Source organism: Carassius carassius, chromosome 24, assembly GCF_963082965.1.
Source record: "Carassius carassius chromosome 24, fCarCar2.1, whole genome shotgun sequence".
NCBI classification, from domain to species: Eukaryota; Metazoa; Chordata; class Actinopteri; order Cypriniformes; family Cyprinidae; genus Carassius; species Carassius carassius.
The window spans coordinates 29,012,940-29,301,297 of record NC_081778.1 but is presented as its reverse complement, the minus strand read 5'-3'; the positions used below and the strand labels follow the sequence as shown (position 1 = coordinate 29,301,297).

Below are 288,358 nucleotides of genomic sequence, written 5' to 3'. Positions count from 1 at the left end.
AAGTTTGTTGCTTTATTTAACCACCATCATTTTGCAGAAATCCTGCAGCTGTGAGTTGAGCAGTAATTAGCATCGAGGGGAGACTCATTTCAAGCACTTGTCTATTTGCAGCCGGGCTCTTCATGGAGAATATCATCCAATCAGCCAGTCTGCCAGCTGCGAGGACACCACATGAAACTGTTGCCCCCCAGGGTTTATTCTCTCCTCCATTTCAGTTATTTACTGTAAGAGATGTATCCTCCTCATTCAAGTCCCATCATAATACCAAGTTTTTTTATGGTACCTGTTATTTATTTTGATACATATTTTGCATATACCATAATAATATTGTGTTTTAGTCGATTTTTTTTTTTTTTTATTCTAGATTTTATTTAAATATTTTCTTAGATATACAATGGTAATGACATGTTTATAATTATGTATGTTAATTGTTGTTTTTATTTGGTTAATCATCATTATTATTTTTTTACATATACCAGAATAATACCATGTTTATTATTATTATGTATAGGTTTTTATTTCATTATTTATTCATTTTTACATGCACCATATAATATATCACTATTATTATTATTGGATATGTGGCTTTTTTCTTCTTCCTTTTTTTTTTTTTTTTACCTCCGATCAAGAAGTACAGTGGTGATGGAGTGATGGTATTTACATGGTACTCCAAAGAATATACCACAGTATTTTGAGACATTTATGTTTTGTAGGTTGCCATTGAATATCATGTCATTGTCATATTAAAAATATGCCATGTAAATCCCATGGTACATTAATATGGCAATTTTTCAGTACAATGGTATGCTCTGCTTTTGACAGTGTCTGATGACTATTTGCTTGCTTTCTGCAGAGTGATGGGTACATGCAGATGTCAAGATTCCTTCTTCTCTTTAAGTGTCTCTGTTAGGACATGTCATCATAAGTTGGTAACCATGGGGACAGATATCAGTTCTCTTGCATCCACATTCAGTGCATCCAGTGTCCCGTGTGGCACGCTTCATTGTGAAAGTGATGTATGGTGTGCAGAGCTGTCATAGCCGTCTGAGAATATACTGAGTTTATCATACATCATTCAACATTTTGGGTTCAGTAAGATTTTATTTTTGAATTAACTCCTGTGGCAAGAATGCAATGCATATGAAGTAGCACAGCTGTTTACAACAGTGATAATAATCAGAAATGTTCCCTGAGCAGTAAATCTGCATATTAGAATTTCAGATTTCTGAAGGATCAAGTGACACTGAAGACAGTAGTTATGCTGAAAATTCAGCTTTGATCACAGGAATAAATTCTATTTTAATATATATTCAAATATAAATCAGTTATTTTAATTTGTAAAAATATTTCACAAAATATTATTACATTTACTTTATTTTTGATTAAATTACTTCAGCCTTGGTGAACAGAGACTTCTTTCAAAAATTTTAAAAATCGTATTTGCTCCAAGTACAGTATATTTATGATAAAACTTTTTGAAGAACTGGCATTGCACTATTATTATTATTATTATTATTATTATTATTATAAAATCTCATCTACACTGCAGGTAATGCTGGTCAAGAACTGCCCACTGTCTGATTTACATATCAAGTAATCTGCCATTTAAGGTTTTGTCTGAAATAAAAACTCACGGTATATAGATTTTGTTATCTGAATTTATGTCTGTCCATTAAAAAATAAATCCATGAATCAGCCCTTGCGGGATTTGACCTACAACCTTTAAGTTGCCAGCCCTGTTCTTGAAAGACTAGCCAGCCCCGAGCCCACCCACCCACTGTCACTGAACCGCTCTTCATCGCTCAATACTTGACCTGAAAACAAACACTCCACAGCCTGACAGACCCTTCAGGGTGCATGTATTAGTCACCACATACAAAATGAAAAATGACTCTTAGAAAATATTACTAGAAGGCCCTTGTCCAGGGGCCGCAATAGCTGGCCAGTCACACAGCAGAAAGTTTACTTTATAGTGCAGCTTAAATCCATGATTTGAAAAATACAAATCTCTTCATATTTACAGTGTCTCGACAGAGCAATGAATGGATGGCTGTGATGTGAGGAGAAAGAGCCAATTCAGCAAAGAGGAAGACCTCGGTCACAGAGAAACGGCACTCTGTACAGTAAGCACACAGATTTGGTTTCCTCTCCGGCCTTGGGATGTCGCCAGGGGGCTGCCGTTCAGGAAAAATGGAGGGAGACTGGAATATTGAATGGGTCACTTGTTTAAGATGTGAAAAGTTGAAGGGAAATCTAACTAACATCTCAGTTGACTAGTATATGCTGGTTCTAAGATTAAAGTGTAGATTTTAACAAGCCCCCAAAACTGTAAATTCTGTCATTATTTACTCACCCTCGTATCATTTCAAATTTTTATGCTTAGTCTATATTTTAGGGTGGAATACAAAAGGCAAGAGTGTTTTTTTAAAAGAGTGTTTATGCAATCATTTCCTATATGGACAGTTCATAGTGTTTAAAAAGAACAAAAACACTACAGAGTGCAACAGTCTGGTTCCAGGAGTGAAAACCCCAATCATTTTCTCCAAAGGGAATTGATTTTTAACAGTAGTTGACTGACCTGCTGTGAGCTATGAGGTTTTTAATCTATGGTATATGCTTCTGTTGAAGCCATTTGCTCAAAATCATGTTTAAAAGCTGAATTTCTAGTGAAAAAGTACACTTTTGATAATTACTGTATGTGAAAAATCTGCACCAATCAAAGAAAAGCAGCAAGCAAATCACATCAAAAGAGGAAAAGCAAATGTCAGAAAGTAAGAAATAAAACCAGAAAGTCATTTTGAAAAATGTTGTGAGCATTAGAAATACTTAGCATACTTTAAAAATCAACACTGCAAAGATGAAATGATACAGGAAAAAGCTGAATTTTAAATCCCCCTCTCCACTACAATTCTCAAACCACATTAGCATGCATTTAAATGTAAGCAAGTGTAAGTGTTAAGTTTTTTTTTTTTTTTGTTTTTTTTTTTTTTGGCTAAATGGTTTCCTTTTTTTGTTTTTTCATCTATTTTTCAAAAAATATTGTTTTTAATTTCATGAATGCAATGCACAGGACTACTTTTACAGTGCGTTTACTGTGATTTTTCCTTTGCTGCATGGGAAAGAGCACTGTGAACTCAGCAAAGTACTTATTTCATGTTCTATGGGTGAAAAAAAAACAAATTCCAGACTAGGACGGTCATCAGGGAACATAAACAATGGCAGAATTGTTAGCTGTGGGTAAACTATCCCTTTAAATGCAACATTTTCAGCCTGGACAAAAAAAAAAGTTTTTCAGAGTGCTCTGTGATGCATAAAAAGACCGTTAAAACATAATTGGACAAGAAGAAAAGCTCAATGTTAGAGGTCTTCTCACCTGTGCAAAAAGCTTCTGAGAAACCACTGATGAAGAATATGAGAAGTATTGATTCTTGTTTTATGTCATATCATGACCCATTACAATCCGATTCTACATGTGGAGGGAAGTTTCTCCAGCAGTCTGGGAATAATTGGTCCCTAGAGAGATCGCATCAGCTCCACCTCCCACATCTCTCTCTCTCTTTCTCTCTCTGCCTCTCTCTCTCAGTCCTGTCTAGAGCTCAACAGATGTAGGCAGCCCTGTTTTCTCTAACTCTCAGCTAAAATATGGGACACTTGAAGACACGAGTATTGATCATATTCTGCTTATTATTTACATGTTACGAAGCAGAAAAATTAAAACCAGAGGTCTACGCCAAAAGGATGTTGACTACATGGAAAAAGTAAGACTAAGTATTTATTGAATTATTTTTGTCTCTTTTTACTTCAAAGGGCAAGATAACTTTATATTTCTTTGTGTGTGTGTGTGTGTGTGTGTGTGTGTGTGTGTGTGTGTGTGTGTATTGCATTTAAACCCAAAGGAAACTTAATTGCTCTGAGACTAAATTATGTGTTACTTAATTATTCAGATGTTTCTCATAAAATTCCAGGCAAGCGTTGACTTTAAAGAGTGGAGAGCTACAAAGGACTGTGCATAGCAGCTCAGATCATTTTGGAATAAATTTGATTAATGTTCAAGATTCTGAGATTACAGACTTTTAATTGCACACTTTGCACAGTTTGAGATCTCTTTTGAATCTCTGCAGGAGAAATATGATTTTATTTTTATCTCACAAGAACCTGTTTTTTCTCCAAAACAGTTATAAACAAGGTCTCCTCTGCACATAGCTTTTTTAAATAGGAAGTTTTGTCTTCTTTCAGAGGTTCTAGAAACTTTATTTTGAGCTGTCTGAAAGAGGTCATAACATCAGACACTTCAGTTTTAACCATGTAGTATGAGTGACTAAAAGATAATTGGTTATGCTAGCTGATTCTGTCTCTTCAAAAAAGATTCATATTAAAACAGTGATTTCCTGCCGACAGAGAAAGTTTTTCTTATTGACTAAAGCCTTTGCCAATATTGAACAATGCCAGATTAATTTTAGCAGATGCAAGAAGAATATGAGTCACAGGGACCAGTTAACCAAGCGGTAACATGCATTGATTGCTAAAAAAGGATGTGACAAAGCTGTTTAAACTCCTTTCAAAGCCTTTTGCAGGAAACTAGCTAGAATTGTGTTTCAGGTACTCTTTATTGGGAGTAACAACTCTTAAAAGCACTGTTTACAACTGCTGAAACAGGTTAGTCTGTTTGGTTACTCTGAAAGTGTACTCACCATCTGGCCATCCAAGATGTAGATGAGTTTGTTTCTTCATTGTAACAGATTTGGAGAAATGTAATGTCTTTCTCACCAAAGACATTAATTGATGGACTGGAGTGGAGTGGTGTGGATTACTGGTGGATTATTGTGATGTTTTTAATCAGCTGTTTGGACTCTCATTCTGACGACACCCATACACTGCAGTGGGATCCATTGGTGAGCAAGTGATGGAATGATACATTTCTCCAAATATGTTACTATGAAGAAACTAACACGAACGAATCATTCGATGTAACCAGATCGATTTAAACCAGTTCACCAAATCAAACTGAATCGTTTTAAACGGTTCAAGTCTCCAATAAGCATTAATCCACAAATGACTTGAGCTGTTAACTTTTTTAATGTGGCTGACACTCCCTCTGAGTTCAAACAAACCAATATCCCGGAGTAATTCATGTACTCAAACAGTACACTGACTGAACTGCTGTGAAGAACTGAAGATGAACACCGAGCCGAGCCAGATAACGAACCAATGATTGACTCATTCTCCTCTGCTTTTCACTTCATCAGATGTTGATGGACTGGAGTCGTGTGATGGCACCCATTCACTGCAGTGGGATCCATTGCTGAGCAAGTGATATAATGCTACAGTACATTTCTCCAAATTTGTTTTAAAGAAGAAACTAAATAATCAAGGATAGCATAATAAAGTATATTGTTACAACCTAAAAAATATATACTTTGTGCTCTCAAAATGACATTTAACAAGCTTTGTCTCACCAACATGACCTAGCATAAACCACAAGGTGCTGAATGGGCCTAGGTGCTGACTTTATTTCAGGAAAGGTTACAGGCTACGACAAATGAGTTAAGATGGTTTATCATAAACCATAATCAGTGAAATAAAACAAATCCAGGGCTCTATGGATCATGGACTGGGAAAAAATGTCTTAGCTCAAAGATCAGAGCTAGCCTACTCTATCTCCAAAAAAAGGTGTTTTATTGTAAATGATTGTATCAGGTAAGCATGCTGCTAGATTTATCACTGTAATGAAAAACAGACACGGTGATTCTTTTGTATTTGCTCGCGGTGGGTAGATTATATGGAGGGTGAATTTCTCATTCAGGCCAGTCGGGGAAGCATCACTAATGAACCTGGCAAGACTTGCCACCGAGGAAAATGGTGCTGTGTGCATCCAGCAAGGCAAAGCCAAACGCACTGAAGGCTTGAGCTCGGCCACGGCACTGCAAGCTTGTAAATATGAATACATTTCACTTCCTGGCTTGCCCATGGCCTGTATCGGGAAGATTTATTACCTATTTAAGGGCCCTTATTTCCACAGCTCTATGCTCGCAGGCATGCTGATTAGAAGCTGCATTAGTCTTGCAGAAGAGACTCAGGTGACAGCGGAGCTGCTTTATACTAAAGCCAGACTAGTGATGGGATTTATGGCTCTTTAAGGGGATCCGGATCTTCGCGATCCGTTCCTTTCAAAGAGCCGTTCAAAAGAATGGCTCTTTTGGCTCTTTTTAAATATTTAGTCAGTTTTAAGAAGCCAGCTTGGGGGCATCTCAGTTTATCCTGGAAATAATCACTGGGAGGAATGATGAGGTGAGATTTGTAGCCAAATAATTAAAACTCAGATATCACACACCAATATCTGAGTTTGAATTATTCTGAAATATTGATTATTACCTCATTTGTCATGTGTGGACTATATTTCATAGGGTTGCACAAATCCCTCTGCTTAGACAGTGACATCACTATTTTGGATTTACCTTTAGTACAAAGTGTGTGTGTGTGTGTGTGTGTGTGTGTGTGTGTGTGTGTGTGTGTGTGTGTGTGTGTGTGTGTGTGTGTAAAGCTACGTTGACTTATGTTATTCATACAATACCTACTCAAATAAACATCAAAAACAAAGCCGGCTGCAATGAATTTCTGTGCAAAACAGCTTTTACTACAAACACTTTCACACAAGAACATTGTTATCACACAAGAACATTTTGATAGAAAACAAAAAATATTTAAAGTAGATAAAATTAGAATAAATAAAATGGAAATGTCTACATACTACATACTATTACTATTGTAAACTTTGCAAATAGGACATCAGCCCCTTCAAGTCAATGAACAATAACAAAGTAGGCTGCAATGAACATGCACAACTAATAACTAATATCATCACGCTATAAAGGGTTGGCCTGCGCTGGGTGCGCCCCTCCCCCTATAACTGTTCTGTCTCGCGGAGGAGCTCATTTGTCTGCATCTGTGTGAAATACGCATAGGAAAAAAGAACGACAGAAAGAACGGCTCCCCTCCAGCCGCGACTCGGCTCCCATCGTTCATGTTTATGAGCCGTTCAAAAGAATCGGTTCGTTCGCGAACGTCACAACTCTTAACGGCGCTGATCCACTTGTCCGACACGACTGTCGCGTGGTGTCGCGACGCCTCCCCACATTTGTACGTTGATGGGCGTTCCTCTGTTTGCCGCTATGGGCGTGGTTTTGACCAAGCGGGAAATGTTGCTTATTTAAAGCATTTGTTCGAGGAAGTGATGTGTTTTGTGGATTTCAGTCATGAATCGAATAAGAGTATGATCATTGTAGCTGCTCTGCTCTACCTCCGGAGGAAGAAGCCACGTCGTCGGCACTGGGTTCACCCTATCCGGAGTGAAGTTGTCCGGCGCGAGTGTGGGGAGTACCATCATATAAATTAGGGAATCCTGCGACAGCCACAATCAGTTTCTCCTCCATTTTGTACTCTGGAACTAAAGTTTCCGCGCATTTTTGAAGTAGGATGTGACCTGCGAAGAGACTTCCCTCCGTCTCCATATGCTCTACTTCTATTGGATAGAAGCGCCGCGTTTGACGGACTTCATTTGCATAAAGATGGGCATCGGCCAGCTTTTTGACGCGCAGCACTTTTTCAAATGAAGCGCCGCCTTCCCGGAATGCTATGCGGGTGCGACAAAGTCGCGTGACGTCACCCATAGGAATATAGTGGAGCGCGGCGCGACAGAAGTGTCGCACGGACAAGTGGATCAGCGCCGTAAGCCAGACCCCCTGCGCCCAGAGCCGTGTATTGTTCGCGCAGACGAGGTTTGGTTAGGCGATGACATCGCTTCATATTCGACACGTGCGCTCGGAAGCCGCTCTCTTTTTGATATGTAAATGTTTGGCGTCACTGCCTCGCTAATGCGCGCGCATTTGTACAAAAAAATTCTTAAATAGCTTATTATGCATGCGTTTTTTCTGCATGGTCGCAGAGCTCGCTGGTTGGTCCACCTGGCATTTTGGCGAAGTTTCTCAGCCATCAGTGGCACTGGCATAAGTCAACTGAATGTTCATTAAAATGCATTTTTGCTCACACAGGCTCTGCAGGTTCTGGTAGATGATTAAATGAATGCATAACATCATATATTTTGACTGTTAGTAGTGCATATTATTAAGCAAATACTTAGCTGTTGGTGTCATCTAGCCTATATGAATTTTAGTTTATTAGGCTATTTATTTTCTATTATAATGTTTCGAGTAAGCTTTTATTTACATAACTTTAGTTTTAATTTCTAATTGCAATTTTAGTGATGTGTGCTTTTTTAATTTTTATTATTTCTTAAAAGTTTATATATATATATATATATATATATATATATATATATCCATTACAGCAAAGTCTCTTTTATCTGTTTAGAGTCAATGCAAAAGTGTCTTGTTTTTATTTGAGCTTTATTTTTTTATTTTAAAAGTTGCAGTGTTTAGTTAGTTAACAAAAATAGCCTAATATAGCATGGTTTGATGATGGGTGTTGTCTATTTCTTTTCTAAGTGGTCAGACTTAAGCCCTGTTCAGGCTACACAAATTTATTGTTATTTTTTTTTATAAAAAATATAATATATTATATTATATTTATTTATTTATTTATTTATTGTCTGTTACAACAGTCACTGTGGCTAAAGTTTTGTCTTGGGTTGGCAATATTGCTATTTTTGCAAAACTGAACTTGTATGTCAGTTGTCTTGGTCCAGACCAAAAAAAAAAAAGAAAGGAGAAAAGGTTAGACTACATTTAGTCCTAGTTCCATCATTTTTAACACCAAGCCTAGCAAACAAAGTTCGATTTAAGCAAAGTCAAACCTGCAAATTAAATAACACACTGGAAACCACCCACAAACATTGTAGTAATTCATAGGGCATTTTGCATGGTTAATCAGCTTAGTACTCGACTAATAAGTATAACCCTGCATGTTTTAAGATGATCATACTGTCAAAGAATGCCATATCCGTGTTTAAGCTGTTTATCTGAAACTCTATGAACAACTGTGTGATCAGATAATGAATCACATAATGACAGATGATTCAGTCTCCATCCAGCCAGGCTTAATGCAGGCAGCGTCACAGACAGTGTAGGCTACTTCTCCATGCCCATTAGCTACATTGTGCAAAACATTAAGTATTAGCCATAGCATGGTATTTTCATAAGTTACCAGAGACCACACCATAATAACTCATTCCAGATGCATTACATTGACTAGACTTGACTTGGATGAGGTTGTTACCTACTGTTCAGGAACTCCCAAGTTACAAAATATGCTGTTTAGTATCATGCCAAAAACTTCCTGTTGAATCCTGCATGTTTTTAGTATTCCAGTTGCCTCCAAGTTCCAGCAGGCACCCAGGGAAGGGATGGAAATCCAGGAGTGAATGGAATTCCAGGTACTCCTGGAATACCGGGCCGGGATGGTGCAAAAGGGGAGAAGGGTGAATGTGTGACGGAGAGGTTTGAAGAGCCATGGAAACCCAACTACAAGCAATGTGCTTGGAATTCTCTCAACTATGGCATTGACCTGGGCAAAATTACAGTGAGGTCACAATTATGAATATTGCTTTAGAAAGCATGTCCAAAAAAAAACAAAATAAACAATGCTTTCTTATTTTATCATTTACATACATAATAATTGGCATTAGCTTTTATTTATTATTTTCAGTTTTCATTTTAAGTCATTTTTGTAGCATGTGCTTTTGTCAGTTTTATTAATTTTCTTTTATTTCCGAATCATTTTATATAGCTTTCATTTTTATTTAAGTTATATTTTTGAAAATTTAGAAAGTAAAATTAAGTAGTTATATATATATATATATATATATATATATATATATATTTAGTTTTTCAATTGTGTTTTTCCATCTTTGTTACATATTTATAAACATTTTTTATTTGTAGTCAACAATAACAACACTGGTACACTGTAAAAATTAGTTTTGGAAGTTGTAAATAAAACAAAGTTAATTGGAGTAGCCTATGTTTTACAAGAAAGAAAATGTCAATGTCAAAATAAGACAATTTCAGTCTGTCTATTTCAATTCAGTGTGTTATTTGCTGTTTCTTTGTAATTATTGGTAAAGTTGATGTTTATATATATATATAAAATTTAAAATACAATGGTAATAACATGTTTTAGGTGAGGAAAAACTGTTTAAATTTCTATTCAAATCAGCTCTTTGTCAAAAAAAAGAGTGCAATTTCTATATAATTGTGTAGGTAATTATAATAATGTGTGGGAAAGTAATAGTGGTGGAAACCACTTGGTAATCATTCAGAACAATGGTAAGCCTCAAAGCACTTTGGTAATACTGTCTCAGAGCATCAGCATACCACAGTATTTTTTCAGCAGGATATGGTTGGTTTAAATGCTTCTTTCGAGCAGGTGTGTTGTAAACAAGGCATCAGATTCATCTGCTCTTCCTGTGTTCCTGTCCTCAGGAGTGTACGTTCACTAAGCAGCATGCAGACAGTGCTCTCCGTGTGCTGTTCAGCGGCTCACTCAGGCTGAAGTGTAAGACAGCTTGTTGCCAGCGCTGGTACTTCACTTTTAATGGGGCAGAATGTGCCGCTCCACTGCCTATAGAGTCCATTGTTTACCTGGACCAGGGAAGTCCAGAATTCAACTCCACCATCAACATACACAGAACCACGTCAGGTAAGAGGCAAGAAACCACTCGTTCAGACAGTGACATCAGAACTGGAAATCTGAGACTGCCAAAAACAAGTCCTTACAATGTGTCTCAGCACACATCAGTCCTGTTATGGCACTTTATGAAACTCCAGTTTGAAATGGAGATTTTTACAGTACATTTTTGCAAGATTTATTACATTCTATCAGACAAATAAGTCTTCTAGTGTTAATAATTTTGCAGAAATTAATGTTGCACAAATGTTGGCAAGGGAGATATTTACTTGCAGAGCTCTGCTGAAAGAATGATTTTCTTTTTGAGTCATGATTTATTTTTAGTAAGGTGGAAATTATTAAAATCTTATTGTCAAATCTGTGTCAAATTTTTTTTTTGCTTGTCTTTTTAATAATAAATAATAACTTTACATCATACATTACATTTTATCACTTTTTTGGTAATGTGAAAAAAAACTATTTTTGAATGTTGTTTTAGACTTTTATTTTCTTTTTGTCAAGACACTTCACACATAGTAATGAAAATCAAAGGGAATATATGCTGTACATATACGGTTTATTGAATAATAATAATTATTTATTTGTCAATTATTTAATGAAATGTTTATTCATTCTTAAATAACTTATTGAAAATAATGTCTTTTTCAGTATATATATATATATAAATATATATATAATTTCATATTTTTTCTTAAATCATTAGAAAAATGTAAATATTTTATAATATGTATTATATATATAAATTTGTAGACAACTTATTAAAATAAATAAATTAAAATGTATAATATGTTAGTCTCCACTCTAAACACTGCAAATAGTTTGGTATAAATTCATTACAGCAGATAAGGGTGTCTTTGAATTTCTCTTTCCCCCTCAGGGTGCAATAAAGCATGTCTGTTTATCTCTGTTTTTCGACAGTTTTTTAACTTGAAGTGAGTACCAGAGCAGAGATATCAGAAGACATCCTCGAGGATGCAGTGAGAAATGGTCAGACTGACACACCGTCTGTTTGTTTCAGTTGAAGGTTTATGTGAAGGAGTTCGGAAAGGCCTGGTTGATGTGGCGATCTGGGTGGGAACCTGCGGCGACTATCCACACGGAGACGCTTCCACCGGCTGGAATTCTGTTTCCCGCGTGATCATAGAAGAGCTTCCTCTGAGCAGCTGAGTCCCTCACAATCTTCCAGAAACTACCAAGCACTTTCTGTGCTACTACAATTTTTTTACATTTGAGGATGAATTTCTTTCTTAAAATAACGGTTCTTTATTGATATTGATGGTTCCATGAAGAACATTTAACATACTTTTGATTCCACAAAATATTCTTTAGGGTTCCAAAGGGTAATTTTTTTTTTCACAGATGCCATGGAAGAGTCAGATTTGGATCCTCAGAGAAACTTTCAGTGATCAGTTCTCAAAAGAACCCTTTTTTTCTTAGTGTGATGAACATTTTAATAATCTAAAAATGGGGGTTGTCAAATGGGACCATTTTACTGTTCCTACAGCGGATCAAAACAGTATTATGATTGGGATCTTACCTTTTAATATTCACATCCAATAATTTTTTTTCTTCTTCTCAAGACACTGTGCTTTGGCTCTTATGGCCGAATAATGTTATCTATGATGACTTTTTTTTTTTTTTTTTATTATTATTTTACAAAGTACTGTTGGTTGGGTGGAAATTTATAACTGTTCCAAAAAAAGTGTTGCCTGCACCTGCTGAGAAGGAAATATAGTGACAGTAGCTCTTGGAAATTTTACTGATAGAGACTGATAGAAGGCAGCAGAATGTGAGAAAGAAAGGAACGAGGGATAGTGGGGAGAGGGAGGAAACCCCTGATCTAAAAAAATTAAAAAATAAACATAAACCTATAAAGAACTTTTTGAGGATTGGAAAGATTCCATGGATGTTAAAGGAACCATAAATGCCAATAAAGCAATGTTAAGTGGACTTAATGTTCATTGGATGAGTAAAATGTAGGGAAAAAGTTTTTTTTAAGAACTATTCACTGAAAGGTTCTTTGGGAAACCAAAAACATTTTTTTTTTTACTTTCATTTCCTTCCAACCTTGATATATTTCTAGAAGCGCTTCGGCAGCATCTGTTTGCAGATGCCACTCGGTTTGATATTTTGTGACATTTAAGTATATTTAAGTCCGACAGCCCTCTCTTGATGTCTACCTCTACAAACAAGGGCTGAAACAATCACATAACCTCGTACTGGAGTGACAGACTCTTAAAACTACAGTAGAAGTATGTTTGTAAGTAATTATGTTTAACAATTTGAGTCTGGACAGGAACTGTAAAATACATTTTATTGGATCATTTTTAAATGTCAATAAAGTTTTTTTTTTTTTTAAGAACTCCTATCTTGGATACAGGTTCTTCAAAGAACATTAGTTATTAACCTATGAGCATAACAAATTTTAAGGGCTATGAATTTGAGCTCATTAACACAAATGTCAGCAATGAGCCAGAAATGTCAGATTCAGTGAATCTGTGTGTGCGCTTGTGATTGGAGGAATACAGCCTGAGGTTTGGTTTAGTCATTGCACAGAACACATACAGCAGCAATGAAACATGGATGTAAACATGAAGAAGACTTACACACTAATAAAACCACTGATGAATTACCATTGGGCAATATAGCCAAAACAATTATATCTCGATTTTCTGCCTTCTGACAATATTTGCAATACAATAGATCTCAAAATCTATGCATTTGGTCTGAAATTGCAGAAAAGACATTTATAATGTTACAGTAGATTTCTATTTCAATAAGTGCTGTTCTTTTGATCCTTCTATTCATCAAAGAATCCTGAAACACAAAACTGTCAACACAAATGTTTTCAGCATTCTATAATAATGGTTTTTTTTTTTCAGCAGCAAATCGGCACATCAGAATGATTTCTGAAGATCATGTGACACTGAAGACTGGAGGAATGATGCAGAAAATTCAGCTTTGATCACATGAATAAATTACATTTTACAATATATTCAAATAATAATATAACTTATTGTATAATGTTTTTCTGTATTTCTAATCAATTAAATGCAGCCTTAGTGAGACGTCTTTAAAAAACATAAAAAAAAAATAATACCAACCCAAATGTTTGTGTGGTAAAATACCACATGAAGGAATTAAAAAAAATAAAAGAAAACGGGTTTTTTGAAGATAAAAAGCACATTAAAATTATTAGAATATTCACAAAGTTGTTTATTTTCAAGCTGACAGTGAATTATTCACAAATATGGATATTTCAGATATTGCCCAGCCCTTGTTATCATAACCCATTGCTATCTCTTGATAAAAAGTTTCTATTAGATAAAACAAACAGCCTGTATGTGAATATAATTTACAGCCACACATAATATTTCACTCATGTTCACAATGTCACCAGTGTTGTAGAGAAACCAAACAAGTATTGGTTTCTTGACGAGTGTCTCCTGTTAGACACACAAATGACACTCTGACCTCTGTGACCTCATGCACTTCAGTTCTCCAGAGAGGACCAGGATGTTTTATTTCTCTCTGTTTACATTTCTGACTTCTCCACGGCTGTCAAAAACTGTCACTGACAGGACGTCCCATCCCAGGTCCAGCTCTGCTCTCTGACGGACGGCTTCGCTGCAGTTATTCCGGTTCTCAGTTCACTTGTGCTGGTCCAGGAGGAAGCGGGAAACGTTCTCATAGACCAAGAAGGTAATGCAGCAGGCCGGAGTGACTCGGACCAGGTTGGGCACCATGCCTTTGTAGAAACCCAACAGGCCCTCGTTTCTGATCCAACACCAGGAGAAAGGCACAAGTTAAAGACTACTCCCAAAAAACACATGTGAAAATTCAAGACTGATCAGCTTAATATCTTGCACATATTAAACTGTTATAGGCTCTGTAGTTGTTTTGATCAAAGGAATGTTATTATTTGATCTCATTTTCTAGAACACTGCATTCAGAAGTTTAGGAGATTTTAATTAAGATTTTAATTAATAATACTTTCATTCACCAAGGTAGCATTAAATTGATCAAAGCTGACAGTAAAGATTATTGCGACAATAATATTGCAAAATATTACATAAAATACAAAACCTTCATATATTATATTACAGTATTATATTATAAATGCTGTTCTTTTGAACATACAGTACAATTCATCAACTCCTGAACAAAAAGCATTAAAGTTTCAGCAAAAATAATAATAAATAAAAAATTCTGAAGGATCATGTGACACTGAAGACTGGAGTAATGGTGCTGAAACTTCAGCTTTGCATCACAGGAATAAATTATATTTTAAAATATATTCAAGTAGAAAACAGTTCTTTTATTGTAATAATATTACACAATATTGCAATTTTTACTCAAATGAATGTAGCTTTGGTGAGCAGAAGAGACTTCAAAAACATAAAAAAATATATATTTTGAATGGTACTGCAGTATATAAATTGCATTAATGTAGTTAAAATGTAAGTCTATAGGGCATTACGGCGGGTTCGATTGCATAAAAGTGAAGTTGGTCTTTTTGTTTTTGTTATTTAGATCACCAACAAATGATTGTGTTTGGCTTGAGTTTAGCATGTAAATCTCATGCTTACCTAAACGTTCTCTGGACAACATCTATCACTCCATCATACGTGTTGTGCTGATCTTGCAGACGGGCTCGGACCACCTGATACGGGTATGTCATAGCCACTGCAAATATTTTGGACAAAGCTGCCATGGTAATGTATTCTAATGCATTCTAGAGAGAAAATAGAGCACAAAATGCACCATTAACAACTACAAACTACATTAATGAGTTGATGAATGAGGGTGTTTAGCATAACACCACTTTGAAAAGTGATGCCAAAATCTATTTGGACACCTAAAATTAAACATGCAAGGTCAAGTGACAACAGCATAGCTATTTTGACATGTTTATTGTTGCATAATGTGATGTTTCACATTTTAAAAGGGCACAATATGCAGTAAACATTTAGTTCATTTTATAAACCATCAAAGTGTGTCGTGCTCATACTAACCAGTTTAGCATCTAGTTGCATCTTTCTGTATTTGTTATAATCTCTCTTCAGCTCTTCATATGCCATGAACTGCAGTGCACCATGGGAGGTTCCAAACAATCCCGGGACAAACCCCTAGGGATCATAACAGTTAACTCAGCTAGATAAAGCAAACAAACAAACTCCACAACATGGAACACAATATTCCCGTGCACGCTCCTTTTTTCCTTAGACAAGTGCTCCACCTACTGGCACAATGTGGAATTTCGTCAACTATTTCCTGTTAAAAGAAACATTTCCTATAAGTTGCCATAGAAAGCCACTTGTACCCCATAGAGGCCTGCGATCCCTTCATGGCGGTAGATTTTCACAAGAGCATCCATCATCCCCTTATACTGCTTCTTGGATGGATCGGCGCTGTACTGCAGAACCAGGCGAGTTTTGGTGACCCAGATCGGATTGGTCAGGCAAAGCGTCACCGCCCCTAAAAAACAGTGACATTGAACATAAAGTAAATGAATGGCAGCTGTTGTAAAACCAAGATCCACATGAAAAGAGTCATTACTGGACTTTAATGGCTCACGCTGAGTCATTCCAGTGAAGGATGTACCTCATTCAATTAGAGGAGCACATGACACACATACTCTTCAACATGAGCTCTTTCTGGAAGTTTAGATTATATCCATTCTTCGGATCCATTTACATGCCGTTTAATGTCACAAAAAGCTTTTATATGATATTAATGGACAAATCGTGACTTGATGGACAAATCAAGACAAAGACTGCTGGTCTAGTGATAGATGGCTCTGCTAATGGTTGTGCCCACTTGGTTATAAAACAATAAGAGTTGATATACTGACCTGCTCCTGCTGCTGACAGCAGATGTTCAGTAGCACTCAGCTCTGTCTGTCTGCCCTCTTTCCTGTGCGCTTTGATTGCATTGTAGCTGCAAATAAAAAAGAAATTCTATTACTTAAGTGATGTTCATATCGAAACACCTAACTGATTCTGTACTGAAAAGCATTGCAACTAAAAGTAAGACTTAAAGGGGTCATATGATGCTTTTTTAAAGATCATTATTTGGTGTATAACAGAATATGCTGACATGCTTTAATGTTCAAAAAACACATTCTTTTTCAAATACTGTACATTATTGTATGTCCTCTTTGCCCCGCTTCTCTCAAACATGTTGTTTTCTACAAAGTCCCTCTTTCCGACAAGCACAGTTTGCACTGATTGGCCAACTGACCCAGTGCATTGTGATTGGCCGAACACCGCAAGCAGTCATGGGAAATGTAACGCCCCTTTCCATAATCACGAGCTTCATCTTTCAACATAAATGTAGGCACAATTAAAAATGTCATTAGTTTTACCATCAGTTCAAGCCCGAAAGAGGAACAGAGTGGTGTTACAGACACAGTGATGAAGCTCGTATGTGTTTAAAGTACACAAGCCACGGATTGTTAAGACGGCTGCTCTCTGTCTCACACACACACATGCGTGCAGACACACGATGTGCAAAACTCCGCATTTGAACATTCAATAGCACTTAATAATACTTAAACGAATAACAAAACATACTTGCAGTAGCTGATTCAGAAGCCCCAGATTGTCGTAGCAAAGTCAGAATGACCTCTCTCAGGTTCATTAAACAGTCGTCCATAAAACGCGTTGCTGTTCTGTTGTAAGTAATCTTATAGATCCCTAAATGCATTTACTTTCAGAAGGCCAAATAAAGAGCATTTGCTTTCTCCTAGATACACACAGCATCTCCCTGACATGACTGCTTCAACACTTACTGTGTTACTGGAACCACGCCTTCTTTCTTTGCGTTAAGATTTGGGCAGCTTTATGCAAATATTTCCACATAGTGACGTAGACATATGGGGCGTGTTTGAATGAGTTGTTTACTTTTATAAAGAATATCTCTTTGGATTTGAGACTTTAGTCTTTGCAACTTAATAGATATTCTTCATGCATCAAGAGCTTGTAACACTCCAAAAAGAAAGGAAAAATTTAACATCACATCATATGACCCCTTTAGGCATGAACTATTTTCACAAAATCATAAGCTCTTTACATAATGCAAAAATGTACACCATACAGGATGCATTATACTGTGCTCATTGCAGGGAGAAAAATGCATACAAGAAAAAGTAAAGCCCCCATGATGCTCCAGCACCCCAGATATTTGGGGTGACACCTTGATAAAGGCCCCTGAGACCCTCCTGCTGCCAGACGCTTTTCATGCAGTGCAGAACTCCGTTGTATTTCGGCCTAACATCCAGCCCGTCACTCACTGTAATACAGTAAAGAGCAAAACAGTTGAGCCTTACTCATGCCACACATTTCAGCAATGCATGCTGGGTTACTGCAGTATACAGAAAAATCTGTTAAACTTTATGCAACAATTTATTTGATTTACTTGACATCATAAATTTTGTTTTACATACTGTTTTACATACAATTCCTGATACAAAATCTTTATTTTATTTATTTATTTTACAATAATTTGAATATGTATAAAAATATAATTGCAAATACAATTTATTATACGAGTGTGTTAAAAATGTAAAAGATTGGATGACAAATAATTTTAAATTCGGATAAGACAGAGATATTAATTATTGGACCAAAAAACACCACACAGAATCTTGTAGATTACAATCTGCAGCTAGACGGATGTACTGTTACTTCCTCTACAGTCAGAAATCTGGGTGTTATATTGGACAGCAATTTGTCTTTTGAAAATCATATTTCCAATGTTACAAAAACTGCATTCTTCCATCTTAGAAACATTGCCAAGCTACGAAACATGTTATCTGTTTCTGATGCAGAAAAGCTAGTTCATGCTTTCATAACCTCTAGACTGGACTATTGTAATGCACTTCTAGGTGGTTGTCCTGCTTTGTCAATAAACAAGCTACAGGTAGTCCAAAATGCAGCAGCTAGAGTCCTTACCAGGCCAAGAAAATATGATCATATTACCCCAATTTTACAGTCTCTGCACTGGCTACCTATTAAGTTCCGTATCAGTTACAAATTATCATTACTTATCTATAAGGCCCTAAATGGTTTAGCTCCTGCGTACCTAACTAGCCTTCTACCACGTTACAACCCATCACGCTCCCTAAGGTCACAAAACGCTGGACTTTTGGTAGTTCCTAGGATAGCAAAGTCCACTAAAGGAGGTAGAGCTTTCTCACATTTGGCTCCCAAACTCTGGAATAGCCTTCCTGATAATGTTCGGGGTTCAGACACACTCTCTCTGTTTAAATCTAGATTAAAAACACATCTCTTTCGCCAAGCATTCGAATAATGTATCTCTTAAATTGTGAGTGTAGTTGCATCTGATCAAATGTGCATTTTTATTCATTAGCTTGGGTTAAACTAATTTTACTTTGTCGGATCAGCAGCTATGCTAATGATGTCTCTATTTTGTTTCTATGTTTTGCCACGGGATGTAGGATTTACACAAGCTCCAGTCTGGATCCAGAACACCTGAGAAGAGATGATGCTGACCCTCAGAGGACCCCAGATGATGCTAACCCTGAATCAACAAACAGAACTAACAATTATGCTACATGTGTGACTGCATCATATAATAACAATTAATTAATAATATTGATAGCTCATCGTCTAGCTGACTACGTCTTGTATTATTATTATTTTTTTTTTTTTTTTCTAAAATCCTGTCAAACGTGCACAAACTACTAGCTACTACTAAATATTGTAGAAACATAATTTTCTGTAAAGTTGCTTTGTAACGATTTGTATTGTAAAAACCGCTATACAAATAAACTTGAATTGAATTGAATTGAATACTAGTCATCTAGATGTTGACATAATTACAAATATTTATTTTGGGGCTAATCGCATCATACCATTTGCTTGTAAAGTTGACAGATATATATGTTGATATATTTCCATATATATTTAAATCTGATCTGTTTAGTATTATAATAAAACGTTGTGTTAATGAGGGTTGTTAATATTGTTTCTATGTACAGCGCCTACATGTTTTATTAAAATGAAGCTAATTATTAAACACTACTAGAACTTTTCCCACCATAATTATTGATATTAATGTTTGCTAGAACTAGACATCTAGATGTTGGAAAAGTTTCATATATTTATTCTGGGACTAATCAAATCATACAATTTTGTTGTACAGTTTAATAATAAATTATTACATTTGTCAAATGTTGACATTTTCATTTACATTTAAATGTGTAATATATGTTTATGATAAATAACATGCAATAAATTGCGGTTATTCATATTTTTCAAAATACAGTAACTATTTTTTATTCAAATAAAAAATTCATTATTAAGCATTATTATTAGCTATAAAACTGACCTTTTAATCTCAAATGGCATGATGACCTAGTACATTTAATGACATATTGGTTCTGGTTTTACACATAACTTACCCGCGAACCTAATTTTGACAAGATCCAAAGGATGCAGCACCAGTGTGGACACCACCCCTCCACTGAGCCCTGCTATTAAATTCTCGATCTTCACATGACTGAAGAGTCTCTGCAGGCTGCTGGTGATGGTCAGAGGGACAGATGAGCCCTGGCTGGGACTGGGGCTCATGACTGCTCCCTTACTGCAGGTAACACACAAAATCACCTAACGTTACCTTAACATGAACAGTCTTAAAGAATCACTTCAAAGCATTTAGACCGGTAAAGAACTTCCTGGAATTTGAATTTCAAGAATCAACGGTGTGAATGACCTTACCAGTTAATGCCAGATCACATGCAGTGACAGCAGGCACGATTCGGAAACATGCTGAAACTGGAGCATGGCGCTTTCCATAACACAAACTGCGCATGCGTACCATTGAACTTTCAAAATAAGAGTCTTTGACAAGGACCATTGACGAGAGTCAGTTGCGGAAATAAGAAAATAATAACTAATATACTAAAATAAAAAATCAAAGATCAGTTAAGTCAAAATGTTCAAATCTCTCTATTTAAAACTAAATATAATTACACAAAGCATCAATTTTACACACCCAATTAAGGATCATGTAATAAAACAATAAAGTTGCATGTACAGTACAATAATGTATAATTGCATTATTGTATTAATAAAAAAACACTACACAACTATGATCAGTTTTAAGATAACAAGTAGTAAAATGTTACTTTCATACTATTATATGATAAATAAATAAAAATATTTAATACAATAATAATATAGTTTTTACACAACATTGTAAATGTAGGAACACTAGTGTATGTAGGAAAAGCATTTAGGCCAAAGCTTATCAGCCATCTTCAGACCAGAAAGACCTCTTTATGCTGAACATTTCAGGAACTATGGATTCGGGTAATTAAAAAAGACTTAAATGATTTATTTCTCTTTCTACTCTGCTCCTGGGAGATGTGCGTGCGTGCGTGCGTGCTTAATATCGCGAGATTTATTGATTTGCCTGGATATTCACCAAAGTCGAGTCACGTACTTTGCGTAATCTGAATCCATTCATGCGAATGGTTCCTACGCCGCTGACGTAGCTGAGTTTTGCGGAAGTGGTATCAAGGGGAATGCAGGGCTGCCAAAGAACGATCGGTTTCCAAAGCGGCACTTGAACGTTAATATTATGGGTAAGTTCAGCTCACTTTTACGATATATAATTTACCAAACATCGCCGTTTGAATCTCGCTAGCGTTTACGCGGCGTTTGGGTCTAGTCGAAGCATTTCGGTGATTTAAATCTACGCTCGCTTAGTGTTTTTTTTTTTAACTGTAATTTAGGTTAGTGATAGCGCGCGAGGCATTTCCTGTCAGTTTTTTCTCTCTCTCGTGAGTCATTGAAGAGCTAAAAACGGGTTACGTTCGTTAGAATTTAATCAATATTAACCAAAAAACTCAATTTTGAAAGCTTTTCTTGATTGGGAAATAATACACGCATTTAAATGTTCAGTAATACTCATTTTTAGAACACAAACAAGCTAACGTAGTGTAGGTTAGCAGCTAATCACACAACGGCTTGAATAATGCAAATATTTCATTTTGACCTTTTGGTTACATATTAGATAAACTATTTTGGAGTTTAATTTGATTTAAAATATGACCTGCAATCTCTGTGCTATGTTGTTTTGGTGGATACTAGACAGAAAAAGACACGCTAACAGGTTTGAAAACTGTTAAAAAAAATAATTATCTAATTTAAAAGTAGATCATATTGAATGTGTTTTTATCACTCCAAATGTCTTCCATACCTGCTAATGTGTGAATTGAGAGACAGCTGATGCTCTGCAAAAGTAACGTACAAATAATGTTTTTCGCCCCCTATTTGTTATAGCTATTTGTTAATGGTTGCATTAATAAATGCAGATTGGAGTGCGTTGAAATGTTAATTCCTTCACATAAAACCAGATGCTGTATGTCATTCAGGCCTGTACTAAAACTGTGGTTAGACTCTCACATCCTGTAGTCAGATCTGTTTTAAACAACTGAATGCATCACCTGGGGCTTGTACCATGACGGTGGCTGAACAAATTCAGGGTTACAGGATTAGATTTGAGTTGACAAAACCAGTCCAGTCCGTATTTGTTGGTACCAACTCTCTCTGTGAGCTCGGGCTTTGATCTTGAGTTTATGAAGCATGTGCACAGGAAAGTCTGGCATCAGTAACGAAGAGCCAATCACATGCTTTGGAACTCAGATTCACTTCTCTCAAGAGAATCAGTGCGATTCACTACCATAGATTAAAAGATTGAAAAATATGAATAATTGAAACACATTAACGCAGCAAGATGAAACTATCTATTCATGAAAGAGGACAACTTAAAAAAAAAAAAACTATCTTGTCATATCAGTGCAAGTTGTGAAGTTAGTTTATATAGTTGATAATATTTATATATATATATATAAACTCTTTAAAATCGAAGTTCATATGTAGTCATGTTTGAAGCTATTATTTCTAAAACTTATTTATAATGCATACCGGTATCTTTAATTCCATTTAAAATTAAAGTTTAAACTAAACTGGCTTGTGTAATAATTAAGGGTATAATAATTATATAAATCATAAAAGAAAAATGTTTTCCTATGTAGTGTCCTTTAATATGTAGCAAAAGAACCTGGGGGAGTGACTTGCATAAGTAACTATAACACTGATTAAACCCAAACTTATTTCATTGAACCTAAATCCCAGAGTTGGTGCAAACTGAACTGAAACTTACCTAGCTAGCCAGCTAAACCAGCTTCATGGTACAGGCCCCTGGTCTGACAAAGAGTTTGTGTATTTTACTTTCAACTGTGTGACTTTAGTATGTGACTTTGTGTGTTACTTCTGCTCTGTTTGGCTTCTCGTTACATATTCTCAGTGCCTGAGGTTTGGGTATATCACTCAGACTAATTAAAATAAATCTGTAAAGGGTGCTCATGACACTTATAGCTTAAAGAAACCAAGTCATCATGCAGAATAAATGATGCTGGTGAAATTAAAGGATGCAGCCGACTGTAACCACATATTTTGTAACCACATATAACCACTTTTTGTTTTGTGACCCCTAATTGTGCTTCCAAGAGTCTTATATTCTGCACCATCACTTCTCATGTAGTGCCGCACATTATTCGGCATGTTACGGTCACACAATCTTGACACTTGTCAAATCAAATCTGTTTGAGCTAATTCAAATGTATGCATGCTTTTTCTAAAATTCCTATATAACAGAATTAATATGTAAGCATGGCTTTGTGTAAAACTAATTTCAAGCATTTAAAGCCTACATCTTTAGATTTAAGTGTTTTTAGAATTGTGAGAAAAATAAATGCAGCTCATTATGTCTCAGCATCATATGAGTACGTTTCAGGCTCTTTGTGATACTTTGCCTAAATGTTGTGATTTATATTTATTCCTCATATTTTTGTTTCGGTCAGTTAATGTGAGAAATTATTCCACGTGTTGCCACATAGTGCTGGAGGGTAAAAAAAAAAAAAAAAACCTTTAAACATCATAGATCAGTGGTTTTAAGCTTTTTTCCTTGCCAAATATGATCATTCTGGTGCAACGGAGCCCGTCCTAAAATTTAAAATCCAGTTAAATTGTTTAATGTGTAAAGAGCTATAAAAATATTTGGAATATTTTTAGTTTCAACTTTGTTCTGTTACAGTTTGTGTTACGTTTCTTTCTGCTTGTACTATTGAAAGTAAAATTTATTTAAATGTTTAATTTATTTTATTTAAATTAATCACCTTTTTAATTGTATCATTCATTTTATTTTATTTTTTCCACTTGATCCCCTGAAACTCCCTTGCGAACCATGGTTTGAAAACTGCAGTCCTAGATCAACTTTATTCAGTAGATGTTTGTATATGTTTTGAGTCTCTGACTCAGTTCGGCTTAAATCTTGTTGCCTTTTTTTTTTCTTTTTGACTTTCCAAAGAAATTTCAAACATTTGGAACCTGTGTATATGCCATAAAATATTGTTTCTTTTTTTCTCTCTCCCTCTTTTTTCCAAAAATGCTGTCATATGCTGAACTTTGGACGTGCCAAACATCTCTTCTGATGACTTTGTTTTGCTCCCCATCACCTTTAACCAATACCATGAATTTCTGGGATTCAAATACACAGCAGTAAGTATGACTAATACAGGGAGAATAGCACATTATCACCTATTTGCTTATTTGAGAGTACAATAGTGTGTGTTATTCTCTGTGAACATATACCAGCAAGTTTCTCTGATCAAAAAAATGTTTTTTTCTGTCCGTTTTCAGCAGCAGAAGAATCTGGAGGGATACGTGGGCTTTGCAAGCCTCCCCAACCAAGTGTACAGAAAGTCTGTGAAGCGGGGCTTTGAGTTCACCCTGATGGTTGTGGGTAAGGAAACACATTCTTTGAATGTATTGATTTTGATCTGCTTTATAATCTTCAGTATACAGTTTGCAAATACCAAACTACACTCAACATGCAACTAATTTAGTCACATGTTTCTTGTGATGGATTTGGTGTGCGCTGTAGTCAGTTTGACCACTTGAGAAGCTTCCGGTCTATTTTTGAATGTTAGCCAGTTTGAGACTACATTCTTGACATTTGGTCTAAACACTGTTTGGATAACACACAGGAAGCAGGGGTTGAATGGCAGTGATTTCACATCCTGTTCATCTTGAAAAATGTAAAGAGTTCAGTGAAGTCTAACCTAAATGGCTGACATTTTACAAAGCTTCGTTCTGAATTTGATTCTTTTATGCTTAATCAAGTTTGCGGTGATACAGGATTGGTCCTGTTTTTGCTAGAATTTGCTGTGAAAGCTTACGGAGCGGTGTTTGCTTTGGCTTTGCATGTGAGCTGCGGTTTTGTACCCGACATCTAATCAGAGTTATTTTCGTTCTCAAGTGAAAGGCATGTTCAAGACATTATTTGTGGTCTTTATAGCTGCAAAATATCGTCTGTGGTTAGACTTGGTTGATGGTTTAAACTTTTTCATCACAAAATATCCCAATATTGAACTGATTATTAATGAACCATGAATCATTAATTGAGTTTTATAGTGCTTTCTCTTGCTGATTTGTTATACAAATTAGCTGGACTGTGGGGGTGGACTTTACCCAGTTGCTCTTTCATTAGTGTTTGGGTATGGAAATCTGCCAAGTCTGTAATAGTGCCAGCCACTCGCCCTGCCAGAAGCAATTTACTCTAGTTAATGTGCTGACCTCACTGCGTGAGACCGCACAGATGAATGCTGCGCCAACCTTCATCCAACGCTCATCTGTTGGCTGTAGTTTAGTCCCGCTGCTTGTGCTCTGTATTCACACTAATAATGAAACATCATCACACCAATGGAGAAGTATTGAGTCAGTCATGTTTGAATTTCCAATAAATTAGCAGTAAGTATTTAGAATGAAGTTCACTTAGTCACATCTTGACCATTAACTTATTTACTAAAGAACTGCCAAAAAGCTGCTTGAAGTTAATTCCACTGTTCTTCCGTGAAGTTCTTTGGGTTCTTAGACAATCATTTAGATTGGATGCAAAATATGCCATTCCCTCCAGCATTGCATTATACATTTAGAGGAGGTTCGCACAGGGCATGTCCTTGCATTCCATCTGCACTATTATTTTAATTGTTTGTATATTTACTCATGCATCAGATGGATGTTTTTGGCCACTGTCTCATACCATGAATGTCACATTTTTAAGATTTTACATTTAATGCTAGAGGAGTCCATAAGGAAGCCATTAAATTGCGATTTTGAGATCAAGTGCTACATTTTCCCCTCTTTGGTTCTTTTAAAATCTACCAAAATATTTTTTGCAAATCGTGAGTTAATGTTTTGTCAAATAATAAACAATTTAGTCAATTAATAGTAATAAATTAAAATCACCCATCTTTCTAGATATTGTGTTGGCATCCGCTGGTTCAAAGCACATATCTGTCAAGCATTATTTCTTTGGAGAATGCATCTTAAGAGTCCTGTATTTCATATTTGTCTGTACTTCATTATATTGGTAATGGAATATTCTCTGGGCTTATGGTCCTGATTGTCATCTCTACTGATTTTATACAGTACTTTTTAAAAGTTTGGTTTAAAAAAACAAAAAAAAAACAATGTTTTTGAAAGAAGTCTCTTATGATCACCAGGGTTGCATTTATTTGAATTGTCTTATTATTATTATTATGTTGAAAATTATTCCTTAATATCTTTTATTAAAGCTGTAATTGTTTTTCAAGATTAGGTGAATAGAAAGTTAAAAAGAACAGCATTTATTTAAAATATAAATATTTTGTAACATTGTACATTTCTTTACTTTGACTTATTTTTTTTTAAATTGCATTAATTTAATGCATCCTTTATAAATAAAATAAAATAAAAAATCAGCCTAACCCCATAATTTTTAATTTTAATGTATACAGAAGAAACTAAAAACGTAAAACTCAAACCTTATTTTTTTGTGGTTTTGCAAGCAGTGGTATTTCATATAAAATCTTTTTTTTTATGTTGTGCTGAATTCAGTTATCATCTTAACCTTATGTTTCTCTGTATTTTCTGTTCTTTTTTGCAGGAGAGTCAGGGTTGGGAAAGTCCACACTGATAAACTCTCTGTTCCTGACGGATCTGTACTCTGGAGCATATCCTGGACCTTCACATAGAATCAAGAAAACAGTTCAGGTATAAAGAGTGAAGTTTCCTAAATGTCAATAGATGCTGCTTGTTCCTTCTCAGTTGTGAACTGGGAACAGAAAGTGGCAAGCATAATTTTAATTTTAATTTAATTTTATTTATTTTTTACTTGAATATAGTTTTATGAAGGTTTTTAGATCATAACTCCATGCACAGATTTCTAGGCTCCTATGCTACTACTGGCTTCTCAAGTATACTTAAGTAATAATTCAGTAATAGCTATGCTATGTCCTGCATGTTTGTACTTGTCTTAAAAGTGTCTGTGAGTCCAGAGCTTTGCACAACATTTCAGCTTTTTGATAATTGTCTTTGCAATTGCATCAACACCATTAATACCCAGTGGTATGTTAACAAAAGTGACCAAGCAGACATTAGCTACTAGTGTTTACACCAGCCATTTGTGAGGTCTTTTTTAGTATTTACATATTACATGTGTTGATGGCCTCTATGAAGAAGGAGTAATTCAGACGGTCTGTTATCCACAGGTGGAGCAGTCCAAAGTGTTGATGAAGGAAGGAGGCGTTCAGCTTCTGCTCACGATAGTAGACACTCCAGGATTTGGAGACGCTGTGGACAACAGCAACTGGTGAGAACCATTTTAGCATGTTTGGTGGAGTGCCAGATGTAATGATGGAAGCATGGTTCAATATCAAGTTGCTTTATATAATTAGATGGCTGTGTGATTGTGTTTTCATTACTGTGGCATTGCTTTAAACCAAAAGCATGATCTGAATCTCCTGTGTGTTTTCTGTGCCAGCTGGCAGCCGGTCATTGATCACATTGACAGTAAGTTTGAGGATTATCTGAACTCCGAGTCGCGTGTGAACAGAAGGCAGATGCCGGACAGCAGAGTGCACTGCTGCCTGTATTTCATTGCACCCTCAGGACATGGGTGAGTGATCGGAGACCTGGCCTTCTGCTTTCCTGCTGATTATTATTCTTTATAGAAGGAGAAAACTTACCAATGATATGTTGACCTCCCATTTAGCATCACTAATTAAAGTAGCTTCTGTGCATTAGTGACACAATTCTGAGTTTCGGTTTTTGTGTCGTGGTTTGAATTAAACCCTACAATTTGAGGTAGGAAAGGTACAATATGCATTAAATTGATCAGAAGTGTCAGTAAAGATTGTTACACAAAAAATGTATTTCAAATAAATGCTGTACTTTTGACATTCTATTCACAAAAAATAATCCTGAAAACAATTATCACAGTTTCCACATAAATATCAAGCAGCACAGATGTTTTCAACATTATGTAATAATATTTCTTGAGCAGCAAATCAGCATATTAGAATGTTTTCTGAAGGATCATGTGACTGAGTAATGAGTAACGATACTGAAAATTCAACTTTTTCATCACAGTAAGAAATTCCATTTTAAAGTGTATTCAAATAGAAAGCAGTTATTTTAAATTGTAATAATATTTCACAATATTAGTATTTCTTAGCAAATAAATGCAGTTTGTGGAGTGTAAGAGACTTATTTAAAAAAAAAATTAAGAAATCTAGTATAAATCAATCTATAAATCTATAAATTTCTTTCTTTTTTTGTATATCATGCTTCAATTAATTTTCCCTTTATGTTTGTCAGGTTTTTTTGTGCCAAGATGTTTGATAATGGATTTCATTGACAAACCAGAGCTGAAGTCACAGAATTTTCCTCTTAGTCAGTGAAAACATTAGAATGACTGTTACTGTAAGCAGCTGTTCTCAGACAATAGTGGATCTGTGCTCAGTCGCAGTGAAGATGTAGGAATGTGTCGCTGTATTCAGTCTTGTGTCCACACAGTCATGATGATTATCAGAACGGAAGCATGGTACTAAGTAAATAATATGGGTGTTGTTGCCTATTATTCAAAACGGAAACCAGTTTTGGCTGTAAAACTACAAACATGACTACTAGTGAATTATCTTTTATAAAATAACAATATTTATAACAGCAATATTTCAATTATTAATATTCAAAAAGTCACCAATTCAATTTACAGTAAATAATTACAATAATAATAAACTCTTCTGAATTAAACTATTTATCAGATAATTGTTGTTGTTGTTTTTTATTTTTATTTTGTTCTTTTGAACTGCAAAAGTTCAAACCCTGCCCTGATCTTAAGTGTGAGTTATAGTTTTGGTGATTCATGCATTTACAAAGACTATTAAAAAGCCAAAGAGACCAAGACTGTGTTGTATGTTTTTCCACCAGACTGAAACCTTTGGACATCGAGTTTATGAAACGGTTGCATGAGAAGGTCAACATCATCCCATTGATTGCCAAAGCAGATACCCTGACACCCGAGGAGTGCCAGCAGTTCAAGAAACAGGTCAGCCTGCTGCAGCCTCCAGCTCTTGTGTGCTAAGTGCCTCCCATTTAAACCCCTGATTAAGAAAAAGGCAAGAAGAGACCGCAGGAGTTCAAGCCTCCGGCACGATGTGTGTCCTGAGTGCTTTGCCATCTGTCAGAGTATTTTCTATGCAGGAACCATGAGCAGGAGCACAGCATTACCGCCCATACAGGAAAGATTAGATTAAAAGATTTGAGCACATCCACAAATAAATAAACAGAGGATGTTCCTCAACCCTAAAACAATTGCTCTTGGTGATCCTCTGGGCCCCAAGGAATCGCAGAGGGTTTCTAGGGCTGGGCGATATGGGCAAAAATTCATATCTTTGAATTTTTTTGGCGAATATGGGTTATACGCTATCTCTATTTTCATTTTTGTATTTGAATTCAAAAATCTGTATTTTTTTAATATATATATTTCACTTACCGTGCAATGTTGTCCAACAACACAATACATATTAAAGGCTATGAAAACAAATAAATGGAATGTTATCATGTATGTTAAAATCAAAAACTTTGTAACATTGCAATCTAAAAACAAAAAAAAAGGCTTTTAAAGCAGAAGTTAAATTCAGAAGTTAGCGGAAGTTAACAAAATTATAAACTATGTCTTACCAGTTTTTAAAGGCCTTAATATGAAGATTGTCACATGTTTAGATCAAATTGGATTAAGTTATGCACTTTCTCCGCAGCAGCTCAGTCTGTCCTCTGCTATATTTTTCAGATGCTACTGTATATTGATATAAACGGTAAGCCCTAAGGGTTTCTGTGATTTTTTATTTATTTTTTTTTTTTAAAGTCGTTTTTATGTTTCTGTAGATTATGCGAGAAATCCTGGAGCACAAGATCAAAATCTATGAGTTTCCAGAGACGGATGATGAGGAGGAGAATAAGATTGTGAAAAAAATCAAAGTAAGGGTTCCACATTTGTATTGATTTTCCAAACAAAAACATTCATATTTGATGTGCTCATGGTAGTGATGTCATGACCATTTCTTTTAAATATTTCCTTTCTCAGGGAATTAATTAAATGTTCTGAGGAAGCATCTTTGTGTTGTACTTTGTATTTCAAAAGGAAAAGTAAAAAAATACCCTGTTTTATTTGATCTGTCCCCAAGTGTAATAAAGTGATAGTTCTGGATCTGTGTCTGTGGAGGTGGACAGTACATGTGGTTCACCAGGTGGCAGCACATTGAAAGTTTGCCAAGCTTTCCATGTTGCTTTAGCTTGTACACAGACACCCATGAGACTCTCTATCTCTCTCTCAAGGATCGGTTGCCCCTGGCTGTGGTCGGAAGCAACACTATCATTGAGGTGAATGGCAAGAAGGTTAGAGGAAGGCAGTACCCATGGGGAGTGGCAGAAGGTAGATGCACTTGAAAAGCATTCAACAATGAATAATTTTTACAGCTGCAGTTTAAATTTTTCAAACCTCTGATCATTTTGGTTGAGTAGCTAACATTAAAATAAATAACTTTAAATGGGTTTGTGCAGTATCAGTTATCTTTTTGTTAAGTCTTTGTCCAGCAGTTAACAATTAAAAATGGCATTTGAAGAGTAGCTTGTTGGGTTTAAAACCTAATAATCTTTTCTTTCTCCATAGTTGAGAATGGAGACCACTGTGATTTTACACTCTTAAGGAATATGCTTATAAGGTACAAACATAGACACTGCAAATCAAACACATTCATACACTGAGTTTGGCTTAAGTCTTGTGGAAATAAACTGAGGAAGCACAACAGCAAAAGCTTTGTGAGAGTGAACGAGACTTCACTTTTGCATTTTGACCACAAGAGCAACTTTTGTTAAATGCATTGCTTAAAAAGTGTGCTTTTGCTGTTTCTTCAACATAAATGCCACTTGGTTTCATATATTATATATCTAATGTATTGGCACTCATACTTTAAGCATGGCTTTGTGGAGCCAGTGTATACAAATCGACTTGTTTTGTGTTAGAACCCACATGCAGGACCTCAAGGACGTCACAAATAATGTCCATTATGAGAACTACAGAAGCAGGAAGCTTGCGGCTGTTACCTGTAATGGAATCGACAACAACAAAACCAAAGGGCAGCTCACCAAGTAAGGAACGTTTAGTAACATATCACTGATATTAAGCAATTGAGTCTACTAAATCCAAGAACATGCACTCCATATCAAATGACAAAGGCCTTTGACTGCATGGTGTGTCCTGAGATTCAAGATGTGTATATACTATCAGTGTAATCGGAAATGGCTGGAATAACGTACGACAGCAGGCATCCATTACATGCTGGGTTACATTCCATGCCGCTTCATTTCAGACACTTAAAACATGCTCCACTCTGACCTCATTGTGTCACAATGTGTGAATGTAAATTGTAACATGCAAGCAACAGTGTGTTTTCCTGGTATGTATTACTTCACATCTTTAGTGTTTCGTATAAGAATTTGAACAGCTATCATATTAGCATTTATACTTTTGAATAATTCAATACATCTGAAATAACAAACAAACCTACACCTACTCTGAAATTAACTTTAACTATAGCATTTCATTTATAAAAAAAGTTTTGGATCAATATAAGTGATGCTTAATTGTCAAACAGCATTGTGACATTTTATGTTGCATAATTTCCTGTTTGGTGTATTGAAGATCACACTATAAACCACCATACTTATATTTATGGGTGGCCTACTTCTGTTTTTAAACTCAACATAAAATGCTGTTTGCAAGTCAAACTGGATATTCATTGGGGGAAAATGTAGGGTGGTACTTTATTTTATCTATTAGGAACTGATTGGATCATGAGAAGTGGCTGTTTCTATGTAATTTAACATGTAATTTAAAACAGGAAGGGGTTTAAACAAGTAAATGGGGTCAGATTCTATTTCATGTTGACTCTTCATCGTGTCGCTTGAATGTATTTTCTGTCAGTACATTTCTCTTGGTGACGTTATGTTTGACGATGTTTATATTAAGATATCCCTTCACAGTTTGCTGTGCTCGCTAACCCTTAATTTAACACAAGCACATATGCATGAGCACGCGCTCACAGAAACATTTGTGGTCACGTCATGCAGCTTCCAAGTAGTCGAATGTCACCTCTAACGTAAAATACAGTTGTTGTTTTTTTTTTGCAGGAAACCACATTTAAGTGTTATAATCCAGACTAGTCTTTCGTCTGATCTGCTTTCTGTTGACACATTATTTTGCTCTTCAGTGCACAGTATGATTTGTAGCATGCTAAGTGTGTGTGTTTTTGTTTTTTAGAGTTGACACGGTTGAAGGCATGTAAGTGGTCATTTACATTTTTCTAAATCCATGTTGTACGGATCCTCTCTTCCTCTGGGAACAGTGTCTTTTAGTGTCCGTTTTCTCCCTCTTTTTCCAACAGTTCCATGTGGGATTTTTCCAGGGTGTAATAAGGGCCTTTCGCACCACAGGAACCTTTTCATAGTACCGGAACTAATTGTGGAACTACCCACTTTTGGGCATTTTGGGTGATTTTAGAACCAGACTGCCTTTTTTTTTTTTAGAACAAATTAGCTCCTACTCCTGAGCAGGGTCTAACCAGCACAACTGGTATTAACTGTGACATAAAGTGACGAGACATTCAGCCAAATATGGCGACCCATACCAGAGACAGTTTATAAGAGACATGCCACTTCCTCAGTCCTCAATACAACTATATAAGGAAAACCCGTAACGGCAAAGATGGCGGTTGGATGCACATGTCCCGCCCCTCCCACTGGAAAGCCAATCATCTGCTTTTAACAGTCAAGCCGGGAAACATTTAAGCCTATCGTCTGGTTCCACTGACGTATGCACACAGTTGAGGAACCCTTGCGCATGCTCATCTGTGCGCATGCTAAACATGCTGTAAACATTGTCAACTTATTTCACAAGTATGATGAACAACAATAAATATACGGACGCAGGCACTTGTAACAAATGTAGCACTGCCAGTTGTCGTTGGAGATTCTTAGTCCTTTCTGTTCTTTCAATCGCTTTACGTATATGTCGACATTCCTGGTCTATTATTGTGAAACCTGTGAAATGCAACAAAAACACAGATCCAATCACAGCGTCCTCCACCCTCTTGTTGTTAACGTTGTTCTTCTTTGTTAACGTGGTTGAACATTGCACACAAATGACATTGCTGTTGACGGGCTTATGTCACGTCCTAGAACACACAGTCGGTGTAAATGCAACCCTTTAAATGGTACTGGAAAATAGTTCACACAAAACTGTCCCAGTACTTTAGTACTGTTCATTTAGTTCTGGAACTAAAGCGGTGCAAAAGGCCCTATAGACCTTGTGACAACAGCCCAGTTGTACTGGTTAGATTAGAGGAAACTAAACCCTTCCTTATTTTCCCAATGTGAAATATGTTTGTCTGTGAGAGGGAGAAAAAAAATTGATTCACACATGTTTTGTAGTTCTTCCTCAGACTTTGATTCACAAACATGGTTGCATTCAATTCAAATTCATTCAATTCAATTTCATTCAATTCAAATGTTTGCATTTCTTTGTAGTGACAATAGTGGCATTTTTTTTTCCTTTTAGTATCATTTATATTAGAGCTGTCATGATTTCTTGATCAAATTTGAGTACTCCTTTATCCACCTTATACTTAAACGCAGATGTAAGCCATTTTCTGTGAAAGTGTTTCCGGTTCTTTAGCAGCTGTAGGGAAATAACAAGAAGAATAACAAAGTGCAGTAAATGGTCAAACTGTTTGCACTACTAACTAGTGTTTTCATAATTAAAATAATGCATTAAAATATGTTAAGACACACTAATTTCAATATCAATATCAAGCAATTTCAAGTAATGATTTTTATGGTGTTTTAGTAAAAAAAAAAAAAAGTTAAAGATAATAACCCTGAATGACATACATCTTGAATGAATCATTTTGAATTGTTTGGATAAAAATCATATCGTGAGGCATCTAACGATTCCCACCATTGTTTCTGCCTTCGCATATGTTCCTGCCGTACCTCTTCACAGCTTTCCTGTACCGCTCACTAACTCTGATCAGCATAATCGCTTTGGCCATTAACTGCTTTCAGGTTCCTCTGAAACCAGGGTGTTTGTTCAATGTTCTTCCTCCTTTTTCTATGCCTTAGCAAGACTGGCCATGGTAAGTCATTAGGTCCGGGGCGTCACACTGTCCTCATCTTTGTGATAAGGAGTGTGCAACGAGGGCTTTTTCCATCACTTCTTGTCTTATAAAGATACTGGGAAACTGGGATGTGCGCTTATGATTGCTAATTGCATGTGTCAATACTAGGAGTCCTCTCGCCCAGATGGAGGAGGAGAGAAGGGAGCATGTGACCAAAATGAAGAAGATGGAGATGGAGATGGAGCAGGTGTTTGAGATGAAAGTCAAGGAGAAGATCCAGAAACTGAAAGATTCAGAGGCAGAGGTACTGACAGCACAATTAATCAGCGTATCCTAAAATAGATTGGGTGATACAACTGAAAGAATTCCATCTATATATAGATATAAATATAAGAATTATTTTATTCTTATTTTATTTTTTTCACTTCACTTCAATTTTTTTTTTTTTTTGCCATTGTACATTAAAAAATGTTTTATGCAAGAAGTAAAACAGTAATACAGATTCAAAATGATGCTATGATTACACTGTTTTTGCTAAATGAACACAATGATATTTAATTAGGGATGTCCAGATCCGATCACGTGATTGGAAATCGGGCCCGATCGCGTGGTTTCAGACTCGATCGGAATCGGACGTTACCTCACGATCAGGACTCGGATATATATATATATATTCTCATTAATTTTTAACACATCTTTTGTTATGCGGTGGCACAGAGTTAGACCCTTTTGACTCCACACAGAAACAGCTACGCGTGCGGCATGACATCACTTTGTTTTCAAGAGCTGGTGTGAATAAATATAGATTCAAACTCAAAGAGACATGATAGTTTGCGCATGACCTGATATTTCATTCGGACCCAGGATACAGCGAGATGAATATCACAGAGCGCTAAACTCTCATGCAGTGTGTGTTTCATTCATACTCGAAGCCGGAGCGCGCTCTCGCGCTGATATCAGGAAATTCCTAATATGGACAAAAGCGTCCAGCTATCGCTGTGGTTTTCACAGGAAAACAGAAACTTATGCAAACACGAAGACATTAATATACGATCACGACAGTAAATTGTTCTTCAAGTCATCTCCAGCAGGTGATAAATAAAGTATGAACAATGCAGTGCTGATTGACATAGTATTTATTACAGTATAGAAACTATTCTGCCTTATTATGTGATAAACAGTGTTTGTAGTATATAAACAAATCATTATTATTTGTTATTGTCCAGCATTTATAGATTTCTAAGCCAATTAAAAGCTAGAAATTAGAGAAAAAATAAAGTTGCCTATACTACCAGTCAGAAGTTTTTGAACAGTAAGCTTGTTAAGGTGTTTTTTTTTTTTTTAAGAAGTCCCTTCTATTCACCAAGCCTGCATTTATTTTATGCAAAGTACAGCAAAACAGTAAGATTTTGAAATATTTTTACTAGCCTATTTAAAATAGCTGTTTTATATTTGAATATATTTCAAAATGTAATTTATTGAAGATCCTGGATCTGTTTTTTCGCTCTTCTTTATTCTTTTTTTATGTATTATAGAAGTATCGGATCGGGACTCTGTATCGGCAGATACTCAAAATCAAATGACTCGGACTCGGACTCGAGGACAAAAAAACCTGATCGGGACATCCCTATATTTAATCATATTTTCCTTAATATTTACTCCATGCACATTTCCACAACAGGGCTATAATGGTTAGCTAAAACTAAAACCATACAAATATTTAATTACGTGAATAAATACTTTTGCAAACACCAGTTCAAATTATAAAGTATTTTTTCTCATTTTTATTTAGTTTAAATTGATGTACTAAAATAAAATTTATTAAAACTGTAGACTAAAAAAAAAAGACCAACAAAATTACTAAAAAGAAAATGAATAAAAACTGTTACAGATGTATTATACTATATAGAACATACCATATAGACTATATACTATAAATAAGACCAAAAAAAAAAAATTCTAAAAACTAATTCATAAGTGTTATTAATTAAGTGTTATTTCAGTATCATTGAGACTGTTGCACACACAAGTTCAAAATACTTTCCAAACTTTTTTTTTCTCTTTTTTTTTTCTGCACTTGAGTTAAATTTTGCAATCTGTTTCAGCTGTCTGCTAAGTGTGCTTTATTTGATGGGCTATAATGGAGCCTGACCTCTTATGTTTTGTGCCCTGTGCAGCTGCAGCGGCGTAATGAGCAGATGAAGAAGAACCTGGAGGCTCAGCATAAGGAGCTGGAGGAGAGACGACGTCAGTTTGAGGAGGACAGATCCACCTGGGAGACCCATCAGCGCATCCTGGAGCAGCAGAGGATGTATGTAAAACAATTACATATTAAACAATTTTTATATATTTTTCATTTCACAAAACATTATTTTATTTATTTATTTATTTTGCAAACAGACCCTTCTGAATTTCTATAATGAATCCCTGCTTGTTTCAGTTGTTTTTTTTTTTTTCTCTACAGGAGTTTGGAAAAGAATAAGAAGAAAGGGAAGATCTTTTAAAATCATTTCCGATGACCAGGTCGTCGTCATTAGCCAATCCCCCCCCGACCTGATATCTGTGTAGCCTTCAGACTCCGAGCTGTCCTTGCAGTCTGTCGAAGGCGTTCAAGCTGTTCATGGACTTCTGCTAAAGCGTTTACCTTTGTGAAACTCAGTCTTAGACGAGCCAAACCCATAACGATCTAAACCAAATCTATACTGAATTCACTTGCCAGCTAATGTCTGCAGTCATATTCCAAACAAAATTTCTAACTGTTCAACTTGTTCAATTTTGGTGATAAATTGTTTACTCGTTGACTAAATAACAAGAACCTCCATAACCGAAGTGTTTTTTGTCTGTGCTCTATTTTCCCTCGGTAAACCAGAGAATCCCATGCAGCAGGCCAAATTCTACAACTGTAAATGCACAAATGACATCCGGGGATGGGCAAACACATTATTTGCTCCTTTGGCTTATTTTGTTTTTCTCTTAATGCAGAAGTGTTTCTAAAGTATAAAGTCTGTCTAGTCCATATCCTTTGACCACCTCCTATAACTTCATTAATGTTATACGTCCACCAAGACAGCTAACGTAATATTTCTTTGAATACTCAGCAGATGGGAGTCTTAATTGATGGATCGCACCAGAGATGTTCTCATGATAGAGTGGTTTCAGCATGTTTGTCTGTAAGCTCACCTCTGCTGCTCAGAGTCCAAAGCATTTTTTTGTTTTGTTTCTTATGTTCTCTGTTTCTGTATTTTTCATTTTTTCATTCATATTGTACAGTCTCTTAATAAACTTGTATGATACAGGTTGATCATTTAGATTGCTGAAATAGTGTTACAAGACTGGCAACCGTCATAAGTGTTTTTTTTTTTTTTTTTTTTTAATAAACATTCAAACTACTAAAAATCTACCAACAACAATGTTTTTGTACAAGAAACACTGATCATAATATTGAAATGATCTTGTTACGTGGCAGTTGTCACACGTTCATCACTCATTATCCCACTGTATTGCATTAAAACACACCACAAAGTAGTGGTGAGTAAAAATGTTAATGTTTGTATTAATTTATAATAAATATTCGCAAATAGGTTTTACAGTTACATAGCAAGAATACACTGAACTGTCAAGAATAATTAATGTTTAAAGTGTAGAAAGGAAAAGTGGCACCAGTACATTTTTAATCATTTTGATCAGTTGATAAACATTTTTAAATTAATCTTTAACAAATATATATATGTGTGTGTATATACAGTGGGTATATGAAAGAATCACATTTTGATTCTTTGCAGCTGGAAAAAAAGGACAGTTTTTGCTTGATCCAGCTGTATTTAACATCCAAGTGACAGATAAATCACAAACATGCATTCCTTCAGTAAAGCATGGAGGTGGTAATATCCTGTATATAAGACAAATGCAATGTCCCAAATATCATTTACCTTTTTATTTATTTATTTCTTGGGTTATTTCAGAACCTGGCATTATCAGTTTCAGCCTTTTTCCTAGAAGGATCCTAAAAGAAAACAAACGTCAGAATTTATAATGAAAACATTTTGACAGAATATGCATGCAAAAGGAAAGAAAGAACTGACTAACCTGGTTCAACCACATTACGTTTTCCCATTAGACCCACAAAAGTCTGGAATTTCTGCCCTGGAAGTCATTTGTGAGATAAACCACATTATCAGATTTGATTCACACACAATTCAGCTTGAGAAGCCACTTTGTCTTTTGAAAGGAGTTTAATAATTGCATTAATTTAAATGCACAGATTATAAGACACCCTTCAATCATAAGTGCAAAAAAATATTATTACTTCTTATTTACTTTTAAAGCACATTTGAATACAACACATTATTCCAAAGTACAGTACATGTACACTTGATTAGAAAAACTCCCCAAAATACTTACGCCTTCGTGTTATCTGTGATTTTGCTGTGGAGAGAAAGCAACATTTATATATATATACATACATGCATACCGTGTATATATCAATTGATAAATCAGAATTGAAAATAAAAATAATTTATAATTTTATTTATTTTTTACCAGATGATCTTTTCCCCATTAGACCAAAAACCTGTTGTAGACCAGGTGTTCGGCTCACCCCTTCCAACATCGACTTTAGGTCATATTTTAGCAAATTTACCTTCAGATGATATAAATTAATAATTAAGCAATGCATCCAAATGATAAACTTTCATTATATATTGATGTTAAATAATCTTATTCATTTTGTATATTACAAATATGATATCACTTCTAGTATATTGCATAACTACAGTAAAGGGCATGAAAGTAAGACTGAAATCACTAACCTGGTCTGGATACCTGGCACTCATCCAGTTACCCTCATCAGGACTGACGTTCTGGCACAAAATATCTGACAAAGCAGACACCAGCAGGAGAATCAGCAGGAAGATCTTCATGATGCTGTGAGGTTGGTGGAGTTCATGAGTCTGAAACCAAACTTACTGTATCTGTGCTCAGATGTGATGCAAACAGCAGCTCTGTTTAAATAGTGCTGGTGAAATAAGCAGGTGATGAATCCGGTGATTATGAATTATTAAAAGAAAATTGCTGCTCCGCTGGATTATTCATGTGAGATTCATCCACTGTGGATTTCAGCCATTATCATCTGTTCTGTATTTGACCTCTGATCCACTCCTGCTTCACATCGTTCAAGATGCTTGATAAATTAGAAGGAGCTTCAGAATTAGACAGTAACTGTACTTCACACCGCTTCATGATTTCCTTCACTCATATTCATTTCACTTATGCTGTTTTGATTGATTGCTGGGAATCATTGTTGTCAATGTGGTGCTTGACTGCGTGTGTGTGTGTGTGTTTGTAGCTTCTAGCTTCTATTCTGTTCTATTCTGAACAAATATTTTAATTTGATGTTTTCTGTTGGCTGATTGTTTTAAGGGATTCTTTAGTGGCTCTATTTTTTATTTTATTTTTTCATTTGATGATTCAATATAATCTTAAAATATTAATTACTAATATTAATGATCAATATTTAATTTATTTTAATTTAATGAACATAATTAGATATGATTATTCAATATTTGTGTAATTCAATTAATTCTGAATAAATTATTCATAATAATTTTGAAAGTGCATGCTGCACAGGAAGCAAGAAAAAGAAAATGAATATGATGAATGATGATAAGTTGAAATATATATATTTTTTTACTTTGATGAAATGTGAAACAGGTGTTATTGTTAAAATTAAAACTATTTAAAAAATGTGTTCATTGAAATAAAGGTGTAATTTAACCAAAATAAATACATATATATATATATATATATATATATATATATATATATATATATATATATATATATATATATATATATATATATATATATATATATATATATATATATATATATATATATATATACACTGAAATAAGTATAAGCTGAAGTACTGACATTGTAAAAAAAATTAAACTGACATAAAAATAATAAACTATTTTTTAAATAAAATAAGATAATATTTTATTATATTATATTATATTATGTTATAATATATTTTATATTATTTTATAAAATAATATTTTATTCTCATTATTTGGGTTTGTAAATTATTTTGTGTTTGTGAATAATTCAGATTTTGACATTTCACTCTGTACATTAGTAAACCCTGGGTTAATTTTCTTATCACTGCTGTGCTATTACAAAAAATTGTTTTTGTTGTTGTTTTTTTTTTTTTAAATGAATCTGAAATAAAATGTACATTTTAGAAGAAAAAATTTAAAACAATGAAAAAGCTTTAATGCTAATTAGAAATGTTGCCTTGGCAACTATCTAAATTATGTAAAAAAATTAAAATAAAACTGAAAGTAAATAATAATAATAATAACAAGGCTAAATAGAAATATACATAAAAAACTGACATAAAATGACAAAAGCACATTTTAAAATTCCTAAAACTTTACAACTATTTTGTAAAAAAAATTTGATATCTGTCAAAATTCTGCAATATATTTCAGCCAATTGTCAGCCAAAACATTTTCTTAATTCATGCTTCTGTTGTCACTTTAAAATGTCTTAATGTTGTTTGAAAAAATCATGTTTTAATGACGGCCCATGAATATTTAATAAGATAGGCCCTAAATCTGTTTATGATTGGTTGTGTGTTGTCCAACAAGTCATAATAGCATTCCAGCACTTTATTATTTAATACTTAAGACATTTCTGTGTGTATTTGCACCGTTTGCAGCATTACTTCTTTTATTCAAACAGGCTGATAAATCATGTGCTGTTATAAATGTTTTAACAATCATTTTTAACATGTGGATTGTTTCGATAGAGAGGGATGCCCTGTGAATGTGACAATTCAGGTCAGGCCTTCTCCAAGCGTCTTCTTCGCGATCGATCAGATCAGTTTCTCTACCAATCCTTCATTGCCTGGAAGGCTCAGTGGTAAGAAAACTGAATATGTCATCCACTTTACAGCTAATAAAAACACTGACTGCAAGTTAGAATCCACTTTAAAGAGCTTGAGCAGTTAAAGTGGCAGGCGACAAACCTGCGCTTATAACATACAGAACATTATTGTGAGGACACTAATATAGTTAGTTGTCCTTATATTCATCTTTATAGTTAGAATTTTTTATGTGAATGGACCTTTAGTCAGTGTGTTACAAGCTGAAACTGTTTTTGACTTTCTTTACAGAGGCACAGGTCATTGGCTGACGGATGTGTCTCCTTTGATTCCCCTAAATGACAAGAAATGTGCCTTCACCATGAAGACTGTGCCATGAATGAATTTAAAATAACTGTCTCAAAATTACAGAACAATCTAAAAATACTACAAAATATTATCAAAATCTAATTTTGATCTCAGCTAAATATATATAATTTTTTTAATTTATTTATATTTTGCATATAACATTTCGGCATAAGTAAAAACTTTCCATTGAATTGAATGTGGTTTTTGTTTTTGTGTGTGTGTGTGTGTGTGTGTGTCTGGGAGTTATATGCCGTTATCATGACTCTCGGGTCTGACGAGAACTTCTGTGGTGAATTCTGTGTGACATCACATCATTTCCTGTGTGTTTGAGTGAGCTGGTTCGTAGGACGAGGGTGATGGGTGAACGAAACATTACACAAAGAAATGTAAAACAGATGTGCATGTGCAGGATCACCTCTGGGCTGAAGGAGCAGTGCCCAGTGAACACTGGACCTGGTTGTACGGCCTCGGAGGCTGGTGTGACGGGCTCCAGGTGGATCCATGGAGGACTGACATCACTTCCCAGGTACAACAAAAAAGAATGCAAATAAATGTTGCATACTACGTGTAGGTTACTGCATGTCCTGTACAGTATTCAGTTTCTGTGATTAATAGTACCAGTAAACCTCTATCACGTGCTTTCAGATGGAAATTATTCAGATGCATTTAATACAGAGCTGTAGATCACTGGCAAGCTACGCTATATCGCGTTCGTTAGATGAATCGTGTTCGATTATAAAGTGATATTGCTTGTCAGTGTTAGTTTTTTTTTTTTAATGCCATTTATGTTTTTGTTAATACATTACATTTTTATTAATTTTGATAATACACATAGCACTGGTCAACTAAATGAATGTAACATGGCAAAGATGAATGCACTTTTGGAAGCTGAATGTAAGGGACATTTCTCTGGTCTAATGTGATATTGATGTTCTTGTTCATGATGAAATTTTATTTTATTGCTGTAATTAATTTATAGCATTAACAAGATGACCCATTGAATTAAATTTGGAAGCGATGACTGATAAATGTATTTTTAGTCATAAGATTAGTATTGACCAAGTTAAAAAAAAAAAAGTATCATGGATTTATTGCATTTTGGGAAAAAAAATCTAATAAAAGTTTATAATAAATCTTTGAAAAATCAAAACCTGGATTTGATTTTTTAAATGTTATTATAACCTAAATATGCCATGTGAAAGTCTGAAACAGAAAATAGAGGTTTTCATCTTGCCACTTTCAAATTAATCAAAAAGGAGTTATTGCATTTTGTAATCAAATATATATATATATATATATATATTTTTTTTTTATTCTTGTGCATCTTTTTGACAGCATCACTCATCATTCATTTAGTATTAACTTGTGCTTTTTGAAAGGTATTTCTGATTATAAATGTAATCTGACATTTTAGTCTGTTCTAAAAGGTAGGAATTATGATTGTGCTGTTTTTAAAGATAATGCACCTTCTAATGCATTCTGAAGAGCTTGTTATCCTTACATCTAAATCTATTTATTTTCAGTCATGATGTTGCCTTTGAAGGCAGGTGTCTATGAAGGCAGCTTACTAGGTTTAGGAACAGTGTTTTTCACATTCTACTCTTTAGTAAAACCTGCCACAAGTCTTGCTACTCTCTGTCTAAATGCTTTCATGAAGAGGTTTCATCTCAAGTTTTTTCTTCTGTCTGATAATTATGTGCAATTAGACAAGTCTCCTGTAGCTTCTTAACTTCTTAACAGCAAATCTTGATCTCCATTCTTGAGCGCTTTTCACTTTCAAGGAGCTTTAAAGTCCCTCTGATTTTGAGGACTGACCCACAGTGACATTATCTGAGTCACACAGAGAACATTCTCGTCCAGCTACAGAAGTTTCCACACTTGACCTCTTGTTCAATTTTAGGTGATCTTCTATAAAACAAAGCATTGTAACAGGTACTATAATTGAAAAGTACTTCCTATGATGGTTTCTATTATAATAGAACAGAAAATTCATGTTTTTGTCATGTGTCTTGTAAAATTTGTAAAATTCTTTACATCATTTGGAGAAACAAAAATATTGGGAATGATTATATTCTTGTTTTGAAGTAAATTGAGCTTTTTTATATGTAATAACTCATGCATGAAGGTTAAGGTTTATGAAACTGTTATCAAGACAGTGAGGTTTGTGATGTCAGCTTTAGCAAATAAAAGTTTTATGTGGCGTTACAACAAAAAAGGCATGTCTGATGTTAATCACACTGTCTTGAGACGAACTCTGCATGAACCTCAACAGAGAGCCGTCGCTTTCTTTGATTCACAATTTAAGACATCATTTTTATTTACTGAAAAACAATAATAAATGTGGCTTAAAATGTACTGAAATGTTAAGTCATATTTTTCTGTAACAGCAAAACATATATTTTTTTCAGTTATTTATGGTTATAATGCTTGTTTTCAAATACATTTTTTTAGGTGTCTCAGCACATATTTCTATTTTGTGAGATATTTGTTGGTTCTGTCTTTGTTCAGCAACTCATGAGTGTTAGATTAGAGCACTTGCATATCCAAATTACCTTTCCACTCGAGCCAAGATTCAGCATGGAAAAATACTGGTATGTTCGTTATCACTTATCTTTTAATTGTCATATTTTGCATCTTATTTGGATAGTATTTACAATATCAGTCAAAGGGTTGGACAACCAATCTAAATGTGTATTATTACACTTATTTTTCGTATGTGCTGATTGATTTAAATGATTTAAAAACTTAAAATTAAATTCAGTTTTTCATTTTGTAAAGAAATTCATTTGTATGCATGGTTTAAATTTGTAATATAATAATAATAATAATAATAAAACATACAGTACTGTTAAAAAGTTTGGAGTCAGTAAAAAAAAAAAAAAAAAAAAAAAAAAATATATATATATATATATATATATATATATATATATATATATATATATATATATATATATATATATATATTTATATAAGATATATATAGGGCCAGTTTCTCATGTGTGTTTGTTTGTCATTTTACACTTAACCCTAAGCCCCACTCTTTGTTACTGTACTAAGACATTCAATAGGAATGAACTGGAGATTTACGTGAAGTGTCCTTTTGTTTTTTTTCTACAGCATAAATATTTACTGACATTACAATTACTTTCTGTTTTACTGTAAATCTTATATATAGAGAGAGGAATTGTTTACATTGCAGTTTGACTTTTGCATTATGACCCTTTTGCATCGTCCAAGATTACTCAAAACATCAATGATGTATCTGTTGTTGAATGTTATTTCTTTCTTTGCAGGGCCTGTGCAGATTTTGTGATCTCATTTCATTACATGTGACCTGCAGACATGTACAAGCTGGAGTATTTTACACATCACCTGCGACCATTCGGATATAAGTACAGATTCTACACTAATCATGAACAAAACAGCACCAGTGAGCTTAAACCTAACCACAGCACACATACAAGAAATACACACACACACACACAAAGATGTTTAATGCGACCAAAAACTAGTTTACATGAGAACATTGGAGGTTACAGACTGTTTTTCTGTATGAATATTTGTTCAGGTGCCACATCGAGAAATGTGTGAATGTCACTGCATTTTCTCTGAACCAGAATTATTCCTTATTAAGAATTATCTATAAAAAAAAAAAAAAGCCACTATTTGATATTTTCAATATAGTACAATGAAATTCTGACATTTTAAGGATGACTTAAACTCACATGAATACTTTTTCTGGCCACTATACATGCCATTAGGAGATTGTTCAAGTTTAGTTTGTTTTAAATGTTCACAGTAAAAATCTTTATTGTATATCAAGATTCTTTATTATACATTTAAATTATAAAGAGCCCTTTAGCTTGATTTCTTTGTTTAGCATCCCATGCTTTTGAGTCGGGCTCAGTGCTCTAATGATAAGATTTACATTTTCACACAGGATTTTCTGCAGGCCTCTTGACTATCAAACTGGTTTTTATTGCCTTGGCAACCTCCAAACCAGAACTGAGCACACAAATTGGACTTTGGGTCAAAATACCATTTAATAACATACTCTTGACACGGACCGGGATCCAGAGTCTGTAGGCATCCCTCCTCTGACACAAGAGAGAGAACATTCGATGTACAGGAAGTCAGAATTGACATTATTTGTATTGTATCAATTTTGTACAGCATTTACCTGCAGTGGAATCATTCTTTATGAGCAGCGGTGGGTCAGTCTGTGTGTGTCCTGTTTCGGCCAGTCCAAAGACGTGAGAGAGAAATCTGGAAGGAGGTTCAGCTCGTCTCTTTCCAAATAAGGTGCTGTGGTGCCAGTAATGTCTGTGTCGTATGATTTGGGATCATAGTAGGGGAACAACTCTCCATCTGCACCTGCCTGACATTACATATGTTCAGATGTTTAAATGTGTTTATGTTTAGAACTAGATTACATTTGCTAATAACAGACCGGTAACATGTTGTGTTTTTAGATTTACACCTTTTAAAAAACCAAAACAAATACTCAAAATATTTAAGTCTTTCTACTAATATTTAAGTCATAAAAACAGTACACATTATAATAATTAGAGAAATTGTGCCTAACTTTATAATAATAATAAATGTACAGTAAAAATGCAACACTGCAGCCTTTATTATGTGATTCAATTGAATAAATACTTTTCTCAGCAAACATCATGTAGCTTTTAGATCAGATATGGCTTTTAGAAAGATCATATTTTGAAAAATCTCTCAATTAATATAAAATCATAAAAGCTGCATGTTTAATGATAATTAAAAAGTATTATATTTATATTATAATAATTAATTAGATTTATATATATAAATAAAGTCACGCTGCAGGACTTCTTTTTTATGCTTTATTTTAAAATCTGCAGTCCAACAGAAATGTCATAATAGCAATCAAATCAAATCAAATATGGCACCTTTAGATACTTAATTTTTATTATTATATATTTTTTTAACTTCTTTGAATTCCCGTGTGTGACTTTACCTTGGAGCTGAAGGTAGTGCTGAACATCGAACCATCAGTGTTCTCACAGACCTCATGAAGCAATTTAATTTCCACTTCTACACCACAGAAACACAAAACATGCATTTAATTAACGTGATCCTGTGCGCCTGACGGGTCACAGTCATTGGTTTGCTGTATACAAAAAAAACATTTAAATTATTCATGAAGGCATTTTACTTTAACCACTTCAGCTGTTATTTTGATTTTTTGAGAATTAGGCATATGCAATATTGGACCCACCGGTGGGTCCCCAGAGTTGATGTGGTTAAACCGTTGCTTCGTGCCAGTGATAAGCCATAATAACGCTTCCTCCAGTGAAAAAGTATCATCCCCTGATGTCCTCTCACATCAAAATCCATGCACCCACATATTTGTTTAGAGCTGTTTTGGACTTTTGTCACTTGTAAGCGATGCATATTTCTCTCCTGATTCAGGTGAAATGACCTTTTCACTGGAGAAAGGACAACTATGGATAGAGGAATCAATGCTTTGAGGTTAAAAAATGTATGGATTTGGATGTGCAGCCTTTTCAATTCACATTATGTCTACTGATGGACTGGAGTGGTGTGGATTATTGTGATGTGTTTTTCAGCTGTTTGCACTCGGCCCAAATTTTGGATGGGTGAGCAAATTTTCAGCAGATTTTTCATTTCTGGCTGAATTATTCTGCTCACCAGAAATTCTGCCACAAAGAGTCAGGTTACAATTATTAGTATTTGTTCAATTTTCATTCATTTTAATGTGTGAAGGCTTTTGAAACATTATTTTATGGCTAAAAGTTAAATGATACAATTTGAAAACTTACTTTTATAAATAAAACATTTGATGTTTGGCTGATTTTTATAATTGCATTTAAAAGCTGATATTCTTATTTTGTGGGGAAAAAAGCACATGATGGAAAATTACTGTTTTATTGATATTTTTGAAGTCTGCAACATCAAATTTGGCGAGCAAATGAGAAAAAAAGAAAAAAAGATTGCAACACACCAGGAAGCATCGTGAAGTCCATTATGGAAAACATGTGCTCTTCAGTGGGCGGCGACGCTTTTTAGTTTAGCTCCTGGTTAAAATCATCATAGATGGGATCACTTTGATTCACCACTCCTATAGCCAACATGGTGATATTGGCTGAATGGGCCTCTCTGACCGCATCCTCCAGCTTCACCGGGTCCCGATGATCCGTCTGGCCGTCTGTAATAACCACAGCCACTTTCTTCACACCGGGCCGAGCAAAGCGGAACATCTCATTGGCCTTTCTGATGCCACTTCCTGTGTAAGTGCCTTCCCCAATGTAGGGCATCCTGCGCACAGCTGCTTTCACTTCATCACGACTCAAGCGCTCTTGTAGGCTTGTGACCACCAGGTTAATGTGGCTGTAGAGAACCACGCCAACACGTGTGACCTCAGGACTGACTGACACACGGTCAATCAAGATATTCACAAAGTCCTTAATGATCTCAAAGTATTCCGGGCCGACGCTCTCAGAGCTGTCAATCACAAACACCAGCTCCAGAGGCTGTACTCTGCAGATCCGTCCACAACCTGACAAACCAGAATAAATCATTTAGACCTAATCAGTTCATCACTAAGCAATCAAATTGACTGAAAACGTCTGCAGTTTGTATACTTACCACAAATAGATCGGATTAAAGTGATTATTTCCTCTCTCTGCAAAATACAGAATAATCTCATTATTGAAGTTCTCCGTTTCTGTTTCACACTAGCTAGTTTTAGTGTTATTGTGGTATCATTTATATACTGTTATTTTATTTATTTTGAAGGAGATTTTATTTTTTACATTTTGTGTTTTTATTTTAATTTAAGTTTGAATAATTTTGTTATTTTTGTCATTTTGTATTTTTGTCTACATATATCTTTATCTTTGTCATCTATTTAATGTATTACTATATAACTAACTTTATACTTACATTTATTCATTTCAATCAGTTGCAAAGGCAACCTTTCTATTTTTTTATTTAATCTTTAAGTATTTTGTATAGTTTTTTGTATTTTGTCTTTATTTCAGTTATATATAGCATAATATATAGCATATGTAAAATATCCAAATGATATGGATGCATTAAATAAATTCTTCATTTTATTGTTATTTTACTAAATTTAGTTTTTAACATATTTAGTTTTTAGTTAGTTTCTAATTTTCAATTCAATGTGTTGAAACCATTCAGAAATTGAAATTCACTCTGAAATTGCTAGAAGAAATTTCACAAATAATTACAAGTTAATCATACACCAATTTGCAGATGACCAAAATGAGCAGTAAGCCCTGTGTGGATTACTATATCCCATAATGCAATGCACTGGACTTTACCTTCCACTTATTTAAAAAAATAATAATAATAATTTACTCAAAAATGGGATTAAAATGCTAAATAGTTTTCTATTTCCAGCTGGCATGAGGTTATGCAACAACAGCATAATACATACTTGTTTTACACTGGAACAAATGACTTAAAAAAGGTCCAAAATGAATTCTTTATTGACATCTGGGTACGTAATGTGAGACCAGGTTCTCCTTTTGTTCCCGTATTACCCTGCAATTATAAAACACAATGTTCAGTGTGTTAAACATAGTTAAATAATGTAGAGGTGCATGAATTAAGTGATACTAGGAATGATATTGGCATTGTCAGCTATCATAATAATGCTTTATGATTCAAAAGCAAGTCTCGCGTGAAGGCTTGGCGATCAAATTTTCCTTCTCGGTTCTTCTCACGTGTGGTCCTGTAGATCCTGGTTCTCCCTGGCTTCCTCTGTCTCCTTTACGTCCGGGTGCTCCTGGTAACCCACGATTGCCCTAGTATACAGTAGCTACATTACAGAGCTTAAACTTACAATTGTGGTCATGTTTTCAAACTTGACGTGATGCAGTATTTTTTGGATTTCATATAGGTGCATATACAGTACTGTATGTTTGTGCAGTATAAATCACCAGTTCGGTGGAAAAGAGCAGCTAACATCTCATTTTGTACAGTATTTGATGGAAGAAAACTCCTACAGGTATGGTATGGTATGGCATGACATAACGGTGAGTAAATTGTGTGAAGGATTCATTTAATGCTTGCTATATGACTCTCCTCACCTTCTGGCCCAGCAGACCCTCTCCGGGAAACCCTCTTGGCCCCTGTATACCCTGATATCCAGGATCACCCTGTACAAAACAGAACAAAGCATAAAATACATGTCAATTAATAAGTTTCAGTATTTCACTGCTGTACATCCCGCTGTAATGCGTTTCTGAAAATACTGTATCTTGTTGAAAGGCCTCAGATTCCTGTTACCTTTGGTCCTTGTATGCCCTCTCCTGGTAATCCTGGAGGACCAGCTGGACCAGTCTGACCAATGGAGCCCTGCAGACCACAAAAAAACACTTCTGAGAACATCTGAACAGAATCTCACACCACATTGTGTACCAAACAATTAAGGCTATATCTTAGGACCATTAAGATTGATTGATTTGATTGAATTTTTTTGCACTGTGACATAATTATGACAGTTGAGGACAATTTCCCCCAGTTTCCATTACTGTAATGATTCACTGCACTGCAGTTATGTAATGTTACCAGACGTTATCAGAAGTTTAACACAAAAACATCATTATTTATTCACCATCATTCAAAGGTAATTCAAAATCATCAAATTGAACATTCCTTTAATGTTTTCTCTATTAGTCACATAACCAAGAAAAAATGTTTAAAAAAAATTAAAATAAAAAAGGTTATTTTGAATATTGCCTTTAATGATGATTTTGTCATCTTTGGAATAATTTCAAGGAATACAAGGAATACTCATTACAAGGAATAATTAAAGCATCTGGATGCATTAAGAATGCAGTGGACAATGCAAAGAAATATCACTATTCCTTTTTTTGCAAAAACATCTAATGATTTAACAGTGTATGGTCACATCATAGAGTGTTGATTATGATATGCATACATGTATTCTACATAGAACATGAAATATATTTCCCACCTTTGGGCCCATTTGCCCAAGACCTGGTGCTCCAGCAGGCCCTGGTGGACCTGGAGGGCCTCGATCCCCCTGTGACAGAAAATATTTATTCATCAAATGCTTTAATAGAATACTTTTATAAGGATTCAGATGTTTACATTTACTGAAGAAAATTGGAGGGATGCAAGCACCTTACCTTTGGTCCAGTTAAACCTATTCCCTCTGGCCCAGTCTCGCCTGTAAGACCTGGCAGACCTGGTGGCCCCTATAGATCACATAGACAACACTGTTATAGTCCCAGTTGCTATGTCAGATTAAATACACACTGTATGAGTAAAACTTTGAGTTGCATGAATTTTGTTCTTTGTAATGATATTTACAGGTGGGCCTGGATGTCCTTCTCCCTTCGAACCTGGTGGTCCAATGGGGCCTCGTAACCCTATTTCACCCTAAAGAAAGATGAAATGCATGATCTTTATCACAAAACCATATACAAGTTTCTGCTAGGACGTCACTCTTACCTTCGGCCCTGCAATGCCTATCCCTGGTTCTCCAGCAGGACCTAGTGGACCAACCGGCCCTGGATCTCCCTACAGGAAGATGAACATGGTATGAAATCTCCTGATCAATCACATAAACATACCGTTACCCCAAACAATATTTAGACATTAATGCAACATTAAAAATATAATAGAATACAATAGAAGTCAAAAATAATAAAACAGCATCATTTTTTGAGTTATGACAACTTCTAATGAAATTATGTTCAACCAACAAAGTACACTGAATTAGAAGCACTCTATAATTGTAATGTGTGTTCACAGTGTGTTCACAGTGTGTTTGTGTGTGTGTGCAGAGCTCAAAATCAGGTTATGGGATACTTTAATTTTTAAAGAAATTAGAATTTAAATCACACAAAATATTAAGTTAATGTAATGATCAACATTATTATGTTAACAGAACTCAACAATGTTTGCAACGTAAAAGGTTTAATTAAATTATTAAATTTGAATTTTTATCTTGCAACCATGCAATTATTTAAGTTGTGGTAACAGGCCCCCAGAATATTTTTTTTATAGTGAGGGTTAAAAAGCAGAAATCTTTCTTAATTTTCATAAATTACTTCATTAAAAAATGGTTTATTATTAAGTCAGTTTTTCTTGTATTGTATTTAACCTGGACCTACCTTGGGTCCTGGTATGCCCCTTCCTTGAGGCCCAGGAACACCTGGAATTCCAACATTCCCTGGTTCTCCCCATTTCAAATGAAAGATAATTCAATAGACTTGAAGTGAATACTGGCTATGATAAAGACACAGGTCTTTTCCTGATGTGGTATTTTGTTTCTGTTAAGATTAATGGATTGTTTTCACCTTTGCTCCTACTGGTCCAGCTGGTCCCAGTGGTCCTGGTTGGCCTCTGGAGCCCGTCTCCCCTCGATCCCCCTATTGGAGGAAGTTTATTTAAAAATATAAAACATTTAATTTGTTATTGCCTCATCTTTAGAAGCTGTAATGTATACAGTGGGTATTGAAAAATCTGCCCCTTTAAAATAATCACATTTTGTTGCTCTGCCACCTGAAATGAAGATGGACACAATGTTTCTTTTCTGTTTTTTTTTTTTTTTTTTTTACATTACTTGTCAGATGGCTTTGTGAGCCATTGATAATGTGATCATCACCTGACTGATTTTACAATTCATTATTTCTGACTTGTACGTGTTTTATCTTTCACTTGGATGTCATAAGTTGCACTTAGTAAGTACAGCTGGATAATAACTGTGTCCATCTTGATTATTTAAAAAAGGAAGGTGATTATTTTCTATACCAACTGCATATATACATACACAATAATGTTATAATCTTACGTTTTCTCTGACAAATCAATAAAGCACATCCATATGCACATTACCTTCTCTCCTGGCAGGCCCTTTCCTGGAGGTCCGTCTTGTCCTTTGGGTCCTGTTAAGCCTATATCACCCTAAAGTAAATGAGATATCTTACAGTACATTATAAGACATTGAATGTTTCTGATGTAAAGCTATCCCTCACTAACTTGCTATTAAGAGCATTCTGACCTTTGGTCCATTGGGTCCATCTTCTCCCGGTACTCCTGGCTCACCTGGTAAACCTCGTAATCCAGGTTCACCCTACAGCATCAACCAATAAACACAACTCCGATTTCACTATTTGATACTTTATTCTGTTCTTTCATGACATGTAACAATTTAGCTGAAACGATAACTCACTTTGGGTCCTGGTTCTCCAATACTTCTTTCTCCAGGGGCTCCAGGATCTCCAGGGAAGCCCTGTAGTCCCTGAGAGGAAACAAAACGAAAACACATTGTTAATAGATAGACTGATAGACAGACAGACAGACAGATAGCAGTGCGTATGGCACAGTTATACCTTTGGTCCTGCGAGTCCTATCCCAGGAATCCCTCTTTGACCAGGAGCACCGGCTGGTCCCTGATTCCCCTTTAGATATAAAGATAAAGGTGAAAAGGTTGGTCAGACCTTTGTAATTGTTGCTAGGGTCTTCTGGGTGAATTCTAGGATAATTCTAGTGGTTGCAAGTATTTCCATTAATTTAGAAAACTAATAGCACACTTATAATAGCAAGCTGTGTGATTTGAGGTATAGTTTGTGACACTGATAACACCATGCAGCCACAACAAACACTGCTGATGGACACTATCCCGGCTGAGCCCTTCCCACAGAGCTCCTCACAGACAGACTTTGATGTATCAAAACAGCTCCAAGACTCAGCACCCAAGGATGACTTTTTGAAAAACAGCCAGGGAAGCCAGGATAACATATCACAGTCACCAGAAAACACCAGAGCCACAGCCCCGCTTACCAGACACATTATCCCTCTCTCCAGCATTTCCACTTCTGTGCTTCTCACAGAAAATGGAGGAATTGGTGTATGCTGGGACTAAACTCTCACACTCATTTGCCGCAAACCCCTAGATATCAACAAAAAAAAAGCTTGTGGACCCTGCTTCTGCGAGAGCTCTCCGACCACTGCCACAACACCAGGGCCCAAACCTTCCATTTGCTGTACGTGAACCAAAAACAACTGATAGTAGCTCCCACTGATATGTGTCGGGTCCCCGCTTTAATAGCCTCAACATTCACAAATGTTTACAGAACAAGTGGGAACCCAGTGTGCCTGTAGAAAGTCTAAGGCCTTCTCAAGCCTTAGATCAGTTAATCAGCTGAACAAATACTTAAACTCAAATGGATACCTGGACAATTTTCAATCTGGTTTCCAACTGCATCACAGCACAGAGACAGCACTCATTAAGATAATAAATGATATTTGCTTAAATTCTGACTCTGGCAAAATATCAGTGCTGGTATTGCTAGATCTCAGTACTGCGTTTGACACTGTCGATCATAACATACTACTAGAGAGACTGGAAAACTGGGTGGGGCTTTCTGGGATGGTACACAAATGGTTCAGTTCATACTTTGAAGGGAGAGGGTATTATGTGAGTATAGGAGAGCATAAGTGGACGTCCATGACATGCGGAGTCCCACAAGGCTTGATTCTTGCACAGCTATTGTTTAGCCTATATATGCTCCCACTAAGTCAAATAATGAGAAAGAACCAAATTGCCTATCACAGCTATGCTGATGATACCCAGATTTACCTAGCTTTATCTCCAAATGACTACAGCCCCATTGACTCCCTCTGCCAATGTACTGATGAAATTAATAGTTGGATGTGCCATAACTTTCTTCAGTTAAACAAGGGAAAAACTGAGGTCATTGCATTTGGAAACAAATATTAAGTTTTCAAGGTGAATGCATACCTTGACTCTAGGGGTCAAACAACTAAAAATCAAGTCAGGAATCTTGGTGTGATTCTGGAGAGTTTAGTTTCAGTAGTCATGTCAAAGCAGTAACTAAATGTGTGTCAACTAATGTGGCGCACTTGGCCAAGGCACTGGTCCCGAACCTGAGAAGTCGTGGGTTTGAATCCAGGGTGGGTAGGTTGACCTGATGTACATTCCAAGGGAATTGTGGCCTAATGGTTAGAAAGTTGGACTTGCAATTGAAAGGTTGTGAGTTCGAGTCTCGGGTCGGCAGGAATTGTAGGTGGGGGGAGTGCATGTACAGTTCTATCTCCACCTTCAATACCGTGACTTAGGTGCCCTTGAGCAAGGCACTGAACCCCCAACTGCTCCCTGGGTGCTGCAGCATAAATGGCTGCCCACTGCTCTGGGTGTGTGTTCACTGCTCTGTGTGTGTGCACTTTGGATGGGTTAAATGCAGAGCATGAATTCTGAGTATGGGTCACCATACATGGCTGAATGTCATGTCACTTTTTTAAATCAGCATTTTATCATCTAAAAACATTGCAAGAATTAGATGTTTTGTTTCCAGTCAAGACATGGAGAAACTTGTTCATGCCTTTATCACCAACAGGGTGGACTATTGTAATGGTCTCCTCACCGGCCATCCCAAGAAAACCATTAGACAGCTGCAGCTCATCCAGAACGCTGCTGCCAGAATTCTCACTAGAACCAGAAAACCTGAGCATATCACACCAGTCCTCAGGTCCTTACACTGGTTTCCAGTTTAATTTAGGATTGATTTTAAAGTACTTTTATTGTTTATAAACCACTCGATGACCTAGGACCAAAATACATAGCAGATATGTTCACTGAATATAAACCTAACAGACCACTCAGATCACTAGGATCGAGTCAGTAATACCAAGGGTTCACACAAAACAAGGGGAATTTTCTTTTAGTTATTATGCCGCCTGTAGTTGGAACCAGCTTCCAGAAGAGATCAGATGTGCTAAAACATTAGCCACTTTTAAATCTAGACTCAAAACTCATCTGTTTAGCTGTGCATTTATTGAATGAGCATTGTGCGATGTCCGAACTGATTGCACTCTATTTTAAGTATTCGCTGTATTTTATGTCAAATCTTTTTCTATTTTTTACTGTTTCAAATTCATTTTAAATATAACAAATGTAAATCATTTTCAGAGTTTTTAAATTGCTTGTTTTAATTTTGTGATTATTTTTCTTCATGATTATTTTACTTTCTTTTATGTAAAGCACTTTGAATTAGCATTGTGTACGAAATGTGCTATATAAATAAACTTGCCTTGCCTAATTTAGACGTGTAATATTTTTGAGTTTGACTTTTTATGACATAAGATTTACCAGATGTTTATTTGTGTGGCGAAAAATTGGCTTCTATTTCACACGTTTGATTTTTATAGATTAATTTATTTATCTTATGTTTTTACCCGGAAGACTTGTACGAGATGTACGAATATAATCCCCGTTCCTCTTTGCTCGTCGACGTCTATGATTGGACTAAGTGGGACTTTTATTTTGTGAGTTTCTGTCACATTGTGTTTACAATCGGCATTGCTTCCGACTTCACGCTACCCAAACAAACTTCAGCATGTTTGCACGTCGAATGTGAGTTTATATTAATCAGACGTTCATGATCACATCTGCCATTTATTTATATTTTAAAGCATGGTTTATTCTGTGTCTTCATAAAGTGACTGGCGTCTGTCATCACCTGTTTCCGGTTTAGAAAAGGTTGTTATGGTTAGTTTAGCTATAGCTAACCGGCTAACCCACTTATTAAAATCAAGTCATAAGAACTTTTGCACACATTTGCACTCTTTACTTCTTTAGGAAAAAGCTGTTTTATTTTCCTCTTCAGTTATTTAAAATATTTACATCTTTACACTGGGGTGATAGAGTCATGAGGCGTAGAATGGATCTTATTAATGATTTTATTATATGTAACGTTACTGTTTATTTCAACACATTAAACACATTATGGCTTTAGTTTTAACAGTCAACCTGGATTTTTTAACTTTGGTCATGTCTTGGTAACATTTGTTTTGTTCATTACCTTTAAATTCATGTGCATCTTTAATGTTGTTTGTTTTAACCATCTGATGTATGTATTATGAAATCATGAAGGGAAAATAAATCTTTGTGTGTATATACTGTGTGTGTATATATATATGTATATATATATATATATATATATATATATATATATATATATATATATAAATAAAAGAATACAACCGTTCCACAAATAATAATAACAACAATACAATTAATAGATAGATTAAATGTAAATTATTATTATTATACTATTTTTTATTATTTATTATATAAACAAAAGCCATATAATAAATGAAAAAAATATCAGAATTCTTAATACTTAAAAATTCTTAAAATAATAAACAAATAATAATTATTTTATTATTGGTAATAATAATTCTATGACTTTCGATTACAAAACAATTTTTTTTTAATGAATTAATGATATCATTATATTATGATGTAGAATATACACTCACACACATATATAGTATGTAATATGTATATAAATATATGAATTCATCCAAGTATTGCTGATAGGTAAGATGTATAAGTGCTCTATAAATAAGACTCTTTATCATTCACAGGTATCTGCACTGAAGAAACCACTGTGCTGTCATGTCGAGCGGCTATAAACCAGATATCCTGTGGTCTCCCCATCACGCAGACCGCTATGTGATCTGCGACACTGAACTCAGTCTGTATCGGATCGGACCTGCAGGAAGCCCAGAGACTAAAGCCGGCACCCTTCCGCTCTCAGAGGAGACCGCGGCTACGCTGCTGGCCATCAACTCTGACACCCCGTATATGAAATGTGTGGCTTGGTATCCCAAACATGAGCCTGAGTGTTTGCTGGCTGTGGGACAGGCCAACGGCCGAGTCGTCCTGACCAGTCTGGGACAGAGCCACAACTCCAAATGTAAGGAGCTGGTGGGTAAAGAGTTTGTACCCAAGCACGCCCGGCAATGCAACACACTTGCATGGAACCCAGTGGACAGTAACTGGCTAGCGGCTGGTTTGGACAAACACCGGGCTGATTTTTCCGTTCTCATATGGGACATAAGTAGTAAGTTTTCTCCTGAGGCGGTTCCAGCTGAGAAGGCCCGTCTGTCTGGAGATGTGGACTCTGGGTTGTTGGTGACCAAACCGCTGTACGAGCTTGGTCAGAACGATGCATGTCTTTCTCTTTGTTGGCTCCCTCGCGATCATCAAAAGTTACTCCTGGCTGGGATGCATCGAAATCTGGCCATCTTTGACCTCCGCAACACCAGCCAGAAGACGTTTGTGAACACCAAAGCCATCCAGGGTGTAACGGTGGATCCTCATTTTCCCGATCGCGTTGCGTCCTTCTTCGAAGGCCAGGTGGCCATCTGGGATTTACGGAAATTCGAAAAGCCGGTCTTTACTTTGACCGAGCAGCCCAAACCTTTGACTAAAGTGGCGTGGTGTCCAACACGCATGGGCCTGCTGGCCACGCTCACGCGGGACAGCAACATCATCCGGCTGTACGACATGCAGCACACGCCCATGCCGTTCGGTGATGAGGTGGAGCCCACCATCATTGAGCGCAGCGTCCAGCCCTGCAGCGAGAGCATCATCAGCAGCTTCGCCTGGCATCCATCTGCCCAGAACCGCATGGTGGTGGTGTCGCCCAACCGGGTCATGAACGACTTCACGGTCTTCGAGCGCATATCGCTGGCCTGGAGCTCCACCACCTCACTGATGTGGGCGTGTGGGCGGCACCTGTACGAGTGCACGGAGGATGCCGGTCAGGGGGCGGCCGCTGCTGAGAAGGACATCGCCACTAAGATGAGGGAGCGAGCGCAGTCCCATTACGGCCATGACACCGTCCAGGTGTGGAGGAACCATGTGCTGGCCGGAGGAGACGACCCGCAGCTGAGGTCGCTCTGGTACACGCTCCATTATATCCTTCACTGCAGGAGATGATTGAACCTTTCAAAGCATATAGGGTCAAAGTTATTGTTGAATGTTTACCTAAAAAAATAACTATTTCTGTTGTTACAGGATGTTTTGCAATTTACTTGACTCATAGATAAAATATATTACATTATTAATTTTATTTATTATTAATATTTTATTTATATATATATATATATATATATATATATATATATATAAAATCATTATTATAAATTATAATATGTATTATATCGAATTATTATTTGTATATAATAATAATAATAATAATAATTGTAGTAGTTGTAGTAATATGTGGTTTATTTTATTATTTATATGACATATATAAAATGTTTGAATAGACAATAATAATGTACTTTATACATATATACATACATACTGTAATTTCACTTGAAACTAGACATTATTAAACATCAAGAAATGCATTTTAACAACTAAATTAACATGAAATTCTTTTGAGAAATTTGAGCATTGTTGGTGAATCCCTGGATTGATTGGTTCATTTGTGTTGTCATATTCTTGTCTATATGGTGTTGTTTCTGTTTGATATCTGTATATTTCCTATGCAAGTTTTACTTATGAAGCAGTACACTGAAAATTTGGAGCAGAAGCAACAGAGCAATAAACAGTCGCTCATTTACTCAGGCATCAAAAACATCGTCAAGTCCAGCTCTGGTAAGTGCCAACAACACAACATTTGATCACGTTTTCTGTGAACATTATTCTGTATTATTGCTCTGCACAGTAAAAGTATTTCTCATAGACATCTGCTATAATCCTCCGTCAGCCTCATGGTTTCAGTCATTGGTGGCCCTCTAAAGAAATCTCATTCTCTCAGGCACTACAGAGACCCGGCGCTGCTGGTCAGGTTCAGACAGACAGACCGATGTACCGCGGTACCACAGCGAGGAGCGCAGTCTGGCCCTGCAGCTGTGTGGCTGGATCAGTCGAGGGCCCGACATTGATGTGGAGCCCTTCCTGAAGTCTCTGGAGCAGGAGGGCGAGTGGGAGAGAGCCGCTGCTGTCGCTCTCTTTAACCTGGACATCCGACGAGCCATTCAGATCCTTAACAAAGGAGCTTCAGCAGAGAAAGGTACAGGACTGGACTGGAGGAACATTGTACTGCCAATGACAGTGACTAGAAAACTCACAATCTCACAAAACCTGTCAAGAACTGGCCCTTGTCTTTTCTTACCCTGAAATCTAAAGGGAAAAAAGGAATGGTATTATTTATTATTTATTATTTCTGTATAAAGTAAGCATTTTCCTCGATAGCACTAGCAGAAAACAAAATAATGCAATAAAATCAAATATATATAAAACATCTTATGCATATATAAAACTATATATATATATATAAAACATCTCAGTGTTGCTTCTAGATCTGATTCTAGTTTTTGTTAATATTTTGCGTTTATTTTTATATTTTTTCACTTTAATTTTAGTAAAAGTTTGAATAATTTTTATCAGTAGTAGTTTTGTGAATGTCCATATAGTGTTTATTATTTTTTATTCATTTGTTTGTTTCTTTGTTTTTTAAATTCAGCTTTAAACATAAATGTAATGTAAATGTAAATTTAATTTTTTCTTTCATTAATTTGGATAGAAATGTTACCTGGACATGTAAATGCCATTTTAAAAACTTGCCTCTGTTGGCTGATAATGATATATAATTTATCTTTATTAGGGAGTCCTTTAAATTGGAGATATCATCTGAACAATTTTGAATAGCTTGTTTATATAGAGAGACTGATGTTCATGTTCCCCTAGGGGCTTTACAGGAAGTCCTGTCCTCTCTGAACATTTGGATGAATGTTAGAAGGACTGTGTGAAATCCAGGCAAGACAGAAACACGACATTGACTGCCTGTTTGCAATCAAAATGGTCCTTTATATACTGACAAAATGACAAAAGCATGGCTTACGTTACACAATGATAGCTGTTTAATATTAAAAGCCCTAAAGCTGCAGATGCATACGGCATATGGGGCTGTATGTTTATTATTCATAATTGCCCGTTGTTTGGGCTTAAAGCACAATTAGATTTGGGTTTGGAAAAAAAGATCTTATCTTTTATAATCTTTACAAGGGGTGTAGGTTTTTTCTACACCTACTGCCATAAGGCTTTTGTCTTTGCATTGTGTTTTGTTTGCACTCATCCAAATGGCATACATTGTTGTTTCTTCCTTAGAACACAGAAGTTCCACACAGTTCTTTTACACACATACATACATACATATACACACACACACACACATACACACACACATATATATATATATATATATATATATATATATATATTAACATTTTTGTTAATTATATTAACCTTGATGTTGTAAAAGGACTAATGCATCTTGTTTTCGGTTTCCTTGATGTTGTGCTCAGGTGATCTGAACCTGAACGTGGTGGCCATGGCTCTGTCGGGCTACACTGATGAGAAGAACTCCCTGTGGAGAGAAATGTGCAGCTCTCTCAGACTCCAGCTGAAGAAGCCGCACCTCTGTATCATGTTTGCCTTCCTCACCAGTGAACCTGGCACCTTTGATGCGGTCCTGGTATGTTTATAAAATGTATTGTGCTTAAATGAATATTCAGGGTACAATATGCAATTGTAATTAATGTTTATTCAAGTTCTTTAATAAAAAGCGTGTTTTGTGTTTCCAGTATGAGAGTCGTGTGGCTGTCAGGGACAGGGTGGCATTTGCATGTATGTTTCTAAATGACGCTCAGGTAAGATCCGCTCATCCCTGAGTTTAGCCAGGTCTCATTCATGTGCACTGATATAACATACTGTCATTTTTCCTTCCTTAAGTTGCCTCGTTACATAGACAAGCTGACCTATGAGATGAAGGAGGCTGGTAATCTGGAGGGCATCCTGCTGACAGGACTGACGAAAGATGGAGTAGATCTGATGGAGAGTTATGTAGACCGAACCGGAGACGTGCAGACGGCCAGTTTCTGCATGCTCAAAGTAAGTGAATGTCCAGAAACGGAACAAAACATCATAAAGACAGATACATAAGAGAATGGATGAATGTTTGGGGTCAGTTTCAGTTTTTTATGTTGTTGAAAGAAGTACAAAATATAGTAAAAACTGTATTATTGTGAAATATTATTACAGTTTAAAATAACTGTTTTCTATTTGAATGTATTTTAAAATATAATTTATTCCTTTGATGCAAAGCATCATTACTCCACTACTCAAGATACATGTCTTATTATAATCAGTGGTTAAAACAATTGTGGTGCTTGATATTTTTGTGGAAACCATGATACGTTTTTAGGATTCTTTGATAAATAGACATTTCAAAAGAACACTTGTTTGAAATAGATAATGTAATTTCTGTCACCTTTGATCAATTTAATGCATGGTTGCTGAAAAAAAGCATCAGAATCAGATCAGAATCAGAATTAGCTTTATTCGCCAGGTGTGCGCAAACACACGAGGAATATGTTTTTGTTTTTTTTAAGGTGCTCCTTTCAATTTCTGTCAGAGAAATCTTACCCTAAACTTGTGAACATTAGTGTATATTACAGAATCAGTACAAAGGAAAATGCAAACCAATGAAGATGTTCATTAGATCAGTGGTTCCCAAACTTTTCCATTCCACGACCCACCTAGACAAGTGTAATATATTTCACGACCCACCAAAATATTAAAAAAAAAAAAAAAACAACGAGTGAAATTACTTTAAACCTAATCTTACTTAAAATTTTTATGACAGAAATTAAGTATTTAAGAAAAATAACCATTTTATTTTAGAGTACAACTGAAAATTTCACTACAAATTTACAAGTTTTAATTTTTGTTTACTGGCGTTAAAATATGTAGTGTCCATAAAAACGTGAAGCAGGCTCACTCCAGTGAAGTGTGATCTGCGCTGCTGTGTTTTGTTGCATTCATGATCCTTCCGTGTGTGTCGGCGAGAACGGAGCACAATCCAACACTTTTTTAGAAAAGCATAAGAAGCAAAGCAGAACTATCTAAAACAGTTTGGAGATTAAAATAATTGTGAAATAGGTAAAAAAAGACCGATTGAACCTTTTAATGACATTGCTCTGAGACCTTCAAAACACGCAACGCACACGGACTTAATTGCAATTTGAAAATCACACTAAGGATATTGCAGTTCATTATTAATGTTGGTGGGCTATATCGTTGTGATGAGTGGGTTCCCAGTTCCCGCCTCCTTCTTCCTGTGATTGTGAAGATTTTAATGTTTTACACTGGTGCCGAAGCCAGGGAGGAAGGAGGGGCGCGCTGCCGAAGATCCTTCGCCGCTGGGGTGAATCCGCAGTGCCATCGAGCAGGGCGAAGGAGTCTGCCGCCGAGGGTGCTCGATGTGGTGGGCTGGAGTGAGTTGCCGGGGGGGGGGGGGGGCGAACTCACTCCAGCCCACCGCCTCGATGACTCCTTCGTGGAAAGAGGTGGGAACCGGCGGACAATCAAACAAAGTTTTAATAACCAAATAAACACAAAACAGCGCGACAGCCCCTCTCGGATGACTGCCGTGCACAAATAAAAAACAAACACAAAATAAAACCCAGGCCTGGTCCTCTCTCGTCCTTCACTGTCATCGCTCCTCTTTTGTATCTTTCCGATCTCCTCCGTGGTTCTTGAGACCGGTGAGTGTTGCTCATTTCCCAATCACTCCACCGGCCTAGCTCTGTTCCCATGGCACTAGGCCCCGCCCCACTCGTCACATTCGTGCAGCCCTAGACTGAACTGTGTTAGTGTCTGTGTGTCATTGAAACGCAAAATTAGCTGCAGCCAAGTGACTTTGTGCGACCCACCTTGTTCCATTCCGTGACCCACGAGTGGGTCGCGACCCACAGTTTGAAAACCCCTGCATTAGATGGATGGATAGGACGGATCTAATGTTTGTACAGTTACATTTGTGTATTTAGCAGGTGCTTTTATCCAAAGCGACTTACAAAAGATGAGCAAAAGCAATTAGTCAAAGAGCCAACATATTATACAATGACAGATTTGTTAGACAACTAGATTAGAAAAGAAAACTAGAAAACTGAGAAGAAATAGAAGTTTGACTGTGTGTTGTTAAACCAGGAAATTCATGTCTGCCTACAATTTCCAGATGAGTGGGTTAAATGTTGATTTGTGTGCTGTTTGTTGTGGCAGGGCTCCCCAGGAGAGGTGCTGAAGGACCCTCGGGTGCAGTGCTGGATCGAGAACTATCGCAACCTGTTGGATGCCTGGAGGTTTTGGCATAAACGGGCTGAATTCGACATTCATAGGAGCAAACTGGATCCCAGCTCAAAACCACTTCCACAGGCTAGAATCAAGTTTCTTTCTGACAGTTGTTAATCTTTGCATGCATGATATTATCACTGATGAATTTATATCGGTCAGTATTAGTGATTAAAAAAAATAACATATCGATCTGATTGGGCCAATGTTTTATGAAACATTGACCCTATCAGATTGATAATTAACAAAAAAAAATCACTATATATAGCTAGCTGTGTATGATGTATGTGTACTGTAGGTATAGAAAAATCACCCTCATTAAAATAATCACATTTTGTTGCTTTGCAGCCTGAAATGAAAACTTTGTTTGTTTGTTTTATCCAGTTGCATTTACTCAGTGAAACATAAAACTTTATCAATTGATTTTTTTTTTTTTTTTTTGACATGTTGGTGTTATATCTTTCACTTGGATGTTATAAGTTGAGTAAATACAGCTGGATAAAACAAAGACTAGATTCTTAACTAGATACTGTAGCAGTATTTTAGTGATTTATAATATTGTTTATGAGTATAGACATAAAAATACTTATCGGTGCATCCCTAGCTTTGATATTTATTAAATATATATATATCCTGATTTAAATATATTTTTTTGTTCCATACTTAATCTTACATTTTGTCTTTACGTCTGTTGGTTAATTCAGATTTTTTTATTCTTTTTTATTTAAATTCCTGTACATATGTTCTGCGCAGGTGTTTGTTAGCTGTAATTTCTGTGGAAAGTCTATATCATACAGCTGCTCGGCGATACCACATCAGGGCCGTGGATTCAGTCAGTACGGGGTCAGCGGTTCACCCACCAAGTCAAAGGTCACCAGTTGCCCTGGCTGTCGTAAACCACTTCCACGCTGTGCCCTCTGCTTAATGAACATGGGTACCCCTGTGTCCAGCTCCCCAGGTAACAGACAGATCATTTCAAGTTCTTCTTGAATTATGATACCATAATGGAAACATGTTCAGTTCACTGTGAGATTCATGTGGTCCATCCTATCAGGCACAGGAAAAGCAGATGAGAAAGCCGATCTCACACGAGACAAAAAACTTGCTCAGTTTAATAACTGGTTCACCTGGTGCCACAACTGCCGGCATGGTGGTCACGCGGGTCACATGCTCAGCTGGTTTAGGTAAGAGTCATATTCACCCATATTGTGCCATTTATTCCATGACCTTATAATACAAATACACTACTGTTCAAAAGTTTTTTTTATTTTTATTTTTTTTAAAGAAATTATTAAAAGGATGCATTAAATTGATCAGAAGTGACCGTAAAGATATTTATAATGTTACAAAAGATAACGATTAAAAAAAATGCTGTTCTTATTCATCAGCGAATCATGAAAAAAAAAGCATAATTAGTATGCATTAATAAATCATTAAAGACATCTTTCAAATACATTCAATTTTGAACTGTGGTTTATAGCATTAAGCATAACATTTTCCGTGCCATTATATTGTCTTTCCTTCCAGAGATCACAGTGAGTGTCCCGTGTCGGCCTGCACCTGTAAATGCATGCAGCTGGACACCACAGGCAACCTGGTGCCTTCTGATAGTGCATAAAGGCCTTTCTGCCTTTGTTTTCCAACTTGCACACCTCACTGGTATTGAAGTTGACAACAGGTGTTCTGTTGTCACAGGAACTAAAGCAGTTTGTTAGGATTATGTTATCCATGATTAAGTTACCTACGCATGGGCAGTTGTGTGTCCTGAGAAGAGAAAGAATCCATGTGAATGTCTGACCTATGCATTTTAATATGAACTTTAGAGACAGGGAAAGAGATACCACAGTAATTTCAACCGGAGGAGTTTGAATGCATGTCATGAAATTTTTGTTTATATCTTAGAAAGTGTTTTCACATGGTCCATAAATACTTCAACTACTTTCCTCTGAGTTAAGCGATTCATATTGTGTTATTATTCTGTATTTATTGCATATTACTCAATACCACACTGAACCTCAGTCAGCTGGTGAAAATTGAATATTTCAGAGATCTACAATAGTCAAATGGTCTTCACTGGAAAGTGCTAAAATGTCTTTTCAATTTGTTTTAAAAATTGCTTTTAACAAATAACAGTGATTTTTGCAGATTTTCGTTGTTTAAAATATGTAGGTTTAACATTAGTTCTGAATAAGTGTTTAAGTGCATTTTTGGATCCAAAGGTAATGCTGTTTTGTAGTGCTTACCGTAATTTATAGCACAATCAATGCAATTTAACATCCTAATTAATTAAATGATTGTGTCTGTATTTTTTTTTTTGAAAAGCAAAGCGAACTTCCATTGAGCACTAATGTTATTAATGTTATTAAAACATTTTTTGAAGGAGTTTTGAATGCAGCATTTTCTTTTCCCCTTTACGCAACCAAATAATGAGACATTTTGTTTGCTTCAATGAGATTAATGCAGATTTTCAGTTTAGTCTACCATGGTGAAGATATGCAATAGCATCTTTACTTACTGCAAAAAAAAAAAAAAAAAAAAGTATGACCAGTCATAGTTCGCCCAGAAAAGCCAATTTTGGAGCTTTAGGACCTTACAAGGTGTGTGTGTGTGTGTGTGTGTGTTGGGACATTTTCATGACAATAAAGCCACTGAATTTGTAGTGCTAAGTACAGAAAGACAATTAGCATTTTCGAGACATGGGACTCATTTCCCATTCGAGACATGGGGCACATTTCTGTTGTTTTTGTGCATAGCTTTTTTTTGGGATTCACTACAAGTAATATATTATCATAAAATATGGTCTGTGGTTATCATTACTTGTCGAGACTTTCACATTCTGTTCTGCAACAGAAATTGCAGTCATACCCCCAATATACATTTGAGCTATGGCTGTATATTATAATGTAGAACAAAACAACAAGAAATTCCTGAGGGAACCCATGACAACAGTCTTGCCTTGGAGAATTTGGGTGGAAAATGTGCTTTGTCATGAGAACTAATAGCATTTTGCTATAAGTGGCTTTAAACTGAGCTTCAGGCCCAATGCCATTTTGAGTCTGAACACGAACACGAATGAGGAAGATGGGAAGGTGTTTGGTTAATAATCACTTTAATGTTGGCCTGTTTCTCACACAATTTACATACAGCAATTTCCTTCTTGTATAGACAACTTTCATGATGTATTTGCCATTTTTAGCGCTCAACTGATGGTAATCACTATGTTTGGAAAGGCATGAACTTTTTTTTTTTTTTTACTATTCCTTTAGGATAATTCAAGTAATGCTTTCCGGAATGTAAACAATACTCCTACACTTTCTTTGTTCAGAATATGAGACAACATAAAAACATTCCAAAGCAGTGTCTGTTTTTCACGCAAAACTAATCTCCACCCCAGCTGATAATGCAGTGATCTCATTGGCTCTTCGCTGCAAGTTGGAACGTACAAGCCAATAAGCAACGAGCAGTGCTGGTCTCTGCTCCAATCAGATTCAGCATGCCGTGCCTTCCGCCCGCCCACTGCCTTTACTGTTCACATCTGTCAGCGCAGGAGCACTGGAGAGTTTGGACCAGCGTCTGAACTTTGTGTCCACTTTGATGCAAAGTTTTACAGGGAACGACAAGCTCGTACGGTCACAATAGGTTAAGAGGAAGCGAAGGTTGATAATAGCTCGGTTTTTCGCATGAACACGTTTTCAGTTCTCGTTCTGGAGTTTATTAGTGTGTCTCGTGCGCATTTACGCATCAAGTGTAACAGTAACTCGACTCTCCAACACAATGTGTCTGCCAGTGTCCCTCTGAGATGGAGTGATCAGACGAGATCAGCTTCATTCTCCTCTTCAAGACACAGCAGAAGTCCATCAGCATCATCACTATCATCATCATCATCACATGCTGCAAATATGAAGCAGATCACTAAGCCCACCAGGATCCCATCAGAGAGTCACTTTATATCAGCAGGGAGAGGTAAGATTTTTTACTTTATAAATACATAATGCATTTTTACATTTAATCTGTTTGAACTCCAGTTTATGAGTTTGTTTGGTCTTAAACTCTTTCTATGTGATCTGTAACTCTTAATTTATCATGTGAGCTTGATTTGACTGCATCTTCAACATTGGATATTTATTGATTGGACTTTCCTTCCTAAGGTTTTATTTATTTTATGATCTGAATAATATGTGCAGTTAGGTTTAAATCACTGAAGAAGACAACATTGTTTAATTATAGTCTCTGTGTAAGTAAAATGTTGCGCAGTATTATTTGATACAGATTCACATGCAATCAACTGTTAAAGAACAGTTTGGCAGAATTGTCAGATCCTGTGCAAAGAAAATAAGAAATGATTCGAAAAAAATAAATAAATAGCTGTTATATTATATCAAAGTTAGATGCCAAACCAAACCTAGACCCACTAAGACCCAAATCCAGAACATGATTAGACCCTTAAAACCCAGATCCAGTATGATGCCACATTTCTGTAGTCATCAGAGATATCAAGACCTTGAGCTAAAGACACATACTTTGTGTGTATGTGTGTGTGTTATGTTTCTATATGTTTCTGTGAAAATAGCATTAGTTCTCTCAGTTGTTACATTTAAGGGGCATATAAGTATATTTCTTTCTTTCATTCTTTCTTTCTTTCTTTTGCATTTTAAACCATTCAACCATTAATTCAGGGTTTTTCAGAATGATACAAAATGTTTACAGCATATGAACCACAGACCACTTCAGGAACTATTTTGTGAAGTATCATATAGTTTCATTTTATTGCCCTGCTCCCTGGACTTGATTCTGATAAGTCAATAGTGGCATTCAAGATTTATATCTCATAATATTGACATAAAGCTGCATGATCAACCGTTGTCCCGGTCAATCGATTTTTTTAAACAGCTGTGCAATTTTGATCTCTATCATCAAAATCCACATTCATTTATTTGACAGGAAGTTGTGTAATAAGTAAGATATTATACAATCAGATGATCATTATCACAAAAAAAAAATCTATATTTTATTAAGCAAAACTCGTTTAATATTCAGTAATAAACGACCCAATCTACATTATTCATTATGTATCACACATTTGAACATTTCCTCAGATGACATGCATGTCTTTGATGTAGTCAAACTTGGAATAACACTCTAACATACTACTCTTCTGCAGTATGCAGTATGTATAGTGTGCACTGTATTTTCTGCATGCATGAAATTTCAGAAGAACCTTGCAAATCTGACAAATCTTCATATATTTTATCATTTTATTTCATTACAAGATTAAATATTTTTTTGATCCAAGGTGCGTTCAAGTCCTCATGGGAAGTTCATATATATGAGTTGAAAAGTCTTAATTATGACATCAGCTGCGTTCAAGTCACTTTTATCGGAGCAAGATGGCGATGCACCTTTTCTACAAAAACATTAAGCAAAGTTAAAACACTCATTTATGTGCATTGATCTTGTAAATACAATTTTTCTGATGCACCATAACTCCACACCTCTTTCTGAATTAAACATGCAACATCATGTGTCAACAATCTAGCACTCTGCTTTTGGAGACATTTATAATGGCGTTGTGTTTTACAGTATATGAACTATATAGTATATACTGCACACTATTCAGGAGTTAGTAATCTAGTATTCCATTCCTGTTCTTAAATGAGTAAACTACTATTGTCTAAACCATTCTGGCCAGGCACACTGTACCTAATAAGTCCGACAGCTCTCTATGTATCTCCCGTCCTAGTGGAGTGCCTGATGCTTGTGTAGATTTGCATTTGAAACGCTTCTCCTTCACACAAAGACCTTGCAGCTGCCTCACTGCAATCTGCAAGTGAATGTAGTGTAGCCGTCCCCCAACAAATGCATTGAGAAAAGGTGTGTGTACTGGGCTGAAAATGTTGATGGTTATCATTCAGACTGCTTCAGTGTTTTAGGCCTGTACTGTAAGCAGCCGTGCTGCAACACGTCTGATAATGAGTGTTACTTGCTGAGTTGTGTTTTTTTGGTATAATGGTGTAATACAATGAGCAGAGGGTAAACCGACAGTGCCATTTTGTTGGCTATTTTGCATAGGCTTTGACATTTTGTGTTTGCAGAGCTGCAGCAGAGAGCAAACACTCGCAGGAATTGCTCTGTGGGCTGCATGCAAGCGAGTTGTTTTGAATTTCAGCTGTTGGTGCATGTGTGTACATGTATGTGGGTTTCACTGTGAGCAGTTTCACTTTGTTTCATTTCCTCCTGTGTGTCCTCAGAGCATAACCTTAATGTGAGAACTCATTTGTATTCAATCAATAAAATCTATAAAAGTACAGTCTATTAAAAGTTTATATATATTCAAGTGCATCTCAATAAATTAGAATGTCATGGAAAAGTTCATTTCAGTAATTCAACTCAAATTGTGAAACTAGTGTATTAAATAAATTCAGTGCACACAGACTGAAGTAGTTTAAGTCTTTGGTTCTTTTAATTGTGATGATTTTGGCTCACATTTAACAAAACCCCACCAATACACTATCTCAACAAATTAGAATATGGTGACATGTCAATCAGCTAATCAACTCAAAACACCTGCAAAGGTTTCCTGAGCCTTCAAAATGGTCTCTCAGTTTGGTTCACTAGGCTACACAATCATGGGGAAGACTGCTGATCTGACAGTTGTCCAGAAGACAATCATTGACACCCTTCACAAGGAGGGTAAGCCACAAACATTCATTACCAAAGAAGCTGGCTGTTCACAGAGTGCTGTATCCAAGCATATTAACAGAAAGTTGATTGGAAGGAAAAAGTGTGGAAGAAAAAGATGCTCAACCAACCGAGAGAACCACAGCCTTATGAAGATACTCTAGCAAAGAAAAGTTATTTGAAAACCAATGTCACTGCATCCATTTACCATGAAACTTTGGAGCACTTCATGCTTCCTTCTGCTGACCAGCATTTGAAGATGCTGATTTCAATTTTCAGCAGAATTTGGCACCTGTCCACACTGCCAAAAACACCAAAAGTTGGTCAAATGACCATGGTGTTGGTGTGTTTGACTGGCCAGCAAACTCACCAGACCTGAAGCCCAGGGCTGTTGTCAAGAGGAAGATGAGAAACAAGAGACCAAAAAATGCAGATGAGCTGAAGGCCACTGTCAAAGAAACCTGGGCATCCAGACCACCTCAGCAGTCTCACAAACTGATCACCTCCATGCCACGCCGAATTGAGGCAGTAATTAAAGCAAAAGGAGCCCCTACCAAGTATTTTTAGCAGGCCATCAATTCACTAAAAATCTTTATTTTTTTATTTTTTATTGGTCTTATGAAGTATTCTAATTTGTGAATTGGTGGGTTTTTGTTAAATGTGAGCCAAAATCATCACAATTAAAAGAACCAAAGACTTAAACTACTTCAGTCTGTGTGCACTGAATTTATTTAATACACTAGTTTCGCAATTTGAGTTAAATTACTGAAATAAATGAACTTTTCCACGACATTCTAATTTACTGAGATGCACCTGTAGGTGTTCTTATTATATATTATATTATATTATTAGCATAATTATGGTAGGTGTTGTCATTCATTTCATAAGCAGTTGGATGTATTTTTGGGGTGATGGATTATTAAAAAAAATACAAAAATCCCATAAATTTGCACTGACAGAGGGACCTGAGCCATATCTAGAGATCAGACTATCATAGAGACTTGACTTAGGCCTGCAAACAAGAACGTTTTGCATGGTAAAACACTAGTCAAATTTTCTTCAGAAAATGTAAATATGATGTTTCTGTTACTTCCGTTTCCTTCATAAATACAATCTGTTTCAGTACGGTTATGACAGAGGAGGCAAAAGCTCATCAGTTTCCAGTGACACCCACCAACTTCCTCTCTGTCACTGCACTGCAGTATTTTTTCATGTCACTGTCCACTGCATACATAATAAGAATGCCTTTTCTTTTCTCATAAGCTCGATCAGCCAGTCGACAGCCGCCCTCATTGGACAAGCTGCCTGAGCAGTACCTAATTGGACAGTGGCCGCGAGAGCCGTACCAACTCCAGGCGTCCTGTATGAGTGATAAAGCCACACAGGTGAGTCAATGTCACATACAATTTGCTTCACAGTTCACATATAGTAACTCCTAAAATAATTAAATAATAATAAATACTTACAGTGTGTGAATGGCATTGCATTTGCCAAAATAATATATTAAAATATCAAAACTGCATCTGCAAGTCATTGCAAACCTTTTCTCAGAACTAACTACCCAATTCTTTTATGCTCAGTGACTTACAGAATTTACAGTACTTAGAATTTAAAATCTCCATTTTATGAAATGTTTTGCTTGAAAAGTTTTTTAAAGCAGTGACATAGATATCGGGATGTTTACAACTCAAAATCAGCTTGTAATGGCGTTTGCAACCAATTTAATTTCCATAATCAGAAATGAAATCAAACAGGATATTAAACAAGACAACAAGTTGCTTTTTCCTGTAATGAATTGATTTATTTCAAAAGTGGGCGTTGCATAACAGAACAGAGCCACGAGAGCTTTAAAATAAGAGACCAGTGACGTTAATGCAAAAGGAAATTGTTGCAGAGATAGTGCAGATGATTCAGTTTTTTATAAAAAATTACTAAGAGAATTATGTATTATTTGGAATTTGTGCATTGATGAATCAAGCAGAGACATTACACTTCAGATGGCTGAATGTCATTGCATTAGATAACAAAATTCAATTTAAATATCATTGATAATTTTCCCTGTAAAACTAACTTTTGTCATCATTTTTGCTCAGTAACTGACTTATACAAATGTTATACAAGTGTTTCACAAACACAAAGTGACCAACACTAATTTTTGAGTTTATTTCTATTGATTTAACACTAAAAACATTAATTTTTTTTAACCATCTAGATTGAAAAGTTTTCTTACGTGCTCCTTAGTTTAAAATAAAACATGCTTTGTATGCTGTTTCATTGGTATTTTAATCACATTAATTATTTAGACAATTCACACAAATGTGAACCAATTTCATTTTCTGTCAATTTTAAAAAAGTTAAAAAGGGTATTAAATTAGACAAAATGTAAGTTGTATCAATCAGGGATTGATTTATTGATCCACAGTGGATATTAACAGACTGGAAAAGGATTTATATGCATTACATTTTTTTTAATTAGGTTTTTTTTTCAGATATTAGCATTTTGGACCTTAAATAGACTTTTAAATATTAATGGGGAAGAATTAAATAGTGAAAAATATTGAGGCGTTTTCAGTACATGTAATATCTGACAATATACAGAAAGGAAAAGTAAACAAATAATGTCATTCGCTGTAGAGGATATGCCAATTATTAAAAATGAAATTTCCATTGTATCTAAAATAACGTGCACCAATAAATGATTTATAATAAGACCAAAAACCTATTTCTGTAGTATCTAAATAAACATGCACCAGTAAATGAATCACAATAACACCAGAAACCTCTTTTTGTAATATCTAAAATTACATGCACCAGTACATAAATGTCTTTTTGTGATATCTAAAATAATGTGCACCAATTAATAATTCACAATAAGACCAGAAATGTCTATTTAAATAAATACATTTGATTTCTTCTTGCTCTGAAATGTCCAAATGGAGCCAGTATACTGAAGGCCAGTTTTGCTCGTTTGCTCGAAATGGTCATCTGTCGGTAATGAAGTCTATTCTTACTGGGTTTTGTTTCCTTTATTCATTAGTATCATGAAGTCTTTGACTGCTCAGTGGTTTAGCTCCGCTGAGACCCCTCGCCTCCCCTGAAACAAAGCCGTCACAAAGGCCCGATGTTCGGTGGCAGTCTGCCGTTATAGAAAGTTTTCTCTGGTTTGTGTGGAGTAAATTCTTTCTGGAGGTGCAGCAGTTGGCACCTGTCGCTCTGTGTGTGTGTGTATGTGTGTGTGTAGGTGTGTGCACACGCCACCTAAGGCTGGAGAGCACATGGCTGTGTGTCTCTGCACCACCTGGCGCTCTCCGACAGCTCTTTGTGTGCCTGCGCTGAGCTGCCTGCAGTGAGATCCATACATATGCTAATGTCTGATCCGGCTCGCGGAGGCCTCGTGCTCCAGAGCGGCCCAGAATGTCAAAATCAGCCTGTTTCTCTCAACGTCTCTCTTCACGCCGTGGCTCTTTGTTGACAGTAGCAGCTTTTGCCATTGTTTAAAGCGCTTGGAGAATTAATGGTTGGTGTTCAAAACCTTCTGTTGGACTGTTTTCTTAGTCAACATGAAATCAGTATTGACCCTGTTTACTTCTTTACAAAGATGGCATTCTTTGTTCATTTATTCACCGTCACCGTGTGAAAAAGAACTGCATAGGTATGTTTTTATAAGCTACTTGCAGATAATATAATATTCATGAACAGGGTTTCTGCATGTCTTAAGAAGTCTTCATTCACCCTTCCATAAATCAAGGCCTTAAAACGTCTTAAATTGGAGCAGGATGTCTAAATTCTTGGCAAAATAGGAATATCTTCCTGTTTTCCAAAACAAATATCTAAACATCCTTAAATCAAGATACATTTCCTTGAGATGCAAATTGAAGATATAGTAAACCATGAAATCTTGTGTTCTGAAAGAAATGAACAGAATTAGGTGAGTTTATGCTCACCTAACCCCAAGAACAAGTATCTGTCATTGGGGTAAGAAAACTCGTTTTCCTTTTTAAATTAAGTAGATTTTTTTCTGAGCCCATTTGCAGATATTTGTTCATGTTAGGGTCAGCATTTTCTCATAAAACTTCTTATGTCATTTTTTTCCTTCTCAGGTAAATGTGTTGTGATTTAAGAATCTTTAGGCATTTGCACTGGAAAGCTTATTAAACATTGAATTAAACATTCATGTGCATACGTATCTATTATATGACATTTCAATAAAAGTTACATTAAAATATATTTTAGTTTACTTTTTTAAGTATGCAAAGATGCTCTGTATCGTTACAAACCAGTATGACTTGCTTTCTACTGTATTTTTGTTTATCCATAAAGTGAAAGCTTTTTATGGATGGCTGTTATTACATGGACTAAAACAGTTGAAACATTTATAAATATTCCTCCACCCTTCACCTTAACTTTCTCAGAAGTTTATCAGCTGGCATGCCACAAAACAGAAGACATTCAAGACGGCCTGGAAGTTCAAGTTGCAACATGACACATGCAGGTTCTGTCGAAAACATGTATCTGGAAAAGGATTGTCAATATTGTCCATCTTCTGTGGCCTTCTGGAGCTCTGGGTGTCTGTTCATCGTTGTGTCGTGGTTTTGGTCGAAGCGACACATGCTGTTTGCCAATCACTAATGTTTTGTTGTTGTTTCATGAAAAAATTCACATATATAAGGACATGACAAGTTAAAGTCAGCGTTTGCATGGTGACCCTGTTTTAACCATGTTTTAACCATGTTCATTGCAGACACCTGGCTTTTGGCCTGAGGATGGAGGAGAGGTTATCGTACACAAACGCTCGGCATCATGGGGCAGCGCTGACCATCTTACAGAGGTTTGCATGAAAAAACACACAGGAAAAGTTATTGGCTCGTTGGCACCTTTAGGAAACCTACAACATAAACATATCTTCAGAAGACTCACTGAGCGATGTTTGGTGAAACCTGTGACGTTAGATATCGCTATTAAACATAGTTAATTGTAGGTCATGTCATCTAGTGTTCAGTAGTCATCTGATGTTGGGCTGCATAGGTGGAGTTTAGATTTTGTGTCACCGTTTATTTCTTCCTTTCATCTGTTGCTAATGGTAAAAATGTGATTTCTAGATTGCAAAACTTCGTCAGCAGCTCCAGCGCAGTTTGCAGGGCAGCCACAGTATCAAGGAGAAAGAAGAAGTGACGCCCCAGGTACTTTTTTACCTTGTTTTAAGATTTGTTCTGATATGTAGCCCTATAATTACCCAAATGAAGTAAACGTAAAAAATTTTTGGGGTTTTAGAATCAGAATATTTGGTGGTTTATCATTTTGAAAAGTAGTATATATAAAAATTTGGGGTCAAATTATTTTGAAAGACATCTCTTACGCTCACCAAAGCTATAGTTATTTTAATCAAAATGTGTTAAAAAAGAAATATTGTGAAATACTACATATTAAAACTTATTTTATTTGTATATTATGTTTACAATTTTATTCATATGATGGCATTGAAAGGAATGACATTTACTCAAAAAAAACTTTTGTTACATTACATAAATGTCTTTACTGTTCATTTCTTTAAAAAAAAATAATAATAATATTGACCCCAAACTGTTAATTGATTTGTATTTAAACTATTCGTATTTAAAACATCATCAGATAAATCAGTGTTTCTTTTTTTTTAATTTAGTTTAAATTCTATTTAAAAAAAGAAAAATACAAAATATGAGAGCAGCGTTGATTTGGCCAGCTGTACCATATCACAAAAGAAAAGAAAAAAGTGAGGAAAAAACATAACATTGAAGCTTATGTTCATTACTAATTTATATTTTTGCTTAATTTGTCCATTGAAATGTAGGGGAAAAATTGTGAATTTGATTGAAAATAATTAACAAAAGTGTTTTTTTAGTCTTTTGTTTGTTTAAACATTTAATTAAATTTTTATAATATAATATAATTAATGTAAAATTGGGATATAATGCAACATTTGCTGCAACATTTTTGGCTTACGACCCTTTGATCACTTTTAATTTTTGGTTCTTCGGTATGTGTATATATATATATATATATTTGTGTGTGTATATGCACTGTGAACAATCATAGTGTATGCAAAACATCCAGTATGAAAAACCATAATGATCCTAAAAACAAGCTTCATTTTCTTTTAGCAAAATGTGATTTGTTATTTTTATCTTTTGGGGTGAAATTTGATACTGAATGTTTTTGTGAGATGAATTCATAGATTTTATAGATTCAGACTTTGACATTAATCAGTTCACTGGGGCTTTTTGTTCTCCAGCCAAAGCGACTCTCTGCTTCTTCATCTAATACGGTCCTCTCCAGACCCGTCGTGTGTCGAATGCCCAGCTATAGTGACGGTGTTAACCAGGAGCTGGAGAACGTCTTCATCTGTGAAGCCTGGGGGAGAGAGGAGGAGAAGGTACAAACACACACAAGGTTTCATTTGAACATTTCAGTAGCGTGACACTTTAAAATGGTTTTGTCATTTGTGCGTGTTTGTCCTGCTGGTCCAGGCTTTGGAGGTGCGGGACGGCGGCCGTGCTCCTGTTCCTCCTCTTCATCACACACACAGCACTGAGACGCAGATCTCCTGCAGTCCATGTTACTGCTGCTCTCCTGCTGCGGACGCTGAGAGAGGTAGCGCTCCTTCTGAAGCCTGATGTGGTGCTTCCACAGAATGTTTGCAAGGGAAGATTTGTTCAAATAAAGAGCTTGATTTGTCCTCTCAGATTACAGGTGTGGTTCACCTCTGCCTCAGTTTTCCAGCTCTCCCAAACCCAACAATAGTTACACATTTAAACGTGAGCCTCCCGAGGGCTGCGAGAAAGTCAAAGTGTTTGAAGATCTCATGTAAGTACCATTGACTGCATCACTGTAGATTTTTGATAATGATATGATTATTATTTTTTTGACTTTTAACCATATTTTTGTTGTGCACATCCAGAGATCATGCTTTGGTTTTTGTGTTTGATTGTAAAACAGCTCAGTGAGCCTTCATTTTTGATAGCATCAGTTTAACACTCAAACCACTTGAAGCATCATGCTTAAACATGTTTTTCTAGTTCCGTAGTAATGCCATGTTTGTGGACAATAACATGACTTTTCCAGGCATTTGTTATTTAAAATAAGTATTTTGTTGAGATTGCACACACAAAGAACCGTTTACTAAAGAACAGCCAAAATACTAATATACAATATTTGCAAATTGTCTAATATATATATAATTATAAATATATATATAATGTCTAATATAATTAACACACATATATATATATATATAATTAATATATATATATATATATATATATATATATATATATATATATATACACACACACACACAAACACACTGCATGGGGTGTATTTGTAGCAATAGCCAATAAAACATTGTATGGGTCAAAATTATTGATTTATCTTTTATGCCAAAAATCATTAGGATATAAAGTAAAGATCATGTTCCATGAAGATATTTTGTAAATTTCCTATAATTGATTTGGACAACTTTAATGTTAATTTTCTCAGTATTTAGATTTTTTTTGCACCCTCAGATTCCAAATATTGTCCGATCCTAATAAACCATACTTCAATGGAAAACTTATTTATTCAGCGTGCAGATGACAAGACTGGTTCTTGATCTCATAATATAATTTTTTTCTTTGTAGCACTTGTAGAACACAAGACTTTCCCATCTTCTCCTGCCCAGACAGAAACAAAGTGAACTTCACTCCGAGCGGCTCGGCCTTCTGTCCGGTGAAGCTGCTGTGTTCGTCTCTTTTCTCGTCAGATGATGCTGCTCATCCCAGTTCACTGGATACTCAAACTTCAGAACAAACGTCTGGTCCATTTACAGAGGCCACAGTTCAAAACAGCTTCCCGCTGCGGCCCGTGTCGTCTGAATGCTGCAGTATGAGGAAGTGCCTGCTGATCAGTTAGCCAATCACAGCTCAGATCTCAAACAGCTGACGTTTCTAGGGAATGTATCACTTGCTAATGGTTGTCCAAAAGGACCATTATGTTGAAATTTGCCTGTGGGTTTCATCTAATTCTGCTGGAATGCACAAATCTTTACTTAACCTTACAGCACATCCTACTAACCAGGTGAAATGCATTAGATAAGACAGATAATCAACAGGCCAACAGCCAAAAATGTGCTTCATGTCTTAACACACAACTCAGGATTCATTTCCATTAGGGCTGGATGATATAGCTAACTAATTATATTTCAATGTTTTAGTTGTTTGATGATGAAATTTCATCCCAACAGTCATTGGATTGACATGAAAAGGACTGCAAATATATGGCACATATTTTATATGCTGCCCAGCCCTAACATCCATACGTTTATTGAACCGTAAAAATGGCTTTGTGTTCTTAGTCTCTTTGATTCATGTGCCACTGTTGGATGCTCACATTAAAGTGAAATTTTTCAAGATATAATATTTGCATTCATTTCTGTGTGTTACTCCAACTATTAAACAGCTATGTACATTCTAAATAATAAAAAAGGAAAATGTACCAGTCATTTGTGTACATATTAATATAAGAATGAAAACTAATAGTCATGGAAATGTTAAGTCTTACTATAGAAATGGGAAACAGTTTTCTTTCTCCTGGGAATTACTGAAATAATTTTATTTCGAAATATTTTTAAAGGAAAGTTTTTAGTGAGTGTTATTTGCGTATATACATTATAAAAAGTATAGGCCAACTACTGGATAAAACGAAGCTGCTTTTATTCATTTCATGCCATTCAGGGTTACAGCCATATTACAAACGGAATAAACATGAGTACAACACAAAACACTGAAAATTGTAAAGACATTATTAAGTGTAGTGGGATAGGATTTATGATTATGCATATTTTACTTTTTCTAGTAAAGCACAGATAAGACCTGACCTCAGTAAAGCCTTTTGGTCCCACTGTGTGTTCTGTGAAATCACATTTACAAATCTGTATTACATTTTATTGCACTTGCACGTAACAATATGCAAGGTGAAAGTTCATTTGTAGTTTATGGGAATCAGTTTTCAAGACACACAAACACATAATCAGCACTAAGAAACACAGTTCACCAGCATATTTATAAATGCTTGCTTCATAGGACCTGGTTTGACCAAGCTGTTTTACCAATGTACCTGTTAACTGTCACCCATCCCCTCTGTGGGACGCCTACATTTACTTCACTATATTACAATCAAATCTAATCCAATCTTGACAAACTATATATCGTTGGAAAGGTCTAAGACTCCCAAATATATATTTTACCAATGTTTTTTCCTAAAAATTATGTAGGAAAAGTAATCAATTAATTTATGACAAGAGTGCACCCTCAAAAATCTAAATTATAACTGGAGTTTTGACCTTTGTTTAAAAAAAAAGACTTCTTTGTTGCCTTTTTCTCTATCACATTTTAGAAATCATCAGAAGTTATATATCGACTGAAAACTTAAAATCTCAAAATTCATCCTTTAAAACCCATTTTAAAATCAGACATTGCATTACCATGTAAATGGTAAACCAAAATCATGTAATAAAAAATATTCTCATTCATGAATTATAAAAGTTTAAGTTTGGATCGTGCACTACAAAGTCTATGTTCAAAAATGTGAGTGACAGTTAAGGGGTTTAATAATGTTTAAATATAAAAGTCAGGTTCTTGAAAGTAAAGTAAAAACACCATTAATTTTCAGTTTCTTGAAATTGAGATATATTCATCATCTTTCCATTGATGTATGGTATATTAGGATCGGACAATATTCGGCTGAGATACAACTACAATTTAAAAAAATCTGGAATCTGAGGGTGCAAAAAAACACAATGTAAATTTTAATATATTTACAGTAGGAAATTTACACAATTTCTTCATGGAACATGATCTTTATTTAATATCCTAATGATTTTTGGCATTAAAAGAAAAATCTATAATTTTGGCCAATACAATGTACTTCTGGCTACAAATTGCTACAAATATACCCCAGCGACCTAAGAAGCTTTTGTGCTCCAGGGTCACAAATGTGTTTCCAAAAGAATTTCTTCCAGAACCAAGCCTGTAAACTGAGCACAGTTGCTTCATACAACATATTCACAACACGTTCACACCTTGTCCTATTAACAGCTACTTTCACATCAGGTGAAGTTCCACTAAGATAATATAATATATAATATTCATTAAAATAAATTAACTGAAAGACTATAATAAACTCCTCTCATTTTTAAGGCTTCCAAAATGCAGCATTAGTTTTAGTTGACGGCACTAAAATAAGACAAAACACATACTTTAACTACTTAACATATGCAAAAATACTTTTCATTTCTTAACTAATCAAGGCAACGTTTAAAATAAATAACAATAAAAAAATCTGAAATCATGCAATATCACAATATGCAAACCCAAACTACTTACTGATGCTGATAATGTGTCGGTATATACAGTTATGTAATATAAGAAAATCCACATTGTTATGGCAATTCAAACCGCCTTGACAATACAAGCAAAAGGAATCAAGGCCAGAGTGATTATTATTAGTTTCCTTTGGCAGCAAGGGTTTATTCATTAAATAATGAAGGTTAATTGCTATGGCACAGAGAAAGCAGTGCAGGTGTCTGCAGGCCTCTTTCATCAAATGCCATTTGTGCTGTTAACAAGAGCAATAAAGTGCAGCTGTAACAGGACAGATTACGCGTTCAGTGGCTCGTGTTCCTCACTGGTTCGGCCGATCGCATCCGGGTTTGACAGCGGATCCAGATCGGCAAACAGATTGAACCAAGCAGAGAGATCTTTGGAAGAATATATAATGCAAAAAAATATAAAAATCACCTATTTGTTTGTTGCACTTGTAAAGATGCATTGCAATATATACAAAAATACAACCTAAAGTTAGGGGTGTAAATATTGGGTCTGCAATGTGGTCAATCGATTTTATTTATAATTTTATTTTTATTATTTTAACTTCTCTCCGTTTACACTCTTAATACTGGACATGCCTGACATACTATAAATAGCTCTTACCATATTTGCCTTTCACCGCAGATTTGGAAGAGATTTGACTTGCTACAGAAGAGTTTTCAGGAATATTCTGTGGAATGGCTGATGTCCAACCTGTAAAACAGACAACATTCAAAAGCATTTACAGTAGATGTACACTTCCATTCAAAAGTCTGGGGTCAGAAATTAATACTTTTTTATATTTACAGTAGCAAGGACACATTAAATCATGGAGGCCCATTTCCACCACAGAACAAAAAATAAATAAAAACAAAATAAAGATTAACTGTGAATTTGATTACACTTCAAGTTCAAGTTCAAGTTTCAGTTTTATTGTCATATGCATATTCGTACAGAGTACCACAGCAATGAAATACAATGTGCCTTAGCACTCTCTCAGCACCAGTCAATAAATAAGATAGAATAGAATAGAATAAAAATACATTTAAAAGCATACGCTCAAACCTCAGCCCTCCTTCCTCTTACACTATCGTTCAGTAGCCTTACAGCCTGTGGATAAAAACTGTCCCTAAAACGTGACGTACGTGTTGGGATGCTCTGCCAACGTCTCCCTGATGGGAGTTGGGAGAAGAGACTATGTGCCGGATGACTAACATCCTGTATAATACTCAGTGCCTTCCCAGTGCTGCGTTTCCAATAAATATCCTGTAGTGATTCCAATGGAACCCCAATAATTTTTGATGCAGTTTTAACCACCTTTGTCAGAAGATTCAATTCACTTGAAGTAGCCCTTCAAGTATACTCAGTCAGTATACTCTCAATTGTACAACGGTAAAAAAATTTTAAAATATTTAGTGACATACCATATTTCTTAAGACACCTCAAGAAGTAAAGCTTCTGGTGTGCCTTCTTAATGGCACAGGTGATGTGGAAAGACCATGAAAGGGAGTCTGAAATATGAATGCCTAAAAACTTAAAAGTATTAACAATTTCAACTGCAGAGTTATTGATGTAGACAGGTGTATGTGTGGGTTTATTTCTTCTAAAGTCTATGATGACCTCCTTAGTTTTCCCCACATTCAGGGACAGATTATTTCTTCGGCACCACATGATCAAATTACTCACCTCATCCCTATAGGCAGTTTCATTATTGCTGTCAATAAGTCCTACCACTGTAGTATCGTCTGCAAATTTCACAATACTATTTGTGGGATATTTTGCAATACAGTCATAAGTATACAGACTATATAATAAAGGACTAAGACAGCAGCCTTGAGGTGCTCCGGTATTTAACACACTTTATTTTGATCATCCACTTTAGACATTCTACTAACTATAAGTAACTTTGTTGCTACATGTCAACTTAATCTCAGAGCAGACTGTTAGGGAAGGTTTAGTGTTAGAAGATATTAAGCATACAGTCTACTAATACTTTACCATCTGCTAGTTGACATGTAGTTGCAAAGTTACTTACTGTTAGTAGAATGTCTAAAGTGGACCATCAAAATAAAGGGTTTTTCGTTAATTTTGATCTCACAATTCAGACTTTTTTTTCTTGCAATTCAAAGTCAGAATTACAAAATGTAAACTCAGACTTTTATCCCCTTGGAATTCTAAGTTTATTTCTCATAATGTTGAGTTTACATCTTGTGATTCAGACTTTTCTTTTTTTTCCTGTTCTCTTCTGTTCTGTTCTCTTGAATTTGATTCAAGAATCATGGTTTCCACAGAAATATTAAACAGCACGATTGTTTTCAACATTGATAATAGTAAATGTTTGACACTGAAGACTGGAGGAATGGTGATGAAAATTTGGCTTTGAACAAAGGAATAAATTACATTTTAAAATATTACTAAATATAAAACTTTCAAGCTTACTTTCAAAACATTAAAAAATCGTACCAACCCCAATTGAACTGCAGTGTATAGTTTGTTTCTATTATTAGTGTATCATCTGTTTCAGACAGAAGATCCTGTCTAAGTGGACAGTTCTTGTCCAGCATAAGCTGCAGAGTGAAGCAGACTTTCTGCCAATGCTCAGATGTTTCTGCAGACCTGAGACTGTGGACTGTACGTCCTTCATGTTCTGGTCGAGTAGTTTGGAAGGCAGAAAGAAAGCTTGCTCCTCCTCGGGCGGCTGCGTCTCTGCTCTGCTACCGCCGGTGGGATCATCTTCTCCAAACACCTCGCGCCATTCCCTTGAGAAACCCCTGTCCTCCAGAGAACTACTGCCTAGGATCTCATTCAACAAACTTAAGCCATCCTTCTCCAGACCGCCAGAGAAAGTGTCATCATTTCCTGTATGTACAATGCAAAGTCACTGCTCAACAATATTGAACTGTTGATCAAAGCATAAATTCAATTACTGTGGATAAAATTCAGTTTTACCTGTTTGCATGAGGTTACTGCTCAGAGTTTCTTCTTCAATTGAAATAAGCCTGGAAGGGAAAACAAACGTGATTAGATTTTATATCACATATCAAACTAAAAAACGAAATGAGGCTCCTACGTTTCATGGGTATTCTGACTCGTCTCCCCATCTTCTGCTTTTTCCTTCGTTTTCTTCTTTACCTTTTTCTGTGCAGATCGATCTAAACCCTGGAGTATCAGACACAACAGGTGAACAGATTTGCGGGGAATGCGTCGTAATATCACTGCTTGTTTGTCTACAAGAGAATGGGTGAGCTTTTATTAAACTTAACAGTTATTATTTTAATCACAAATTGGAGGCAAAAGCCTGTTTTGGGATTAATGATCATGGAATATTATGACAACTTAAATAATTGTGCTGCTTTATATTTTAATTGAAAAGTATGATTTAAAATAAAAATCTTTTGTAACATTACAAGTAATTTTGGGTCAATTTCATACATCCTTGCTGAATAAAAGTAGTCAGCAAAAAAAAAAAAAAAAAAAAAATTGTATTTTTTTTTTCTTTCAAAATTTGCTACGCTAAATAAATAAATGTAAATTTTAAATGTAAGAAAATCAGATTTCATTTAGCTACAAAAAAAAAAAAAAATCCAAAACAAATTTAAATGTCACTGAAAACTGATTCAAATTATTTTTGAGTTTAAACACAAAATGAGAGCCATGAAAGTAAATACACACATCCAGATAGATTGATTTCTTCTGAAAGCTCTCACCCCCAGCGCTGAAGCCTCGTGAGTCTGGCAGCCCTTGAAGCTCTCATGAATAGCAGCCATAGTGTGAGAGGTTTTCTCCCAGAAATGTAGCAATGTGGTCTGAAATAGGAGAAAATACTTCTTTTTTTTTTCTTCTCAAAACACTTTATCCTGCTAAATTGTGAGATATAATTGCCTATATTAACAATTCATTTAGATAAAATAATAATACAAATAATAAAAAGTCAAAGTAAAATAAATAAAAAATACCTCATGGTTAAATGTCTAATGATTACAGTTTTACATCAAATAAACCCCCCCGAAAATATTTCTGCTATATTACAGTTATTATAGTATAAGTATTATATTTTCATTACTGTATAAATGTATTATTTTATAAATATAAAGCTAAATCAATCACATTCACAATGCTCGCTAGTCAGGTAAAAATAATAACATAATAGAAATAAGCATCAAGAAGCAATCGAAATGCAGCACCTGATAGGTTGTCAGGACGTATGAGAGCAGATTACACCGACTGGCTCCGAGCAGATCAACCTTCTGGCACACATCATTCTTCAGTTTGTCAAAACCTGTCTTGGTATGACGAACCTGAGTTTGAACCTGAGGGATGTAAAAAAGATGAAACTACTGCTCATCAAATACAGCCAGCAAAAGAAACAAGAGGTAAAGATTAGCAGTGACATCTCAGACCTTGAACCTAGAAGACATTCTCATCCCATGCTAGATGAGAATGATTTGAAGACACCTACAGTACTCCTCCTGCTGGTGAAAATGTTTCACTGCAGTCACACCTGGTGAGACTGACCTTACGGAACTTCTCCATCTGCTTGTGTGTGTCCGGGTCCAGCTCCTGAGAAACGTCCTTCATCCAGAGCAGAGCTCCTCTGTACTCAGTCCGTGACTCCTCCATCCTGTTCACCGTCAGCCATGTGTCCGAAATAGCTCGGTAATGAAATGTCTCGACTTCCTGGTACAGACGGCCCAGTGGACCTCGCAGTGCCAATCTGCAGTGAGAAATGAATGAACCATTTAAAGAAGAAGAATTCCCAATCCAATCGCATTTGATTAGAAGCTTTCATAGACCTCTGCTGTGAAGAGAAGCAGAGAGCTTTTCCAGTAGCTTGCATGATCTTTCCAGCACGGCTTTTGTCCTGAGAGCCCTGTGAACGCAGGAACCGACCCAGTTCATTCTCCTCCTGGGACAAAACTGAAACGAGATATTATTTCTTTGAATAAAAAATCACGTCTGAAATCTACCTTTAAGTTTTAAGCATTTGAATGACACACTTCTAAAAATTAAGGTTCCAAATGGGGTTTTTGTAGCAATGCCATAGAACAACATTTTCCACGATAAAGAACCTGTTTGAAAGAGCTTTTGAAAGGTTCCATGGATGTTAAAGTTTCTTCACCGAAACTATCAATGCCAATAAAGAACCTTTATTTTTAAGAGTGTACAGCAAAAAGCTATCCCTTGCCTTGTAAAAGAAAAAATGAAATTTTTGCATAAACGATTATAACATATTGCATGTTATGTGTTTAAATATATTTGTAAGTACACATGTGTAATGATTAAATTGCAATTTAGTACATTTAAATATATTAACTTTAAATGTAATTACAAATAACTTTATAACTCTATTAAAACAATGATTTAAAATGTACTAATAAATGTTTAGTGTGTTAAGTATCATGGCAATTTTACATGTACTGTACTCTCTTTCAGTACACTCAAAAGACCTTTTATTTCATCAGTATTATTTTTTTTAAGATACTTCTTTTTCACAAGTGATGAATGAATATTAAGAAACTGTGAATTTCCAGTTTACTTACAGCTGATTCTCATCTGATACTGTTCAATGACCTTAAGGAGCTCCATGCATGTTTTCTGTACTGAATGAAACACCTGAAGGAAAGCATGAGAAACCACATTCATCACAGGACCATTTGATTCGTTCAGACCCAAAGGAAAGTTTGAATTGGAGCCGCTCCTCACCTCCAGTTTAGCGTCCAAATCAGCATCAGAAGCAATGACATGTTCATCTTCCTTCTTTCCTGTCACTTTAATCAGTGTTTGCTTGGTTTTCCAGTATTTCTGCTGGAACTTGTTGACCACTGATGATTCTTGATTTTGGAGAAAGTGATCAAAATGAGAAAAAGCTCTGCGGAAAAACATGACAAGCCAATTATGAAAGCATCTCATTTTGCTGGAGTGCAAGACTTTATAATGAATGTCTACAAATGAATTGTTTCCTCTTACTCACTGGTTGCCTTTCTCCATGATTATCTGAAATGAATACATAAATATCATTATTCCATTGACAATACCACGTATTTTATACAGTTAAACAATTTATAGGTAATAAGTCAAAAAGCATTCAATAATCAAGCCTGTATAATGTTTTGTTATTATTGCACAATATAAATGAGAAATAATACACTGAACATACAGGCCTCTTCTTTATCTTCCACGTGCATTTTTCTATAGGAAAATATTATGTTTATTATTAAACCTAATTAATAATACCATAGAGCATCCCTCACAATATTCAACATTGTATGTGATTCTCACATCCGGATTTCAATCTTTGCGCACCAAAACAATCTATTCTATCACTATGCAATACAGGAAACGAGCTATTTATGATAATAATAATGAGTTTAATTATTGTGCGACTCACCTTATGAGCTTGGATCCCGGATGCCGATGTCTAAGACATGCTGTAATAGGAAAATGAAACGCTATATGTGTATCACTGCGCGTTTTGGGGTGCGCGTACTTGCAGAGGGAGTGATGACGTCATGCGTGCTACTGCAAGAGCGCGCTGAGTGGATAGAGTCACGTCTAGCATGAAACGGACTCTAAATGCGCAGCTGCGATCGTTCTGAAAGATTTGATATGATAATGATACTTTAGGTTTTCGCAGTTTTTAAATGACCATTAAAGTTTGTCTGTCAGCATATAGGTGTAAATTATTCTCAAGAATAGGGCAGAAGGTGCGCGCAGATGTTAGCATGTGGTGCCTGTTACTTTTATCAGCGCTTATTAGAATTGACTAATCAGTAGTTTGCGATTTAGATAGTTTGGAAAATTGGAAAGAATTTAAAATGTACGAGATTCGAGATTTACGAGATATTAGAAATGTAGAATATTTGATACACATGCATTTTACATTCATTTTTCATATAAGTAATTGACCCCAACAGTGTGTGGCATCAAATTTTATTCAGTAATGCAATTACATTCACGTTCATAGCACGTTCATTAAATCATAAGAGAAATGACAAAAAACGTTGACACACGATCTCAGCAAAGCAAAGGCAATTACAGGGGCTCATTAAGTTTTGCTCTGTCTGTCAGAAATAATGTCACAATTCACCTGCACCTGTCACAGAGATCAACTTCTGATGAAGTTCATAAGTGTGCGTGTTCTAAGGATGTCTTTACTAAAGATTTTTCACAATTTAAATAATTAAATAAATTGAACATTTCATTATTATATAATGAAATTATATAATAGTTTCAGATTAATCCCATCTTATTTTCCACAAAATAGCCGTACTATCTTGAATTTAAAAACATGCTTGTCTTAATATACACTTAACTAAACTATAAACACAACACTTTTGTTTTTAACACCATTTTTCATGAGCTGAGCTCAAAGATCTAAGAGTTTTTCTATGTACACAAAAGGCCTATTTCTCTCAAATCTGTCTAAATCTGTGTTAGTGAGCACTTCTCCTTTGCCGAGATAATTCATCCACCTAACAGGTGTGGCATGTCAAGATGCTGAGTAGACATCATGATTATTGCACAAGTGTGCCTTAGGCTGGCCACAATAAAAGGCCGCTCTAAAATGTGCAGTTTTATTACACAGCACAATGCCACAGATGTCACAAGTTTTGAGGGAGCGTGCAATTGTCATGCTGACTGTAGGAATGTCCACCAGAGCTGTTGCCCGCGAATTTTATGTTCATTTCTCTATGCTCACATTCAATGGCGTCTGGCACTTTGGAGAGGTGTTCTCTTCATGGATAAATCCTGGTTTTCACTGTACAGGGCAGATGGCAGACAGCGTGTATGGTGTCGTCCGGGTGAGCGGTTTGCTGATGTCAGTGTTGTGGATCGAGTGACCCATGGTGGTGGTGGGGTTATGGTATGGGCAGGCATATGTTATGGACAACGAACTCAGGTGCATTTTACTGATGGCATTTTGAATGCACAGAGATACTGTGATGAGATCCTGAGATCCATTGTTGTGCCATTCATCCACGACCATCACCTCATGTTGCAGCACGATAATGCACGGCCCCATGTTGCAAGGATTTGTACACAATTCCTGGAAGCTGAAAACATCCCAGTTCTTGCATGCCCAGCATACTCACTGGACAGGTCACCCACTGAGCATGTTTGGGATGCTCTGGATCGGCGTATACGACAGCGTTTTCCAGTTACTGTCAATATCCAGCAGCTTCACACAGCCTTTGAAGAGGAGTGGACCAACATTCCACAGGCCACAATCAACAACCTGATCAACTCTATGCGAAAGAGATGTGTTGCACTGCGTGAGGAAAATTGTGGTCACCCCCCTCCCCCCCCCAATATAGTAAAACTGCACATTTTAGAGCGGCCTTTTATTGTGGCCAGCCTAAGGCACATGTCCAATTATCATGCTATCTAATCAGCATATTGATATACCACACCTGTGAGGTGGATGGATTATCTCAGCAAAGGAGAAGTGCTCACTAACACAGATTTATATTTGAGAGCAATATTTGAGAGAAATAGGCATTTTGTGTACATACTCATGTAACACTCATGCCAACCACAATTGAAAGATATACATATTATTACTACAGATTATTACTATAGCATATATGTCCAAATCAGAACATGTTTACTGTGAATCATGACAAAATGTTCAAATAGTAATATTTCCCTATACCAGTTCAAAATGGAAACCTGCCAAATTATTTTAGAATAAACACATGTACCAGTTTCTTTTTCCTTATGAGACAAAATGATCATCCATATGGTAAGTACGGAGACTCACTGTGGTAGTTATAGTCTGGACAGACTTTCTGCACAAGTTTGTAGTCCAAGCTACAGAAGTATATGTAGACACAGATTACTTTGAATGGTTTTGAGCAGAGCCAAGAGACATGGCTGTGAGTTTGGTCCTGGTCACAGCTATGAGACGGGTCGTACCAGCAGCGTGTGCTTTTAGTACCTCTCTCCACCCTCTCATGCTCAACCCTGCAGTTAAACATCCTCGACTCCACCGAGTGCAGGATGGTTTGTTGAGTCGTTGCATCAAATTCCACCACTTTGCTTGGAGGAACCAGCCCTATGGAGACGTTTCCACCTCCGGTGGTGTTGTATCGGAAATAAACGCTGAACGTTCCATTGCCGTGATCCACGATCTTGCCAGTGATGAGCAGGTTGAGGCTTGTGGACTTCACGGTGCACTGGAAATCTCCCCAGCCGAACATCTTCTTAGATTTTCCACTTTTTGCTGTGACCCATTTTCTGGATTGTTGGGCAGATGGGTGTGTCTCCGCCAGGTTTGGAGCCCAATCCCAAAGCTCCTGCTCAGGACATGGCTGGAGTTTGCTGGACAGGAGGGCTGGGGTTTGGTCAGAATCATCAGGACTTGAATCTGAATCAGCACATGGATGCTTTATTGTCCTCTTAGGCCTGTCCAGTTGTAGAGACCTTGTGGTCAGAGGACCATTTCCTTTGGCATATCTGACCTGAGACAGCAAAATGAGACAAAAAAGGCAGTTTTACACACAAAAAGAGACAATGAAAAAAAAGTAATATCAGAAGGACAATATCTCCTTGACTTCACTCCAAATGATTTGACAGCAAATCTGTCATACGAGAGAGCTTTTTAAAGAGCTCTTAGATCAATAATCCAAATATGACTGTTTGATGTATTATGTTTTTATATAGTATGTCACTTAATTAAAGAGCAGTTCACATCCAACATCAGGGTCAGCACAAGTTCAGTCCTGAAACAAATATGGAGATTCAAAAGGTATCAGAGAGGTGCCTGTAATTGAATCCCAGCCATCAATATCAGATCAAAATGACCTACAGGAGAGTCAGGGAAAGAGTGTCTGACATATACAGGCTTAAAGTATCCATATTAGACCCAGTATCCATATCCATCCATCCATCCATACAAGTGACAGTACAGAAAAAACAACAATCATCTAATTCCAGCCCCCTGTAGTGATGAGTTGATGAGATAATTTAGGAAGATATAACAAAAACCTTTCATCTCGTTCACCTCATTTACATTTCAGAATTACTTTTTATCATACACAATACAGTCAGACATGCTGCTTCAGTGACAGAATGCTGTGAAACATAATCAACTTCATTTGAAGACTGACAATTTTCCCAAACAGCTCCAGGCAGGATTATGGCTTTCCGATGGCAGATTTACAGGAAGCTGGTTTAATGGATTAGGTCTCCAGCAGCTCCACACTGCCATCACACTCCAGCTATAAATAAGATCAAGGTGTTCCCAGCTCAGAGTTCATTTCCCAAAATGGAAATTTATAGAGTAACTAATTTATAGATTTAAAAAAAGTGAAGTGACATTCGGCCAAGTATGGTGACCCATACTCAGAATTTGTGCTCTGCATTTAACCCATCCGAAATGCACACACACAGAGCAGTGAACACACACACACACTGTGAGCACACACCCGGAGCAGTGGGCAGCCATTTATGCTGCGGCGCCCGGGGAGCAGTTGGGGGTTCAGTGCCTTGCTCAAGGGCACCTCAGTCGTGGTATTGAGGGTGGTGAGAGAACTGTACATGCACTCCCCCCACCCACAATTCCTGCCGGCCCGGGACTCAAACCCACAACCCTTCGATTGGGAGTCCGATTCTCTAACCACCAGGCCACGACTTCCCAGAATGGCATTATAGAGCAACCAGATTAGATAATGTGTGTGAACAATAGCACCTTCATTTTGGATTAAAGTATAATGATGTATGATGGAATAGCAAGTAAACAGATTGGAACTTGTGCAGCAATGAATGATTTTTTGATGAAAAAATGATGAATGATGAATGAATGAAAATTGCAGCAGCATAAAAACAGTGACAAACAAGACATTTACTTGCAAATAAAATCAAGACAGAACTTTCAAAGTTGGCTTGAAAAAGTTTTGCATGTAAAATGTAAACTCTTTAAAAAAAAAGTGTATGTAAACAAATTATATAAATACTTTTAAATAAATAAATATACATATATATATGTGTTCTTAATTATAAATCAGCTTTTTATAAAACAATATGATTATGCTAAACCTTTGAAAGCACTTTGAAGGACTGTATCAGGTAGAAAGACCTATATTTCTCTCTATGTACAGTGCAGTCGGCCAGTCAAGGATGAAATAATAACGTACTTTAACTCATCTGAAACATTCCCAGAGGGAGATGCTACCTCTGAAACCAGCGTCCGACTAAAGTTAAAAAAGAATCCATGATTGTTTGGAGAATATTAGTGAATAAATCAGTAAGCTGTGATTTAACTCCATGCATCATGGGTAATAACATAAACAGTGCCGTAATCAGATGAAGGCAGAGTTACTGCAACACTGGAGCAATTCCACTGAACATGTCCAGGTGAAATAAACGGAAGCCCCCCAAAATCGAAACTTATATCAACTCAATAGCTCTTTTCACAGAATTCGTATATTGGATCTTTATCTCCAGGGGTCAGACACTTACAGTCACACTTATATATTTATATAAAAAAGCTCAAGCACCACGTTGCCTCTTATTTCAATTAGAGACAAATCGATCTTCAGTCTGAGGAGTGAGCTGGACCTTACACAGAGAGGAGGAGGAGGCGAGACTGAAGAGACACAAGTTAAAAACAAAATACTAATTCTACTTCTTCAGCTTACCATGCTGGAATATTACATTATTAACAGTATCTGATGAGAAGTGCTGGTCTGATGAATACTGGAGAACATCTCGAAAAGCACTATGAATGATAAATTGCAACTGGAAGTACACAACATGAGACTATTTTGTTCATACTTTCTCAATTAAAAATTTTTTTTCATCTGAAAACATGATGGGTAAAGTCACAAATATATGGCAGTGGAATTTAGAGTATGATTTAGAGTAATTTAGTGAAACACCTGATTTACTAAGGAATTAGAGCTATTTTTTTTTCAGGATTTGTAATTGATCGCATTAGGATCGGTGCCAAATTCCAATAGAAATCAAGTACAGTATGAATTCCTTAAGGATCCGAGTCTCCTGCCTGTCGCTGTCTGTGGTGCTGAACATCAGACAGCCGAAAAAAAAACATCAGAGACCAAGTTCAACAACCACAGCAAAGATAAGAATAAGAATCAATGATAAAATGTAAATGTACTTACATCATTAATGAAGAGGAGTATAATAAGACACGTCAAACTGCTTGCAATCATCATCATTTAGTAGGTTTCTGACTTGAACTTCCCTTTGCAGCTGTTCTGATCCCGGTGAAATTCTCAGTGGGACTGAGTGAAGTTCAGGAGAAGCTTCTCTGCTCTGCGCTGTGAACACATGGTCACTCAGCTCCATCTGACACTGACAGACGCTCGCTCACATGAGGGAGGAACGCCTATGAATGTCCAGACAACCAATCCTATGACTTTCATTAATAGAGTCATTCCTAATGCATGTCGCCAATCATATCTGTCTTCATACAGTGGATAAAAGATTAAACACTCACAAACATATAAGAAATATCCTTCATACATGTTTAATACACCAGTATTTATTACCTGTAGGTCATCAAAAAACATAAGCTGTACAAAAAAAGACCTTTACAACATGACCATAATTAACAAAGATCAGCGAGAGCACTTTGCAATGTACTAAACATTTGTGCGCATTAGAAAATAAATGAATATGATTTAAATACTCATTGTTATTTACAAATAAAACTAAAGGTACACATTCATTTCACCAGCTGCTAGCATGGTGGCGGATGAAACAACTCTAATGTAGCAGCGTAAATGAATCAGGGGAAAGTGAAGAGAGTTGACCAATAAAAAGAATCTTCTATATTACTACTATCTGAATGAAATATTTCAGCAGGATTCTTAGACTATCACATCTTAGGAATATCATATTCAGGCTTTGTTTTTTAAAAATATAACAGGTTAAATTCAAATTAAATCAAATTGTATTTTCTTTTTCATTGCATTTTGCTTTTTAGGGGAAAAAGAGTAACCATTTGAAAATAAATTAAGGATATATTTGTTGCAAGTGTGTGAGACAGCTCATATTTATGATGTCATAATACTATACAGTAATATATATCAGATCCAACAAAAGTGCTACATGTGTACAATGACCCCAGAAAGTATTTGCACACTTCAGCCACACTTCTTTTATGGATGACTTTACATGCAGTGTAATAGATAACACAAACGGAGTGAAATTTATTTTGTTTTAAAACTTGTTCAAAAAAACATTTATTATCTAATCTATTTTTATATTTTTTATCAATTTTCACAGTCCTTTTAGAAGCAGCATAAATGCAATGTAATAATTGGCCTTTATATCATAATATAGATTGGTTTATAATACACAGACAAGAACGAATGAACATATAAATAGCACACATCGCCACACTATCCACAATATGTTTTTGACTTCCTAAAAAGAACCAGTTCGTAAGAATCAGTCACTCTGAAATCTGACTACACTGGTGGCATTATAGGTTTTGGATTCAGTTTAAAGGATTGGTTCACAAGAGTCATTCATTTGGGAAATGGAAAACAAAGGACGAGTTGTATGTTTTTGATGCTCTAAAAAGAATTTGACACTACACTGGTCACAATACTGTATATGTATTTGATTCAGTATAAAGTATCGGTTCACAAGACTCATCGGTTCGAGAATAGGACTATACCGGACATGTCATACAAACTGGCTGTGTGTTTTCTTTTCAGCTTTTCTGAGCTAGCAGACATGCCAGAAAACTACCTAAATGCAATAAATAAATAAATACAAATAAAAGCTTAAAAAGTTAAAATGTCATCCAATCTCCCCTTAAAGGTTTGTCTTCAGTGTCCAAATACTTTGTAGGGCTACTGTATTTTGAATGTTCACTGTTCTGTGAGAAATGGCACCAATACTTCAGTATTTTTTTGTCAATAATAAGGCAAAAACTATGTGTCTTCCCATGAGACCCAATGTCTTGACACATCATTCGTGTAATTAGATACCAGACACTGAAAATGGGGCATAACCCCCCCACCCCCCAGTCAAAAGTCATAATACTGTCACAACCACTTTTTCCATCAACTGTATATTGACCAATAAGTGTCTGAATGGAAAACTATAACAAAAAATACATATTTAAAGTCAGATGAGCAGAAAACACATCATAGAAACTATGCAATGCACAAATGAGTGAAAACAAAAGGACGTGAGGTCTTTAAAGAGTCCCACTCTGAGATTTATTTTTACACTTTCATCGATGTGCTCCAGATTCATATTCGGTTGCCTTGAAGAATCGTCGTTTTAGAGACATGGTTCAATGGCGAATTCTTTCTTTGCTGCACTAATATAGTGCAAACTAACACCTGGAATCAGAGTGGGACTTCCAGGAGAACATGATTTGTCTTGTTTTCACCTTCCACAGAAAGGCTGCATCTTCTGTGAGCAAATGTTGTCCATGATATCTGAAGTTCACAAGTTCCTTATATGTTGTTTATTTTGGCATTGTCTGTTCAACAACTCCCCCTCCAAAAATATGAATCCTCTCAGCTGGGAAGCACATGTTGGAAGAAAGTTGTTCAGATAAGTACCTGACCCGTCGTATAGAAGACCACTAGCTTTGTCTGCAGTTGCATAACTGACAAATACTTGTAAGGAACTGAATATAAAGAAAGGCATGATCTCACAGCATGTGGAGATGTGTTTAAAGGTTCTTCCAGAACAGGAACATGAAGTAAAAACAGTATGAAGTCTGAAGGTTATGGTTTGTGGCTTTTGGATGTTCTTCTTCTAGGTTGAATTCAAGCATTTAGGGTCCAGTATTTGAGATTATTAGGCATTTCCCATTTAGAGGAGTATTTGAGTGAATCTCAAGATTATTTCTAGGTTATACTTCACCCCAAATACAAATGTTAAAATAATAATAATAATAATAAGAAGAAATAATTATATTTTTCATAAACAAAACATGAAGCCTAAAGACATTGTGATATTTTTATGAGAATTAAGCACTTTTACCCCAAACTCTTATTTTTGTAATTGTGTTGTAATTCAAAAACTCTCATATTTTACTATATTTCACTAATTAAGTATTAATACATCATAATAATTGTTATACAGCCTTTAGTTTATTCGTATTTCAATAATAAAAAAAAGACAATCAACATTGACAACAGTGAGAATTATTAAAACACCGAAAGTAAATTGTTCTGATGCATGTTTAAAAAAAAGAGTTTAGGAAGAAAGTGCTTACTTTTCATTATTAAAGAAATAATGTCATTTAAAATGGATGTTTTCATGAGATTCATCCATTTGCTGATGATACTGTCATGATGTTAGTTTTCACGAGAAAGGCTACATGTCCACATCTCCGTCATATGCCAGGGTCAGGGGTTTCAGTCGATTATTGTTTTGTCTTCGCTGAGGTTTCTTTGGCTTTTTGCTGAGGACAAAAGGATAATGTGGCTGTCAAACCTTGCAGTGTGAACATAGACTGTGTGTATATGTTATCTTAGGAGTATATATTATATATACACATATGCATATTATGACATATGATACAAAAATAAAATCATGAAATATGTGTAAAAAAACAAGATGATGAAAAATCATGATGAACAGGAATAGTGCAGTCATGAATGATGAAATATAATCGGTGCCTTGATAGGAGCAAAATAAGGTGTAAAGCAGTTGGACTTCATTAAAGACCACATTGGCCTGATTCGTTTTCAGCATTATAGCAACATATGATCATAAAAAAAAACTGTTGCTACAAAACCTAGCAAGTTGCTCCCATGTGCAACATTTTCAGGAATAATAGATGCAAAGTCTGCTCCAAAACGAAGGAAACATGATTATGCTGCCTATTGAAATACCTAATTTGGGCTTAATTATAATTCAAAAATCACGTGTGTACATCACCGTGAAGACAATGCAAAAAGCATTACGACATTATCAGTGGAAAAAATAAATAAATAAATAGACAAAGTAAGAGGAATGTTGATTATAAATATTGATAAAAATAATTTAATAGAAATAAAAAGTGGACTATTTGTCGACTATCACTTATATAATATATACTATGTACTACTTACAACATACTATGTACTACAATATACTATATGTAGAACTATGTACTATTAATCTGCTATTTACTTTTTATACTATTATTTAGCATTTTATTTTCATTTAGATTTAGAAAGTTTTTTTGTCATTTTGTTGTATATGTACGTATGTGTTTTGAATATGTATATATAAATATATTTATATGTTTTTCTATTAAAACACAAACAACAAAAAAGACAATTCAATATAGTTGAGATCTATGTTTGGATTTTAGGAGAAAAGCTCTGATGGGGGATTTAAACTAGATATCAAGTATGAACATTTATGGAAGTGTATATTACTATTTTAATATGGATATACATTTTTTTTTTCACTTTTTAAACTACATTTTAGTTGTGTCCGTGATATTGCATTAGTCACAGTGTTTAATGGTGTTGTCTCATGGAAAAAAGGTAGTCAACAAATTTCTTGTTTTCATAGAAATTAATGCTAATTAAAAAAAATGGTTTTAGTTTAAGTTAACTATGCTTAAAAGGCACTGTGCAGGCAGTAGGAACCAAAGCAGCTGATTAGTTTTGGCAATTTATTTTAAATCTTTTTCTAATCCAGTAAATCATAAATAAACAGCCTACCCAGGCAGCTTGATGCATTTAGCATCAGAACGTAAGGCACAGACTGAGGTGGAGGCACGAGGCAGAGGGGGCTGAGCTGTCAGGACATCAGGAGCCTGTTTCTCCAGCCTTTAACTGGCTCTTGACTCTTGACTCGGCTGCTGGCACTCAGGGCAGGTGTAGGTCAGCTCATGGGCATCTTGGCCCATCCATACCACCGTACCATTGGCAGAATCTGGCGTCCCGAGTGATCGCCGGATGGCACAGTAACTGCTGCTCATGACAGTGAGGGAGGCATGCATGAGGGTGGGATACCAGTTAAAGAAAAACAGAACCAAACGAATGCATGGAGTGGATGAGAAAATAAAATGAGTGATTTAGCGAACGGCAAGGGTTGTCTTTCTTACCATGCGAGGTAAATCATTGACACTATAAATACCAGGAGGACAAAGACACCTGCCGCCACGCCGTACACCCACGTCTTCAGCTTTCCATCTAAAGAGGCAAGAGATTTTTTAGCCCAGGCCATTAAACTGAAGCAAAATAGAAAACTGTATAATGTTGAAATCCTATAAAAGAGCCATTTGCAGTTTTTTATCTCACCATTCTGAATATTATTCCTTGCAAAGAGTTTACATCTCACAATTGCAAGATTTAAACTAGTTATTGCGAGTTTATATTTCACTTTTTTATTTAGAATCTGAGTATATATCTCACAATTGTGACCTTTTTTCTTCGAATTGCAAGTTTGTATCTTGGAATTGCAAGTTCTAAACTACTGCAGCAATTGTGAGTTTACATCTCAAAATTCTTTTTTTATTCCTACTATGGAAATATCTCTCAATGCTTACTTTTTCTCAGAAATTTGAGTTTAGATTTCACAATTGCAAGTAATAAAATTGTAATTGGAAGTTTACATCTTGCAATTCTAAAATTTTTCTTTAGAATTATAATTTTATATCTTGCATTCTGATTAGTTTTCTCTGAATTCTGAATCTTATCATTTTTTTTTCCAGATTAAATACATATCTTGCAATTCTGGCATTTTTTGTGGTGAAAAAAAAAATGAATTGCAAGATATAAACTAGCCAGACAAAGCCAGATTTGTCATTTTTTTACTCCCATGTCAAAAACAAGACTCTGTAAAAATGTATTCATTGTTGACTGTTAAAAATTACTTTAAAAAGTGTTTGCGGAGTAATATAATTTCCTAAAAGAAATTAAACCAGCACTATTAAAATATGTTTAAGAGATACTGGACTACAGAAATTGAAATTAAACATTTACCTGGTCCAAAGGGTTGCAGGTACCAGGTGCGTCCGACAAGGCCAGGCTGTTCTGTGGTGGACAGGGTGGGGTTGATTGCACGGCTAGTCTTCACATCAGATTTCTTGTCCCCTGCAGTGGGGATTTCGAGCACAGGAATGAGTGTACACTGCTCCAGAATCCCCTCGGCAGTCAGCACCTCAGTGTAGCCCTCCTTGCATATACATGCGCCCTCCTGCAGGGGGCAGCAAATATACACAAATGATATCTTGCTTTCTACTTCCTCTCAAAGCTTGTGATGCAATTCACACCCAACAGAGTCCTTAAACCCAGACATTTTTGCACTCCCAGTTCCATCGACTCAAATTCAAAGTCAATGGTTTTTGATTTAATGCTTGAAATAAGTGTTTGTAGTTAACATGTTTTAGATTTCACTTGTGATTTTACGTGTTTTAAATACGGTGGCTGCTAATAAGTGGCCAAATGGGACTATAGAAGTTGTTGGAGTGCATTAAAAATCATCATGACAATGAACAAATGTGTAAGAATCATAAACTTTTGTCACAGAACTTATTTTCTGCAGTAATCCAAAAGCCAATGGAAATATCATGTCGGGGAAGACGCTAACTTCCAGGTTGGTCTACAAAAATACATTATCCCTTCAGTAACCTATTTACAAGGGAAATAAATGTTATCGTTCATCCCTAGTGGAAAGAAAACATCCACAAACTCCTCCTCCAAGGGATTGTGAGTAAAATTAGTCTATAAGCATGCAGTGCACTATTAAAAAAATCACTAGCAGCATTACATCATTTGAGCAATCATAATTTTGTATGCAATAATTCTAATCATAAAATGATTCAATTAGTCTAGCAAGCAAATAAAAAGTTCATTGAGTATGCTTCAAAAATATAGATCAACTGTATCAAAAAATAAAAAACAAAAGTACAGTTTACAACCGTGATTTTCTGTTGCATTCATTATAATTGCAGCAGGAGCAACTGTCTGCAGTTACAGACACCATGGCTCAGAATTACCGTAATCCCACAATTCTCTTGTTTTACCTCTGAGCAGAATGTCTGTGGTTTGTCACAAGGTGGATCACATGACTGATCCGTCCCCGGCAGTAGCACTGGAGGGCATCCACCTGGAAGAAATAACAGGGTAGAGATCATTTTCTACACTTAGCAGAAAGTAATCAGTCCATCAGAAATAGGCATATGTGCTAGTAACTTCACATAAAACTACAGAAAATGTGCATCTTTTGCACAATATACATATTACAGTATATACTGCACAGATTATGGTATCAGCATTTATGCAGAAGCTACAAAAATTCATAACACTCCACAGGACCATTAAACATGACCTAGTGAAGGCAAAAAGTCATTTTAAAGTGGCAAAAAAAAAAAACGTAAGATGTAAAGTACTCATTGCATTATTCTGTACATATACATTTTAATCTGAAATCTTGATGTTGATTGAAAAAAAAAAACACTTCTACAGACACATTATGCATCAAGGACCTGACAGTTTGTATTGGTATCTGTTATTCCTCGTTAAAGAAAGAGATGTGAAGTGGTATAGCACCTGTGACGTTTATTGCATCTGAGCGCTGACACCAGATCAGCTGAGGACTGCCCATCCACTGGTACTCATAACACTCACCAACTAGATGGAAATCAACAGAATAAATATATATTCTGCAGCCGTACACATCACAGTTGCAGAGAGACTTGATAAAGGTATTTTCATATAATCTTATATAAAAGTACTAAAACTATTAAAATGGTCCAAAATGTGAACCAAGTGCATGGTTAACGATAGCCATTGACTTACACAGTATGAAAAAAATTATAATATGAAAGACTATGGCTACCGTCAACTGTTTGGTTGCCAACATTCTTCAAAATATCTTCTTTTATGTTCAACAGAAGAAAGAAACTCATACAGGTTTGGAACAAGTGTAGGGTGAATAAATGATGACACAAATTTCATTTTTGGGTGAACTATGCCTTTAAAAAAGAATGCGTTTGTAACAAATCAGACTGCAGACATCCAACTGCATTTCATGTAAAATTCTTAAATATACATGCCTCTGTGAAAAATAAGTTTGCTTAATTGTATTGAATGGACACTTGTAGTGTACTTTAAATCTTAAAAGAAAATTTTTAACAACTGTACTTAACTGTAGTATGTTGTTTGATATTACATTTAAAAAGTTAACATTTTCAGTGTACTAAATTGCAACTTCCTCATTATAAATGTATTATTATAAACATATTTAAATACATAACATACAAGTTTCAGTAAAACTGACAAAGTATATTTTAGTGTCATTATAAATGTTTAAGTAATTATGAAATTCCATATAAAGATATAAAGTACTTACATCATACTTAAGTGAGTCAAAAAACCTCTTAGATTCAAACTATTGCATTTAATATAAATTTAAACTATAATACATATAATTACAATTAACTTGCAATAAAGTGTCCTGAAAGATTACATAACAAAGTCATTATTTCTATAATAAGTACTCTTTGTAAAAGTATGCTCAAGTCTAAGACAGGGCTTGAAAACAGAAGAAAAATGCAATCGGTTCACTCAGAGCAGAATCGATATTTTAACGTTTCTGTTCTGCGTTCCTCTGATATTATTACCGTTCCGAAACCGGTTCGGGTGGAAGAAATACCGGTTAATAACGTTTTTTTTTTAAACACTATATTATTTGCCTAATAATAATAATATAATAATAATAAAGTATAGCGTTTTCTTTACTCAAAAAGAAAAGGAAAAAATAGAGATCTAACGCTTAGCCAATAGGCTACAGCATCATCATCTCTAGATTTTGGCCAAATGTAAGCTACTTAAAAAAAAAAAAGAAAAAAACTTATCAACACTTTAAAGACAAAGTATTTTTAAGATATTTAAAAATGTTTGCTGCATTGTTAAAAAAAAAAGAAACATTATAAGATTGCTAATTTTATTAGCCCTATTACTTCCGAAAAATAAAGGCGAAAATGCCTGTAGTCTAAAGCAAAATGCTTAAAAACATTATAAAAACAGTTATTAGTTTAGGCTATAAAAACGTCAATCCAAAAACAAATCTAAATTGAAGCTGATGCCTACCTCTCTCTTTCGGCACAAATCCAAATGTTTCCATGTTCCCGACGTATCTGGATTCTAAAACTGTCACGGATCCAGCCAACCAAGCAGGGTCAGACCCTACAGCTCAACCTTCCCGTTCCTGCTCACCTGAGTATTAAATCATTGCACCTGCCGCTGACCAATCAAGACTGGCATATAAACCCGCACTCACAGACACCTAACCATCTGGTCTCGTCTATCGCATGTTTGTGTAAGAGTCACCCGACTCCCGACCTCCAGCCCGCAGATCACCTTCAACGTCATCGTCATCTTCGTCCTCATCGGCCTCATCGGCCGTTGGTCAGTGGTTAACGATCTTCTTCCTCCCTGAAGTACGCCAGGACTTGTGTTTTGGAAGTGAAGTCTCTCGGACGCTGGGCATTCACGTAATTTCACCTCTGCTGGGTTTTCCCTGAGTGTTTCCTCTTCATTAAAATTCAGTGAACTCTCGTCTTGTCTCCTGTGCTTCAGTGGTGTGTGACAGAAGACCAGACCATTTTACGATGGATATGGCCCCCGGTTCTTCGACCACGTCACAAATCGATCCGTTTGCCGAACTTGTAAATCAGCTCCGGCAGTCACTCTTTCCTCCAGGCGCCGCTTCCTCACCTGAACTGCCGGCCGGTCCCATGGCCTTACCAGTGGCGCAGCGGAGAATTGCAGCGGCTTTCTACTTCAATGCACCCTATTGTTTGAGATGCAACCTCAGTGCTTCCCCACAGATAGAGCCAAGATCGCATTTATTATCTCCCTGCTCTCTGGTCGTGCTCTCCTGTGGGCTAAAACCATCTGGGAACAAGCTGGGCCTGCAACTCGTACCCTGGAAACTTTCATAGCACATTTTAAGGAGGTATTTGATCAATCTGCAAACTCCCTTTCTGTACATGACCAGTTATATCACCTAAGACAGGGGAGATCCTCTGTGGCAGAGTATGCAGTAAAGTTCCGCACCTTAGCTGCTGCGAGTGGATGGAATGAGGCTGCTCTCATCACTGCTTATAGACAGGGATTATCCCCATCTTTCCGATTACATCTTGCCATCTATGATGATAGCTTTGGGTTGGAAAACCTTATCCAGCGATCTATCCGTGTAGCCCAGAGGCTAGCAGCCTGTGATCTGGAATCACCTGCGCCCCCTACTTCATCTGCCACCTCCGCAGTAGCCCTATCTTCCCCAGTGCCATATCCTCCAGCATCAGCCATCGAACCTATGCAGGTTGACTCCTTCCATCTCTCACCTGCTGAACGCCAAAGACGGCTGCGACAACACTTATGTCTCTACTGTGGAGCAGAGGGTCATCTTATGTCTGAATGCCCCGTTCGTCCTCCTCGTCCAGCGGTGAGTAGCCTGACCTCTAGGGCTGAAGTTACATCATTAGTCTACTTTCCTGTATCCGTGATCTCTGCCACAAATTCCATTTCAGCGAAGGCCCTCATTGACTCGGGTTCTGCGGGAAACTTCATTTCCAGAAACCTCGTCAACCAGTTCCACATCCCGCAAATCCCTTGCCAGAAGATGAATGTACACTCCATCCCGGGGAAACCTCTCGGAAAAGGTATCATTACTCACTGTACAACATCCCTTACCCTACGCATTGGAATAACCCATTGTGAAAGGATCTCCTTACTGGTGCTGGAGGGATCAACTGCTGATATCATCCTGGGACGCCCTTGGCTTAGGCAGCATAACCCTCACCTTTCCTGGACTACTGGTGACATCCTCTCTTGGAGCGCCTCCTGCTTTAAAAGTTGTCTACAACTACCTACCCGACCCCTTTTCACGACTAAATCAACCCAGTTACACCTCCAGGCCACGACCATCGAGAGTCCCGGAGTCCAGCATGATATAGCAGTCCCAGAAGAGTGTAGGACATTCCAAGATGTCTTTAGTAAACAACTAGCCACCCGTTTGCCACCACACAGACCATGGGACTGTGCCATTGAACTACTGCCTGGTGTGACCCTACCAAAGGGAAGAGTGTATCCCCTATCCATCCCAGAACAGAAGGCCATGGAAGAGTATATAGAAGAGGCTCTTCGTCAGGGTAACATCCGACCTTCTGCTTTCCCTTTCGCTTCCAGTTTCTTCTTTGTAGCCAAGAAAGACGGAGGCTTAAGACCATGCATTGATTATCGGGCCCTTAACAAGCAGACCATACTGTACAAATATCCCCTTCCCCTGGTACCAGCAACACTCGAGATGTTGAGAGGGGCTTCCATCTTCACCAAGTTAGACCTGCGCAGTGCGTACAACCTCATCCGGATACGGAATGGGGGATGAATGGAAGACTGCCTTCATCACACCATCAGGGCACCATGAATACCGGGTCATGCCATACGGGCTAGCCAACTCACCCTCTGTATTCCAGGCCTTCATGAATGAGGTGTTCCGGGACTACCTACATCGGTTTGTGATCATTTACATCGATGACATCCTAATATACTCCCAAAACAAGGCCGATCATCATCTTCACGTGACACAGGTTCTCCAGAGACTGGGGGAAAATCAACTGTACCTCAAACTCGAAAAATGTGAATTTCACCGCTCCTCTATTCAATTCTTGGGCTACATCATTGATGCCAGGGGTGTACAAATGGATCTGAAGAAGGTGGAAGCTGTCCGGCAGTGGCCCATTCCCACTTCTATCAAGGAACTCCAATGATTCCTGGGTTTTGCTAATTTTTATCGCCGCTTCTTCAGTAACTTTAGTACCTTAGCAGCCCCCCTCACTTCCCTCCTACGGAAGATGCCCAAGCATCTCTCATGGTCTCCAGCAGCATCACAGGCATTCTCCCAGTTAAAATTAGCCTTCACTACAGCTCCAACTTTGGTCCACCCTAACCCGGCATTACCCTTCATTGTTGAAGTCAATGCCTCTACGACAGGTGTGGGAGCGGTGTAATCACAGCGGGAGGGTGTTCCACCGAAGCTCCATCCATGTGCCTTCTTCTCCAAGAAGTTATCCCCGGCGGAACAGAATTATGATATTGGCAATCGGGAACTGCTAGCCATCAAACTTGCATTGGAGGAATGGCGTCACTGGCTGGAGGGAGCCAATCATCCGTTTGAAGTTATCACTGACCAGCGCAACTTAGAGTACCTCCGGGAAGCTAAACGCCTAAACCCTCGTCAAGCCAGATGGGCACTATTCTTCACCCGGTTTAGATTCACAGTGACGTATCATCCAGGAACAAAGAACCAAAGGGCCGACGCCCTTTCCCACATTCATGCCCCAGACCAAGCTACCCGGCCACCAGAATCCAAACTCCCTCCAGCCATCATTGTCAGTCCCATCCATTGGGCTCTAACATGATCAGATTGCCCAAGCAACTCTTTCTGAACCTGCTCCACCGGGAGTTCCCGAAGGGTTAGCCTATGTCCCATCAGCTCTACGACTGCCCCTCATGAACTCTGTACACTCCTCCTTAGGGTCAGGACATCCCGGCAGCCAACGAACCCTCTCGCTCATCCGCGATATTGGTGGCCTGGCATGTCCGGAGAAATCAAACGCTTTGTTCAAGGATGTTCCACCTGTGCCATCTCCAGCGTACCACACCATCTTCCTGAGGGGAAGTTACTTCCACTGCCTATTCCTCGCCGACCCTGGTCACACATAGGAGTAGATTTCATTTCAGATCTGCCCAACTCTAACTCCTACACTTGCGTTCTTGTGGCAGTAGATCATTTCTCGAAAGCCTGTCGCCTTATCCCACTAAAATGACTGCCATCAGCCATGGAGACTGCTGAAGCCCTATTCAATCAGGTATTTCGGAACTATGGGCTACCCGAAGACATAATCTCGGGCCGAGGACCTCAGTTTATTTCCAGAGTTTGGAAGGCCTTCTTCCGTCTCCTAGGGGTATCCATAAACCTAACATCTGGCTACCATCCACAATCGAATGGTCAGACGGAAACAAAGATACAGGAGATCGGACGCTTCCTGAGATCCTACTGCCATGGCCACCAGCAAACTTGGAGCCGATATCTCACCTGGGCCGAGTATGCTCAAAACTCTCTCCGCCAGTCCACCACAGGCCTAACACCATTCCAATGTGTGCTCGGCTTCCAGCCACCTCTGTTCCCATGGTCAGGAGAGCCCTCTGAGGTCCCAGCAGTCAACTGTTGGTTTCAGGAAAGCGAGAGGGTTTGGGACTCTGCACATGTCCATCTGCAAAGGGCAGTTAGGAGGCACAAGAAGCAGGCAGACGTTCACAGAGCAGTAACCCCTACTTACCTCCCTGTTCAGAAGGTCTGGCTCTCTACTAGGGATATACGCCTCCGGCTGCCCTGCCGCAAGCTGAGTCCCAAATACATAGGGCCATTCACGATTTTAAGGCAGATCAATCCTGTCACTTATCATCTAAAATTACCCCCCAAATTGCAGAATTGCTCCTACCTTCCATGTATCTCTGTTAAAACCTCACCGACCTTCTCTTCTCCCTTCTCCCACATGGTCTGACATGGCTGAGGTACCTCCTCCTCCAATCGAACTGGAGGAAGACCCCATCTACACTGTACGTGCCATCCTGGATTCACAGCGAAGAGGAGGCCAACTGGAATATCTCATTGACTGGGAGGGTTTCGGTCCTGAAGAAAGTGTCCTGGATTCCGCATGAGGATGTTCTAGACCCTACCTTACTCCAGGAGTTCCATATCAATCAACCAGATCGTCCTGCACACAGAGGGAGAGGCCGTCCTCGTCGCCACCATCATCGGGCTTCAGGAGCTGCCCGTTGAGGAGGGGGTACTGTCACGGATCGAACTAACCAAGCAGCGTCAGACCCTACAGCTCAACCTTCCCGTTCCTGCTCACCCGAGTATTAAATCATTGCACCTGCTGCTGACCAATCAAGACTGGCATATAAACCCGCACTCACAGACACCTAACCATCTGGTCTCGTCTATCGCATGTTTGTGTAAGACTCACCCGACTCCCGACCTCCAGCCCGCAGATCACCTTCATCATCATCTTTGTCCTCATCGGCCGTTGGTCAGTGGTTAACGATCCTCTTCCTCCCTGAAGTACGCCAGGACTTATGTTTTGGAAGTGAAGTCTCTCGGACGCTGGGCATTTACGTAATTTCACCTCTGAGTGTTTCCTCTTCATTAAAATTCAGTGAACTGTGCTTTAGTGGTGTGTGACAAAAATAGTATTTAATATTAGGGATGCACCGAATCCAGATTTTTGTGAATCCGAAACCGAATACCGAATCCTACTCGCATCCTTATTCCATTAAAACAGTAAAACACATTAAAGAAGTAAACAATGTCCACAGCAATGTATTTTTCATTTTATTTTATCTGTAAAAAAAAAAAAAAAAAAAAAAAAAAGAGTAGGCAACATTATGCCAGGATGACAAGTGAGAAAAACTTTTTTGACAATTACCAAGCATATGCTTCCCCAAGTAAACAACCAAAACCTTTCAATAAAAGTGCAGCAATGCAAAGAAAAGTGTTTTTCTTTTCTTTTTAAAAATCAGAATATGTTTGGTGACTTAACTGAAATGAATGTTATTGAACATTAACTCAATAAACATGGATAGAAGGCTGTTTAGTTTTCGTTTATAACAGTAGGATAGACGATGATTACAGTAGCCAAATATTACGAAAAATATTACGGAAGATCACATCTCCTGCATCATAATTAAATTAACTTAAAATCTCTAATCTTTCACATGAAATGAGAGTTTCATTTAAAAAAAAAAAAGACGCTCTGCATTAACAGGTGACAGCCGGTTGCGAGTGTGGGAACGAATGTTCAGCAGTACTGAAAAGTCTTTCCCTGGGCACAGAGGTTTACTGGCACACAGAGGTAGATTTTTTACATTTTTGCCAGCAGTGGAAATCGCTGTTGGTTTGTCTTCCACCACTGAAGAGGATCCTCTCTAAGAGGAATCAAAGGCTCACCGAAAAAAACGCTTATCTCCACGTCAGCACCCGATGTGACTGGCTGGCTCTGTATTGCTACGGTATATATTGTTCCATCCACTCAAGATTCCTGAACAGTTTAGTTTAGAGCGAACTGTCGGGCCTTGTTCCTCCTCATGTAAACACCTTCACGCAATCAAGGCCGCGTGACATCGACCAGCGTAGCGCAAGCCTAGGGTTTGGTTCAGTGAAAAAAAAACCCTAAGGTTCGGCCGAAACCGAACCCCGTCAAAAAGCCCAGTATTCGGCTGAATCTGAATCCTGGATTCGGTGCATCCCTATTTAATATAAAGAATATAGAATAATGGTAAATATATAATAAGTAACGCTGTATATGCGTCCGAAAGTTGGACTCCAAATTTTATTCTAAGAATTATTTTGAGGTTAATATAGCAAATGAAAACTGTTCAGCTTCCGGGAAATTTGAGAAGCTCCGCTAGGCTATTTTAGTTCCCCTCACTCCACAATAAATCCTTCAAATTAACAGTATTTAGAAAATAAGAATTAAAAATATAAGAATCTATAGCAATATTACGACAAACTAAAACTAACTAATTTAGGCTAAAACGAAACTGAAACCAGCGGGTCTCTCATTCAATATATATACGCATAGTGTATTTTAACCATGCAGCAAACCTTTTAACATTTTTTGATAATTTACTGAAAATAAATAAATGACTTTTTAAACTGTTTAACTGATTATTAATCCGTCAGAATTAGCTGATTCAGTTTGCTGCATTCATGCACACTCAGAAACCGGTGACTGTGAACGAATCAGCAGAGCTTGAATGAGCTTTTGTCATCGCTGAATCTTTCTCAGACGTTTCCAAATGTCGAAATTGGTTAGCGCATCTATCTGTGCATGATTATGTCCAATGCACCCGGCGAGTGGAGCTTCTAAAAGTTTGGAATAATCAAAGGAGATCTGCGGTCCTCAGTTGGACAGGAAAGGCTAAGCATGCTGGCGCTTGAGTGTCGAATGCACATGCAAAAAAAAGCCCTTTTTGCGCTGCGTCATCAGGCCTAATTTGGTCTTAATCCTGCCCTGAAGGCAGTTCATTGAGACTTGCCTATGATGAGTTCACAGCTGAGCAGACATTTCACTCGCTGGCTTCAGCTTCACATGGAATTCGTGATTGGTTGACAGCAAATTTCAAATATTAAATGGAACGATAAAATGACGTTATTAACCGGTTATCAGCCATTTCAAATTTTCGATTCTGTTCGGAACTATAAAATTTGATTTCGTTTCTGTTTCTGGTTCTGTTCCTGTCAAAATTTCGTTCTTTTCCGGTTTTCGTTTTCGTTCCTTGAACCGGTTCGGAGCCCTGGTCTAAGGTGATGTCATTATAAAAACAAACGATAGCCTATGTGTTATAAAATGTTAAATTCTTAAAATGATTCATGTTGAATAACATCAGTCTTTATTCAAATGAGAGAGGAGGAGCATGTTTTCTCACTGCTGCAGGGCCGGGTCTGCCACTCCTGATCGGGGCACTGAGCGATGTTCTCCGGTTCCTGTGCGATGACGGCACGCGAGCGGACCTGCACCGGAGTGAAGTCCAAACGCTGACCCTTCACACACACACTCTGACACGGGCTCCAGTCGGACCACTCCATCAGGTAACAGTCACCTGAACAGATCAACAGACTCATCTAAATAGCTTTCCATTTCATTCACAACACTTATAACAGCAGAAGAGGAGGTTCCTGTAAACTGCAGTCTGCTGTGCAACAACTTTTTTTTTTTTTTATTAGTTCAAATGTAATGAGCCTGCTCTTCTAGGGAAGTTAACTACATTATAAAATATATAAAAAGCAGAGAATTACATTGAAGCTATTTAAGGGTGCAAAGTTAGATAAATAGATATCTATCTACTGTATCTATCTATCTATCTAGTATCTATCTAGTATCTATCTATCTATCTATCTATCTATCTATCTATCTATCTATCTATCTATCTATCTATCTATCTAGTATCTATCTATCTAGTATCTATCTAGTATCTATCTAGTATCTATCTATCTAGTATCTATCTAGTATCTATCTATCTAGTATCTATCTATCTAGTATCTATCTATCTAGTATCTATCTATCTATCTATCTATCTATCTATCTATCTATCTATCTATCTAGTATCTATCTATCTATCTATCTATCTATCTATCTAGTATCTATCTATCTATCTATCTAGTATCTATCTATCTAGTATCTATCTATCTAGTATCTATCTATCTATCTAGTATCTATCTATCTATCTATCTATCTATCTATCTATCTATCTATCTATCTATCTATCTATCTATCTATCTATCTATCTATCTATCTATCTATCTAGTATCTATCTATCTATCTATCTATCTATCTATCTATCTATCTAGTATCTATCTATCTATCTATCTAGTATCTATCTATCTATCTATCTATCTATCTAGTATCTATCTATCTATCTATCTATCTAGTATCTATCTATCTATCTATCTAGTATCTATCTATCTATCTATCTAGTATCTAGTATCTAGTATCTATCTATCTATCTATCTATCTATCTATCTATCAATCTATCTATCTATCTATCTATCTATCTATCTATCTATCTAGTATCTAGTATCTAGTATCTATCTATCTAGTATCTATCTATCTATCTAGTATCTATCTAGTATCTATCTAGTATCTATCTATCTATCTATCTATCTATCTATCTATCTATCTATCTATCTATCTATCTATCTATCTATCTATCTATCTATCTATCTATCTATCTATCTATCTATCTAGTATCTATCTATCTATCTACTATCTATCTATCTATCTACTATCTAGTATCTATCTATCTATCTATCTATCTATCTATCTATCTATCTATCTATCTATCTATCTATCTATCTATCTATCTATCTATCTATCTATCTATCTAGTATCTATCTATCTATCTATCTAGTATCTATCTATCTATCTACTATCTATCTATCTATCTACTATCTAGTATCTATCTATCTATCTATCTATCTATCTATCTATCTATCTATCTATCTATCTATCTATCTATCTATCTATCTATCTATCTATCTATCTAGTATCTAGTATCTAGTATCTATCTATCTAGTATCTATCTATCTATCTATCTATCTATCTATCTATCTATCTATCTATCTATCTATCTATCTAGTATCTATCTATCTATCTATCTATCTATCTATCTATCTATCTATCTATCTATCTATCTATCTATCTATCTATCTTCTATCTATCTATCTATCTATCTATCTAGTATCTAGTATCTAGTATCTAGTATCTATCTATCTATCTATCTATCTATCTATCTATCTATCTATCTATCTATCTAGTATCTATCTATCTATCTATCTATCTATCTATCTATCTATCTAGTATCTAGTATCTAGTATCTAGTATCTAGTATCTATCTATCTATCTATCTATCTATCTATCTATCTATCTATCTATCTATCTATCTATCTATCTAGTATCTATCTATCTATCTATCTAGTATCTATCTATCTATCTATCTATCTAGTATCTATCTATCTATCTATCTAGTATCTATCTATCTAGTATCTATCTATCTAGTATCTATCTATCTATCTATCTATCTATCTATCTATCTATCTATCTATCTATCTATCTATCTATCTAGTATCTATCTATCTATCTATCTATCTATCTATCTATCTATCTAGTATCTATCTATCTATCTATCTATCTAGTATCTATCTATCTATCTATCTATCTAGTATCTATCTATCTATCTATCTATCTAGTATCTATCTATCTATCTATCTATCTATCTATCTATCTATCTATCTATCTATCTATCTATCTAGTATCTATCTATCTATCTATCTAGTATCTATCTATCTATCTATCTATCTATCTATCTATCTATCTATCTATCTATCTATCTATCTATCTATCTATCTATCTATCTAGTATCTATCTATCTATCTATCTATCTATCTATCTAGTATCTATCTATCTAGTATCTATCTATCTAGTATCTATCTATCTATCTATCTATCTATCTATCTATCTATCTATCTATCTTCTATCTATCTATCTATCTATCTATCTAGTATCTAGTATCTAGTATCTAGTATCTATCTATCTATCTATCTATCTAGTATCTATCTATCTATCTATCTATCTATCTAGTATCTAGTATCTAGTATCTAGTATCTATCTATCTATCTATCTATCTATCTATCTAGTATCTATCTATCTAGTATCTATCTATCTATCTATCTATCTATCTATCTATCTATCTATCTATCTATCTATCTATCTAGTATCTAGTATCTAGTATCTAGTATCTAGTATCTATCTATCTATCTATCTATCTATCTATCTATCTATCTATCTATCTATCTATCTATCTATCTATCATCTATCTAGTATCTATCTATCTAGTATCTATCTATCTAGTATCTATCTATCTATCTATCTAGTATCTAGTATCTATCTATCTAGTATCTATCTATCTATCTATCTATCTAGTATCTAGTATCTATCTATCTATCTAGTATCTATCTATCTATCTAGTATCTATCTATCTATCTACTATCTAGTATCTATCTATCTAGTATCTATCTATCTATCTACTATCTAGTATCTATCTATCTATCTATCTATCTATCTATCTATCTATCTATCTATCTATCTATCTATCTATCTATCTATCTATCTAGTATCTAGTATCTATCTATCTATCTAGTATCTATCTATCTAGTATCTATCTATCTATCTATCTATCTATCTATCTATCTATCTTCTATCTATCTAGTATCTAGTATCTAGTATCTATCTATCTATCTATCTATCTATCTATCTATCTATCTATCTATCTATCTATCTATCTATCTATCTATCTATCTATCTATCTATCTATCTATCATCTATCTAGTATCTATCTATCTAGTATCTATCTATCTAGTATCTATCTATCTATCTAGTATCTATCTATCTATCTAGTATCTATCTATCTATCTAGTATCTATCTATCTATCTATCTATCTATCTATCTATCTATCTATCTATCTATCTATCTATCTATCTATCTATCTATCTATCTATCTATCTATCTATATCTATCTAGTTTTTCACAATAAGTTTGCATGCAATGATGGCCTCACAGATCAAGAATCCTGTGTGATTTTTGTCTGTTACCAGGGCAGGGTAAAGTGCAGGACTCCTCCAGAATAATATTTTTATCTCCATCGACGGCCTGCTCCAATCCAGCACAGAGCTCTTCCTCTACAGTGCTGCTCTTCCCATCGCCAGAGCCGTCTGATACAAAGCATGACAGGTTCCGGAAACGCAGGCCCACCCCGCACACCACCTCCTACAACACACACACACACACAGGTTCAGGTGTGAGTCATCAACACTTCCTAAATCCAAAGATCAAAAGCAGGATTGAAATGGAGGAGGATCAGACAGAATAATAGAAGAGGAGACAAGGTTGACAGCAAGATTGGAAAACAAGGTATTGGGAGAGCGAGGAGTTCCAGCGTAGGTCGTTAACGCATTCAGAGCGTGTGCCGCTGGGCGACTGAGGTGTTTAGCTTCAGCTATTGCTCTGTTGTACAACACAGTTCAATAAACAAGTCTGAATTTCATGAGTCACAAAAATAGATCAGTAGAGGACAATTTTTTAACCTTATATTAATCGAATCCAGAAAAAAAAGCATAATTTTCACAAAAATATTAAACAGCACAACTGTTTTTTAACATTGATAATAAGAAATGTTTATTCAGCAGCAAATCAGCATATTAGAATGAGTTCTTGAGGATCATGTGACATTGAAGCCTGGAGTAATGATGATAAAAATACAGCTTTGATCACAGGAATAAATTATATTTTAAAATATATTCAGATAGAAATCATTTATTTTAAATTGTAATAATATATCAAAATATTACTGTTTTTAGTGTATTATACGCAGACTTGGTGAGCAGAATTTAAAAAAAAAATCTTACCAGCCCCAAATATTTGAATGTGGTACTACTGTGAACCTTAGAGTGAATAATTTGACATTCAATCTAAAAATTTTCAGTGAAAAAAATGCACAAAAACATGATTTGTGAAATATAGACTTGACCTGGAACCTTTGCAAGTTGAAGTTCATTTTTTCTTATGTGAATGTATTTCAGTGTTTAAGTTCAATTTGATGATCAAGAATTGCAAAAGACCTCAACACGGCACTCGGACCACGGGCCGTACTGCCATCTGTAACAGGGTCGTACAGGACACGGCTTCCACTGCTCCATCTGAGACGGACACGGCCTGCCGTCCCCCTGAGACGCCTCAACCACCGTCCGTCTCCGCCACATCTTCCCTGAGGAATTGACACACAAGACAGAGAAATGAGTTTAAGCTCAAGTTCCACAGAGAACAACACACTTTAAAGAAACTGCTGACCTCAAAACCTGATCTGTTCTGTATCAGAGCAAAAATATGGTAATACAACGTTTTATGTACTTTTTAAAAATATGATTATATGATTCAATTATATGATAGTTTGTGTGTGTGTGTGTGTGTGTGTGTGTGTGTGTGCAATACATTTAAAAGAGATTTTCTCAAGAACTGCATCTATTTGAAATATAAATAGTTTTTAACATTATAAATCATATTAATGTATTAATGTCACTTTTGATAAATTGCAGAATCAAATAACTAATTTCTTTAAAAAAAAAACAAAAAAAAAACTTCTGAATGATAGTGAACATTATGAGAAGAGTAAAAAAAAAAATCCCAAAAGTTTAGACTTTTCAGAGTGAAATATGAGCTGGACCTGTTTTTGACAGATTTGGCATGCACACACATCTCCACACACTCACAGCAGACTCAGATAACTCTCTAGCTCATCCCACATGTGTTTAGCATAAAACTGCATACAATGCACCACCTTCTGTCTCGCTCTGCTTTATTCAGCCTTATCTTGGAAGTGTTTGGCAGGCAAACTGTCACTTTCTATCTAGCGCTGCTTCCCTCTGTTTTCGTTGAACAGTACTTTCACAAAGTTCACCATTTCATCGAATTCTAGCTCCATTCTCCTATGCTGTCTTTTTTCTACAAGCTCAATTGTACAGCCTACATACTTGCCTAGTCTCAAACAGGTGAGCATGGCTCTATAGCCACACCAAGATCATTGCTTTATTTTTCTTTACTTTAAAGTTGCACTTCAGGCAGAACATTTGATCTGAGCCTGCTATTTTGATGTTTTTTTCAGTATTGTGTACAGCATATTTGGCTGAGACTTATACCATTATTATATCATTATTTATTTATTTTTTTTAAGAAATGAAAAACTGTATTCGTCAATGATTCATTAAATTCATCAAAAGTGACAGTAAAGGTTTTTAGATTACAAAATATTTCTACTTCAAATAAATGTTGTTATTTTGATCTTTCAAATTTCTATTCATTCATATTCATTCTATTCATCTATTTAAAAAATCACGGTTTCCAGAAAAAATATGAAGCAGCACAACTGTTTTGAACATTGATAATAATCAGGAATGTTTCTTGAGCAGCAAATCCGCATATTAGAATGATTTCTGAAGGATCATGTGACACTGAATACTGAAGTAATGATGCTGATCAAAAGTAAAATTACTTTTTAAAATATTTTAAAATATATTAAATTAGAAAACAGTTATTGTAAATAGCAATAATTACTATAGCAGCAATAATTGCTGTTTTAATGTATTTTTATCAAATAAATGCAACTTTAATGAGCATTTGAGACTTCAATTAAAAGCATTACAAAATCTAACTGAGCCCAAACTTTTTAATGGAAGTGTTTATGACAAACACATTTAACACAGCAGTAAGAAGTCTTTGGCTTGAGTATTTGGCTTTACCTTCAAGGCCACAGGTCTGTGAGCAGTCTGACCATGCTGACCAATCAGAGAGCAGACAGTTGACTGGACACTCCACCGTACAGGAAGCATTCATCTGCCATTTCTTCTCTAAGTGTAGCTGCGGTGGAAATAAGACCGTTTCTTAAGCATTTGTGTGAAAAAAAGGTCATTCCAAAAGAGAAACATCTGAGAAGCTAAAGAACTGTATTTTCTTTTTTTTTACCCTGTTACAAAGACAGCTGGCTGAAAACTGGGTTATATGGTTAATATGCCATGCATATGATTTATCACCCACAGGGTCCAAGAGCTGTCGGTTTTGACTGATCTTTTGCCATTTCTTTTCACATTAACCCACTATTTAAAATGCCACCAACTAACCTTGTTTCTTTTCCACTGGATCTCAACATCATAGTAATAGTTAAAACATCATAAGTGTAGATTTAGAGACTTAAAAATTGTATTGCAAATATATATATTTTATTCGTGTTTTAGTGGCGTTTGCAAATGCATTTTCTTTGTGGAATATACTGTTTAAAAGTTTGGGGTCAGTAAATTATTCTTTTTTTTCACAATACATTAATACTTACTTCTACTGAGAATAAAACAAAGAAATTCACAAGCGGCAGCATCTGTAAATTAATGCACAAACCTCTTCGCAGTACTTGAGGTCAACAGATTTGCCATCACTTCTAACGCAGTCCAGCATCCTCGTCTTGAGACCGATTCCACACACAGCGTTGGCACTTAATTGGCACGTGCTCCAGTCTAAGTGAACATACACACACACAGACACACACACACAGATGTCACCCTGCAGGTTCTCATTAAACTACATGTCTAGGTCAGAGGTTGCTTGTGTCCACCAGAGCAGATGGCTTGAGGACCGCTGTGCTTCACTCGGACACTCTTGGAGGGGAATCGTGAATGAAGTCTGAGCAGATGGAGCAAGCAGCTCCAGTAATGATCCCAACTCTTCAATGACTCATTCATATGAACGGCAATTCAAAACAATAAGAGTAAAGGAAGTGCTGTGTGGATAATGCCCAGACCAGAAGGACTTAAAAACCGCAGGCAGACAAAGAGCAGACAAATGTGTTAAAGTCAGCAAGAAACAACATTCATAAGCAATATTACTGCAGTACTGTGGTGTACTTTTAGAGAGAAAAAGAGATTGTTTTATGAGAAAAGAATATTGATTTTATTTATTGATTTGGATCATTAATGTCACATTAACTTTAGAAAGAACACAATTTGGCAAACCATTTGGGAAATTAAGATTTATCACTTTGATGTTAAATATTAAATCATTATTGTTATTTTTCTTAAATACTTGTTTTTTTAATTTAATTTTTTTTTTACTGTGAAATATTACATTACCAATATTTCTTATTTTGTTTTTATATAGAATTGTATAGAAAAATGTATAGAAATGCAGCCTTACAAACAAGGGCCTTTTAACTAAAAAAACAATAACAAACACATTTTAAATTATTATTTGAAGTAATGTAACATTATAAATATGAATAATAAAAAGATTTCAATAATAATAGCAATATTTTCATAAAGTGTTATAAAATCTGAAATTTTTAAAACTAATTAATTAAACATTTTTTTTAATTATTTGCTTTCAATAAGATTTTTGCTCCAAATCGAGCAACCATAGCTAGAAAACCAGTTTGGGGAAACCCTTTTTTTTCAGTTTTGGTCTCCTCACCGGTGATGTTGTAGCTGTAGTGAAAGCAGTTGCGGTTCAGGAGGCAGGGCTCGGTCTGCATGCTAACTGGACAGTCCTCTCCCTCTTTCGGCAGACGCAGGGCAAACGCTGTCCTCTCTCGATCTCCTCTTCCAGAACACGGCTTAAAGAGGCCAGTAAAATAGACTGCTGTTTATTTATGTTAATGAGCTCATAATTCTCTCATATTTCTCTCCAAGCCGTTTATTAACTGTCTAACAAGTGACCTGCTCTGATTTTTTTATGCCACTATTTATGCCTCAATGTCAGTTGGCTCTGACTGAAATCATAAAACACAGAATAAAATGATATCCCTTTTAGCATTAGCCAGAAATGCTATTGCTCAGATTTAAGGGATATCTTAGACATGTCTCAGATGTGTAGGATAAAAAAAACAGTGTTGTTATTGTTAATCAGTGTTGCTAATATTTTAGGGATTTAAATAGAGTTGGAATAAAGAATAAATATTAAAACTATATAAAACTTACAAATCTTAAATTAGAAAATTAGAAATGTTGCCTTGGCAACTAACTGAAATAACTAAGTTCTAAAATTACAAAAAATAAAAATGAAATTAATGTTAAATATAATTATAAAAAAAACTAATACATTATTAAAAGCTGAAATAAAATATAAATATCAAATGAAAAACAAACTTAAAAAAACTAAGTGTTACAATTCCTAAAACTAAAACTGAAATAAAAATAAATCTAAACAAACATAAAATAATAAACTAATAAAAATGACAGAAGCACGTAACAAAAATACTAAAACGTAAAAAATGTGACTATTGAAAATAGAAAAATAAACACCATTTCAAAATATTGCACATAATACTAAAAAAAAAAACATTGTGGAAAGCAGCAACATTTATTTGTTCTGAGAAATGTTCGTGTTTAAATTGAGATCTTTTGATTGCAGACTTTGCTTTCTTGGCAACGCAAGATGCAGCATCTGAGACATTGCTGAGAACTCCTCTGAAATTGTGATATTAATAGGCTGATTTCTGAGAAGAAGTGAAATAATACAGAGATAAAATGAATGGCGAGATGCAACCCTAGTGTGAACAGGGTTTTAATGGATTAGTGATAATCCTGACCAGGTCACATGGCGTCCAGGAGCTCCAGTCGGACAGCACACAGTCCTCGGGACAGGGCAGGCGGCTCTCCCTCGTGCCTTGTGGCATCTCCTCTGGATCACACAGATAGTCCTCCACCGCATCAGAGGGACCGTCCACTGTGTTCAACATACACCTGCAGGACCATCAGAGATGAGCACAGTATAACGGCAGAGTCTTATGGATGGAGTAAGAGTCAAATAGACATGAGGAAAGACTCTCACCTGACTCTTCTGGTCTGAATGCCCTCGCCACAGTTCTCCTTCAGATCCACGTTACTGACTTTCCACACACTCCATGGTTCAGCTACCCAAATATACTGACTGCAGTCACTGACGCACGGGACCACCTCATAGACCTGAGACACGAGACCACCGTCCACACATTACAATCATACAAAATCCAATACAAGCAACTGGACTGGTCTGAATAATACCAGAACAATGAAATCTTCAGGTCAAAGATCTAAATATTACTGTATTTTCTATTCAACATAAAGGTACTTGTCTACATATCTAAAAGCAGTTAAAAGTGTGTTTTTCTGTGTGTGTTTTTTTCTAGAAAGAAAAATAAACACATATTAAGTAAAAAAAAAGGAAATACATAAAATAACTCAATTAAAATGTATTTCAATAAATAAATAAATTACGTACAATAAATAAACAATAAATTAATTAATTAATAAATATCTGTGTTAATTCAACATATGTCATAATTAGATTAATACCTATATAAAAACAAACCAACAAAAAATTATAATCATTATAATAATTAATTATAAAATTAATATAAATAAAAGAAAATAAATTAATTAATACATACACCCATCAGAATATTAATTCAAAATTATGGCATAAATTATTAAATAAAGACACACATAATAAAAAGCAAAATTAAATGCACAAAATAAATTTACTTAAAACTTAAAAATTATTCATTTAAAAATCAATCAATTAATTATTCATAAACTATTAAATTAAAATATATAAATTAAATAAAATCAATTAATCAATCAACCAATCAGGATATTAATTCAACAGATTATGTCAAAATAATAATTTAGCTTCAAGTGCACCAGGGTGACAGTTTTAAGGAGGGACAAACCATTTTTGTAAGGGAGGCAACTTTTTCATGGTAGGTTAATAGTTTATCTGACATATCTAGTAGTTCTCACAACAAAAGCATGGGTTCTGTGCCTCTAATGCTTTAAAAATTGTAATTGCGCACCACAGTGACAAACACAACAAAATAAAATCCATAAGAGGAATTTAAATTAACTCAGGAATGAGAAATGTAAGAAAGAAAGAAAAACTCCCATTTAAGAGAAGAAAGTGTTTTTACCTGTGCCTGTGGCCGAGCAGCATTATTGGAGAGTTATAGAAAAATCATTAGTCATTAGAACTTCTGCATCTAGAGATCAAAGCACCACAAAACATCATTTTTAGTTAAGAATGCACTTCTTATTATTGTATCTTTAAAACACGCCACTGCTTAAACTCAATATGAAATACGTACAGTTTACCAGACCAGAAATGTCTGTTAAGAAAATAAATACTTTAGGTTTAATTAGCTTGTGTAATTTCTTTCTCTAGATTTCAATTAAACCAAATCCAAGAGTGCATATTTGTTAGGAGCAAAGATCTCAGAAACGCTTTGATGTGGAGTCATCTATTTCTGGTAATTCTCAATAAAGAATAGAGATGAAAAGACAAGCATTTCTGAATAATTTGAGTTTCACTTGTGAACCTATTTTGGGATTTTCACTGTATAATCAAAGCCAGCGGTTCCAGAAATTGAGGAAAACTTTGAACTCTGCTCCTAGTCTAGTGAACTCCCTATGTAGGCAGTATTTTAAGATCTCATAGGTGTACTTCTATGCCTTAAGAAATGACAAATCAGTCGCTTTATACATTCTTTTGGACAAATTTTAATGTAGCACTTCATGTATCCTTTGGCAATCCCACAATGCACTACAATACGCTCTATAGACCCATTTAATATGGGGGATGAGGAAAGATAAATGATTTTAAGCATACTTATAATTAATTCTACATCAAAAAGCAGCAATAAAATAGTTTAATCCAAATAAAATGGTACTATTTAATGCAGTATTTGCACATGATATGTGTGTTTTGGTGTTAGTATTTTTAAAGGTTTTTTATTATACATTTTGTTTATTAATGTTAGTTTATTTAGTTTTAGTTAACGTGCAAGTGAAACAATCAACAATTTATTTCAAGTAGCAATTTTTTTTAATGGTTTTAGCTTTAGTTAACTATAATAACACTGGTATATTCAATGTTTGTTATCCAAAATTGTAATGCAAATCTATATTGTAGGTTCCATTACAGTTAGTATGCTACTCAAGGTAGTAAAATATAAAAGGTACTCAATGTGTAAGATATCAAACAATGTACATTAACATCTAATACCTTCAAAATTCTTTTCTTTTATTATTTTATAAAGCAATTTTTTTTATCTGAAACCCCTGCTGCTTTATGTCAAGGGCTATAACAATGTACTTGAATTTAAAAATTAATTGAAACCCCTGCACCTTCATGTCATGGACTACAGTATAACTTTATGAAACAATGCCATTTAACATTTTATACCTACTAAACTGATTCCTCCATGCATATGAAAGCATGATGTTTACCTGGTTAAGGTGATCCAGTTTTGGACAGGGTCTTCCTCCATTGTAAGGCTTTTCTCTGAGCCATTTTGAGCGAACTTTGACCCCACTGCCACAGGATTTACTGCAGCGCGACCAGTTGGACCATTCACTGAGTTTACAATCAGACGGACAGGGGACGATGCAAGCCTCCTCTATATACCCTGAAAAAAACAGTATGGGTGGTCAAAATATGTGAAAATGGGAACATGAATACTAAACCTGCAGTTGGTCAATTGGTCTCTTACTGTTCAAGTTGGCAGTTAGGCTTAGGGGTGAGCAATATTGACAAAAAAATTATATCTTTATAATTATTTTTGATTTTTTTGATGGCGATAATTTAATGATATTGCTGTGTGTGTTTTTTGCTACCTTTGCTGGTTTAGGCCTGTCAAGGATAAATAAATATGAAACTAAAACTGACAGGAGGTGGCAGCAAGCCCTTGCCTTAACGAGTGAATCATTGAATCATTTACTCAGACGTTTCTGATTCATTTAGAAACAAAGCAAGTGACAGTCTTTATGAATGGATCATTGAATCATTTACTCAAACGTTTCATTCCAAATGGCTGATTTATTTAGAAACAAAGCAAGTGACGGTCTTTGTGAATGGATCCTTGAATCACTGACTCAAATGATTCATTCAAAACGGCTGATTCATTTAGAAACAAAGCAAGTGACGGTCTTTGTGAATGGATCCTTGAATCACTGACTTAAATGATTCATTCAAAATGGCTGATTCAACTAGAAACAAAGCAAGTGATGAGGTGCATTCCAATTGACAGGGTCCCTATGCAGTGTTCTCTGCTCCCTACTCCCTAAGCACGGGATATCCGTTGAAGTGGACTTCACTGACAATAATCGCTCATTTGGGACACCCTGGATCTTCACCAAAGAAAGGCAACGATGGGGTCACGCAGATTGTTATATAACATAAATAAACATAGTAATTTACTTTATTTCAAATTTAAATACATATAAATACATTTACAATTATGCATCTAATAAATATAGTCAAAATGTATATTTTTAGACTGTTAACAGTTGTGATCTCATCTCGTGCGCTTTCTTTCCAAAAAAGCAGCGTCAAAGTTAAGTTCTCCTGAAGTAAAGTATATAAAGTAAAATAAAAAATTACAGCGCCTCAGCTCTTTCTCCCTGGTTTTACTTATTTTCACCTATTCATATAATACGTGCAAATGTAACATTCATCGCCATAACCATTCATAAATACTCTAATTTGTATAATAACTACATTTATTTCAACCCTTGATGGGTGATTTTCCCTTTCCACTTCCTGTGAAGTGATGTATCGGTGTTCCCTTATTCCCTATGCCATTCTCAGTGGCCTTCGAACTGAACATGTTCGCTCCCTTCGGAATGGAATCTCACTTAAATTGAAGTCCACTTCGCAGTCCACTTATGGTCGAATGGAACACACCAATGACTGTAAATAACCATCCAGAAACCATGCAAAACAAACTAGCATTAGATTTAGCTGGATCTTCTGCAGGGTAATGATAGATTTAACAGACTTACTGATAAAACATGCTGCTTTGAAGTGTTTTTAATCTTAATTAAAAATTAAAAGCAAGTTTGTACCTTGCAGAGAACATTATGAGGTGCATAAAAATGTATATGCAATTGGTATAAATAGGCATGTTTGGAGCTGCAGTACTTGTGTGGAGAGTTGGCTGCAGGGTCAGAGAATGTGATATGCTTTAGCAGCTAATGCTGAATTGTATTACCACTGTTGCTCAAGCCATGTGTACTTCGTACTCATTTGGCTCAAGAGGATCTGCCTCTCATACTGGAGGCCAACACACACACACACACACACACACACAGACACAGACACACACACACACACACACACACACACACACACACACACACACACACACAATGTTGTCTGTGAACAGCATATTCTTCACAGCAGCCTTTCAAGAGCGGCCAACACTTGGATCAAATGTAGAAATCACTGCTTCCAAAATACTGTGGTAAATAATGCATTATAAAATGGATGGTTCTAGAAGCATTCAAAAGCACTGTGCACACAATTAAAACAGCTATGATGTCAAAAATATGCTCACCAGCTTACATGACAAGTGCTGAATCTTTTTTCAATTATGTGTCTAATAAAATAATGTTGAAATGAACATTTGTTTCTTTAATACTGTACTCATCCTCTAACCATGCTGTATTGTTATACAGTCACAGATATGCATGCATATACCAGTATAATAATGCAATTTTGCTCCTCTAGTTTTGATTGCTTCACACAGCTTGTTTTGATAAAGACTGACTGTTTTCAGCCAACTGGACAGTTTTATTTGTTTTAGTTCTTGCCAAACTCCAACTCTGCATGCAACTGTGTGAAACTACAGTGCTAATGACAACATGAGTATCATGCATCAGAACAGTTTAACAAGGAGACTAGGGGCCCTATTTTAACCATCTCAATGCAAAGTGTAAAGCGCATGGCGCGGGTGCACTCAGGGCGTGTCCAAATCCACTTTTGCTATTTTAACGACAGAAAAACGGTTGGCCCGCCTGGGCGCATGGTCTACATGATTGTGCCTATTCTCTTAATGAGTAATGGGTGTTTTTTGGGTGTAACGTGCAATAAACAAATCAGAGATCATCTTACATTCCCTTTAAGAGTCAGTTGCGCTCATGCAATGACGGATTTGCTATTTACACAGCGGAATTTGGCAAGCGCAAAGACAGAACGTGTCTCCGAGATGAAACGGAGCTGCTTCTGATACATATACATAATAAAAAAAATTACAAATATTAGTTTTTCACTTTTGTTACTGGAGGAAAACTGTGACAAATAAAAATGCCAAAAAAAAGAAAAAGAAATGCATTTTTTATTTGTTACAAATATTAATAAAATAATGTAATTAATTTAATAAAATGTATAATAAATACATAAAATAAAATATTGAAATATTAATAACATGATAAAATGAATTGATACAATCTCATAAAAGTAATCATTTAAATTATGTACATTTTTATTATGGATTAAAATGAGCCTTTTTAAACTAAAATTATGTCACAAGGAAAAACCTTTTTGAACCTAAAAGTCCTAAAATAGCTATCAGCTTCTTATACTGTACATATTATAACTTCTTATTTCTTTTTATTTTTGAAAGAATAACCCAGACATATTCTCGACAGAGATTCATCCTTAGTCCTAATTTAGCTACAGTATATACTAGAAAAAAGAACAACGCAAACTCTTCCTGACATTCAGAACTTGGCACATCTTGTGCTACTAACAAACAATTTGAACACAAGCTATGAAACATGTACCTAGAGGGGCTTCTGATCGAAAAATCAACACAATTAATCAGTGACGTCTAGGGTGAATTTCACAGCCTCTTTTCCCTCGTGGATGCATGCCCGAAAGATAAATCAGGATCCGACATGGCCATGATGGGCCAGAGGAAAGAGATACTGCAGCGGCTCAAAATACCCTGCACAGTCAGAATGCATCTGTATGAAACAGCTCTCCAATCCCCTCTGCCCCTCAGTGTTAAGACATGGCAGGCCTGTTACACTGCTAACAGAGTAAACTCCCTCTAGGACAAGAAAAAAATCCCTGTTGGCCATGCACTGACCATCTGACCCAACACACAACGGCTTCTCTCCCTACAGTGGCCCTGCCACTTCTGATTTGGTTATAGGGACAGAGCCCGTTGTGTGTTGGGTCAAATGGTCAGCTACTGGCCTTCACCAAACACGGCAGATCTCGTGTTACTCTTCTGTGCCCATAGTGACCCCATTCCTTCAATACATCCACATCAAATCTGAAATGTTCTGACCCCTGAAATGGCAACACACAAAGATGCACACTAAAGAGCGAGTCATCAGAGAAAAACGAGTTAGTTGCACAGTTTCTTACTCTGAAAGCATGAGGGAATAGTTTAAATTCTACAAAAAAAAAAAACTGTTCCTGTTCACTTGAAATATACAACCCGAATTCCGGAAAAGTTGGGACGTTTTTTAAATTTTAATAAAATGAAAACTAAAAGACTTTCAAATCACATGAGCCAATATTTTATTCACAATAGAACATAGATAACATAGCAAATGTTTAAACTGAGAAAGTTTACAATTTTATGCACAAAATGAGCTCATTTCAATTTTGATTTCTGCTACAGGTCTCAAAAAAGTTGGGACAGGGCATGTTTACCAAGGTGTAGCATCTCCTTTTCTTTTCAAAACAGTTTGAAGACGTCTGGGCATTGAGGCTATGAGTTGCTGGAGTTTTGCTGTTGGAATTTGGTCCCATTCTTGCCTTATATAGATTTCCAGCTGCTGAAGAGTTCGTGGTCGTCTTTGACGTATTTTTCGTTTAATGATGCGCCAAATGTCCTCTATAGGTGAAAGATCTGGACTGCAGGCAGGCCAGGTTAGCACCCGGACACTTCTACAAAGAAGCCATGCTGTTGTTTTAGCTGCAGTATGTGGTTTTGCATTGTCCTGCTGAAATAAACAAGGCCTTCCCTGAAATAGACGTTGTTTGGAGGGAAGCATATGTTGCTCTAAAAGCTTTATATACCTTACAGCATTCACAGAGCCTTCCAAAACATGCAAGCTGCCCATACCGTATGCTCTTATGCACCCCCATACCATCAGAGATGCTGGCTTTTGAACTGAACGCTGATAACATGGGAAGTCGTGGACTAATGGTTAGAGAGTCGGACTCCCAATCGAAAGGTTGTGAGTTCGAGTCCCGGGCCGGCAGGAATTGTGGGTGGGGGGAGTGCATGTACAGTTCTCTCTCCACCTTCAATACCACGACTTAGGTGCCCTTGAGCAAGGCATCGAACCCCCAACTGCTCCCCGGGCGCCGCAGCATAAATGGCTGCCCACTGCTCCGGGTGTGTGCTCACAGTGTGTGTGTGTGTTCACTGCTCTGTGTGTGTGCATTTCGGATGGGTTAAATGCAGAGCACAAATTCTGAGTATGGGTCACCGTACTTGGCTGAATGTCACTTCACTTTTTTTTCACTTTCATGCTGGAAGGTCTCCCTCCTCTTTAGCCCGGAGGACACGGCGTCCGTGATTTCCAACAAGAATGTCAAATTTGGACTCGTCTGACCATAAAACACTATTCCACTTTGAAATAGTCCATTTTAAATGAGCCTTGGCCCACAGGACACGACGGCGCTTCTGGACCATGTTCACATATGGCTTCCTTTTTGCATGATAGAGCTTTAGTTGGCATCTGCTGATGGCACGGTGGATTGTGTTTACCGACAGTGGTTTCTGAAAGTATTCCTGGGCCCATTTAGTAATGTCATTGACACAATCATGCCGATGAGTGATGCAGTGTCGTCTGAGAGCCCGAAGACCACGGGCATCCAATAAAGGTCTCCGGCCTTGTCCCTTACGCACAGAGATTTCTCCAGTTTCTCTGAATCTTTTGATGATGTTATGCACTGTAGATGATGAGATTTGCAAAGCCTTTGCAATTTGACGTTGAGGAACATTGTTTTTAAAGTTTTCCACAATTTTTTTACGCAGTCTTTCACAGATTGGAGAGCCTCTGCCCATCTTTACTTCTGAGAGACTCTGCTTCTCTAAGACAAAGCTTTTATAGCTAATCATGTTACAGACCTGATATCAATTAACTTAATTAATCACTAGATGTTCTCCCAGCTGAATCTTTTCAAAACTGCTTGCTTTTTTAGCCATTTGTTGCCCCCGTGCCAACTTTTTTGAGACCTGTAGCAGGCATTAAATTTTAAATGAGCTAATTAAGTGGATAAAAGTGTAAAATTTCTCAGTTTAAACATTTGCTACGTTATCTATGTTCTATTGTGAATAAAATATTGGCTCATGTGATTTGAAATTCCTTTAGTTTTCATTTTATTAAAATTTAAAAAACGTCCCAACTTTTCCGGAATTCGGGTTGTAGTACACAAGCCACACAGTATGGACTAGTTTTATGTCAAGTCACCTTTATTTCTGTAGTACTTTATACAATACAGATTGAGTTGAAGCAGCTTCACAGTAGAGCAGAATCAATGATGTAACTCAATTATACAGATTCTGCTCTAAAAGACTGTAGTGTCATTATTTAGCTAAAGTAAGTTCAGTGTTGGTTCAGTTCAGATAAATAACTAACCATGCTCTATGCTTTCACTGTATTGAAGGTTTTTGGGTTTGACAGTAAATAATTAGCCATGAGGGTGAGTAAATGAATGTATGTTCATTTTTCCGGTGATCTAGTCTTTTGAATCAGGCTCTGAAGAGCAAACTGTGTGAATATCAGAAACCTATGAGACACACCAGTCTTTGAAGCTTGCAAACAGCATTAAACATTCATGTTCAAAACATGTTAACATTTCATTCATATTCATTTTCTTATGCTCACCAAGGCTGCATTTATTTGAACTGTAAAAAATGATAAAATCGTGAAATATTATTATTTTAAACAGATATTTTGTATTTGAATTTATTTTAAAATGTAATTTATTCCAGTGAATAAAGCTGAATTTTCAGCATCATTACTCCAGTCTTCAGTATCACATGATCCTCCAGAAATCATTCTAATATGCTGATTCTTTAAAGAGTTTTACCATTTATTTTACACAATCATATTCATAGAAATATTTACATTAATTCTTTATAAATAAAATTAATAAATGTGTACATTTAAAAACATAAAATGATATTTTAAATATAAAGAGCAAAATTAAAACTTGACTGACCCCAAAGCTACATACAATCCGAAGTAAATAGGACACTCACACTTACTGCTATATACAAGTGCTGCCTTCAAATTAAACGTCAGAAAAATTCAGAAATAAATAAGCGTTTAGAGAAGGAAAAAAAGAGAAATATGAGTATTTAATGATTGACTATGTAGCCTAAGGCAGCATTTCTGTTAAGAAGAAATCTAGTGATTAACCCAGCGAGAGAGCGAGTGAGCGAGCGAGAGAGAGAGAGAGAGAGAGAGAGAGAGAGAGAATGGCTTCGTTCCAAACCCTGTGAGCTGCCTTCTAAGACAGCATCTTAACCTAGATGGAACGTCATACAGTAAGTGAAACGTTCTACATGACTAGCTATTCTAATTAGCATGAAAACACAGAATTATCTTCATTCTCTTTATCAATACTTGTGCAGTGTTTTGCGAATTGCTTCACTATATTTAGAATGAACACTTAATTGTATGATCCACATCTTGGATTTTTTTTCCATCAAGGTTGTCTTAAGGTATTATAGAATTGTCTTTTCTGTGAAAGATATATGCATGGCTGCCTTTGGTGATAGCTTAAAATGCAGCCTACGTAGGCAGCTCACTGGAACCAAGCTTTTGACAGAGAGAGTAATCAGATTGAGGGGAAAAAAGATAAAGGAAGATGATGAGGGATTTGCTGATGACATCATCACTCTGAAAAGCATCAGGAGACGCTGCGTGGAGAGGCTGGTGAAACTTCAAATCTCCGTGTGATTTCATGTGAACGTCCCCGGGAGGGCATTCGTGATGCCAGTGACGGAAGTATAGATCAGATTCAAGTGAGATTTCTGATGTCTTGATGTCTGGAAAATAATTTGACTTAAATCAATTGTCGAGTTGAGGAGAACTCCTGGAAAATAATGTAGAGGAAGTAACAAAACATCTCAGGCTTTTGCCAAGTTTATTTTAAGCCTAATCACATTTCTCATTGCAACTCTTACTTCATTTTCATTTGACAACTCTCATCTGCTGATCAGCCTGAATAACATCAAATCCTCATTATTATTAGTATTCATTACTGATGCGTGCCCAGTCAAGCGTTACTATTAACATACAGTAGCTCATAGTATCATCTAACTCATCTAGTAAAGAGATTCTATTGCAATTTATGTCTTAAAAATAAATCATTACTTGTGTTAGGGTCAGACGGTCATTGTTGCAGTTCAAATTAAACCATATATTTATGTTGCATTTCCAACTAACAGTTACTAGTTACCTGGCAAGTGTTTTATATAGCCATTTTAATGTATTAACATTCATCCTTTATAAATACAGTGAATAATATATACATCAAATGTTTAATTAATAAATAATTGAAATTATATTATAAAGGATAAAAATAAATAGATAAATTTAAATAAGTTATAAAAAATAAAACAAATTATAAATATAAAGATTTATAAACAAAAACATTTTAAAAAACATTTATATCATAAATATGAATACTAAATATATAAACAAAAAATAAAAAGCATTTTTTGAAATGTATTTGGGCTGAATAAGAACCCGTTTTTGATTCCTAAGCCTGCATGGACTGTGTGCTGTACAAGCGAGAGTATCTGTCAGTGGTTAATGTCAGCTCTGATGAGGCCGGTCCCAGGACAGCATGTGGTCTTTAATGAGAACCGGGGATTTATACCTGCAGATCAGCAGGGAGCAACAACCACTCGGGCAGAGGACAAAGTCATCCGAGCATCACCTGGCACTCGTACCAGTCCACTCGTCATCCAAATAACAAGATTAAGTGAGCAATGCAGCAAAAGATTGATGAACAGAGAGAGGAGATTAGCTAAAGACAGAGTTGAGGAAAGGTCACGAGTGAGAGGAAGCAGTAGACAGAGAACAATTAACAGAGATCAAAAAGTGATTTATCTGTCCTTAAATGTCACGCTTCATAGCAAGAATTATCTGTAATTTGCATTTAAAAATGAATTGTGAATGACTGAAATTTCTGTATAAAACAAAAATAAAATAATTATTTACGAAGCTCCAGTTTTAAATCCTAAATGCAGTTACATTATCAACTTTAATTAAAAAAAAAAAAAAAGTGTAAAAAAAAAAAAAAAGTAAAAGTGATGTGACATTCAGCCAAGTATGGTGACCCATACTCAGAATTCATGCTCTGCATTTAACCCATCCGAAGTGCACACACACAGAGCAGTGAACACACACACACACACACTGTGAGCACACACCCGGAGCAGTGGGCAGCCATTTATGCTGCGGCGCCCAGGGAGCAGTTGGGGGTTCAGTGCCTTGCTCAAGGGCACCTAAGTCATGGTACTGAGGGTGGTGAGAGAACTGTACATGCACTCCCCCCACCCACAATTCCTGCCGGCCCGAGACTCGAACTCACAACCTTTCAATTGGGAGTCCGACTCTCTAACCATTAGTCCACGACTTCCCCGTAATGATCCCCCGCTGATCTAAATAAAACATTTAATACTATATTTAAATAATAAAATGGAAAAAAATTAAAAAGTATTTATTTCATGTTGAAAATATATGTAAAAAATCATTAAAAGCTATATTAAGACTGTCTGTAATAATAATAATAATAATAATAAATAAATAAATAAATAATAAAATGAAACAATTACTTTTTATTTTTCATATACATTTTCAAAAACTATATTTAAAATGTACATATTTCCAAGATTTTTCAAGCAGCTGTTTAAGAATCTACTTGACTAAAAAATCTAAGGGGGGAAGAGGCTTAGTATGTCTGTGCAAAATCTTCACAGGATGGGAATTTATACCACAGCTTGGCTTATTAATATAAATTAGTTCAGTGCAGTCCAGGAAGGTTACTAAGCACTGCCAGCTAATTATAATTATGTCAACTCTACAGGAGAGTCACATGATGAACATCTTACCGTGACTGTTACAGCGTGAAGTCTCCACGAGCTTGTTGTCCTGGTCGTAGCACACCATGGCCTGATATCGGTAGCCCTGTCCGCACTCTTTAACGTCTCCCTGCACCTTCATGCCCACAGCGCTCTCCACACGGCCCTCGGGCAGGATGCAGTCAGACCAGTTTCCCACCGGCTGGGCGTTGTACTTGTCACAGGGGCAGTACTGGGTCTCGCTCAGTGGGTACATCTGGCCGTTCTTACACTTATCCTTCTTCTTACTTCTTCCTGTAATCAGAGGAAGTGAGCTTTGATTATGGCACTAATTAAACTTACTAATGAATGAGTCATGAGCGCTGAGGTCACCTCTAAACCTCATGCCTGCCTCAGACTCGCCGTGTCTTGCAGCTGCACGACTGGCTGGACTAATACTTACATACAAATATAATCATATTACCATCATTTTTGGACATTCTGGGATGGAACCAGCAACCTTCTGAGTTCAGACCACAGTGTTAATGATGTATATGTCCTAATTACCCACAAGAGCTCTCCTCCGTGTACGGACCCCTACACAGTCTGAGGTGCAAGGAGAGAACTTGGACCAGTTGGAAAGCTGGCAGTCATCTCGGCACAGTAACTGGCAGGGCTGGCTCATAACCGGCATGCTGCTGGCAAACTTCAGACACTGAACCACATCAGCCACCATACCATCCAGCTGCCTACACGAGATAGCTGCAGATCACACACACAAACACAGCGCTGAGACTCCTGCTGATTGCAGAGAGGATGTGCCACAGCACCAGACATCAGAGAAAAGGTGCAGGTGAACAGAAGATGCTTATTTATAGAAATGACAAGCAAGAGAGAGAGAGAGAGAGAGAGAGAATCATGCTGTTCCCTTTGATCAGAAACCAGTTTAAATTATGCATTACATTTTTGTAGTTTTTATAAAATCCAGTTTTGTTCATCAGATGTTATAGATAATAATAATAATAATAATAATAATATACTACAAATGTAATTCTACTTGTTTACATCCAATAAGACAATATCTGGCCATACTGTATCTTAAATATTAGATGGCAAAACATAACTTTAATCCACACACACACATTACACACACACACACATATATATATATATATATATATATATAGTACAGACCAAATGTTTGTACACACCTTCTCATTCAAAGAGTTTTCTTTATTTTCATGACTATGAAAATTGTAGATTCACACTGAAGGCATCAAAACTATGAATTAACAGATGTGGAATTATATATGGAATTATATACATAACAAAAAAGTGTGAAACAACTGAAAATATGTCATATTCTAGGTTCTTCAAAGTAGCCACCTTTTGCTTTGATTACTGCTTTGCACACTCTTGGCATTCTCTTGATGAGCTTCAAGAGGTAGTCACCTGAAATGGTCTTCCAACAGTCTTGAAGGAGTTCCCCGAGAGATGCTTAGCACTTGTTGGCCCTTTTGCCTTCAGTCTGCGGTCCAGCTCACCCCTAAACCATCTCGATTGGGTTCAGGTCCGGTGACTGTGGAGGCCAGGTCATCTGGCGCAGCACCCCATCACTCTCCTTCTTGGTCAAATAGCCCTTGATGCCTTCAGTGTGACTCTACAATTTTCATAGTCATGAAAATAAAGAAAACTCTTTGAATGAGAAGGTGTGTCCAAATCTTTTGGTCTGTACTAATATATATATATATATATATATATATATATATATATATATATATATATATATATATATATATATATATATATATAAAATGCTTAAAAAGAATTTGTGTGAATTACAATGATTACAAAATTGTATAGTGATTATTTTTTAAATACTTTATGTAATTATGCTTATTAATGTCCAATAAGACAATATCTGAAATATTACATAGCAGAGCATAAAAACATTCATAGTTATTAGAAGAGTTTTCATTACTTTTAACATTTTATTAATTTCCATATTTTTTTTTCAGGTGTAAAAATTCCTATTTAATTGTATTAATTTTAATTACTATTTAAAATTATGTCAAATACATAAAATTATTTGACACATTATGTACACATATGTAAAATAAAAATATACAACAAAATAAAAAAATATTATTGCTTAAGTGTGTAATTATATTTATTAGTATCTAAAAAAAACATTAAATATTATACACCAAAACATAACTAAAAACTATTTATTTTCACTGTAGAATTTATAATATATATATATATATATATATATATATATATATATATATATATATATATATATGCTTTTTTAAAATTGAATTTTAAAATTGTCAAATATACAGTACAATTATTTTACACATTATGTACATGTATGTAAAATAAAAAAAATGATAATATACAATAAAACACCACTATAGAGTTCAATACAGTGATGATGCCAACAAAACAAGCTCTTCTGTACTGTCGACAGAGATTTGAAAGATTGCTTCTGCTCCTGACATGCACTGAAGGGCAAATGTGAAGTGTAGTGTGATGGAAACCATTGTCAGACCAAAATCTATACCAGGAGAATACATAATAAAGTCTTCCACTGCCTCACCAGAGACAGGAATGTCTAAAAGAACTTCTAACAAAAAGGCACCTAAAACAACTGTGGATAAAACAATTATGAAAACACTTCACTGACTTTAACTGGAAAAGTGAAAATAATAATAGATTTTTGAAAGTGACAGACACAGAATGCAAATGAGAGAAAGCAATTCACAGATTCAAGAGGAGATTTTAGATCAGATATTTTACCACATTTATGACTATTCCATAAGGTTTCACAGCTACAAAAACAGTATTTGGACAGTGTGGTGGGAAATCACTTAGAATAAATTATGTACACTCTACCCGAGCTGCTTTAGTATCCGATTAAAGGAATTATGCAAATATGCACAAATTTTGTTTTGAATGCATTTTGCACACAGTAATTCTCCATTGCGGGTGGTCAGTGAATAAGACCCAGGTTGTCATACATGAATACTGTGTGTTTATTGAATATGAGTGTGTAAGAAGGTGAAAGGAGATTCATGATGTACATGACAGCCGATGTACCTCTAGTTTGGACTCCAGCTCCACAGTTCTCCTGAGCTCCTTTACTGTCTCTGCGGATGCTCCATGGCACCAGCTGACATTTACGCCACTTGTGCATTTTCCACCTGCAGTTTCAAAGCATTTTAATTATCGGTAGAGGTTGATCAGTTAGTGCACTGGAAATCCTAATTAGCTGCCTTAACTTGAAAAGAATATCAGGAAACCCACTGTCTTGGAAAATTAACTCATTTGAATTAAGCTGCCCACAATCAGAATTTTTTAAAAACTTAAATTCACTCTTTTCATCAGGATTAACCATTTAGCTACCAAGAGAAAAAAAATACAAGTTTTGAATGAAGAATTTGTGCATATTTTCCTGCAAGTGTACATATATTTATTTACTTGAGAAGGTCAGTTTTAGCAAAAAATCTATACTGAATGTCAATAAATGTGAAATACAGCACTGATGAGTGCAGAGGCAGCTCTTGTGGGTGAAGGTGTACCTGTATCCTGGACAGACAGATGGAGTCGCACAGTCTTTCTCTTCATAGAGGACATCTGGACACTCCTGACCTCCATTAGCTGACATCTGGATGATCATTCGATAGCGAAACTGTTTATTCTTCTGCCCATTTGCACCTGTCATTTCAAATACCCAGTTCATGTCATGATGTATTATACTGCATTGTATAGTGCATAATACTTTATTTTTGCTGTTGCAGTCATGGTTTTTGTGGTTAAATACTTTGGATGGATGGATGGACAGATAAACAAATGTGGTGTACCAGTTTCACAGGATGTGGGACACTCTGTCCATTCACTGAAGGGTGTGATGATACAGTCTCTCTTGCAGGACAGCAGACAGGGTCGTACAGATTCTGGCCGAGGGGCTTCAGGACATCTAAAACATCAGATACACTGAAAGATCACCAGGACACTCAACGCAAGAATGTGTGATGCACATTTGTTTTGATCACAGGAAGCAGGTGGATAAAGAAAGCCCTGTGTTGCACTTCCAATGGATGTTTTCTAGAATTGTATTTTTCCTCTGAGTAGCACCAGCTGTTTTAGTCGAGGTTTTCACACCATTTTACTGCTCTTCCTCTCTAACCTTCAAATGAAACAGGCCATTACTGCTGTGCTTGGGCCTGTAAGACTTTTGAAAAACACTATCTTCACATGAAATGCGTATGAGGGTTGTGTTGCACAAATCCAGTATAGTCTTTAACTGCGCCATCCTTCAATAACAACTTTTCTGTAAAGCATTACATTCACTGGTTAACAAAATAAATTAATCTGTCAATCTGTCCACTTTAGTGCATCAAATCAACTCTCAGATTTAGTCTCCACGTGGCATTTATTCATGTTTTAAAGACCTTTTTAAGACCAAGTAAATTGGAATAAAACAGATAAAAACAGGGCTGGACTGGGACAAAAAATCGGCTTGGGCATTTTTGCCCAGACCGGCCCACTATATGATCATAAACACCACCCATCTTTGCACGCCCTTAATTATATGCATACCAACTCCTATTCGTTAAAACCACTAATGCCATGTAATGAGTGAGTATAGGAATGAGTGAGAGTTAACAGATGAAATAAGTCAAAATTTTATATTTATTAATACAGTTGAACTATACTCCACAGCGGTGAATCCTAAAACAAGCTATAAGCGGCTCTGGCATAGCAATACCAGTGTTTCTTACAGGATCTTTGTTAAAACTATGGTGGTGTGTCCTCGGTCCTTCTAGGGGGGTTCGGGGGCATGCCCCCCATGAGAAAATTTTGTGCATTTTAATGTTAAATTCATTAATATGGTGCACTTTGAGAGTTCAAAATTAAAAGCTCCAACCCATATTCAGTGTGCAAATGAAACAAAGATAAATTCAAACCTCTTTTAGTTACAGTGTCTATTTACATTACACCTATACATAATAATAGTTATAATATTAATCCAATGACAGTAATAGCCATATTTTGTAAAACAAATGCACAAAAAAATAAAGGAAACTTTCTTAATTAGTTGTACCAATTTCTATACTTGAAAGAGATAAGCACATGATCTTTTATTTTGACGCAAACTGCATCAAGCTTTTATTTTGGCAGAAAACATGGTTTACAAACGCCTCTAGTGAATTTCTAGTGAATTGCGGTAATCGTCAACTATGCAGATGTGGAAATAATCTACACTAATGACATGGCCTAAGTGTTTTGAAAGTAGTTATGCTTACCCCAGGCTCTACACTTTCTCATCTCTCTCCTGATCCTCCGTCCTCACTATCATCATCTGCCACAGGAGCTGATGAAGGTCAGAAAACATATATTTTGACACAGTTTACAGTGTCTGCTTTAAGGGCCTGGTTCTATTTTTTCACGCTATTTATCTGCACATTCCTTGCGTTTCTTCTCCATCTTTTTTTACAGATACACACTGACACTGCTGCCGCTCGCTCACTCGTTTAAAGTTGTGATTGGGCCAGCCCAGTGTCAATCAAGAAAAGAGCCAATGGGCCGCTGATCTACGTGTTTCATGGGCTGGTCTGTCAGAAAAAAAAACTAACACTGACTTTGACCAATGCATTACACCGTTACAAACCCAGCGCCGCCAATTAAGCAAAACAAAACAAAACGAATGGGCTGCCGATGTACAAATTTTATGGGCCATTAAAAAAAAAAAAAAAAAAAAAAAAAAAAAGTATGAGTATGAGATATCGGCCCAAAAAGCACGTCGGCCCACCGGGCAAATGCCCGGTATGCCCAATGGCCAGTCCAGCCATGGATAAAAAGTAAATGTCTTGTATTAGCAACACTAAATGTTGCTAAAATACATCTCCTTCACAAATTTCACAAATGCTCCTGATCCCTACTATATATATATAAATTATTTATTTATTGTTCTTTCTGATCACCCTGCAAAAAAACTGATGGTCTTTCTCATTATTTTTGACCTGTCTTGTTTTATTCAATTATAAAATATTAATGTTAATGGTGTTCATTTTTTGTGAACTTTCCCTTTAAGTCAATAAAGCTATAATGCCCAGCCCAACTCCACAATGCATTACATCAGAATCCTTGCAGGACATGGTTCAGCAGCATCTGTATCACAACAATGCTTTTTTTTTTTCCAGTTGTATTTTCCCTGCTCCACAGTTGCATCATGTACCAGCCGGGTGAGGCAGATAAGGCCTCACATCCTTTTACAGTAGTCAGTCACTGGGTAATACTCTTGTTTTATCACTGCTACAGCTCCTCAATTTAAGATCAGGGGTTGGTTTAATCCACTCTGTATTTTAAGCACCGCTCCAACTCAGTTGAATTCCCCTGGATAAAGATAAACAGGAATGCAGCAGTCCAGCAGAAGGACATTCTGTAATCTGATCTTTGATCAAATCCTCTGGGCTCCGGCACGATGGGATGCAAGTCACTGTGTGCTCCATGTTTCATGAGGGTTGAAAATCTGCTACAGTATAATAAAGCAACAGATACGTAAGGCTGATTCATTCGTAATACCAATAGCAGAAGCAGTAAATCCTACCAGAGAAACAAATCCGGTTTGGGTGCGCAGGGCTCTCCCGGAGATTGGGTAAATTTCTGACAGCGCATTAGCAACATTTCAAGACAGGTACTAGCTCAACTATTTAATGTCTAACCTGCTACAACAGGTTAATCACATAAGGAAATGACTCATAAAAAAAAAAAAATTATTATTGTTGTGAACAGAAAGGATTAAAAAGGAATAAGGCTTGGTAATGTTCCAACAGCGTCATTAAATCATACATTTAACCATGAGGAAGAACAAATGAATCGTTCCCTTGCCCTCTCTAAGTAGTCCTTATTTTTCAATTATGATTAACTGTCATAACTAGCAGCGTGTATTTCGGGATCACGTTTTTCTTGAAGGTTTTATTGAAGTAGCTCATTAGAGTTTCTGGAAATGCTATTGTAACTCTGTTTGCACATTGTTAAATCACCCCTAATAGAATATTCCTTTAAAGTATAACTTTTTTTTGACCTGATAAGCAGTGTGGACAGACTAAAACATCCATTGGAAACAAGTCATGCAAGAACAGCTCCTGTCTGCTTAAATGGAGAAATAAACAAAATATTCAAACATGGTGCCACATGTCGAATCAGTAGTAATATTTGACATTAAAGGTATAGCATCTAGCATCTTCAGATGAGCAAGCAGTTAATACTTAATACTGTTCATTAGTGTTATTTTAGTATAATTTCTAAATTATTATTATACACAAATATAACTATTAAAATTCTGAGTTAGGTTTTATATTTATAATTTCAGTTTTAATTTAAGGTCATTTTTATGTGCTTTCGTAATTTTTATTATTATTAATTTTTTTAATATAATGTTTTTTATTTATTTCGGTTTAAGTTCAGCATACAGTACATTTATTTATTTCAGTTAGCCAAGGCAGCATCTATCATTTTTGTTTTTCATTTATTTTTCATATTTAATTCTACTTCCCCTTTCTACTGAAAAATAGGTTTTAGTTATAGTTGACAATAAAAACAAATGAAATGCAATTTTATAAAAATGCAACATCTCATCTTGCTGCTGAGAGTCTGTCTGTCGAATAGTGTGTGAAAACCTTGCATGAGTAATTATTGAGTGCTATTGCATCTTCTCCTTGTACGCGTCTCTGTTGTGACAGAGTGGCAGTGCACATGCCCTTGACATTTGTTTCTTGCTCTTTATTCACTATATTGTCTGTAAAAGTATCTTTAAAAACAACTAGCTTCTCAAAGCTGTCAGAGCGAGAGATAAAACATGAAGGGCAGCAGCAGTTGTCAGGTACTGTGAGGCACATCAAGGCTCGGAGCTTTAGCATGGCTGTCTGTGTGATTGTGAGTTTTCTCTCAGTCTGATTCTGTGAGTGACACAAAGTGGCTCAGGGCAGGAAAACCTGCATAAGACACAGACCCAGGCAAACACATGATTTAAGATTTACTGCGAGCAGGCCTAGATCAGATATTCAAGATGAAATGCAGGTCTGAGAGAGGATGTGAATTTCGAATTTGTTTTGGGTCACATCAAATGCCTCTGAAGCCACATAAACAATACAACATTTTGGGAGTGATGACTGCTTATAAATGAAGTCTAAATTCACCACTTTAGTTTTTCTGATCTTACTGTTCATGCTATCACACACTATTCCATAGAGTAGACATGATTGTCATTGTATTCATTCATCAGCAACTCCACAGAATCAGAATCTCTAGAGTTTCAACCCTGTGTCCAACCACATGATAACATTCTGGTATCCAGTATAATGCTGATTTTTCACAATCCAATCAACTTCCAAAATACATCAAAAAAATAAAATAGATAATTGCTTTTAAACAACTTTTATTTCAAATTTTTTCCCCTCATAATTCTGAGTTCATGTCTCACAATTCTGACTTTATTCTTGACATATTTTGCAGAATTCAATTCTCAGAATTTGCATTTTTAAAAAAAGTCAGAAATGCAAGATATTAATGCAGAATTGAAATTTAAACACACAATAACAAGAACAAAGAAAATTATATTTTTATTTCATGGTGGTAGCTAAAAAATGTGATTGCAAGATATACATTCAGAATTTTTAGATATAAAAATGGAACTTATAAAATAAACTTATAATTCTGAGAAAAAAAAGGGCTAAAAAAAAAAAAAGGGCTTCCACACATTACAGAAGTAAAACAGTTTTTTTAATTATTATTATTTCTTTATTTTGTAATCCTAAAATATGACCATTAATCTAACTGCACTTTCGCAACCTACGCCGTCTAGACTAAAACACAACTTTCTGCCCCTTGAAGTGGTAAAAAGCGAGTGGAAAATGCAATATAATAACTAAGCCTCAATTTGTCTGTGCCAAAAAAAAAAACATATGCTGTTGTTTCCACAAAGGATTGTCAGGAGGACAACGTCTAAGTGGATCAATGATGTATTTTTAGGGGGTTTGTTTGTGCTTAGACTCAAGAGGTCCGTCATCTAGTGGTGATTAAATTACATTAACGAATCAAACCCTCTTAATTACCACTATTATCATCAATAGTAAATTAGGCAGTCTGAAAATGACTGTGCTAATTAGCCTTTTTCTGACTCCATGTTTATTGGGCTTTCAGCAGCTTGCCTGCAGTGGAATGATAGAGTTTGTGAGCATGCAGACATCTGTAGAGCAATTACAATCTGCCACACAACACAAGCAATCCATCTTCTTCTGAACAATTCTCCATCACCACTTATCGAGGAACTTGAGTTGAGGTATGATTCACGCCATATGTAATAACATCATCATAACACATGGTAATATTGTGACATGAAATGGCAAAACATTAAGATTACATTCATGTCATTAATTCTGCCGTGAATATGTCTAGAATATTTCCCAAACTACAAAAGTAGAAATTATATTTTGTATAAAGATGAATAAAGACTATTTTAGGACCAATTTAGGCCATTTTTACCATTTTTTTTTGCAACGTGACAAATCAGCATCCCATTGTCGTAATGCAATAAATAAATAAATAAATAAAAACCTGCATTCTCATTACTGTAAAGCAGAAAAAATGCAGTACAGTTTTATGGTACAGAATATTATTGTATTGCACCGCCTTTAATTTAAAATGATTAAAATGCTAAAATGAATTAGATTAAAAAAATCAATCAATAAACTAAAACCTAAAAAGTTAAATAAATAAATAAATAAATAATACAGTATATGGTGGCATAGCAATATACTTAAAAAAAAAATTATATATATATATTATATATTATATATATATATATATATATATATATATATATGTATATATATATATATATATATATACATACTGCATACAGTGCTGCTTGAAAGCTAAATGTTACTTGTAAATGCTGATCAGTCCTGCACATGACTTGTAAGAGTTTTAGCCCATTCCTCGGCACAGAACCACTTCAACCCTGTGAAATTTGTGGGTTTTCTCCTATGAACTGCTTGCTTCAGGTCCTTCTTCAACATCTCCAGCTCTCTCTGTCTACTTTCATGACATATGCGAAAAAAGCAGCACTATATATATATAGCATACTTACTTTTTATATGTATACTTTATTTTATATATGTAATTTAACATTTTATTTCTTATGTAGTTTTGACAATCTAAAGAATAGATGCTCTGCCATATTATGGAACTTCAACCATCTATGACTGCCCAAGTTAACATATCAACAGCTGTTCAGTGTTTTGAAACTTGGAATTTCAATTAACAACAACTGCAAAAAGGAAGTTGTTGAAGGATGGTGCAATGCCAATTATATTGGACTAAACAGCAAATCCACATCCGGAAGATCATTACTAATTTCACACGCAAATAGGCTGGCCAATCATATAGGAGGTCATTTACATTCAATATTCATATACATACAGAATTCTTCAGAGAAGAAAAAACACTACCGTATTTTTCAGACTATAAGTCGCATCAGTCCAAAAATACGTCATGATGAGGAAAAAAACATATATAAGATTTATATATGTAAATCTCGCGGCTGTAGACGGTAATGTTTTCTATTGGTTCATTTCTCTTAGTTCATTTCTCTTGGTTCATGTCAAATTAATTTTGATAAATAAGTCGCACCTGACTATAAGTCGCAAGACCAGCCAAACTATGAAAAAAAGTGCGACTTATAGTCCGGAAAATACGGTAATTTATTCTTGCATGTAGACTTACTTTTTGGGCGGAACCTGCCCAACGTTGACTTTTACACAGATGACCTTGCGCGTTTGCACACCCATGGTGCAAGTGGATTTTTCTGCGTTGGAGGAGGAATTTAGGGTGGATGTTGTGGTGTCCTCCACACACTGTCCCCACAGGCCCGTCTGCCAGTGATACACAATGCAAGGATGCTCATTACAGTTCCGCACCTCCTGCAGGGCGCTGGTGTTCGGACAGCTGGAACCTCCTGCAAGAGTGTGAAGACATGCATTAGGATTGACACGTGTCTACACTAGAGCGTCCTGCATCAGGTCACGACACGTCACCACAGCTTGAGCTTCTCCACACTGATAGTGTTTAAGACATGTCAACTCAGGAGAAGAATTCAGCTACAGTAAAATCAAAGTAAAGTCCACGAGAAAATTATAAATAACTAGAAATTCACTATGCATCGGAAAACTTTATTTCATTCATGTTGTATAAGAAGTCATCAAGGTTGCATTTACTTGATAAAAGTCTCTATAATTGAAAATGTAATTTATTTCTGTGGTCCAAAGCTGAATTTCCAGCATCATTCCTCCAGTCTTCAGTGGCATATGATCATTCAGAAATCATTCTTATATGCTGATATGCTGCTCATGAATGTCAGGATTCTTTGATGAACAAAATATTCAAAAGAACTTATATTTGTGCTTATTTGAAATCTTCTGAAACATAAATAGTGTACTGTCATTTCCATCAATTTATTACATCCTTGTTGAATAAAAGTGTTTATTTATGAACATCGACTGCCGCTAATGTTTTTTAAAGTCTCTTTTGCTCACCAAGGCTGCATTTATTTGATTTCAAATACAGAAAAAAACTGTAATATTATTACAATTCAAAATAACTGTTTTCAATTTTTTATATCCTTTAAAATCTCATTTATTTCCAATGAGGGCAAGATTTTCAGCATCATTAGCCTACTCGAGGTCCTCATTCCTCAGTGTCACACGATCTTTCAGAAATCATTCTAATATGATTATTTATTATTAACGGTAGAAAATGTTATGCTGCTTAATATTATTTTGGAACCTGCAATATGTTTTTCAGGAAAATTTGATGAATAAAATGTTCAAAAGTACAACTGAAAACTTCAAAATGTACTGAAATTAAAAATGATTTTCCATAAGCCATTAAATGCATACGGAAACGTCTCTTCCATGTTTTTTTTTTCTTGCTCGTATTCTTTGTTCAAGGCAGGTCAAGTGTTCATGTTCTCAAATCTCAAACTAATGCTGTTATCTCCAGTCGCTTAAACTTGTTCTAATATTGATTAAGATGAAACACTTCACATAATTGCCGCCTCCTAATTCCTCACAAGTGGCAGGTAGTCGATGCAGCCGGCGGAGAGTAGCGCGTGTGTCTAAATAACTGCTGACATTTACAGGTTTGCAGATGACAGAGCAGCCCAGTGGGCCTGTGAATCAAAGCGCTCTCATTCTCAGAGGAAAGCAAGAGCTTGATGAGAGGAAATGAGTGAATACGTCTGCCTGCTTTAACTTTATAACACACACACTATTATAGTTATTGGATCTGACTGTCAGATCCATTAAACAGCAGATTATTGTGTTTATGCTGGGCATATGAGGATAATAAAAGGGCTTTTTGCACTTTGTTTAACTTTAAACCTTGGGTAACCAAGGCTCTTTCTTAGAATTGTGTGCCCTGATTTGTATTCTCAAAAGGTTTAATGGTGATTCAAGGCACTTTTGACATTTTGATTTTCATGCTACAAAAAATCTTACAAATACAGACACTGATGGCAGAGATGAGCTCCGCTGTCACTTCTCATTTTCATCAGAACCAAACATAAACATTTTTGGGGGAAAAAAATGTTTTTCAATGATGGTAAAGGCAAGTACATCAAATAAATAAAAAGACAAATGAATTTGAAAGCACATTTTTTTCTTATAAAAATGTTCAGAAAAAAGTATAACGATAAAGATTTTCTGCCAAATTTAACTTTAATTAAATAAAATTGAGTCAGTAAAACTTCACAGCTTTAAAGCTGCTGTAATAATCTATATTTTAAAACTAGAATGCATGTTTTTTTTCTGTAAAAGAAGAATCATCCATATACAGGAAGGAAACAATAGAGTTTAACAACAGACAACCAATCATAAACCACCGCATTGCTTATTTCATTAAATATTCATGCACTTTGCATAACTGCAGTGAGTAAAACTGTTCAGCATCTGAAGTAAACTCCTAAATCAATGTTATTAAAGTCCTAAATATGCAAATAAGAAAGCAAGCCAGGGTTTACAAATGAACAGTGGGAAACCTCATTGACCACAATCATAAATTACTAACCTAGGGTAAAGTAAAACACTGAAAAACAAAAAAGAATTAACAAACTGAATTGTGAAAAGCCCAAATGAGTATTTGCGGTTTTCCCACAAGAACATGTTTCTATGAAGCTTAACTGCAGCATTATGAACGCCTCCACAGAATCTTGACACTGAGCTTTTCAGAAGATGTTCTGCAATAAAAGAAAGCACGTTCACTGAGTCTTTCTAATAAATTGATTTCATGAAATGACAGCTCATGATTAGGTTTAAGCCAGAAACATTCAAAACGCAAAGTATGCAAACATATATGGGGATGCAGGCACATAATATGCATTATTTTGCTACTTTTAGGGTAACAGCAAAGAAACTTCAGAACAGAAATAAATCAATATTTAGGTTTTGAATAATGGCCCCAAAAAAGTGACAAAATACTCAAAAATGTGATGCCTTATTAATCTGAGTTTGTATAGGTGGGACATGGTATTAATATAATAATATGGTATTAATATATAAGTATAATACTGTACAAAGTATATCTAAAATCTCTGGAAGCCTGTCTAAAGGTCAATAAAAAATTTAATATAAATGTTGTTTAGTAATAAATCTTACATCACTAATTTAAAATACCTGGGCCATTAAAATTGATATATAATTATTCAAGTAGCTAGATAAAAACATGTAAACTTCAACAAACTTAAGATCAATCTATTGCTCCACCATGACATTTTTTGACCTGAAAGAAAAAAACCAACCACAGAAGAAAAGAGATTACATTAATGTGCGCAATAGTGACTCATGCTGCAACACTGAGAAAGCAATCTGCTTTCTGAATGCAACTGTTTGTGTTAGGTATGTACTGTATGTACAAGTACATTTCTGGCTTTTTGCAATGTGCAACAGCAGTTTCATAAGAGACCCAAAGGACTATAATTTTTCCTTGTTTACTGTATGAGTTTCTACATTCTGCTGACTTGTTCACAAAAGGACTCTCAAGGACATGCATTATATATGCATTCGACATCTTACGTCAGATGTCAGGCAGATGTTTCGCACAAAAAGCATGGTGCATAGACTCATTGTCACATAAATCTATCCGCCTCCCAAAGGGAATCGCTCAACTCATCGCTCAAAAAGCCAGTAACAGGAAAACGGTGCTTAAAGCAACTGCATTCAAGTGTAATATCTCTCTTTCTTCATTTATATTCTTCACGGATGCTACATTAAACTTGTGAAAACAAGACTAAGAATAAAAGACTCCATTAACACTTTCTAGCCCTATACATAATCAAACACGATATTTATTTAATCTAAGTAGCCTAAATCTAAACTGCATGCAATAGATGAAAAGAAAACAACTGTACCATAGAGCTCAGGAAACTTTGGAACCCTCGTAAGACCTTGAGAAAAAAAAAAGTTATGAGCGTCTTTGCATTTAACTTCAAAGAAACAGTGGTTAGAGAATAAATATTTCAGGATCCACTCGACTAGTACCAAGTAAATGTTTTAACATTTACACACTTTTGAGTAACGATAAAAGAATCTAGAGGAAGAAAGGACAGGACTTAGCGGCTACTTCAAACCATCCAAACAAATCTAAGAGGACTTCAACAGGAAAACTACTCTACAGGCCATAAAAGCATGAGATGTTTTGACGTGTCACCCTCCATAACTGTAATCCACGCCACTACCATTGACGTCACTGTGGAGAAAGCACAGCAGTCACTGAATATAGACTTCTCTGAAGAGAATATGACACATAAATGATTTTGAAAACAGATCAAAAAATTTCTAAGGGCTCAACATTATCAAAACTTTGCAAAAAAAAAAAAAAACATGCACCAAATTGCATATTTTGCTCTGATTATTTTAATTTTTTTTTTTATATATTCTATGACCTATAAAAGCCTGATGCATCAAATATGATGCTCATAAAAACATATGCACACATGAAAATGAGTAAAGGAAGATAAAAAATTTTATTCAGATGCTTATTTTTAAACCCATCCCTTTAATTCTGGCATGTAAGACGCACTTTATGGATAATAATCACATTTGTTGAATTTTATTCTGAATTAAATCTGATTACAGAAGTAAAGTAGTCTGTGAACCGTGTTTCACTTTGTCTTGAACACTCAGTAGCCCACTCATGTAAACTGACACTTGAGCCTCGCTGGAACAGACGAGAGTCTCGGAACACTGGCTGTCAGTGATGTCACAGCACCGGAGTCATCCATCAGAACCTCAGACAGTTTTAGGTTGAGAAATTCCACCCTCTTTCCTTGACAGCTTCCTATCAGCTTTTTCAGGCTAATCTTATGCACTACAGACCATGGAAAATTGCAAGGTTTTTGCATGTCAGCTTGTTACAGTGTCCCCAAAAACTAATTGTATAAAATGTATGAAGGTCATTGTAGTAGATACAAAATATCACAGCAAATGGCATTCACAGATCAATGATGCTAGATCTTTACTCAGAACTAATATATACACTGCTCATCAAAAGTTTAGGATCAGTACAATTTTTTTTTTTTAAGTGAATTCTCTTATAATCATTAATGCTGCATTTGTTTTATTGAAAACACAAGGGGGGAAAAGGTAAAATTGTGGAATATTATTGCGACTTAAAATAGAGGTTTTCTATTTTGTTCTGTTTTAAAATATAATTTATTCTTATGGAATAAATTAAAAAGCTGAATCTTCAGCATCGTTACTCCAGCCTCCAGTGTCAAAAGATCCTTCAGAAATCATTCTAATATGCTAATTTATTATAGATGTTGGAAATATTTATGCTGTTTAATATTATTCGGAACATTTTTCAGGATTCTTGGATTTATTTAATTAATTATTTTTTCATTCAAAATTTCTATTTTGTATATTGCTGTTCTTTTTAACTTTTTATTAATCAAAGAATCATGAAAGAGGTTCCAAAAAATATTGTTCAGCACTGTTCCACTGTTTCCAACACTGACAATAAATCAGCTTATTAGAAGGATTTCTGAAAGATCATGTGACACTGAAGACTGGAGTAATGATGCTTTTATCACAGGAATAAATATTTTAAACTATATTAAAATAGAAAACAATTTTAAATTGAATTAACATTTTACAATATTTTTTTTTCTGTATTTTTCTTTATTATTCAAACAAATGCAGCCTTGATGAGCATAAGAGACTTCTTTAAAAAAAAAAAACATTAAAAATAATACATACAGTATTTGGTAACACATAATCACTATTAACTAAGCGTTTTTCATCAATTAACTCCTAATTACTGCTTATTGATAATAAGTAAGGTAGTCATTTGTAGTAGTTATGTTTGAATAATGCTTAGGTATGAGGTAGGGTTAAGGGATCCAGAATATGGTCATGCAGAATAAGGAATTAATATGTGCTTTATAAGTACTAATAAACAGCCAATATGCTAGTAATAAGCAAATAGTTAATAGTGAATAGGGTTGCCTTATCTAAAGTGTTACCCATATATATATATATATATATATATATATATATATATATATATATATATATATATATATATATTACAATTGGAATTTATTTTTACCTAAAATGTGTATCTATTTTTACTGTTTAGTATTGTGTGATTTTAGAAATGTGTTTAGCTATCTGAGTTTAATCATTTGTACCTTCTCCTGCATTGTAAGCCAGTATGGCTCGGGTTCTCATCTGCTTGCCCTCGGTGGTTTTGCTGGAGCAGGTCTGAGAGCAGGTGGACCATTCGGTCCAGAGACTGAGAGCGCAGTCTTTAGGGCAGGGAACCACACAGGGCACAGATGAAGGGTAGACCTCATCCACACACATCTCCTTCTCCACCTCTGTACCTGAAGCACAAAACGTGTTTCAAATACATTAAGCACCATTTGCATGATTATTTTTACTGTACATGCTGGAAAACTGATTTTTTGATGCATCTGAAGTTTGAGCTGATTAAAATATTTATAACTATGAAGTTATTTAAGCTAAATTGTTAAACCATACAGTTCCACAGGGGGTCTTGGCCAACATCCACATAAAGTACAATTTATAATGTAATAACATCATCTGGTGTAAGTGTATTTGATCGCACATGTATAGTAGTTTACTGTATATACTGTACAGCAGGCAGAAGACGTAACATGTCAAGCACATCATTCATGTTTCTATATATATATAATTCAAATTTTAAAATCTATCAAGCATATTAAAAAAAATATTTTGCATGCAGTAATTGCATAACACTTATGTAAAGTTTTCTCCCATAGTTCTTGCAATAATACTGTAATGCAATAAAATCTCTTTAAAGCAAAAAAAAGAATCACTTAACTCTTATTTATTCATACACCAATTTAGAATTTATTGTAGTGCTTTTGATTTTTGATTATTACAAATATTAAATGTCACAATTATAAATATTAAATTAAATTGACATTAAATATATAAAATAATAACATTAATTATTAAATCAAGCATTTTAAAACATAAGATTAAAGTGAACATTAAGAAAATATAAAATAAACTAAACATTAATTAATTAAAAAAGTATTACTTTATATACGCATAAAATATTCTCAAAAATTAAAAAAAATCACCATTGAGAGTAAAGGGAGCTACAAAACACATTCATAATGGTAATGAAAATTAGAGCGTAAAATGTTATTAACTGTCCTTAAAAATAAATTTCACAATGCAAATTATGTTAATGGCCTTAAAATGAGGCAAATATTTCTTTATGCAAAATATGATTCACCCAGACAAGCTTTTTATGAATTTCAAGCCACTCCTATTTTGAAACAGTGCCATCCTAAAAACAGTAGAAAGCAATCATACAGATGGTTCTGAAGGACAGGCAAAAATAAAACATGCAATTGTTGTCAGCGTGTCTGTGTTTGGCAGCGTTCATTACCATGCACAGCTTCTCTCAGGGGTTTTATATCTTTTACTTTGAGCCAAATCTGATGAGTATAAGCTTGGTTTTGGCTTTAGCTCAGTGACACGCTGTGGAGAGAAAAAAAAAAACTCTCTGCTTGAGTACTGAGCCACTAACACCCAATAAATATTTCCATCAAAAGCAGGGACACTCCAAGTTTTCCTTATAGCAAACAGCGATACAATATTTACATCGATCTGTGTCAGAACCGTGGCCATTTGTGAAGCAAAACTGTATGTGTCACTCACCGAGACAGTCGGAGTGAGGCAGATGCCAAGTCTGGCTGTAAAAAAACAACTAGCAGTTCAATTTTAATCGTTGCGTGATGGAATCAATCTGCCACAGTGTGCGGCTATAGAGAGGCAGGTCATGGCGAGATGAGGGACATCGATTGCTCACGCCGCAGATGCTAGAGGACATTATTGCACGTTATTATTATTTCATAGACTTCATCTAGAATCAGATTTCTTGAAAACGGCAGATGTTTCCTTGAAGAGGCTGCAATGGTTTATCTTTTTCAGACTCTCTATACTGTAAGTACACTGAGCCCACATGTGGCAAAACTGCGAGGAATTTCAATTTCTGGAAGCATCCACTGTTATTAACTTCAATGTGCATTTTGGTCCTCAGGTATTTTTAGACAAGTCTGACAAAAAAAAAAAAACTCTACACTACAATGAGCACTTTAAAGGATTAGCCAAATTTTTCAACAATGAATGTTTGAAAGATGTGAATATTTTGAGTTATGTCTATTGCTTTGGTATCAGCTACACTATTGCAGATAAACCTGTTCATAAAAAAATATGGTCATATAAGTCATACAATTCGGGGCCAGAAAAAACTGAGAAGTGTTTACTTTGAGATCTCATGCATTTTAAGATATGAAAACTGACCATCAAGCATTACTTTTTTCCAAATTTATGACAGTTTTCCCAGATTAGTTGCACAAAAATAATGCAAGAAGCTGTCAACTTTAAGAACATGGAGTATTTAGCAGGTCTAACAAGGTGTTTTAGACTTGAGAAACAGGGGTGACAAGTTGTCAGACGTTTCAGAAGACTGTCAGAACGCTGTGACCTTGTGTCTGTCAAAACACTGCTCTGTTTGCTTTAGCATCCTGACACAGCAGCCAATGGTTGTGAGCTCATCTGTTTACTCAGCCAATGGCAGACAGTGTGAAACCTGTTTGAAAACAATCACTATTTCATGTGAAGTCTCTGCTGTGGTGCAGAAATACATACTGTATGTCAACTTCAACTACTGTACATGCTGTCAGTAAGTAATAAGATGATGATTTAAGTTTCACCAAACTTACAAAGTAGCAATTTTTTTATTATTTTCAACAATATAACACTGATTTCTCTGTTTTTGATTTGGGCATAATAACCTGTGATTCAGCGTTCAACTGAGTCATTAAATTCATTTCAGTGAGGAAGTGAGTCATCTAATTCCTACTCCTACATTCGATTCAAACAATCCATGAAAAAGAACCACAACAATCAAATCTGACAGCACATTGTGAATTTCATGACATAATAAAATACCAAACCAAACACTAGACCTTTTCTCAGAACGAGTGACCTTTTAAAGACACTTTTTGCAATTATTACATCAAGCTGATTTTAAGTGTCAGTTTGCCTACATAGACTACCTTTAAAAGTTTGTGGTCAGTGAGATTTTTATTTATTTTTTATTTTTTTGAAAGAAATTATGCACATTGTTTTTATTCAGCAGGGACAGATTCGGTTGATCCAAAGTAACAGTAAAGATATTTACTGTATAATGTTACAACAGATTTTAATTTCAAATAAATGCTGATCTTTTGAACTTTCTATTCATCAAATAATCTGAATATTAAAAAAAGAATCCAAAATATTAAACAGCACTACTGTGATCAGCTTATTAGATTGATTTGTAAAAGATTTCTGCATACTGAAGTAATGATGAGCTTTGATCACAGGAATAAATTACATATTACAATATGTATGAATAGAAAAAATGTACTTTAAAATGCAATACTCTCTCTCTCTATATATATATTACATTTACATTACATTTATTCATTTAGCTGACGCTTTTATCCAAAGTGACTTACAATTGCTATATATGTCAGAGGTCGCACGCCTCTGGAGCAACTAGGGGTTAAGTGTCTTGCTCAGAGACACATTGGTGTCGCACAGTGGAGTCGAACCCGGGTCTCTCATACCAAAGGAATGCGTCTTATCCACTGCGCCAACACCACCCCCATAAATATGTGTGTGTGTGTGTGTGTGTGTGTGTGTGTGTGTGTGTGTGTGTGTGTGTGTGTGTGTGTGTGTGTGTGTGTGTGTGTGTGTGTGTGTGTGTGTGTGTGTGTGTGTGAAATATCATTAAAATTTAAAGTTCCTGTTTTCTATTTGAATATTTTGTAATATGTAATTTATTCCTGTGATCAATAAATTAAATAAATGCAGGCTTTGGGAACATGAGAGATTTCTTTTAAAAAACTTAGCAAACTCTTGAATGGCAGTGTATATTCCAAACTGACTGCAATGTATTTCATATATTCACTATATTTTATGTCAAATCATTTTATATTTTTAAATGTTTTAAATTAATTTTAAATAAGTATGTTTTGAATCATTTTCAAAGTGTTTAAATTGCTTGTTTTAGTTTTAAAAAAATATTTTTCTTCATGATTTTTACTTTCTTTTATGTAAAGCACTTTGAATTACCATTGTGTACGAAATGTGCTATATAAATAAACTTGCCTTGCCTTGCCTAAATAGCGCTGCAGAATACACTGACAGAAAGGCACCACATCAACATGTTGTTGTTGAAGAGGACAATTTACCAGCTAGTGCAAGTCTTTAGCCGGTCAAATATCCAAGTGTCTCTCCAGGCACGGCTGAGATCGTCTTTATTGAGGAGCTGTGCTGTAGGAGGACACGATCACCATTAGCAGCAGGTTTACACTCATCTGCTCTCTGCAGCATTAACCCAAAGAGATCCAGCTGAGAAGGGAAATGTTCCGGACACACCAGCTGAGAGACGAGATACGGCTGCCTTCCGCCAGGCTAATTACCGGATTTAAAATCAATCCTGCTTTTTTAAGACATCCACCACAGAAGCCTTCAGAATACAAGTGAGAATCTACTGGCCTGGTTTTGTGGTATAATCATCTCGCATGCTTCTCACAAGAGATTGCATTTTTGGAAAAAGACCACATGCTCCAGTTGCAGTTTTCTTAAGCCCTTTTCGGATTGGACCAGCTTTTCCTGAGGGGTTTGACAGTTTCATAGATACATAGATAGGTACGTGATTGTAATCCAGTTTGAATTAAACACCATTCATAATGATAACAGCATCAAAACTGAGATCACTAACCCATCTGAATCAACACATTTAAAAACAATACCCTTAAAAAACAAACAAACAAAAGAAGTAAACTTTATGGTAAAATGAATAGCAGCTGTATAAAAAAATATAGCAGCAGCAATACGTTTTACAGAGTGGGTTTAAATTTACAGTAAAATAAATGTTAAAAAATAAATAAAAACTTGAATAAAATATGTAAAAATTGGGTTAAAATAAATAAATCAATAAAGTGTATTGAATTGAACTGAAAATAAAAGAATTAGGTTAAATTAAATACATAAACATATGATTTAAATAAAGAATAGAATAAAATAAACATATGAAAAATTTATTGTACTAATGTGCATAGCAGAAACAGTACATTCTTGAAATACCAATGTACATTTTTTCCGCTGTTAATTATAAAATGACTTTTTTTTAAATTACATTTAGCATTATTTTACCTTAAAATGACATTAAACGTCCTGTTACAGTTCACCATATACAGTAAAGGAACTTATCGTTAACCAATTGTTTTTTACTGTAGCAATTTTACAGTCTTTAATAGTAAAATATGGATCTTTTTCCCAGTGTAAACCTGATCTGAGCAGTGTTTTATACCTTGGCTGTTGACGCAGCGGACCTGTGGAGTCTGTGTTCCCTCTCCACAGTCCATGTCTTCTTCAGGGATACACTCCTCTAGTTTGACCAGCTGCCAGCTAAAACAGCTGGGATCATCACACGGGATGGCCTCCACCAGATGAGGACAGTTCCCTTCACCACCCGTGGGGTAATTAGTGATCATGCGTCGTCTGAACTTGAAACCTGCAAATAAACATGCCAGAAAAGGTTTATTAGTTAGGTACATACACAGAGTGAACATTTACTGTAAGTCAGACTTAAAATGTCACTGGAGTAGGACAAAATATTAAACTAAGTGGCACTTGATGTCATTTTCAAAGGCATTTCACCCAGTTACTTTTAACCAACTTGCTGATTAGTGGAAGTGTGTGACCTTACATTGAATCGATTTTTAGGATGGATCTTACAAATCTTTCGAAAACATGCCCAACTCACATTTCAGTCCAAAGCAAAGGAAAGTTTAAAACAAACAAACAAATAATTCAAAATTCATTAAATAACTCATTTAAAAAATCTGTTTGCATTATGACATTTTTTTATTACAATTAAGCAAATGTAAGGCAATAAAAATAAAAACTACTGTTCAAAACAGTAATACCCAAAAATAAGAATATATTAATATATAAAAAGTATTTAAAAATTATAATTCAATTGACATGATTGAAACGTGATTTCTGCTGATATTCAGTATAGCAGCATCTTGGACTAATTATTTATAATTAGTTAAATTGATAATAGTTAAATCAAAAGGAAATATTCTATTCTGGCAGTAAAACATCTCTGTGCCTCAGTAAAATATTGTGTCTCAGTATTTGACACTTCCTTTTCAGTGAATATATTATTGGTTTCAGCCATGTTTACCTTTCTTCACGACACGTTCATCGCAATTCTCAAAGGTGCAGGGCCCCCAGGCGCCCCACAGGGACACTTCACACTCCACAGGGCACGGGATGTGACACAGCTGCGTGGTACTTGGAGTCATGCCCTTGCAGAGCTGAACGTCTACGGGTTTCGATGCTATAATGAAAAAAAAAAAAAAACATGCATTAAAACCCTGCAATAAGACTCCCACATGAGCATGACACATAACGGACAATTAGGTTTATGTAACTGCAGGAAACAACAAATGGTAACATTAAACATGCACCGAAGAATCCTGATTCCCTGCGGCATCACAGCAAAGTTCAAACTGGAATCTCCACAGATTTCTGCATAATTTGAATGTACTGTACCCAGTCCCGACCCAATGTGTTTGTGTTTTACATATCTGTACTAATTTCATAATGTTCCCAGTTATCAATAATCTAAAACATTACATATAAAATAATGACACTAATAAAAGAAAAAAAAAACATGAAAAATGTAATCAAATAATAAATAAAATACTTAAAAAAGAAAATGTTTATAAATAAATTAGAAATTATATAATTATAAAATTAAGGCAATATCAATGTATTTTTCATGTACTGGTCAATTTTGAGATTCTGGGAACTTTCAGAAGAACTAGTGATAACAATAATAATAATAATAATAATAATACGTCCAAAATCTATATTTTTGTTTGCCAATTTTAATTACAATACATTCATTTAAAGTTTGTTTTCTCAAAATGGGATTTTTTTCTCCTGTACCAAGATAGAAAACCTGACTTTTTATTCACTCAAAACATGGTGAAAATGTATTTTAACTCTGGCTCTTGACAGTATTTTCTGATATATCAAGTTTCAAAAAGTAGTAAATAAATGTGAATGGTATTAAATAATAATATTAAATAAATGGTGAATTACGGTATCATATTAGCTACATTTTTTACCCTATTCACCTAAAAAAAAGAATATATATATATATATATAACATTGTTAAATTTTAAATAACTGTTTTCTATTTTAATTTATTTTAAAAGGTAGTTTATTTCTGTGATTGCAAAGCTGAATTTTCAGCAGAATTTTAAAAGAAATCAGAAATCATTAAAGCATGCTGCTTTGGTGCTCAAGAAAAAAATATTATGTGTTGCATCAGTGTGTGTGCCCTTATAATGAGCTCTCCATGGACAAAAACACTCACAGAGATACAGAGAGTAAACAGACTAAGCAAACAACATATGTAAACATGCTTTAAGCAAAGAGATTTGATCAAACAAAGACAATTCAGACACAAAAAGGAAAGGAGAGTAGAATAAAACAAAATAAAATATGAAATATAATTGAAATGATTAAATTAACTTACAAATTAAATACTGTACACAATACAAATACTAAAAATAAATAAATAAAATAACTTTTTACTTTCAATGCAATATTGGTGTGTTTACATTCAGTTGAAAAGTAAACAAAATATGAATTTTAAGGGGTTAAACATCTTACCTGAGATCTCATAGGTGACAGACAGGAGGGGAGGGACACTAGGCATCTGGCTGTTTGGAGACTGACCTTCTATAAAACACACAAACTACTGCTAATAAAACATCACTCGAGGGACAAATACAAATACTGTCACTATGAGCTCTATACTGTGACTACTTCTGAAATATTAGCTTTAGGTTTCCTGAGCTGTGACGTCAAACACAGCAGGCAAGGGAAAATATATCCATTTGACCTTTTAAGAGTCCTTCAGAAAATTAAATAACATCCATTTAATAACAATGCACAGGGACGTTTGATATAAAATCATTTTCTGTCATTCTGATGGACTGGGTTGTACATTTCTAGTATGCTCTACTATTACCTGTCAGTAGAATATGAAAAACTCTTGTTTCTCTACTTAAATCTTTACTTTCGTATTTTTTTTTCTCAAGTTTTCTTCACCAAATGCAATAGAACGGACAACTTATTTCTATATCTGTCAAAACAACAGAAAGCATTTTCAGTTATCTGTCAGTCAATGTTTATTACAATTTAGTAAGTGACAGAAAAATGTTCAGTTAAGGCAACCAGTCATTTACCAGCAGGGCCAAACCCATTGGTTTTTAATGCCATATATGAATCACATCCATCACATTTGGTCCCCTATAAAGCATTAGTTTTTTCCATAGTAGACTCCAAATTTAGCTCTGTCCAATCAAATGTCACTGCAGTTTATTCAGTGTACATCGTCTCCATTGAATTTCATTCAGACAGTAATGTGATAATGTGAGGTATAAGCTGGTTAGCTTTTATGGCATCATAGGAAACCTACGAAGATTATTTTGGAACCAATGGAACATAAAGAGTTGCTTATGGCATCATATGAAATTTTCATAAAGATTCCTTTATGAAATCAAATTGGAATTTCTCCCATGTCATCAGGCTTTAAAATCCATTTAGAAACTTATGATTTTAAAACAGTGAAGCCACCTGTGGGAAATAACGTTCTGTTTGTGTTGTGAGTGCAATGTTGTGTTCTTAGAAGGAAATGCAAATGAGCATCACTTCCAGATAGATTTGATGAAGGTTTCATCACATCAAAGAATCTTGAAGCTGACAACATCCTCCCAGGGCGAGAAAATCACGACTCCATCAGTTGACTGATGCTCCAGCACATTTTCTCTTTAACTTTCTGCACTGTCTGCGTTCATGTATCTGCTGTCGGCGGAGCAGATTTCCCCCGACTGAAGCATGGCGTCCTGCACCGTGCTGATAAGGACACAGATTTCCCAGCATACACAGCTCCACCAGTGGCCTGTTCTAATAACTCTTCTTTAATCGGAGCTTTTCATGTAGTCAGCGCTCATCTGCTCTAATATACCGAGTTAAGATACTGTATGTTTCAATGTGCTCACCACACAGTTCTGAGCATCAAACGCGCGAGCAGGAAAGAGAGAGATTAAAAATAAATAAATATTCCATGAAGATGGGTGGGCCATTAATCGAGTGATGGTGTGTAAAGCATGCAAAGAAATGCTGATGCAATATATACAGTAGAGTAAGAGGTTTACACACACATGCACGTGGGCGGGGGACAGAGAAAGCAGGGAAAGAGGAAAATCACGAGGGACAGATCCATGTAAACTAGGATTCACATTGTTCTGAGATTTTTTTTTTTTTGCAAACCAACATGCTATGTTATTATATGTTATAATAGTAGATGTTTTGCATTAAGTAAATAAATAAATAATTAATTCAATGTGTTTTTTTCCTTATAAAGGTTTCTCACTGACATTATATTAAACTTAAAGATTCTCTTAAGGAGTCCTATGAAGCAAAGATTTGATTATGGCATCATATGAAATTTATAAAGATTCTCTTATGGAATCAAATGCAATTTAAAAAATATACATCTAAAAAAGGAAAATATACATTACACTTTTTTAAAGATTCTCTTATGGAACTTAACAGGATTTGCTTTTGACATTTTGAGGATTTGGAGGACTCTTAAAAATAAATAATTGATCACAGCTCAGGAGAGTCACTATAGTGAAGGGTTTGGGACTGAACACATATGTGTTGTACTATCAGCCAATCATGGTTTTGTTCAGGTGACTTGCTCAACAACAACAGTAAAAAAACTGTGTGTCTAGAATTGAATATCTGTTGGTAAAAATGCCATACTTATGTTAACTAGATGCTGAACAGATACCTGTAGCTTGTTTGTCTTTGTTGTTATAGATGTAGCTGAGAAGTTCTGCATTGGCCTGGACGCAGTACACTTCTCTGCTCTGCACACCTCCACCACACAAACCCGTCTGATTCCCACGCCGCCGGTCCTGCTGGCTGAGCAGCACATCAACACGGCACTCACTCCATTCAGTGGACCGCCAGGCATAACTGAAATCAACATGAAATACAGGCTATCTGTGCTGTTGCTGTAATGCATCTTTTTAAACATTTCCAGACAGCGACATCAATCCATATGTCACTGTCATGTACATATCCAAACAAATGTTTGGATGAATGCTTTAAAAAAAAAAAAAAAAAAAAACAATAAAACAGATCTTGGAAGAATTTGACAATAAATGTCTGAAATAATATTAAGACTTCTGACCTGACAGGCAGTGCTATTGTTAACTAAAACCAAATATTTTTACTATTAAAATATTTCAATAATATATTTTGTAGTACAGAAAGTGAAAAGTACCACTACTAAAAGTGATTGGGGGTCCGAATCCCGGGGAACACATGATAGTAGAAAATTGTTAGCCTGAATGCAATGTAAGTCGCTTTGGATATAAGCGTCTGCTAAATGCATACATTTTAATTTAATTTAATTTCTATATATATATATATATATATATATATATATACATACAGTATAAAACAAAACCTAATAAAATACAGGCTAAATTAAAATATTAATAAATACAATATATAATAAATAATAAAACTGATAATAATAATAAATAATAGTCATATGTAAATATTTAAACAACAATAGCCACATCCCATAGAAAGTTGAACTTGAATGACAGTAAAGGAAATTAACTGAATAGCAATTCAAATAAATTTTTGTTTTTATTTTTTCCAAGTTGGTCTACAAAAGTCTATCTACAGTATATTTCGTTCTCACAATCTGTAAAGACTACAAACCTTCAAACTTCAAGCATTTTGCTTTACAAATGTTTCTATTTAAAAATAACAATAATGTTAACTTAATTGCATTTAAATTCTTCTAATTAAAACTGCAACTCAAAGAACAATTATGTTAAATTACTGTTTGCTACCTATATTAAAATTCAGGTATTTAATTGGAATATGGACGGATGGATAGACGGATGGTATAGATGAATGGGTTGATGGATAGGTAGGCAGATAAGTCAATGGGTAGGATGGTTGGATGGATAGATGGATGAACAGGTGAACTGGTGAATGGATAGGAAGGTAGATAAGTAGGTGGTTAATTAAACTGTAAGGTTAAAAGGTTTGTGGATGGATGGATGTATAGTATAATAGGTAGGTGGATGGGTGGATGGATAGATCTCTTAAACCTTAAGACACATTTGATTACTGTGGTCTTTTATAGTCTGAAAAGACTTCAGAATCTCTATTCAACCTCCATTTAACCCCATTTCTGTCCTGGAAAAAAAATAACGATATTAAAGAGATGTCATTTGTGATTTCTCTTTCCCACTTTGGCAATAGTGCGAAACAGAAGTGCAAAAATCCATTATCTTCTCGAGCTGCTGGTTCATAGTACGTGGGAGACTCAGAAAGCACTGTGTGCCCTGTGACGGCGAGCCAGCGTGGGCCATCTGTGAGAGAATGAGATTAAAAGCAGCGTCACAGAGCTCTTAAGATCACTTCCATTTGTCTGTGCATCTCTCTTGGCTCGGGAGAACAAAGCAGCCCGATCCGTCTCACCCCGTCTCCATATGCTCATGTACTGACTCTCACTGGCACCACCGCTCACGCAGAGCAGGGGTCAAGCGGCTCCCGGTCCACGCTGCCATTTCTCCATGAAGAGCAGAAAGCATTACAGTGCATCATGCTGAGAAGTGACTTTTTTTTGTGCTTGTTTCATGTGCATGTCTGCAAGATAGGAAAATCCTCAAATTAGATATCGTTAACTTCTAAATTGCTTCTCCTTGACAGCAGTAAGACTAAATCAATCGCAAATTAGCTTAGTGTTTTTAAGTTTCACAGTTCTCCTGCTTCTTAGATTGACCTCCAGAGAAAAAGTCCACTGCACGCATCTCCTTTAGAGATTCAGAAGAGATCTCGACAATGTCTCCAACCGTGCTGAGATTTGCCAAGATAACAGTGAGAGACCTCCATATGAATTCAAATTCTATCAAACCAAATGGTCTGAGATTCTATTTACATTCATTTTCAACCCAGGCAGGAAAATGGTGGTGACAATTCTACAGCATTGTTATTTTAGTGTCACTGAAATGCTCTCTAAACTCGATATTTTATATCTCGCAAACATACGTTTTTTTTGGAAAGGAACAAAAGTTGTTGGTGTTTTACTGCCATGTTGATTTCAGCTGGAAACTGCAGTGAACTGTATGTATAATTATATTTTCTGAAAAATGTACACAAATGCACAATTTTCCAGTTTTTCTCTGTACTTTTACTGTATGTCAACAACTATATGTATGTCTCATTTCTCTGATGAAGAAACTTCTGACACTTCAATGACAAGCTTGTTAGGAACCACATTTAATCATTTGAGTTCTACAAAAGAGCCACTTCTGAGCAGCAGTTTCCTCTAGGTTGACACATATTAAAATATGACAAGGTGACATCAATTTGTTGGCGTATATTTCATAGTATCATCACTCCAATAATGTGCTGCATTTTTACACATAAAACCATGAACTGAAAACCTTTGATCCCAAACAGAGATGGGACTGGCTGTCATGATTATATAAGAAAAGTGGTACATCTGCAATTCAGAAGCACTCACTCATACTGACTGTATGCAATCATGCATACAGATGGATTTTTTAAATGTATTTTTTTTTTATTCTGACCCTGCCAAGCTACTGGCCCTATGGCAAAATGTAAAAATAAAATAACATAAATATTTTTACACCAGTCCATCTCAGCATTTGCCATCAGTTTCTAGCAAACACTAATAAGTTGTTGTCTTTCTGTGATGCAAAGCTGAATTTCCAGCATAATTCCTCCAGTCTTTAGTGTCACACGACCCTTCAGAGATCATTCTAATATACTGATTTTCTGCTCAATAAACATTTCTGACTACTGAAAACAGTCCATATTTTGTGGAAACTGTAATACTTTTTGTCAGGATTTTTTGATGAATTGAAAGCTCAAAAATTATAAACATCTTTGCTGCCACTTTGGATAAATGTAATGCATCTTTGCTAAATAAAAGTATTAATTATTATTTCGTTTACATTTTACTTACCCAATTTTTTTTAACTTTACTGTATGTATCAGATATAGTATACATGTAATAGTAGAAATTATTCCTGCAGTGTCTATTTGACATTCATTGATTTGACTTTACTTTGACCTGTACTGAAAATTCAGCACAAAGATGATCACACTTCACTTTTCAATCTAGTATAGCATGAGATGCAGGCAGGCTTGGAAACATGTACATTATCAACAAATGTAAAATGTAGTGAGAACACAGCAATTCATGGTACTTACATGGTGCAGGGTGGCACCTCGTCCCCTTCAGGCTCACAGGCCTGGCTTTCCTCCAGCTGGGGACACTCAGACCCTCCTCCGGTAGCAAGCCGTATCAGCTGTCTGCTGTGGGAGCGTGTGCCCTGAGGAACACTGGGGTCTGAGCAGGTCTTTGAGCAGGAGCCCCACACGCTCCATTCACTGACCACACAGTCTTTAGTCATCAGACAGGACTGGAACGTCTCCGGAAGACTCCAGTGGGGACACTGGCTGATACAGGACAGACGAGTAGAAGTACTGGTCACTCAACATGACAAGATAATTCTCCTACAGTAATCAAGAACATATTTCGATGGTAGAAAAAAAAAACCAGGATTATTATTACTTAAACTAAAACTAAAACCATTAAAAATATTTTCAGTACCTGAAACAAGAAAAAAAATTAGTGAAATAAAATACAAACATATAACTAAAAAGTTTTTGTTTGGTTTAAGTTGAAATACTTATATAAATAAAACTAAAACAAAATAAATATACATATATATACACATATATATATATATATATATATATATATATATTTTTTTTTTTTTTTTAATAAAAACTACAGACATATAAAAAAAAAATTATTTAAGTCATTATTAATTAAATATGATCAATAACTTTTTTCATAATTTTCAACATTAGAGCATTACTTGAAATGTCTGAGCAAATGTCCATTTTATTTAAAATAAATTAAAATAAGATAAAACAAAAAATAAGAATTAAAATACAATATAACAATTAAATATAAAATTTAATATAATTAATAAAATAGAATAAAATATATATATATATATATAAAAATGAAGAAAAAATAAATAAAGAAAATAAAAAAGTTCAGGGGTTCAGTGAACAAATAAAATGGTGTGAACCCCTGCAATATTTTCTCTTTTAATACTTTAATAACACGGTAACTTAAACTCAATCTGCAGCGGAGCAACAGATTTTGTAATTGTTTCAGTGGCCGGTATCGTAATGCTGAGCAGTGTGAATGCAGCAGTTTCTCTTAATGTCTTATTTTCTCTGTAGGCAATGCAGCTGATGAGCTATTACAGCTAATTACAGGCTGCTTCCTTTCCAGCGGAGCTTCATTTAGCAAACGTTCATTTAGGTGCCGTGGCTGCCAAACTCCCCTCAGGGCAGCACGGACTCTTAAATACATAAACTTTTCCACACACTTTAAACCCAGATTAAGATGTCTTGAAACCATTTAAAATCTGGCAAAATAATGATATATTGCAGCACAATAACTCTTCCTGAGGTGGAAAGTATGCCAGTCTGTTGCTGGATTTAAGATTGTATCCTATAAAACAAATGGGGCTTCTAACAAAATTGTGACGTGATGGGCAAAATTAAATTAATTAAATACAATTAATTAAATAAAAATACATATTACCAAGATGCATTGTTTTTATGCACTGTGCTGCACATTTTTGAGCTGTTGTTTACAGCTTGTTGATGGAATGAGGACACCATCGTTTCCATTTAAATGAGAATGATGTTTCTCCTTTAATGTAAGAATAACTCAATTGTGGCAGTTCAGGAGAACCCCGTTGTAGCAGCAGGAGCATTATGAAGACATCTGAGCAAAGTTAAATGATTTACAGACTTTGGTTTTCGAGTGCATGTGTAAAGCCACAGTCTGGCAGAATATTACACTAAGAACTGTTGGGTTTACGATATTGACAAAAGCATAGTAATGAAACCGAATAAGAATGGTGTGAATGGTTTGTTTGTGATGGTCTATTGGCTGATCACAGAGAAAGTACTTTTTTCCACTTTCTTGAAGAAGTAAAACAGCTATGAATATTTCAGGAGCAAAGAGAAACAAGTCAAAGATTAATATTTATTCTCCCGGAGGTATAATGGTTGTTTTTGTGATTCCATTTAAATATACATTACCGTTCAAAAGTTTGGGGTAAGCACTTTAAAAAAAAAATAATAATAATATTTTTATTTAGCAAGGATGCACTGAACTGTAAAAAGGTGACATTTATGATGTTACAAAAGATTTCAAATAAACGCGGTTCTTTTGAACTTTCTATTCATCAAAGAATCAAATGAATTAATTAATTCCTTAATTTATTCATAAATAAATAAGTAAATAAGTAATTTTATTTATTTATTAATCATTTATTTATTATTATTATCACTGTTGAAAACGGTTGTTTTGCTTGCTTTTTTGTGGAAACCATGATTAATTAATTAATAAATAAATGTTTCTTGAGCAGCAAATCGGAATATCAGAATGATTTCTTAAAGATCATGTGATACTGAAGACTGGAGTAATGATGCTTAAAATTCAGCTTTGATCACATGAATAAATCATATTTTAAAATATATTCAAAAAGAAAACAGCTATTATAAATAATAAAAAAATAATTAATGTTTTACTTCATTTTTAATCAAATGAATGCAGCCTTGATGAGCACAAATGTCTTAAAAATGATCCCAAACTGTTGAATGGTGTATGTGACTTTGTATATTATATGTGCCTTTGCTGGATTGCTTTAACCTTGATGTTGGCTATTCAACTGTTTTCATGAACTTAACATTTCCTGCAGATCCCTCCAGCTAAAATACTCGGAATGTTTTCCTTTCAACTTTTCCCATGTTCCTGAGCTTGAATGAATATCAAAAGCCAAACACTGTACGCCTGAGATAGACAAACTATAAGGCAGTGCCAAAACTTTTTAAGTAACTATAAAACTTTTGAAAAATATTGAACATTTAATACTCTATGGAAGGGGCATGCATAGACTCCTGCCGTGTCATACAGTCTGCTGCTGGGGAATATACAGTTGTCATTTCTACAGTTGAAAATAGACTTCAAGCGTGGGAGTGCTTTGACAGCACAGCGGAGACCCAGACGAGTCACACAGCTGTCATCCTCTTACTGTCAGCGGCTGACGGAGTGCAGAAATACGCCGGGATCCCTAGTTTCCTTTAATCCCTTAGATTCATTTAACTGCTATTAGCCTGAGAACCATTAGTGCTATAACAAAACAGATGCTGCTCAAGAGAAAGTCATGCGTAGTAGAATTTTTTTTTTTAATGCAAACTAGCGTTCACATCAAATAATCAATTAATTATTATTTCTAAAAAAAATTTTTTAAAGATTTTTTTTTTAAAAAGTTAAAAAGTGAAGAAAAAAGTATTTGGGAAGTTGCAATCTATAGTAATAATTAATAAAGATAAACAATTAATTAATATGAATTTATATAAACTTAATGATATTACCTAATACATAAGTGTTTGTATTTGGGCAGTTGATCCACATCACATTTTACAACTTTATAGAAAATATCTAAATTAATATTAATCATTCAGAAATTATAAACATGGTCAAAAAGGTGTATCAAAAATTTACTGCACAAATTGAATTTTAATGTACTTTTGAATAAATGATATGAATGTTAATTATTATTAATATTAATTATAATAATGTTATGATATATATTCATTCATAAATATATTTTAGTTTTGGGTGAGTCACACCAAACGATATTTTACAACCTGAAGTAATTAAATCATTATAATTAATTAATAATAATTATCATTAAAATTAAGAAATGGTATTTATTAAATTAGAAATGCCATTATATTTTTGGGGAGTTGCACCATGAAACATTTTACAACCTATACTAATCTATAAAATAAAGAAATATCAAAAGAAATATTTATAATACAGAAATGAAAAACATGCTCATCATAGAAAAAATTTATCTAAGTCACTGTACAAATTTCATTGTTCAAGTATCTTTGAATAAAATAATATTAATGTTAATAAACTATTTTATTATTAATTATTACTATTTATAATTATTATTGTTAAATATAAGGTTTTTTGGGTGGGGGGCACATCAAAACATAAAATGAATATCAGAAAAAAAAATTATATAAATTATTCTGAAATAAAAAACCATGCATTCAAATCACTGTACAAACTGCACTGTAATGTATTTTTGAACAAATCTGTGACGTTAACCACATTCACTGTTTAACTCGTACAAAACAATGTACTTTACAAAAATCCAGAAACAAAGTTTGTGAAAATGATTTACTATGCAGTACACTTAAAAAAAGTTTTTCCACCTCTCACAACCTCATTTTTATTAATGTAAAATTAATATGGTTCTAATGGGAAAAGCCACTAACCTGAGTGACACTGTGCTTCCGTTTCGATGCACACAAACCACTTGCCGAGACTGGTAGCCTATTTCCATATTCCAGAGGTTGTCCTCTAGTCGATTCAGCTTGTTGCGGTTCCTTTTGCTCTTGATAAGCTCTTGCATCTCCGGGTCCCGGTTCCCTTTCCTCTCTTTACTTTTCCGCCGGCGGGCTTGGCGGGCATTGCGCAAGGGGGCGGCAGAGGAGCTCAGAGGTGGCTGTAAAGACAGCATCTTGCACTCGCTCCATCCGCCCACTTTCAGACTGAACACCGTCTCTCTGCCCTCGCAGGCCCTCGGTACACATGTCTGGAACTCCGTCAGATTGGGGCAAGGAAGCCCGCCAAAAAGCGGCGGTGCAACAACAGAGCGGACGCGGTTCTGCAGGCCCAGCCCGCAGGTCTTGGAGCACGTGGTCCATGGGGTGAACTCGGTCACCACACAGTCTTGAGGGCAAGGAATTAAACAGGCCTGTTCCTGCCGGGGTTTGGGCTCAAAGTACTCACAGATGGCATCGTCGGCAGCTGAGCTGTCCGCCTTGAGCACACAGCTCACCTCTCGCATCTGGATACCCTCTTCACCCTGCAGGCAAATGCCTGTGCGGCCGGTCCGCAGCGATACGGGAACACACTGGTTCCACTCGCCTAGCTGCCAGTCGTAAAGGTCCTTGTGCCAGTCGCAGATGCGGAAACAGCTCTGTTGGTTGGTCGGCCGTGTGGACTGAAGGCAGTTGGTGTGAAGGGTCGTCCAGCCTTCCACATGAGCGCACCACACCGCCCGACTCTGACTGCCTCCTGGACCACACTCGCTGCCCATACATCTGCCCCATGGACCTGGAAAAACACACAAGTTAGTGCAAAGTCTCAGAGGAAATGATGCTGCCTAATAAGATGCCTTCAGAAGATAATGACATAATGCACTGATTTTTTTAGTAACCATGTTACTGAAAGAAGTCTTTCATGCTCAATTTTAAAATGTTACTCCAGTCTTCTGACCCTTCAGAAATCATTAGAATATGCTGATTTAGTGCTCAAGAAACATGTTATTGTTGTTGATGTTAAAAAAGTTGTACTGCTTTATAATGTTTGTGGAAACTGATTTTTTTTTATTTATTTTTTTCAGGATTTTTTGATGAAATGGGAATTTTTGTTTGTTTGAAATAGAATTTTTGCAGCAACATAAATTACTTTTAATATAAAATAACTTTTGAATAATTTAATGCATCCTTGCTGAAAAAAATAACTTCTTTAAAACAACTTTTACTGACCTCTGTGGAACAAAAAAAGGAGTTTTTTTTCTCTTAATTCTGACAATTCTGAGATATAAATGCACAATTAAAACTGTGAAATGATGCAATTAACTTTTTTAGTTATTTATTTATTCCTTGGAAGTAATAAGCTTCATGGGCCCCAAAAATTAGCTAATTAAACAGATTTAGATTTTACATGTTTAAATTAATAACACACAAACAAACAAATCATTTTAAAATGAGAAAACTAAAACGTCAAATCTAATTAAAATTGACTATTTATGTTTAATGTCTAATAAGCTAATTAAACTGCAGCATGCTAAAACCAAACTCTTTAGTAAAGTGCTATGTGTGAGTTGCTGCCTATGTGCAACATTACCTAACTCAGTTTGGATGCAGACAGCAGGCAGCCCACTAAGTGTTGGAACAGAGCCAAGGTGTCAGGTTTACACATTTAGAAATTTGAATAGGTTCACTTTCGTACCTGACTGATCCTTAAAGTGATAATCTGAGTGTTGTTCTATTTGGCTGTGAAGCAATTATCCAGTCAAAATGAGTTAATCACCGCTCAGTACCTGCTGCTTTGTTCTACTGGCAGCATCAAACTCTAAACAGAGAGCGGGAACAGAAGAATCAACAAGAATCTCATGGGCTCTAAATCTGGGATCATGTCACATGAAAGAAACGGTTACCAAACATACTAAGCAGAGTATGAATAAATGCTAAACAGCAGGCAAAATATTGGAAATATAGGACCAATTACAATTACAGAGCTGAAAAATACAATTATACAATGTTAATCTATTGACTAATAACTTTATTTAACCTTCTTTTAAAAAATAGCTAAGAACTGATGTATCAGTAAAAGTAGGTATGTCTGTTAGTGAGTTTCTGAATAAATCAGTTTTTTTTTCTACAATGATTCCCTTTATTTTATCATAGTAACTAAATTTCTGTGAAAAAAGACAGAAAACAAACATAGTTTGTCATACCTCAATTAAAGGGTCGTTAAATTAATTTCACCTCCAAAAGCTTTTTTCTTGTCCTTTTGTGACAGCTGTGACTAATTACCAGTTTTACTGTGTTAATAATAAATGAAATGCAAGCAAATATCACATTGTACAGCCTCAAGAATCAGGGGTTTAACAAAAGCAGCTTAAACTGAGAATCCAGCGACAGCAAAGCGTGCCAAATAGAGATCTGTACAGACAACAAGGACTGTGATTGTGCTTCAGGGGCTCGATCTCACAGTCACATTAGAAAATGAGGCTTTATTACCATTAATTTTCACTGTATTACATTAGCTGTGTCACCATAACTGAGTTTTCATCTCTCATTCCCCACATTCAGCACCTCCTGCATGATAAATAGTCATTCCTGTAATGAGGCCTAATAATAATCCATCTCAGAAAGTTTTTGCTGCAAACGTGGCCCATTGGGCCTCATCGTGTTAAACGAGAGCAGGGGAAATAGAGTTTTGTGTAGCACAGTATAAAAAAGTATTCAAAAAGATTTTTACATTTCTGATGCCAGTTTACTGATATGCATTTGGTGGTTGAGTCAGTGTTGGTGGTTACTTACTGACCTAAGTCAAAGATATTCTGGACTTTTTTATTTTTATTTTTTCAGTTTTGTCATCTGTCAGATAAAATATCAATATATCAACAGAAGTAACAGCACACCTCTCTTCAACACAATTTGAAGTATTATTAGTTTCCATTTCAAAAATGATGTTGTGGCTTCACAAACTCCACCAATAACATTATATCATAAGACCAATTGATCGAGCACTCATTCCATCCATTCACTAGATCCAACTGATATCATCTGATGAAGACGGTGGGCGGCCAGGCTGTGTTTACCCTGCAGGTCACTAGTTTCATTACGGATTTAAAAGGCAAAGAGAATATCACAACAGTGTTGTTACTGTAAACCGAAACTAAAAATAAAAAAGGGGAATATATATATATATATAACAAATAAAAAAACATAAATATTGTTTTGGCAACTAAGTGAAATTACTAAAATGACAAAACTATAATATATTAAATCTATATAGAAATACTAAAAGATGAGAAAAGCACATAGCAAAATGTCTTCATTTTAAATTAAAATGAAAATTGATAATGTATACTGATAAAAACTAATTTAAAATATCAATAATATAATATTATAACAGTGTGTAAATAACAATACAATAAAACTCAACCGGGCCACAAATTATACAAAATAAATCAGTTGTAATATGACAATTACTAAAACTAAAATAAAAAGGTAATACTTTTGTCTTGTGTGTGTGTGTGTGTGTGTGTGTGTATACACACACATGCATACATACATACATACATACATACATACATACATGAAAACAAAAGTTCATAGTAAAATAAGCAAAACTAAAATTAAAACTGAAAGAAAAAAAGGCTAATTCAAAATATTAATAAATAATATAACATATAAATTATGCCAAAATATATCTACTTCACAACAGTTTTGTTTCAAAAACCTAGAAAAAATTAATCTTACTGACCCCAATGCTTTAAATTATATACAAATGATAAATAAGAAATAAAGCAGTTGAAGAATGAAAATTACTGAAACAAAACTTTTCAAGAAACACCAATCATAAGCTCAGAGGTGATTTACCAGGTCTGTGTGGAAAAAAGAAACCTGGGCAGTCACTGTTATGTCTATTGCAATCAACTGTGAAATGAGTTTCTCAGTGTTATTTGTGCAACATCTGAAGTTTCTTTATTCATGAAGAGTGTTTCAAATCAGTCACTCTGCAATTCCTACTTCAGTTAGGATGCAGTCAGGTAAGACAGTCGTCTATGTAAGCACCAAACATAAAGGTAGCTCACTAGGAAGAGAACTACAGTGGTGTCTGCTAGCTCAAAATGAACATTTATTGAATTTTTTTCACAGTTCTCCATTTATGTCACAGACTGGTGATGTGCTTCCTCCAATGGTGGGGAGGAGAGCTGCTGTTGCTTCCCAAGGCTAATCATCTTTGGGGAAAGCAAGAATAAACACAAACCCTACACAATGGTTTCATTAAAAAAAAAAGAAAGAAAAAAGTCTTTATGTCTCCCTACTCCCCCATAGGTTTAGAAAGAGGATTTCGACACTGTGGTGGGTCTGTGAACGTGAAGAGCCCTGACATAAAATGCTCCAAAACATGCAAAATTAAAGGTTATAATTGCACACATATAAAATGCCTATACTACCTGAAAAAGGTGTCTTGAGAAATTACACCTTGATTTTAGACTCCATATACCTTAAAAATGTAAATAAATAATTTTCTAAAAAAAAACGGATTCTGTGAATTTCCAGAGAAGCTAATCTATCTAATTTGTGATATATAGCGGTACCATGATGTAATATTTTGGTGATACTTCCATCTGCCCACACTGGGGTCATTGTTAAGAGGATCAGGCCTGCAGCGGGTCTGGATTGATCGGTATCTCACACATCATTATCTCCTATGCTTGGAGGAGACGCCAGCTGTCATGATAAAAGGTAATTCTGGCTGACAAAGTGCTGGTCCATCAGCATCTGACAGGTGTGTGTGCAGACAATTCAGACTGTCAGTGAGAGTCCAGTTCACAGAAAGAAACATTCAATGGAAATACATCACCGCTTTACCATTAATAATGCGATTTATCATGCAGCCCTAATTAATAATATGCATGTGATGTATTAGAGATAGATGGGTTAAGGATGAAAAAACATCAAAATAACCTAGGTTTAAGCCAATCAGAAACACTCTCTGCTTGTCAATCATTGTGCGTGTTTGGGTTTAGGAGGCCTGGGTTTTGAAGAAATCACTTCCAGCGCCATCAACACACAACCCCAATTCCAAAAAGTTGGTATGTTTTGCAAAATGCCATAAAAACAGGAATATGTGATTTGTTCATCCTCTTTATTTAATTCGTTACCTTTATCTAATTGACAAAAGTACAAAGAACAGATTTCCAACGATTTTCCATCAGATTTCCAACGATCCCCAAAACAAGCTGAAATATTGATTTATCTGACCACGGCACACATTTCCACTGACTTTTGAACCAAATGAGATAAGTTCAGACCTAGAGAACTCACTAGCGTCTCTACCTAGAATGGATATATAGATTTCTCCTTATGTAAAAAGAGATTCAAGTTGCATTTCTTGATGCAGCGGCAGTCTGTTAAGTGACAACAGTTTTCCACAGTACTCCCAAGCCCATGTGGCTATATTTAATACAGCTGCATGACGGTTTCTTATGTAATGTAATCTGAGGACTCAAAGGTCACACACATTCAACTAAGGAGCCCTATTTTAACCATCTAAACGCAATGTGTAAAGTGCACGGTGCAGGTGCACTCAGGGCGTGTCCAAATCCACTTTTGCTATTTTAACGACGGAAAAACGGTTTGTGTGCTGGGGCTCATTTTTGGAATGGGTTGTCCCCATTCTCTTAATGAGTAATGGGAGTAACGATCAATACACCAATCAGAGTGTCATCTCCCATTCCCTTTAAGAGCAAGATGCACTCGCGCCAGTGTGGATCACTATTTATATGGCAGAATTTGTTGGCGGAAAAGCTGAACGCTTCTCAATCGAAGAAACTGATCTGCTCGTGCGCGAAGTTAAAGAAGATCATCCACGGGACAAGCAGGAATCCACCAAAGCTCCACGGGATGAGTCCGTTAATATATATGTGTGTGTGTATTGGCACGATTGTTCAATTAATTCGCCAATTTCATTCATCATCATAAGTGGTAATAGGCCGAATTGCAAACAGGTAGCCTATTTCTAATACATGCAATGACTATCCATCATTAAATTTTTATATTTATGTAGCCTACACAATAATATTCTTTTACACTTTAATCCTTTTGTTTTTAATATTTGGCATGTTTGTGTGATGCGCCTCCCTGTGTGTAATAAGCAAAGTCAACATGCACTGTGGACCCGCCCAGAGGCGCATTTTCTACCAACGCGCTCTTTAAATAACCAAAAAAAATATTGCACCATTGACTTTAGACTTTAGACTTAGGCGCAGTCTATTTTCAGCTCCTTAAAAAAGCAATGCGCCAGCAATGCGCATGAATCATAGACTGTATAAAAACATGGATGTAGTGTCCGTGACATCACCCGTAGACTCCTAAAGTCTGTTTTTGAAGCTTAGTGTGCAGAGCGGACCATCTCCATCTTGGCAGCGCGTCACCGTGGGACTCTCCCGGACAATTAAAAATGGGCAAAAAGGCGGGAGCTAGTTGCTGAAGCCATGCCCACCTAGGGCGACGGCAGTGTCAGCAGTGGCAAACCACCTGTCACTCAATTGGCCACACCCCTTAATTATGCAGAACTTTAAGTCTTAATATAATTTAAAAAACTGTTACTGTTAAAAAAAATTCACCCCCCTCACAGTTGAAGGGCAAAATTAGCTATTTAGACCAAAATCATTTTTTGCACCAGGCTGTAAACATGTTTTTTTCTGCTATAAAATTGGGCCAGCACGCCCATGGGTAATTAAACATGCATTTGCTAATTAAACGACATGGCGCTGGACGGGAAAATGCGAACGACGCCGGACTGAAACTAGCAAACACACTTGCGCTGCGCCGGGTGTATGATAAGGGCCCAAGGCACTAAACACACATACTTAGATTTCTCTGGATTCCCTGAATCTTTTTACAATATTATGCATAGTTAATGGTGAAATACAAAAATTTTGTAATGTGAAAATGTGATTTTTTATTTTCTGACAATTCAACAGATTCCTCTTTACCAGTAAGAAACCGATCAACTTTACCGATCACGATCGGCCCATCGTTATGCGCATCTCGTCAGTAAAGCCGGTTCTCTAATCACCGGTAAATTCCATCAGGTGAGTGATTTCACATAGAGCAGCTGTTACTACACAGAGCCATTGAAAACTGAGAAGCTGCGCAAATCCACGTTCATCCACAGGAGGAAAGACAGTACAACAGAATGACAGACAGATAATTAGATAGATAGATATGCAATTCACATTTCTTTTATAGTTTTATACTCCTGCTCTATCAACAATTCATACATTTGTTTTCAATTTCATTCCTCCTTTAAAAACAAATGTTAGAAGAAACAACTGAGATGAAGTTGATGCATAAATGTAGAACAACTGAGAACTTCATGAAACCTCCTGAGCTCTGAATCTCTGATCAATTGTTCTCTGATCAGTCAATTGAGTAAGAGCAAGCTCTGTGATGTGATGCTTTTGTCTGAAGCATTCAGAAGACAATGTGTGTCTGAGTGCAGTAATCCACTGCATGAGTAGCGTTAGTCAAAATGCAAAAAAAACAACAACACACAATTTGTATAATGCACTGAACTTGCACTAGACTTCTCTGATAATGTCTTTCAGGTCACTTTGCATGAATACATTCCCCAGATCTGCTAAACTTTGCATGTCGAAGTGAAAAAGATACATAGGTACGTTTATTCTTCCCTGTTGCAGTCGGCTTCAAATTGAGTAAATCATATGCAAGAAATCTGACCCCAGGCAAAGACCATTAAATTCATTAGAAAACAGTGAACTTAAGACATTCTAAAGATAAATACAGTCAACCATGTGCCTTCAGCCTTTCAACATCCCTGCTTTTGCAGATTTCAAAGTTTATCTCCATCAAAGCAGTCCAATAGTGATGTTCCAATGGCAAACCCACACATAATGTGACCTTATATAAAAGCCTTCTCTTCCATGTTCATTTACCATGAGTTTTTGTCCTAATAGCCACAAAGAGCAACATTTTATACTTCTGGTCTGTCACTTCATGCCCATCCATACCATAACCTCATTAAACATCAAATACACTTATTTTTGTTTTCAGTGAGGTCTGATTTTTTGATGAAAATTACTAGTCACATGAAAGCAGTTGCATCACTCCTGGTTAGGAGACGGTGTACCCAAAACTAAAAACCTAAAAAAAAAAAAAAACTCACCTGCTAGAAAAAGCATAGACAAAGCTTAGGGGCGGGACTGAGAATTTACAATAGGAAGTCTGTATTTTTTTTCACACTTTAACATCCAATATTTCCTGATCAGCACTCCAACAGTGAAATATCAAAAGGTCAGTGCTTAAATTGTCATCTGTGTGCTCAGCAGGGTTGTAATGGGAAAACAGTAAACTTTACAATAATATTATACAACCAAGTGTTGTTTGAATGTTTTAATTAACAAAAAAAAGTCTCTGATGCTCACCTAGGTGCATCAGGGTGTAACTAATCTTTTAAAACACCATGTGTTAAACCTTTATTTTCTCTTAAATTGTCAATGAACCCCAAGTACTCAACATATTAAGTGCTTTCCTCAGTATTCATGATCAGATTGTACTACTCCGGGCAACAAGCAAATCATTCTGTTTTGACAGCCTACACTATAATATGCTTCATTGATTTATCTGATAAACACTGAGCAGCACCAACCTTCACCACATCTCTCCAGTCTCAATGAGAGATTTATTAAAGCCAAAGTGTACAGCACATGTTGTGATGAGCATATTAGCATACTATAATGCAGACTGGAGTAATAATGCTAAAAATTCAGCTTTGCAGCACATTAATAAATTACATTTTAAAGTATGTTCAAACAGTTAAATTGTAGTAATATATCACGATATTAGTTTTATACTGTATTTTTAATTAATACAATATAATAGGTGAGCAAATGAATTCTTTCAAAACTATTAAAAAAATCTTAATTATGTTTTAGGTGTTATCATTTAACCCGTTTAATCCCACCGGTCACAATAGTGACTGTAAAAAAGGTTTTCATTTATAAAGCTATATTTATTTCAATATTTTATGGTCACAATAGTGACCAGTGGGATAACAGTGAACTTAGATATACAATATAAATCTAAATGCAGTTGCTAGTGAAAATGACAATAAAATGTTTCAGTGACAAAATATTGCACATCATTTGGATATTTTCATGTCTGTGAAAAATTTGGGATTAAATGGGTTAAATCAGCTGAATTACCAAGTAAAGTAAAGTAAAGTGAACCAGACTTCTTGCTGCATGCTTGCAGTCAAAGAGTGCAAGACTAGATGCAAGACTAGATTTGCAGTAAAACAGAGATACATCTCATTTCTTTCTTTATTCACTCAGCTACAGCCTAAAATGAAATTACAAAAGGAGAAAGCAGATGAAGCAAGAGCATTGTGTGGATGTGGGAAAGTTGGCTGAGAGGAGATCAGTTCCTTCTGGCTCTGCCAAAGCGTTTGGAGGAAAATACATTTATTCAGCATGGTTACGAATCCACACTCAGCAGGTGAAAATCAACGCTCATTTTTGCTCTTTGATGAGTAGAAATGTTCGATAAAAAGAAACATTTAAACAACACAAAAGAAAACCTCTGAACTTGAGGCTGTAGATCTATATGGAAGAACATGAGCAGTGCAATTGAAGCATGACTCATGATGAACATGAATCAATTGCAGCTTAGCTTGTGGAAAAAGAAAACATTAACAGCAAAAAAAAAAATTGTTTCAGGAATAAACATTTTAATGCTGGTTTTATTTATGCTCCCCACAGGCAGGGATCAGAAGTCACAGCAGGACCACCAGTGCCTCTCCATACAGAAGTAAATATGAGTACGGAGCTTGATGGCGATCTGACACGCCAGCTTCACGAGAAGCCTCCCTTGGGGCGGCTGGGAAGCAAAAAGAGGTTGTATCACCACAGAAGAGCCAGTCTCGGGTCTGGAGCATGTGTGGCTTTGGCTCATAAACAGTGAGAAGATGCTCTGGGGGAGAATGTTACATCTAAATAAAAGAAGTGACGGCTGTAAGCGCTGATGAGGCATTCAGAAAAACTAAACCGACTAACTATGATCAAGTGCATATATATATATATATATATATATATATATATATATATGCACTTGACATAAAACATACAATAAAACCAAAAGATCACCACTAGCTCTTCTAAAAGATTCAGTTTCACCTGCTAGCCTGATTTACGTGTTCCTGAAGTGCCTTTAAGGGGTTAAAGTAAGGATAAGGCATGCAGTCAAGCATATGGTGGTCTCCTGTCTGCTCATGATATTCACCTCAAAGACCCCGTGAGAGCTGGTAAGAGCAGCTTTGGGTTTGCCAATGAGAATTCCCTCAGGAGACATTCCCATAGACCTCTTAAGGACAACCATAACACAAACTTTTGGGTCCTTCAGTGTACTTACAGAGCATATCTGACAGATGTAAGGAAACCTCTCTTCATTAAAACTCCTGACATTCCACTATAATGCTGAAATGCTGAGGTCTAACACCTTATCAAATGTCACACAAGACTATAATTAGAGCCGACACAAACAACAAGGTCAGAGGGGTCTACTGTATATACATATCACAACATCCTCTGGGAAAAAAGGTCCAAAACACACTAAACACAAGCTCATCCACACAAACACTAGATTTGACTGCATGCAAAAACGTTTTAGATCAGAAACCACAATGCAAACATGGTTATTACTGTTAAACTAAAACATTCAGAAAAATTAACATTCTTTTATTTCAGATCGCTGCTAATATTTCTTGTTTTCATTTACTATAGAATGAAATCCTTAAAAAATAAAAAATAATATATATATATAACTTTTTTTAAACTGACAAAAAAAAACCCAGAAAGTATAAAATACACTGAACAAAATTATACACTTTTGTTTTTGCCCCCATTTTTCATGAGCTGAACTCAAAGATCTAAGACTTTTTCTATGTACACTTTTTCTAAGTCTATTTCCCTCAAATATTGTTCACAAATCTGCCCACTCCAAAATGTGCAGTTTTACTGTATTTATAATTTAGTTCAGTGTATAACAAAATACATAATATATCAATGATACTACAAGAACACTGAATGAAAGTCTAAAAACTAATATTTTCACATTTACTATAATATGATGAAATATTTGCAATTTATAATTTGTTTGCAAACTGTAGGCAACAAATCAATAAATTGTTAATATTGTACTATATTGTGGACGAGTAAAAATGCAATAATTATGAAAACAATTATTTATAAATTCTTAATTATATATAATACTTTTATTATTTTTATCAAAATATTGTAATACATTATTTTATATTTAAAGGGTTAATTTATATTTATCAAAATACATTTTTAAGAAATTAATTAGCGTTATGCTGTAAATAGTGCAAAGTTGTACATTTTAATAAAACTTTACACAAGGTTAGTTTTTCTACCAGGTTACACTATTTAAACATATTTAGAAATTAAAAAACAATTACACATGAAAATATTTGTAAAAAATATTGGTCAAAACAAATATTGGTCTATTTCTAGTGGTGCATTTGTGGAAAGTATTTTTCTGGTCTATGACAAAAGATTGCATAATTCACACAGAAGTTAACGTGATTCCCTTTTCAGCATAACACGTTGTTGATTTGGTTTCAATATATGCATACACACATAAACGCACACACCCTGGCATTTGCAAATAATCTTGTATAACGCTGCCATTTTTATTACAGAGCAATAAAAGTAAGTAGTAATCTACGTGTAATACATTCCATGGCATTTGCAAAAATATTCCTAATCCAACCATTTTTTTCTGTAACAACACAGCACACCGAAATAAACCAGAAAAATACAAACAACCTCCTCGGTGACAGTGTGTGTGTAAACAGGGCACTGCTGACTAAGAATGAGACTCGCAGGGTTTGTGCTGCAGGCAGCGGGGAAATCTGCTCGGCTGAATGCAGAACCACCGACAGGGACGTGAGAATGGATGGAAGTGGAGAAACTCACCCCAGGACTACCGGGACAGAAAGCCAGAGGCGCAATGTGGGTCAAGATGGAGGTGCTGATCACATCCGATTAGAGCAAAACAATCACAGCTCTGGGCTGAACTTCTCTGATCAACTGACACTTCATATCAGCCGCCGTTTGATTTTCAGTGTGGATGTAACATGACATTTCGAGGGAAGATCATTCATAAACCAGCACAGAAATGTCAACTTTACACACAGTGTATCCCAAAAATAGATTTTATGAAATGTTTTTTTTTTCTTGAAGATTGTGTGCAAATGTCACTTCCTTTAATGTGTTGTTATTCTAATACAGTGGCATTTTAAGTGTGATTCAACTGTCCAAATATGTTTTTGGGCAATTTAATACGCAGCGTTGCTGTTATTATAACACACAGAGATATTTCTGGGCTGCTCATGAATTATTTCCAAATACTTGGGTAACAGTATATTTAAGAAATATTCTGGGTTTAATATAAGTTAAGCTTAATCAACAGCATGTGTGGAACAACGGTGACTTTGATGTTTATGTTCTTCTAAAAAATGTGGGTTTCAATAGTACTATAGCCACAAGACAACAACAATATGTACACTTTAAAACTTTAAAAAGTTAATAAAACTTTTATGACAACTTACTTCCATTAACAGCACATTCATTCAGATCTTTTTAAAGGTCATGCATTTCAGTCTGTGTCTAAATTTACATATACAGTACATAATATTAAAAACAAAATCTCATGTCAGATGGGCCTCACGTGAATATGATTATACCAATGAATGCCAGTTCATCATCCATATACTAACTGCTTATATATTCATACTGTGATATAGACCATGTCTTCTTGGATTAGTGCAATCATTTGTCAAATTTGCTTTCAAGAAAAAAAAAAGAAAAAACTGAAAATATTTTGAAAGCAGTTTCTTCTCATCCAAATAGATTATGATCGCCATGAAATACTGCATAGTGCTTACTTTACACCTACATTTAATCATTTAGCAGATGCCTTTATCCAAAGCAAATTTTAAAGCATATATTTTATCCTGCATATTATTTTTAAATAATAATTTGTGAAAGTATACACAGTATGAAAAAATAAATACAAATGTAGCATACTGATTTATTAGTTGTGTCTTGCATATAAAAACAGATATTTGGCATTTTAAACTAATTTTATGAAAAATAACTGCCCATTGTACTCATACTCCTACTGCAATATGCAGTGCGTGGATCACAAATTTATGTATGCATCTGCTAAATGATCTATTAATCCTCAAAAAAATTCCTTACTTAGAGCACACTGTGTGGAATCAATAAATGTGCCTTTCTGTTTCCACTTCTTGATTCATCATATTAATTGGCCAAATTGAGGCATTTTTAAATGCTTATAATAAAGTATATTCAATATGAAATCATGATGTCAATTGCTGATTTGACCATGCATGCAAAGTCATGTATGGAAGTCTGTTTCCACCATGTAATACATTTCTTTTTAAAGGTTAGTGTGACTTTTTATTCCTCAGAATTGCAAGATATGAACCATGTATACTAAATATTTTGGTAAATATAGGTCAATGCATTACGTGTAAAATCTGCAGTATGCGAGTTTGCATACTGCAAACATATTATAACTGCATGTTTGTTTACTATGATCTCTCACATCACGAGGAGAAATAAACCAAACCCCAAACTGCACAGGGTTTGCTATTCTGAAGAGCATCAGTAAGAGAATAAACAGAGGGCCATGGTGCAAGAAATTCATGTCAAACACTGAAACTGAGCACAGTGGGTGAAAAATTCATAATTGAGGTCTGCCATCTCAATAGCTCATAAGTTCCAGGACGATGAGTATCAAACCGAAGTAATATGGCAGAAAGTGCCAGAAAACAAGTATAACATATAAAGAGGACTGAAGATTTAAGGTCAACATGGAATGGTGTTTTACTACTGCAGTATGTTGTACTAATAAGTAAAACAGAAGTATCTGATTACTCAAAAATTGATTGGAAGTTGAAAGGTGGGCATTAAATACTAGAATAAAGTTTCCTTTGCTATAATGTGAATTGATGAATCATACTATATAATGTAATGTAATATAATAAACACCAGAAACATTTTAGCAATTTTAGCAGGTCTCTATAATAATACATTACTATTTCTGCAAAGTATGCATAGTATGCAATTTTTCTGAATGCATTTTACTAATATTAATCAAAAACTGAATCAAATACTGTATAACCACAATGTAATGCACAATTCACAACTTTCCATTTCCTGTTTGACAAATGCATTGCATATAAAATCTGCTTTTTTAGATAGAATTGCCAAGAGTTAAGAACATTTTAACATAAACCTGGAATAAAAACAAATCGGATAACTGGATATTAATTAATCAAGTCGATACTAAAGGCCAGTTTTTATCTCATGTTGATTTTAAGCTTGTTTGAAACCGATTTCCGACCCTCATATCTAGATCAACTAGATAAATTAAATGAATCTGTGAAGAAAAAAAGTGAAGAAAAAAAAGACATAAAATACAGCTTATTGTTCCTTGCAGGAGTGAAATGTTAAATGCTTATGCTAAATCCAGAATGTGTTTATGTGTGAAATGAAACTGTGAACTTCGAACGCTGCGCATCTGGTGATCAGAGCTAAATTAAGATGAGCATCCTGCTAAAAAAAAAAAAAAAAAAAAAAAAAAATTATTTTATCTTCGGGGAGCTCGGTAGAAATTAGATTGAAGTGCATGACAGGCCTGTGATAAGCAGAGCAGATAAAAATAGCATCTCTGGGGAGTGTCTGGTGTTAAGACAGCGAGGTGGAGATCTGGTGTCTTTAGCCCTGTCCTCACTTCCTCTCTCCTAAAGAGGCTGAAGGCTAATCAATGCCAGTTCTTTCAGTCCACGCACACATCTAGTCATTTGTCTCCAATGTATATAGCTGGAAATGCATGTTTATTATCACCTGACCACCCACCTACAATCTCAATCTCATTCAGCTAATTATAAACACTTCTGAAATGTCATAGTATTCCATTCACTCCAAATTTCTGCATTTGATTAAAATTACATTATTTTTTTTTACAGAATTAATAACACTAAATTAACATGTTAAATGATATACAGTTTATGTGTGTGTGTTACCTGGATGATCAACAACTGACTTTTGTTCATTTTGAAATTGTTGTTCGTAAGACCAAAACCAAATACTTTGGTTTTCTAGCATCTTTTGTGTAATTAAACTCTATCCAGCAGTGGCTGTATGATTTTGAGATCCATCTTTTCACACTGACGAAAACTGATGCACTCATACGCATCTATTCCAAATGTTTACTGATGCTCCAGAAAGAAACACAATGCATTAAGAGTGTGCTTATTTTGCCTTCTGGGAAACAAGTATCTCCTGTAGCTTCTAAAGGACTAAATAAAATACCAAAACATCAGTGTAATTGCATCAGTGCAACAGTAAGCATCAGTGAACATTTAAACTTTTTTTTTTTTTTTATAGTTGCATGGGAGTCCCTCAGTTGTTGTCCCCTCTTTTCTGAAGAACAGCAGGCCGTCAATCTGTTCAGGACCAACAAGGGACTCATGAACAACCATCACCAAAAATAAATACATTTCATGATTCACCCAGGTAACGACACACAATATTAAGAATCAAGCATAAGTAAGCTTTTGAATGGGGCCATTTGCAAAAATACAATATATCCAGGAAAAGGAAGATACTGGGAGTCTAAAACAGACTGCGTTTATGGTAGACTGATGCAGCGCTTCAAATCAAGCACAGCTCGAGTCATTGTAGCTGAAACACACTAATGGACGCGTCAGGCTTTCAAGTGCTGCAGGGAACAACTTGAAAGCGAGAAGAGGCATGTTGTGGAAGATCTTAGGTTCATAAAACGCACGCCCTCCAATGTGTGCATTTACATCTTTCAGGTTTAAATCGGCTAGATTTCAACATGATTTACATTTGAAAGAGGTCAGTATAGCAATGTTTCTTGCACCCATTAAAGGAGTTTCACACGGTTGTAAACAAAGCACTTAGTTTTTCCTCTTTGCTGTGCTAAAACGATTCTTGCATTAGACAATGAGATGATTACATCAGAGGGAGACTAATAATCGCTTGTGCATGCTCATTATATTTTGGCTGTACCATCAAACTCCTCCTCCTGACTTCCTTTGATTCTATGAGCTTCAGTTATTAGATTTCATTAGATTTTGTCCCATTCATCATCTTGTCTGATCTCGTATCATGTTCAGCGTGGGTGTGTCAAATGGAAGGAATATTCCAGATTATGTACAACACAAAATTAGCAACCCATATTATTGCTGCAATCTGATATATTTCAAAGTGAAAATGTGCAAAAGTTTTTTTTGGTTGGCAAGAATATGCAGATTACCCACAATTGTGCAGTATACTGTACAACACAGCCAACGCTGTTAAACATTCATTTTTTATGTTTATAGTTTATTTGTATAGCACTTTTAACAATGAATATGGTTTCAAATGAGCTTTAGAAAAAATAGGTGCTGGTTCATGTGGGGAAACGTTTTCAAAAGGGCTGCTATATTTAATGTAACTCATTACAAATACATCCAAAAAATGAGAGAGAACTGAAAGTATGAGAGATTAAAAATACAGAGACACACAGAACTGAAATCAGCAGATGAAAACATCTAAGATGAATAACACCAGGCAGTCGACTAGAGCAAAAACAGGCTAATTATAGTAGTACTTGTGACTCTATATGAACCTGTTGCAGCAAACAAAAACATGTCTATTTTAGAGCACAGGTAATCAACCACATACTTTTATTAAGCAAGGATGCATTAGCTTGCATTAAATTGATTTTAAATATTTATATGGTTACACAAATACATGCTGTTCTTTTGAACTTTCAATTCAGCAAAAACCCTTAAACTATAGACTAAGCAATACAACTGTTTTCAACATTAATAATCATAAGAAATATGTCTGATTTCTGAAGTCTAATGTGACACTGAAGACTTGAGTAATGATGCTGAAAATTCAGCTTTGCATCACTGAAATAAATTACATTTTACAGTAAAAATTTACAATAAGGTTCCATTCGTTATTGTTAGTTCAACTAGCATGAACAAACAATGAACAATACATTACAGTATTTATTTAAATGTTAATGAAAATATAGTCGTTCATTGTTAGATCCTGATCATTCAAAGTGCATTAACTTTTGATTTTAATACTGCATTAATAAATGCTGTAATAAATGCTGTAGAAGTATTGTTCATTCTTAATTCATGTTAACTAAAGTAGTTAACTAATGTTAACTAGTAAACCTTATTGCAAAGTGTTACCCATTTTACAATATATTTTAAATAAGAAAGAGTTATTTTAAATTGTAATAATTCTTCACAATATTATTGTTTTTCTTTCTGTACTTTTGATCAAATACATGCAGCCTTGGTGGAAACAAGAGACTTATTTCAAACACATTATAAAAGATCTCCTCAAAGTTTATAAAAGGCCTCAAAATTTTAAAAGTAATGCGTTCTGCTAGAAAAAAATATTTGTTATTTTAACAGAATATGACTATGTTTGAATGGCCATCAATGGAGTCGATGGAAACTTAAACAAAATACATAAAGAAAAAAAAAATCTTTTTTTAATCCCACATTTTTTGAATGGCAAAAAACTAAAACAAAGGAAAGACTTGAGATATTTTACTTGAGCCAGAAAACAACCAGCTAATAACCTTCTAAAACACCCTAACAACCACATGGCAATACTAAAAACCACTCAAAACACTTTAGCGGCTGAATTGCAACGCCCTGGCAATTACCCACAACAGCACTCACATATTCTTCAGAGAGCCTAGTCTGAAATCAAATGTCCTGAGCTCCAGAGACACGTGCACAGCTCACCTGGAGGCCGACTCTCTGTGAGATGACACGGGCCCTGGGCTGTGATCACAGCAGGCGGGGGCACAATGAACACTGCCGTTTTCTATTAGCAGGAGGGCACGATGAATGATCACACTTCTCTTTTTTTCCCCTTGACTGTGATTGCTCTTCTCCTCGAGTCCAGGCATGCACGTGTGGTGAAAATAAAGTCCGAGTTTGTGCAGATAACAGGCCAGGTTGTTACATATGGAATCAGTACCTTGGATTGGTCAATTATTTATGCCCTAAAATGAGCAGAAGATAATTATGCTGAAAATAAAATACTACAAGATTTTTGGCACACTGTACTGCACACACAGCTCTTTGACAAGCAAACCAATGAAAAAGGGAAAGCTTCGCTTTCACTCTTATGTTGGAAAGTCCTATTCATTTTTTAGAAGTAAATGAAGCTGTTCAAAAACACAACTGACTGATTAATTTTAGAAAATTTTCTTGTACACTTCAAGCTTGGCTCTAATTTAACTACTTTCAGCCAGCGCTGATTCTCTCAGAACTGTGTGAATCATAAAGAATAATCTGGTTCAGATTCTGTGTACATATTAATAATTTCATTAACCATTTCATTTACACTTTTAAGAACAATCATTCCAAATCATATATGGTTCTAATCAAATATACTTCACAAAACAGTAAGCAAGCAGAGAGAAAGAGATGAAGCAATGAATGATCAATGAAGTACAGCTATGGAAAAGCAGGGATTTATCTCAACAAAAACACACCTCTACAGCCCTCCCAACATCTGGAGCTTTCCAACATTTTTCCCATTTAATCACGTTTGAAGGTTGAATGAGTGTCTGCCTGAATCCACCCGGTTGGGTTCTGAACACAAATCAGGTAAAGCACAGATCTCTTCATGAAAACCCGTGTTGAGTCTCTGTCCTGAAACTAAGCTAGAGTTTCATAAAATAAAAAATAAAAAATTGATTAGATTTGCAAACATACAGTACATTTCTGCAATTAAAAGCCAAAGACTACAATATGCACTCTAACATTTCTCGAACCTGGAGTTTTCTCCTGTGGCTCAGTGGTAGAGCATTGCGTTAGCAAAGCAAAAGGTTGTGGGTTCGATTCCCAGGGAACACGTTAGGTAAAAAATGTTAACCTGAATCCACTGTAAGTCGCTTTGGAGAAAAGCGTCTGCTAAATGCATAAATGTAAATTAAAACGGGGTCAGCATCATTTTCAAAAGTCTCCATTTTCGAACGTGGAAAATGCCAGAGTAGTGTAAACGCTAGGCGTAACCGTAACAGAAGTTATGTGTTTTAAAACGAAAATGCACTAGTTTAAACAGAGCCTAAATGTTTAGCTGCATGTCACATTTCTGTTCACACTCTTAAAATGAAATGCATCAATGATTTCATGAAGAACCTTTCATGAGTTCACCTGCCCATCCTGTCCTGATGGTTAAAGGGGGGGTACAATCGTGTTTTATGTATTCAGAGTTGGATGGATTCTCATTTTAAACATGGCCAAAGTTGTAAAAAATAATTTGGAAGAATGACAGAGAATCTTTTGCCGAAAATCTTACTTCCGGGTTGGTACAAGTTTTGGCTGTTTTTTTTTTTATAAGAATATATGTTAATGGAAACAACATGAAACATCAGTATTATAGCTCCGCCCACGGCACGCCTCCAGGAGCTCGACTTTTTCTGGAGAGAATCGGAAAACTGTATTTTTCTTTTATAAATACGATAAAACTAAAGACTTTTTGGAGATATGAAGGATACAGTACTACTCTACAGGTAATCAAGATTAACATGAGATTAGGTGAAACTGTGTATGTTATGTACCCTTTAATGTTAAACAAACTTGGCTTGCTGTTCTCGATGAAGGCTCGAACTTGATGCTTGGCTTGAGCTCGTTGTTGAGTTCAACACCAGACTACATAGAAAGAGAATAACATGAACAGAGGAGGAGATGGAGGGGTGGAGGGATGCCAGAAGAATTGTCACTGGGATGTCGCAATTACTTCTGCTTATATAGGCTCATAATGATGATTGACAGGACTGAATGATTCGATTTATATCTTGGAATTCTGACTTTATAACAAGCAATTGCGAGGACTGAGATAAAAACATTCAATTCTGAGAAGAAAAAAAAAGGTAGTCTTTTTTCCTCAGAATTGGACTTTATAATCGACAATTGTGAGTTTCTCTCACAATTTTGAGAAAAGTCGTCACAATGTGACTGAAAATGTGACAGTGGCAGAAACAGGCTTCAAAAGTAAATAGATTCCAGTGTAAGACAGTGAAGGTGAAACATCTTGTCCCGTCTTAAACGTGCATGTCCTGCAGATGATTCTGGAGTATTGGTAATCACCAGGACAGTTTATCTGCAACAGAAGATGGAGCTCATCTGCTGTGTCTCTGGAACTGCTCAGACAGTTTGTGGAGTTTATCTCTAAAGCAAGATGGACTGGTGTATGTTGACCTCAGCTCTGATGGGTCAGCAGACTCATATCCAGAGATATCCTCATATCCTGTGTTCAAAGACCACCCCAGCAGGAAGTGCATCAAAAGAACTCAACCGCAAGCCCATTCCAAAGAGCATGTTTTCTCCAGATCAAACACTGATTTCACTCTAGTCAAAATAAAGGGTACTGGGAAAACATGAAGCTTTTTTTTTATTCCTTAGGTCTGGTCTGATGTGGATTCAGTCATGTAGTAGCAAAATCGAGTTACAGTATGAGAAATATTGATAATTTGCTCATACAATTTGTACAATTTGTCATTACACCATTAAAAGAAATGCAATTTAAAAACTGCATACATTTAATTGTAAATTATATATGCATTTAAGACATTGCTTACATATTTTTCAATGTAATAAACAGTATAACGTTTTTCAAACTTATATACACACACACACACACACACACATATACACATATGTATGTGTGTGTGTGTGTGTGTGTGTGTGTGTGTGTGTGTGTATGTATGTATGTATGTACTGTATGTATATATATATATATATATATATATACACTTTTTTTTTTTTTTTTTTTTACAAAGGATTCCTAATAATATAAATATAAATATAAATATAAATATCTATTGTCCCAACAGCTTATCATTTGTGATTGCAAAGTTTCTGTAGCCTATAAATATATATGTTAATACAAAAATATATTAAATATTGAACATAAACAAATAAATATGGTTCAAAAGATTTTATGATTTTAGGACACATGATCATGCAGAAATCATTCTAATATGCTGCTCAAGGAAAATGTATTATTATCAATGTTGAAAACAGTTGTTATATTTTCTGAAAATGATACTTTTTTCAGATTCTTTGATCAATAGAAAAGTAAAAAAAAAAATAGTTTTTGTAACATTATAAATGCCTTTACTGCTACTTTAGATTAAATTAATGCATCTTTACTGAATAAAACTATTAATTTATTTTGAAAAAAAAACTTTTGAATGGTATAATGTTTTTAATTAATTGATTCGTAAATTTTTTGATGCAAGTAAATTAAAAATATATAATAATTATCATTACACATATTACACCTATTGTTGGCATTTACAGTACATTCAAATTATCAGCCAATAAACCATTCCAATACGCCTCGTCCTCCCATAAAACTTTACAAAACAAACTTTTCTGCACTTGTTATGGTGGTACAGCAAGCTGAATGGAAGCACAGAAAAAATCATCCTGTATCATCCCGCTGCATGGTATCTCCTGGCCAATCTGTGCTCGTGTAAATACCAGCTGCCTCACTTCTGTGAGCCATGGCAATACACACCCACACACTCCACGGCAGTCACATGACGCCACACTCAACACTTTAATCAAATTAATCTTTCAAAAACTGTCACTATAGCCAATGCAAGATTCCATCTTTAGCCTTTTTCCACAAGTGACACCAGAGATAGTGATGCTGTGCAAGACTGCTGGGTTTATCAGAAGGACAGCGAGAGATCGTACTGACCTACATAAGGCACAAGCACACCGACTCTCACACACTCGGGCACATGGCTCCACCACTGCAAATACTCCACGCATTAAAAAAAAACAGCATGTAGTCAGGGAAGAAATGGAGAGAATGGGAACACCAGCCACATTGTTTTCAGCATAATAATGTGCTTTGTCCATGTACAAACACTGTAACAGGTTCAGTTTAACAAGAACTCATGTCAGGATACACTAGGGTCGGACAGATTTGACAGTATTTACTGTAAAGTACGATACTAGAAATCTGTCATTCGGTAGATTTTCCTATATAACCTTAATACACCTGTAACCTTTCCATGGCCCTTCTTTTATATTGTCATACATGTAAGAAAAATGCCAAAGTTTTACCATGTCAAGACAATATTAAACTTTTGACTAGAAAAAATTGAGTAGGAATAAAAAGCGTGTTATATACCTGAATGGCACCAGATCGAAAGGGAGTTTGGTAAAACAATGACTAAAGCAATATTTTGCAATTGAACCTCGTTGCCTAAATGAAGTCAGCACAAAGACATTTAATGAGGTGCATTACAAAAACCAAAAGCCATTTCTGATTTCATGTTGACATTCTTTTGGCTATTTATACTACCATTTATGAGTTTTGGGCCATTTTTCCTTTTTTCAGCAAGGATGCACTGACAAAAAAGTGGTGTAGGTTGTCACTACTTGTGACTTTTTTTGTCACACAAGTCATTTCTAGTAAATTTCACAAAGAATTTAAATTACAAAGAAGTTAATGTGAATATTTTTTTTAATAGAAACATTGCAGCAAATCAGCATATTAGAATGATTTCTGGAGAATCATGTTTCAAACACATGTGAAAAATAAATCTCACCGACTGCAAACCAACCGTAGTTCTGCAAAGCATAATTCAACATAATTCAGAATAGTTGTCATATAATCTTTGCTTTACTGTTTACAGTATTTTTAACTGAAGCGTTACATAATGTGAAGCTATTTTTTTCCATTTGTTGAATCATATCTTTTGCATCTAAAATGGGAAAGTTATCAAATTTGATTAAACTTTTAATGTCACTTTCATGCTTACATTGTATTCAGTCATACATGTAATTAGTTCGTGCATATGGAAATCAAACCCATGAACTTGCTGTTGCTATAGCAGCAAATAATCTGCTTTGGAATCATTTTAAATTTCTCAATACAGTGCTATAATAATAAAACAACTATGCTGATAATATACACTGTTACAGTGATCTAAAATGACTCACACAAGATTTTAGTCACACCACCCACCCCTAGTAACAAAGTGCTTCCTCCACATAAGGAACACGCTCAGTTTAACAGAAGTGATTTCAGCATCCACTGTAGAAATACACTCAAAGGAAGCATATGCAGAGTACCAGAAGAAAGAAGCTCAAAACAATGCTATGCCTAATATAACATCGTCATCACGGCGTGGTTGCTATGGCTGCGGTTGTCAGCATGGCACAGGGGGCTCGTGCCATGACTGACAGCTGTGACAGCGATGTAATCCAATCCCCTCGCTGCAAAAAAAGTCTTCATCAGAGCCCGACTGCACAGAGATCTCGACATGAACTGAGTGGGAGAGGAGCGCGTAGGCAACACAATGGAACGCCGCCCAGTGCATGGAATCATATTCTGACCGAGGAGAAATTCATGAAGCAACTTCAAGGTGGTTCGACAGAGAGGAAATAATCCGGTGGGAAGGTGAGGGAAAGTGACAGGGCAAAGTATCGCGATCAGCAATATATGATGAAAAACTAATGCTGTCAAACGATTAATTGTGATTAATCGCATCCAAAATAAACGTTTTTTCTTACAAAATAAGTGTGTGTGCTGTCTATATTTGTTTTATATATTTTACAATTATTTACATGATTTAATTTTTTTTTTTTAACAAAGATTTTACAAAAAATAAACCGATGTTTCTCATTTTAACTAAACACTAAAAAACGTGATGACAAACTAACTGTGCAAGTCAATGTAATGTTAAATTACTGAAATTTAACTATTATTAAAAAAATTACTATTAAATATTAAATCTTAATATTATATTTAATAATTCATACAAATATTTAAAAAAAACTAATATACTGTATGTGAAATAGTGAAATTTTGTAAACCAGCATCAGAAAACCGCAAACGTGAATGTGTTGTTAAATAACTGAGATAATACCTTAATATTATCTTAATACCTTAATATATATATATATATATATATATATATATATATATATATATATATATATATATATATATATATATATATATATATATAATATTTAAGTAAATATTGGGCATCCTATCTTTGAAAAAAAAAGAAAACTGCATATGGGATTTGAATGACATAATGAGTGAGTAAATATGACAAATTTTTCATTCCTGGAACCTATAATATGAAGCAGATGCCCAGCCATATGGGTCACACAGATAGTAGCCCTCATGGACACAAAAATATCAATAGCTCATCAGCACAGTGTCAGCAAACTCCACTGACGCTCATGGAGCTGAAAACATGTCGTTCTGACACGGAGGCAGGTCTCGAGTAATAAGGTTGAGTAATAGAGAAGCTGAAAGATATTAGCATTGGCATTGTGTCAGTAAATGAAGTGTACTATAATGGGAGGTGTGACAGAGCTGAAGCTCACGCACGCTGGGCCTTTAGAAGAGATCTGAAGGCGTTAGTGCCGGGGTGGAAATGTGGAGGTGCTGCCACAGCGAGAACTGGCACTACAAACAACTCCCACATCAGAGAGCAGAACTAAATACTGTACTAGTGAAGTTTTACACAATGGTACAAAACTGAAAGGGGGAGAAAGAAATATCACTGAGATCCATTTAAAACAGTCTGTCATCCAGAAGATGAAATGGAGATGTTTGGGTTTTAAATTTTCTTGCTAAGAAATCTCATATGTAGATTCACTTAAAGGCCATGTTGCAGGTTAACCACCACTTCCGATTAATGGGTACATAAATCACTCAAGATATGTATATTATTTTTAAAATGTCTCAAAAATGGTCTTAAAGACCAGTTTCTTACGTTTTTGGTATTAACGTTTTTTTTACGCAACTCGGTGATGGCGTCACGTTGGGGAGAAGTCGAGGAAAGGTAGCCTCAGCCTATGATGCCGCGTTCCAGACAACCCGTAACCCGTGTTTTTCCAACCTTAAAGCCGTGAAAGTGCACTGGAACGGCAGTCAAACCCGTGACTTCCCACCCGTGAACTCGTGTCTCATACTAGATCGATGTATTCCGAGTTCCGAGGTCACACAGCACGCGAAACAACGATGGCAGCCGCTACGAATAATACTGCCTACGGATGCAGTGTTTATGCAAGTGGTACACATTGAAAAAAACGATTTTAGGTCAATATAACATTGCAATAAAATAAATAATCTAGTTACAATTCCTTGCTTTTAGAAAGTTTGGCGTAACTTGCCTGGAACGGTACAAAGTCGTGGTATGAAATAGTGATGACGAGCTCAAAAACCTGCCTGGAACGCAGCATCAGAACTATAGCGACTGACTGGGATGAGGAAGAGGTGGCAAGAGCCAACATGTATGATGGCCCACAGCCATGTAATTTCGAACCTGCCAGACGTGAGAGGGCAAATGAGGAATTGCCAAGAACTGATGTCCGTCAAAGCTTATTAAATGCATGGTCCGAGGAGAATGAGTGGAGAGTTGAAGTGTCCTGGTGAGTTGCTATCATTTAGCATCGCAGCAATGAGCACTGGAGCCAGTCTACGAGCAGCAGTGCACAATAACGACACATATTTTTTACTGTCATTGAATAGCACCGAGTGAAAAATCAACGTTTTCTTTATATCTAGTGGCAGTGATCATGACGATAAGTACCGGTAACCTTTGTCATAGTGTCGCAGAACTGGTAAACTTTGTCTTTGTCATCTAGAAATAAAAGGCATCATGCTAGCTATATGGACGTTTCGAAGCGTTTATCTCTTCCTCCGGTGAAAATGTTGTTGCAAACGTAGCCGCATGTGTGTCGCTGTGTTTGGCAGGTGCTTGTGTGGGTGCTGTCCCATGGAAACTGCGCTGGAAAACTTGTGCTGTAGGGAAGTGAGTGCGTTTGGGTCGCTGTTGGTCGATATGTATCTATCTATCTGTCTGTCTATCTGTCTGTCTATCTATCTATATATCTAGTCTATGTATTTATCTATAATCTGAATACTCTCGTCTCTCTAGTCACTCAATGCTCTCAAGGCGGGCTTTGGTAAATTCTCTCCCCAACGTGACGTGATGCAATGCATTGTGGGGGAAAGGAGACCGCTGTAAGATATTACCTACTTTTTCGTATTATATTCCATTTTGTGATACCCAAAAACATAAAATACAATGGATAACAGTTTAAAGTGAAAGTGAAGTGACATTCAGCCAAGTATGGTGACCCATACTCAGAATTTGTGCTTTGCATTTAACCCATCCGAAGTGCACACACACAGAGCAGTGAACACACACACACACACACTGTGAACACACAACTGGAGCAGTGGGCAGCCATTTTTATGCTGCGGCGCCCGGGGAGCAGTTGGGGGTTCGATGCCTTGCTCAAGGGCACCTAAGTCATGGTATTGAAGGTGGAGAGAGAACTGTACATGCACTCCCCCCACCCACAATTCCTGCCGGCCCGGGACTCAAACTCACAACCTTTCGATTGGGAGTCCGAGTCTCTAACCATTAGGCCACGACTTCCCACATGTTTAATGTTTACTACCAACAAGCAAATTGCACAAATTCATTAAAAAAATAACCCTGCAACACGGCCTTTAACGTTTTAAATGGAGCTTATAAAACTCAAAGAAATTAATACTTTTATTCATCAAGGATGCATTAAATTGATCAAAAGTTACAGTATTGATGTTTATAATGTTACAAAGGATTTAAAATAGATGCTGTTCTTTTGAAATTTCATATCGTCAAAGAATCTTGAAAAAGATGTATCATGGTTTCCACAAAAAATATTCAACATTGATGCTAATCAAAAATGCTTCTTGAACAGCATATTAGAATGATTTCTGAAGGATCATGTGACACTGAAGACTGGAGTAAATCAGCTTTGCATCATGGGAATAAATTACTTTTTAAAATACATTCAAATAGAAAACAGTTATTTTAAATTGTAATAATATTTCACGATATTACTGTTTTTATTGTATTTATCAAATAAATGCAGCCCTGGTGAGGAATAGAGGCTACTTTATAAAAAATAAAGTAAAATCTTAACTCTCTTAACAGTAGTGAATGTTCAAAATTAATTCAAACATTTCTTATTGAACTTATTCAGACTAGATTATCTGAATTATGCTATTCACAATCATTTTATAACTCTATAATCTTATTCCAGGACAACAATTAAATGAAACCCAAATTAACTCCATTAAGGCTCCCAAGATAAGAGTAACCCCCTCAGCAGTTCGATTAATTGAACATTTTACCTCGATTACGATTAATGAATGATTATTTTGTTTCTGTTTTGTTTTTTTGCCCTCATAGTTCACTTGCAAGGTTTGTACTGTAAACAGGGCCGTAGTTGGGGTTTGCGGGGCCCCGGTTCAGGTTGTACCAGTGGGCCCTGTTTGAAAGTGTTTAATTTGTATGTTCGTTCTGTTTATTTGTTCATCAACATGCCCGCCACGTCCCAGAATGCAACGCGGCACCCAAGCCCTATTAGGCGAGGTCACTTTAAGAGACAATGAATGCATCCAATATAATACACATACAATTTTTTTCTCAACTGTTTACTTTAACTTAAGACATAACCGACAGTTTTTTCGAACATACTATCCAAGACGGGTATTTTCACATATTTTTTATGTATTTGTCGGAACAAGAGCAAAAACAGACAAATTCGGTGTTCAAGTGTTTTGAGACGCCTCTCTCTGCGTGAGCCTGAACACCAGAACACCGCGGTGCTGAAGTGGGCTCTTACACATCCTTTTCCGTTTGTTTAAACTGCGAGGTGCAGGAGGAACTTAAAGGAGAACTTTGCAAATGAGAGCTCTGTTCAGTGTTGCTGTCAGTGAGAGGCGGCTCTCTCTCCGCGTGCGCACCAAGCACAGCGCGCGAGTAACCAGCTACTCAGTTCAGCTTTTCCGCGTCTTGTGCTTGAATGCTTTAAAGTACTTTGAATGGTTACATTTGCAAGTGGCAAGGCTTAATAACACGTGAAAATGATACGGTTTCGTGACGACACGCAGCAGCATTCTGTCAACTGTCCTGAGATCGTCTATTAAAGGTGGGATATTTTTTCCTATTGAAAGAGCGATCATAGCTCACTATCAGCAGTTATTTTATCTATGTTCGTAGCATTTCTTACAGATTATTGCTCAGTGTAAGAGATAAAGATCAGATAAAGGTAAATTAGCACAGTACCAGTACGAGTGATTGAGTGTGTGAATTAATCATACCGTCTCTATATTATTGTGAAGCTGGGGGTTGTAAATAGCCTAGTTCCTTCAAAAGTTGAAAAATATGCTATAATTAGTTTTGAGATTCTAAGATACTTTAGTGATAAATCACAGGACAGCGCTGACAACTGCGTTCCTCTGTGCGCGCGATCTTCACATCTATGAGTTTTCGTGCCACAATGCAGCTGCGCGAACATGGTAGCTCGATATAATAATACACATCGATCGTCTAATCGCTTGAACGTCCAAACCATAAAACAAAAACAACTGACAAAGTTTAATGAAGACTTAAGGCTCACCGCTCGCGCCCCATCACTATGTGTTGAACCGGCGTTGACCTCCGTGTTTTGCTTTTATGCCACTGACTGGCAGAATCATGTGGCTACACACGCTTTTGGGGGACATATTAACAGGAAATAACCAAAATAACCGACATGGAAAAATTACGTCGGTTAGAGGTTCTTAATTTTGGTTGCGATTTTTTTTCGATTAATCGTCCAGCCCTAATTTTCAGCATCATTACTCCAGTCTTTAGTGTCACATGATCCTTCCAATCATTCCAATATGCTGATTTGCTGCTTAATAAATATTTCTGACAAATATGAAACAACACTACAGTCCAACCTTACTGCTGACCTTCACCTGTCCAGAACAACCGAGAGCTCAATTCAAAATTAAAGTCTCCAAACATTAGTAAAATCGAGAGCAAATAATAAGTAATTTTTTCAGGAGAAAATGTGCAAATGTCGTAATGATGCTTGCCATAGCAAAGACTATCATTAAGTATCAGTAACCCTAATTAAAATGCTATAATATTTAAAGTAATTCTTCACTGTACTCTAACTGTATGCAAGACTAGAGATACTCAACAGCAGAAAAGAAAAAAAATTCTGCAAGGACATTAGCCATTAATTTTATGGACAATACATTTTCAATAACTCCAAAACACATGACATTCAGTGCAAAATTTAAAACAGGTAAATCACCTATAAAAAAAATCTATATATAGAATTCCTTCATATTAATACAGTACATTGTGCCCTATTTTTTTAGAATGTACTTCCATTGCGCAATTATCCACAGGAACAATGACTACATCGGCCAACTAAATGTCACTTCACTCACAAACAGAGTCCATTTCCATCTGTTCTCTGAAAAGCTGTGTGTTGCTCCACGAGAATGAAAGAAGTGCTCTTGAGTGTACATTGTAAAAGTGTTCAGGGTCTGTTTTTTTTAGGTGAACATCAGCAGCCGCTTTCATTCTGCTCTGGAGAGTTCAGAAAGACATCCACAGCAGGGTGCATGTAAATTTAGCTGACCTCTTTCAGTCGGTATTGTCATATTTTCAGTATTAAAGGGTTAGTTCATCGAAAAATGAAAATTATGTCAATAATGACTCACCCTCATGTCGTTCCAAACCCGTAAGACCTCTGTTCATCTTCGGAACACAGTTTAAGATATTTTAGATTTAGTCCGAGAGCTTTCTGTCCCTCCATTGAAACTGTGTGTACGGTATACTGTCCATGTCCAGAAAGGTAAGAAAAACATCATCAAAGTAGTCCATGTGACATCAGAGGGTCAGTTAGAGTTTTTTGAAGCATTGAAAATACATTGTGGTCCAAAAATAGCAAAAACTACGACTTTATTCAGCATTGTCTTCTCTTACATGTCTGTTGTGAGAGAGAGTTCAAAACAAAGCAGTTTGTGATATCTGGTTCGCAAATGAATCATTCGATGTAACCGGATCTTCTTGAACCAGTTCACCAAATCGAACTGAATCGTTTGAAACTATTTGCGTCTCCAATACACATTAATCCACAAATGACTTAAGCGGTTAACTTTTTTAATGTGGCTGACACTCCCTCTGAGTTAAAACAAACCAATATCCCGGAGTAATTCATGTACTCAAACAGTACACTGACTGAACTGCTGTGAAGAGAGAGATGAACACCGAGCCGAGCCAGATAATGAATGAAAGATTGACTCGTTCTCGAGTTTTATTACCTTTATGGACATGGACAGTATACCGTACATACAATGGAGGGACAGAAAGCTTTCGGACTAAATCTAAAATATCTTAAACTGTGTTCCAAAGATGAATGGAGGTCTTATGGGTTTGGAACGACATGAGGGTTAGCTGTAGAAAAATGAAAATTATGTCATTAATAACTCACCCTTTAAGTATATTCATCATCGGTAACACTTTACAATAACAGTACATGAATCATCATGTACTAATACCTGAATTAATAATAACTTGACTATGAACTAATGATGAGTTAAGACATGTATTAATCAAGAGCTAATGAAGAACTAACTTAACTATGACATGAGTCATATGAAATACTGCATGAATAATACTACCTTAATTACATGTTAGTTCCTGCATGATAGTATTTTTCCCCAAGAAGATCCTTATTGGTTTTTTATTTAAGATGCTTTGTAAAGTCATAATCATATGTGGTCTGGCAGTAAGACATTGTGGAACATGGTGTAAAGGACTAATCCTCTTATGCCACACTAAATAAACTTTATGGATCTAGAATAATCTTTAATCCACACAACACAACCATATTAGAGATGCCTTGGTTTTAGCGTAAACCCTGCCATTTAGATTAAACAAACACCATTTTCCCAGCAGGACCAAAACCACACATGCACACCCCAAAAAGGCGACATATTTCATGAAAAGCAATTTTTTTTTTTTTAAGAAACTATTATGCTCTAACACATTTACTGACCCTAAGAGGGCAAAAAAGAGCTGTTTATGTAACATTATAATGCAACAACTGTATGCTTTCTTTGCCAAAATAAAGGGATTAGAACACAATATTCCATTAAGCCTGGATCTTACAATAGTCTGTTCACGCGTTGGTCGCTGTGTGGGTTAAAGAAATGCTGTTTTTAATACTGGAATTTGGGTTGAACTATATAAAATATTCACAATATATCAATAGTAATAAAAGTAGGCAGCATAATGAATATTACAATTGCTTTTTATCTGTCATTAAGTTTCCTAAAGACCACGTCACCAAACTTTGCTAATATGAGAGCATTAAAAATTTAAAACTTAAATGTAATCATCATCTGATATTTAAAAAAAAAAGTAAATATTTCTAATTGCTCTGAAATCGCTTTTAAGAAAACAGTTTTTAATTGAATTTTGAATTAATGAAAAGAATACTAATAAAATAAAAAATTATTAATAAAATAAATTAGTGATATTGAGATATAAAACAATCAAAGAACAACTGATATAAAAAATGGTAATTGAATAAAAATTTTAGTCATTTATTTATTTAATATTTTTTTAAATCTTTTGTTACAATATACACTGCCATTCAAAGGTTTTTTTTCTTCCTTTTCTTTCTTTTTTCTTTTTTGAAATAAATTAATACTTTTATTCAGCAAGTATATGTTAAATAGATAAAAAGTGAAAAGTAAAAACATTGTTACAAAAGATTTCTATTTTGAATAAATTATTTTCTTATATATATATATATATATATATATATATATATATATATATATATATATATATATATATATATATATATATACAGTACAGACCAAAAGTTTGGACACACCTTCTCATTCAAAGAGTTCTCTACAATTTTCATAGTCATGAAAATAAAGAAAACTCTTTGAATGAGAAGGTGTGTCCAAACTTATGGACTGTACTGTATATATATATATATATATATATATATATATATATATGACTATATTACACTCTTAATGCACAGTATAATTATAACTGCAGCTCTTTTAAATTAGAGACAAATTTAGGCGCTTCATAAACAAAAATCAATCACACAAGGGGAATACATTTTCCAAACTGTTAAAATGCCATTAAACATTCTGTGAGAATAATGTTTTCTGAGGAAATCAGCCTCATTTGTATGCGCGTCCTAAACTTAAAGCCCTTTGCCACGAGTCTGAAGTAGTTTCAACCAATTATAGTCACAGGGTTTGTTTGCCTGTAGGTCCATATGGAAATCAGGGTCACACAGGGTGACATTAAAATGCATTCCCTGAAATGAGTTCAGACTTTCACCCAGTACATTTCCTTATCTGCTTCTTGGAAAGGTGACAATTAAGTCACCTACATTTCTCCCCCAATCAATTTTCTTAAAATAACATTTCGGTCTTTAACAGAGTTTATCCTCACACTCCACTTTCAATAAAGCCTCTTATTTTGAGACAAGGAATCTTCAAACAGCTCCAAGACCTCTCGAAATAGCAATTATTTGGACTATAAGTGGCTTCTGAACCTATGTCCTTAGTCTGAACTCCACAAACTTCAAAGCATTTTGAAAAAAAAAAAAAAAGAAAAGAAAAAAAACACTTAATATTCAGTAATATTATCAACTTGACTGTACTCACACTACTGGATGAGAATAAAATGTAAACTAAATTGACACGCTTCTGTAGAGCTGCTTTACAGCTAAATTGCATTTGTTTCGTAATTGACTTACAACACTTATTGAACTGAATTGAATCAACTTACTCGAGTTGAATAATGACACCTTTGCCTTTTGTAGAGCTGCTTACAGTTGAATTAAGCCTGAACTGACTTGAGCTAAATAATGACACTACTAACTTCTGTAGAGCTGCTCTTTTAGTTGAATAGAGTTTGCAATGTTACTGAACTAAACTGAATCAACATTGAATTAAACTGAGCAGAATAATCACACTATAGTCTTTGTGTGTGTGTGTGTGTGTGTGTGTGTGTGTGTATTGGGATGAGAGAAGGTAAGAGAAGGCAACCTGAATGCTCCCGCTTCATTAGCAAGCCTTATTAAAGGAGGTAACGTGGAGTGAAGTGTGAGTGGCTCTGACAGCACAACTTTTTTTCCTGGGGGATTGTTTGATCAGGAGACAAGAGGCGAATCCTGTGTAATCTGGGTAATCTCTGCTCTAAGAGTGGATAAACCCTGCTGAGGCATGGGCCACACAAAAGTTCAGTCTGCATTAACTGTTCCCATTGGTTGAGAGTACAGCCAATAGTTTACAGTGTGTCATAACACAGCTTGATGCAATACAAGAAAACAAATATACACATTTTCTTAAAAATAAAGAGGGTTTTCGCACGGATGCCAGAGAAAAAACACTATAGGTGTCAATGAATTGCTCTTAAAAGAACATTTGAAGAACATTTAAAAAATCTACAGAACCTTTTTCAACTATGAAGAACCTTTTGTGGAATGGAAAAAATACACTCTAATAATTCTCGGTTTAAAAATAAATGTTCTTTATTGGCATATGTGGTTCCATGAAGAACTTTTGCCATTTATGGAACTTTTCAAATTCACAAAATGTTCTTTATAGTGGACAAAGGTTCTTCAGATTATTACAAATGGTTCATTAACGGCATAACTGCCAAATCAGCCATTAGGAACCTTTAGCAAACTCCCTATTTCTCTTATGAAACATCTATGAATCGGTTATTTAAAAATTCATAACTCAATATGCTGATCTGAAGAACCTGAAATGTAAAATCAACAACTTCATCTCCAATGATCTATAAAGACAACTGAACCTTATCTCGTCGAAAAGGCCAAAATCAAAAATGTGTGATACTGAGGCATAATTGGACAACCAGGATCACAGACCAGCCAGACCAGCACTAAACCAAAATAAACCGTATGATCTCGCTTCATAAGAAAAGCATTCTTAGCTGAGCCTGTAAAATTAAAACACCATCTCCTTACATGTCGGAGCCTAATGATAATTTCATAATAATGTGGCTCAGATGTTACTTATGACTCATAGAGCATGGGTATAAAGTACATGGATTCATTATGAAACAAGTGTAATATAAGCAGAATACACTATATGTGGTCTCTAAGCATGGCCACGTAATGAGTGTCCCTATGTGCACTTTGGATCTTATGGAATCACATGGGAAAACATGGCTAGAGCTCTGAGCGTATTCAGCATATAAAGGGAAGCTGTTTTTCTAACAGAACGGGGCAGTTTCACCAAAAAAAAAAAAATACTGTCATCACTTACTCCCCCTGGTGACTTTCTTTCTATTGTAAAGCATAAAGGAGGATATTTTGTGAAATGTCAATGCAATGGAATAGCATATATAATCTGTATACAGGTGCATATCAATAAATTAAATTGTCGTGGAAAAATTTATTTCAGTAATTCAACTCAAATTGTGAAACTAGTGTATTAAATAAATTCAGTGCACACAGACCGAAGTAGTTTAAGTCTTTGGTTCTTTTATTTGTGAAGATATTGGCTCACATTTAACAAAAACCCACCAACTCACTATCTCAACAAATTAGAATATGGTGACATGCCAATCAGCTAATCAAATTAAAAACACCTGCAAATGTTTCCTGAGCCTTCAAAATGGTCTCTCAGTTTGGTTCACTAGGCTACACAATCATGGTGAAGACTGCTGATCTGACAGTTGTCCAGAACAATCATTGACAGCCTTCACAAGGAGGGTAAGCCACAAACATTCATTGCCAAAGAAGCTGGCTGTTCACAGAGTGCTGTATCCAACATATTAACAGAAAGTTGAGTGGAAGGAAAAAATGTGGAAGAAAGAGATACACAACCAACCGAGAGAACAACAGCCTTATGAGAATTGTCAAGCAAAATTGCGCACGCAAATGAGGATTAGATTGTTTTATCATGTTTTATCACTTTAGTGACTGCCTGTTAGGGCTGTGCAATTAATCGCATTTGACTCTACCACCTGTGCAGAACAAATTGACATCCGGGACTCTAAATAATCTCTCTACAAATAGAATGACGCATTATTATTCTTCATTTCTGATGCTACTCTCTATTTAATCAAGAGTACAAGTCAAGGTTACAGTAACCCACATAGTCAATTTTGGCCTGTAAATACCCTCATTAATTAGGAATCCTTCCTGAGTCAATATTAGCTGGGTTTGAGACACATGGGAGCCTGAGCTGAGATGTGGAGCAGTGAGGGTCAACACTAGACTGTATAATGATAAAATAAGAAAAGAAAGAGTGCTTCTAATTGGAGACTGAGGCAGAGGGAGATATGGACAAAATTGCCAGTCTTTTCCAGGGATGTTTGAACATCAAACCCATGTTCAGACAGCAAACATGGAAGAAAATGTACAGGGACCAGTGTGGCATTTAATCCAGCATGCTTATTAGAAATAAAAGCACCAAGTATGCAAGCGCTATCGACTGCAACATGAAAATCACAGCCATTAAGAATAAATTAACAAAAAGCTTGTTGGCTTTAACCATCATTTCAAGGAACGCTGCTGGTTTATTCTCTTCTACAGCACTTGTGTTCCCAGGCCTGCTATATGAACATCTCCATCATGGGAGGATATCAGCCCTAGACAGCAGATTTATTGCTCTTCTGTGAAACCAATAAACAGCAGAAATGTGAGCCAATTTCCCACAGGTTGAAGCCTGAACTCTTCTACGGTCAGATTCATTATGCATACAGTACATCATATGTCAAAACTAAATTTCCTTCCCCTCGAGTGCTCTAGAAAGTGCAATAACATTATCACAGCCAAGCGATATCACAGTCAAACTGCACACTATCATGCATCTGCACATTCAAGATACTCTCCGCATTTCCACCAGATGTTTTTCAATGAAATAAGCCTGATCTGTAATTACTGTGACCTACAAGAGAGAGCGATGTGTAGGCTAAGTTCGCCGCCGCTCCGCTTCTTTGCATTCACGTCCCAGGGATGTTTTTTTCAAATATAAATCCCAGCACCTCATTTAAATCTCCTTACACACTTACATCCTCTTTAAAAATTCACTAACACAGTGGCAAATAGACGCTGCTCTGGCCAGTAGAAGAGTCCAAATTGCACATTTACACTCATGTTTGCAAATATAGCTTTGATCTGAATGCATTGTAAAGCTAGTATATGAACTTCTAGATCACATTTAAAAAATACCTTTTTAATCAGAAAAAAAAAAAAAAAAAAAGTCACAGATTCAAATTAATGTGCTAAAAATGATAACATTGTTAATCAGGAATGTATTCATTGCACTGAATTAAATGCTTATTTCATTCATTCATTCCAAATAGTATGGTTTTCATCATTTTATCACAGTAATGAACAGTTTTTTTACTATTTGTTTCTTGCATTACAATGAGATTTCTTTAATCAGTAAATCCACTGATCTTGATTTATGTACTACAAAAATCTATATACTGATAAATTATACAATTGTTGTACTGTATATAATGCACATGTATTTTTATGAGAATTTGGAGATGAGGTGTGCTACTGTCATGAAATATCACAATGTCAAATCATTATTTTCCTAAAAGTATAATTAAACTAAATATAATTATTAAATATAATATATAACAAACATTTGTATACAATATATTTATCACAATTTTAAAAAATGTATCATTTTATAATGCTATGTAAAATACAATAAAATAAGACATATAAGACTGTTTTTGTTATAGCAGATGCTTTAGTGCACAGACTGTGAAACAAAGCTACATTTGCAAACCAAAGGGCAAATAACTTCCATTACTTTGTACCTCAGAGCTCCTTCCATTATATTGTCAAATTTCATTATAATAATGATACAGCTGTTATCTAGCCCAAGAAATCGAACAATCAGCCTGGGAAAATGGAGACAACCTACTGTGCTGAAACGGGGACATGTTTCTTTACGTTACAGACTTTGAGAATCAGAAATTAGGATGACGAGATATAATTCAAAAACTCAACACAGAGCTTTTTTGAAATGAGACCGAAGACCTTCAGTAGTCCTTTTTAATTCCCCCAGATAATAAAACAATTGCAATGCAACTTTGTACAAACAGCAAGTCTGGAACCTTCACATCTATCAATGATGTACTTATGGAAATAGCCATATACCTGTCTCCCAGAAGTACAGAGACTTCCCGTCTCCTGTCGTTTGGGAGTAAGTGGTCCAGATTCCACAGAGCAGTAAAAATAACCTCCATAAACACAGGGACGCCGTCCTTGCACCCCTAACCCCAAGTCCCATGGCTCCCCTGAGTCGGGTAAAATCCACTCAGTCGGGAGGAAAATAAACCCCAACGAGAGCAGAGAAAGAAGTTCACTCGCACTGAAAAGACTGAAAGAGTTTGCGTGCCTCTTCAGTTAGTGCTCCCTGAAGGAACAGAGCATGTGGTGGATTTCCTGGGCTTCTGCTCCTCTGGTTGGCTGGAGCGAAAAGGAGAATGCTCTGGCTGAACAATAGTGAACAGCAGCCACTGCTGCTAGTGGTGCCGCTGTCCTCTGCTTACTGCAGCTGACTGACGCTGCATCTCTCCTCCCTCTGCCTCTCTCTCTCTCTCTCTCTCTCTCTCTCTCACACAAGGACGCTCCTTCGCCATGCTCCTGTGACGCTAAAGTATACGACAAGATACGAGGGGAGTGCTGTCGCTAAGGGAGGGAAGGAGAAAGAGGGAGATTTATGTACTGCATATTGCACATTTTCTGTATCTGTTTGCTGGGAGACTGGAGTTGTATGAAGCTAGATGTGTATATGAAGGAAATTATAAATAATGCAAGAAAATTATATTGAGTTACACTAAATGCTCTGCCTGAAAGCATGAATTTATTTTCTTAATACATGTTTCTGGGTGTTTTGTGAACAATGTGCATTTAAGTTTGTTTGTAATTCATCTTCAAAATGCAGTACTTGTACTATATTACTTTCTGAATAACATTACTGTGGCGGGGGAAGCGTGGTTTAGCGAAGTCTGCAACGGGAGAGCGAATGAAGAGACGAGTGGTGGTAAGTGGTTCAGGTGAGAGACAAGTAACAGCTGGATCTCGTTGCAGTGATTGGCGTGGGGAACCGGTATTTAAGCCGCACGACATCCCGAGAAGGGCAAGAGACCTGAGGACTCGGGGAAGGACGCAGCAGCGCTGAAAGTGAATCCTTAGGGACGAGTGAACGAACGTTAACGGGAGTGTTTATGCGCATGTGGCGCGACTTTGTTTTGTGTTTTCTTTTCTTTTTAAAATAATAAAATCTTCCTCGAGCCTCAGCAAGCCGACCCCGGTCTCCTTCCTCTTTGATCACTGAACCTTGCTACACTGGTGCCGAAACCCGGGAGGAAGGAGAACACCTCCGCCATGCAGTCTCCGTCAGGACCATCGCCTACGCCATTTGCGGACATTATAACATCGCTCGCGGGCCTGCATCAGGAACATCATAAGGCCCTGCTGGATCTGCGAGCCGACCATGACCATCGCTTCCAGGCCATGATGCAGGTCCAACAGGAGGACCGCGAGCTGTTCCGGAGCTTGCTGGCCCGGGAGGGTCGGATGGGTGCGGCCCCCCACATGCCGCTCGCGAAAATGGGACCCACAGATGACCCAGAGGCGTTCCTGGACTTATTTGAGAGGACGGCCGAGGCGTGTGGGTGGCCGGTGGACAGCTGGCCCGTCCGGGTGATCCCACTGCTGTCGGGGGAGGCCCAGAAGGCGGCACAACAACTGCCTGTCCCGAACCTCCTGGTCTATGCCGACCTGAGAAGAGCCATCCTCCAGAGGGTCGGCCTCAGCCCCGAACAACACAGGCAGCGCTTCCGGTCGCTGGAGCTGAGCGAAGCTGCTGGACGGAAGGCAGCGACGCCGAGACCATCATCAACGCGGTGGTGCTGGAGCAGTTCATCTCCCGCCTTCCAAAGAAGACCGCCCAGTGGGTCCAGTGCCACCGCCCGGCGTCGTTGGATCTGGCCATCCAACTGGCGGCGTGCTCCGGGGTCGGCAAGCCCCTTCCTTCTGTCTCTCTCTCTCTCTCTTCCCCTGTCCCCCCCCCCGAAATCTGTCCCTCTACCTAGGTCTCGTTGGGTGGGGCCCCCGAGGCCCGGGCCCCGTTGGAGGATGGGGATGGAGCCCGCAACTGGGGGATGGAGCCCGCAACTGGGGCACGAGTCCCAGCGCGCGGAATGGCCGCTCCCCAACGAGGGGGGACTGAGGAGCCCTCTGCTGCTTCCCCACGCCAATTCCCTGACCCACTTCCGGCCACTAGGGCGGCGGGGAGGCCTGGGCCGGCCTGCTGGCATTGCGGGGATCCGGGCCACTTTGTGGATAGGTGCCCGGTCAGGGAGGTGGGGACACTGGTCCGGATTCCGGACGACCCGCAGGCCGCCCCCGATCAAGCCGGGCGTACCAAATACCTGTGAGTATTAAGGGGGTAACTATCAGGCTTTGGTGGATTCAGGTTGTAACCAGACCTCCATCCATCAAAGCCTGATACAATCCGGGGCATTGGATACGGGCCGCATGGTTAAGGTGAGGTGTGTGCACGGGGATATAGTGGAATACCCCATAAAAGGCCATAGCCATTAAATTTAGGGGCCAAAAGCATAATGTGGAGGTGGCCGTTAGTCCGTGCCTCCGGCATCCGCTAATCTTGGGGACTAATTGGCCAGCGTTTCAGCAATTATTGGGGTGTTTAACAGTGGATGCCGTCGGGGGGGGAAGAACCGGCCGGGGGGCGGGGCGAGCGCTCAGGTGGGAGAATCGGTACCAGGACCTAGCGGGCTGGTCTCAGGGGATCCGAGCGGCGTGGCAAGGCTAAACCTTTCCAGTCGCGATGACTTTCCCCTGGAACAATCCCAAGACGAGACACTCAAACATGCGTTCGAACAGGTCCGTTCTATCGATGGGCAGGTCCTCCACCCTGAGCGCCCGCTAGCCCATCCATATTTTGCCATTATCAAGGATCGGTTGTATCGAGTGACCCGCGACGCACAGACAAAAGGAGATACAACCCAATTATTAGTACCTCGGAGCCGTCGGGAAATGCTTTTCCAGACGGCGCACTGTAATCCTATAGCGGGACACTTAGGAGTAACGGCAACACTGAATCGACTAACGACCCGATTCTTTTGGCCGGGCATTCACGAGAACGTGCACAGGTGGTGCGCGTCTTGTCGGGAATGTCAGTTGGTAAACCCACCGGCCACCCCAAAAGCGCCGTTGCGCCCTATTCCCCTAGTGCAGGTCCCCTTCGAGCAAATTGGTATGGACCTCATCGGGCCGTTAGAACGATCGGCACGGGGACATCGCTTCGCGTTGGTCTTAGTGGACTACGCGACACGATATCCTGAGGCAGTGGCGCTCCGCAACATCTCGGCAAAGAGTGTGGCGGACGCCCTGTTTCGTTTAATCTCCCGCGTGGGAATCCCGAAGGAGATTCTCACGGATCAGGGCACCGCGTTTATGTCACGCACGTTGAACGAATTGTACGGATTGTTGGGCATTAAAGCGGTGCATACCAGCGTCTATCACCCACAAACGGACGGCCTGGTCGAACGGTTTAATCGCACATTGAAAACCATGATCCGGAAGTTCGTAAAGGAAGACGAACTTTTCATCCTGAAAGAAACTTGGGAGGACGGACGCTCGGATAGCAAGAATGAAATTCAATATGTCCTGGACCTGCGAGCAAAACTCCATACACTGGGGCGGCTCTCTATGGAGAATTTGCTTCAGGCCCAGGACAGACAAAGCCAGCTGTATAACCGGGGGGCTAAGCTGCGAGAATTTGCACCGGGAGATAAAGTGCTTGTGTTACTACCAACCTCTAGCTCCAAATTACTAGCCAAGTGGCAAGGACCCTTTGAGGTCACACGGCGGATAGGAGATCTCAATTATGAGGTAGTACGAACAGATAGAGGCGACTCACGGCAAATCTACCACCTCAACCTCCTTAAAAAATGGAGCGGGGAGGAGTCAGTGCTGCTAGCGACGGCAGTGAGTGGGGAGGAGGATCTTGGGCCAGAGGCGGGTACTAAAGAGAAATCCCTCGCACTGGCCCTAGGGGGAGATCACCTCTCGCCCTCGCAGCTCACTGACATTGCCCGTTTGCAGGTGGAATTTGCGGACGTGTTTTCACCCCTACCTGGTCGTACTGACCTGATTCAGCACCACATTGAGACCGAGCCGGGTGTCGTGGTTCGCAGCCGGCCATATAGGTTGCCTGAACACAAAAAAAGTAGTTCAGACTGAATTAGAGGCCATGCTAGGGATGGGAGTAATCGAGGAGTCACACAGTGATTGGGCGAGCCCGATAGTTTTGGTACCTAAAACGGACGGCTCTGTGCGGTTTTGTGTAGACTATCGCAGGGTGAATGCAGTATCTAAATTTGATGCTTATCCAATGCCGCGAATTAACGAGTTGCTTGATCGGTTAGGCACGGCTCGTTTTTACTCGACATTGGACTTAACAAAGGGATATTGGCAGATCCCCTTATCTCCCATGTCCAAAGAAAAGACAGCCTTCACCACGCCGTTCGGATTACACCAATTTGTTACGCTTCCGTTCGGCTTGTTCGGGGCCCCAGCTACGTTTCAGCGCCTCATGGATCGAGTGTTGCGGCCCCATGCTGCATATGCCGCGGCCTACCTGGATGATATTATCATCTATAGTGGGGACTGGCCTCGGCATATGGAGCATGTGAGGGCGGTCCTCAGGGCGCTGAGACGGGCGGGGCTGACGGCCAACCCGAAGAAGTGTGCGGTTGGGCGGGTGGAGGTAAAGTATCTGGGCTTCCACTTGGGCCACGGGCAGGTGCGTCCCCAAATCGATAAGACGGCAGTAATTGCGACCTGCCCCAGGCCCAAGACCAAAAAGGAGGTGAGGCAGTTCTTGGGGCTGGCGGGATATTATAGAAGGTTTATTCCTCGTTATTCGGACCTCACCAGCCCGTTGACTGACCTCACTAAAAAGGAGGTACCGGATACGGTCCAGTGGACGGAGCAGTGCCAACAGGCCTTTACCCGAGTTAAGGCTGCCCTGTGTGGCAGGCCGCTCCTACACTCTCCTAACTTTTCTCTCCCCTTTTTCTTGCAGACGGACGCGTCGGACAGGGGGCTGGGCGCGGTCCTGTCCCAGGAGGTGGAGGGGGACGACCGCCCGGTGCTGTACATTAGTCGGAAGCTCTTGAAGAGAGAGACTAAGTACAGCACCATAGACAAGGAGTGGCCATCAGGTGGGCGGTTCTCACCCTTCACTATTACCTCCTAGGATGGGAGTTCACCCTCTGCTCGGACCATGCACCCCTCCAGTGGCTCCACCGCATGAAGGATACCAACGCGTGAATCACCCGTTGGTATCTAGCTTTACAGCCATTTAAGTTCAAGGTGATTCACAGGCCGGGGGCGCAGATGGCTGTAGCCGACTTCCTCTCCAGGAATGGGGGGGGGGGGGTGGGGGGGGGGGGGGCTGCAGGCCGGATGGCTCCCCGGCCTGAGTCGGGCGGTGGGGGTATGTGGCGGGGGAAGCGTGGTTTAGCGAAGTCTGCAACGGGAGAGCGAATGAAGAGACGAGCGGTGGTAAGTGGTTCAGGTGAGAGACAAGTAACAGCTGGATCTCGTTGCAGTGATTGGCGTGGGGAACCGGTATTTAAGCCGCACGACATCCGGAGAAGGGCGAGAGACCTGAGGACTCGGGGAAGGACGCAGCAGCAGCAGCGCTGAAAGTGAATCCTTAGGGACGAGTGAACGAACATTAACGGGAGTGTTTATGCGCATGTGGCGCGACTTTGTTTTCCGTTTTGTTTTCTTTTTAAAATAATAAAATCTTCCTCAAGCCTCAGCAAGCCGACCCCGGTCTCCTTCCTCTTTGATCACTGAACCTTGCTACAATTACAAAGGAGGTCTGAGAAACAGGTTGATTCAATCGCAAAGTGAATTGTGCCATCTTTGCTCATGCACACTCAAATCTGAATAAAATAATTTTTGAGCCAATCACCTGAGTCGTAATTGCCATGAGGCTAATTACTCTGGAACAGTGTTATAATAATCAACTATAATTAATAGGCAAATAAATAAATACATAAATAAATAGTTAGTTACTTGAAATAAATGTTAAGTAAAATAAAATACAAATATTTTTAAATAACTAAAATAACTAACTAAAAAGTAATATACTATGTAGACATTTTAAAAACTAATAAAAATAAGAAAACAATTAAATTACTAAAACTTGAACAAAAATAAAAAAGAGACTATAATAATATCTCAAAAATTATACTAAATTAACACTCCTCTAAAATAAAAAGTATTTCACTCTTATTACAATAGTTTAATGGTTTGCATATGGATTCATTTGGATGAAGTGCATTTTCAAATGGTTCAAATATTAAAATTGTCATCATTTTTATATAATTTCTACCACAATATCATGTCAGCCATGAAAAAAACTGTACAATCAATGATTTTAAACCGCAGAATTGTACTGTATTTAACATACTCAGTCTGTTCTCAGAATATCAACAGAATAAAGCTTTTGATGTCATTACACAGGCAGAGATCACTAAATCTTAATGACTGTCTTGTTAATCCACTTTCCTGAGCGGATACTGGCACGGGCATGAGAGCAGACTCAATATCAGTGTGTGAGGCTCAAAAATCAAGACACTTACACAATAGAGCTTTTGGTGTGGATTTGAGTCCAACTGACAGCAGAGTTTCATGTATTCAGCTGTTAAAGTGACTGATTTAAACTCAGATGTGAAATGGCAAATTGCACTTTAAAAAGGGTGTAGCAATTTTGTCATATAAAAATTCACTAAATACATCCGGACGCTGTTTTAGATGCTCAATACTGGATCTACATCAAGCGTATATTTGCTGCTATACACAGAAAACGGAACAGTAAAAACAGCAAACATATCAGGTGCAAAAATACTTCAGTCACTAAATGCACAAAAAATGAATGGGGCACAAAAATTTAAAGATGCAAAAATGCAAGCTGCTTCGTCCTTGAAACTTCTAGTTTATGTCCAAAAAAATCAACCAACTATAAAGTTATTGAACAATAACAGTTGCAAATCTTAGGTCATATTATATTTTTATCATATCAAACATATAGCAGATAGATCAAGTGAAGCATTTTCACCCAACCTAAAGGCAATATATTTGTTGTACAAGAAAATAATGACCGATTTGTCATTTTTGGGTTAACTATTCCTTCATACATTAATCAGAAGAGCGATTATTAACAAAATATTAGAGAGAAAAAAAATATCAAAACATGAATGATCCTTCAAAAATTCAAGATTCTCTAATATAGCAAAAGCCACCTTAAGTCTAAAGTAGAATACAACGAAATGCATGCAAACACAAAAAGGCAAACGTCACTGACACATCAAGAGATAAACCTCATTCATTAAAAAATGTGTCTGGGAGTCTGTAGTGCAGAGGTTGGTAGTTTTATGAATGACAGCTGAAACCTGCAGGAGACCTTCTCTTCCACTCCAGTGGTCAGACAGGCCATGAGTAAAGCCACTCAAGCAGAACCTGTCCCGGTCAGAGCTAATGTTCACTCAACTCCCTCCCTGAGCACAGGCACAGCTCGTGCCAACATGGAGATGGACTACAACACTAACCACTTTTTTTGTTATGGAGATTAGCCATCGGTTGTATTTAAAGGAGATTGTGGTCTGTTTGTCTTATTTTCAAGCAAATTTAGAAATATATATATATATATATATATACACACACACACACACACACACTGGATGGAAATGGCAAGATGTGCATAAAATATTGAAAAAAATTATGCACTCAACTGAAGTATAAACACATTTACTGAATTAATTCCTGGATGCACAACCAGAAACTCACATGGTTTTGCCTCAAAAGATCATTTGACTAGATAAATCAACTAACTAGTGGACCAATCTCATCGCACACCATCTTAAACATTGTCTAAGTCTTTATGAAATGCCTGAGCTGGAGTCATCAAAATGATTTGATGACTTCAGCTTATTATTCGAACACTTGGGATGGAAACCTTGTCTTATTCGCAAATGTTTCATGCAATAGTTTTGTCACTGATTTAATCCACAACTTTGGATGAAAACATAGCTAGTGACAAGATATTATAATTTGAGTATCAAGCATATGCCAGTAAAGACCAAATTTATTGCAATGCATGCAAATATTAAGCCTCAGACCACGGACAGTTGGCTGAACGTCTGATGCATATGATACAAAATCAGAAACACTTCAGGAGTTTCATAATCTGATAGGTTGAATTATACAGGATTTTCGGGAGACATGTGTCACTTTCTTTGGCATTCCTCCTGGAAACAAAGATGCCAAACCTCATGGAAGAAGAAAGCCATCGCGTTTACAGCTGTTAAAATGAGCGCTTATCAGGATCAGATAAACTCTGGATTTATGTGAAATATGTAAAGTTTGAGTTTTACACACTGGTCTCTTATTGTGGGGAAACTTCCTTGCCCCTAAATACAGTATGACGCGGCACAAAACTAAATGTGATTGGTTGCTTTACATGTCAGTCATATGGCCTCTTGGGGGTCCTTGGTCATTCAAAGTGGCCAGGGTTCCCTGACCTTCTGTCGTCAGTCTGAAGGTCTGGCTACACGAGACTACAATGACTTCAATAAATACAGAACTGCATTTGGCCTACTTTCTTGTGTTTATTTAAATACAAGAAATATAAGTAAAATTTATTCAATTATTGTATTTTTTAATGCTGCATTTCAAATCAACACAAGAAAAGCCACAATACAATCGCTGCATCTGAAAGTGAATATTGTAGAGTAAGTATTATATTTGGTTAGAAAGTAGTAAATGTTAGTTAGCAAATGTGCTTTTGTCTACTGTTTTATGATTGTGGACTTCCAATCTGAAACACAACTTGTGTGAAATCTGCTAATTTTCACAGAGCTGAGAATGCATGATGTTTCAAGAACACGGCACCCCAAAAGGTTAATCAACACAACTAATAAACATTCACTTTTAAGCAAAACACAAATTCACTGACTAGTCAAACGTCCTTCAATACAGGATAACATAACTCATTTAGCAAACAGATGTGTAAAACATGGAAACAGCCATCTTTGAATTATAGGTATTATAGGAATATCCCACACATGTTATGCAGCTTAGAATCAGGGTTATATGTGCAAATTGTGGACAAATCCCTCTTTCATAAGTCTATATTCTTTTAATGAATCCATGATTCCGGTTCTAATCCAGGCCTATTCTCATTGTGTTGTGCATCATTGCTTATAGCCATCTAAAGGTAATGCAGATAAAGCCATCAATTTAATCTGATCAAATCTGAAGCATCACGACTCAACTGAAGCCAAAGGTAACATATGAAGAGATGATTGTACTAAAAGTTTTTTTTGTTTGTTTTATTTGGATCCCCATTAGTTTCAGCATAAGCTAAAAGCTATTCTTCCTGGGGTCCGATAATCTACCATGTGACAATACAATTTATGACACACCATACGTACAAGACATTACACTACATTGAAAATACATATTATACAGTTAATACCATTGATCTCAAAATATATATAAAAATAATGTAACTAAGAACCCTATAACAGTATCTCCTTAAATTAATTAATATCAACTGTATATGTTCCTTTGAAGGTAATATTTCTCAAGTGGATTTTTTGGAACCATACAAATTGTACTAAAAGCATGCACAAGGTTCTCTATCCTTCCTTCACACTGAAGTCATCATATTTTGTGGCTTCAACATTTAAGAAAAAAAATTGTGTCTAAAAAAACTAAAGCGATAAATGGCTGTTCCCTGAATTTCTTTGCCAAGTCTAAATCCTCACGGCCTGAGAAGTACTGAATACTGCCAGAGGATGACAGTTTGTCTGGCCGTAGTGACAGGCCTGCGATAGATTAAACTGCTGTCCCAGAATCACAAGGCAAATGAGATGACAGCAGTGGCAATGTCTCGCAGGACTGACAGCCCCATAGTGATCCCTGAAGCCAGTGACTCATGTTCACAGAAGAGGAAGATGAATGAAGAGTCCAAAACAGACAGCTGAAGCTAACGGTTCAAACGACTGAACACTCACAACACTGATCCTGCCACCTGGCACTCACAACCTGATTACCATATTAATATACCATAGTATTTAAACAAATGTTCTGAAAAACATGGTAATATCATGGTAATGTTGTGTACTGTAGAAAATGCCTTTATCTGCTGTTTTGCTTCATTTAAAAGTGACATGCATGTGTGAGTGTTGAACTTCATCGGTTATAAATGCTGACAGAAACGGTCTGGGTGAACCGATTCAGAACGTTTTCGACAAACCGCAGAGAAACGAAGTAGAGATTCATTTACGAATCGAGCAACACTACTTCTGATTCTAAATAGACGCCATAAAATTCAGAACACATCATTTGATATGATTACAAAAATATTGTGAGAGAAAATGTATATAATTTCGGTGAATATTCGTAGGATTTATTATTAAAGTCTTTACTAAAATTGGTCAACTTTTCTATTTAATACTTATCCAAAAATATCCTAAGCTTACGAAATGTAGCGACACAACTGTTAGGTATATACAGTAAATAAAAAATATTTATATTTTATGGAGGCACACAACTTAAATTACAATAAATAAATTCTACTATAGTCACACCACTGGCATGCATGCATAAATAAATAAAATTGGTATAAATACATATATACTGAAAAAACATTATAAACTTTTTTTTTTACCCCTTTTAGACAAAGCATCACATTTGATTAAATAAATGTATGTGTATGTGTGTTATGTGTGTCTGTGGTGTGTGTGTGTGTGTGTTGTGTAGGGTCTGTGCTGGATTATGAGCTTAAATCATCCAGTTACCTCTCTGTTGACCTACTCTGAGCTCATAGAGGGGGAAAACCAATTAGTCTGATGAGATTCTTCAAATGCGTTTCTGCTCTCCAGAAGTGATGTGATTCTTATTCACATAAATGCATAATTTTTTCATGCTCAACTGGTGAGCAGAAATTCTACAAAATATAGACCATCTCCGCAAACTCTTACTGTCAACTATGCATCATCCCAAACATCTTCATGAACCCATCTTAAGTGTTTCCATACACATGCTTAACTTGATCCTCACACTAATCCACCAGTGAATCAATGCTGTAATTCCAGTGAAAGCTCATCAGAGCACAATGGCAGTGAACCCTTATTCAGACAACGGTTGAGGAAACACAGAGACAAACACAAACAGTGCTTTGCTTGCAGCTTTGCATGGCTCCAAATGTGTAGTCTCTGAAGTTGAAGATCCAAATGCCATATTTGCATACCACACACAATAAATAAAAAAAAAACTTTCCTGTACCAGTAATTTTGTTTTGTTTTCCAGTATAAATATCTTCATTTGCTTAGAACAAGATAAATATATTTGAGAAGCAAAATAGTTTAGACTTGCTTTCAGTGGATTGAATTTCCTTCCTGTTATTTTTTCACTTATTTTATGCAAAACAGCTTACTAAAATGTTGAGAAAATTTTTTTTTCTACAGTATACAAATGTAAACACGCCCATGCAAATCTGACCAGATATAATCCACCCATAAAGAAAAAAAATGTAAGCCATTTCAGATCAAATACATAAATATTTGAGATGTTATGAATGCTGACTCACCAAAAGGCTTTTTTTATTTGCTATCTACTGTTAATATTTTGTTCAATCAAATATAATGGTCATAATTAGCTATTATAAGAAAAGAGTGGGGTGATTTGAGTTGGTTGTTAATAATATGCAAATTCAGTGAAAAATGTCTTGCCACTTCTGAGGGGGCTGGCAGGTTTGATTTCACTGAGAGTATCAAAGTAAATGTGGGTCGACAGCATTAAAGCGAACCGACAACAGAGCCGAGAAAGAAACAGGTCAGATTGAACTGCAATTGGGATTACTCTGTCAAATTAATAGAAAAAGATCCAGCTGCTGATTCTTGTTGAACTACATTTAACATAGCATTTCAAAGACAGTCAATTCTGGTTTGTTGAACCACAGAAGTGACTGTCGAGAAACACAACCGGTGATCAGAGAAGCCTGTGTTTCGTTCGGACTCACGTCTATTTAAATGAAAAAGAAAGGAAGAAAATTGAATCCGTATATGTCCTTGAAGTTCATTCATTTACTCTCTCTGGGTACGTGATGAAATTACAGAAAACACTCTGCCTCTGACCTCTACTGTAACGGCCTCATTAGGAGATCTCATGAGCAGCGGGACACACCGTTCGTTATCATGGCCATCATACTAACAAACACTGACAGCTCATGAAAGGCAGTCATGTGTCATTCATCAAAAGCTCGCTGTCACTCATGGCACTTCAATCAAGGATATCAAATGCTTATATCAACAGAAGGCATTTCTGTTGATATTTTTTTGTCAAATTTCATGTCAAACTAAGTTGTTAATAAAACAAAGATAACTGGACTACATTGCACAAGAAATTACTATTTAAATGATTCTACTTAAACATTTCACAATTAATTCAATGTGTTACTTTATTATTTGTTTGTGAGATTTACTAACAATTTCTAAATGTGTAAACTGTTTCTACAACAAATTGTTTTGCAGTATACAATCTAGTCAAGTAACATTAACTAATTACTAAAAATTACTAAAGTTGTTTTTAACTTTAGGTTTTTAACCAAGGTTTTTAACTTTAGTAAACTAGCTGAAAATATTGCAAACCTCATGAAAAAATGAACAGAAATTGCATGACATAGATTTAATCTGACCTGCATTTGATTATCAACATTATTGACAATTGTTTCTTCTTTTACTGATTTATTGAAAGTGGGGGTTATATTTTCATGCCGTTTTGTATAGAAGCAGATTAGTCTCAAATATAATTCACGCAAAAAACACAATTCACACATGCGTAGACAATTTCACATGCATGAAACCTAATTCACGTACACACAAAAAAAATTCACGTGCGTGAAAAAATAATATATTCACAAAAAGCAATTCACAAGCGCAAATTTAAATTATATATTTATAAAATACATTTCACAAATGCAAAAAACTATTTGTAGATATACAACTGTGCACAAAAACCTTTGAATGTTTAAAATGTACAAGTGTCTGAATGTACGAATCGTCATTTACTACGAATCCACTCGGTTTTGTGCGTGTGTGTTTTTGAGACTTTCCTGGCAGAGCTCTCTTCCCACGTGGGTCTGTCGTACTCTTTAGCCAATCAGATGCGAGCTTACCATTCAACCAATCATATCATAAGCCACTGAGTGCATTCAAGGAGCACGATTCTACGCACCTTTAGCGCAATATGGATTAATTAGAACGGAAATTAAGCCTTTACATCAGTAATCCTGCATGGCGAATGAAGAACGGGAAGCACGTGTAAGAGTTTAGTTTATTTCATAAAAGTCTGAGTTTACACATTTTATCGTTTACACATTCAATCAAGACAGTTTTTCTAGTTAGAAAACTAGTTAGAAAAAAATACAGTTGTAACAGGACAGTTACATTATAAATTAAACTGCAATCAGGATAGTAAAAAGAAAGACCTGTAAAGACAAAAGTAACATTTTGAGAGTTGTGAAATTATAATTCTAAATAATCTTGTTTTATAAATTGATGTCTGTTAGGTCAGTGTGTACTTTCTTACAGTAATACATTTTAAAACATGTAGCCTAGTCATTGTTAACCACTACGTTGAAGCAATGTAGTTCGATCAAGATAAACAACATCACATATTTAGAAACGTTGTTTAATTTGTAACTATATATGTTATAGTGGTTCTCAACCTTTTTTTCCACTGGGCCGCATGGTACAAGTCCAAGTGCAAGCGGATTGCACAGGTTCGAGTAGCAATGGGCTTCTTCACACTGCCTCCAAATGTGCAATTGTGCTTTTGAAGACTACTGACCACGCGCACCTGTCCGCGCGGTCATAAAAAAAATGGGAGGTACGCGTTCGTCCTCTTAGAGCCTCCGCACACACTCTCCCATGACGATGATTACGTCACGCCTACCAAGCGGTCCATAACGGACTCCCCGCGGACGCGGAAAGTTTAACATATGGCTTAAGATGCAGTCTGTAAGATGCGCACGGGAGCATGACTTGACGCGACATTGCAGAAAATGTGTGTTCACAAATGTAGCCTATGTTGATCCAAATATGGAAAGCACATTCGAATTTAATAATATAAGGTTCTCTCCAGAGATGTTTTGCCACATTTCTTCAATTAAGGATGATTGCTATGTAATATATGGTGTTCCCATTTTCCTGAACTTCAAGTAAAATGCGGGGCAAAACGAAAATTCAGCACTCTCCTTCACTACGGAGACTGCGACTATTATTTTTTCTACGTGTTCATTCGCTGGCATTTTTCTCATTTCTTTTTTTTCTCCCTTAAAAACAAATTTGTCCATTATGATGCTCAATTTTACCGAACTAATGTCTGTTGATTGAATTCTGCCAAAGTGGGCGCTTGTATGTGTTCGTTAAATGAGTAATGTTATGTCTGATCATGTCTGAAAATAATATATGAAACACAAAATAATTTAACATAAAAAAACATTAGGATAGCTTATATTTCTTAAGTAAATGTTTAAATTAATGTAAAAAATAATAATAATTGTAAAACTGAAAAAAAAAATTATTTATTGTGTTCAGCATGGTGGGACGCATTTGAATTGGTGACGGGCCGCGGGTTGAGATGATGCTGCTGCTAGCTCCATGGTCATTTAATAGGCCTAGCCTATTGTTTCTTTTACGCGGCTGAAAATAACTGTGCTTTCTGTTACTATTAGCCTGTGTCTGTCACTCGTCCTCTTAAAAGTGGAAGCTTGTGCTTTGTTGCATTATATTGAAACTTCGTTGATGTTCTTTGTTCATGACTTTATATGGCGATAAAAGACAGATTTGTTCCGTTTTTTTACCAACCCGGTTGGGACATAGAAGGGGGAGCACAGGAAAAAAAAGTTTGGGAACCGCTGCATAACATAACGGTTATGGAAATTAGAACGACAGTACATTGAATTAAATTGCAATGAAGTTACAAACGATCCACATCATTAAAGAGAATAAGCTCCGAAATATATAAAATAAAAATAAGGGATCAATCTGAAACTTTTCAAGTGCGACAATAAATAGCCTAACCTACACACGATCCACAACATAATTAAGTTGCAAAGAGCATAGGCTCAAACATAAAATAAAATGAAAGAGGATGCATCTGGAACTTTTCGAGTGCAGCGCAAAAGTCGCTCATCCTGCAGCGAGAGAGAGATTTCCTCAAGATTTTTTATTTGCTCATTTTCTTTCTCTATTCTCTTCGTCTCTGTTGCCTCCAAACCCTCACTCTCTCTTGGCCCCTCTCCTCCTGACTAACAACTTTAAGATGTCCGACTTGACAGTTTCTCTGATTTCAGCCAGTTAAGCATATTTATAATATATATTATGGAATGAATGAAACGACTTGGCACGCATATTAGCCTGCAGTACATAAAAGAAGGACAGTGCGTTGAAGACAGCATCTTCATTCTTCAATCTTCATTCGCCATGCAGGATTACTGATGTAAAGGCTTAAATTCCGTTCTAATTAATCCATATTGCGCTAAAGGTGCGTAGAATCGTGCTCCTTGAATGCACTCAGTGGCTTATGATATGATTGGTTGAATGGTAAGCTCGCATCTGATTGGCTAAAGAGTACGACAGACCCACGTGGGAAGAGAGCTCTGCCAGGAAAGTCTCAAAAACACACACGCACAAAACCGAGTGGATTCGTAGTAAATGACGATTCGTACATTCAGACACTCGTACATTTTAAACATTCAAAGGTTTTTTGTGCACAGTTGTATATCTACAAATAGTTTTTTGCATTTGTGAAATGTATTTTATAAATATATAATTTTATTTTGCGCTTGTGAATTGCTTTTTGTGAATATATTTTTTTTTCACGCACGTGGATTTTTTTTGTGTGTACGTGAATTAGGTTTCATGCATGTGAATTTGTCTACGCATGTGTGAATTGTGTTTTTTGCGTGAATTATATTTGAGACTAATCTGCTTCCATAGTTTTGTACCAGAAACAATCTAGTAACACAATAACCACTGAGTGAACTGTTTTAAATACTAAAATAAAGTAATATATAAAGTAATATATATTTTTTTAATGTTACATATTTTTATTTTAAATAATGCTTAATTAATTTATTGCTTGAACTTCATAAAAAAAGCTAAGTTTAAAATTAGCTAAAAATATTTGCAAACCTCGTAAAATAAATAGAAAATAAATGAATTATGCAATGCTCAATTTGACCCCCTGAGTTTGACATTTTATGAGTGTTAAATGAAACAAGTGGTCCTTAAACACTGATTGTTTGTTTGGAAAGAAAAAGCTGATTTCATTTCTCATGATACAGTCAAAGGCGAATAACCAAGTACCACCTAGTTCTGTTTGGTCCTTAAGTCCTTTGGCTAAAGTGTTAGCTCATAGACACTAGAGTACATGCAGTCAGTCAACCGGACCACCAACACTGCGACGCTGGGGCTCACTGCACGCCCGCCTCCAACAACCTGACCTACAGCAGCCAGCGCTTTACAAGCCCGAGTCCCTCGTCACCATAAATCACACAGCAATATGATCAATAAAAGAGTTAATTTGTAGAACAGAGTGGAAGGACCATAATTCAGTCCCATTTTCTGTTATGATTTGGTCAACATTTCATGAATGACAACTAAACTGAAACGAGTTTGAGGCTGAAATAAGCATAGTAATGGCAAAGCTTGCTCGTCTGGTCTAGAAGATCAACAAAATAAAATATTATGCTTTTCTCTCATTAATTTCCACATAAAACACACTAAAAGACATTCACATCAAATAATCTTTTAAGAAGGTGAACGGTTAACAAAAGTGTACGTGAATGAACAAACAAACTAAAGTTTAGCCATCAAGTTCATGAACAAGCCTCATGTTGATTTTGTGTCACATCTGTTAATAATAAATAATTTTAAAATGACAAAAAAAGAAGAAGAAAAAAACAATGACATTAGATATTCTTTTAACAGGTTTTGTAGTATCTCATGCAATTTAATTTAAAATCTATAATTCAAAATTCTATTTCACTGCATTCCAACACTGCCATCTGTTGGATTCAAAATATCGGGAAAAACAAATGCACGTGGCCTGAGTTTTTTGTATCTTTCGAGAAATGTTCGTAGTATATATTGATATTATAACTTGTTCCTGTGGATGGATTTTTTTTAAAGTGACAGAAACCAACTAACCATAAAACATCACAGAGCTCAAAGTCATTGCAAACACTCACTGAGAGCCTATGTGCTGTTGCTTGTTTCCCTCCAAACAAATCGATGTCACTTCCTGTAGGGTGATGACGTTAGGGATTTTACCAGCAGGAAAGTAATGGGAGTTACCAGATCAGGGTGTTTTAGACCATGATACCTGATTGGCTGACGTCATAGTGACGGTAGGTGTAGGGGGGTTATTTTGATTGCATGATTTAGAAACACCCAGCAATTTGATAACATCCACAAGGTCATAAACGCCCACTTTATTTTACAGAAGACTAACAGGATGGAAAGAAAGATGTTGAAATATATATACACAATTATGACATAATTAAAAAAAAAATTCCAATAAAACATGTTTTGTTTGAAATATTCAATTAAGAAAAATAATCAAGAAACACATGCTTCTTAAAATAAATGTAGTGGAATTTGTTTAAAATGTAAATATTGTGATAAAAGAAAACAAATTTCCATTCATGCACTATTAAATGTTTTATCCAATAGTATGCATGTGGAAACATTAAAACTTACAACACAGCATGAATAATATATATATATATATATATATATATATATATATATATATATATAATTTCCAATAGATTTTGGACTAAGTGGTGTTGTATGTCCATCTACAAAAATAACTAAAATTAGTCAGTCACAATTACTAGTTACTATTAGTCCTAATATCACAGAAACAGAACAGATTTTAGATGGGTTTTTTTTTTTTTTTTTTTTTGAGGAAACTAGTCTCATCTTGCCCAATACTTAAAATAGTTCCAATCTTGTTCTGACTCGACTGACATGATTCTTCTTTCAGGTGTGTGCAATATTTAGTTCAGCTATAAAAACCTATTGTATTCTGCGTAATCACAGATCTCTTCTGGCCAAAAAGTAGGAAGTAGGAAACACATATTTAACCTAAATATTGTACAGTCATGTTTTCACTTTATTTGAAGTCTCTGTTTTTAAAAAGGAATATTTATATAATATTTTATATAACATAATTATCTATAAGATTTTTTTAATTATATGTAATTGTTGAATATTATATACAGTATGTGTGTGTGTGTGTGTGTGTTCCCTACGTTGTAGTAACACCAGTAAATCTTGACCTTGTGAGGACTTTTTTGTTTGTTTTTTGTCCCTATGAGGAAAACAGCTTAATCGTCATACAGCATGAAATTTTAGAAAAATCTAAAACAGCAGAAAGTTTTGTTAGGGGTATGTTTACGGATAGGGTTAGGGTAAGGGGATAGAAAATACAGTTTGTACAGTATAAAAACTCTCTCTCTCTCTCTCTCTCTCTCTGTGTGTGTGTGTGTGTGTGTGTGTGTGTGTCTTATCTGGCTGGTTATAGGTTTCTTTCCAGTCTTGAAATATGAGGGTGTGGTTATAGAGGGACAGCAATTAGCAAAGAAAATCACTGTTCCTGTTTCATTTGAGCACATTCATTGCCATCCGTCACATAACCTGCTGAAACAGGTAAGAAAATTCAGTGACAATTGAATCAGTCTTATTGTGTTGTGTGTTATTGTAAAGGTCAGTGATTATAGCCAGATGTTTCATGTCAGCAATAGTGATTTCTGTTCTTTTTTGTCTGGTTTATGGTTATCAAGGAACCACTTCTTTTGTCTGTGTAATTGCTGTAGGGTATGTGTGACGTTTGGATACATACTAAAACTATTTTTGTTTCCCGGGGGTATAGGGAGGAGTGTAATCTAGGCTAACAAATATTCAGCCATAAACCTAAAAGATTCAGGGTCTGAATTTATTCTTTGTGTGAAAGGGTTATGATTTCTTTTGCAATCCAGATCCAGTTGGACAGCATTCTTCCCAGCAGCATGTACAGGCTTAATACAGGCCCAAAGGCTTTCTAGCAAAACTCCGTGTTAGCCTTTAGCTTTAAAAGTTTTTCTACTACATATGTGAACTTTGTGATCAAAATGTCAGGTATATTTGATAGAAAAACTGCCTTTACAACTCTGTAGACATATCGAAACTTAGATGATTATATGAGTTGACTAATGGTGTGGATTTCCTGTTAACATACCAGATGACCCATATTACATTCTATGTGCTGATGGTTATCACTTTCAAGACAGTCTTGTTTTTATGACATACACTTGCATATGAAAACAAACACTGACACAAAGATATGGCATTGACATTTCTGACAGATTTCTGACAAACGATAGATAGATAGATAGTTAGATAGATAGATAGATAGATAGATAGATAGATAGATAGATAGATAGATAGATAGATAGATAGATAGATAGATAGATAGATAGATATTTTATCATATGGATGTGTAATGTATTAACAGCATAACGAGATGGCGTATTCCACACAAACACTGGCTGGAGGCTGCTTTGGAAAAATATACAAGGAGAAGTATGGAGACACATGGGCTGCTCTGAAGAGAGTTCCTATAGGACTCATCAGCCAACAACAGCTGGAGAGAGAATGCCGAGTTTATCGGTATGTATATATATCTGATATATCTTTAATGTTCAACTACTGAGCTTAAAATGATAACCATGAAACATGACTTTTAAACTCCAGTAATGCTCGGCATACAAACGTGGTGAGGCTTCTCGGTGATCCTTGGCTGAAAGACTCCAAGTGGAACATTCCTTTGGAGTTCATCTGTGGGGAAGATCTTGAGACGACCATCTTCAAAGTACAGCTTTCTAAAATACAGGTAAAGATGTCAAACGCAGCTCAAATTAAAAATCTGTCATCAGTGAGACAGATGAAGAAAAAACTGAAGTTTAGCTGAATGTCATGGCTGGGTTCTTTTTTCATATAATACAAATATATAATACTAATCTATAATTGTATTTATATTTTAAAATTACATATTGATATAATATAATAATGTATAATTTAGCAGAGTGTAGCTATTCCAGGTGCCATATTCCATACAATATAATGGTATTACTGAAATGTTTTCTGTACTATAACAGCTAGCAGGGATCAGTAGCAATTTTGCTTGGTTTAATTAATAATTTACTGTATACTTTAATCGGGTCTTTGCACATTCCGTTACATCTCAAGTGACATGATGATGGGTATTTGATGAATAAATTTGCATTGGCTCAACTATTTCTTTTCAACCTTTTTAAAAAGTATGCTTTCGATTATGTATTAGTGGAGCCAAAATGCAACAATGTATTTTTGTCTTCTTCAGCTGACTCCAGCAGTGAAAGCCACAATCATCACTGGCATGTGTGAAGGTTTGTTGTTTCTGCACACTAAAGACATCGTCCACCAAGACCTCAAACCTGATAACATTATGGTGAGACTGAAAATATATATATTTTTTTCAACTAAGTTTTTAACTAGGTTTCATTTGTCTTGGATATTGTTCCTAAGAGTCTTCTGAAGAAATCATTGAGCAATATTTGAGTTCTTTTTGAAATCTGTGACTTTTGATTGCAAAGACTCAAAAGTCTCTGCACTTGAAATCTTCTACACATTGTGGTGTATATAGACTAAATAAATAAACAGGTCCAATTTGATCGGCTTTTTTCCTAGAACATCAGAAAAGATACTTACTTCTCTTGTCCCATTTCAGGTGGAGCATCAAACCCATCGTGCCGTGATCATTGATCTAGGACTTGCTAAATTCTTTCGAAATGGACTCTCCTCTGCAGTAAACTTGGGCAATGAAGCATACTCTGCACCAGAGATCCTACAGATGAACGGTGTTCGTGACAAGCGCTCAGACGTTTGGGCCATGGGTAAAATCATAGCTGAACTCTGTGCCAGGATCAGGTTACCAACTCAATTTGTCTCTCCCGTCAAGATTCGTGAAACTCTAAAAGACCAGCCGTACTGCAATCCAGTATCCAGAATGGTGGAACCCAATCCCAATTACAGAAGTACTATGGCTGGAGTCATTGCAGACATCAGGAGAGCTCCTTCAGGTCAACCAACAGACATTAGACCAAAAGACATCACAAGAGACATTACAAAAGACATCACAAGAGATGTTACAAGAGACATTAAAAGAGACATCACAGTGACACATGGAAATGACATAAGGCCAAATCAAAAGTGGTATCCAGCAGGACCTTCTGTTCCTAAAGAGGTAAATAAACCTCCTGCTTTATATTATCGACAGAGTCCACCTCAACAGAGAGAGATGGGAAAGGCAATAGTGCCGGTTAAGGGTGAGGCCTTGAATAAGCAGCTGTCCCTGATGTCATTTCCTTGTCCTCTCCCAGAAACCGGGAGAGTGACTCAGGAAAGCTACATCGAGGAGAATGGAGCTCTAGTATATAAAGAGATTGTCACGAAGGACGGGAGAATCGTTAAATATGAGAAAGTGCAAATAACCAAAGATTCTTAAAAATAACACTTGTGAATAGACTTGTGTTCTTATAAACATTGGCAAGCACTTTAATTTTGCACAGGTGAAAAGCATTTTTTGTAAACTGAAAAACTATTATAGTGAAGATGGTTTTATTTGAGGTTTTTGTCTTTGCTGATATCCTGCTTATGTTCATTCAACAGTAATTTTGTGTCATTTGATGTAAAGAATAACCATTAAAATGTCAAAAACAATTTGTGTTTATTTATTTTTCTGTCATTAATAATGTGTATATCACACATTGAACTGTATTCAAATTCATTTGCACAATAATGGCAATCCGGTCTCCAAAAGTGGGGGAAAAGTAGTACAGAGGAAGGTTACTCTGAACTAATATTTTGGCTCCCTCTGGTGGACTGGAAAAGTTGGGACCTCAAATGTCACTTCATGCATTTGCTTCATTGATTCTGAGAGTAAATTTATCTTTGAAGTGTGTATTTCAGTATGTTTCCTCCAGATTTGCACCTTATGTTTTAGAATTACTGCTATATGAGGACAATACTGCATGTTTAAATATAATCAGAACTGATAATTATGTTTCCTGCATTTTCAGTTTAAAGAAATATTTGATTTGATTTTATCAATTACTTCCAAAATGTTTTAACTGCTTCATTTTACTTTAATTGTATTATTTATATATTTATATTTATATATATATATATATATATATATATATATATATATATATATATATATATATATATATATTTTATAGTATTTATATATATATATATATATATATATATATATATATATATATATATATATATATATATATATATATATATATATATATATATATATATATATATATATATATATATATATATATATATATATATATATAAAATGCATGCTCTCAGATAAAACAAATAGTATTGATGTTATCATCGATTAAGAAAGAATTTGTGGAAAGTACACTTTGATGATTAGGTGACTAAATGTCATGTTAAAGTAACGCTTTGAGACTAACAGAGCATGCAAAGAGCATATTTTAGAGGAAATGAAATATTAAGAAATATGTAATTTTTCTTTGCTACAAGTTTGTCTTAAACTGTGTGATAAAAAGTGAATCTTTTTAAATGTAGCTATATATTTAGTCTCAGTTGCATCACATATACAGTAAAAAGATTTTCATTGCATAGCCTTGATATACTGTTGCACTATAAACTGCACTGGAAAATCTTATGGTAGTTTTTTTGAACCAACATAAAATAATGTAGTGAACTACTCTTCAACTGTTTGGCAAAAAAAAAAAAAAAAATTTTTATTTCCTATTTTCCAGCTAGTGTAATTTGTTCTTATTGGTAGTTTTTCCAAACTTTTTTCAACGACATCTGTAGGCCTAATATTTACTGAAAGGGCTCAGGATTATGATATTTTATTATTATTATCATTATTTCCTTCACCAACTAGGACCCTATGAAATCGGTTTTATTTCTTCACAAATTCCGTTGTATTTTTTATTTATTTATCGCGGAGAAATTTCCGTTTTTTCCGTTTAAATTTTTCTGTAGTATAGGCTAATCCAATTTTTTTTTTCGTTTTAATTTTGTTTTAAAGGTTAATTTTTTTCACCAGAAAGCATAATATAATGATTTAACTGAAATCATGAAACTTGTATATTAAACAGCATATTTTTAAGGCCCTGTACAGCCCTGTGAATTTCTATAAATTCCGGTCGAACCAGTTCACTAAATCGGACTGATTCGTCCATTAACATGTATTTATGGCTCAGTGCTTAATACAAGTTAGCCTACTCACTTTTTTGACGTTCCTGACAGTCCTTTCGACTCGAAATAAACCAATACTTAACTGAAGTTGAGTTGTACGCAGGACGAAAAATTACTTAAGTATATATAAATATATAAATGAATGAATGAATGAATGAATGAATGAATGAATGAATGAATGGATGGATGAATGAATGAATGAATGAATTCGGTTGAGGCGTGCAATGACCTAATGTAACGAGCCTGGTTTGAAAATGTAAGAAGCAAAAAAGTACAGCTATTTGTGTAAAAAAAAAGTAAGGAGTGAAAATAAAAAGTTGTCAGAAAAATAATTTAAAGTAGCTTACTGATAGGCTACCAGAAAAGTACAGTATTTGTATTTGTACTTCGTTACTCCCCATCTCTGATATTTATAATATATAATGAGGTCCACTTATAAAATAATCTAAGCACTTGTCAGTAAATACTTTTTGTTTCAATTGACATATGGTAGGTGGAGCTATTGTTCTTTCAGCCTTAAGATTTAAATCTCTGTTGAACACAAGTGGATCCAGTTTGCTTCCACAGGGTTGAAGAGGTGCTTGAGGTCTGGACAAATACAGTGAGTACACATAATATTCTTTAAACATTGTTTTAAAAATGTACATAGGGTGAAACCCAAATGGAAGTGAGCATCCCTATGCCCTATTACCTTCAAAGGGCAGAGCCCTTCAAGTGAGTTCTCTGAAGGGTATAGGTCATTACATTCTCATGTAAACTTTTGCAACTCCCTTAGCAAAGGGACTGACTGACCTGATCTTAAATGAAATTCAAACTTTTGTCTTTAAATTAATAATGAATAAAACATTTTTGATATCCAAAATAATTTTCTTTTTTTTAATTCTTTTAAAAAATATATTCTGAATTATCTAAAACATATTACTGGAAAGTAAAAACATTACTTATATTGACTTTTACCTTTTGCTTACTGAATCTTTACAGACATCTCCAAAAAAAAAATGTATCATCATCCACGGGGAAAAGCTGTTTGCTGGACATGTAGGTCAGTATATATATATATAATGAATCAATGAAGTAAAACTTCAAGTTTGGATTGGAATTAATGATTATTTACCAAAATTCTACATCTAGAACATTATTCAGTTGTAATTTAAATATTTTATATATATATATATATATATATATTTTTTTTTTTTTTTTTTTCAACATAATAATCAAATTAATGTTTAAATGTTCTTCTACATTAAAGGCATGATTGTTTTTCTGGTCGGTCAGGATCCCATCAAGTTAGTGAGAGAAATGATGCACCTTATTTGGAGGTAGGCACACCTCCTGAAATATAAGAAATTTCTTTGAATTGGATATTGTTTTTTGTAGGTCAATTTTTGTGTGCTGGGTGGTCTGTGGGACATCCAACTTTAAAGGATTAGTTTCTCCATGAATGAAAATTTTCTGAAAATTTACACCCCTTCAGGCGATCCAAGATGTAGATGAATTTGTTTCCTCATCAGAATGAATTTGGAAATATTTTGCATTTTTCATTAGTATAGGCAGCCATAGAGGAAGAGGAAGTCAGATGCGGTATTGCACACAATGTAGATTAAAAACAATATAAGTATAGTATGCCCTTATTCTCAGTATGTATAAAACATTAGAAGAAAAGTACATGAAAATGGCAAAAATGACCTACTATTTCTGACAAGAAAAGAAAGAAAGTGTTTGGATTACTTTATGTTTGTGCGGTGGAACTGTTAATTTAAAAATGACCTTTAAGAGCCTTGTGGCAAAATAAAACCCACAACATCAATAATTTTTCTTATTCTTATCTTAGGCGAGCAACAACATCCAGAGGTCCATGCACGTGCCAGGAAATGGTGTATTTACTCACCACTACAACCATATGGAGAACGGCAGTCAAACACATTCTATGAAAATTATAAAGGATGGCAGAATTGTTGCCAGTGAAGACATCAGCTTTGTGTTTCCAAATTAAAAGTCAGACAGAACAAGCTGGAAGTAAATTATAAGGAAATAGAAAGAAATCAAGTTCTAAATGCAAATTCAGACACCTATTTTGTATCTACTTTGTTTAACATCAGTGGTATAGATTTAGTTAATTAAAATTCTACATGTGTAGATTGTCAGTTGGAGTTTGTGTGTACATTTATTTCAGCCAAATGTTTAATAAAAAGAGCTGAATAAACTTTATGGGATTTTTGACCATATTTATTGTGGTAACTCTTCCCCTATAGGGATACCATCTTTCCGTACACTGGAAAAAAAAACAATAAGTAGATTTAGGTCATTTTTATTTTGCACGTTTTTGCACACATAAATTTCAAGTTAAATTTAAGTATTTAATTAAGTAAAATGTACTTAACTAGGTACATTTAGCAAAGGAACTGAGTACATTTAACTTAACCAGTTATGAGTAATATCTATCTAGTTATTTTGTTAAATAACGCAATCCTCAAGTATATTACCCTCAGTTATTTAATTTACTCAAACAAGGTAGCACTGGAAAACAACCATGCTATTAAAGCATGTGGTTTATTTGCATGTAAGTAAGCAAGTAGACAGCTTGTTATCCTTTGAAGATAATATGTCCACTCAATATAATTATTATTTAAATGAAAACAGAGACCTCAATACTTGGTACACCATACATAATGACAGTAACAATCAATGGATAGTGTATGAGTATAAATGGGTAATTTTGAGTAGAAACTTTACTCCAGATATCACAAAACAGTAAATTACTAAATCTAACGACAAAATCAACCATAAAACAGTGTAAATACCACTCAAAACAGTGAACATTTTAACCTTTTTAATTATTTATGATGGGAAAAAAAGAAATCATAACTTTGATATTTACTTAAAGAATCCTTGTAAACATAACCAAGTAAAATATGCTTATAATTTCACAGTTTAATTTCTACAAGCTTAAATTGATTAGTAATATAGAATTTACTTTATTTTTTTTTAATTCTTGCCTGAACTTAATTATTTCATGTACAAAATTACATTTGTTTTTATGTAGTATTTACTTCACCACAAAATATTTTTATCAGTGTAGCAGTCTCTTTAAGGTTGAATTAAATGTTTATTATTTAGTATTAGGACTATAAATCAAATAAACTCAAAAGTTTCACTTAATAATTGTTTCACATTTAGTTTGCAAGGTCATTAAGTACGGACAACTCTTGAGCCGCAATGAGCCACAGCTTGTGTTTGTGTAAATACATTTAAATTAATGCTAAAGCACTTTTAAGTCACACAGATTTTTTTTTAAAAAGTGCCCTAAATGTATATGCAATTTACCATACTTGAAAGTATTTAATTGTATATGCTTTTTTTTTTTTATAATAATGTAACGTTAACCATATAATTTTTCATACTTTAAGTAACTAAACTGATAAATGGCTGTTGTGTAAAATGAAAATGAAACAATATTAGGTTCATTAACACTGTGTACGTTATCTTTACTTCATCAGCTTGCAACAGAACCCACGAACATACATGATTTGAATTCTTCCATTTTTGCTCATGCATATTTATCACTTTTGAGAGCCATCCAACTGTATTTAGTCACAATAGACTGGCTGCGTCTCATTTTGGAGGCTGCGTCTTCTGGAGATCGCATTTGAAAGCTGCATACGTCATTGAGGATGTCTTATTAAAGAAAAGGAACCATAATAAAATTGTGAGGTTTAAAATACTATAATTAATTTTTTACTTTGAAATTTACTTTTTTTAAATGAGACTTCCCTGATTACATATGCAGCCTTAAAATTCAACCTCCGGAGGACGCATCCTTCTAAATGAGACACAGCTACTGTTAAATTTGTCAACTAATTTATGCTGCATATATTTTAGCCAAAATTTATGTAGTACAGAGTTGGTGCACAGTAAACGATGTGTACATTCTCCTGTCCATAATTTCTCACTTAAAATGGCCAAGTAGCCCATTTTGACTCTTAAATGCTATGTTTATTATGGAGATTTGGGAGTATAAACTGAAAGGTTTCACTTGACATGTAGTTTGCAAGGTCGTTATGTGCAGGCAACACTTCAGTCGCATAGATTTGGGGTTTGATGACAGCATGTGTTTGTTTAAATATAATTTAATGCTGCACTTTTGCATTATGGAGATTACTCTGAAATTATATGTTTATAGAAAATACTTTTTTTTTCATGCCCTCCTGGGATTTCTTTCTTGTCCAGGCTGGATTTCAGAGGAAGAGAATTCATTTTTAGCCACTTGAGTAAGGTGTGCATAAGATCCTGTCTCTCAAGACAACACTCATGACTGAGCTCACTTCCATCCAGAGGGCTGGGACCTGCAAGTGTTTTCAATGAGCGAAGAGTGCCTATAGTGTTTGGGCCAGCCTACTCTCACATTAGCCAAGTTTCCACTGATGAGCTTAAAGCGGGCGTGCTAGTGCGTGCCAGGGCCTGTCTCGTTTCCACTGTCACTTTCGGGGCTTGATCGTGCCTCGTCGGGGCTTCCTCTGGGCCAATGGCCAGGGTTTTTTGGCCACGGTTCATTTCAGAAAGCTAACAGCTTTAACACCAGCATTAAAGACTTTTTAAAATAAGTTGAGCTCAAAACTCACTTTCAGTCATCAGCAAGTGATTGAAATAACTTGATCTGATGTGATTATAATCACTAAACAAAGCAGAAATATTTATAAGCGATGTAAAAGACTATGCACGCTAAACATTAACGTTACCAAAGTAAACATGGTAAATATGACCACTTGGAGAAATCAGACGTCAGCTTCTTGCTCCAACGAGATAATCCAGTAGAGTAAATGAAGGCAGAACATGGGTCAGGGCTGGGAGCAGACAGGGCACAGAATAAACAATCCAACAAACTAATCACAAGAGCAGGCAGCAGAGAATCAGTATCAGTAGAACAGTCCAGGATAATACACAAGTGGTAGTCAACAGGGTAGAATGCTTAGAAATGTTAACCAAGGCTAAACAAGACTTCGCAATGACTGAGAGTTTGGTGACTGCTTAAATAGTCAAGTCAATTGAAGTCAAGTCAAGTCTGCTTTATTGTCAATTCTTCCACATGTACAGTACATACATACAGAGAATCGAAATTGCGTTACTCTCAGACCCTCGATGCATAAAGATAACACTAACAGTAGAGCCTAAAAATCTAGATCAAATATAAAATATAAGATACAACAGTCTTAAAGGAATAGTGAGAGGGAAGGAAGTGCAAACTTGGTGCGGGGTTTTCTGGAGTTCGTGTCCGTGAAAGTCAGGTAAGTATGCTTCTGTGAAAGCCAGGTGAGTATGCTTATATATCTAGACGTCAAAGCCACACAATACGAGATTCCAATCCTTGTCTCTTTTCTTGCAGTGGGAGTTCAATAGTTGAAGGATCACTTAGGCACTCAGGAGATATCAAGGCACGTAGGAGAGTTAAGATCATGGAATATGCCTGGAGTGTTCTGGAGACAGTAGAACAAATACACACAGGTTACTTTCTCAAATGTGAGTATACGAAGACGAGGTGAGTCGGAGACAACTTCACGTGGTCGATCCCTGTTGGAGGCTTGACCCGGGACTGAGGTACTGAGAGTGCTTTTATACGGTGTCTTGATGAGATCGTTAATCTGGAACAGGTGTGGGTGCTTAACCGGGCAGGATCCTTACAATATCACTGGGCGGTTGTTTTTGGTTCACCTTCAGCAGATAGAGGGTTTGGGCCCTGGCATTGTGGCAGGGGTCGGAGAGCTCTCACAGGAGCAGGTCCCACAGGCTTTGGTGGTTGGGGGGCCCGCCATTTTTTTGTAGATATCTGCGGGCTTGTATTAAATGAGTGTGAGACTTTAGTCCCAGCATACACCAATTCCTCCATTTTCTGTCAGAAGCACAGAAGTAGAGATGCTGGAGAGAGTTTTCCAGAAATACATCCTTGGGTGCTGAGTGTTGATTTTGAGCTCTGTGGGCAGGGCTCAGCCGGGATGGTGTCCATGAGCAGTGCTTGTTGTGACTGCATGGTGTTATCAGTGTCCTTGTGGGAAATGTCAACCACATGATGAACCCACATGATCGTGTGTGTGTGCTGAATGGATTGACACACTCTGCTGAAGGATGTCAGAGGGAAAAGTAGATATTATCCTTAAGCACTCTAGCACCAAGTTTGTTTGGGTGGAGGTCATCTGGTTTAAACAGTTGTCTATGGCCCCAGAAAAAAATGAAGTTGTCGGTGAAATTCACTCCTTTTATATTATGAGATCTTTGTAGCCATGTGTTCAGCCCAAGCAACCGGTCCACTGATGAACTTTGAGTCTTCGAAGTGTTTCAAAGAGTTCACTGAAGTCCTTCTTAAGGAGTTCTGACTGCTCTTTCCGAATATCATTCTTCCCCACATGGATGATTATTTGATTTGCAGTCTTGTGCTTTATCAGAATTTCCTTGTTCACATCAGAGACCGTTGCTTGAGGAAGGCAGCATGTTGTTGTAGTCCTGCTACTAATGTTTCTGATAATAGAGTCACCCACTATCAGAGTCCTGTGCTTGGCTGCGCTGAGCTGAATGCTGCTGTCTGCTCGTCCTTTAGCGCCTGTTAGTAGCGGTGTTAGCTGCTGGCTGATCCGATCCATCTTTAATCACATTTGGGGATTCCTCACCCATATTCATTAATGCTTCAAATCTGTTCTCAAGTTGTATAGGGGGTGGTAGAAAACCAGTTTTCACAAGCCTTGTCATAGTCGAATCTGGGGTAGAGGAAGCTACGGCAGCAATACGAGAAACCCTTAACAATCCGATGTCTTGTGTTCCTTTGGGTCTCGCTCCCTGTTTGTGCCATCGATTAGTGTTTGTTTGAGCACTGTGCTGTCCTGCTGAATTAAAAATCTTAGAAAAATCAGAGAAAAGTACAGAAATAAGAAGCAAAGGGCAGAGCAGTAAGCTAGAACGTCTGAATGGTAGTGAAGCTGGAAGTGGAAAGTCTTAGAGAGAGCCAAACCCATTGTCCAAGGCTGTAGGCGGGGCCTGGTTGTTGGTGGCAGTCGTCTGGATGTTTGACACTGCGGATAGCATGTATAAGGTGTACATGAGCAGAATTCGAGGTCTCCTCGCTTCGTTGCAGCCAGTCATTAATGGCAGGGAGTTCTGGAGGTTCCCTGGACCATGGAAATAGGGGTGGTTGAAATCCGTGGATGTATTGGAAAGGCGTGAGGCTGGTGGATGTCTTGCGTAGAGAATTCTGGGCATACTCCGCCCACAGGAGATAGCGACTCCAGTCATTTTGATTTTGATGGCAGTATGAACGTAGGAAGCGGGGGAGCTCTTGCTTTAATCTTTATACCTGGCCATTCAACTGGGGGTGGTTTCCAGAGGTGAGACTGACTTTAATGTTTAGGTGTTGGCAGAAGACGGACCAAACTCGAGAAGTGAACTTGGGGCCACGGTCAATGACCTCAGGGAGTCCATAGAAATGGAAGACCTGTTCCAGGAGAACTTTGGCAGTCTCAAAGGCTGTGGGGAGCTTGTTTAACGGCATACCTTGGAAAAACGATCCTCAATCCTCAATAACAGTGAGGATTGTGGTATAGTTCCTGGAATTGGGAAGATCAGTGACAAAGTCTATGGCAATATGAGACCATAGACGTTGGGGAACAGGGAGCGGTTGAAGAAGACCTGCTGGGTGCTGGTGGAAAGACTTTGAGACGTTACAAGTGGAGCACTGATTAAACAAATTATCAGTGTCTGGTTGGAGAGTGGGCCAAATGGTTGGAGAGAAGTTGAATGGTGGCGTTGATTCCAGGGTCTCCAGAGCTAGGAGAGTTATGGACCCACTGCATGACACAGAGACGTAGGTTTGGAGGGACATAGGTGTGGTCAGGAGGGCATTCTGGAGGAGGTGGTTCACTAATCTGAGTTTCTGCAATCTCTGTCATGATGTCCCATTGAACTTGGACTAGAATGAGATTAGAGGTGATTATGGGCTCAGTGGTTGAAGGAATCTGGGATGCTTCAAATTGCCTTGAGAGTGAATCTGCATTGGAGTTCTTTGAGCCAGGATGATAGGTTTCTTTGAAAATGAAGCGAGTGAAAAATAAAAACCATCTAGCTTGTCATGGATTGAGCAGTTTGGCTGACTTGAGATTCTCAAGGTTGCAGTGGTCAGTGAAAACGACAAAGGGGAGTTTGGCCCACTCCAACCAGTGATGCCATTCTTCAAAGGCAGATATCATGGTTAGAAGTTCCCTATCTCCTACATGAAATGTCTATAAAAGTTTGCAAGGCTCAAGAAGCACTGTAATTCCTTAAGAGTGCTCAGTTGTGGCCAGTTCAGGACAGACTACACTTTCCTGTCATCCATCACTACTCCCTCTGAGTCCTAAGTATCAGAAAAGATCAGGATATCATCAATATAGACAATTACCCATTGATTCAGCATGTCCCGGAAGACATCATTGATGAAGGCTTTAAAGACTGATGGACTGTTGACCAATCCGAGTGGCATATGAGATATTCATAGTGTCCAGTCGTTGTCGAGAAAGCAGTGTCAGCAGCAGCAATCCACCTGTCACTCAAGTGACCACGCCCTTAATTATGCAGAACCTTAAGGCTTAATATATTTTAAACGGATGAGTTATAAAAACAATTCACACTCCTCACAGTTGTCATGAAGGCCAAAATTTGCTATATTGACCAAAATAATTTTTTGAACCAGGCTGTAAACATGTTTTTTTTCTGCTGTAAGGTGGCCATTTTACCATGGGTTGTCTATGGGATTGACTTCCTTTTGCAGCCAGCCTCTAACGGCCAATCGATGAATTACAGTTTAAGTCATTTCCGTGTTGGCCTCACGAGAGAGAGTGGGAAGTTGCCACTTGATTGCAAATAGACTTTGCTTTTCCATTTGAAATTTGGCAGCCACTGTCAGAAAAAAAGTTTATTACGTTTTTAAATCTGGATATTTATCCAACAAAAATTCATGTGAGGCATCCAAAATGTGTGAGGGATGTTTTATTACAGTTGCGCACACTTAATTTAATGTCTTCTGAATTGTTAACAACAAACACCTGCTTACCCCCGTTGAAAGGCTTGGAAGAACAAGGACAAATTTTAACATAACTTTGATTGGAATATTCTAGAAGAGGAAAGTCAAATAGACCTGCTTCGAGGCTGAGTAGAAGATGGACGAATTTTCATTCTTAGATGTGCCAACCCTTTTACATCCTTTCTGAAACGGGTCCCTGGTCCTCTCTCCTCCATCACATTACTCCTTGTGTTATCCTTCCAGAGCTCCTCCATGGGACATCTTAAGACTCAAGTGGATAGTTCCCCAGAAATACCAGTTTATCCAGAAAGACAATAACAAAAACCTGTTTTACTACAATGCCTGTTTGATGTGAAAGCAGTGGGTAAACAAAGCAACATTTAGCTTTAAGGTTCACTTCCTGCAAAAGCAAAAACACAAGCATTTACAGTAAATTAGTTTGTATGATGACTTTTGTAAAAAAAAAAAAAAACTAAACATAACTATCAATGTGGCGTAGGATCATATGAAAACATTATAATGGGATTTTATGAATTCAAATGAAAATTGCCAAAATATAAAATATTTATTACCTGCAGGGAAATTGTGTTGGTACAGTATATTCTATTGATTTTGGTACACAGTCACTAAAAGATTCTTCCAATAAATTTTTCAAACTTTATATTTGGTATTTTAATGGTACTCAGCTCATGATTGGTGAACAGATTTATTTATTTATTTATTTATTTATTTATTTATTTATTCATTTATTATTGAAATTCAACTGTCATTTCTTGCAAAATATGATTATATACTTATTTAAAAGTTAAGATGAATGATAGATAAGATTTTGCATGAGGAGCATGAGCATATTGTATGTTACTCATTTCAATACACTTAAATAAAACTTGCAAAATTTCGCCATAGTCAAAAGTTATTTAATTGAAATAAAATACATTTATAAAACAGTGTTGTGGAGACTGTGTTGCCGTATCAAGTTTCTGGCATAAGTCTCTCATTCTTTTACTTTATCTGTTTCTTCTGAATCTTTCCGCTGACACTCAGATGGGTGGAGATATTGTTATTAGAGGCATACATAAATCGTTGTTTCACACAAATCAAGTCAGTTTACTTTTAAAACTTTGAAGAAAACATTAGCAAGGAAAATGGTAAGTAAATAACAAATTACATTTATATGACAATTTATGTAAGTTTTTTTTTTCATTCATAATGCTTAAAATAAATGCAACCTAATTATTTTAATGGACAGGGTTGTAGATATAAATTAATTTTTTGCTAGTATGATGTTTTGGATATCTAAAATAAAGTCACAGAAATACTAATGAGCTGTGATAAACAGCCTTTTGATTTCTCATGTGAGCTTTGATCTATTCTTACCAAAACTCTAGGCAACAATACCGAGAAAATGTACGAAATGTTGGCAGTGGACAAACTTTGGACCACATGAGTATGTATTTATTGCAGATGAGTTATTATTTTTTAAGCTTATAGAATTATTATTTTTATTTATTTTTTAAACTGTGAAAATGTGAATATGTCTAAACATACTCCAAGCTCCATCATTGTATGATATCTTACATTACTCATTTTTAAACTTAGGTTTAGATGCAAGTGTATCCCTGAGAATGCACAATTGTCTCCGGTAAGAGTGTCAAAAAGATTCCAAAATATTTCATTAAAAGTAATGTAGTCCAGATTAACTGCAAAGAGAGAGTTATCTTTAAAGTGTTTCTAGGACACAGTGTTTATGAAACCCAATAGCTAGTAAGCTAGTAAGCTGCAAAATGTAGATTATTATAATGTTATTTTTAGTATCATTGAGATAGGATTACAGTTTTAATAGTTAATGTAAGAGTTTATTTTTATATTTTCTGTTTACATTTCATTTTTTTAAATTGTATAACTTTTGTTGTTTTGTTATTTTAGTACATCAAGATAAACTAATTTAAACAGAAATGTTGCAAGCTAAATTAAAATAGGTTATTTTATATTTTATCTTATTTTATTTTAATTCAATTAAAGTTTATTTTATTTCAAGTAACAAATAGGTTTTATGGTTTACTTTTAGTTAAAATATTTCTGGATGACTGTGGGCATAAAATTGCTTCTTGTGTTTACTCATATTTTTTCTTAGCTGAGTTTCTTTCAAAGCAACAGCACCGTCCAGAGGTTCATAGAATTACCAAGTAACGGGGCAATGACTCGACATCACAACGATTTGGAGCGAGGCATACAAACATATCAACGTGTAGTAATGAAGAATGGCAGACCTGTTGAAACTGAAGAATTCAGGTTTTATTCAACCAATTAAAGGATACTGAAAAATACAGAAAATATGTTTTTAAACCTTGTGTTGTGTTCAGATACACCTAAGGTTCCCAGTCAAAAATGACTGGCCTATTAAAAAATGCTTGTAAATCACTTGTTATGCTATAATATCAACAACTATTAGTTTCAATCTTTTTGTCAATGTGTTTTCTTTGAATTAGGACTGGTTTTGTGTTTATTTGTTGGTCATATTGGTTGTATAGGCCTCAATAATCTTTTAGGAGTTTACACACCTTAGTTTTTGAGTGAAAAAAGCATTACTTTAGAATAATTTTGACCCTATTAAAATACAGGGGGTACAATTGCACAGATTATCACACTAGGGTGCTCTAATGTTTAATCAGGAAGTTTGCTTTGAAAAGTTGTTATTTTGTACAAAATTGCAACAACAGCAAACATTTTCAACCTTCAACCACATTTTATGCACTTATGAGGATTGATATCTGTTGTGTATTCCAAGTCATTTATGGAATGAAAGTTCATACTGTCTTGACATGTTGCCTTATAAGAGTTGCAATATAAACTTACATTTTCTCCTTCACCTCCTTCATGAACCCTAAATCCAAAAACTGATTAATATCAAATCCATCCTTCCTTTTGTTTTTTTGCTATTTTATTTCTTTCCCACACAGGGAAATTTAATTGAGTAATTGAAATAAGATATACTTTTCATACTGTTCATTCATAATTATAGTTCTTATGGTTGTGGTATTGACATGAAAAACTGACCTCAAGACCAATAAAGAACAGAAATTAAAAATCAATTGAAAAGATCCAAATCATTCATTATAAGGAATTAGAAAATGTTTATGATGAATTATGGGAAAAAAATGGGATGACAGGGACTGGTTTAAATGGAGAATAATAAAACTGTGAAATATCACGGAAATAGCAAAATCTTAAAAAATTATAACACAATTCAAAAACACAAACACAGTGGCAGGAACACAAAAACTAGGAAATATTACAGGCTAAACAATCATCAGTGAGCGAGTGCGTGTGTGCTGTTCTTATAGTGAGTGACTGATGAGATAATGAGAGACAGGCGACTGCAATTGGTGAGTGCTGATGAATCCGGTCAAGGGATTATGGGAAATGGAGTCCGTGGTAAAGTGGCTGGCAAGAGTCTCGAATGGACTGCCCTCTAGCGAAGCTCACAGCCACTCAAGCTAGAAATCGTGACAACTACATGGACTGATATTAAGAGTGCTGACAAAATTAAAATATTTAAGATAGCAAACAGTACATGAATGTTTATTGCTTCACTGCTTCACTAAGAGTATTTTCACATACAGTTCATTTTAAAAGAACCAAACTCAGTTTACTTAAATAGGACAGAATCCTGGACAGAAGACACACACAAACACTTCCCAAACAAAAGAAAACACAGAAGTTGAACAAAATACAAACCAGAAAAGGCAGCCAAAAGTGACCTCAGTCTGCAACTTTCATCTCTCTCTCTTTCTCTCTGTGTGTGTGTGTGTGTGTGTGTGTGTGTGTGTGTAATTAACTTAAATCAATGCTATAATTCTTGCATTCCTATGTTACGTGCCCCTTTTTTAAAAAAAAAAGATCTAGGGGTGAAAAGGGGTGTAACAAATAAACGGTGGGGAGAAACTGAGAGAACTGCCGTCTCCAAGTCCCAGGGCTGATACACAAGAAAGCTCAGTAACACCAGTTTGAGCAAACAAACAGAGGTATTTATTAAACAGAATATGAAAAATAAAATACTTAAGGCTTCAGGAGGGGAAAGGTCAAAACAACAAACAAAAAAAAGAAATATTCCTCTGGCTAAGTTTTTATGAAGTAAATTACCTATCAAAAGAAAATAAAAAAATAAATTACAGAGATGCTTCCCTGACTTCCTCTCTAACTTAAACACAGGAGAAAAGGGTAATTTCTAAAATAAATGACATCCACCTCCCTACAAGAAAAAAAAATATTCCACATCCACTTAAACAGTTACAAAAAGAAATAAAATAAAACTGAAACACTCTGCTATTCCAAATAACTTCACATTAACACTATAGGTGAAGCAATCAACAAACACGGAGATAGATCTCAATAACTTCAAGCTAACACTATAGGTGAAGCAATCAACAAACACAGAGACAAGAGTTTAAACCAGAGCTTAAACTGCAACGCTGGGACTGGAAGATGGCAGTTGCAAGGATGGAACACCTCAGCCTCTCTCCCTGGGCTGCAGCTCTGCCGGTTCCTTTATACTCCAGCTAACGAGTTCAAAACAGGAATCAGGTGACACTCATTAGCCTGCCAAGCAGAGAGAGCAGGAGGAGTAAAAAGAGACAAGATCAGTCTACCACACACACACACACACAAAACACAATTGTTAATTAAATCATATGACAGAATAACTTATGTCCCTATGGACGTAACACCCCCACCACTAAATATTTTTTTTCCTTTTTTCTCCTTTGACTTGGGAAAAAAAAACTTGTATAACACTTAAATTTCAGTACCACCGGTCCTAGACAGCGCATCGGCAATTACATTTTCAGCCCCCTTCATATGACGAATGTCAAGATTATACTCCTGAACAACTAATGCCCATCGCATCAAGCGTTGATTCGAGTTAGACATCTGGGCTAGGAAAGTTAAGGGGTTGTGATCGGTGTACACAAGAAGAGGGTTTGCACTACCTCCTACGTAAACATCAAAGTGTTGAAGCGCAAGTAAGAGAGCAAGAGCTTCTTTCTCGATGGTGCTATATTGCTTCTGATATGACACAAACTTCTTTGAGAAATAGGACACCGGATGATCAATACCACGTTCATCTTCCTGTAATAACACTGCACCTGCCCCTGTGGCACTGGCATCCACTTGCAATTTGAATGACTTTTCAAAGTTGGGGGCTAGAAGCACAGGTGCGTTACACAACAGGTCTTTCACTGCATTAAAAGCTAGGGAACATTCACAACCCCAGATGAACTTTCGGCTATTACTCAAGAGGTCAGTGAGTGGAGAAACTAATGCAGAAAAGTTTCTGCAAAACCCTCGATAGTAACCAGCCATTCCGAGAAATCTGCGCAACTCGCGCTTATTGCTGGGGTTAGGGAACTGTAAGATAGCCTCCACTTTGGCAACCACAGGTCTCACACATCCCTGACCCACTTGTTTTCCCAGATAAGTGACTGCTGCTTTTCCGAATTCACATTTGGCAGCATTTAAAGTTAGTGACGCCATAGCCAACTTATCGAACACACTCTCAAGTGTTTTAACATGCTCTTCCCATGTGCTTGAATAGACAACAACATCGTCGATGTAGACCTCACAATGTGTGACATCGGCCAAGACCCTCTGCATCAGGCGTTGAAATGTAGCGGGGGCATTTCGCATCCCAAACGCTAAAACGTTGTACTGCATGAAATGATCTGGTGTCACAAAGGCGGAAATTTCAGAGGCACGGGGAGTTAGGGGAACTTGCCAGTAGCCCTTAAGGAGGTCTAATTTTGATACAAAGTTAGCGGAGCCCACCCGGTCTACACAATCCTCCATTCGTGGCAACGGGAACGAGTCTGCCTTAGTGATTTTGTTCACCTTGCGATAGTCTGTGCAGAACCGAAAAGAGGAGTCTGGCTTTGGCACCAGTAAACAGGGGGAACTCCACGGGCTCTGACTGGGCACTGCAATATCATAACGCATCATATACTCCACCTCCTCCTTCATTATTGCACGTTTCTTTGGGTTCACTCTGTAGGCATGCTGTTTTACTGGCAAAGAATCACCCACATCAATATCATGGGTCAGCATTGAAGTTCTGCCTGGTACATCAGCAAACAGTGAAGGGTACTTGGCTATCAGCTGCAGCAGTTCTTTACGTTGACAGACTGTAAGATAGGGAAGAGTATCAGGCAAGTTTTTCAGTATCACTGAATTTTTAAGTTTTCCACATGAGCTGACAGGAACTTTATCTACCAAGCCATCTTCAGCAAGACAATAACTGGCAGTTGAGATCGCAGCTACAGGGGTAACATTTGGATTAGCTTTGCAATTTTCCTCACTACGTTTCAGATATCTTTTCAACATATTTATGTGACAGACGCGTTTACGTCTTTTTCGGTCTGGGGTGGCAACCACATAATCAGTGTCACTCAGTTTTCTTTCAATAGTATATGGGCCTGAAAACTTTGCCGCAAACACAGAATCTGGAACGGGTAAAAGGACTAGGACAAGATCACCAGGATTGAACTTGCGGGTAACACTTTTCTTGTCGAAGCGTGACTTCATTTTTACTTGGGTATCACTTAAATGCCTTTTGGCAATGTCCCAGGCACAATGCAGGCGTTCTTTGAAAGAACTGACATATTCCGACACTGACACAGGCGAATGAATCTCAGAAAGCAGCTGTTCACTCAGCATTTTCATCGGGCCGCGAACTGTGTGGCCAAACACAAGGTCTGCAGGACTAAATCCAGTTGACTCCTGCACAGACTCACGAGTGGCAAACAGAAGAAAAGGAAGCCCCTCATCCCATTCTCTCCCAGTTTCAACACAGTATGCACGGATCATGGCTTTTAAGGTCTGATGATACCGCTCCAGGGCCCCCTGCGACTCAGGATGATATGCAGTTGACATGCGGTGCGACACTCCCATTTCAACTAACATTTGCTTGAATTTCTTTGAGGTAAAGTTTGATCCTTGATCTGTTTGGATCTCTTTGGGTAACCCAAACGTAGTACAAAACTTCACCAGGGCCTTAATCACAGCAGGGGATTTAATTGTACGCAAGGGAACAGCTTCAGGGAACCTGGTTGCGGTGCACATGATGGTCAACACATACTGGTAACCACTTTTGGTTTTAGGCAGTGGACCTACGCAATCTAGGATCAACCTTTCAAATGGTTCAGCCATCACTGGCACTGGATGCAGAGGAGCAACGGGGACCTTCTGGTTTGGTTTGCCAGTCCTCTGACATATCTCACAAGTTCTGCAAAACTCAGCTATTGAGGACTTGCACTTTGGCCAAAAGAAGTACTTGGTTACACGGTGAAAGGTTTTATTGACACCTAAATGCCCTGCAAGTACATTATCGTGAGCAAGCTTCAGCACCTGTGGACGATAAGCAGCAGGGAGGACGACTTGGTGGACTTCATGGCAGTCAGAATCACTATCCTCTGGCTTCCACTTCCTCATTAACACCCCGTTATCACAGTAGTAGGCAATTCTAGCTTCGGGCACTTTCTTACAGGCAAGGGCAGCATCAAAACATGCAGTAATAGATGGGTCTGCCTTCTGTGCAGCAATTAGCTGAGCTCGGTCAACGCCAATAGTCTCATGTGGGCTATTTACATCAACACCTTCCCCAAACTTAGGTTCTATCATTAACTCACATTTGAGAGGTTCAAAGGGCACTTGTAAGAATGAGTCAGTAAGATTTACAACGTCTTCAAATTTTTTTGACTGTGCTCGGGTCACTGCACACACAGAAAATGTAGACGGAAACTGTTGGAAAAGACTAGAAGTATCATCAGTTTTACCGTCGTTCCCTACTATAGGTCTGGGAAAAACTTGACCACCTGCCAGGTCATTTCCTAGTAGGAGACCCACCCCTTCAAATGGCAACTGCTCCCGCACCCCGAGATGAACTAATCCAGTCACAAGATCAGATTTTAAGTGTACTCGATGTAGAGGAACACTATCACACCCCATTTCAATACCACGAATTAACACATCCGTGCCAGTGTACGAGCTTTGTGAGAAGGGCAGTAAATCTTTTAAGACAAAGGACTGTGCCGAGCCAGTGTCACGCAAAATCACAACAGACTGCTGCGCATTATCAGACAAGGAAATAGTGCCAGAAAGAAGAAAAGGTTTCATAGACTCATCCTTAATTACAGACATGGTTTGCACTAACGCCACCTTTTTGGTTTTAGCCTCGGAATTTTTCTTTTTCCAAGCCTGACAATCAGCAATTAAATGACCTCCGTCAAGGCAATAAAAACAGGAACGTTTGTCTCTTCCACCTGAAGAGGCGGACTTGTCCCTATTTCCGTTACTTTTTGCTGTATAGGGAGCTACACGTGACAAATCTCGCATAGTGTTTTTATTAGCAAACGGCATGTTTGAGGATCGAGCAGACGGAAACACATTGCGGTGCGTCAAAACAAACTCATCTGCCAACACAGCAGCACTCAACAACGAATTCACTTTTTGTTCATTCAAATGAACGACGACACCTTCGGGAAGACAGGTTTTAAAGTCCTCCAGTAAGATCAATTCTTGTAATTGCTCAAAAGTAGTGGCCTTACTGGAGAGGCACCATTTTTCAAACATTACTCTTTTCTCTCTCGCAAATTCCACATGCGTCTGTCTCTCTGACTTCGCATGCACTCGAAACTTTTGACGATATGCCTCAGGAACTAGTTCATAGCCTCTGAGAACAGCGGTTTTAAGGATATCATAATCGAGAGACTGCTCAATTGGCAACGACGCGCAAATCTCTTGAGCTTTACCCGTTAAGCTACATTGCAACAATAATGCCCACATATCACTCGGCCATTTCAGTTTACCTGCGACGCGCTCAAAAGCGACAAAGTAGGCATCAACCTCCGACTCGCGGAAGGGAGGCACAAGCTTGATGTATTTGCTGACATCAAACTCTTGAGCACCCCTTATGTGTGAGAATACGGGTGTAGGAGGAGAAGAAACAGAGGGAGTTCTTGAGCGCGGAGCGGGAATAGGTTTCCTGCTCACCTCCGCCGACCGTAGTGCTATAGTACGGAGTTTAACCTCTCTATCGGTTTCTGCCTCTACCACTCTGAGTTTTAACCGTAAATTCTCATTCTCTTGCTTTTTAACTTCAAGGTCTAATTCCTTTAGACGAATGGATATGGCCGGATTAAAGTTCGCACTTTCAATACCAGAAGCAAGCTCTTCAGTCACTGCATTTGTTGCCACCGCAGGTTGTTCGTCAACTTCTGGTAAAATACCAGTGCCTACCAGCTGCTCAAACAAATAATTCTTAATCACTTGCTTTTTCTCTTCTTTTACTATTTCTATATTAAAGAATTCTGCAATCAAAATCAGATCTTTTTTTCTACACTTTTGAAAGACCTCTGTGGAGGGAGACAGAGTAAACGCCAACAAATCAAACTCCATTTCCACCACCACAGAGACTCTCTTCCTTCTCCCCCCCCCACTCTAAAGCAAAGACAGCGAGAATTGGACGTTAAGAGAGAAAAGAGCAATGTACTCACCAAATCAACGCAGCCGTAAGAATATAGAAAGAAAAAAAAAAAAAAACGGGCGGACGAGCCCCCACTTGTTACGTGCCCCTTTTTTAAAAAAAAAAGATCTAGGGGTGAAAAGGGGTGTAACAAATAAACGGTGGGGAGAAACTGAGAGAACTGCCGTCTCCAAGTCCCAGGGCTGATACACAAGAAAGCTCAGTAACACCAGTTTGAGCAAACAAACAGAGGTATTTATTAAACAGAATATGAAAAATAAAATACTTAAGGCTTCAGGAGGGGAAAGGTCAAAACAACAAACAAAAAAAAGAAATATTCCTCTGGCTAAGTTTTTATGAAGTAAATTACCTATCAAAAGAAAATAAAAAAATAAATTACAGAGATGCTTCCCTGACTTCCTCTCTAACTTAAACACAGGAGAAAAGGGTAATTTCTAAAATAAATGACATCCACCTCCCTACAAGAAAAAAAAATATTCCACATCCACTTAAACAGTTACAAAAAGAAATAAAATAAAACTGAAACACTCTGCTATTCCAAATAACTTCACATTAACACTATAGGTGAAGCAATCAACAAACACGGAGATAGATCTCAATAACTTCAAGCTAACACTATAGGTGAAGCAATCAACAAACACAGAGACAAGAGTTTAAACCAGAGCTTAAACTGCAACGCTGGGACTGGAAGATGGCAGTTGCAAGGATGGAACACCTCAGCCTCTCTCCCTGGGCTGCAGCTCTGCCGGTTCCTTTATACTCCAGCTAACGAGTTCAAAACAGGAATCAGGTGACACTCATTAGCCTGCCAAGCAGAGAGAGCAGGAGGAGTAAAAAGAGACAAGATCAGTCTACCACACACACACACACAAAACACAATTGTTAATTAAATCATATGACAGAATAACTTATGTCCCTATGGACGTAACACCTATAAATGTGATTTTACTGCACTGCTTCATCTCTGTGTCTGATTTAAAGTGGCCAGAATGTTAGATCTCAGCTGCACGTGAGTGGTTCTTTGCCTCCGTAACACACAGCTAGCCATATACTGTAAATGACAACAGAATTAGTTTGTCCAGTCAGGATTTGTTTATTTAGTAAAATGTAACAAGAGACTGAAATGTCTGAAATAACATCAATAAATAAAATAATAATTATAAGAATTACAGTAATGTACAGTTATCTTAACATATACATGAAAAACATACAAATAATAAACTGCTTAGTTCAACATACCACATTACTCTTGTGTAATTGAGACTCAAAAGGACCCACAAACTCATTGTACTACATTGTATAAAAACAATTAAATACATAATTAGGTTGTAAATTAAACAAAGATTACTGAAGTATGTTTTACAAGACCATGCCATTCTTTAAAATTTTCCTAGTTAATTCAATATATTACTTTTTTTCTGAATGAAAATATGTTTCATAGTACTGCACCACTTCTCCAACAAATTGTACACCATCCATTCTTGTACTGCATCTTTATGAATACTTTCATTTTCTTTTAGAGATGGGTGGAGATTCTGTTAATTGAAGCTCATATAGATGTTTGTGGAGTTAGTTGACTGTCACATTTCTACAGAGGAGCTTTAACAGGGGAAATGGTAAGAAAATAAGAAATTACATTTGTATGATTTTTTTTCTCTCAAAATATCCTTGAGCTGTCCTTAATATGGCTAAAAATAAAACCATATTAAATCTTAAGAACTGATTATAATCAACCTTAAACCAGAGAAATCATTATCAATTCTGAAAGTCAGCAACATTTACTAATCATTCAAACATATAAGGGAAAAAAATAAAATTAAGTTATATAGACAAAAGCAAAGAACAATACTTTTGACCTACATGAAAACGTGATAGCTGGAGAGATTTCTCATGTCACCTCTGCTTACCACATCATTAGGAAAGGTGTAATCGCTGTCTGTTGAATAAAGGTCCATCGTTACTTCCATATCGTGGACCACATGGATCATTCGGGTTAGTATTTTATGTATCATTCCAGTCACATATTTTTATGTAAAAATTACTTCATGCTCTTGTCATGTGTAATTACTTATGTGCATGTTTTAATACTTTAGGCCTGCACCACAGTGCAAGTGTGATCAAATGGTTGCTGTGGTAAGATTGTCTGAAACATCCCAAAAGATGTATTTGCAAACAGTGAAATGGAAGGAAAAAAATTCTAATGTACTAAACACAAGGATAATATGCCTCATGTTATTATTCTGTACCTACTGTATAAACAATAATTCTTCTTATCAAATACATGTAAATGTTTTTTTTTCAGAGAGATCCCACCTATAACATGACTGTACCAAGAGATGGGAATTATGACTCATCATTACACCAATTTACAGGATGGTTTTGAAATGTTTCAGTATATATTCATGCAGAATGGGCTAAAGATTGACCAAGAAACTTACTGGAATTTTTTATAATAAATGAACTTTTTAAAGGCTCCTTGAAATGTAAGATTTTATTTTTTCATGTAATGTAATTGTTCTGGGACCTTTTTGGGAAAATGTCCTGTGTTTCATCTCATTTTATGATGAATAAAATGCATCAAATTATGATGAATTTTGTTATGATGAATTCTGTCTGTTGTCGTTGCTTTACTAAACTTTAATTTGTTATTGACATTTTCTGACCTCTAAGTCCCCACATCTGCATATGTATTGACTTATTTTATGTACTTCTGAAGGTGGATTGCATTACATTATATGTATTCTCAGTGATTTGAGAATAGTTTATCAAAAATGTCCAAAATATTAATATCAAATTTATCCTACCTATTTTTGTGCTTTAAATTTTTATTCAGATAAGAATGGAAACATTTATGAGCAGCAGAATTACCTGATCGCCAGAGAAAAATATTTCAAAACTTCTAGAAAGACTCCAAAGAAAACAAAAAAGCAAATCCTTCAAGAATTCAGTTGAACTTCATTTGCAAAGACAAACTTTTCAAATGAGATTTAAATAGATAGGTGTGTGAGGAATGATAGGAACAAAAGGGACGACAGGAAAATGAGAATTGATGACAAAGCATCTGTGCATTAAAGACTGAATTATAAAGATAGACTATGAGTTAGCATATATAAAACTAGTGTCAGTTCAAATGATGAAATATACACTCACAAAAAAAATAAAGGTTCTTTATCGGCATTGATGGTTTCATGAAGAACCTTTAAAATGTAACCTTTAAACCTTTAAGTGTAAAACGTTATTTACATTATTAAAATATTCTTCACAGATGTTTTAAAAACTGTTTACTGAATTGTAAAAAGAAAGGTGAATGTTTAGTGGAAGAGTGTACACTTGTATTGTATCCAAATTCAACTTGCGTCAAGTGTTCATCCCAATAAACAACTTTTGTGTGCATGTATTTAATAAGCTGATCTTTGATAGATCGATTGGCACGTTCTACCATGTTGTCAATTCAATGCGATTAAATCTTTACTCAAGACTTTAACTACATCAGTAATGTCATGTACAGTTTGCTTTACAAAAAGATTGTCAATGAATTGAGTGTCTGAATTGTAGAATCGTCTCTGATAGTGTTAGCAGCTGAAATTGGATGTACCAGTCTGGCTGTTTGTCAGGCACATTCCGCTTGAGGAGCAATTTCAAATGCTCCTTTATAAGTTTTGAATCCTTTGTGGTGTCATTTCATTTGGAGTTCTTGGTCCAAATTCTTGTCAGGGTTCTCCTTCGTCAGGCCCTTGAAATCGTCCAGCCTTCCCCCCATCTGACTGGACTGACAATGCTTTCTTAAACAACAAATTAATTCCTTGCAAGTTTATTGATACACTGCATTACTAAGCCTGTATGTATACTGTAAATTGCAGCTTTTTCCATTCTCTCAGATTAATTATGATTGTAATCAATTCAATTCAAATTTAATTTGGCTAGTTTGACTATATTTTCACATATATACTCTTACTGACCCCAGACTTTTGCTGGGCAGTGTATCATGTTACAAAAGATTTCTATGTCAGATAAATGCTGTTCTTTTGAACTTTATATTCATCAAAGAATCCAGAAAGCAAATTGTACACACAATCAAACCCACACACACACACACACACACACACGCACGCACACACACAGCAAATAAATAAATACATTTCCATTACATTGCTTATAAATGTTTGAGGTTCATTTATTTTATTTAATTTCCAGCCATGCACGCTTTTGATTGCTAAACTGATCATTTAATAACCTTAATTAAAAAAAATTACAGTATGGGTACTTGTATTGTCTTAAATATCACTCCTGTCCATCACTCTTGGTTGCAGAAAAGCAGTTATCAGAAGGGATGTTATCATATCTCACATCTCACATCATACATCAAATTTCTACATTCTTTCTACATTCATTACATTTTAAAATGCCATGTTATATTGTGTTAAGCTTTCAACACCCTGGTTATCAGAGCATCTTAACATCTAAATTAAACTTCAAGCAGTGGTAACAGGAAATGTTCTGTGTAAAAATGTTGTTCCACAGCAAAAGTTATCTTAAGACTCATTCATGCTGCACATAATGACAAGCCTCAAATCAGTGATTGTAACTTTTGTAAAGAGCATTTGTAGTGTTGTCATATCTTTAATTCTTAGACTGTCACTGATTATAAACAAAAATCTTGACATGATTAGACAACATGTTCACAAAAACAAATGCCCTATGAACTTTATACATGAAAGAACTGTAAAGGCAGAAGCCATCAGATATTCACTTGATGATATTTATCAAAAGTCAAGAGTGTAAAATGTGTGTTTCCAGTAAATAGAGACCAACTGCATGCTTGTCATTTCTGAACATTTAAATCAGAGATACAAAATGCTTTGATGAATATTTCTCAATAAATATTATCTGTCTAAAAAAATAGTTTATTGAAATGCAATATTTTCAATGTTTAAATAACTTACTCCCAAAACATATCCATATTCTACCTAATAAAGATTTGTGTAACGCATATGAAAAGTTATAAATGAATTTGAAATGGTATTTCAATCCATATTGTATGAGAATATGATGGTCATCACATTATGAGTGACAAAATTATACAAATATAAAATAGTAAATATCTGAACCCCTATATCAATACATGTCATTATGGTCATCAGAAAACAACAACCACTGCACTGGGTCTCATCCACTCATATGGACCGTCATAAAGGCCATCTATGCATGACTTTGAATGCACAGGGGAAAAAAGAGAGTAAAGGAATCCTTTAAGAAATCAAAATTACTTTGCAAAGACATTTACATTTATAAAGGGATTTATAAGTTATTCGTTATAGGGAATTGAAGAGGGTGTGTGTGAGGAAATACAGGAACAAATGGTATGATAGGAACCTCTGCTGGTGAAACTGAGAATTAATGTGAGAATGTTTATGATAATGTTTTGCATTACTAAATATAACAAGACATAAAAAGAACTGAATTACAGACATGGAAAAGAAAGAATGAATGAATGAATGAATGAATGAATGGCTTCTACATATAGATAAACAAAAGATTGGTTTCTTACATACAAATGAAAATCTAAAATAAAAATCCTTAACTAGGAATTTAAGTCATAGAAAAAAGCAAGGATGGTACAGCCGATTAGAAAGTTTGGAAATTCTGCAAATATCAGGTAAGTGAAATTTCATATGTTTGTGGTAGCCTAATAAGTAATATCATATTAATGATAGAACAAAGCCTTTTAAAATCGTTATTAACTAAAATGTTACTTTTCATTTAAAACTTTTATTTTACTGTTTAAATCCAACTGATTTAAAGAGGCTTAAATGAGCTTCTGTTGAGTGCAGAACAGAGGACCACCAACATGATTTAGTAATTAATTTCTTGTCCATTTTTAAGTTTGTGTGAAAATCTGTGTAGTCCATGTAATGATGTACTTTGTTGTGGTTAAAGAATTTGGTTGACTGACAGAAACCTGCTTTCAAATCCAAATATTTAATCATGCATCTTTGTTTTGCTCATAGAAGCTGCTTTTCCTTTCTGTTTTACTCTTAGTGGGTGTTGTTCATCAGTCTTACACACAATTGTACATAAAGTGTGATTTTTTTTTTTGTGTGCTACTACAGATAACATCCAATTTCTGTAAAGCATAAATTAAACTTAAGTAAAAATTACAAAAGTAAAAAAAAGGTATTTATTTATATAAAGGCTATTATTTATTAATTACACACTATTACCAAATAAAATCAAATTTGACTGAACAAATACGTTTTTTTTTAAGTTATATTTACTGACTAAAGGACAGTATGTGATTCTCATGTTTAACACTATTTAAAGCTGCTTTAACACAATCTGTATTATAAAGCGCTTATAAATAAAAGTGACTTGATTTGATTTGACAGAAAATGTTCAATATATTCACCTAGAAATCCAAAGAGCTACAGTATACTATGCTATAAGCACAACAGGTGTCTGCTGTTATACTGTTGCTACACTTTCCAAGAACTTCTTAAGAACAGTAGAACTGGAAATTTCATTATAGAGTCCTGAAGAAAAGTATTAGTACTGTTGTATTTACTAATACTGATTAGCCCATAAAAATCCAGTTTTAATCCCTATTTTATCTTACCAAAAAAAAATGTGTAAAGTATTGTTGTGGAGAATGTGTGGCCTTGTCAAGTTCATGGCACGAGTTTCTCATTCTTGTCCTTTATTTCTGTTTCTTGCTTGCCTTCCTCTGAAACATTCCTGCTGACAGATGGGAGGAGCAGCTATCACACGAAACTTACAGAGACCTCTGTGGAAAACTAGTCAGTTCAGACATGAGACACGAAGGGCCTTCACAACATTAAAGAGGAGCATTATCCAAGAAAATGGTAAGGAAATGATTAAATACATAAAAATACATGACAAAATACAGTATTCTGTCCTTTATGTTGCTTGAAATTAATGTCTTATTATATATAATCAATATCTAGTTTTCTTTTATTAAATTAATGAGATGAGACCATTCAGTCTTCAGTTGTAAATATCATTTTTGTGATAAAAGGCATTTAGATTGAGTGTTGATGTGATGTTTTCTTACCAAACTAGGCAACAACATCCTGTAATAAATGTGGGTTGATGAAAAACTACTATGGATCATTATCGTATGTATTTATTTCAGATGAATAATGGACTTTTGTTGTGCAAAGGAATATGTTTTTTACCTGTGAAGTTATACATTATCCCAGCTCCATCAGTGCATAACTTCTTACACGACTCATTTTTTAAACTTAAGGTATAAGGCCCGCCCCTTTTTCTCTGGTAAGAATTCCAAAATAATATTTTTTTTTAAATACTTTTATTCATGTTTTGAATTAGTTCATATTTTCGGTTTATATTTTAGTAAAAAAAATGTTTTGTCATTTTTATTAGTTTTTTTTTATGTACTTTATGTATGTAGTTTTTATTAACTTTTGTTATTTTAGTAAATCAAGATAAACTTAATGAAAATGAGAAATGTTGCCTTGGCAAGTAACTGAAATAAAAATAAGTTTGTTTATATATCAGTTAAAGTTAACTAAAATAACCCTGGATGAGTTTGAGCATAAAACCACTTTTACATTTTCAAAATTTTCTCTTAGATGAGCAATGCGTTGGTTGCATCACACAGTAACAGCAGCGTCCAGAGGTCCATGGTCGTACCGAGTAACGGGGCAATGACTCGACATCACAATGATTTGGAGCGAGGCATTCAAACATATCAACGTGTAGTCATGAGGAATGGCAGAGCTGTTGAAACCGAAGAATTCAGGTTTTATTCAACCAATTAAAGGATACTTGAAGAATACAGAATATAAGTTTTTAATGTAATTAAAGTGGTGTGCGGTGACTGTTGTCTTAATGCTTTGTCTAAAGATGATCATACTGTCTACTAACTATTTACTTTACTATACTTGTATGTTGCTTTACTATACTTGTACTTTCCGGGTTGATACTGTAAGATATCTACTGTGTAATCTCAGTGATTTCTTTTGTCAATAAACTGAGTTGAAAGTTCATTATATGTTAACATGTTGCCATTAAAACTGAAATTGAACTTTCAGAGGAACTGTGATATAGTATCGTCTTTCATGCACCCCAAAACCAGAACAAATCACTTTGTTGTAATATTTTATTACCATAATATTTAATAATATTTTCTTAGCATCAACATAAAATCCATCCTACCTATAACACCAAAATGTAAATGTGTGGAACCACCTAATCTGTCTTTTCCCGGACTGTCTGAAACATCCCAAAATAGCCTATTTTTGTTTGTTTTTTTTCAAGCAATGAACAGGAAGAAAAGTGTTTTCAAGTGTATTTGGTAAACACAATAATAACATCCCTCATGATATAATTCTGTAACTTTCTAAAAGAGCTAACTGTCTATACTGTAGGCCTACAAAATCAAATAATAAATTTTATTTTCTATGTTTATTTGTGTGTGTTAAGAAATATAATAATATTACAAAGACTTCTCAGAGAGACAAGGATTTAGAAGTGTGTGGAATTATGGGACATCTGGTGGTAGAACTGAGAAGTATGAGAGTGCATTGTCTTTATAAGAGATGTATGAGGACATATATGGAATTAAATTAATAGGAAAAAAATGAAAAATACAAAACAAATGCGGGGGAAATGGAATACGTGGAGAAAAAATTAATTAATTAATTCTGATTTCACGACTCCACATGGAATAAGAATCATGGGAATTATTAATAATTTGTTAATAGTTTCACTCTTTTCTTAAATGTTAATTTAGGTTTTGCTCTTGGTAAGTGTATCTGAAAAGGCCCTGCAGCAATCTCTGATGAAAAAAAAGTGAAAGTAACGTGACATAAAGCCAAGTATGGTTACACATACTCAGAATTTGTGCTCTGCATTTAACCCATCCAAAGTGCACACACAAAGCAGTGAACACACACACACAAATTTGAATCTGTAATCACTAAGAACTGGAAAAGCAAACTTCATTGGTTAAAATAGAGAAGGAATCCTGAAAGTAGGCGGCTAAAGAGAATTTCTGCCATCACAAGGTATTTAACGAACACTACTGCTGACTGACAGTTGGTGCCGTTCATCTGGTGTATTTTTTGTCTGTCTGACTGTCATGACATTGTTTAAAAGACTGGACAATCGCAGTGGTAAGAACAGTTCATTAAAATGTATATATCATGTTCAGTCTGTTTATGAATTTTAATAGCTTGTAACACCAACTGCATTATTTTTAAAATACAGACATTTACATACATTTACGTTAATATAATGTCCTGATGCATATAGAAATTGCTATTATGTTTTTATGACAGAATAGGGTGGAAATAAATTTATCACTCATACATTTTTGAGGTTTAATTATTGCTTTATTTATGTATTTTTATGTATGCATGCTCTTGATTGCTTTACTAATATTTTAAAATTGAGTGAAAATACAGTTTCGGAATTGTTTAATTTATTTATTTTTTGCATTAAATTATTTACAGTAGGTACTTTTAAATATAATAATTTTGTTTTATTTTGTATTTTCTTTATTATTTTATATGTATTTTCTTATATTGTAAAGTGCTTTGAGATTATCTTTTAAAGGTGCTATAGAAAATAAAGTTATTATTATTATTATTATTATGTCTTTAAGAAGAAAATTTACAGCAGAACTAATGCTCTTTACTAAAGTTATTGACACTGATTTGAGGCTTGTCAAAGTGGAAAATGAAAGCAAAAATGACATCAGTGAGTATGAGTGGCATGAGTTATGTCTCAAGACATCTTTCTGTCGGGAAAAACAAGAGGAACAACATTTTTCACACTTTTCCTGTAACTAGTGCTTGAAGTTTAACACAGATGTTAAAACGCTCTAATCAGAGGGGTTAAAAACTAAACACAACATGACACAACACTTTGAAATGTAATGAATGTATAAAATCTCTGAAATTGAGGTATTACGACTTCCTGATAAACTTGAGTGAAATCCATAATTTAGCTGGAACACTGAGGAAAAGACATAAATCAATGAGAATTCAGTTTAATTATAATCAAGTAATTAAACAATGAATTCAGTAGAATTTTCGATTGTTTCTCCAGATGTCTTCTTCAGCTGCTACTTATGCTAAAGGAAGCTTTGGAAAGGTGTATAAAGTAACCTATAGAAATAAACCTGCAGCTCTTAAGAAGGTGCCTTCCACTGTTGTAACTATACAAGAAATTCAGAAAGAGAGAAACATATATCGGTGAGTTTTTATATATATGCTAAAAAATATATGCTGCTTACAGAACTAAATTGCATTCAGTCCATATATATTATAAACTTCTTCATCCATTTGTGTTGAGACAGACTACATGAATCAGTTTTGTTCATGAATCAGTACTTCTTCCCAGCATGCTTTGTATGAGACTGGATCGGCAGAATAAATGTTGAATAAATTTGAGTGTTATTCTGTGTTTTCGCGAAAAGTGAGAAAATATTAAATTAATGGAAATCATGAAAAATTAAGAAATTATTTTACTATTTAATATGTTTTGTAAATCATTACTACGTTATATTACATATTGCCTAATATATATACATATATATATATATACATATACATTGTTGTATTATTGTTTTTGTTTTTTTTATTAGACATTTTAACCTACTGCAATTTTTGATATTTCATATTTGGCAAATGTGATTTTATTGTAGGTCTCTGAAACATTCCAATGTGGTGAAGCTCCTGGCTGAACCCTGGCTGGATTCTCATGGCATGTGGAATATTCCATTGGAATTAATCTTTGGGAAAACTCTAGAAAAGCTTATGTTCGGCTCACAATCATACATGGTGGTACTGTTTAAATGACATTTTAATTGATATATTTCTATTTAATTTTAGATAAGAAATTTAACTGATAAAATTTCCGATCCTAAACTTAGTCAAAAGCTAGTTAAAATTCAAGAATGTTTTAATTAAATAAAGAAGAAAAATAAACATTTGTAGAAATGTGCTCCAGGAACAAAACAAAACAAAATAGAGAATATCAGAAAATCACAATATGTCTAAAATATTTAGTCTATCATTTGTAAAACCTAATTGTTCAGAAAGCAACACAATTGAAAATGACAAACTAACAAACATAAACTTTTATCTCTGTGCACAAAATAAAGATAATAATATACAGGAAAACCCATAACCTTTAATGATATATTATATTATATTGTTTGATTTTTATCAATGCAAGTAGTGCTGATAGCTTTTTTTTATGTTTATTTTTTCTTTCCCAGCTATCGAAGCCTATCCTGATTACCATTATCCGTGGCATGTGTGAAGGCCTCGCTTATATGCACAGCAAGAATATCGTCCATCAGGACCTCAAGCCCGACAACATCATGGTGAGTTAATTAAGGGTTTTCTGGCTGTGTGACTTGATTTCTGATCTGACAAGAAAATGTGTTTGAAAACAAATTCCTACATATACACTATGTTAATTCATGTAAACACTTTTCAAATAATTCTAAGTAAATATTCTATTTAAAATGATGTAGAATTCTCTAGCCTTAATAGCCTAAAAAAGCTTATTTAAATTAGCTTTCCTGGGTGTCTAATTAGCTCTGGAAACAGATTCACACCAAAGCATGACGATTATACTGTATCACAGTTTTTACTGTTATTCATAACTTTCCATAGTTTAATACAGTACAATCTTCATGCTTTGATAGAATATGAATGTATCTCTGGAGGGGATTCGACAAAAACAACAGCTGTGCTGCCTAATATTTTTGTGGAGACGATGATACAGTACCATTCAAATGTCTGGGGGAAAATAAAAATAAATGAATACTTTTATTCATGAAGAATTTGTAGAAAAGACATTTACAATGTTACAAAAGATTTCTTTCTTTAAAAAAAAAAATGCGGTAGATTTGCTGAACTTTCCATTCATCAGAGAATCCTGAAAAATGTATTCCTCAAAAATATGAAGCAGCACAATTGTTTGAATTAATAATAGTAATAATACATCTTTTTTGAGCAGCAAATCAGCATACCAGAATGATCTCGAAAGGATCATGTGACAATGAAGACTGGAATAATGATGCTGGAAATTCAGCTTTAACATCACAGAAATTAATATTTTGTGATTAAGACTTTTTTATTATTATTTATCAAATATATGTAGCCTTGGTGAGCAGAAAAGAAATTAAAAAACATTACAGTCTTACCGATCCCAAACTCATGACTGGTAGTGTATATATTAGAATAAATTATACATATAGCTCTGGAATTTAAATAGTTTTCCAAAATGAATTGGTTGCATGGGAATATGGTTATCATCTCATTATTACTCTTTACATTAAAAAAAAAAAATCAACAAATAGGAATGATATGAACTCTAGAAGAAAACCGAATCATTATAATGTATCTCATTCAAACATTTAGAATCAGAATCAAAAAGAGCAGAAAGTATGTTTGCACATACAAGGAACTTGTTCTGGTGAAAGAAGCTTCATTATTATTATTATTATTATTATTATTATTAGATAATAAAAAATAAAGAAATGTGAATAAAACACACTCAATGACAGCTGAGTAGAACGTATTTGCGGTTCCTGTGGCAGGTTGAACTTCCTCAGCTGGCAAAGTTTGAACTATTTTTGTTGTGCCTTTTAACAATGGTCATTTAATATCTTTACAGGTGGAATACAACACTCACCGAGCTGTCATAATTGACTTAGGGCTTGCCAGGTTCCAAAAGAATGGGCTTTGCTTTGGTGCAGAAGGAGGCAATTTGTGTTACTCTGCCCCGGAGATTTTCCAAGGGAAACACAGAGACCAGTACTCTGATGTGTGGGCAATGGGTAAAATCATAGCAGAGCTCCTGATCGTGCCCAGAGCGAGGCTCCCTCCGACTATCACCACTCTCTCTGTGTATGGAGCCATGGGTTTAAATCCTTACAGTTTCCCCGTCTCTCAGATGGTGGGCAGCTTTGTTGTGTTCAGACCTACAATGCAACAGATCTTAGGAGATATTATTAATGCAGGAAAGAGGTGGATTTCGTTCAGCTCCATTTTAGGGAATGTAGGACTAGCTATTTAAAAGATTCTCAAGAACCTTAGATTTGGGAATGAGTTTATTGCTGATAAACTTCAGTAACATAATTTTGGAAATTTTACGGCCAACAGTCAAAAGAGACTAAATTATTTGTAAATGTATTTTTGTGAGATTATAAATCAATTTTACTGCTTTTTTGTCAGAGATGATTTTTTCCCCGAGATTTACATAAAATTATTTTAAAGAATGTAAGGTGTTTGTTTATTACAGAAATAAAAACCCTTTTAAACTTCTTTATTGATGTGCATTTGTTGGCATGTTACACTTTCAGGTATTTTGAGATGTTACTGCTCAGAATTTGCTCATTCATGCTTCAGAAGACTTAATAATCAGCATAGTTTCAAATGTTTCTCTTAAAAGACAGTGAAAATGTGGAAAATGCTATTATTTGAAGTTTGTATTTCAACCACTAAATCACAAAAAATAAAAAATAAATAAAGTTATTAGACCTTCTTTCAACTGCAAATTCAATTTAAATTTTCAATTCTTTCAGTATATATATATTACTATAAAAGAAAAATATTACAGTATTAGAAATCAATCATACACTTTTCTTTACGTTATTCCAAAACGCATCTTCAACTTCAGTGAAAGCTGAATAAACTTTGTAAAATGAAAAATGTAAAATGAACTTTTACATTTATAAATGTAATTATTAATTATATAATAATATTAATATAAATATTAACTGATCCCACCTGTGTCTAATGAACTTATTAGTTCTATAGTTTACAATCAGGGTGAATTCAATGACATTAATTTTGACAGAAACAGATCCAGTTTACTTTACTCTGGTTTCTTACTCTTGTATTATATTGTATGTAAAATCATGTTTAGTGAGTTAAGTACTGTCATGGTTTATTGAATACTGTCGAATACTTTTCTATAAACCCACGACAAGAATAAATAAGATACAATATGATTAGATACAGTTTAAATGATACAACAAATTAAGACAGCACTAACCCTTTTTTGCAGTTAAATTCCATTCTGTACTGTTGAATGTGATCTGGTGCTTTTTTGCAGTTCGTTTTTCCATCCAGCAGAGGGTGTGTGCGAACAAAAACCAGAGAAACTTCTTTCAGTTAGTAAGGTCAAAGTCCTTTTATAAATTGTCTCTGGTAAGGTGCATTCATTTGAAAATATATATATATATATATATATATATATATATATATATATATATATATATATATATATATATTTGTCGTCGTATTTATGTGGGAACAGTAGATAATTTCACCTATATTGATAGATAAATAAATTTAGATAATGTAACCTCCAACCTCAACACAAGTACACAAACTCAACTTGTACACAAGTCAAACGTGTGTGATGTAACGGTTTAATTGTTTTATGAATTCATTGATTCCGAACAGAAAACGGATATGTCGAAGTTGAACTATAACTGTTTTTTTTTTTAAGAATGGACCATAAATGTTTATTCTATTGCAGTGATCAATCTGTACAGTGAGATCACCTGAGGGTGTGAGCATCACGTGACAGTGAGAATCTAGATCATCAGTGGAGTGTGTCATCGGTGAAGCACCTCTAATGATTGGCTCACGGAGGAGAAAGAGAGCCAGAGAGATACATTACCTCATAGCAGAGGAAAAAGAGATGAGGTCATACTCACCTGACTCATATTCCCAACTCAGAGAAGCATTTTCACTCAGTGTAAACCTCAAGTGTGTGTGTGTGTGTGTGTGAGAGAGAGGGGGGGGGCGCGGGGTCAGTAGCTACAGTCATAGAGCTCAATAGCAGGAAGACCTGAGTGATGGTCATTGATAATAATATATCTTCAAATATAAATGATAAAGCAAGTGGATATAAGTACATATTATATAATAGTAAAGTAATAAGATTAATGTTGTTGTCATTTAAAATATATATTTAAATGTCTAATGACTAATTTATATTGAATTCATATAATATATTATATAGTATTGTCTATTATGATATTTTATATATTACGATACATTATATTTTATTATATTATTTTTATACTATGTATTAATTAACTATTAATTAAACACACTTAATATGAATTACATTATTGTCACAATCCATATTAAGTCCATATTATTATTTGTACTTAAAATCCAGAAGGTGCTTAAGAAAAACATAGAAACTCATTTTGACAAATATTGTAGATAAAAATAGGGAAGATGTTTTAATTATTATTATTATTAACATAGGTGGAAAATGTTTGTAGTTGTTAATTACAAATCTACAACATTTACAAATCATGTTATCCATAATAAGTGTGCAGTATTATTTAAGATGATGGTATTAATGCTGACTGATTCATTTCATTGTTATGTGACACCACATCACGGCATCTGTGTGTACTGACAAATGCTCTTCTGGATGATGTCATATTAGGTCATTATTTACAGAATGTGGGTTTAGTGAATACAATATGAGTATATGGGTATATGCAAACATATAGGCTCTGCCAGGAAAGAGAATGTTCCGACCAGACTTCAAGAAACGCTTCCAATGACTAGATGAAGATTTGATTAAAACAAGCAAAGTGAACGAGCGGAAAGACAGAAGGGGACTTAATAAACAAAAGACCCAGGCCCACAGACAGACGGGGCAGGCAGGGAAACATGATCTCTTATCCATAGTTGATATTGATTTGGGCCTTGGGATCCCAGTGGGCACCATTAATGGAGGCAAATGACCATTTGGACATACTGACTGACACTAAGGAGCTGGAACTGATCCAGAATGTGTGAGAAAGACCCGTCATGTACAGTACATCATATCAGTGATGCCATCTGATCAACTAATGCTGATGCACTGTCACGGTTGGTAAACCGTGATCTCTGGGTTTTGCACTTTGTGGGTGAAGTCTGTATGTTACGCGTCAGCACTGATTTGTTTGTGGGCGTCTCTGTTAATTGTCATCAGCAATAGCTGTCACTCATTACTCATCCCTATATATTGGCTTGTCTAGCGTCTTGTGTTCGTGAGAGCGCTGTTTCATGTTTGTAACCTATGCCTTGCTTTCTTGTGTGTTTCTGCGTTGGATGTCCGTGTCTCCCCGGAACCCTGTCTACTCTACGCAACCCACCACCAAGCAACACCACTTACCTTCGGCTCGCTTCCCCGCAGTTCCCGTGTCACCCTCTCCTGCTGCCAACTCACCTCTGCCTTCCGTATTTGTCATTCCTCACCACCATCTTGGACTGTGCATTCCTCCCAGCGTTATTTGTGTCTCAGTTTTGTATTGTCTCATTGTCATCACCTTCGTGACAGAGGACTCCAAGGTTGCGTTTGCTCTTACCCTACTCTCTGGCAGGGCCGCCTTATGGGGGACGGCGGTGTGGGAGAATCAACATCCGTGTTGCGCCTCGTTCCACTCCCTCTCCGAAGAGATGAAACGGGTCTTCGATCGAGCTGCGGCCGGCAGGGAGGCCGCTCACCAGCTCTTGGACCTGAAACAAGGAAAATCATCAGTGGCAGACTATTCCATTCAGTTCCGCACCCTGGCGGCAGCGTGCCAGTGGAACGAGGCGGCGCAGTGGGATCGATTCCTTCATGGGCTGGCCGACCGTGTTCAGAAGGAGATCTACCTCCTCGAGCTGCCCCCAATGCTCAACGGCCTAATCGACCTGGCCCTTCGGGTGGACGCCATTATGTATCTCCGGAAAGGGGCCGCTCAGGTCGAGAGAACATGGTCGGTCCTGTCTACGATCACGAAGCCATGCAGGTGGGTAGAGCTCGGCTTTCCCGGAGGGAGAGAGAGCGGCGGAGGTCCCAAGGACTGTGTTTATAATGTGATGGCTCGAAGCATTCCATCCATTCCTGCCCGGTAAAAAGAGCCAGCCCGGTAGTAAATTTGAGGCTACTATCGGGTGGGATCTCCACCGGGAAGTCTTCAACCACATCATCGACTCTCCTTCCAGTGAAACTGCGGAGGGAGAACCACACTCACAACTGTCACGCCCTTCTGGACTCTGGGGCCGAAGGTAATTTCATTGACTCTCTCCTTGCACGTCACTTGAACCTTCCTGTCCTTCATGTGTCTCATCCCATCCATGTCACCACACTCAATGGCCAAGAACTGCCACACGTCACCCACTACACTGAACCCATCACTCTGCTCACCTCAGGCACCCACAGTGAAACCATATCCTTTTACCTCATGGACTCCCCTGTAGCTCCCATTGTTTTAGGTCACCCCTGGTTAATCAAACATAATCCACGAGTGGATTGGGGTTCCAACACTGTCACCCTGTGGATTGAAAGTTGTCATGAGTCTTGTCTGGTTTCTGCTTGTCCTGTTGTGCCTGTTTCTGTCTTTCAGAAAGAGACCATGGTGTTATCAAACGTGCCCGCAAAGTACTTGGACCTGAAGGAGGTGTTCAGTAAGTCCCATGCTGCTTCTCTTCCTCCTCATCGTCCCTACAACTGTGCTATAGATTTAGTGCCAGGTAAGTCTCCGCCTAAAGGCAAACTTTACACTCTTTCTATTCCGGAGAGGGAGGCCAGGGAGAAATACATTTCTGATTCCTTGGCATCGAGGTTCATCCGCCTTCCTCTTCTCCAGCGGGGGCGGGATTCTTTTATGTGGGTAAGAAGGATGGTTCTCTGCAACCTTGTATTGACTACCGAGAGCTGAACAACGTCACTATAAAGAACACCTATCCGTTACCATTGATGTCTTCAGCTTTCGAGAGGTTACAGGGAGTATCCATATTCACAAAATTGGATTTACGTAACGCTTATCATTTGGTCCGCATCAGGAAGGGGGATGAATGGAAAACCACCTTTAACACCCCTAGAGGGCACTTTGAATATTTGGTGATGCCGTTCGGGCTCTCCAACTCGCCAGGGGTTTTCCAAGCACTCGTTAATGACGTGTTGAGAGACATGGTAGATCAGTTTATATATGTTTACCTGGATGACATACTGATTTTTTCTTCATCTCTCCAGGAACATGTTCAATACGTCAGACGAGTGCTCCAGAGATTACTCGAGAATGGGCTTTTTGTCAAGGCGGAGAAATGCGTATTCCATGCACAGTCTGTTCCCTTCCTAGGGTATATCGACTCGTCCGAGGGAATACGTATGGATCCTGACAAAGTTACGGCTGTGATAGATTGGCCATCTCCAGATTCCCGTAAGGCCCTACAGCGGTTTCTGGGGTTCGCCAATTTCTATCGATGTTTCATTCGTAATTTCAGCCAACTAGTCTCACCTCTGACGGCCTTGACCTCCCCCAGTACTCCGTTCAGGTGGTCGGATGCAGCCAAAACTGCATTTACCAACCTCAAGAGCCGCTTCCTTTCGGCTCCCATCCTTGTAGCCCCTGATCCCACACGGCAGTTCGTGGTCGACGCATCAGAGGTGGGGGTAGGAGCAGTTCTTTCCCAGCGTGCTGCCTCGGACAATAAGATGCATTCCTGCGCGTTTTTCTCTCATCGGTTATCTCCTGCTGAACGCAATTATGACATTGGTAACAGAGAATTGTTGGCCATCAAATTAGCTTTAGAGGAGTGGCATCACTGGTTGGAAGGTTCAGGGGTACCTTTCATTGTTTGGACCGATGAAAAGAATTTAGAGTACATTAGAACTGCCAAAAGACTCAATTCCAGGCAGGCTCGGTGGGCACTTTTTTTTTTGGTCGTTTTGATTTTACTCTGTCATACCGCCCGGGTTCCAAAAATGTCAAACCCGATTCTTTGTCACGTCTTTTTGATCCCTCTGCCCGCCCGGTGACTCCCGAGTGTATTTTACATGAGAAAATAGTCGTCCCAGCACTCGTATGGGAGGTCAAATCGAAGGTCAAGACGGCCTTAGAAGGGGTAATGCCTCCCCCCGGTTGCCCACCGAATCGTTTATTTGTGCCGGAAGAGTTACGGTCTGAAGTTATTCAGTGGGGTCACTGCTCTAACGTTGCTTGTCATCCAGGAATAAGCCGAACCAAGGGGTTAGTTAAACAACGATTCTGGTGGCCACTTATGGCTCGTGACGTCCACGATTTTGTTTTGCTTGCTCAGTTTGCGCCAGTGGTAAGTCGTCTAACCGGCCTCCTGATGGGCTTCTTCAACCACTGTCTGTCCCTTCGAGACCCTGGTCACATATCGCACTAGATTTTGTTACTGACCTCCCGCCCTCTAATGGCATGATGGTCGTTTTGACCGTAGTGGACTGGTTCTCGAAGGCGGCACATTTCATTCCCTTGCCCAAATTACTGACAGCCAAGGAGACAGCGGTCACTGTCCTAGATCACGTCATTTGGTTACATGGCCTCCCGGTAGATGTGGTTTCTGACAGGGGATCCCAATTCATATCCAAATTTTGGAAAGAATTTTGTATGTTGCTAGGAGCGATGGTTAGCCTGTCTTCGGGTTATCATCCCCAGAGTAACGGGCAGTCTGAGCGAGCCAACCAAGATTTAGAGAGAACGTTGCGATGTTTGGTCTCCAAGAATCCTTCTTCCTGGAGCCAACAACTCTCTATGGTGGAGTACACTCACAATTCGTTACCAGTGTCAGCCATGGGCCTCTCTCCGTTTCAGTGCAGCTTAGGTTACCAGCCACCAGCTTTCCTAGTCTGGAATCTGAAGTCGCGGTCCCCTCCGCTCACGCATTTGTCCAGAGGTGCCACCGCACCTGGACCAGAGCCCGCGAGACTCTGCTCCGGATGAGGGAGCGCACTAAGGCCAAGTCCGATCACCACCGGTCAAAGCCTCCCGTTTACGTCATGGGTCAAGAAGTGTGCCTTTCTACGAACAATATTCTTTCCGTTCCATTTCTAACAAATTAGCTCCCAAATTCAATGGCCCGTTTACTATCACCAAGATCATAAGTCCGGTGACAGTCCGCCTCAAACTACCTCCAGCGTACAGGAGAATACATCCCGCCTTCCATGTGTCCAAAATTAAACCCGTGTTTTATTCACGTATTAATCCGCCTACCCCGGTTCCCCCGTCGCCGCCTCTCATAGATGGGGAACCGACCTATTCGGTTAATCGTATTCTGGACTCCAGACGGAGGGGACGAGGATTCCAGTACTTGGTGGACTGGGAAGGTTATGGTCCGGAGGAGAGGAGTTGGGTACCTGCTAGGGACATACTGGATCACTCCCTTATTGATGATTACAATCAGCAGGTAGGCCCTTCTGGGAACTCCAGGAGGCGTTCTTAGAGGGGGGGGGGGTACTGTCACAGTTGGTAAACCGTGATCTATGGGTTTTGCACTTTATGGTTGAAGTCTGTGTGTTACGCGTCAGCACTGATTAGTTTGTGGGCGTCTCCGTTAATTGTCATCAGCAACAGCTGTCACTCATTACTCATCCTTATATATTGGCTTGTCTAGCATCTTGTGTTCGTGAGAGCGTTGTTTCATGTTTGTAATCTATGCCTTGCTTTCTTGTGTGTTTCTGCATTGGATGTCCGTGTCTCCCCGGAACCCCGTCCACTCTACGCAACCCACCACCAAGCAACACCACTTCCACTTACGGCTCGCTTCCCCGCAGTTCCTGTGTCACCCTCTCCTGCTGCCAACTCACTTCCGCCTTCCGGATTCGTCATTCCTCACCACCATCTTGGACTGTGCATTCCTCCCAGCTTTATTTGTGTCTCAGTTTTGTATTGTCTCATTGTCTTCATTAAATCTCATTAATCTCGCACTTGCTTCCTGCCACTCCTTCACCCAGTCGTTACATGCAACTTCAAGTGACCAACTGTTTGACTGACCAGTTTAAACAATGGAAAAACTGCAGAGGTAAATGGGAAGAGATTGAGTGTAAATAAGCACCTCTATATTTACCAAGAGAAGAATTTCATGAGCATTTCCTTAGGAATCAGATAAGTATGCTCACCAATTATGGTAAAGAAATACACTACACTACATTACACTACACTACAGCCTCATGTGGTCACCACAACTACATTTTTCTAATGTAGCTGATGCATTGCATGCATTTGTAAGTCTACTGCATATCATCTAAATAATATATGTAATAATATTTATTTCAACAAACACACACATTGTATTTTTTTTATTCTTAGTGTTTAAACTCTTCTACCTAACCCTACATAACCTATAAAATACAGTGACAACTTTTACCCCATATAGTGTGTGACAACATGCCCCACGTTAAGGTCAATGTATAGTAAATTAACTAAATTAAAATTAAAATGTAGATTTAAAATATGTTAATGTTCAAAGGATTAAGTTGTCCAATTTAATAGATTTAAATAGATATAAAATAAACAGCTGGTGTCAGTCCACTACAATTCAAACTAAAATGTTTTTGTATTATTATTATTATTATTATGTTGTATTAAGTTATAATATGTTGGTTTCATTATAATTTCTGTTGACCAAAATTGTGTTTTTATTATTATTATTATTATTATTATTATTATTAGTGTATTATTTAAACGGTTTTAAGTACATGTATTTTATGCTTTAACTGAGTTCAAATAAAACCCCACCTTGAAAATATAAAAAAATATTATATATATTAAAATAATTGTTGAAATTATTAATTAGGTTAAAACTATGAGTGTTACTACGAGTGTTATCAATTTGCTTAATATAAATATATATTTTTATATAATATGAATATATCAACATCTGGTAACATTTATACAATTCAAATTACGAAATGTTTGTATTATTAGTAGTAGTAGTGTTAGTTGTCTTGCTGCTGCTGCTGCTGTTGTTGTTCCAGATTTCATCTTTGCCGCCAGGCGTGGCATCATGAGGACAGTGTCGTCTGAGGTGGAAACACGAATGGTCTTTGTTCAAGGTTTGCCTTCGATGTTGCTAGACACGTGCTCGCTCTCCTCTCTCTCTCTCTCTCTCTCTCTCTCTACCATAAATGTGCAGTGCAGATCCTGCAACGTCTGTCTGATAACTCCCCCTGTCTTTTCTTCTCAGTGCCTTTCAGTGTAACAGCACTCCATGCGCAACTGTAGTCCAAACAACAACTCAGTGACCCGCTGCTACTAGCGGCAAACAGAATGGGCGGACCCCCAAATCATGTCAGTTTAACTCTTTCAGTTAAACTAGGGGGAAACTGTTGAAATATTGGGGACAGATGTTTCACTTCCTCTGCTTAAAAAGCCGCCGACACTCGCCGCGTATTCTCGGTCATGTTATGACACTCAGTTGACCAAACATCACAACAGAAGTGCTGCTGTTGAGAAAGCAGAGCGGCAGCTGCATGCTGTTGTTTTCAGGCGCACATGTGTGATCATTCTGGCACGCCTCTTCTCACAACACAAAACAATGAACTATGATGTCGTAACCTGATATTGACGGCATAATTTTTTTGGATTTATCTATTCATAAAAATGAATTTTTTTGCATTATTCATTAGAAGTGAGTTGTTGTTGGTTGCTACAAAGGAGTCTGAAATGCAACGGGATGGATGGATGGCTGGTGAATCTGTCTCAGGGAGGCAGGTTACGGCAAGCTGTTTGAACATTTATTATTTTAAACTAGTAGCTTATGCCTTTTAGAAATAAATAAACAGATTCCACAACAACAAAAATAATCGCGATTATTATTATTATTATTATTTTTAATATTATATTAAGTTATTACCAGTAGAGATATTTCTCAGACTTCAAGGATAAAAGGGTATGTTCAAGTAATATATATATATATATATATATATATATATATATATATATATATATATATATTCTTAATAAAATATATATATATATATATATATATATATATATATATATATATATATATATATATATATATATATATATTCATAATACAAACATAATCTTTTTCTTTTTGTATAGCCTAATGCTGCAATTTTCTACTGGTGTTCATATTAATATTTTATGAATGATGATGGCTCACTTGCGAATGATAATTAAATGTCACCATGCAATCAATCAATCAATAAAAATAGCATGTTGTTAAATGTCCCATTAATGTATCTGGATAAGTATTACTATAATGAATTTAAATAATAAAACAATAATATTAAAATATAAAAATTTGTATAATGCATATTGTTTTTATTTTTGAAAAGAAGGGAAGGGAAATTAGAACAGTTTTTTTGTTTATTGTTACTTTATCGTTACAGTAATTCTAAAATCTAAAATCAGTATTACATCAGTATTACATCCAAAAATATATATTAATGAATAAATGTTTTTGTATTAACCCGAATACACATTACTACTAATAAATTAAAGTAATAAAAAAATAAATAAATATACATTTATATATAATACACCTATAAATACACTTTTTTTGAAGTTGTTGATCAACCTCGGTTGGGTCGCCTGGAAGAAGGTGTCTGTTGAAAGACCTGAAACACCCAATGACGCGAAAGAATCAACACTGATAATGTGTCCAAGTTGTGCGTCAGAGCATGCATAAATAAGTGAATATTTACAAATTGAAATATTCAACTACAATTTGGTTTATCATTACTTAAGAAATTAATCAGTATTTTTGTAAATGTGTGATGTGTGAGTATAATTTATAAATATTTGTAACATTTTAAATTCAATTTTTAGATAAATGATATACAATAAGTATATAAAATGTTATTTAATTAACATTTTGTTTATGCTTTTTCAACATGAATTAAACAATATCTTTTTGTTAAAAAAAATCATTCTGCACAGTCTGCATACTAGTTAAAAAAATAAAAATAAAAATAAAAGATTGATTCTAGGGAATATATGCAGCAACGGCTTGCCATAGGCGGGGACTGAGTGAACCAGACGGGGTGGAGCATCGCTTCGCCTGGCCCCTCTCGACGCAGACATCCTTGTGTCCCGTTTGCCTTGTGCATTTCAGAACCGGAGAGGGGGCAGGTCTGTGGGAGGGACTAGCGCATAGGGGGGACTAGGACCAAGAGGGGGCGGGGTGGCGGCGAGTGTGCTGTTCTTCCAGTCTCTTACCAGTGTCTTTGTCTCACACTCTTTTGTTAGCCATGCCTAGCTTGCTGGTTCTAGCAGGGATCATGGAGAAAAATGGGGGCTACGGCGGGGATTTGGCCGGCTCCTGCTTCGGCAGCGAGGGCCTCCTGGTGCCGCCCGAGGAGGAGGAGGACGATTCCCGTGCCCTTAGAGTTGCGCTGGGCCAACTGTCGCTGCTGGGTCTTGGAGAGGGCGAGGACGGGGCTCCTGCGGGTGGAGGTGGAGGAGTTCAAGACAGGAGTAACAATAACCACCACAATCACATCCAAGCCGAATCTGGGATGTTACAAGGGAAGAACAAGTTATGCGCCTTGTACGACAGCTCGCCCACCGAAACCAAAGGACGGGGCTGCAACATAACGGAGTGCGTCCCCGTGCCAAGCTCCGAACATGTGGCCGAAATAGTGGGGAGGCAAGGTAAAAACAACAATGTGCACTTTCACATGCTTTTCAACTCGTTCTCCTGGGTGCGCAGCTCAAACTAAGTGTGGAGCTGTCTTAACAAAGAAAAAGGGAGTGGTGTTGCTTTTAACGTGTCTGTTTTAGCCACAATTCAGCACTCTGTTTCGCGTAGATGGCATATACATGGGCATTTCCTCTTAGCTTTAAGCAAACTTATCAGCGGGTACGAGAACAAAGGCGTTATTCCACATCCACGCGTTCAATGTCAGCACGCTGCTTTCCCTTTGTCGTCTGAGCGCGCGTAATTCTGCTTTTTAAAAAACAGAAAATGGAACGCGTGTGCGCTCGCTGGATACAGTGTAACAGTCAACGGTCTTTGTTGACTGGATACATTGTGTCGTTCGCTCCTTCGCGCGCCTCTGTAGTTCCTGGGGGCTTTCATATGCAGAACCACGTTGTTTTGTCGGGCTACCTCAGACAAAGAGGACTTGTCGGGTAACTTTAGTCCATCACTGATGTCCGAATGTGTCGTGAGCGTCTAAAAGTGATGAAATTTGACAGCGTGGTCAGACAAAGAAGTAAAAGTCCTTGTCTGCTTTGAGGGCAGAGCTATATAAACGTGATTTGGCGAAAAAGTTGCATTTTGAATGTGTGATGATATTTGGAATAAGTTGAGGAGGCAATTGCGTGTTGTTGGATCACTTTGCTGACCCTGTTGTCTTATTGCCATTAAGAAGCCACTTCGTGATACATTTCCAGTATCCTGGAAAGCCATGTTGCATTTGGTCCTGGAGAGACAGACTATAAAGACTGTATATGAGTCACGCCCCGTCTACCAGTACAGCAGCCCTGCACTCAAAGCACGGGGCCAGGAAGCCTCTGCTGTCCATTTGTTAGGAGCCTAATATCTCACCCAGATGAATTATGCACTAATAAATGTCCCAGCAAGTGAGTTCCATGCATATGCCGACTTTGTTGAGTTGTAAAGTGGCCTGCGTGTTTTCAGAATCCAAATGGCTCTAATTTGGGATGCAGTGAGCATGTGGATTGGAAATTGCTGATTAAGAGGATTCGAAATGGGGTCTTTACCTCATTAGTCACTGATAGTACTGCCACATCCTGTGGCATTCGTTTGGCCTTTATAAGGTTAATTTAATTGCATTTTTATGAATAGATATATCCATTTGCCCTCATAATAACAAGCAAGAGTGATGTCAAGAAAAAAAAGCAGCACACTTATGTATCCTTGTAATCGCCATTAGTTGGAATTTTGAGCTGTATGGTTCCAGTGCTTTGTTCACCTGCAGTGGCTGCCATGCAGCGAGAGCGACGATTCAGCGGCGGGAGGGAATCTGTGCTCCCCGCTGTCAGTGCTAGACAGTCCATCCAGGTTATTTTTTTAGCTTCTGCCATACACAATGAGGCATGAAACCAGTGTGCAGAGATCTATCCACTGAACATGCCCCTGGGCGGAGAAAGCCACCCCACTCTTGATAAGACACCACTGAGGTGCTAATAAATACTCTGGTGCTGAACAGGAGGCAGATGCCGTGGAACACCACACCTTGTCATGAATTCATATCTCAACAATAACTTTATGGGGGATTTTGAGTGCTTGCTTTGTCCTCGAGTCAACTCCATCTGCAGAATAGTTGGGAAATTTACATCTGAAACATTTTAATTTGGGCTTTGGTGCTGAATATCATAGTGTTTGCATCTGTCAGTCAACACATGGCACTGTTGCTGAGGAGGCGCCATTCAGACAACAGTGATTTTTAAGCGCTATTGTATTTTTTTTGATAGGATACATCAACACAGAATGGAAAATGTTAATGGGATTTATTATGCTAAATAATTAAAAGCAAACACATTTTTTTCTATATTATGAATGAAACAGCAGAATGGTAGTGTAATGCATACAGTGTAAGGAAAAAAAAGTCATTGTTTTAATCGATTTGTACATTTACCACAGCAGAGAAGAGTCATTTCCAAATTCACTTTGGGCTACATTCATTAAACACGAGCAGAAGAAATTTCATTGTGCATTCTTCAATCAATAGTTTTCTGAAAAGAAATGACACAGAAAGATAGATTAACACAGATATTTATTCTGTCTATGAATAAGGTCAAGTGGGTGTAATCAAATAAAACAAACTGCAAGATAATTCTCATTTTTATCATCAAAAGTATATTTTGTACAAATAAATTGCCAGGCAATAGATTTTTTTTTTTTTCAGAAAATTTATATTTTAATAAAGTTTCTAAAAAAAAATGGCAAAAAAGTGTCCTTTTTATAATCAAAAAATTATATTTTGGTTACGAAATAGGTTACAATAGAAAAAAAAGCATGGGCAGGCCCAGACGGAATCTGCTGACTTTTGCAATGAATCTGCAGAATTTTTTTTATGTATAATCATGGTAAAATTATGAAACATGATCAATTTAAACATAATAAATTGTGTTTAAATTGAATAGAATAAACAGTACTATACATTTACTGAGAACTGAAAACAGTCAAAATGTTTAAATGACACTCAACACAAAGACCTTTGCGAATGAGTTGTTCTGCTGCAGATTCTGAGCATGGGTGACCTTTTGACCTGGAGACAAACAAGCAAAATAAGTATTATCTTACAGATATTAGTTATACTATTATTATAATACTCCTTCTCCCCTCAACAGGTTGCAAAATCAAAGCTTTGCGTGCAAAGACAAACACCTACATCAAGACCCCCGTCCGAGGCGAAGAACCAGTCTTCCTCATCACCGGCCGCAAAGAGGATGTGGCCCTGGCCAGACGTGAAATCATCTCAGCTGCGGAGCACTTCTCCATGCTGCGGGCCTCCAGGAACAAGTTGGGCGTCTCTTTCAGTGGATCGCCTCCTGCACCGTTACCTGGCCAGACCACCATACAGGTGCGGGTTCCCTACCGCGTCGTGGGTTTGGTGGTTGGACCGAAAGGCTCGACTATAAAACGCATCCAGCAGCAAACGTGCACTTACATCGTGACTCCGAGCCGTGACCGTGACCCTGTCTTTGAGATCACCGGCTCCCCTGGGAACGCAGAACGGGCAAAGGAAGAAATTGAGGCGCACATTGCCTTCCGCACGGGTGGCCTGCATGACCACAACAATGAGAACGACTGCTTGGGACCTGACAGCGGCAACGGGGGTCTGGAGAGCCGCCTGCAGCAGGTGTGGGGGCTACAGGGGGCCCCGCGCAAACCGCTTGCCAGCAGCTACCGCCAGAATTTCTCAGACGCCATGGTCGGAAGTAGTGGAGGAGGAGGAAGTGGGATTTACAGTAAAGGTGACTTTACCAACCATGGCAGTGGGGACAAGCCATGCTCCTACTTCGGATCTGAGGGCACTCAAAGCTGGGGCGATCCCGACTATCCCAAACAGGTGGCTTACTACGCCCAGCAGCGCTCCAAAAGCTTTGGAGGCCTGCCTCTTCCTCTGACCAGACTGTCGCCGGGACTGCCTGAACCATGCGGCACTGGAAACTCCAACGCTGTCGGGTCTCCTCACGCCCAGGCGCGCCGCGCCCACAGTGAGCCCACCGCTGTCACAGCCACATTCACCGGACGTCTCCCCGTGCCGGATTCTCCGCCTGCCGTGGCTCGAGAGTGCATGACCTGTTTTGAGAGCAAAGTGACCGCCGCTCTGGTCCCGTGTGGTCATAACCTCTTCTGCATGGAGTGTGCCATCCGAATTTGTGAGCTAAACCATCCGGAGTGTCCTGTCTGCCACACCCTGGTCACACAGGCCATCCGGATATTCTCCTAAAAAGTCGTTGTTGTTTTTTGTTGTTGTTTGCTTTGCTTTGTTTTTGTTATTTTGTGGTTCGTTTTTACTCTGTAGAATCAGTTCACTTTTAATCTTTTTTTATTTGGTCAGTATTCACTTTTTTATTTTTCAGAAAACACAAAACCAAAACAAGCAAATATTTTAGAACACACTGCTTGGTTTACTAAAAAAAAAGAGGAAGAAGTATTTTCAGATTTTTCTTTTATATGTACACATATATACATATATATTTTATAAAAGTTTCTTTAAAAATGGAAAGAACGTAGTTCTTAGCATGTTGGTTTCTTTTAGTTTATTTAATTATTTTACTGGTGCTGTTTTTTTCCACATGGTGTGTGTGGATGGTAACAGAAGAAATAATGTGAACATTTTACACTTTTCCTTTGCTGGGAAGGTTTATTATTATATAAAAAATATCATTACAAGTTTATTTCCTAAGATTGGAGTATAGTTTTTTTAAGGCAAACTAGAATCTTAAATCTTTGCACCTTAAAACTGATGTAAAGTGATTGTTACAAAAAAAACAACAACAACATTACATTTTTAGATGTCTATACAGAATAGATGGTATAGAAATAGGGGCTGATATGTACAACCTGATGGCTTTAAATTTGGATCATATTCTAAACGACAATTATGTAGTGTCTGCTTTGTAAATCAAATTGAACGGGTAATTGACGAGTAAAACAGGGAGTTTCTTTTTATTCATTTTGTTTTGTTTCTGCTCCAGTGAGCCTGTTATGTGATGTATCTAAAACGGTCTTATTAGGTACAATACGAAAAAAACTATTTGAGCAAACTGATTGGTCAGCTCAAAAAAACCTTGGAATTCATCCAGCATTCTGTTTTCAAGAGGACTTTCCCGGGTTCTTTCAGTAACGTTTTTATTCTTTTTTCTGCACTCAGTCAGTATGTTTATGAATTTTTCTTTCTCACAGTTATTTAGTAGAAGGCTGAGCATAAGGCATAAGATGAAGAACAAAAAAAGCAGAGGGGGCAAATGAGGGGAGGGGGTCTGTAATCTGATCCTGAATAGACCAAATAGATAAAAGCAAGCAAGACTCCGAGCTACCGTACTATGTAAATCACCCATTCCCGAGGTGCAAAGCGTCCTCTGACTGTCCGTCTGTGCTGAGGCAGGTGCTGCATATCGTACTTTAGATGAAGTTTTATGTATTTTCTGAGAGTCTGGCTTGTCGGGGGATGACTGTGCTCTAAATCTACAAACCGCTCATTCGCTGTAATAACTCCAGATCTCCTCCCAGTGAGTGTATTGTTTTGTCGCAGTGGTGGTACAATCCCCGGAGCGCCCCGACATGGCCTGCCCTAGGAGGAGCTGATAATTAGCCATACATCAGAGTCCAGGTGCAAAGCAACTGCTGTAGGAAGGAGGGGTGGCGTACAGTGGCGTGAATGAGGACGGAGACGCCGCACGGGTCTAAACTAGGTGCAGCTGGGGCCCCTCCTGTTGATCGCTTGCCCGCTCTCGTTCTGGTATTCCCATTGGGGAGAAAAGGGGCCTCTTTTGTCCTGCCATGGGGTGGAAAAAAATTCAAAGAGAAAAGCTGGCCGTTCTGAGTAGAGAGTGTGACTAGATAGACCTAAAGCATTTTTCTTCTGAGATTTCTCGTTTAATGTGCACCAGAGACAGGCCGTCGAAGTTTCCATGGAGTCTTCCTTCATGAGCGGGACATCCTGCCGTGACCCCCTCGAGACAGGCCTGCCAGTACACGGTCACGAGCAGCCAATCGGAGAACAACTTTGAACTCCACAGTGAAATCAGACAATTGTAAATGACAAGAAAGCAGGGGGAGAAACGCCCAATTTGGTGTCCGCTCATGCTGAATCAAATTACACACCCACTGCCTGTCTCATTGCAGGCTGGGGGATTTCGGGATAGGGGATTAGAGTGTTCTGAGGTTGGGAAACTATCTTTTTTTCCCCTTGCTAGAAGGCCACTACAAAAGAACGGAGCCACTGAAAATGCACTCAGATTGAAATGGGTCAGTTTTTCCCCCATCGAGCCTCTGCGCGCCATTGCCACATGTGCGCGGTGTTAGAAGATATGCTAGGGTAAGCCTGTGATTGTATTTAACTTACTATAACGATTTACCTTTGAGCCATTAGCATCTTAGATATTGGTTCTGAAAAACTTTTGACTGTTACAGCAGATATATTTTGTTTGCTTCATCTGAATTTATGTATTATGGCTGCATTAGCGCCTTGTTTTGCTCTTGTTTTTGTATTTTATAAGCGTTAGTGTATTAAGGTACTTTGTTTAAATCAAATATATTTCAAGTCCCTTTAAGTAACTCTCAGATTTGAGATACAAAACTGAAAAGACTTAAATTAAAGCTCTTAAAAGCACCTTATTTTTAAGCAAGCAAACAGCATTTGCAATCGAAAAGCATGTGAAAAAAATTTCTCAACAATGAACTCAAGTGGCAAATACTATCGTTATTTTTGCACTTAGGTTATATTTTGGGTTAGTCGGTTGCACGGATAGCATATTTTGAACTAGTCACGTAGTGGTATTTCTAAATCGAAATAGTATTTTAATTTACTTTAAAATGAAGGGACGATACGATGGCGTTTTCTTGCCTTCATTTCTGGTTCTTCAAATCCCCAGCACTGATCAGGGACAGAAGCACGTCCACTGAAGGAATGTATGTTTGTGCATTTCGGTCATTTATATATATGAAAACCAAAACCATTTTGAGAAATAGAATCAATTATGCAAACCTTAATAGCTTGAATTTTAGAATCTGATTCAGAACAACAGTTGTCTGTCTATATACCACATTTCGTTCTCCTGCCTCTTTTAAGGTCACTAGGTCACAGTATGCAGGAAACAGCAAGAACTGTCTAAATAAAATAAGTTAACCCTTATCCTAAAATGCACTGTTACAAAAATGCTTCTGAATGGTTGACAACCCTAAGAATAGTTAAAAGCCATGCACATTGTATTTACCAGATTAAAGCCCCTTTTGAGAACAAAAGCAGTAACAACTTTCCCTATTAGAAAATGCAGCAATTCAAATGTTTTGTTTCTTAACCAAATGTCACAACTTCTAATAGAGTGATGATATACTTCAAAGAATGTAGCCTGAATCAATGAAGAAGGAGCTGTGGAAGTATTCAGAGCGAGATATTATTCAATACAGGCTTTTAAAGGGAGACATTTTAACTGTTAAAGACTTTATACAGCCAATCACAGCAAAACTTTTTTAAGTATTATTTATTTGATAGGAATAAGACTATATTTATTGACATTTAGGGAGATATATAATAAAGACTGACTACCATAAGCATATCATTAAATATATTTCACTTTATAAGCAATTCTGAAAATATTGTAATAGTCTCTAATAGCCTACTTGCTAGTTTGTAATATTGCATAAGGTGTCATCCCAGTAGAAAATTAAATAAAGTGTGATGTTATTGATGCCCAAAATCTGAAAGCTCTTCAGAAAATACATAGCCAAAAATTTGGGTTATCACAATCAAATAGGGAAATTAATTCATATAGATTAGTTGTACAGCATTTTGCTTTGCCTATACTGATGCATACGGTTATGAAAATACAAAAATATATTTACACACCCTATTGACAGGATTTAGTGCATGTAAGAGCAGCTCAGAAGAAATACAGATATATTTCAAATGCATATCAGAACGGTCTCATCATCTGCATTCAAATCATTTAAACTGGCAAGTTCCACTATAATTCAGAATGACGAGGGTACTATTATTATGCCTAATCCAAAATAATAACTGCCCGTGCAAAAATACCATTCTGATCGAGAAGGGGGAGTGGTCACAACGTACGACTACAGATTCACAATGAAAAGTGGTCCGGTTTAGAGTCTGACAGGTTTAGCAAGAATGTGTTGTCTAACGTGAAGTTTAATATTAAGAACCACTGTGAATCATTTCTGTTTCTGCTTCTTTTTTTCAGTAATTATGTGGTGTTGTTAAACCGTTGCAGTTCAACCGTTGTTCTTGCTTCCTTTTTGGTTGTGCATGCTGGGAAATTATTTTACAGAGCATTATTAACCTTTGAACAGCCTGTGTAGATAAAATATAACAGAGCCACTTGTACTACAGAGATTTTAGTGAGGACTACGGCTGGTGTTTAATGTAATGCTGCACAAAGACACCAGTTTATTTTTCCAAACATATTTCTCTTACCCAACGTAAATTATCTAATGCACAAATACCAGATAAATACAGTTGTGCTCATGTTTACAAACCCCAAGCAGAATCTGTTTAGAAGGGGCTTAGAATGAAAAAAGATTTTTTTTATTTTTAGTACTGCCCTTAAGATGCCATATACTAAAAGATTTACACAAATAATTTATCCCGTTCAGAAGTTTGCATACATCGAGTTTGTAACACTCTGTTGTCTTCTTGAGCGTCAATGATTGTTTGCCACCTTTTGTGAAAGCTGCATGAGTCCCTCAATTGTTCCGAGTGTCAGAGCTGGAGATCAGCACTGTATAGCCACTGTGGGGAAGAACTCAAATGTGCAGAGCATGCTGGGAAACCAAAGAACTTGGATGATGTTCATCAAGAACAGTGGGCTGCTTTAGCATTCAAAACTGATACAAACAGTCATTGATGCTTGAGGAAGAAACACATGAAAATAAACAACGGCATGTGAACAATTTTGTCTTGTGGAATATGAAGGCAAGACACTAGGTGAATAGGGTAAAAAAAATTTTTTTACAATAGAAATCACTATTTTTCTCCAGTTGATTGATTACATTTTTTGTATTTCAAGTGTTGTGAAATGTTAGGTTTAAATATGCACATGAGGCATTAACCTATTAAATAAACAAATGTGCATACATTTACAGAACATACATTAAAAACACTGGAGAAAGCCTCATTAAAAATTCTTCTTTCGTATTAGTGTTAAATGTTTTTAAAGAGGGAAATTTGTATATCTTTTTTTTTATCAGTCAATATAAAAAGAAATTTCACGTTTGAAGGGAAGTAAATGTATAGAATCAGGCATGAAATATCTATTGTGACGGAAATCTACATGAACTGCAATGCAATATTCACTTAAAAGTGTATTTGCAATTTTGCATGTTTTCTTTCCACTAGTCTGAAACCACCCGTTACAAAAAGCCAGATAGCCCAAAATCTCTAAGAAATGACCAGTGCATGAAAAATCTATGATTTTGCCTGTAGTGTCTTGCCTTGTTTCAAACAACTGCATAAGGGATGTACTAAAACATAAAATAAAATGTAATTTCAAAATTCTTCAAGGGGTTTGCAAATTTATAAGCTGAACTGTCCCTTGCATTCCTGTAATGGATATATTTGCATTTAAAGTCTTGTTTTTTATGCGCCTGATTAGGCGAACAGTATATACCCTTATATGTTCTTAGCAGATAGTGAAGCTGCATGTATTTATCTATAACCACTGCAGCGTCCATTCCATAGAATCACCAGAGAACATATACGTGATGCACTTAAGCAATTATAATGCCTTTCAGTATAGTACAAAGGGCAAATAATGTATTTGAATGTAAAAATGGCCACCCAACCAATGTCTAATTTTTGCCTTTTGTTTCTTTATCAAAAGTGAGCTTTAAGTTGAATTTCATGGCTAGAGAAATACCACCATATCCGTTTAGGTTCTTCCTCACAGCATTTATACAAAGCAACTTAAAAGGGAACGTCAAATGTCTTATAGCTGTTTCGTAAGATTCTATTTTGCTAACATGCATTATTATTTCATAGAGGAAGAGGTCAGTATCTGGATGTTATTTATGAATATCTTTAATGAAGCAAACATATTTATAAGTAACTTCAAGACGTTTTGTTTTTTAATTAATAAATTAAAAAGTTAATATATTTCTAAAATGCATGAAGTTGATTTCTACTAAAATGATTAAAACTATAGAATTTTTATTTATGAAAGTTAGAACAATCCACACTTCTGACAGCATAAAACGAGTGGGGTGGGGTTTCAAAGGCTTATATTTTAAAAACGCCGGATAGGTAATGTGTGCATTAACAATGGGATAACGGCAGAAATATTTTATAGCATTTGGGGGTATTTTAGTCACCTCAACTTTGTGCCTCAATACCGCGTTTTTGCATATTAGAAGAGCTCAGAAGTGTTGTGTACTCATCCTTTAACACATCATAGCTGAGTGAATAAAGGGTCCCTTCCTTTTTTAATATTAAATTGCTTTTTTTTTAAATGCAATTGTTATGAAGTGATAACAGGCTGAAGTAAAACAGGGTGAAACAAAAAAATTATTGTGCATAGTACATGCATACAGCAGTAATACAAAAAAAATAAATTACATGTAATGCCGTTCCAATTTCCAATAGTTTAACAATATGCATGAAGAAAAAAAAAAAAACTTTTCCGCAAATCAAATGTACCGTTATCATATTTGTTTGCAGGTATGTGAACAGAATACAGATTTTGAGCACATTCACAGTAATACCGTTATTTGCATGTAACATCTATCAACCCGTTTTGTCACATATAAATGAGGTTTATGTACAAACTACTCTCAAGGGTTGATTCCTACGTTTCATTATTACCAAGAGTGTCTCAAACATGTCAAAGCGGTGAACAATTGTTTACAAGATTACACGGAGAAGCATATATAGACTCAGTACTTACTTCATGGTGAACACGCATCTCGACTTTGTTTTGGCTCTGTGGTGGCAATGATAGTTGTGTAGTGGTTTCAATTTCAGTCAGACAGGAACATGGGTTGGGGGTGGGGGTTTAGGCCGGTCACTGACGTGACCTCGCTTGGGATGAGTTACTCCGGTCCGACAGTCTGTATTTGGTAGCTTCCAGCACAGTAGAAGTGTTTCATACAGCTCTCATAGTGGTCTTAGTGCATTAGTTTGGTCAAGCATCTTCTGGTACTAGTGTTCAATTTATTGTCGATAAACGAGGGGTTTGCCATTTCATAGACAAGGCTAGCCAATACTCCACGAGTCGTTTTAATTTCATAATTCAGTATCGTGTCCACACGCGACACGCAAACTGCAGGTTTTTCCTTAGAACATGTTCTCTGTGACCTTTGATCAATGTATCTATGCCATACTAGTTTTTTTTTTTTTTTTTTTTTGGTTATTTTCGAGAAATTGTATCGTAAATGTTTCTAATAAAACAAACTGAATAATCTGTCACTGCTCCCCTGAATTCTGTTGCTCGCACACTTGATGGTTTTAAAAAAACGGATTTTATTTATATATCACACAAATTACAAAAAAAAAGGATAATAAATCATCAAAAAGTTTAAAAACAGAAGCATTTACAGGTTCCCACGGTCAGGGAAGTATCAGGGAATTTTTTTAATTAATAACATTTCAAAAAGCTCATAAATATTTCATCATCTAGAAACTGCTCTTTGTGAGTGCAATCTCTATACGATGAATTTCCCTTATCCGGTATTCATGAGCGACTGAAAAGGTCATGTGGAAGTCACTGGTCAAAAGATGTGGGAACCCTGGAAAATACACAAGTTTCCAAATGTCTATGTAAAATCTATTCACCTAAGTTTAAAAAATCCAACAGCTGATAAACATCCATGTTAACTGGAAATGTATTTGCAGTGTTCAGAGTCTTTGTTCAGAAGTCCCACTGGGAAAAGAACAGGCACGATGACAGAATCTTCCCAAAGCAGTAATTACCAACGACTCCAGCTAAACGCCTGATATTCAGCATAGCAGACTGATGCCATTAGCATAAATCTTACAGACAAGGCATTCAGGGAAGCACCTCGTGTCTTTAAACAAATAACAACACTACTATAAAAATAAAGCATGAACCGGCTGTCCCGTCCTGAGCCGCGGAGGATCTGAACGCCACCGCACACATATGCAAAGATAAAACCACACCAAATGCCATAGAAGACAGAAAAACCGGGACAGTGAGTGAAATCTCAAGAGAAATACTGCTCTTCGGGTTACATGTAGCAGATAAGAAGAGTGGCCAGAGTGGAATTCACTTCCAGTAAGAAAACCTCAGCAGTACATCACAAGCCATCAGTTCCCCTGCCTTGCAATATAATATGGTCAATGTACCCAATCACAGAAGCTCCTGTTTGAAAACTGCATCCCACCTGCTGCTCCTTTACCAAGCAGAAAAAAAGCTATTAGTCAAAGACAACACCCAGAAACCAGCTAAAGCAAAACAAATCGTGCAAATTTCTAACATCATGAAATCATAAAGCAGAGAAAAAGAAAAAAAAAAGCATCTATACTCCAAGTAGGGATAGGAATCATAGAGATTTCAAGAAATAGCTCTGACAAAATTAAAAACTGTGCTAATTTGAGCAAATTATATGATGGTATGATTGGATGAACAATTTTTTTAAATAATTCTGGCACCTTAATTCATCTATAGTAATTTGAGATAAAAATTTAAGAATGGAGAACATTTGGAACAATGTTATTAATATAATAATAAATTATCTTATAATTTTATGGGGAGAAAAAGCACCACACAAGTGACATGCATACCACAAATGGTGTGTTTTGGTACTTTCAAATGTTTGGAAACAAAAATAATATACCTGAAAGTTTATTACTGATGTTAATGCACAGCTGGGAGCAAACAAGATCATCATGACAACAAAAACTTTAAAGCGGCTCAATATTGTATATTTTATTATGCATAAAATAACAGATTTAGAATGCATAAGTTCAAGAAACGATAACCAAATCAAGTGTCAAAAAATAATCAAATCATTTAAGAACTAGTCAATGATTCCCAACCCTAAATCTGAACAAACTGTATTCTTATTAAACACTACAGCACATACAGCCATTAGCTTATCCTGTGAACATTACTCTGATCCACAGAAAACACTCCCAGCGCTTGTGCAAATGAGTGCCATGACTGGAAGGAGAAACCCTTGAGAAATTCTGATCAATAATCTAGTGACAGATAAAAGCATGACAAAAAAGAAAGCAAAAACACCACAGAATAACAAGATTATATTTGCATTCAATAAATACAAGAGGGCCGTTAAAGTGTAAGAATTATGATGACCACAGTGTGAATTTCTCAGGTGTTGAGATGCATGGAAGTTTTCAGACTGCTTCTGCAATGGCACACTAAAGGAAAAAAAATCTATAATTTCACAAGTGAATCCCCATTGTGTTCAGAAACCATTCAAGAGTTACTTAAAAGTAGCATTACAGATCCTAAGCACTTTTTCTCATTCTTCCAGTGCACTGTTTGAAAGCAGACTGTCTGTGGCAAAAAGTGCAGGAATAAAATAAAAGCATGGCCTCTTCATTTCTAAGAAAATCCTTGATCCATTAAATTTAAACATCATCTCTTGCTCTCCAAATTTGAAGATTATTACTTACTGATTCTGGGCATAACTAAGCAAGTCCATTACATACATTAAGCACTCAATGTGCAGGGAACACAATGGTCATGGTCAACCTTGCAGCCCAGCCCAACAAGGCTGACGATTCTCCCCAGATCCCATGGTGGTGCTGTGGCAGCTCAGTTATTCTGACAGCAGGCACCCTGCTTGCCCGAATTCTGTGTGGGCTGCACGGTAATGGGAACCACTCTGGAACCACTGGGGGAGAAGCTGTCATCACCACGCCCTGACATCTGCCTCTGGGACACGATACGGTAGATTTCTGTGAGAGAGAGAGAGAGAGAGTCAGAATTCAGATTCGGCGTGATGTAGGGTTGCCTGATAAACGTGATCTTTCATGTACAGTGCAACAGCTTTAGTTACGGTTCATTATGACACATAGAAATAAACAGTTAACTGTGTAACATGGTGTGGCTGAAGAGAGGTATATCCCAGGCCAAACAAAAAAGAAAAACGGCAAAAAAAGAATCATTATTTCTACGTGGCAAACTTCTAAAGTTTGACCTCAAAACACTGTTTCATTCATTCACAGGAAAAGCAGAGGATATCTGTGGTGTGGAGTTTGACGCCATCTAGAGGTTATGCTAGAGAACATACAAAAGCACCTTGGAATCTAAAAAAACGCTGAAGAAATGTGTTATGTAAAATAGATGTAATTTTATAAAAAGAAAATTATCCCTTGTTTTTTTAGGTCATTAATAATTTTCAATTACGCAGATCCTCGCAACCCCAAACTCTCATTGATGTAATGTGACAAAAAAAATAATGCTAATATTAAAACTAGAAATAATATTTATAAAAGTAATCGTAATAATTGTGCTTTATTTCTAAATTAAAAACCATTATGGGTGATTTTTGTATTAAATCAATGACAACTGTTAATTTGTTTTCCTACAAATATTTGAAGGAATATATCATGAAAAAGAATTTGAATGATTTTGAGTAAATTATATGATAATTTTGATTATAATTTTTTGGATTATTCCTTTAAGATTCTTTTTCCTTAAATTTAAATTTTTTCAAGGGGTAATTTCAAGGGGGAAAATATATTGCATTCTTTTACCCATACAAGTCTGTTCTGAAATAAGTAATAAATCATAAATGAATCATATTTAACAACAACAAACAAGAACAACAATAATAATCTTGTTTTGTTTTTGGAAAGCATCACAGAAGTGACAATTATTCCACAAATTATGCATTTCCACTTTTTAGGGATGGGAACAAATCACAAGCCTGAAAGTTTTTTTTTTTTTTTTTGCTGATGTATTTATTGTACATGTTCTTCATCTTTTAATATGATTCATTTGAGCAGAATTGAATGTCAGAAACATCCAGTTTATAAAACATCGCATTTCTCTCTAAAATTAAATTTTTTTTTACAACGTTTGAAAGTGACCCTCATTGAAAATGAATCTCATTATGGCAACGCATCTGGATGTTTAACTTTTGAGCATTTTCATGCCCATGATTTTTTATATAATAATTGAATATACTAAATTATGCATAAATACTTTGCTACTGAAATACTACTTCTCTCATTACAGTAATAAGAATGTTCTTAATATTACAAAATGACTGGTACGTGTTCTTCACAGTTTTCACAAGACAGACCTCCAAAAGCTTTATGATATTGATGCTCGTACTAGTTGATTTGTTCAGGACTGACCTGTAAGAATAGTCTGAAAGGCAAGTTCAACATTAGAAGAGTCCAGCGCTGAGGTCTCCAGGAAAGAAAGTCCATGCTTCTCTGTAAATCACACAATTCAATTGAGTACTTGACATCTCATGAACACAGAAAATATAAAAGACGTTTAAACTATATCTAGCTTCTCAAATAAAGGTTTCAAAGTGACCTTTTTGGTTTTGACCTTTTTGAGTATTTAACAATTATTTAGTTAACTCTCAAGCTGTCTTCACAAAAGCAGAATATTAGGTCTTATTTTTACAATAAAATATTTAGTTAAATACAATTCATTACTATGCTCTGACTCCTTTATATAAATCTGGGTACATTTTAGTCTAGTGTTAGTTCAGATATCATTGTATAACTGATTTGCCAGAGAAAACGTCACTCATTGAAACTCGAGTAATTAAACTAGTTAATAAAGTCCTCACATCACTAACCTGCAAATGCTTTGGCTTCATCAACGGGAACGGCCCTCAGATGACGCAGGTCACTTTTGTTCCCTACTAACATGATGACAATATTGCTGTCAGCATGATCCTGCAGCTCTTTCAGCCAGCGCTCGGCGTTCTCATAGGTCAGATGCTTGGCAATGTCATAGACAAGCAGGGCTCCTACAGAACCTCTGTAATACCTGTGAACACACACACACACACACACACACAGATATTTGAAAGATCCATTCATTATCCACAAACAAATAACACATTTCTTCCACAATCTAGTTACAGTGTGTGAAATAAAACAGCTGTAATTAAAGTCTTCATCTAATCTGAGGGAACATCATTAGGGGCCAAATGATGTTGTTTTCTTAATATTCAAATGATTCCTACTTCACGAGAGTCTATGTCTTCATCTTGTACTATACTTTAAAAAGGCAAGAATAAAAGATTAGAAATCTTGCACAATTATCCACCATACATTTCTAACATAAGAACGGGCACGGTGATTTTGAACTTGAATGTGCATTGTTTCCAGTGTCAGCTGCTTCCAGTTAACTATGCAAAAACATTTATTAATTTATTATCAGAATCACGAACGCAAATGGTTTAAAGATTTACTGCACTTTGCTATTCTTCTAGTTACCTCACACATTTAAGCTTCCATGTTTATCAATGATTATTTATTAAATACATTATTTCAAACTTTTTACACACATCCAGTCAGGGACAGAGCGCAAGCATGTGCATCTCACATAATTCTGTATTTTTGGCCAAGCAGAATCAAAAATATTTCTATTCTGGTTAATGAACAGTACTTTATGTTAACTGGTGTTTATCATATGTCTCAGAAGAAATAATAATAATAATAACATACTATTTTAACTCTTATTTGGCTTTGTTTTTTTGTTTTTTTACTTGGTTTAATTAATTGTATTATTAACCCCCATGAACACTACAGAATATCAATTATATAACATTACAGAGTATACTTTCCCATCCCTACATTTATCAAACTGAAAATATCATATAAAGATAATAAAATAACATTCACCAATGTATATAAACTAAATTATAAATAAAATAAAAATATATATAAAAATAAATATGTATTACAATGGATTTCTTTATATAACATTCCACTTTATCTATCTATTTACAAATTGCCTAAAAGGGGACCATAACTTCTTAAAAACTTCTGCTTTACCTCTTATTGCATATGTTAATTTTTCATGAGCAAGGTTGTCAGATGTTTCTTTAAGCCATTGTGAAAGAACAGGTCTTTGGATGTTTTGCCATACTTAAGCAATAACACGTTTAGCTTGTATTAAACTGAAAACTATGAACTTCTCTTTACTTGCACTAACTGACATACTTTCAGGAAATATATGGAATAAACAAAGCTTTGATTTCAAGGGAATGTTTTCTCCAGTCATTTCGCAGACCACACCTTCCAGAACATTCACAGCTGCCTACTCTCCCACATACAATGAAACAATGGACCAATTTCATCTTTACATTTTGTACAACTATCTGGATGTTAAAATTATTCCTATGTTATTTGACAGGAGTAATGAATGCCCTCATCATCCATTTGTATTGTAGTATTCTACACCTAGTATTAATAGATTGGGTTTGAGCTAAAACACCTGAAATTATCTTTTCCACGCTGAAAAAAATGATTGGGAGCCTTCCTTTAGTCCAGACAGTAGTCTTATAAAACAAGGACACCATTCCTCTATCTCATATTTGATTTAAAGTAATTTGTTCTAAAGTAGAGTGTTGGGGTTCCGAATAGGTTTAAATTCTTGAATATATATATAACGTCTAATTTGAAGGTATTTAAAAAAAGGTATTTGTGGAAGATTATATTTTGTAACCAACTGCTAAAAGATCATGAGTGTACCTACTTCATATAAAATGTGGCTTTGTTTAAAGTATTGTGAGAGTACTGTATTGTAAGATCAATTATTGTTTTATGTTTGTTTTTTTCAATTAAAATTACACTCCGATTATACCACATCAATCTTAATAATTGTACCTGTAGAAAATTGTACCTTTTCTCTCACAAAAAGTATTTAGAACATTACGGTTGAAGCACTGATGTCACATGGACTATTTTATCGATGTCCATTGTTGTCTATGCAGGGTCAGAAAGCTTTCAGATTTATTAAAAAGATATCTTAATTTGTGCTCTGAAGATAAATGGGACAACATGAGGAAGAGTAATTAATGATGGAATTAAAACATTTTGGTGACCTATCCCTTTAATAATTGGAATTATTGAATCTGAATATTAGCCGTGTTTTTTTTTTTTTTCACTTATAAATGACCATGTACAAAATTAATAGTAGTTATTAAGACTTATTGCTTGATTTGGAATTGGTAAAATATGCTTGGGGAATCAGAATATTGACTTGACTAATAATTATGCACACACTTTAGTTTTTATATTATTTGTTATATTATATAGATTTTATTAACTTTATTAGATGTCATTATTTTTAAATTACATTTTATTTAAAAATGATATAGACATATTAAATTGTGCACAAAACAAAAGGATATTTTAAAATGAGTTGATGTCTTGATAGATTCTATGAAGACCCTTACGCTGATGTGATGGCCCTGTATCTCTCCTGTCCAGCCGTATCCCAGATCTGGGCCTTGACGGTCTTGCCCTCCACATGGATGCTGCGTGTGGCAAACTCCACCCCGATGGTGCTCTTGCTCTCCAGGTTGAACTCATTGCGGGTGAAGCGAGAGAGCAGGTTACTCTTGCCCACGCCCGAATCGCCGATCAGAACCACTGTGGATGAAGAGGACACAAGTGCGTGAGATCAACCGGCTCTCTTTATAATGCTTTTAAACACTATTGTGTTTGCTATTGTCCCTGGAGACACACATGACACTTTAAGAGCTCTTTCAATCAGATTCCATTTGAACCGGCCTCCCTCCACTGCACAACAGCAATTAGATTTAAATATTTCACACACAAAGGGTGTGTTTCCACAAAGCTTTTAACAATGAATGGAAAGGGCACGACTGAAGAGCAACTCCCTTTTTCATCCACGAAATACTGGGAACATCTGTATCTCCTGCTGACACAGGCAAAAATGGAAAAGTTATTACTAATAGATATTCCTGAATTTATATTTACAGTTACACTACCGTTTAGCTAGTTTAGGGTCGGTAAGATTTTTGTTGAAATGAATAATGTTATTCAGCAAGAATGCATGAAATTGTCAATGTTACAAAAGATTTTAATTTCAAATAAATGCTGTTACTTTGACCTATTAACAACAACAACAAAAAAGTAAAAATATTAAGCAGCAAGCCTTTTCAATATTGCTAATAATTAATGTTTCTTGAGCAGGAAATCAGGATATCAGAATGATTTCTAAAGATTTCTAAAATATATTCAAAAAGAAAAAGTTATTCTAAAATTATATTTTATATATATTATAATATTTCATTACTGTCTTTACTGTATTTTTGATCAAATAAATGCGGTCTTGGTGAGCAGAAGAGACTTAAAATCTTACAATAATTTGTGAATTGTTTTAAAGTCAATTTTATTTGTATTTATTTATCTTTTATGAAATCAGTACAGCCTAGGTGGGCATACTGTAAGAGATAAAAGGAACACTTACATGTAAAATAATAAAAGATGCTTCAAGGACGTCAAATCTCATATTCTTATTTTTATTTGAAAGTGAATATTATTTCAAAGCTTTTGTTTAGAGAAATATTAATAGTTAATTACATATATTCCAGTTTATTCATCATCACACAAATACTTCAGAAGATTTGGAACATAAAAAAAAGTTGATTAAATAATGACAATTAAAATTTATAGTCAACCTGAAATAAAATGGGTTAGTGTAGCATGTCAACTCGTCAACGTAAATCAAAAATGAAATCCATAACAGATGTCTCAGCTAATAATATCGGAGTTAGGCAGGCACACATGAATGCACTTTGACAAAGACTACTGCTTGTGTTAAAGCTGGTGGATGGACATGTTTAAAAAGCACAGACAGATTAAACAGCACTGATTGATTCATGATCAAACAGCAGAAGGTGCACGGACAGCTTAGACACACATGGAGGTCAAGAGCAGAACTCTGACTAATAGAAGAGTCAAATTCATGGACTTAACCACCGCAGACATCAAAGAGGTCAGAATAATAAAAATAATATCATTAGCATTCACTTCAGTAGTCAATTACTCAGGGAAATTCTCAAACGTTTACATTTGATCTCCTTCAATCTTGAATAATTAGTTATATCTCAAAAACAGAACAAATGAATTATCGGAGTGATCTTCTCAATCAAAAGAAATTTTATTTATTAGAGATCAAAGGAGAGTTTTTAAAACCTCCTGAATACAAACCCATCCCGAGAAGGACCTGATTTATACAGGTCTTACCAGTTTAACTGTGCTTATATTGCTGACACTATTAGGTTTGGATAGTGCACTTTCAAGCCTATGTTCAAAAATCGGGGGTGACAGTTAAGAGGTCAAAGGAAGCAATTAAATTAATTTACACATGAAAGACAAAAAGTTTTTTTGTTTTTTTTTTCAAATGGATTAAATGTCCTGTCCAAACTGTTATTTCATAAGTTGTGAGTATGATTGATCTACATTAGAATTATAAAGCAAAGCAAGACACATTGCCACAGAGACACAGAAGCTAATCAAAATGGCATTTACAAATTATTAAAATGTATATGTTCTATGCCTTTTTATGCATTTG

General features: G+C 36.2%; 11 protein-coding genes, 4 long non-coding RNA genes and 2 pseudogenes across 24 annotated transcripts in view; 9 read left to right on the top strand and 8 right to left on the bottom strand.

Annotated features, from left to right (window-relative positions):
* Positions 1 to 3,601: 3,601 nt before the first annotated feature.
* LOC132103735 (collagen triple helix repeat-containing protein 1-like) lies at positions 3,602 to 11,859 on the top strand (annotated as a pseudogene).
* A 1,974-nt stretch (positions 11,860 to 13,833) lies between these two features.
* Positions 13,834 to 20,511, bottom strand: LOC132103408 (mitochondrial folate transporter/carrier-like). The gene is made up of 8 exons (XM_059508489.1): positions 20,385 to 20,511; positions 20,069 to 20,250; positions 17,784 to 17,934; positions 16,496 to 16,581; positions 15,965 to 16,119; positions 15,657 to 15,770; positions 15,231 to 15,376; positions 13,834 to 14,418 (listed from the first exon to the last, which is right to left on the bottom strand). The coding sequence occupies exons 2-8, from the start codon at positions 20,235 to 20,237 to the stop codon at positions 14,292 to 14,294; spliced, it is 948 nt and encodes a 315-aa protein (XP_059364472.1). The 5' UTR covers positions 20,238 to 20,250; positions 20,385 to 20,511; the 3' UTR covers positions 13,834 to 14,291.
* A 3,864-nt stretch (positions 20,512 to 24,375) lies between these two features.
* LOC132103407 (septin-7-like) lies at positions 24,376 to 37,421 on the top strand. The gene is made up of 13 exons (XM_059508488.1): positions 24,376 to 24,477; positions 26,662 to 26,768; positions 27,266 to 27,366; positions 27,538 to 27,672; positions 28,986 to 29,103; positions 29,943 to 30,035; positions 30,393 to 30,489; positions 30,727 to 30,778; positions 31,080 to 31,205; positions 32,377 to 32,397; positions 34,400 to 34,535; positions 36,409 to 36,542; positions 36,696 to 37,421. The coding sequence occupies exons 1-13, from the start codon at positions 24,468 to 24,470 to the stop codon at positions 36,733 to 36,735; spliced, it is 1,170 nt and encodes a 389-aa protein (XP_059364471.1). The 5' UTR covers positions 24,376 to 24,467; the 3' UTR covers positions 36,736 to 37,421.
* Positions 37,422 to 38,023: 602 nt separating this feature from the next.
* LOC132103409 (protachykinin) lies at positions 38,024 to 39,239 on the bottom strand. The gene is made up of 5 exons (XM_059508490.1): positions 39,040 to 39,239; positions 38,771 to 38,870; positions 38,633 to 38,656; positions 38,318 to 38,374; positions 38,024 to 38,234 (listed from the first exon to the last, which is right to left on the bottom strand). Exons 1-5 carry the CDS (start codon positions 39,148 to 39,150, stop codon positions 38,224 to 38,226), a joined length of 303 nt encoding a protein of 100 aa, XP_059364473.1. The 5' UTR covers positions 39,151 to 39,239; the 3' UTR covers positions 38,024 to 38,223.
* A 5,701-nt stretch (positions 39,240 to 44,940) lies between these two features.
* Positions 44,941 to 53,315, bottom strand: LOC132103534 (collagen alpha-1(XXVIII) chain-like; annotated as a pseudogene).
* Positions 53,316 to 55,767: 2,452 nt separating this feature from the next.
* LOC132103406 (GATOR complex protein MIOS) lies at positions 55,768 to 65,859 on the top strand. The gene is made up of 11 exons (XM_059508487.1): positions 55,768 to 55,899; positions 56,916 to 58,252; positions 58,843 to 58,941; positions 59,105 to 59,359; positions 60,654 to 60,823; positions 60,933 to 60,998; positions 61,081 to 61,239; positions 63,409 to 63,561; positions 64,231 to 64,435; positions 64,532 to 64,661; positions 65,005 to 65,859. Exons 2-11 carry the CDS (start codon positions 56,947 to 56,949, stop codon positions 65,093 to 65,095), a joined length of 2,634 nt encoding a protein of 877 aa, XP_059364470.1. The 5' UTR covers positions 55,768 to 55,899; positions 56,916 to 56,946; the 3' UTR covers positions 65,096 to 65,859.
* Positions 65,860 to 67,014: 1,155 nt separating this feature from the next.
* LOC132103412 (glucocorticoid-induced transcript 1 protein-like) lies at positions 67,015 to 78,382 on the top strand. Its single transcript, XM_059508492.1, has 8 exons — positions 67,015 to 67,440; positions 71,419 to 71,540; positions 74,897 to 74,983; positions 75,255 to 75,335; positions 76,424 to 76,564; positions 76,659 to 76,782; positions 76,875 to 76,995; positions 77,808 to 78,382. The coding sequence occupies exons 1-8, from the start codon at positions 67,158 to 67,160 to the stop codon at positions 78,076 to 78,078; spliced, it is 1,230 nt and encodes a 409-aa protein (XP_059364475.1). The 5' UTR covers positions 67,015 to 67,157; the 3' UTR covers positions 78,079 to 78,382.
* A 157-nt stretch (positions 78,383 to 78,539) lies between these two features.
* On the bottom strand, positions 78,540 to 79,279 carry LOC132103413 (uncharacterized). Its single transcript, XR_009423380.1, has 3 exons — positions 79,219 to 79,279; positions 78,917 to 79,096; positions 78,540 to 78,624 (listed from the first exon to the last, which is right to left on the bottom strand). It is a non-coding gene; the product is annotated as an uncharacterized LOC132103413 (long non-coding RNA).
* A 1,878-nt stretch (positions 79,280 to 81,157) lies between these two features.
* LOC132103403 (islet cell autoantigen 1-like) lies at positions 81,158 to 87,037 on the bottom strand. 10 transcript variants are annotated; one of them, XR_009423376.1, is made up of 8 exons: positions 86,235 to 86,463; positions 86,072 to 86,144; positions 85,325 to 85,448; positions 85,047 to 85,245; positions 84,716 to 84,841; positions 83,664 to 83,758; positions 83,481 to 83,530; positions 82,787 to 83,390 (listed from the first exon to the last, which is right to left on the bottom strand). XR_009423376.1 is itself a non-coding variant. In XM_059508485.1 (7 exons), coding segments are annotated over exons 2-7 (705 nt in total). In that variant the 5' UTR covers positions 86,504 to 86,525; positions 86,920 to 87,037; the 3' UTR covers positions 84,630 to 84,652. The 10 variants fall into 10 exon arrangements, 3 of the variants coding, with proteins under 3 accessions (XP_059364467.1, XP_059364468.1, XP_059364466.1); XR_009423378.1 differs by having other exon boundaries at positions 82,787 to 83,324; XR_009423372.1 differs by adding an exon at positions 81,158 to 81,245 and having other exon boundaries at positions 83,148 to 83,758.
* Positions 87,038 to 89,035: 1,998 nt separating this feature from the next.
* Positions 89,036 to 93,241, bottom strand: LOC132103776 (neurexophilin-1-like). The gene is made up of 3 exons (XM_059508871.1): positions 93,229 to 93,241; positions 92,030 to 92,118; positions 89,036 to 89,992 (listed from the first exon to the last, which is right to left on the bottom strand). Exons 1-3 carry the CDS (start codon positions 93,239 to 93,241, stop codon positions 89,264 to 89,266), a joined length of 831 nt encoding a protein of 276 aa, XP_059364854.1. The 3' UTR covers positions 89,036 to 89,263.
* A 2,543-nt stretch (positions 93,242 to 95,784) lies between these two features.
* Positions 95,785 to 202,414, bottom strand: LOC132103405 (thrombospondin type-1 domain-containing protein 7A-like). The gene is made up of 29 exons (XM_059508486.1): positions 201,972 to 202,414; positions 164,723 to 165,566; positions 160,544 to 160,792; positions 157,065 to 157,252; positions 154,874 to 154,942; positions 153,372 to 153,527; positions 152,490 to 152,693; positions 147,253 to 147,447; positions 141,291 to 141,522; positions 134,363 to 134,478; positions 134,081 to 134,216; positions 133,599 to 133,702; positions 131,064 to 131,258; positions 130,548 to 130,811; positions 120,898 to 121,076; positions 119,583 to 119,588; positions 118,466 to 118,599; positions 118,224 to 118,377; positions 117,107 to 117,248; positions 116,042 to 116,157; positions 115,393 to 115,510; positions 113,719 to 113,864; positions 112,693 to 112,867; positions 108,971 to 109,144; positions 100,022 to 100,102; positions 99,496 to 99,578; positions 98,453 to 98,666; positions 97,573 to 97,660; positions 95,785 to 95,931 (listed from the first exon to the last, which is right to left on the bottom strand). The coding sequence occupies exons 1-29, from the start codon at positions 202,102 to 202,104 to the stop codon at positions 95,844 to 95,846; spliced, it is 4,983 nt and encodes a 1,660-aa protein (XP_059364469.1). The 5' UTR covers positions 202,105 to 202,414; the 3' UTR covers positions 95,785 to 95,843.
* An 18,119-nt stretch (positions 202,415 to 220,533) lies between these two features.
* Positions 220,534 to 223,652, top strand: LOC132103734 (cyclin-dependent kinase 1-like). Its single transcript, XM_059508824.1, has 5 exons — positions 220,534 to 220,651; positions 221,496 to 221,650; positions 221,735 to 221,873; positions 222,363 to 222,470; positions 222,750 to 223,652. The coding sequence occupies exons 2-5, from the start codon at positions 221,505 to 221,507 to the stop codon at positions 223,524 to 223,526; spliced, it is 1,170 nt and encodes a 389-aa protein (XP_059364807.1). The 5' UTR covers positions 220,534 to 220,651; positions 221,496 to 221,504; the 3' UTR covers positions 223,527 to 223,652.
* A 2,598-nt stretch (positions 223,653 to 226,250) lies between these two features.
* On the top strand, positions 226,251 to 227,451 carry LOC132103733 (uncharacterized). Its single transcript, XR_009423452.1, has 3 exons — positions 226,251 to 226,322; positions 226,530 to 226,599; positions 227,112 to 227,451. It is a non-coding gene; the product is annotated as an uncharacterized LOC132103733 (long non-coding RNA).
* An 8,253-nt stretch (positions 227,452 to 235,704) lies between these two features.
* On the top strand, positions 235,705 to 237,194 carry LOC132103732 (uncharacterized). The gene is made up of 3 exons (XR_009423451.1): positions 235,705 to 235,764; positions 235,917 to 235,959; positions 236,452 to 237,194. It is a non-coding gene; the product is annotated as an uncharacterized LOC132103732 (long non-coding RNA).
* Positions 237,195 to 245,769: 8,575 nt separating this feature from the next.
* On the top strand, positions 245,770 to 246,287 carry LOC132103731 (uncharacterized). The gene is made up of 3 exons (XR_009423450.1): positions 245,770 to 245,844; positions 245,946 to 245,985; positions 246,155 to 246,287. It is a non-coding gene; the product is annotated as an uncharacterized LOC132103731 (long non-coding RNA).
* Positions 246,288 to 267,805: 21,518 nt separating this feature from the next.
* Positions 267,806 to 279,224, top strand: mex3a (mex-3 RNA binding family member A). The gene is made up of 2 exons (XM_059508482.1): positions 267,806 to 268,288; positions 270,956 to 279,224. The coding sequence occupies exons 1-2, from the start codon at positions 267,886 to 267,888 to the stop codon at positions 272,059 to 272,061; spliced, it is 1,509 nt and encodes a 502-aa protein (XP_059364465.1). The 5' UTR covers positions 267,806 to 267,885; the 3' UTR covers positions 272,062 to 279,224.
* Positions 279,225 to 281,374: 2,150 nt separating this feature from the next.
* The window catches only part of LOC132103401 (ras-related protein Rab-11A-like), a 7,737-nt gene continuing 753 nt past the window's right edge, over positions 281,375 to 288,358 (bottom strand). Inside the window, exons 2-5 of the mRNA XM_059508481.1 lie at positions 286,212 to 286,407; positions 283,599 to 283,792; positions 283,141 to 283,221; positions 281,375 to 281,733 (exon numbers count right to left, since the gene is read on the bottom strand). Coding sequence (XP_059364464.1) covers positions 281,591 to 281,733; positions 283,141 to 283,221; positions 283,599 to 283,792; positions 286,212 to 286,407 — 614 coding nt within the window. The 3' untranslated portion in view covers positions 281,375 to 281,590. The remainder of the gene's footprint in view (positions 281,734 to 283,140; positions 283,222 to 283,598; positions 283,793 to 286,211; positions 286,408 to 288,358) is intronic.

Coding starts and splice junctions, on each gene's coding strand:
- LOC132103405 (XM_059508486.1), bottom strand. CDS start 202,104: ATGGGACTTGGGGTTAGGGGTGCAAGGACGGCGTCCCTGTGTTTATGG. Junction 152,694..153,371: donor TGAACGTGTCGTGAAGAAAG/GTAAACATGGCT, acceptor GTTTATTTGCAG/GTTTCAAGTTCAGACGACGC. Junction 133,703..134,080: donor TCTGTCTGTCCAGGATACAG/GTACACCTTCAC, acceptor TTGAAACTGCAG/GTGGAAAATGCACAAGTGGC.
- mex3a (XM_059508482.1), top strand. CDS start 267,886: ATGCCTAGCTTGCTGGTTCTAGCAGGGATCATGGAGAAAAATGGGGGC. Junction 268,289..270,955: donor CGAAATAGTGGGGAGGCAAG/GTAAAAACAACA, acceptor TCCCCTCAACAG/GTTGCAAAATCAAAGCTTTG.
- LOC132103776 (XM_059508871.1), bottom strand. Junction 89,993..92,029: donor TTGAAATAAGAGGCAACGTG/GTGCTTGAGCTT, acceptor TTGCTGTCTCAG/GTCAGATATGCCAAAGGAAA.
- LOC132103412 (XM_059508492.1), top strand. CDS start 67,158: ATGAACACGTTTTCAGTTCTCGTTCTGGAGTTTATTAGTGTGTCTCGT. Junction 71,541..74,896: donor TGAGTGATAAAGCCACACAG/GTGAGTCAATGT, acceptor TGTTCATTGCAG/ACACCTGGCTTTTGGCCTGA. Junction 76,996..77,807: donor AAAGTGTTTGAAGATCTCAT/GTAAGTACCATT, acceptor TTTTCTTTGTAG/CACTTGTAGAACACAAGACT.
- LOC132103408 (XM_059508489.1), bottom strand. CDS start 20,237: ATGAGCCCCAGTCCCAGCCAGGGCTCATCTGTCCCTCTGACCATCACC. Junction 15,771..15,964: donor GGATCGCAGGCCTCTATGGG/GTACAAGTGGCT, acceptor TATGATCCCTAG/GGGTTTGTCCCGGGATTGTT. Junction 14,419..15,230: donor GTTGTCCAGAGAACGTTTAG/GTAAGCATGAGA, acceptor GTGTTGGATCAG/AAACGAGGGCCTGTTGGGTT.
- LOC132103409 (XM_059508490.1), bottom strand. CDS start 39,150: ATGAAGATCTTCCTGCTGATTCTCCTGCTGGTGTCTGCTTTGTCAGAT. Junction 38,871..39,039: donor GTGCCAGGTATCCAGACCAG/GTTAGTGATTTC, acceptor TATCATCTGAAG/GTAAATTTGCTAAAATATGA. Junction 38,375..38,632: donor ATCACAGATAACACGAAGGC/GTAAGTATTTTG, acceptor AATGACTTCCAG/GGCAGAAATTCCAGACTTTT.
- LOC132103403 (XM_059508483.1), bottom strand. CDS start 86,441: ATGAGATGCTTTCATAATTGGCTTGTCATGTTTTTCCGCAGAGCTTTT. Junction 86,145..86,234: donor ATTTGGACGCTAAACTGGAG/GTGAGGAGCGGC, acceptor GCTTTCCTTCAG/GTGTTTCATTCAGTACAGAA. Junction 84,842..85,046: donor AGATGGAGAAGTTCCGTAAG/GTCAGTCTCACC, acceptor TACATCCCTCAG/GTTCAAACTCAGGTTCGTCA.
- LOC132103734 (XM_059508824.1), top strand. CDS start 221,505: ATGGCGTATTCCACACAAACACTGGCTGGAGGCTGCTTTGGAAAAATA. Junction 221,651..221,734: donor AGAGAATGCCGAGTTTATCG/GTATGTATATAT, acceptor TTTAAACTCCAG/TAATGCTCGGCATACAAACG. Junction 222,471..222,749: donor TCAAACCTGATAACATTATG/GTGAGACTGAAA, acceptor GTCCCATTTCAG/GTGGAGCATCAAACCCATCG.
- LOC132103406 (XM_059508487.1), top strand. CDS start 56,947: ATGTCGAGCGGCTATAAACCAGATATCCTGTGGTCTCCCCATCACGCA. Junction 60,999..61,080: donor TGTTTCTAAATGACGCTCAG/GTAAGATCCGCT, acceptor TCCTTCCTTAAG/TTGCCTCGTTACATAGACAA. Junction 63,562..64,230: donor GCTCAAAACCACTTCCACAG/GCTAGAATCAAG, acceptor TGTTCTGCGCAG/GTGTTTGTTAGCTGTAATTT.
- LOC132103407 (XM_059508488.1), top strand. Junction 27,673..28,985: donor ATTGCACCCTCAGGACATGG/GTGAGTGATCGG, acceptor TTTTTCCACCAG/ACTGAAACCTTTGGACATCG. Junction 31,206..32,376: donor ACCAAAGGGCAGCTCACCAA/GTAAGGAACGTT, acceptor TTTGTTTTTTAG/AGTTGACACGGTTGAAGGCA.